This window comes from Populus nigra, chromosome 16 (assembly GCF_951802175.1).
Source record: "Populus nigra chromosome 16, ddPopNigr1.1, whole genome shotgun sequence".
NCBI classification, from domain to species: Eukaryota; Viridiplantae; Streptophyta; class Magnoliopsida; order Malpighiales; family Salicaceae; genus Populus; species Populus nigra.
Genome location: NC_084867.1, coordinates 9924830 through 10209162, shown reverse-complemented (window position 1 = coordinate 10209162; position 284333 = coordinate 9924830). Strand labels below are relative to the sequence as shown.

The following is a 284333-nucleotide window of genomic DNA, read 5'->3' as shown; positions in this document are numbered from 1 at the left end:
TTAAAAATGTATTAAGATAATTTTTTAAAAAATTTATTTTTAACATAAAGACATCAAAACAATCCAAAAACACTAAAAAAAATCAATTTAAAACAAAAAAATCAATTTTTAATAAAAAAAAATTTTAAACTCAATATTAAACAAACAATTACTCTTCAAGAAATTATGAATAACATGTTAAAAAAGAAAGAAATAAGGTACAAAGAAAAGGCAGGGATCATTTAGAAAATCATACCATTTTAGTACTCCAAATCTTCTTCTTCTTCGCTGTTCAAAACCAAAAAGAAAATAAAATAAAATAAAAACAGAACTTCTTCTTTTTCTTTCCTTTTTTTTTTTAATTTTTAAACTTTTGATCCAACAAAAAGATTAGAAAGACGGCCGACAACAGTGCATCAAGTGTTGTGGGCTCCACGAATAACATGTTTGACTCTTAAGGAAGGAGCTACTTCCTAGCTAGTGCCAAAGATTTCGGCAAAGAAAATCATCTAGAAAGAAGGAGCAACGTTAGGAAGAAGACGGAGGCAAATGGAAAACATTATTTTCGTTTTTCTTTTTTGGGTGCCGTAAATATTAATTAAACGTATTAACAAAGAAAATTTTAAAAAAAATAACATTCACTATTCATCTAACCTATTTTTACCGTTCATTCACGGTACAAATGATGTTGTAGAAATTGTTTTCATATATACACTCTTGTTGCTCAGGAATTGTGTAATTTTTTTGAACATCTATCTTTTTTTTTTTTATTTGCGTGGAGTGTCCGGGCCAGCTTGCGAGCACCACGACTATTCCCCACGGCCCACTGGACATCCTGCAAGCCCAGGAGCAGCTAAGGCACCGCGGGGGTGACAGACGTGCACATAGAGGATCGAACCCGAGACGGGGGCGAAACAAGTCACACGATTGACCACAACGGCTAGACCCTCAATTGCAATTGAACATCAATCTTTTATTAATATAGTGTGTGTCTGATATAGTATTTTTTAAAAATAATTTTGAATTAAAAATATATTAAAATAATGTTTTTATATGTATTTTTTTATATTAGCACATCATAATTATAAAAAACTTTAAAAATATTATTTTAATATTCTTTTAAATAAAAAAAATTATAAAATATTTTGAAAAACAGGTTGAATAGGTTGAAACTCAGAAATAAACCATAGGCTTCTTTCATGTTAGCTCAAGAGAGTTCTTGAATGTTATGATGTGATTTGTCTCCCTTTTTTAATTATTATTTATCTTCTCCAATAGCAATCAAACCAATATTTTCATTTCCCATGCCTTTTTCTTCTACATTTCTTCATTTCTTTTTCTTCTTCAGTAGCCATCAATGGACGTATCAGCCACCGACAGGCACACGTAGGAGAATAGTGGAAAATACGTAGCCAGCCAGACACCTAACCACTACATTTCATGCCCTAACTTTTTCGTTTGTCTTTTATCCAATTTCACCGTATTTTATTTTATTTTCTATGGGAAAAAAATAAAAAAAGCATACCATACATTCGCAATTAATAATGGGCCATGAGGATCTTCGGTCACACGTGAAAAACAACTTGTCGAGATGTGGAAGAAAACATCATGTCTTAATATATTAGTTTTATAAATCCAAATAAATAATAATGTTAGTTAACGAGTTGTTTACGAAAAGAAGGTATCCATCAGAAGATCAACTCCTAATTAATTACTCTTAATCAAGAGTGTTTAAGCGTCTAATGTAAACCGCTAATTGTTCTAAGTAAATGTGATAATCAATTTTCGACATTTATTTGCGACAAATACTATCTATCTTTATGTTTATGGCATGGCAATGTAGAGTTTCTAAAATTGGCATTTCTTTTTACATTTTTAGGCTGTGGAAATGATTACTATCTACAATATTATATTAATGGTTGCTTCTCTAATTACCAATTATTGCTTCATTAAATTTGCTTCAATATCAATAGCCTTATGATTCAATATTTGTTTATTTATTCAATATATAGCTAGTAAATTACTTGTACAATATTTGTTTATTTATTTAGATTAAAAGGAGGAAGCTTTAATTAAGATAGGTTGAAAGGAGCGAAAAAAAGTGCTCTCAACTTGTTCTCTTTAAGCACATATATGTTATGTAGCACTTGGGAAGGAAGGGAGGCAAGCAGGTATTCCATGATTATTTCACAATGGACATGGACCTTCACCACCAGATTTAAGAGTTTTATCAACAAAAATTTTTATTTGTATTTATACTAATAATTCGTTTGTGATTATTTTATCAATGGGATCACAGATAAAAAATGTCCGTAAAAAAACACTTGTTGGTAATTTTTGGTCTATCGGTAAGTCCATCGTTAATAAATGTACCGATGGCTTTACAGACGGAACATGCATGCAAAAAAAAAAAAGTAAAGATAAAGTCCTTGAGATAAAATTATTTGCAATTATAAAGTGGTTGTAATTACAAGATTCTTATTGCATTAAAGCTTTGTTCTTAAATGTTTCTAGTCAATGCTATATTAAAACCATCTATTATTAAATTGACTAGAAGTGTTGAGAACAAACATGATTTGATAGAGCAGACACACTTCATGCTATAATGTTAAAATCATAACGTTCTTGATGAGAGGATAATAATTACACCAAAAAACTGCTTATTAAAAGGTTAAATCAAACCATATATATATGACTTTTCTAATATTTAAGGGATCATAAAACGTTTCTAGACGGTGCATTTGATCTTCAAATATAAATCAATTAATTATTAAATTGATAATAGATTAAATTATTTAATTTATTTAATCCTATTTTGATTAGGATTATAATTTATATTTGGGTCAACATATTCGAAACCTAATAGGTCACTAATAATAAGAACTATTGATAAAAAATTAAATCATGATGATTAATCAAGTGAGTCTTGATCGAATAAATTTTTAAAATTATATTGAAATAATATATGTGATATTATTCAAGGAGTAAATTGATATTTTATCACTTATAGGGTTATTTAGAGGTGTTCATGGTTCGGTTCGGTTCGGTTTAGACTCAAAAAACCAACCAAATCGAATTACATTAATTTTGTGAAATATTAACCGAACCGGACCGAAAACCGGTTCAAACCGAACCGTTCCGGTTCGGTTAAATTCGGTTTTTTTGGCAAAAAATCGGGAAACCTAATCCCATCATCCAGAATTTTCATATGGCAAGGAAAACACAGGCACAGAAAGAAGATGAATTTTACAGCACCTTTTGCATGAAAAGCACAGAAATTCAAGACATAAACTTTTTTAATGGAGCTAGATGAAGGATAATTATCTTTAATATCTAAAAATAACTCCTCCATGGTTTCCATTGCCATTAGTGTCATCGATCTCAACCATTACCACCAATATTTACCACAAGAAAGACAGCTAAGAATGAAAAAGGAGGAAAGATAAAAACAAGAAAAAGAGGAAGATTATGGTTTCCATTGCCCTTTGCCATCAATTTTCGTATGTGAAGTTGAAAAAATGTGACCTTTGCATTGAAAGCTCTTTCAACAAACCCACTGGAAAGTGGGAACGAAGATTGAGAAATGGGAAAGGAAGATTAGAGAGAAAGATTGGGAAACCGGGAAAGGAAAATTAAAAATTAATTGACAGGGGGCGGCGACTTTTTGTGAGAGACAGAAATGTTATATTAACTGTTAGGGTTAGGTTACAATTTAACTATTTATATGTTAGAGATTTGTGTAACTTTTGGTTTTTAATGGGTCTGGTTCGGTTTGTTCCGGTTTTCGGTTCAAAACCGAAACCGAACTGGACCTGTTAAAATTTATGGTTTTGACAATCGATTTAATCGGTTTTTCATTTCGGTTTGGTTTTTTCGGTTAATTTTTCTTCAATTTTATTGGTTTTCTCGGTTAATCGGTTATTTTGAACACCCCTAGGGTTATTAGAATTTCTCTATAAATAGAATCATATGCCTTATAGTTTTTAGTAGAGAAAAAAACTAGGTAAGTTATAAGACATGCGTACATAAAAATACCAAAAATAAATATAGAGAGTTAGTACTTAAAGGTATATCGATCCATCTCTTTTAAAATAGGTCTTAAGAGATTTTTCATTGGTGGTTCGTGTGGATTATAGTTAGAGATCGAACACTTGGATGACTTGTGGTTTGCGACAACTCAACCTTAAAGAAAATGATCAAATTTTAGAAAGAAGATTTGATCTTCATATAATCTTTGTATAAATTCTAAACGACTCTAGATTGTCTAAAGGGGTTCTTAGAACATAAAAAATAAATTAAATTACTGTTTTTATTGCATTCATATACTTTCATGAAACCCAATAGACCACCCAACTAAACATCATGTTTTACAAGTTGATTGTATGGTCATCTATAATGAAGATAATTGTTCTATTTGATTAACCCTAAAAGTAGACTACACGGTATGCTTGCATGCTTACTCTTCACGCCATGCAAATTTATGTGATTTGTGAGTTTATTAAAGATCCATGAATGATCAAGTGTAACTCTAAACTAATCAATTCACTCACAAATATATGGAGATAGAAGGAGCTCACATTCTTTCCTTTGAATCTCTCACCATCTTTTACATTTTTCGTGCAAACACACACACTATTTCAAAGGTTTCCTTTAACCTATACTAATACTAATTTAAGTATCAGAGGATCCTCTGAACCTATCATGAGATATTTTTTGAAGATGCTCGTGAAGCCCAATTTTAATAATTATCTTCAACAATTAATTTTCAAAATTCATCAACTAACTATATAAAGTTATAGAATTCTTTAAAGTTTGCTCAGAATTTATCAAATTTGAGTCAAATAGTATTGAAAAAATGATGGATTTATAGGACTAATTTTCCTATTTGGATTACTTATCTTCTATCGTCCCATTAGGGTTTGAAGCGACTAAGGTAATTGGTTTAAAAAAGCTTCAAAACTCTTTTATCATTCTACACCACTCTTTTAATTTTACCCTTCCAAGACTCTAGCAAAAGAATAAGTGCTTAAAAGTGAGTGGTGTGAAGCAAAATAGATTGGAAAATTGCAAGTGTAGATTGTAGAGGTTCTAGGAACCAAAAACAAAAGGGAAGTTTTAAAATTAAAATTTCTCAATATGAAGAAAATACATGTGCCTGTTCTTTACATATTTTATTTAAAGATAATCTCCATGCCCATCACTATTTCAATATTATTTTTATTCACCATTTATTGTTAGAAAGAGTAATATTAAAATCATTTTTAAAATCCCATTTAATAATTTAATCTTTTTTTAGCTGAATTTTATTAGTCAAACGATAAAAAATCCAAGTAGTACTACTTTCACTTATTTCTCGTGCAATGAGGTGAGAAGTCTAATTCACACTTTAACTCAGAGCACAGAATTTCCTTGCAATTACCAAAGAAAGATGCCTTTTTTTTCACTTAAATTTAAGTTGCTTCTATTAAAATTTTGTTTCCAAGTGGAACGAGCTTTGATGGGTTGTTTGTTTCACAAAGCTTCTATTTCTATTTTTAAGTGTTTTTTTAAAATATTTTTTTTTATGTTTTATAATATTTTTGATGTACTAAAATTAAAAATAAAAAAATCTAAAAACATTTATTACAATAAATTTTAAAACAAAAAACTATTTTAAAATATATTTTATACCACAATATCAAATACTTCACTAATCAACTTTGAGGGTTAAAAGTCTTCCCCTATGTTTTTCTTTGTCGAGAAGCTATTCTTCTCATTCTAAAATGACAACTTCAATTATAAATAAATTTCTCAAATGGAATCATATGACTTTGTCAATCAATAATTTTATATATGCTTTAAATTGGTAGTCTGTCTATTCCTTCTGCAAACGTATCTCTCTTTTAGAATTATTTTTCCTGATATTTTATGCATTATTCATGAAAAATGAACATAAGATTCTGATTTATAAAAAATAAACAAAAAATCATAAAATTAAATTCTAAATCAACTAAATATTGAATGTCAAAACTTAAAAAAAAATTAATAAAAAAACAAAAGATAATTTGATTCATCCTTGGCTAACTCCCTAAACTCGTGACTCGGGTCATAAGACTAGATTAATTTTGTAGAATAAAAGGTGAAAAAGAATTACGAAACTTAATTTCCAAACCAATCCAATGCTAAAAGGGGAAATTGAAAAAAAATCTAATTGAAAAAATTGAAAAAAACCTAGTCAATCTAAGTTAACTTATCAAACCCGCAACTCAAGTTAAAAGATAGGGATAACTCTAAAGAAAAGAAAGCAAAAAAAAAATATTAAACTCAATCCTCAACTAATACAATGTTAAAAAATTAAATTAAAAAAAAAGATTCCAAACAAAAAAAATAAAAAAAAAGGTTCATAGTTGACAAAAGAATATAATGAAAGGACTATTGCTATTTTGAAGAGAATGACCACATAAATCAAGAAGAGAGAAAGAAAGAGGGAAAAAAAAAAGGATGCTAATTGCCTCTAGCAGCTACACATGTTACATCATTAGGACGGCCTCATTGGCCTTATTGAGACATTTCGGTTCTGTTTGTGTTTGCGTTTTAAAAGTGTTTTTAAAAAAATTTAAATTTTTTTTATTTTTTTCTGTACTTCAAATTAATATTATTTTGGTATTTTTAGATCATTTTGATGCTCTGATATTAAAAATAATTTTTAAAAAGTAAAAAAATATTATTTTAATACATTTTCGAGTAAAAAACAACCATAACTACACTCTCAAACGTGCTTTTATAAAACCATCAAAGAAGCAACATTGAAAGAAGCCACACATGTGCTGATAGAAAACAGTTCCTGCACACGAGATACGCATTTCTAAACAATCAAAACACATTGTGAAATCCAAATCTAATTAAACTCGGTTTGAAAGGATTAAATTGAGAAATAAAAATTTAGAAACTTAAGAAAATAAGGGGCTGATCATTCTTCTACTAGTGCAATTTAGTCCCTGAATCTTTAAATAAAAAAAATAATAATCAAAACGGAAAATTTATCACAGCAAAAGAAGAAGAAAAATAGAAGTAAAACACGAATCCAGCGAGAGCACAGTGATTCAACAGTATTTTTGCCCTGTGATCTAAGTTTTGTTAATTAATTAATAATTAATAGGCAATATGAGATTCCTATGTCAGCATGTGGGCCCATTAGAGTTCAGACAAAAACTAGGCCGTAGCATGACGATGATGTTGAGGCTCGCAAACACCGTATAGTCAAAATCAGAGGCAATCAAAATCAAGGCTGTAAGTAATTGCGTCAACGATCATCAGTCTGTCTTGGAATTTGTTGCCATGACAGTAGAGTAGACTACACATCGTCTATTCAGTAATTGTCGTCGAGGTTGACGTGTCCTCGTAAGGTAATGTCATCTTGTTACGTAAGGGATTACCCCAATTCTTGGTAAATCTTGATTTGCCTTGTGAGTTTAATTTTATCTTCATTGATTTCTCAGTTTAACCTCAAAACTTAAAAGCTTGCTTTGTATTAATAAAAATAGTAAATCTTTTTTGTTTTTTTAAATTTTCATTCGGTCTAAAACACAAAATGTATGTAAATTTCTATTTTCTTTTAAAAGTTTATAAATCATCTCAATATCATCTTAAAAATAATAATTATATTGATTAATGATAATATTAAGAATAATAATAATAATAATAATAAAACACTAAATTATTTTTTGTTCATTTTTTTATATCATAAGATATAGTTAAATTTTGAACTGCTATAACACAATTTAGCCTCTTTTTTAAGTCTTTGACGATTTTAAGCATAATAACTTATTTTGATTCACAAGCTAATTTTATAGATTAATCAACATTGACACAATGAGGATTAAATTTCACACATAAAAAATTATTTTTCTTTATCATTTTTACTGTTCACACAATAATAATAAATCTTTTTTGTGATTTAAATTTAACTCAAGAGTAGTATGTTAACAGAATAGGTTCTGTGTCTGTGTGTGTGTGTGTGTGTGTGTGTGAGTGAGAGAGAGAGAGAGAGAGAGAGAGAAAGTTGAAAGGTTCCTTTTTTATTCACTTTTCTTTCATACAAGAAATTTTTATTCTGCTAACGAAGTCACTCTTGTGGTGACAATATTAATTTTTTAAAAAATAAATTTTACTTTTGCTTATTAAATGTTTCTCTTATCATCATCATCATCATCAATGTGTGTCAATTGTTTTTTTAAAAAAATTCATGCTTTAGGAGATAGCTCCATCATTGTTAGTGAAGTTAGGCTAGGACCACTTGACCTGAAAAGATCTATTAAGTGTGAGAGGTGGCATTTAGGCCCATTTTAAGCATAGCATGAGAAAGGCTATAAGCCTAATTTGACATTCACTATTATTTTAGGTCCAACATTTGTAACATTTATATCTTGAAGGGGAGTATTAGGCCTTATTATTTGGCTAAAGTCTCTAATCACTGTTTTAGGTTTAATAATATTTTTTTTTATGAGAATACACATATCGGTTTAGCCCAACTTTAGCACGAGCATACTTGGTATTTTTATCATTAAACAAGCACAATGCCTTATAAGTTGCTTGAAACCAAATCATATGTTGAATTAAATTCAATTCATAAGTAAATTCGAATTCAATTGATAGCATATTATAATTTTTATGTTTGGAATAAAATACTAAACTATAAAATCAAATTGAATTATACTATTTAGAATACATGTGGAAATAAATTAAATTAACAATATTGATTATTTTGCCTTTAATTTCAAAAATTGTTTTGTTACTTAAATTATTTCTTTTTGTTAAGATAAGCAGAAACTTTAGCTCTAATTAATATCTTCATCATCATATGTAACCTTTCATGGAGTACTCACTTTAAGCCCTCAACTCCTCTCCTTGTAACACCCTTTTAAAAACTTATCCCAAGGGAGTCTTTTTTAATATGTAAGTATATTATTGGAGTATAAAAATCTTGCCTTTGAAGGATTATTTGGGAGATGATTTCATTTCTTGGTCTAGGTAAAATTTAAGGGAGAGGCTTTATGCCACATTCTAGCTATACCAAGCTAGCCATTGAAAATCAAATTGAGTCTCTTTTTGGTTTTAGAGAAAGAGAGACATAAAGAAAATAAGTGAAGCAAGAAATTAGTTAAATATAATAAATAATACTCAATTTGGAATTGATGAGATAAAGTTATTTTGTAAAGTTATTTTGTAGGGTTTTTTTTTTTGGGAGGAAAGAAGAAGTGAGTATTTTTGGAATATTATTTTAAATGTTAATTTTAGGAGGAATTATTATAGCAAATCAGAGGTTCCTTCTCTAATTTGCAATTACACTTTTTTTATGAACTGAATTCCATTTGGAATTAACAACAATATTCTTAAAAGAATTTCAAACACAAAAATTAATTTAACACTATGACTTTAATTCAATTCACAGGGTTCCAAACAGTCTACTAGGCAAGATATTTTAGGGTGATGTATATTTTTCTTTTAGCATAATTATTATTTACGTAGAACTTTAAAGACCAATTGTAGCTTTTAGTTAAAATAAAACTAGGTGGTGAATCCTTATTTTTCATTTTTACCCTTTATTTTTTTTTGATATCGTATGTGATCTACTTTATATATCTTATTTATATTTAAATAAAGGGTAATAACATAAAGTAATTTGAAAAAAAAATGAAATGACACTTTGCACTTTTTTAATTTATATGAAATGTCAACTACAACTAAAACTTTGGGGAAAATAGAGCAATAAATTATATATAAAAAATACATTATAGAAAGATCACAACAAAAATATTTAAACTACAAAGTTTATGATCCGTGTTAGACTCTTCCACTTGAAAACAATCTACTCTTAAACTTACTATAAAAATTTTAAGTCTTTCATGCCACTAATAAGTACTTCAAATCTACTTTAATCTCTTTCCAAAACCACAACTTAATCAAATTGGTTATACCAACAAAATATACTTATTAACATCAAATTTTGAAACATTAAGACCTTATACGTTTGTGAAACTCATATCAAACTGCTCAAAATGAAAATTGTGCTTTTGTTCTACTTATATTGAAACTACTTCATGGACCGGTACATTACCTAAATGGTCTACATCCCTTGATTTATATCATTAGAATGGTTTCTATCACTTTATCCATAAGCTAGGCTAAATTTGCTTGAATATCACTTGATACAGTGAATAGACTAAGTTTACATAAAACCCTTATCAAAACCTCAAAAATAAATATAACAAACTTTTATATATGAAAAAAAAGTCAATTACCTTAATTTTTATTAATCAATTGTGTTATTGTAAAAAAACCCGACCTTTTAAATAGAAAACTAAAGAACATTAATGATTAATGAGCATATTTTATGTCAAATTTAAAGTGAGGTTCACTCATTTTTTTAAGGTTGAAATTGTGTTAAAAGTCTTTCTCTCATAAAAGTTCATTAACATGAAATATTAATATGATTAAAACAAATTGTTAGAGAAATAAAAATGGATTTAAAAAAACACTTGGTTGACATGTTTTTGTGTAACCTAATACCTTTTATCTCATATAAAAATAAAATGAGATTTTCTTGTAGTTTATACAATAAAAAATTAAAGAGTCATAATTGAACTTTAACAAAGTAGTATGAGTTTAATTATCATGTGTGTATTTATCTTGGACTCAAGCACATAAAAAAATAACGAGAATTAATTCTTCACCATTTTGGTTTCAAAATGAGTATAAATAGGGATTGAATGTGAGATACTTTGAAGACTTTTACAGCTCTCTCGCCATCTCTCCTTTTTCTTTATCTATTACCCTTTTCTTTCTCTAATATAATGCTTAGGTTCTAGTTTTTTTAGATAGTTTTTAGTTTTAAATTCCTTTGGTTCATTATTGTTTGGTAATGTATCTAAACAAGAAGAAGTTATTAGAATCTTAGGAGACTCATTGCATAAGAGTCTTGTTTGCACTATATAAAGTGTAATAAAACCTTAATGAAAGAGGATTGATCCTTGACAACAACAAGTAAGTACCATATATCTATACTTATTTAAAATTAACCTAAAATAGTTTTTATATGTGATAGTATGCATGCTAAGATCTATCATTATTTAAGTTAAATTTTATGTTTTGGATAGATGCTAGGTTTCTATTTTCATCTTGATTGCAACTTTCTTCGATTATATAAATTATTAAAGTAAAAGAATTAATTATTAGCAATAACAAATTATTTTTTACTTTTATTTTTTCTTAATGTCTTCAACAAGTAATAAGCATCTTACATCTACACTTGTATTAAAGTAATCTAAAATAGTCTTTATATATGATGGCATGCGATATAAGATTTATTATTATTTAAATTAAATTTTATATACTCTTTGATATACTTATAGTGTATGTTATAGTGCATGTTAGGCTTTTGTTTTTATCCTTATTACATGTTTGTTTCTTTGATTATATAAATTGCATACTATATAAACTAAATAATTGTGATCTTTAGTCGATCACATTTAATAATTAGGTTGTTGTAATCTCTTTGCTATATTAATTTAAAAATAACAAGGCAATGGGCACGATTATATTTTCAAGCTTATGTGAGCTATACTACTGCAGCAGTTGGTGCCACTTAATTATTCGCTCAACTAAAAGCATGTTGTGTAAAAAACCAACATGGGTTCATATTCAAGTGCTTTATGTCTTTGATTAATAATTAGTTTACATCATCATAATAAAAAAAAAACAAAAAAAAAACAGGCCCAGGGAATAATGTAGGCTGCCTTCATATAAATCCGATCAATGACCCTTTGGGATAATTTGGTGGTTTCCAACGTATAAAGACTACTCATATTTGAAAGTAAAATTTTTTAAAAAGGTTTAACGGTATTAATTTGATCTTTCATATTTTTTTGGAATAGTATAAAGAATTGTATACCCTTAAAAGAAAAAAAAACAAGTAGGGGTATTTGTTTATTTTCATGTTAGTTATTTAAAAAATTAATAAGTTGTTCGAGATCAATACGGTCTTTTAACATATTTATGAACATTATAAATATATCCATACCCTTTGAAGCAAAATATTTAAACCTTGCAACCTAGCGTATTGACGTCATTTCAGGTTGGCTTTTTTGTTGTTAACAAGTTGGGTCGGCCTGATTTGATCTTTTAATTAATAATTTAAATATTGATTTAAAAAAAAAAGATTATTGGTGCATTCCATGGACGTGCTAGCATGAGGATAACACCCACTCTCTTTAAGTGGTGTGTGCGCATCGTCCATTGTCCGAACACCACATTTTAGGTCAGAGTTGGAAGTGTCTCACTGGATCTTTCTAACAACACCATGCGTGCGGTGGTCAAATTAGTGGTTGGGCTTCGGTTGACTTTTTTCTTCTTCTCTCTCTTTTTTCTCTCTTCTTCTTGCCAAAGAATACATATTGAACTCTTATTCTTTTAATTGTTATTTGGATTGCTTTTTATTATTATTAATTTGTTTTTTCATTGCTTTATTGATTTATAATTTTCTTCTCCTAGCATTTTATTGATTTATAATTTTTCTTTGTTGTTTTTAAGGTTTGTTGTCTATGGTGTTGGTCCATGCTTATGACCGGGGTCACGGATTTTTAAGGTTAACATGGGTTGACTTTAGGTTTTTTTAGGTTCTTTATTTAAATTTTTTTTTCAATTTCATCATTGAATATTTAATTTATTGGAAATTGATCTTCATGATTTTTTTCGCTTTCCTTTTTATATAATTAGCAAGTTAACATGGGTTGACATAAATTTATTTTTTCATTGTTTTTTTATTTTATTTTATATTTTTTTAATTTCATCATTGAATATTATATTATTTTATAACTGAGCTTCATGAGTTTATTTAGTTTACTTTCAATAAGGTTACCCTGATATCATGACTAGGTCAAAGATTTGACATTCTAATCTAGATGAACTTGATTTTTTTTTACCTTTTTTTCGTTGTTAATTTTTTTTATTTATTGTCGTTATATTTTTATTTATATTAATTAAATTAGCTTAATTTATTAAACCCATTTGAGTTAATTACCTAAATTTCAGATTTGTTTTACTTTTTTTAACACTTGTATTGCTTTAACTCTTTTTTTTATATACATATTAAAAAAAAAGGGGGCCAGTCCAGCGCGGAGCAACCTGCTTGTCGACTAAAATAATCCAATAAATCCTTTTTTCATCATACTCTTTGTCTCTCTCCCTATTTACCCTCGGGGAAATAGAATTTATTTCGTATGTATACTGTCTTATCCCTAATTTTGACTTTCATAGTGACAGTTAAGCATCCTCATGATCATAACTTTTTATTTACTACTATTACTTCCAGGTTCCCTTGGATATCTACCATCCATATGATGCAGGAGATCGTGCATTCTTCCAATACATAGTCTAGAAGAATAAAATAGTCTGTCTCTCTCTTTTATTTTATTTTTACTTGTTTATTTTATGAATTAGAAGCCAATTCAAAGTATACATATTTATCCAGCTTTTGATGAATTTAGTTCTCAGTTTGATCGACGATTATCCATCCTTCAGATCATTGAAATGTATTTGATAGTCATCTATGGAAGTGGGGTCATTTCTATAATATTCGTAAATCATTTGTCTCAGACTTTCAGGCTCTATGTGCTTTTAATTTTCTCAGGGACTTTATTGTCTGCTTGTACTTCCCTGCTTTTCACCTAGCTGCAATATTTTAGCAGCATATATGGTGCTTTATTTCAAATTCAAGATCAATATCCATATCCATATATATATATAAAAGGTTATCACAGACATCTATGCTTAATTGTACAGCAATGTTCAAACGAAAAAAGCAGCACTCTTACTCAAAGAGTCAATGATTCACGAACGGCAATGAAGAATTACTTTCTCCATAACTAGGTAAACAATGCGGTGAGTTTGTCTTAAATTATATGATGAGAAAATAAATATTCATTAACTTAGTCTATAAAAAAAATTCTGAAGTTATCATATTTTAGGGTTAAAGCTTATTTATGAGTGCTCATTTTCTATATTTTGAAAGCTAGAAAAAAAAAAGAAAAAAATATAAGTTTTGAGTTTTTAAAAATTTTGAATCAGAATAATTTTGTATGATATCATATACTTTTCTATTTTTCCATAATGAACTTCTCTTATTATTTTTGCCGTAGAGTATGTCTAAGTTACCGAACCATGTAAATTACTTGTATGTTTTTGTGTGATTGGTTGTGCTTGCTATTTTATATTTATCAACTTGTCAAATGATTTGATATTCTAGAGTTGTTTTCATAATAAACTTGTATTAAAACTTCCTTGGTAATTAGTTGGCTATTGTGACGGCAAAAAAAAGTAATGTTGGTGGTGAAGTTTGATGAAGAGAAATTTAAAGAAAAAAATGACTTCAATCTATGGCGTATTAAGATGTGCGTCTTGTTTATTTAAGGCATTGAAAGGGGTAGACAATTTATCTAAGGAGATGGATGATGAGGAGAAAAAAAATCTCATAGAATTGGTACGTAATACTATTTAGCTTTGTTTGTCTGATGAGTTTCGAAGAGAGATTGTTAAGGATACTATAGCTCTTGGATTATGGACAAAGTTGAAAACTCTTTACATGACCAAATCTTTAAATAATCGATTATATTTAAAGCGTCAGTTGTATACTCTCCGAATGAAAGGATGTGAGCCTATTAAAGACCCGACTTGATGAATTCAATAGAGTAATTTTAGATTTACAAAATATTGAATTTAAAGTTGAAGATAAGAACCAGACTTTGAATTTATTATGTTTGTTACCTTCATCTTATAAATGTTTTATTGATAATTTGTTATATGGACGAGATAGTCTTAGTTCAGAAGATGTAAAAGCTTTCTTAAAGTCTATGAAGTTGAAAAAATAAGTGTTAGAGAGTCATAATGATGATCATACAAATGGTTTGGTTTTGAGTGGTAGAACAAATAATAAAGGTTCGGGTGCTAGAGGCAGGTCTATATCAAATTCAAAATCTAGACAAATTAAGTGTTTGAGATGTCATAAAGTATGACACTTTTGAAAAAATTATTCTGTGTAGAAAGATATAGGAAGGAAGGAAGAGAGCTCTGAAGTTATAAATGTTTTTAGTTAAAGGAAAATTTCTAATGATGCTAAAAGTGTTCTAGTTATATTTGTTAGTAGCTCGAGTAATGGATGGATTCTTGATTTGGCTTATACATTTCATATTTATCTTAATAAAAGCTACTTCGTATAAAGTTGTCAATAATACTATTTTATTGGGAGACAACAAATGACTTTATGTTATTGGTGTGACTACAATTTAAATTAGAATGTATGATGACATTATTAGGACATTGGATGCTCGACATATTTTAAAATTAAGAAGAACTAGGTTTTTTTTTTTTAGTCTTCTCGATTTTTAAAGTTATGGTTATTATGATAAATATGAAATTACGAGGATTTATAAAGATACTCTTGTCGTTATGAAAATAAAGTTGGTTAATAGCTTCTATCATCTTCAAAGTTTGACAATTATTGATTCAACTAGTGTATCATATGTGGTTGATTTGAATAGCATTTTTACTCAATTATGGAAAACGAACAGGTAAATTGAATTTATGTGATTATTGTGTATATAGTAAAAATGCTTTTCAACTGTTTTATTGTCTAAAAAGCTCTAAATTAGAGTTTTTTAAGTGTTTTCAATAATATATATATTATTTTAATATATTTTCAATTTAAAAGAATCATACACTACAATACTAAACCTCAAGTATTAGCTTTTCAGTGTGATGGTATGGTATAATATGTTGGCTAAACTTTGACTCCAAGTTTCTAACACATGAGCGACCAAGGTTATTTAAATATGTATAAATGTATGAACATAATATTTCTTGTTGGATATAGACAGATCAATTTATATATACAACCATATATTAAAAAAAAAAAAAAACTATGTGTACTCTATATAGATGCATCAAGTGCTACGATGGTTGCATTTCCTCACGTTAGTACATTAGAATTCATTTGCGTGGTACCAAAATAATACCGAACTATATAGTACTTAAAAAGTGATAGTCCTTTTCACCATGTCTCCATCATCCAACAATAAAGCTTTCTTTTGAAGAGACGATGATCACAAAATGATAGTGAAAGTAAAGCTTTGAAAACCCATTTCTTTCCCTTCATCCTCCCCCCCGAATGATTAGGTCCTCTGCCTGGGTCTGAGCTCTTGCTTGTCTCCATGGAAAAGAATAGAATATTTCTTTGTCCCCAAAATAATTGCTTCTTGGACAACATAGGGCATAGAAACTTCGTTCTACCTTGTCCTGCATTGAATGCCGAAGGGCTCTTGGCTCTCTGACTCCTCCAAGGCTGTTGATTTACATGCATGTAAAATTCAATTTTCAAGCTTGATCGTACGGAGAATTTATGCACCAAGAGGTTAGGTATGGCATTAAGGTTATTTTAGTGGGATAAATATAATCAAATACTTAAATTTTGGGTTATTAACTACTGTCAACCCCTCTGTGAAGGTGTATGAATTTCATGATTCCTTTGGTCCCGCATTGAGACCATCCATGCACCCAAGCCACTAGCTTTTCAAGTCAAAAGTTGCCATTAGAGTGCCCTGAGAAGAAAATCCTTCCATGTCTAATCAAAATGCTAAGAGATAACCTTGATTAAAGTTTCATGTCCCCAATTGATAGCAACTTTCTGATTTGACAACAATTAACCCTTTATCGAGCTCTAGATTATTTCCTGCGCAAGTTGCAGGATGAATCCAATTATATATATATATATATATATATATATATATATATATATATATATAAATATTTAGATATTATTAATGTATTTTTTATTAGAGAAAAATTAAAATTTTATAGGGATTGATTTGATGTGATCTATCTGACATTCAAGAACAACTTAGATAATCAATAAAAATGTAGTTTGACTAAAGAAATAAAGACGGAATCTTTTTAAAAATATTGAAACGACAACGTATTATATTTACTCGAATCAATTTAAGTTAACCTGTCAAATCCACTACACAGGTCATGAGACCCTGATAACTCTATAGAAAATAAATAAAAAAATTATTAAACTTAATTCTCAATTAATCCAATGTTTAAAGATGAAATTGAAAATAAAATTCAACTAAGAAAAATGAGTCGAGTTCATCCGGGTTAACTTATCAAACCTGTGTTATGAGACCAAGATAACTTTATAAAAAAATAAATTAAAAAAATTACGAAATTCAATTTTCAATTAACTTAATATTAAAAAAAATTAAAAGAAAAAAATCAATTAAAAAAAAAACAAAAAAAACCTACCCAAGTCAGCTAACTAAATTCATGACTTGTGTCATGACACGAGATAACCTTTTAGAATGCAAACCAAAATAAATTATGAAACTCAACTCCCAATCAATCCAATGTAAAGTTTAATTCTCAATCAACCTAATGTCGAAGGATGGAATTGAAAAAAAAAATTCAATTAAAAAAAGAACAAAAAAACTGAGTCAACCTGGTTAACCCGCAAAACTCGTGACTCGGTTCATGAGACTGTGATAATCTCATAGAAAGAAAATAAAAAAAACAATTATAAAGTTTAATTCTCAATCAACTTAATGATGAATGATGAAGTTAATAAAAAATATCAATTAAAAAAACAAAAAAATAAATCGAGTCAACACAACTAACTTGTGATTTAGATCATGAAATCAAAGTAATTTTATAGAAAGAAAGTTAAAATAAATTGTGAGGTCCAATATCCAGAAAAACTAATGTTAAAAAATAAAATTAAAATTTTTTAAAAAATAAGAATTAAAATAAAAAAAATCTTGACATTTCACTACTCAATGTGACAGTGAAATACTGTAGCTTTTTAGTATGTGTGTTATTAACCTTTGATCCACAGCTACTTAATAATCCAAAAAATAAATTACCTTGAAGTTGTTGCTAATGATTTTATAGATAGCAGTTGTTTAGTTTGCATATAATTTTGTAAATCGAAGTTATAACAAGATTTTTGTTGGCATATGAACATATAGTGGAATATTCAAAGTTATAATTATAACATATTCTAGCATATACATACACACACACAATTTAATTTTTAAATTATATATTTTCTTTGAAAGTCTTAAAAAAAAGACTCAAAATATCTCTACAAAATGCTAGAATCTAAACTATTGAATTGAGTAAAAACTAAGCCGGATCAAAGATAAAGAAAGCCAAAAAAAAAAAACTAAGGAGAAGAAGGCAAAGAGCTACTACAAGTTATAAAACATCTCTCATTAAACCTATTTTTATACTAATTTTTTAAATCAAAACTTATGCAAAATTAATTTAACCAATTATCATAATTATTTTTTGGAGTTTTTTTATTACCAGTCATAAAAAGATTTTAAAAAAAACTTCCTAGTTTTATCTTAAAAGCCAGATGTTTTTACTCAAAAAATAAAAAAGTTAAGGAGATAGAAGGTTAATTTTCATATTATTTATTCATGGGCTTGCTAGAAAAAAATAAGCTAGTAAAAAATAATTCTACAATAAACTCAAATACAGGCTTAGCCCGAGCCCAAGCCAAGCAAGCGGGTATTCGATTTAAGCTCAAAACCTACTTTACTCAAGATTTCTCCTCTTAAAAGCTTTAATGCATTTTAAAATTTACCTCCATTATTCATGTTAAACATATTCGTAAGGTAAATTTTCAATAGTTATAATGTATACAATAAAGATTTGAAAAACCAACCATATAATAGGTGGTTCAATGGTAAGAGTTTGAAACAAAGAGATTTGTTTTCCTTATAATCTCATATTTGAGTCATGTGGTTGCTAATATGATAGCCATTAGATATTTACATGGTGGTTAACTTCAGGACTCGTGAGATTAGTCGAGATACACGCAAGCTGACCCGAACACCAACATTAAAAAAAAAAAAATTAAAAAATCTCACGTTTTGAATTTAAGACATGACTAAAATGGCTGACCAACATGTTCCTTTCATGACTAACCTCTATGAATCTATTAGCTAGGCCAGACCCAGTGCCTTGTATAATTGATGTTTACACACTTTACACAGGCCGACATAGCTTTCCTCATAATTTCTCAAGAGGTGATGATTTTGCATTATTGCATTATGAAAGATGAAAGATGGAAGATGGCCAAATATTTTCTTGTCTGCAAAAAGCTTCTTTAGCTTTGACGTAGCACACCATATATTTCCATATATGTTTGTTAATTATTAAATTAAATATAACAATTTAAAATTTTTAAAATATAATTTATATTATTTAATAACACATCTTTTTAGATGAAAGTCCTTTAAATATAAAATTTATAAAGACTCATATTATTCTTGTTTAGTTTTTATCAAATAAATAAAAATAATAAGATTTAAATTCTTGATCGTTTGGTTATTAAATTTTTGATATCATATTAAAAAAATCAATCAAAGCTAAATACTTGGGTGATGTTACATTATATAATTGATATTTTTTTTTAAATGCTGTACACATATCATACATCAAAATGTCAATTTAAGCTGATATGAAAAAAAAAATCATGATTTTACACCGTCTTTGTGGAAATCTTGCCTGTGTGCTTTGTCGGTTTTCTTTTTGGATGTAGAATTTGGTGCTTAATTTGGGTGCGGAGAATATATATATATATATATATTATCAGGTTATATCAAGCACTACTGATAAAAGTAAGAGCTGCCGACGACGACTACAATCATCATTTTATTCAGAATTGACGCCTTTTTATAAATTCAAAAGATTTACATTGTCGTCTCCTTCTAAAAGAAAGAATAAGAAAGTGATGGTCAATCTTCATTAATTTGAGGAATTTATAAATTTATAGTCTCTATTATTTCTAGTGGTTTATTTACAGGAAAAATTATAAAAGAAATTTGAATAGTTGTAATTATAGAGGAATGTCGAATTTGGCTTATAACTCTTATTATAAACATTTTAGAGAAGAATTCTCTTTTATAGACCATCAATTCAAGTCTTACAAATCTCAGAGTCACTGGAGACTTACATGATCGTTAACTTCATGGCCTGTAAAATTAGTTAAAATACACGCAAGCTAGCCCGAACACCCACTTAATTAAAAAAACAATTACCTCATTACAAGTGAAAAGAATATAAATACGAGGGCTGTTTATTTTACATACAGCCTTTTCCTGAAAAAAAAATCTTTAAACTAATGCCCAAGAAACCAAAACAAAAATTCCACAGGAGCTGTTCTGAAATCTGCTGTAGAACAACAACAAAAAATGATATAATTGGGCTAGACAGAGCCTGCTAAATAGTTGAGACCCTATACTGAATTTAAAGTAGGCCTCTCCATTTATTTTTAGGATGAAAATTTACTGTGAGCATGCTCAAAGTGTTATAAATATTATATTTAAAAATATTTGTATTTAAAAATGTATTAAAATAAATTTATTTATTTTTAAAAATTTATTTTTAATATCAGCACTTTAAAATGATACAGAAAAACTAAAAAATAAATTTAAAAAAAAAAAATATAATTTTAGACAAATGACAAACACGCCACTATATAATAGTTTAATTCATTTTGGGGCTAGAAGTGTGAAGAGGGCGAGGGTCTGGGCTTTATAGTTGTAAATTATAATTGTGATAAAATAGGCTCGGAAAGGGAGGAGCCCGTGTCCGAAAAAGGTAACCAGTTGCCCTAATTGGTGATGGCTATGGGCTTACACGGGAGCCCATTTCCCTAATTGAAATGTTTTTTGTAATTAGGTTGAACCAACCTTTTCTTTAAGTAATTATTTATTTTAAGTTTTTAAGATTAGTAATTGGACTGATCCTCTTTCTCAAGTGATTTGCTTTAAGTCAAAGAATTTTTATTTTAAAAAAAAAAAGAATTTTGAGAGAAGAAATGTTTTGTTACCACAACTTCCTGATTGATTTGAATTTTGAGGTCATTTTAGATGAATTTATTTCCTTTATATTATTAGACATGAGTAAGGGTTTGATTTTAAAGTGTTTTAAAAATAATTTTTATTGACACATAAATGATCAAAATATATATTTAATCATTGAAAAAAAAATAGAGTCATTGAAGAAAAAAATTAAATGTAATCATTGTTTTTGTTAAAAAAAACAAATTGTGATTGTTAAAGAAACTTAAAAAAAAATCATGATAGTATGTACATATTTTATGTGTGAATCAAAGCTAAAAATATTATAAATATGATAAAATCATATTAAAAATAAATTCTAGAATTTAAAGAATAAAAAAGGATTTGAATTGGATTTTTATGAATAATTTATTATTAGTATCATTGTTTTTATACTAGATGTATAATAATTAAATAAAAATATTAAAATTCAAATAAAAATTTATAATAGTATTTAAAATATATATTAAAACTGAAGAGTAAGTGAATTTGATAAAAAAAATTGAAATTCCAAATAAATTCAAAGAGAAAAAAAATGGTAAAAAGGGCAAAGCCCATCACCTTGCACACAGTACCAGGCTAGAATCCAGGCTCGTGTTAGATAGGTGGTCACCTAGAAGGAAATATTGTTGCCAGCAGGCTCTGAACCTGTGACCTGCATTCACTGCCATGCGAACCTCATCTGATTATGGGAATTTAATAGTGTGTTAGCGGTTATTTTTTAAATAATTTTTTATGATTAAAATAAATATTAATTTTTTTTAAAAAAAAATTAATTTTTATATTAACACATCAAAACAATCCAAAATATATAAATTATATTAAATTTTAATAAAAAAAAAATTAAATTTTTTTAAAAACACGATTTCTACGTGACAACATATAATTATTATAAAACAATTAAAAATATATACTATGGTGCTTCAATGTTTGTATAAATAGTAAAGCATTATAAAAAAAAACCTAATTCTTTTAGATTATTTAGGTATGCGCGACCTAAAAAAACATAAAAATATCAATCAATCATCAATATTAATATATATAAAAAAAGATGTTAAGGTAAGAAATATATATTAGTTTTTTTACTTGATTAATGATACATAAGCAACCCGTTAAGAGTCTTTCTTAGTAATAACATGACATATATGTTTAGTTTTAACTAGATGTGTGGCTCATACTTTATCAAGTGCTGGTTAAAATTTATTTTAATGTAAAAACAAATGCTAAGAAAAAAATCTGAAACTCGAGTTGTTGGTTGAATTGGTAATTTAAATAATATGATTAAAAAATACAACAACAATAATAATAAATAAATTGATAAAAAAATAACAAAAAATGTTAAAAAAAAACTTGATTTGAGCCTGGATTATAAAACCAATGTTGAAGGACAAAACTAAAAAAATTTAAAAAACAAAAAAAATCAGGTAATTTAATGAGCACATGAAAACCCGAATTTCTTTTCTGATTTCTAAAAGGAATTAATATTCACCTATAAAAAGGGCATTCAACAGCAAACCAAGGGGAACAAAGAAAGAGGGGCAGGAAACATTATAGAGAAGAAAAGCAAGAGGCAGAGACACATACACCAAAAAAAAGATAAGAGAGGGAGGCAGTATTTTAGACATCAAACAGTGGGGAGAGGCAATTACAGTAATGAATCCGATACATCCTGTTCATCCTAGGAGTAATGGCCTTACTTAATCAGGTCCAAATCTTTGTATACTGATTTTGAATCATGCTTTCCGCAATATAGCCTTGTGTAAAGCCTGTTAGCAACCATTAAGTTCCCATTTGTTCTTATTATATGAACGTATGTATGAATGAATACTAGACACCATGAATCGGCAACTTCTGTTATTTGAATTCCAAGAGAATCTGGGTGTAATACTCTGTTCCAGTTATGAATCATGACTAAAATAGAAAGAACATGAATGCTTGTCAGTAATTTTAGCTTGTATTGTTAGAAAAAGTATCAAACAAGAAGGGTCAGAAGTAATGAGATTTGCAATTTAGACGGTAGAAAAGGCTTAAGCTTGTTTTTCCATTTTTTCCTTTTCTTTTGGTTGCTGCTATGATCTTTGCTGAACCAGCACCTACGTTTTTCTTCCCTCAAACAAGCTTTCCCTCGCATAGATGCATGCCTACGTGAACCTGTGAAAGAAAATAAAAGCATGCAATGGATGCTGGGCAAGCTCTTAGGGAATTAATTAGTCCGATCTTTAAAACTTGAGTGTGGGATCAATTTTCTTTGAAGCCTGGCAATGAGAGGGAGGGAGCATGAATTATTTTAGTTTAAAACTCTTCATTTTAATTATCTGGCGGCGTTCATCAAAAAGCAAAAGCTCTAGTTCTGGGTCTTAAAAACTAAATCCTGCGTTCATCAAAGTGAAGAGATGGGTCTGGCTCGGCTCATCTTAGCCCAGTAATGATGCGTTTTGGGCTAAATCCTACAGGTTTATTAGTAGGTGTAAAGGGTTTGGGCTAAGCTTCCTAAAAAAAAAAAACATTAAGGGATAAAAGAAAAAAGAATAACTTCATTTAAAAAATATATGTTTGAAACAAATAGTACCTTATAAATAAAATTGTCAACATTTCATAATTTTTGTTTATTCTCTTTTTCGACAAGTCTTTTCTTTTAGAATCGATATCAAAGTTTTCTTTATGCAATTTTTTTAAAGGAAAGATGCTAAATTCTTTTACAAATTGCTAAATCAACATGTCTTTTATTTTGGGGACCAACATAAAAAAAAATAGAAATACTCTGAAAAAAACAACAAATATTAAGACAACTAATGGAAATATAAAAAATAAATTTAAGAGAAAACACATAATAAATATAATCTTTTGTAAGAAAAGATGTTGTAAAGGTGGCGTCGTTTTTTACTTAAGCATAATTAATCTCTTATCAAAATCTTTGGAACTATTGCTTATCTTTATGATTCATATTTTTATCTAATGATTAGGTGTCAAGTCTCAATTTTTCATTATAGTTATTTAGGCTCCTGCCATGACATTCATCAAGGTGCAACAACTTGCAACAATTTCAAGAAAAATCAAGTGAAATCCTTTCAAACTTAAAATATTCTAAACTTTAAGATTTTAGATGGTATAACAATATATTTATCTCAAAAAAATTTACTAGAAAAGATTGTCAGCATCTTTTTTAGAAAAAAAAAGATTTTTGTAATCTGGAATTCCAAAACTATTTGCTGGAAAAGTAAGATCAAGAATTTAAAATTTATATAATTGAACAATACCTTATAAAAATCCATCACATGAACACCTTATAACACATATCAATAATGAAGTATTAACTCTTTGCATTGATTTTAAACTCAAAGCCAAAATAAAAAATAAACTCTTTGAAAGTATAAAGAAGTAAGGATTATTTTGTGCTTAATATGGTTATGAAACTCTTTTTGCCCTCTCAAGAAAACATTAATAGATTAGAAAAAAAAATCAAAAGTAAAATATTATAAAAAAAACCTCTATGTAAAAAACCATGGCCAAGTAAACTATATAACAAAAAAAAAAACAACTTTAAAATAACCAACTTGTTATAAGAGTGGACAAATACATCATTATAAAAGTCAATGTAAAATGATAAAAACAAAGACTCGAGGACTAGAAATTGAAGATAAAATAACAAAAAATCAACTCCTCATTATTTTCAATTAAGAAACAAATACTGATATATAAGAAACTATAGTAATGAAATTTTAATCATTCAAAATAATAAAACATTAAGTGAATCCAATAGTGAACAAGAAAACAACAATGAAATTAATTATAGTCCAACAATGTGTCCATGTCTTTATAAACAAATTAATGTAATAAATCAATAAAATTATTTGATATTAGATATCATTGATAAAATTCAAAACCTGAAATTAAATGAGAATACCTTCTCAAATTAAGAGATCTAGTTTCAAATAAGAAAAAGTCAAAAGAAATAAAATTGTACAATCTTTAACAAATCTTAAATCGAATTTTCCAAATAATAAAGCCTAACTTCTATTATAGATTTACAAAAAAAAAAATTAGAGAAATCAAAGATGAATTAAGATAACTTTAACATGATCATAACAAAATTCAATTAAAACTATTGCTACTAGAAAAACAAGATCATTTTTCATCTCAAGAGGATTATATAAATCAAGAATTACCTTTAACCTATTAAGAAAATGAAATTACATAAATCTCACATCAAATATTAATAAATACGATAACAAAAATAAAATTTTAAAAATAGTACATAGAAATAACCTTGGTTATCAATAACGAACATGAGATTAAAACAATTGTTCTTGTGGATTCTGGAGAAGATCAAAATTGCATTCAAGAATGATTAGCACCAATGAAATATTATGCAAAAAATACAATGATGCTAATGGTAAAAACCTTCAAATTAATTACAAATTATCAGAAGTTCATATATGCAATCAAGAAATTTGTTTTAAGAATATATTTATACTTGTCAAAGATATGATCCAACAAATCATTCTCTGAACTCCCTTTCTAACTCAAATATATCATTTTATAGTAAATAATCCAAGAATCAAAACCAAAATATTTGATCAAGAAATAATTTTTAGATTCATCTTATCACCAAGATCCATTGAAACAAACACTTTTGAAAACAAGTCAATCTACAAATCAAATTTTGTAATTCAAAATAAGAAACATTTGCACTCACTAAATCAAGAAGTATATTATAAAAAAATAGAAAAAGATATTAAACTCCCTCAAAATCAAGAGAAAATCAAACAATTTTAAGAATTAGTTAAAAAGAAAGTTTGTTCCAACTTACCAAATGCTTTTTGGAATATAGAATGACATATGATTTATTTAGCTTTTGAAAAAGGTTATGATGAAAATAAAACCCTACAAAGGCAATAAAAATGTAAATGAATCAAGAACTGTTCAAATATTGTAAAACAAAAATCAATGAATTACTCAGAAAAGCTCTTATAAGGCCTGATAAATCATATTAGATCTTATTAATAGACTCTATAATTCTTTAATATTTTCAACATTTGATATAAAGTTAGGATTTTGGCAAGTTCAAATTGATGAAAAAAATCATTACAAAATGATATTCATAGTTTCATTCAGTTATTACGAATGGAATTAATGCCTTTTAGACTAAAAAAACCCCTTTAAAATTTTAGAAAATAATGAATGACATCTTTAACACATATTCAAAATTTATAATCAATAACCAAACATCCCAAGACTCAACCTCATAGATGAATTTATGTTAAGGATCAATAACCATATGAAATCAAACATCTTTAACATATATTAAAAAACAAGATTTTTAGGATATAACAAATACCAAAGATTAATAACCTAAATCAATAAAATTTACAAATAAATTTCCAAATAAAATCAAAGATAAAACTTAGCTTCAAAGGTTTCTAGGATGCCTCAATTATGTTTTTTATTTCTTTTTTCAAATTTTATACCCATATTTTAACATTTATACAAAATACTTAAGAAAAATCCTCTTGCTTGTAATCACCAAATGATAAAAATTATCAAAACCCTTAAAAGTTGGGTAAAGAGACTTTCATGTTTAAGGATTATTGTAATATCCCACATCGACGGGTGAGGACTTGGGGGGGCCTTATATGAGCATGCTCACCTTGACTAGTAAGACGTATTTTGAGGCCATACGTGGCTGCCAAGAACAAATCCGTGAAGCCCGTTGGCCAAAGCAAACAATATCTTACTAGTAAGGTGGGGTGTTACATTGGTATCAGAGCTCGGCTCACTGGCTGTCCGGTGGTGCCAACAGGGTCGTCAGGCTCCTTAAGGGGGGTGGATTGTAATATCCCATATCGGCGAGTAAGAACTTGGGGAGAACTTTATATGAGCATGCTCACCTTGGCCATCAAGATATGTTTTGGGGCCATGCGTAGCTGCTAAGAACAAATCCGTAAGGCCCGTGGGCTAAAACGGACAATATCGTACTAATGAGGTGGGGTGTTACAAATCTTGATCTAGAGGCTTCTCTTATAGTTGAGATCGATGTCTCTAACATTAGCTATTGTGATGTTCTCAAAACAATAGGTTCAAAGTCAAGAATAGGTAAAACGATATCATTTTGGTATCGGGTTGGGTGCTCAAGAAAATTATTTAACTATTAAAAAGAAAAACATTTTCAATTGTTTTATACATCTCATTTTTTAGGATGATTTATTTCTCAAAATAAGATTTTTTAGAAATAGATTGTTAATCAACAAAATCTATGATTGAAAAGGATGTTCTAAATATTGTGTCAAAACAAATATTTTTGTAGATGACAAACAATTCTATCAAATTTTGATTTTCAAGATTGAATTCATAAAAGAAGAAGCTACCTCTTTCCCATACTTTCTATCCAAAGAATTTTTACAAGGTTAAAATGAACATTCTACTTAATAAATAAAAATAATCATAAGCTTAATTAAAATAAAATGTGTTAATATGTGAAGTTTATTAATGATGCAAATAGTGTTTTATGATAGTATAAATGTTTTTATTTATATAAGGAAGCATTAGTAATAATAAAATGTAAAAAATCAATAATCCATTTTGTAATGAAATGACAATTTACATAAAAACAAATCAACAACACCATTGATATGCAACTATTTATGTGACTTGTTCTCCTCTGCGGGTCGGATAAAATGTTTTTTAACAAAAAAATGATGTTAAGCTGACATAAGAGCATTTTAAAGAAATAAAAAAAAAGATTGTTGAATGATAAAAATAAAAAAGAAAATAATCAAAAAACAAAAGAGTTGTCAATTCGTTTTAATCCATTAAACTTGTGATCTAGGTCATTTGACCAAAAATAACAAATTTAAGAAAAACCTCAAAACTCAATCCTTAACAAACCAAATATTAAAGGTTAGAATTGAAAAAAATAAAATCTAACATACAAAAAGATAAAAAAAAATAGCAGTTATAAGCCATAAAAAAAACTTGAGTATGCTCAAGTCAACCCGCTAAACCTAAAAGTCAAGTTATGATATTAAGACAATCCAATAGAAAGAAAAATGAAAAAAGTCATGAAACCTAATTTTTTTAAAAAACTAATGTCAAATTATGAGGTGAGAAAGAAAATAAATCAAAAAATTGATGCCAACCAACCATTGATTGCTTATAAAACTCGTGATTGGGTGTAATGAGATAAAAACAAAATATGACATAAGAGCTTGGGTGTAATGAGATACCCTATAAAAATAAGGTATTTTTATATTCGAGCATTTTTATACAACTTCTTGATTTGACATAAGAGCTTGGGTGTAATGAGATACCCTATAAAAATAAAGACGAAGAACACCATGAAAAGAAAAAAAAATCAACATTGAGACATTGAGTAATGAGATAAAAAAAATAAGTCTATAAAAAGATGGAACCTATGTTAGCTCATAAAACTTATGATTCGAGCAATTTAATTAGAAACATCAAACTTGAAAAAACTATGAAGTTGAAGCCTTAAAAAATCAAATGTAAAAAATGAAATTAAAAAAAAATCAATCATAAACTATCAATAAGAACAAGGATAAATTTTGATTAAAAAAAAGGTGAATAATTTTGGATTGAAGGGCTAAATTGAAAAGAAAAATCAATATTACAAAAGAAGTAAAAGAAGAAACCACTTAAAAAATAAGGATCAAATTTAAAAAACATTAAAAAACTAAATATTTTGATTAAAATATGGAATTGAAAACAACTGAAAATTTATAAAAGAGATGAGAGGAAAAGAAAAGGAAAAAAAACAAGGACCAAATTTGAAAAAAAACAAAAAAAATTGATTGAAAAATGAAATTGAAAAACAAAACAAAAACCTACAAAAGGACCAAGGATAAAAATAAAAAATAAAAAAATAAGGATTGATACTCCATAAATACTAAACATGCGCCACCAATAAAGAAAGTGGATGTTGTATGGAATCTAATGACATTATGAAAGATAATTGTTTACCTCCGAATGATATCATATGCGCAGTTGAAGCGTGATAAAACCCTTTCATGCACACTGTGTGCATGACACTCACTTGATAGTTTTAAAATTTTAATTATTTTTAATTAATACAAAATACCAATTTTCCCTCTATTAATATAGTTATAATGTAAAAGCCATGTGAAGATCTAGAAATGCTCCCAAAGCAGGCGTAGGTTAGATTTCATTCTAAAGGTAAGTTAGTGATTTTACTATACTAAAAAAGTGAAATATATATAAAAAAACCCTAGCAGCCAATTATCTGATTTTTTTTTAAGAGCAATGAAAGTATTTTACTTTTCTAAAAAATGTGAAAATACCTTTGTACCCCCATTGAAAACAAAAATGACAAATTAGTCACATGGAAAAGACCATTTTACCCTTGAGCCTAGTCTTGTATGTTGATTTGGTTAAGGGAAAAATCATCAATTCACTATTACAATTAACTATAATATGTGTCTAGAGGTACAATATATTATACATGCCTGATTTATTTTGTTGATTTTAAATTTTAGATCTAACTAGTTTATTGACCGACGCTCTACCGTGGGCTGAATCATTTTTTTAAAAACACAAAAAAGAACACTATGAGCTCAAAGATGTTTTTGCAATGCTATTAAACCCGGGAAAGAAGATAAATCTTGAAATTCCTTGACTTGGATCTTTGTCTAGCTCAAGTTTCCAATAAAACTATATAGGAGCTAACTTGATATGAATTGATTTATTTAATAAATTCAAAGGAAACCTAGATGACTAGCTTTTATTTTTAAAAACTATTGTCGAATGATGAAAATGAGGAAAAAAACAAAAAAACAAAAAATAATAAAAGATGTCGAGCCATGTAAATTTTTCAAACTCATAACCCAGGTTATTAAAATAAAAATATCATAAAGGAAAAAACAATAAAACTTAATTCCTATCAAATATAACATTGATTGATGAAATATTATTATTATTATTATTATTATTATTACTATTATTATCTTTATTATTTTTATCATTGCTACTTTTATTATTATCATTAAAAGTATCACTATTATTAATATTATTAATAAGTATGATAATCATCATCATCATCATCATTATTGTTAATATAATTATTATTATTATTATTATCATTATTAATACCATCATTTGAAAGAAAAGAAAATTCAAGAAATGAATTAAAACAAAATAAATAGATATTAAAAAATCAGGAACAAAATCAAAAGAAAAGAAACTTGAAGGGCTGACATGAAAATGTGAAGGGTCAGATATGATTTTTTAGGAGAAAAGAGAGAGAAAAAAAGATGTTGGTGATTTATTGAAGGTCTAATGAATACACATGTCACATAAAAAGAAAAAATAAATCAAAATAAATCTACAAGAAGAAATCAATTTTTTAACCATTGAACACAACCAAATGCTTATTTACTTTTAAAGATAATAAAATCATTAAACTTTGCAAATAATTACTAAAAAAATCAAGACACCTCTTATCAATTAAAAAATGATAAATAAAAAGAATATTTTATTCTAAAAAAGACACTCAAATTAGTGTTTTTTAAAGGATAAAATTCTCAATTTACTATTACAATTCTAAACAAAAGTACATGTAAAGTAAAAAAACACACACGTTTTAAATTTTCTTTTAATTTTTTTTATTCTATGTTAGAAAGTCTTTTATATATATTTAATCCTAAACTTCAATTTTATATATATATATAGAGTCGGGTTTTAAACGGATTTGGAAAAATCGGTACTCTAAACGGGTTTGTCTTCACACATAAGCTTACAAGAAGGTATTTCACACCCCATTTTTCAACTCCTCTTACGAAGCAGTCCCTCCCTCCTCCTCCTCCTCCTCCTCTATTCCTCCTCCTCTTCAGTGATTTTCATTTTTTTTTGTTTGAAAAAAATGGAGGACATCACCGGAGGCGCATCTTTACCATCAACAGGAACAGACGCAAAAAAACGCCGAGTCACCTACTTCTACGAACCCACAATCGGCGACTACTACTACGGTCAAGGCCATCCAATGAAACCCCATAGAATCCGTATGGCCCACAACTTGATAGTCCACTACGCTCTCCACCGTCGGATGGAAATCAACCGTCCATTCCCAGCAGGTCCTACAGACATACGAAAGTTCCATTCTGATGAGTACGTGGAATTCTTGTCTTCAGTGTCGCCACAATCTGTGGGTGATCCAGCATTTGGGAGGCAGTTGAAGAGGTTTAATGTTGGCGAAGATTGCCCAGTTTTTGATGGGTTATTTGGGTTTTGCCAAGCCTCTGCTGGTGGCTCTATTGGTGCTGCTGTTAAGCTTAATAGAGGGGATGCTGATATTGCTTTGAATTGGGCTGGTGGCTTACATCATGCTAAGAAGAGTGAGGCTTCTGGGTTTTGTTATGTTAATGATATTGTTCTTGGCATTCTTGAGTTGCTCAAAGTTCACAGGGTAAATTACTAATGCCTCCTTTTCTTTCCTTTATTTTTATTTTTCATGTATTTTGGCTATTGTTTGTTTGCTTTGCTTTGGGTTATTATTATTTTTTTATACTTGTTTATTGATCTGGGTTTTATTTTGTAAATCATAAGTTGTGCTCGATATTTTTTTTTCCCATCTTAGTTGAGTCTTTTTTTCCTCTCTCTCCAGTAAGCTATGTATTTTAAGCAATGTTTTGGTTGGTAATATTTTATTTGTGTGCTTAATTTTTTAGAAAATGTAATGGTTGTTATTTGAGACTCGAAATTCGGGTTAGGTGGTATCGAAATATCAACTTGCTTAATGAGATGCAAACGACAGCACAAATTTTATGCGTTCTAGTTATTCAGATTGGGAGTAAAAATGATGGTTTTTATATATGCCTTTCCTGAAGTACAGTAGTTTCTTTGTATTCGAGCATTTTTGTACAAATGATGTCAGTGCTTTTGATATCTGCTCATTTCCAATTTTAGTTGCGATATGATCAATTTTGAATGGCCATGTGCCTCTTCTTTTTACATGTGATCTTATTCAGTTTTAATTGAAGAAATTTTGTTTATCGTTCAAGATTTGCGAATCAACATGGTTGCATGTTCTGATTTCTCAATGTTTTTCTGAATGCCATATTTGAATGTATTTGGGCAGCGTGTACTGTATGTAGATATTGATGTCCACCACGGAGATGGTGTTGAGGAGGCATTCTACACTACTGACAGGGTTATGACAGTGTCCTTCCATAAATATGGAGATTTCTTTCCAGGGACTGGGCACATTAAAGACACTGGTGCTGGGCAGGGGAAAAACTATGCCCTGAATATTCCATTAAATGATGGGATGGATGATGAAAATTTCCGTGGTCTGTTTCGGCCTCTAATCCAAAAAGTGATGGAGGTTTATCAACCTGATGCCGTTGTTCTCCAATGTGGTGCAGATTCGTTGTCTGGTGATAGGTTGGGGTGTTTCAATTTGTCTGTTAAGGGCCATGCAGACTGTCTTCGTTTTCTTAGATCTTACAATGTTCCTCTGATGGTCTTGGGTGGGGGTGGCTATACTATCAGGAATGTTGCCCGTTGCTGGTGCTATGAGGTCTCTCTCTCTCTCTTTCACACGTGTGTGTGCATGCACACACAGGCATATCAATTCCATTAAAATGCTAATAAGTTACTAATGCACCTGTTACTTTGTCTCAGACAGCTGTTGCAGTTGGGGTGGAACCAGATAATAAATTGCCTTACAATGAGTACTTTGAGTACTTTGGTCCTGATTATACACTTCATGTTGAGCCATCCAACGTGGAGAACCTAAACTCACCCAAAGATATGGAGAGAATAAGGTGAATTTCAGACTTCATTACTTCTTTATGACTGAAGTTGTTATTAGTGCCATGTTAACTCTTAGAATTACATTTCAAAATTGAGGATACAACTTTTAGAGATTGGAACCTACAAGAAAAAAAAACATTTTGCATTTGTCATTGTGGTAAATACCAACTCTGTAATCTATAAACAGGGCATAACTACTTCTTGTTGATCTGCCCCTTCTAATGCTCATATCAAATAAAGGTTTCTCTTATACTTCTTTGGAACTTAGAGTCAGAATTCCAATTTTGAAATTCCTATGCTTTAAAGCATGGTGCAATCCTATGCTAAATATTCTCGTTCTTACTTTGAATTTAGTAGCTGATTGCCTCTTTGATAAGTTTCCTGTTTGAAATTCCTCCTATATTCTTCAATAGTTACAAGAATGAAGTCAATTGTTTTATTTGAATTGAAGCTTATGAATGGAACTGACAATCAGATTGACAACCATTTAGCTGAGAACCCATGCATTATGACTAAAATGTCTGTTTGGAGGTCTGTTATTTCATGAGGCCTAAAAATTAGCTTCTGTTACCTGGCATTCTGTTTTTCTTGTTGAATGACCACTGCTTTATGCATCTGTTCTAATATTCTTTACTTCTGCTATTTGTACATGCTGTGGTTAAATTTTCTAAGAAAATGTCTGTGTGCTTAAACTTAATTCAGTTTGCTGCTACTCTCACACACTTGCATGAATAATCTCTCCCTGTCTCTCTCTCATGCATAGAACTTAAGTATGCATCTAAATTTGGTTGTAGATAAAAATAGCTTTACCAATGTTTTGTACATGCATTCGTTATGTGTCCTTCCATCTTTGTTGTAATTATGTTGCTTGTACAATTGTGTGACTTGCAACTTGTTCAGGAACATACTGCTAGAGCAACTTTCTCGACTGCCCAATGCTCCCAGTGTACCTTTTCAAACAACACCACCCACAACTGAAGTTCCGGAAGAGGTCAGTAGGCAGTGGAAAAATTTTCTTGACATGGTTGGATTGTCATTACTTCTTGGATTACATCTCTTTTCTTTATGAACTCGTTGGATGCAGGCTGAAGAGGACATGGATCAAAGACCAAAGCGTCGAATATGGAATGGTGAGGATTTTGAGTCTGATCATGATGAAGATGAGAAACCTGGGCCTAGATTTTTCGATGCTGATGCACAGCCAAATAATAAGATAAGGTAAGAACTTTTAATTGTCTGCTGAACTGAACTGAACTTGTCAAATGACTTCTGGAAGACGGTTCTGGTGCTCTTCCCCTCAGACTATATCTGCAGATAGCTGAAGCTGCTCAAAGCTTCACACTCACCCATTTGTACCTTGGTGGTAGAATATGGGAGGAAGTTCATTAGTTGTTCTTATGCAAGTTTCTTTCATTCTTCTGTCTCTCATTGTCTTTCACTGAGAGTTTGCGAGAGTCATGCATACGATGTGACTGCAACTGAATCCAAGAGTGGGATTATATGACACCTGCTTGTCATGTTTGTTAAATTAGTCTCTGTTGCTTTTAGATGCTTTGATTACTTGAGATAAAGGGAGACCCTGAGAGACATCACTCGTAGTATTTCCAAAGTGAATTGGTACATGCGTGCCCCTTCATCTGATATGGAAATTTCTGAATCTTAACGCAGGGATGGTGTGGATGCGATGGAAGAAGACAAGAAAGAGCATCCAGGGTTGTGATGCACGGAGATCAGTTATCTTCTAGTTTCAGTCCTATCCCCCAACACGTAGCGAAGGATTTTATGTTTGGACCACCAACCATATAGATACCTTTGACAAATTATCATTAGAATAGGCAGTTGCAAATGGTAATATTTCCTAGTTTTGCAAAGTCTTTTTGTTAAATTACTGTGTTGTACAATTAGTTGTGGTTGATAAGCTTTGGACCGACCTAGGCCATGTCGCATGCCTATTGTAACATACACATGATGCAGTAAAGTTGAATTGGTCGCAACTGATAGTGGTGAAGCAATGGTGGCTAAGCATTCTCCTTGAATATGTTTAGTTTCTTAGGTCATGTCATGTAATGAAGGAATTGTAGTAAATTATGCGAGCAACTTGGGCAACATGTTTCCTTTGTATTGGTGGCTCGCTCACTGTAAGTGGTGAGCCATGATTTATTCGGAGCTTTTTACTGCGATGCTAAAGAGCCTCTAGGTTCTGTTCTTTCGCCAGTTCATGTCATTACCAACCCCAATGAACAGGTCAAGTGGTCAAGGATGTCTGTGTTTTTTTCTCTCCTCTGATCTTCATTTCCCATGATCTCGGTTGAAGAACTAGTTAATTATACCCTCAGTATAGAATTCCAAAAAAGGAAAAGGTCAGCAAGGCCCTCCATAATTGTTTTTCTGGGCTTAGCAATAACGTTTTTACGGTGGGTGTGCGGTGTGGCAAGGTGGTCAAGCAAGCATACCAGTAACAAACAGCCTTGTTCCAAATTTCTCACGAACAAACAAGCCATGTTATTGTTATTATTCAGTGGAGCATCTATGTGCATGAAACGACACCGTTGTCCGTATCCTTTTGTTCTCCTGTCATGGCCTTGTAATAAATCTTCGCTTCGCTGCCACTTGCCACTAAGAGCCATTAACCAGAAAGAAAGCGAAGAGACAGAGCAAATGTCTCTAACAGCTCTTCAAATTCGACCGTTTACCCCCTTCCCAATTCAAATATCTCACCATACCTACCGTACAATCATCAAGCTCTCCTCCAAAACCCTTTCAAAACCTCTCCAAATAAAATCCAAATCTCAAGAAACCCACCACGATTTCACCCCCCAAACCAGGACTCAAGAGGATGGCATCCCCATTGAAGATGTCAAAATCATAGCCAAATTCAAGTCTAGACACAACTACATTCGGGTCCTCGAAATCTCTCGAAAAGCTGATCACCCTTTTGCAGGTTCTAGACTCCTCCTCTTAGATGCTCCTGGAAACATTCACAGCATTTCCTTCCTCTTCAAATCACTAACCAACACTTATTTCGACGTTTTCGCTGCTTTGCCCCCCATCATACCCCCTGGACCCATTGCCATTCTCGGATTCGGAGCGGGTTCCGCAGCTCGTTTACTGCTAGAATTGTATCCAGGAGTGGTGGTCCATGGATGGGAGCTTGACTCATCGGTGATTGATGTTGGGAGAGAGTTTTTTGGTCTCAAAAAGCTCGAAAAACAATACCCAGATAGGCTTTTTATTTACGTTGGAAATGCATTATCTGCTAAAGTTAAAGATGGGTTCTCAGGGATTCTTGTTGATTTGTTTTGTAAAGGAAGCTTGATACCTGAACTTCAAGATCCGAACACTTGGGAGAAATTAAGGAAGAGTTTGAGGAAAGGCGGGCGAATCATGGTGAATGTTGGGGGTAGTTGTGTGGAGGCTGAGGATAAAAGAAGGGATGGCAAGGTGGTTATGGAAGATACTTTGAAGGCAATGCACCAGGTTTTCGGTGATAGGCTTTTTGTGTTGAATCTAGGGAATCGAAAGGACGATAGCTCGCTCGCTCTCACCGGTAAATTGCCGGATGTTGATGCTTGGAAGAAGGTGCTTCCCAGATCTTTGAGCTGCTATGTTGATATGTGGAGACCCCTTAGTCTTTAGTGCGCATGCCGGACAGTGCTTGAATGCTGTTATGGTATTTGTGTTTATTCCTGTACGAATCAATACTTATATTTCTCCATGTGCTTTGCCTTCTGTCCTTGCATTTGTTCCGTGGAAAATTGGAGAAGAAATGACAGTATCGTTTTGTAGGGGGGAAAAATCCAAAAATGCTTAAGATCATTTGAGTGTTTGTCCGAACTTTCTTATGAAGGAGCACTCCTTAGGCATCTTGCTATAGACATGATACTGATAACCCAGAACTAAGCCAAAGCTTTAAGGCCAACTCCATGATCTTTAATTTATCTCTTAACAAGTTTCCCCATCCATGTTCAGTGATCACCGTAGTATGTCTTGTGATGGGGAGCATTTGTCCAAGGACCGATACCTTCAGGACATTTCATTAGCATTAACCTTCAGGGAAAAGAGTCTTGTTTGAATTATCAGACAACATTATCTAATTCTGGAAAACAATAGATTGTGAGAAGTGACTAACGTGTTAGAGTGAAATTGTCTCCAGCATTATCATCTCTTTTTAAGATCAAAGAATGTGCGAAAAATATTTTTCATCGACTATAAGGATTATCTACTTAAAAGATCATCAAATTGATAAATCGGATAACTTGAGTGTTTGTTAGTCCAGGTGAAATTGACAACCCTATGATCGGATCAACTTCTCTCTCTCAATTTCTGTCCTAGAACACAAAGGAATGATACTTGCAGGACAAACATATGTCTGTTAAGGGAGATTCGAAAGAATTTCTTTTAATTGATTTCCTGTTAGCAGCCAAGGATTGATGAGAGAGTCAGCTGATCATTGTGCAGAAAGAAGGAAGCAACAACAGAAGGTTAGGCAATACGAGAAACAAGAGTAGTTATTCAGCTGTATTGATGTATAAAACGATTGTTGTATAGGAAGCTGATCATTCAAGAAATGATACAAGAGAGAAATTGCAGAAATTGTATAACTCTTCTTCTCTCTAATTTCTTCTTTTCTCCCTCGAATTTCTTTCTAAACAGCTGTTCAAGTCCTTAACCATTAGTATCAAAGCAACTTTCCAAGGTCAAAGGAGATTGTCACTACACAAAAGAAGCTATTTCGAACTTCGGTGATTCTTTCACCCATTAAATCAGTACATACAAAAGCTAATCATCCGAGTTCAACTTCTTCCAAGAATGATTGTTCGAACTTTTCATTGGGGTATGAATTTGTTAAAATAACTTAATTCAGTTATTCGGCCATTAGAATTATAATAAAAAGTTATTATGTTTCATGATAAAAATTAGATTTTTCTCCTAATACAATAAGTTATTTCAGTTATCAATGCGCTCTAATATTATATAGACATTTATCCAATCATAAAAAAATAATATTTATGTTCAATTCTCTCATAACATCAACATCAAGAACTTTGCTACAATGAATCGAAATACAAGCTTATCATTGAATAAATAATACGAGAAAAGTTATAGACATTGCATAACCCTCTCTTCTCTCTGATTTCCTTTTCTCCCTCGAATTTCTTTCTAAACAACTGTTTGTTAAGTTGAGTCCTTAACATTTCTGGCACTGTTGAAAGGAGGGACCCATGACACAAAGATTTTTTAAAATTTAATTTTTTTTTTGGTAGACGACAGTTAATGTGGGCAACGACTCTAACTACCTTGAAATTTCGAAAAATAGTGGCAGTCACACGAAGCAGTCAATCCTGTTCAGTTCAATGTTACACTCACAAGTCACAAGATATACTAGAACATCTTCCTTTTTGTTTTCCTGTCGATTTTCGGCAAAAATGGGGACTTGACCACACAAAAGTTTCATAAATGTTGATTAAATTTCAGTCACTTTTCTTACAACTTTCAAAAACCCATCAAACACTATCAAGAACCAAACAATTACATGCTGTAGTAACCAAAACCCACCTCTTACAAGACCCATTTTATGCAACAAAACTTGTAAGATTCTATGCTTTAAACAATGACCTCTCCTCTGCTCGTAACCTGTTTGATAAAACTCCTCAACGCAGTGTTTTCTTATGGAATTCCATCATCAGAGCTTATGCCCAAGCTCATAAATTTGATGATGCATTCTTGCTGTACACAAAGATGATTGGATTTGATGTAATACCAGATAAGTATACGTATGCGTGTCTTATACGTGCATGTTGTGAGGATTTTTATGTGGATGGGTTGAGAATTGTTCACGGAGGAGTGATTGTTTCCGGTCTGGGATTGGATTCGGTTACTTGCAGTGCATTAGTTACAGGTTACTCAAAAATGGGTCTTGTTGGTGAAGCAAGCAAGGTGTTTTGTGGGGTTTTTGAACCAGATTTGGTTCTGTGGAATGCTATGATTTCTGGCTGTGGTTATTGTGGATTTGGTGATAAAGGGTTGCTTTTTTTTAATGAAATGAGAGACAACGGGAATAGAAGGCCAGATGGTTATACCTTTGTTGCGTTAATCTCGGGTTTAGCAAATTCTAGCTCGCTTGAGCTTGGCCAAGGAATTCATGGGTTATGCTTGAAAAGTGGTTTTGATTGTAATGATCATGTAGGCAGCTCACTTGTCAGCATGTATTCGAGATTTAGTTGCATCAATCTGGCATATAGTGTATTTAGAAGTTTATGCCAGCCCGATTTAGTAACATGGTCTGCTTTGATAACTGGATTTTCTCAGGCTGGAGAACATGAGAAGGCATTGCTTTTCTACAAGAATCTGAATTTGGCGGGTAAAAAACCAGATTCCGTTTTGATTGCTAGTGTTTTGGTGGCAACTGCTCAATTGGCAAATGTAGGGCCTGGTGCTCAGATACATGGTTATATAGTTCGATATGGATTTGAATCACATGTCATGGTTTCTTCTGCTCTAATAGATATGTATTCAAAGTGCGGTTTTGTGGGATTGGGGCTTCGTGTCTTTGAGAATATGCCAAACAGGAATATTGTTTCATACAATTCTATAATATCAGGTCTTGGCTTGCATGGACTTGCTTCCCAAGCTTTTGACATGTTTACGGAGATACTAGAGAAAGGATTGAAACCTGATGAGTCTACTTTCTCTGCTCTCCTTTGTGCTTGCTGCCATGCTGGCCTTGTTAAAGATGGAAGGGAAATTTTCAGGAGGATGAAAGATGAGTTTTGGATCCAAGCTGGAACAGAGCATTATGTTCACATTGTAAAGCTTCTTGGGATGGCAGGAGAGCTGGACGAGGCATATAATTTTATCCTGTCCTTGAAGCAACCAGTAGATTCTGGCATTTGGGGAGCATTGTTGTCATGCTGCGATGCTCATGGGGATTCTGAGTTGGCAGAAATTGTGGCCCAGCAGCTTTTTGACGGCGAGCCCAAAAAGGGTGCCTACAGAGTCATGCTTTCTAACGTATATGCTGGCGATGGGAGATGGGTTGATGTTGAGAAGATGAGAGATTATATAACCATTGCTGGAGCAGAGAAGATGCCTGGTCTTAGTAGGATTGGAAGTTATTGAATTTAAGTCAGGAAAAAGGTAACTTCATGCTCCAGAGAATATTCTTCCAACCAGGTTCATCCTCCATCACTGGCAGTCTTGCATTATCCAGGAATAAACTCAGAGCTAACTACCATGTTGTCATCAAATCGAAAAGTCTGAATTTCAAAATCATGTATATTACCAGAGGAGGCTCAAACTGAAAGCTACTTTCTTATTTTTTTTTTTATTAAAAAATTCTGATATTTCGTCTTAGTGCTGGTATGAGGCAGCAGAGGAAGATGGTCAATATATTTGGTATTGGGTTATTTCAGTTCTCCATGAATCTCAAAATAGCCAGGCCTAAATTTCTCCTCAACAATAAGAGGCAGCGGAGAAAGGACATTAACCTGTGAATACATTGGAGGTCACTTAAAATTGGAGTGACCGGATGACTTATTATGCAATGCTCTAATGATCAAAACATCCATGTAAATCAGAACCTCCTGCATCGAAATGTATTTTCTGGGATTACAGAAAATGTTGCTGTGCTGCTTGACATTATTCTCGGTGTCACCAAGGTTTTGGAGGTGGGCTAACTGCTCATTGGAAAGAAGCCACCACTAGTTTAGGATTGAATTATATGCTTGGAATGTGCCTAATTTTGTAATTTTCTTCACTACCATTAGGTTTCAATCTTTCTGCATGTCCATCAAGCAAAGGCAGCAAACCAATTGCTTGAATGTGGGGACGAATTGTAAATCATCCAGAAGAATATTTAGACTCGAGCAGCTATGGAAGCGAAGGTACTGTAATCTTTGCAGGCTCCCTCCTCAAGCTCTGTCAGTCGACTCAATTCCTCAAGCACAGGAGAAGCATCGATGAGAGCCTCGAGCTTGGGAAATCCACCTAGCCTTAACTTATTTGCATCGTAATCATGCCACAAGGTTGGATTTTTGGATCAGGTAGGAGCTGAAGAACTAACGCTGGATTCTCAGTAGATGAGAAAAACCCAGTCTTAGTTTTGGTATTATATATATACCACTCCTTTATAAGAAAGTGATTCAAGACTGTGGTTTGCATACATGTTGTATAACTCAAAGTAATTAATATAAATATATCTTTGTGAATTATCATGAATGATGGATATTTGCATTTATAAAATTATTTGAAATTGGTATCATCTGATAATGTATCCGTGGTGTGCAAATAATGTATTTGATGTGTGCATGTGGAGGCGTGCAAATGATGTATTTGCCGTGCCCTCCTTGCAATGTCAGGACGGTATTTCCTGGTCTAAGAGAATTGCTAACTGATACTTTTACTTTAGACTCGAGGGAGGTTGTGTTATTTATTTATTTATTTTTGTTTGTTATGGTTTGATGATATTTTTATTTCTATCAGTCTAGGGAATGTTTGCTAAATACATCCTTAAACTCAAAAAAACCTTCAATAAAAACATTACAAGTCAAACAGGGTCTTAACCTTTTGGCTTGATTTTGACCTGGCTGTGTTAACCTAAAAATTTTTGTTCGACTATAAATCAAACAAAAAGCACTGGTATAACCTAAAAACCAAACCAAAATTGAAATTAAAACTTAAAACGAATCAAACTTAAAAAAAAAACACAAAAACACAAAATAAAACCTTAACCAATAACGGATCAAACATAGAAAACTCAAGAACATGAAGAATATCCAAGGCAAATCTAGCAACGTGGATCCCAAATCAGACCAGATACAAACAAGGCAATAAACATATTGAAAATCATACAAGGATCAATAATCTATCATTCATTCTCTTCGATTATCAAAGAATCAATACTATTTTGTCAAATGAGTTTCAGTTTTGAACTGAAACCCTATGATTAAAACTAAATTTTTTTAATTATTATTGATACAAATAAAGCCTAAATTATTAATTAATAAAGTCCAACAAAGTGTTTAATGCAAGGGAATGGACCAAAACTGGTCCAAACCATAGAACTAAGGCAATGTTTTTTTCAAGAACATGAAGAATATTGCCTTAGAAAACCTAGCCATTGTCAAGCCTTCAAAATTGGCATTTTAGGCCTCTAAACACATTGCTTTTAGTCCTTACAAACCACATTACCATAATCAAACATGTTTGAATAAAATAAAAAAAACTAACAAATAATATCAAAACATCAAAATTATGCAAGAAGTTTTAAACTTCAAAACTGCTAACTTGAAATAGCCTACATATTCAACAATATGGGATTCATAATTGATATCTTAATACTCAAAAGAACTTAACCAAAACTCAGGAACCCATAACATGCATTAGTAAGCCCTAAAAAGACTTCACACATCTATTGTCATATTTGACAGAATACAAAAACCATTTTATTTTATCAAAATCAGTCACAAACATAGTGTCTTGGCATCCAGTAACATCATCAACAACTCTAAGCAAGATTTAAACAATAATGACTACATTTTATGTACTAATCAAAACCAAAACCAAAACCAAAACCACAATCAATGTGATACAAAAAATGCTTGGAAACATCATTAAACATGCATGAACAAGCTATAAATGTGTCTCATGGACATCATCTACTAGACTTAATTAATGTCTTATACCCTCCAAGATCTAACAATGGTTGTTGCCTTTTGTTTTTCAAGATTGTTACTTTCTCTTAAAGTTGAGGAAACTTGGTGCTAGGTTCTTGAACCTTCATATTTAGGGTTTCATTATCAATATTTTCTTTTTATTTTTGTTCCTATTTTTCCTCCTTCTCTTTTTCTCCTCCTTTTTTGGTTGATTTTTAAGGGCTATTTATAAGGTTTCAAGCTAGGATTTTTATGAATTTAATCAAAGATTGATTCTTATTCATTAAAGCTTGGCCCTTTGATCAAAATGAAAGAGTTATGGGTACATTTTATGACTGCGAGCTTTGTACATATGTTGGTTTTACAATGATGGTTTTGCAACAAACTTGGTTTTTGAAGATTTTGGTGGTTTTTCCAAATTTGAAGACCAAGAAGCTTGTTTTTTGCCTTTTGATCTTGAGAGAAACGTTGTCAATCTTTGATATGAACCCATTGAGAAGGCTTGAAATGTAAATACATGAAAAAGATTAGTGGTTTTGTGAAATAGGTATCACAACCATTGACGACTGAGTTACCCACTTTCAAGGCTTCATAAGAAAAACTCCGATGTAAACATCATCGGAAACCACCTGATCTTGGTAGAGAAGAAACATGCCTTTGTTTGGATTCATTCTTGCTTATTTTTAAGGACTATAACTCTATATTCATTCATTAAAAAGTGTCAACCCAATCAACCTAGAATATAAAAATACGGTGATAGTTGATCGGGGACAAGATGTTATTAAGTTTGGTTAAGAAAATGGGATGTAAATGTTTGATGAGAGTAACTGATTTTTGTAGAGGAGGTGTTTCTCAATTGAATGGTGGTAAATCAGCTAATCTTTTTCAAGAGAGAACCAAAGGTTAAAAGTTAGTAAAAAACTTTTACAAGAAATTAAAGTGGAAGGTTAAGAAAATAAACCAATTAAAGAGAACAATGATGAGGAGTAAGAAGCAAACTCTAGTGGTTGTATTTCGATAAATGTTTTAATTTAAGGACTATATAGAGTAATTCTAGTGGTGGTATTATAATAAATGTTTTAGTTGAAGGACTATATAGGGTAACTCAAGTAGTGTAAAAATAGTTGATATTGTTGTTGAATAGAAAAGATAAAGAAACCAGATAGCACATCTGATTCCTCAACAAATTTAGAACAATGAATTGATCAATTTTCTCAAATTAAAACCTCTAACTTTTAATGGTGTCGATTTGTTAGAGGATTTTTAATGATTTTTGGATGGGATACAGAAAAGGTGTGACACTTTGGAATTTACAAACTTTGTGTTGTTCTTTAAACATTTTTATAGTTGAAAAGAGAAGTGGTTGTATCATGATATGAGCCTAAGAAGAATGATAAGGTTGCAGAGACACATGCATGAACATACGAAGAATTTAATAATATGTTTCTTGATCAATTTCTCAATGAAAGTGTAAAGATTATATGGGTTACTAAAAAACTTACCATTTTATTGATTATAAAATTCAGATCAAATTTTATTGGTTAAGAAATTTCTTGATTTTTTTTATAAATTATATAGGTTACCACCATATAAAAATAAGACTTTGTATTGCTTTGGTGTCGAAACCGAGCCTATATATTGCTTTGGTGCCGAAACCGAGCCTATATCTATGACGTCTTATAAAATGGTGTCTGTAGAGTTAAAATAACTAAATAAACAATTTGCTAGATAAGAGTTTCATTTATCTTAGTGTTTCACCTTAAGATACATCAATATTGTTTATGAAGAAAAATGATTGCTTTATGCAACTTTGTATTAATTATAAAAATGTTGAATCAGATGACTATTCATAATAAATATTACTCTTTATCCAAAATATAATTTTATATGAATAGTGACCCAATTAAACCTTTTATAATCAATATAAATTTTAATTTACTTGATGGTTTAAATATTATCGTTTTACTCTAATAATCTAAAGAAACATAATAAGAAGACAATTAATATATTCCCAATATTACATCAAAATCCAACAATAGTAAGTTTATTGGCATGAGTCATATACAAATTCTATATCTATTTTTTCATCAAGTTTAGTGTTAATAGATAAGAGGATTCTAACAAATAAGGTTTATTAAATAGGATAGCAAAGTATTGTGACATAATAAATGTATAGAACTGGTATCAACTTGTTTATGAAGAATACCTGACATCACTGCATTTGATGATTGAGCATCCTGTTTAGTAATTGCAAAAACTTTAACTTGTTCATGCCTAATTGATATTTAAACTCTACCACCAAAATTTATACTTCCACAACCTCTTCTTTATTGGCCTCACCTACTAATAATTTCTTACTATGTTTCTCTTATAAACATAATTAAAAACATGCATGTGACAAGTATAAACCATATGGTTTTCCCCTAAAATGTTGCTAATTATGCCAGTATCGAACTCAATAATGCTAGCACCGAACTCTATGATACTAACTATAACTCTATTGACCAAAACTTGTAGATCTACCAGAATTACCACTTGGTTGAGACCTCTAATGTCCCTGATGACCTTAAAAGTGTTAACTTGTCAAACCTGTAATTGGAAGTTATGAGATGAAGATAATTTCATAAAAGAAAAATTAAAACAGATTATAAAGCTCAATTTCCAATCAACATAGTGTTGAAAGATGAAATTGAAAAAAAAAAGAACATAAAAAATGACTCGAGTCAACTTAAGTTAACCTGCCAAACCCGTAATCGGGAGTCATGAGATGATGATAACCTCATAAAAAGCAAAATGAAATAAATAGCAAAGCCTATTTCTCAATCAACCCAATGTTGAAGGATGAAATTGAAAAAAAAAAATCAATTAGAAATAGAGAAAAAACTCGAGTCAACCGAGTTAACTCATTAAACTTGCGGTTTGGATTATGAGACTGGAATAACCTCATAAAAAATAAATTAAAAAAATTATGAAGTCCAATCTCCAATACAACTAATGTTAAAAGATAGAATTAAAATTTAAAAAAAAACATAGATTGAGAAAAAAAGAAAGCAAGATACTATTCTAATAAATAATATTTTATGAGAAGGGTTATAATAAAAACCGCTCATCTTTTAGTTTTTTTTTGTTAATGATTATATGTCAAATAATAACTCACTCTAGGAGTGGGTGTCATAGTAAAGGTGGGGTGAGAAGTTATTAGGCCTTGTTTATTTCATAGAAAATAATTTTTTAAAAACTACTTTTTAAATTTTTCAGTATTTATTTATCATCGTAAAAGTAGGTGAATGAAAAATATTTTTTAGAAAATAAAAAATTTAGCTTGATTTATAGGAAAATATTTTTTATTTTAGACAGAAAATACTTTTAAGAAGTTATAAGAAAATAAAAATTATCTTATTATTTGTTGATTATCTTATTATTTGTTAATTATATCGAATTTAATCCTTAATTTTTTTATTGCTATATATTTTATTTTGAATATTTTATTTTTCAATTTCTTTCTTTAAAATTTGATTTTTATATCAATTTTAGTTTTTATTCTTTTGATTGTTATTTTTTTTCTTATGTGTTTTCTTTAATTGAAATTTTTTATCTATTAGATTTGGTTAATATTTTTTTTAATTTCTATTTATTTTATTTAAATTAATTTTTTTAAATTTTTAAATTTATCAGATTTGATCTTAATTTTTTAAATAAATTTATTTTTTTAAAATTAAATGTTAATAAATCATTTTCAACAATACCGGTGTTAGCGACGAAGGGATTGTTTGCAAGAGAAGGTTGCCCAAAAGCATGCCATTTCACTTTCTGTTGGGAATACCTAATTAAGAGTAGAGCGACCGCCAAGATTTTTCATAATATAATAAATATTTTGCAAGTTATCTTTTTTGGGGAATGGGGATTCTCATTCTCTGCAAAATTGCGTTTGCCGGGAGTCGAACCCGGGTCTATTGCTTGGAAGCATAGTTTTGAAACCCGGCCCGGCCCGGCGGGTCAACCCGGGACCCGGCCGACCCGGGGCCGGAACCGGGCCGGGTTGATGAAAAAACAGGGGAAGGAAAAACCCGGTGTGACCCGGTGACAAACCCGTTGACTTTTGTTTTTTTTTACTAAAACGACGTCGTTTTGATTTTTTTTTAAAAAAAAAAATTGACCCGGAACCCGGGCCTTAAAACTTTGCTTGGAAGGCAATTATCCTAACCGTTGGACTACAAACGCGATTGTTGCTATTTTTTTCTATTTTAATTCTATAATTCTGTGAAGAATCATGGCAACTTGAGCATACCAAAGTAACTTGTAAATGACCTTACAATCTCACTCTTCGCTTACATCTCTCAATTACCCATCCACCTCTGCCCTACACAATACTCCTAAGATGTTCGATAAAACTCCTCAAAGTAGCTTTTGCTATGGAAATTCCATGATCAGAGCTTGTGCACAGGCTCACATATTTGAAGATGCATTATTAATAAAGATAAAGATTGTTGATGGTGAAATCAAGCCTGATAGTTTACTTTTACGTCGCTAATTATATGAATGTCTATGAGGATGTATTCAGAATTGTTCATGGAGGAGCAGCAATAGTTTCTAGGTTGGAATGGGACTCTGTGTTTCGTAGTGCCATCTTTTTGAAAAATGGGTTTTGTTGGTGAAGCAATTTAGTATAGTGGAATTCTATGAGGATGTTGTATAAAGGGTTGCAATTTTTTAACGAAGTGAGATGCAATGGAAAGCATAAACCAGTTGGGAATACTTTTGTTGGGTTAATCTCAGGGACTATTGGATTCTAGCTTGCTGTAAGTTGGCCAAGGAATTTGTACTTCAAAAGTGGTTTGTTGATTGTAATGATAATGTAGGCACTGCGTTTTGTGAGTGAGCATGTATTCAAGATTTAGGTGCATGAATTCTGCACATATGGTGCATTTAGAAGTTTAGTTTATCTGATTTAGTAATATGGTCTACTTTGATAACTGATTTTAGTCTAGAGAATACAAGAAGCCATTGCTTTTCTACAGGAGTCAGAATTTGGAAGGTAAGTAGCCAGATTCTGTGTTGATTTCTAGTGTATTGGTGGTAGCCACTCAGTTGGAAAATGTAGGGTCTGCTACTGAGATGCATGGTTATGTACCATGGACATGGATTTGAATAAAATATTATGGTTTCTCCTGCTCTTATAGATATGTATTCTTAGCGTGGTTTTGTGGGTTTGGGGCTTCGTGTCTTTAAGAACATCCCAAACAGAAATATAATTTCCTACAAATTCAGTAATCTTAGCTTAGGTCTTGGCTTCCACGTCCTTGCTTCCCAAGCTTTTGAAATGTTTTAGGAGATACGATAAATCGGGTTTAAACCATATCAGGCTACTTTCTCTCTTTCTGCCTGTTGTCATATTGGCCTGGTTAAAGATGGCTGGGAGATTTTTAGGAGGATGACAGGATGAGTTTTGCTCCCACTATAGAATTGAGCATTATTTTTACATTGCAAAGCTTCTCCGGATGGAGGGGGATGTGGAACATATGTTATTGTCTTTGAAGCAACCATTGGATTGTGGCATGCAGGTAGCATTGATGCCATGGTGTAAATGGTAATGGGAATTCTGAGTTGGGAGAAATTGTAACCCAGAAGCTTTTCAATTATGAGCTGAATGTGGCGCTTACAAATTTATGCTTTCGAACATTTATAATGGGGATAGGAGGTTGGATGGTGAGTCATATATAACAAATGCTGAAGGAAAATGCCCGGTATTAGTTGGGTTGGAGCTGAAAAGATAAATACGTGTTACTGAGAATTCCTTTTAAAATCGGTCCAGATTCTCACTCCTGATGCCTTTGTTTATTTCCACCATCTAGCAATCTATGATAAAGGTCAGAGCTAACTACCACATTCTCATTCAAAAGCTCATTATGATTTTCAAAAAACAATATGAATATTAGCAAAGTTGGCTCAAACTGGAATGTAGATTTTTCTTTCCTTTACATTTCTGTTACTTGTCTAGATGGATGTATTTTGAATTGGAATAGTTGGTTTGAAATAAAGAGTCTCTCTGTGCGCATGCCTTTCAGAGCATCCTTTATATTTTCTTAAGAGTAACATGTGTTGTGTATATTTTCAACTAACGCCTTTACAGGGTGGGGGGGGGGGGGGGGGTAGTTTCAATAATTTGTGCTCAGTCTCTTGTTTCCACATTCTCATAAACAATGGTAACAATGACAAAAACAAGAAACAACAACAACGATGATGACAGCAATGATATCACAAAAAACTCTTTTGCTAACACTTTTATGGGGACCGAGTCATGCAAAACAACTGTCATGATGTAAAATGCAACTTAGTGCTCTTTTTCTGCTGGTTCATGCATTAGGATCTGATTGGTTTTGGATATATGGTATAATGTTTAGTATCAAGTTGTGTAATTCACCATGAATCTCAAAATAGCACTTGCCAAAATTTCCCCTTAACTATAATAGGTATCAGATAGATGACATTAACACATGAATACATTAATGAAAGGAGGTTACTGAAAATAGTGGCCTGTTCTGAATACACTAGTGTTTAATATGTAAATTAGAACCAACCTGCATAAAACTGTATATTCATCTGTCACCGGGGGGTGGAGGGTGGGGGAAAGTGCTGAATTGCTCATTGAACATAAAAGCTACCATTGATGTGGGGATGAATGTTTTCTTTGGAATGTGCCTAATCTTGTAACAGCTACCATTGCTGTAGGATTCAATCTTCTTCATGCTCATCAAGCAAAGGCAGTAAAACCAATTGCTCTAATGCGGTGACAAATTGCAAACCTTCAGGGAGCATCCTCATATGTGAGCAGCTATGGAAGTGAAGGTACTGTAATCTTGGTAGTGCTCCCTCCTGAAGCTAGGTCCATTCCTCAAGAACATGAAAAGCGATGATGAGAACCTCAAGCTTGGGAAATCCGCCAGCCTTGCAGAAGTCTTTCCCCAACTACCTTCCATCATAAGCATAGGACCTGAAGAACTGATGTTGGATTCTCAGATAAATGTGAATAACCTAGCCTTGGCTTTGTAAGACTATTGATTGACCAGGCCAGTTTGGTATTTTCTCTAGAGGTCCTTCTAGCCAAAATTTTTGAAGAAGAGGCGGTGGTGTCAATGAATCCCAGAGGACAAGTTGCCCTTGTTCAAAATTATATTTTGCTTCTAGAGACAAGGAAAGAAGACCCTGCATCTCCATTATGGAAGCTTATAGTTTCCTTGCATTCTCTTCAGCAACATCCATCACTCCCAGCCTTCTGAGCTGCGTCAGCTTACCTAGTTCTCCTTCAATGTCACCACCAGCATGTACACCAGTGAGGATGAGGAGACTTCCAAATCTACTTATTCCCTCTGGTAGCTTCATCCCACTAATTTTTTTTGTTCTTTAACATTTAGAAGTGCCTCAGTCTTACAAGCTTTAGGATCTCAATTTATATTTCTTTCAAGTCCCCACACCTTCTGATATCCAAAGTCTCATAGTGCTCGCAAATTACCAAGTTCGCCTGGAAGCTTGTTTATGTCATTGTTTTTCAATCCAAGAATGTCAGGTGAATCAAGTCTCCTTCTTCAACTTGTAGTCTCTTGATCTTGGCATCTTCTATATCTAGCACCTGCATAAATTTTGCCCCTTTGAAATTCAAGCCATCTTCAGAAAGTTCTTGCTTCCCGAACAAGAATATAGACCAGGGTCAGATATTGTGTAAGCTCTGTGCAACTTTTGTCATACCTGGAGTTAAAATACAGCGTGCTTTATGTGGGATGGCAAAATCGGAATTGGGGTGAGCTGTTATGTAGCTATTGCAAAGGAACACACATTAAGGAGACGAAACAGTGACTTTAGTTCCATTCTCTTGGTGTTCATCATCTACTTGAACCATTCCCTGGCTCACCAGTTCATTAATATTTTATTCTGCAACCTCCTATATTTGACCAGCTTTTTCTTGTATCAGACCTTTGGCTACCCAACAACCGAATCAATCTCCCCTTAGCTATCTAGTAATTCTCAGGGAAGATGCAACAATACATCAGGCAAGATCTAAGGTAATAAGGTAAGCTATTTTATTTTAATCTGAATGAGACAGAGGAAAACTCAGCAGATGTTTTGATGAGATTGTTATTTGTTACCTTTATTCTCTTGCTTCTCTCCTTCACCAGCCATTGAATCAAGTTCTGTCTGAACTTCTACTTTTTCATGAGACTGTTCTTTGTTATCTTTTCTTTTTATTTTTTTACCCGTCCCAACTTCAATGGTGCTTGAATTCATGAATTCTCCCATTCCGTGAATGGTTTCAGCAAGTCTAGATTTTACCTTATGCAATTCAGTTCTGAAGCAATCTGTCAATGTCTACCCATATTGCTGAACTATCTGAATAACAAACTAATTGATGTGATCATCCAAGTCATCATGTAAATTCTTAAGTTCAGTTTCCTAGCTAGAAAAAGCAGCATTGCCTTCTGTATTTCCTCTATCTCTGTAGAAACATCTGATCTCCATGATTGTTCCTTTTATCCTCTCCATTTGATCTTCAAGTTCGGCAAAGGTTTCAGTCTCTCGAAGTAATAGAGACTCCAGACTCTTCCGTTTCTTTGAATTCTATAGAACATTGGGTTTTCTCAAAGTTAAGAAGATATTAAAACATAGGTTACTGATTTATAAATTATAGGTCATTCTCCTTTTCACTGTTTCTTAGTCTACAATGATAGCGAAAGGCATCAATGAAAGATGAGAAATTCTTGACTTTTATGCCTTTGTGATCGAAATTCCGTTGGCATATTGCCAAATAAACTTTGTAGGATCCGTCAATCTCATACGAAAATTGGATAACGAAGATTTTAACAAGAGTAGAATTGTGGGTGCATGAAATGGCGGGAACGCAAAACCTGAAGGATGGAACCCTAACCACTATCACCATGAAAGAGCAATGGCAGATACATTACTCTCTCTTCTTCATCTTCCCTTCTCTCCCATCATCAACATGTCACACTCTCCAGCCTTAGCCTCTTTATTCAAGATGGGTGCATGAAAGACAATCCTTTTGGTGTTTGGGTCTCTGCTTCTTCAATGGCCTCTGTGCAACTCATCTTTGATAAAAAAAAAAATAATAATACTGTCACTTTTAAAGGCAAAATTTATGTGGGTTTTAGTGTATTCGCCTATTCTTTCTATTTTTTAGTTGCTAATGTTTCTTCTCTCTGAAATGGTCTAATAATGCTAGTTAATAAAATTAATTTATGGTTTTTGGGATTTCTGTGTTTTGATTATAGATAATCCAAAATTACATTAGAATTCACGTTGTAAGATTGAAATTGATGCTTATAATCTTTATTCAGAACTGCTGAGAAATTAAGCAATGCAAGTCCTGTTGGCATTTGTGATCGTCCAATACAGTCTTTATCCAGTATTGAAAGTTTGCAGTGCACTTTCCTCGGGCCAACGGCACCTGCTCATCACTCAGAAGCTGCATGTGTGACCTTGCCTCCCAGCTTTTCTGCTCTCCTATCAGACTCTTGCACGGAGGCAAAACAAGGTACGGGGATTAATATGGTCATGACCTTTGCTTCACCATATAAAACATGTATTATTGATAGATTCTTTCTTAACTATGAGCGACCTGTTTGCTTATTGAAAGTCCCAATGTTAAAATGGCAGAACTACCAACATTACGTATAAAGCATGACTTCCAAATGACAGTACTTTCTCAACTCTGATCCATTTCACTGGTAGCTGCTTGTATTACCATATAACTCCTCTTCGAATATGAACCTCCAATACAGCCTTCATCAAACTATGGAAGCATGCAATACACATATCCTAAGGTAGCCACTCTCAGCACCTTTGAATACTATCTGTATTATATTCAGTCTTTGCTAACATTACTTGTCTGAATCATTTTGTGTTCTTTCATCTACTTGCAGGGTTGCATGACAGGTTCTTCTTTCAATAGTTAGTGACTTTCTTCTATTTTCAAATTGCACTCTTGGAGCTTAAGCATGCACCACTTATGATTTCACTTGTGTGCAAGGAGTCCATGTCCTAAAAATTTCAGACCTATGTGTGGCTCTGAGAAACTTTGGACAATAAAGATGTAAGGACATACAGTTCATAGCTCATGAACTTTTTTATGTCCGACTCATTGCTGCTGCATTCGAAATTTCTTTAATGTGTTAGTTCTTCCTAACTTTTTTTTATGAGCTTATGATCTTAAATGCTTCTTGTTTTTCTATTTATCTTTGCCAACTGCTGGAGAGAGTCAATTGCCAAAATTAAGTTAATGGCCAGAAGAGCCCTTTTAGTTTTTCTATAGTCTGCATGCAGTAATGAAAAGTACCTGTGTAAATCAAACTCAAAAGAACTCAGGCATGCCAATGATTGAAGTGCTGTTATAAAGGTCATATTCAGTTCTGAAGTTTCCTATTCTTAATGCTGATTTTATTTTTATTTTCATATTATCAACAGATAAGTTGAGCAAACTTGAGATGGTCATGTGGAACTGGGAGGAGACTTATCATAGTGAGTGCTACTGGTTTTGCCACAACTAAAAGTTTTGAGGTTATTTAGCTTGGCATTTTATGTGAACATCAAAATCAGATTAACTGTCAGACCTGCCTAGGATTGTATACATGATTTAAGCTCACTAAAGCATGTAAACAGTATACGAAACAGCAATGGTGCTGAAAATCTTCACTGCATACGCTCAAGTAACGTATACTGCACTCTGTTTGCTATACATGGAATGTTGAATTTGGCTTCTTGACCTGTTAATTGTGGTATGCCGGTCATTCTGCCATGAAACTGCTTGTTGATTCTAATTTCTGTGCTATCTATTTGCTGAAAGTCTTGCCTTTTCTTCCTCTCATTTTTTTTTTAATAAAAAACTTGCTGCATTAAGTTTCTGTTAAATTTTCACGGCTGAGAATAGAACTTTAGAAGTACAAGTTGGGAAGCTTTCAGGGCTAGCTGCCTCATTTAATAAGATGGGTTTGGTTTGAGTCTCTCGCGTCTGAAAACTTGTTGAGGCGAAGCTCCTCTCTTGTCCATTGTCAGTCTCATTGAAAATTCGTTGTGCTTTACCAAGACTGACTTACGGGCGGGCCTTTCATCTTGTGCACATTCTGAAAGGGTTTAAACTGCAAACTAGAATTTAGCTGGTACATTAAATCTCCTTTTCCTGTACTAATCTGTATGTTGTTTATAGAAAAAAGAATCAGAATCTTGTTTACTGAATATAAAAGGGGTTAAGATTATAGGTCGTCAGCTTATTAGAAACCCCTTCAGGTAGCTTGAGAGGCTCATTAATTAGAGAGCATTATAGCAGAATGATGGGTTTTTTAATGCACTATCAAAGTAAGGACTTGGAAGCGAGAATATATTGTTTAGGACAGCCCATAAACGTTAACTAAGCTGTGTTTAGCTCAGTGTAAGACCATATAATAACCAATGAGCTCAAGCTCATCCCCACTTTGAGCCCAGCTAGCTAGGAAGAAAATCAAGTATTTCATCAATTCTATGGCGATTTCTTTTTCTTTCTTCTTTTTAACTTGAAACCGAGTCTCTGCTTTTGTTTCCGAGGATATCATTGGAATACCATATGCTAAATGATTACTTGATAAGTTCAATTGCTTTTGGAACATAATCTATCTAGTGCTGCTACTCTGCATGCAATGTACCAGATAATCTATGGACTATAGATAATTATCATATCATTAAAGCCATCAACAAGTTTTTTTAAAAGAAGTTGGCACAATATTATTTTATTTCTTGTCAAGAATAACCATAATTTTGGTTCAAAATCAAAGGGGCCACTACTACTACTACTAGGTTTGTATTTGCCGTTAGAAAGCATTTTTTAAAAATTTTGAGTTTTATTTTTGTTTTAATTTTGTTTTAATATTTTTATATTGTTTTGATGTGTTGATATTAAAAATAATATTTTAATATATTTTTAAATAAAAAATATTTTAAAAAACAACTCCAAAACATTATTAAAGTTTCTTGTATTGCAACCAGACACAAGATGATACATGGGCCATGTCATCTACAAACGAAGCATGTAATCAAGCACGCAGTATGGGGTATGAACATTCTCAAACATTCTCTTTTTGGTATGTATTCATTAAAATTATCTTCAATAAAGTGTTTCTTGTTAATTAACCACATCTGACCCACATTTAACAAGGATAGCAAGTCGGCAGGCGTGCAAAAATGGCAGTCTCTTTAGTCTTGACGCTCTCGCCACAAAACCAAACAAGTTGAATGAATAAAAGGGAAGTAGAGGTGAAGAATTTAAAAATAATAATAATAAAAAAAGTATTCGGGTATGTGGTACATGTAGTTGAATGAGAAGAGTGAGTGAAGAGGAGGCAGTAGGGCACGCTAATGCTACAACAGTTCGTAGCTTTTTTGGGTCTAAATCTTAGCTAAGGACTAGAATAAGACAATATTATAATGGGAGGAGAGGGATTGGTGTTATATGACATGATATGATATAACAATATAGTCTTCTTGCAATATTAAATGTAAATATTAATCATTAGTTTGGTAGATTATAATCTCTTAGGGCCCCATATTTGTTAACAAGTCGGTGCAAATCAAGAAAAACAGAGCCTTGACAATTTCTATTATATATAATTCCTTCCGTGGGAATTAACTTATTTGAATAATTAGTGACACTGATAGTACCATTCACATAAAAAATTAACAACCAAATAAGAAAAATACTTTATAGAAATCTTGATAGATAGCTTAATTGGTCAAGTTTTAAGTTTGCTTTCTAATGATCACGAGTTTAAATCCTCTTAGAGCCATTGAAAACTTATATTGTCGTTAACTTTAGGGCCCGTGAGATTAGTTGAGGTGCGCGCAAATTAGTCCGAACACCCATGTTAATAAAAAAGACTTTATAGGAAAAAAAGAAAACAAAAGAAAGAAAGGACCAAGAGACTAACTATATTAAATTAAAATTGACCCAAATAATAAATTTTTAAAAAATCTATTTTTTTTACATTTATAATTTTTTTATACATTTATAATTTTTTTAATACAAGGACAACATTGAGGATAACCTCGTAGAAGAATGTGATCTAAAAAATTCGATTGCAAAAGGAACCTAAAAACACTCAAGTATGCTCGTGCTAACATTTCAAACTCGTGACTCGGATTCTGAAACAAAAATCACCTTATAGAAGGCAAACCTAAAAATATCATAAAGCCAAGTTTCCGATCAACAAAATACCGATGAATAAAATTAAAAAAGAAAGTTTGAATATGAAAGGATATAAAACAAAAAAAAATATCAATTAAAAGAATAAGAACCAAATTTAATTAAGAAAATGAAAAAAAATAACAATCGAAATAATAGGGACCAAATCTAATAGATATAAAAAATAAGAGGATGGAATTGAAAGAAAATTTCAATTCCATTAATTATTTTAAATAAAACAAATTATAATAAAAAAAACAGAGATCAACTCTGAAAAAATAACAAATTGAAGAGCTGCTTTGAAACTTTTCACAAGGCATGGAAATCAATTAAGGAAAAGAGAGAGAAAAAGGAAAAATACAAAAAAACTACTGACGCCTAACCAGAAAGAAGTTAGACATATGTGCCGCTCGATTATTTTTAGGGGCCACTATGAAGATTCATAAAGTCACTACGAAGACGACGCTGCATGTATCGCTTGAATAACATGAACATACCTATGAGCGACCACGTGAATAGAATTCACCAACAACTTTTTAATATTAAATAATATTTAATGCCTACTAAAATACCAAATTTCTCATGATCTAACTCGAAAATAATAATAAAAAATCATAATAAAACTACCAAAGAGCCCCTGGATGCAAGCTTATGATAAATTAATTTTAAGAGAAATTAAGTTATTTTACTTACGCTATAAAAAGGAAAAGCCATTAATGCCTATTCATGCCAATTCATTTTTTTTGCTTAAAATGACATTCCGGTTATTTCATTGCACTAAAAACAATAAAAAACCCTTATTACCCTCACTGCTAAGACCAATTCTTTTATTGAAAAGGGTAAAATTATAATTTTATTGTTTCATTAATCTACAGTGATAATAAGTCTAAAGCTACAATAAAAATACTACAATAAATGTTCATTCTCTTTTAGTTTTTTTGTTAATGTGGAAATATGATATGAAAAGAAGGCATAAGCTTTGGGGAAAAAAATCTAAATTGAGAATCATCATCATTGGTCCTTTTAAAGAGAGTATATTTAACTAGGTTTGATACTACTAAGTATAGTTGTAAAATCTGGATTGGCCTGATGAATCAACTTTGGACTCTGTTGACCGAGGCTTGGACTAGTCTAAATTGAAGAGAAAATAAAAGAAGAAGAAAACCATTTTGACTTGGTTTTTGAAAATTTTTTTTATCAAGATGACATCATTTTGGTTGTTTTATTTAAAATATAATAAAATTAAGGGACGACCCTTCCAACTTATGACTTGTGCCTTGTCTCGGGTTGACACTCGAGGTGAGTTTTACAACTATGTTATATATATAGACTAATCGATACTTCTTGATGAATTAAAGGGAACATGTGATTTATTTTATGATAACTTTCATTTATTTTAAAATCCAACTATAATATATTATTATGATGTAGCGATACATAAAATCTAAAATTAAATTCACAATAAAAAAATAACAAAAATGACTCAAACAATATTTTACAATTCTAATTTAAAAGTTTTTTTGGACCTCAGCTAGTTATAACCATCATGAAACCCTTAAAAAAAACTAATTTTATAAAAATTGATTGAATTTGAGATTGATCCCACGATTTAATTGAAAATGATGGTGTTTGTTTTATATAAGACTGTTTATCTAGGACGGATACGTGTCTTCTTAATGTTAGCCTTGTTCCACTAGCTAGTTTATAATCAAGTTTTATATGTTTCATGATGTATAATCTAATTATGAGAGATGGGTGGCCGATAAGAACTATCAAATCCTTCAATCTCTCTCGTATCACCCGCTCATTTTTATGTTTATTTGAATATGATTTGCATAAGAAAAGAGGGAAAGATAAGAAGAAAGAGGGACATGTTGATTGATAAGTAGGAATTAATTGGAGGGGTAGTTGACAGTTGAATAGGAGGAGGATCGAGTGACTGAGAAAATTTGGTGATGGAGGGGCCATGGCCCCCAGCCCTTTGTAATTTATGCTAGCTTTCTCTCTCATATGATTAGCTTACACATTACACATGGAGACATGGGGATTGAAAAACGAAAACTCTTATCCCTGGAGGGAGGAGGGTGGGGGTAGAGGGCACTAATTCCGAACAGGAACCGACGAAGAATGGTCGGAGAAGTGAAAGAGACCAAGAACAACAATAGTTATAAGAGGCAACAACATCTATCCTTCTCATGAATGCCCCACTCCCTGGAAGACTCTAGTACTGTCCCTTGTTATTCTTTTTCATGCTCAAATTAACAGCTACTTTGCCCCTTCTTCTATTTTTAGTATACCTCACCATTATTATATATATTCTATGATCACTGCAGCTAATTAATAATGAAAGACAACAATTTATTTACGAATTTTAATGCTGTTTCTTATACTATATATTCTTAGTTATAACCCTAGTTTTCATACAGAACTAAAATCTACTAGGTTATCATATTTATTTGCTTTGGTGTGTGTATATAAATAAGTACATTAATAATAATAATAATAAAAACCTAGCTAGGTATTTAATTATTGAGGTTCTTTTAATTTGTTTCCACGAAAGCCTTCTTTTGGTTCGTGCGTGCATCTCTAAATTTAGACAATTGAATTATTGAAAAAAAGTAAAGATTTTTTTTTTAAAAAAAGATTGGATGTGTTTGTATAATGAAATAGTTTAATTGTTATCAGCATATGCTTCTAAAAAATGTAATCAGCTGGCCTATGCTTCGATCAACCACAACAGTACTGAACATAATTTAATACGACAATTCCATTTTTAGACACACTAAATTCTTCGACTAAGTCAGCAAGCACTTATCTTTCTTTTTCTAGCATGCAGCAAGGCTCACTTTGATGAATTATGTTCTACAAAATCCACTGCTTATCTTCACAAGAACTCTCTGATGAAGCCATTAATTATAGATGCTACTTTACCGAATTACCTCTACAAAAGAACCATCATAACCTAGAAATATATAGCCATGCCATGACACTTTCAAGGGGGACCTTAACTTTAAATTTGTAACAAAAACTCAGAGTCACAGTCTCTGGATGTAAGAATCATGTCATTTCCATGGCTCTATCATCAGAATTCCGGCCGATTCGTGTCGGGAGCCCTAAAAACCATTGGACCACTATACTACACCTACCACCTAGATAGCTAGTGGTTTGAAAAAGAGCTCGCAGAAACATGGATGTTGATGAAGCGCACAGTTGATAGGGAATTCTCCTACAATAACTTAAGGCATCACATCCTCACTGAAGTTCATCTATGTTCCAAGAAATCTAAGTAGATTCACTCATTTTTGGTCAATAATAAAAATAAAAATGTCCTCAAATATGGCTTGAAGTGCTTAATTATGATATCATCACAAATCTCTTCTTCAAGAACATGAGGGGGTTGACTTGATGGTTTCTTCTTTAACCACCAGGACTCAATCTGAAGTCACTGTGAAAATAACGTAGTCCGAAGAAAGACTTGTGGCCATTTAGTCTCCTAAAAAAGACTGCTTGTGTGAATGGAAGTAAAACCAAAATAACGTCTACTCTCCAAAACCTTTAGTATTGTGAAAAGACTGATGTTAAGGTTATGCATAGAATCTACATAAATATACCTAAATCATTAATAATCTCAATTTTTATTGTGTCATAATCACCCATAAATTCTCTTGTACATCTAATCTTAATAAACTAGTTAATCAATTGATTTAGAGATTAATATATATATATATATATATATATATATATAGAATGATTATTTTTAATTAATACATTCGATTATTATATAAAAAAAATGGTCTTAATAAATTTAGTATAAGACGGCTACTCTTCAAATCCTTCAAACACTTGAATTTTAAAAACATTTCATCATAGAATAATATCTCTTTTTTTACTTTACTTCTTGTGAGTTCCAAAGTACAATCTTCAGCAAAAAAGAAAAAGAAAAAAGAAGTCATATATAAACTTTGGTCTTGTTTTTGACATTGTTTATTTAATTACAGCATTTGATTCATTTGATAAAAAAAATCAAAACGCGGGAGTGTTATTTATAGATTAAATGACTCCATCTTATAATAATTAAAATATTTAAGTTATTTAGATATTCAGAGTCCATTTTTTCCAAAAGCAGAAACTGCATTTAGCATTGTCATGATCCCTCTGGTTTCATAATTCTCCAAAGTCTGGCTAGTTGACAAAAACTGTAAGCGTCAATTAATTAGATGTTTTTCTCATGAAGAACACACAGAAAACTCGGAAGATATGGTTTGCTTCCATGTTCATCAATTACAACCAGTTTGAATGTTAACCACATGAAAACGTACTGTGACAACATACCAAGGCATTACTGATCACAGATTCTGTAAATTATTGACTGGCGTGCTATGAGTTATAAAGGTAATTTGTTGGGACTGGACGGATCAAAACTAAATGGATAGTGATGGTTGTGGAGTTTTTTTACAGGACTCCACCGTACTGCATATAAAGAATCATATATACGGCACTCATTTTGCTTATTCAGCTGTTGATTCTTTGTGTTAATCCATTGCAAAGTGGCTCGCACATATGAATAAAGATCGAAGACAAGCCAACTGTACACTATTACCGAGTTTGTACAGGTATATAAAATGTACAGACTGCACGTCCAGTCCTTGCTAGGGCATATATATATATATATATATATATATATATATATAGTGAAAGAATTACCCAGTGAAGAGGAACAACATTGACACAAATAAGAGTATATAGACATTAACCACAATAATAATATCAATAACAGGTTCTACCATTCTGGTATATGATCAAGTTCTGCAGGAGTAGTATCTGATTAGGAAATCTTCATTTGGATTGTTCTTTCCCAATTGGCACACCAATTAAAATCTTTTAAATGAAAATGGGTGGCAATTATAAAAAATTTAGGGTTCATCTTCCATTAGTCTCATATATTCTGAATGTTATAAGAAGACAAAAGAATGATTAATCTCGAAGAATATATAGCAGCTCGTTAAATATTGAAATCCTATTTTAGGCCTTCACCTAACACTCGGTGTATGAGCTCCCGAGTAAGTTGCAAAGGTTCCTTTTTAACTAAAATGCTCGCTTTCATGTTGTATTCGAAATCTCATCAACCAAGTAGTTTAATTTGACTTAAAATTCCACTATTCTTATTCTCTTTTAAGCTTTTGCGGTAAGTGGTTCTTAGACACTATATTAATACCTTTTGGATTGGTGTTTTATATAATTATCAACGAACAATGGGGCTTAAAACAAAGAAAAAATTATTTATAGAAAAACCTTATTGTATTAGGGTTTGGATTAGGGTATCCAAACGAGATATAAATCATAATCGTGTAATTATAGTTAATCCTGTACATATACTGTTTGTGGATCTGATATGAGAGAAAAAAATCAGAAGGTTCTTTCTCCTTCCAGGTTAATAATTTAAGAAAAAAACCTGAAGTCATAACATTTATGATTATTAGTTCGATCTATTCAACCATACGCAATCAGTATTCTTGTCCACTTTACTAATAACACCTTATGTTGCAGCCAAAAGAGGGATCTAATTAGTTAATGTTCTTGATTAGATTGTCAATTGTTCTTCCTTTTTATAATAAAAATACGTATTACCGTAGTGCATGAGAAAGGGATATATGATGGAATGAAAATGGGAGACATCCCCACATCCTCGATATTATTATTAGATGCAGGGTCATAGTCCTTCTTTTATAGTGTACCTCTCATTTATCACCTTTGTCTTTTGCTTCCATTCCTTCTCCATTCACTAAATGTTCTTTGCTCTCTTCCTCTTACTTAATTTCCTACATTCTCCCTCTCTTTCTCTCAACACCCAGTACTTAGGGTTTTGCTCTCTATGAGGGATCACCTGCCATAAATCTGTGTTGTTTCTCCCTTTCATTGGCTAAGGTACTTTATCTTGGGAGGGAACAAAGAACATACATCTAGCTCCTCCACGGGGAAAACAGAAAGGTACTTCTCTTTTTATTCACATGATCAAAGAAACCTAGCTAGATCACAAACAGGTAAGCATTTGTAGCTCCTTTAACCCTTCACTATGCTAATAGTTCTCTCCTGTTTTTGTTGTTTTTGGAAAGCTAAAGGCTAAAAGATACTAGAGTGCTTTGGGTTAAAGCCTCTGGTTTAGGGCTTTGCTATGTTCATATGTACTATAAAAAAGACATGAATATACAATTATGATGAATTCACTATTCAGATCCCATTTTCAGAAAATTTCACAAGGATATTATGGCTTTAAAATTGTCATGCAACTGAATTCTTCTAAATTAAGTAGCAGCCTGGATTATGTGTGAGGAAGTAAGAAGAAGAAAGAGAGTTAATGTTAATGGCATGGAAATCTAAATAGAAAAGACAAATTCTGAAACAAATTTTAAATTAGGAGACGCAGAAAGCTTGCTTTGGTGGTTTTGAGGGCGAGGTGAAGAAAATAATGTTTTTTTTTCTTTTCAGAATTTAAATAGGAGGAATTAAACAGAAAATCAAATAAAGAAAGAAAGGCAGGGAGGCATAATTAGAAGGGGCTGAAAGAGAAAAAAAGAAGAAGAAAACGAGTGTGAGGTAGTTAAGTATATATAGTTACCAAAGAAAGGGAAGTGTCAGTAAATTCTCAGATTTCAGTTGCTGTGCATGCATAGATCAAAGATTTTGTTTTCTTCCCTCTCTTTATGGGAGAAGAACAAGGGATTTCTGTGTCTGCCAGATGGAGAGAAAGTGAGATGTGGGATGGGATGCACAGACATAAACACACATAAATTTGAGATTTTCTCAAATTTGAGTTTGATAGGAGAGAGCCTAGGTAAAGTAATTTAGGATGATTCTACTTAATTTTCGGACCTAACAGAATCCTCATATTAAACCTAGTATACAAGTCCTTTATGAATTGAAGAGGGAAATCAAGGAAAGAAAAAGAGAGGAAAAATTAAAGAGAACATCTATATGAAAAGGAAAAAGTGCTGCAAATAAATTATACCTGGCATAACATTCTAGATGAATCTGAAAATCGGTGGTGGGAAAATAAGATCAAAGAGCTTCAATTATGTAAAATCACAAAAAATTCCTGATGGAGTTCATGTATACTCTCCTTGTGCAGAGAGAATGGCTTCATCCAGCTCTTACAACTCTCCCTGTGCTGCCTGCAAGTTCTTGAGGAGGAAATGCATGCCAGGCTGCATTTTTGCACCTTACTTCCCACCAGAGGAACCTCAAAAATTTGCCAATGTTCACAAGATCTTTGGAGCAAGCAATGTGACCAAGCTCCTCAATGAGCTTCTCCCTCACCAAAGAGAGGATGCAGTGAACTCCCTTGCATACGAAGCCGAGGCAAGAGTAAGGGACCCGGTTTATGGCTGTGTTGGTGCTATCTCCTTTCTCCAGAGACAAGTTCATAGGCTCCAGAAGGAACTTGATTCTGCCAATGCTGATCTGATTCGCTATGCCTGCAATGAAATCCCAACTGCATTGCCTGCACCACCAGGGGCAAGCTCAATTCAATCAATGGCTCCTCGTCAAAGGCCGGTTGAATATAATAATAGAAGGATGGGCAATGAAGGGGGTTACTATCAAGCTCCAGGCATGCCAATACCTTACACTCTTCCTTGGAATGATAACCCTTCAGGGGATTCCAATGAAGGAGGAGGAGAAGGGAACATGTGATCAATTGAGAGAGAGAAACCCCATGTAGGGTTTATAGCTACCTTGAGGGCGCATGGCCTGCAGGGAGTCATCTTGGTGTGTGGTATTATAAGGTTTCTAGCTAGCTAGCCTCACATGGACTCTTTAGCTAGAATACTTCATTAAGTACTTCTTCTAGTTGTTACATAGTAATTTATTTGCTCGGTTTGGTAATTAATTATACACATGGCCTGCTAAAACCAAGAACTTAAGTAACCTGCTTGTGGTCTTAGCATGGTTATTTGGGACCTAAATAAGGCTGTAGAGCATGGTGTGTGTGAAACCTTTGTTGAGTCATTAGTGCAACTCTAGGCATGTGCATGTGGAGCTGCTGCTTCTCTGTCATTGTTTATGTTTGAGAATAAATGATATCAAACTTAAATAAGTTTAAAGAGGATTCTCTAGCCTAAGTCTACGGCTTAGTCCTCCTTTGCACTTAAATATTCTTACTTCTAGCTTTCTGCGTTTTTCCAGTGGACCACTGAGTTAACTTTTTCTGCTAATTTTATTCAACAAATTCTTAGCCATAGGTTTCGAAAACACCCATACGTATAAAAGATGTCCAAATTGATCCTCCGGCTTGCATCTAACTACAGAAACGTGTTTGTTTGTTTTTATGTTTTTATTTTTTTAGTTTAATGTAGGTGTCCGGGTCAGTTTGTGTGTATTTCAACTAATCTCATGATACCTGAAATTAATGACCATATAAACCTCCAATAACCATTATATAAACAATTAAATAGTTCGAACATGAAACAAGAGTGTTGTTCAAAGAGAAAGTTGCACCTAACTGCTCAAAGTTTCTCTTTTGCATAACTATCATTCATGTTTTTCTAATCGAGGCCTGTATATATATTATCATAATGGCGACTCGCAACAGTACATGAAGCAGTTCTGAAGAAATGTTAAAGCGTAATCGCACTTTCAATATATGTAATGCAAACTCAATTAACATTTAGCAGAACAAGTCGAGTTTGATGAGCAGCTGTAACTTTTTCTGCTTCTTTTGAAAAATTCAATTTCCAGCGTGTGAAGGTACATGTTTCGCTACCAGTTGAAGCAAAGGAGGGTACGGTGTGTGAATATATGTGTGGACTCTAATTTCTATAGTATATTTCTCCTTTTCAGCTCGTGAAGGCACCCACCTCTTGTTTCTATGGTTTTTCTTTTTCAAATATCTAAAACAGTAACTCACAGTTTTTTTTTGGTTTCATTGGATCCGTTTCATAAAGTGATCGTTCTCCCATGTAATGGCTTTCAGCTTTTGCTTCACCATTAACTGTTCTCATCCCCTATATTTGTAGACAAAACAGTATACCCCGGGAAGCTAAAAGATATTAACAGTACCCTAGCAGCCTACTCTCTCTGTTCTCTCTCTCTCTCACACGCACACACAATCGTGTGCTTAATCATGCATGAAGAATGAAAACAGCCATTTCTTATAGAAAAAAGAAATCCCAAAGAACAGTCTAAGAAAAAGAAAACCCTAAATTAAACCCATAAAATTATAGAAGTTATTAGGGTTTCACATTGCACGTCATTATTGATCTGACCAGCAGCATGTTCTCTAGAGTACTCTGAATTATTTTTTTCCAAGAAAAAAAGAAATAATTAAGGCACAAGCTGGGCATGTCTCCATATTTGGTTTTTGATCAGTACTCTACTATACATAAAGTTCGAAGCTAAAGAAACAGTGTTACTTTATTGATCACACACGCATGTATGAATGTATGTATGTATGTATGCATGCAAGCATGTATGTATGTGTGTGTGCGTATGAGTGTGGAGAAACAAATGGAATTTTCATTACTTATTTTATATGTTTTTTGTGGTGGAGGAGAGTGAGAGATGACTATGAATTTCCTTATTTTCTTCGACTGACTAATGCTTTTCATTCCATTCTCTCTCTCTCATACATTTATATGTGGTTATGTAGCAGTACAAAGCTTTGATCAGTAAAACGTCCATCTCTTCTGTTTCTAACTTCACTTTTTGTCAGACTCGTCTCTCTCTCTCTCTCTCTCTCACACACACACAAACTGATGTGCTCTAGATGACATACTATATGCTTACTTTCTTTCGCTGTTGCAGGCACACAGATAAACACTGTAACATTCATAATCATCAGGGGGGAAAAAAAAAAGATTAATGTCCCCCCTCTCTCTCTGTCTCAATCGTATGATCTGGATTTGGGTCAGGCAGCTTCATGGTGTGAGGGAGAGATTAAGTCACCACTTTTGTCCTCCAATTCATCGCCTCCACAGCCACCTTTCTCGAGATCACCAAAACCTTACCTCTATCCTCCTTGGAATTTTTGGTGAACAAAATCTAGTGTCTGACCCCCTCCTGATTTCTTCACCATAAGTAATTATATTCATAAAATATGTAGTAAATATTATGGAATGTACACACAGACAAAAACCAATATTGAAAAGAGTTTATCATGTATATGAATTGTGATGTATGTACTGTAGGATCAGAAGGGAAGTCAGAATGGAAGGAAAGTAAGGCTTTTTCTGGACTCAATGCTGTATTCTTTAATATATGGAAAGAAAAGAAAACTGTAACAGTTAGTGATTCAGAATCTATCAAACCCATCATCAATCTTTCTCTGATATATATATATATGTATGTATATAATCAGAAACAAAAACTTCAAAGACGTGAGAAAGAAGCAAGGAACTGGTGAAACATGGTAGCTGCAGGGAGGCATAGATAGGACAATCTAACCTAACAGCAAGTGGGCCGGGGTCTATGCCTGTGCCCACACACCATTTGTTTCTTTCTTGTGTGTACGTGTGTGTATCTATGAATCCCCCTCGTTGTAGGGTTTTGGGAGAGACATCAAGTGAGTTGCTCAGGTGGGATGTCTTCGTCGTTCTATCACTTTCATTCCCACACATGTCCTCAACAAATTTGGAATTATAAGAGTTATAAAAATCCTTATTTCTCACTGTTTATTTTCCTGGAGCTGAAAAAATATATTATCTACTCGTATCTTTATTTTCTTAATTCTTGCAAGAATATAACATGGTCTCCAAATCATCTAACCTAACTAGTTTTGGATACATGTGATTTAAAGGACCTGTTTGGGGTCAAGATCGCATCAGAAGCACCAAATGATTGCGGCTACATTAATTTAATAATTTTTATTTAAATATATTCTTACATAAACACATTTACGCATTACAAAATCGCAGAGAGTTATCTCCATACCTCAAATATGAAATTGCTCACACCTAATAATTAACGATGCATTGAAAAGGAAAATGAGAGTCAAACACCAAATGATCCACATGACTTGAAACCAACCACTTGGTTAAGCGTGCGTAGTTAACTGAGTGATCATGAAATTAACCAAGTTTTGATTAAGCTATCGCTAATCATGAGGTGGTAATAGCACAGTCACTTGAGTCAATCTGGGAGGAAAATCTGCCCTCATCAATGGTAAAACCCCTCCGTGATGGCCGACCCCGCGTAAACATATAGGGAAGGTAAGCAATCACTCATGATCCAACACTTCCTCTCCGCAAGATTTTCTCTACAGAGTATTGAAGTGACTTCCCTAGAGACCACCCACGGGCCATTTTAAGGGAACAACCCAGACCCGGAGAAGGGTCCATCTGCGCAATCCAAACACAGTAAGGTCTGCTATTATAATATTGGATGTCTGGGAATATGATATTTTAAATAATTTTTTTCTGAAAATATATTAAAATAATATTGTATTATTTTTTTTTTAAATCATTTTTCCATTTTTAATTTTGTTGCACCACAGTTTCAGTCTCTGATTAAGCTCTTGCTAGTGCTGGCGAAGGATGGATTGAATTGCTAGGTGAAGGGAGGGGTAAGCAAGATAAGAATATCAGGAGATCACTTTACTTTAGGAAGGTTATAAATTTCTTTTAGGGGTGGTGGGGGTTTGATGATAATTTTCAAGAGTCTAATATATATGAAAATATATATATACCAAAGACCCAAATACTGAAGTAATTTAGGAAAATTTGAGGGGCCATGGCCTGTCGACCTATGCCTACACGCCACCCTTACTTGATAGTGTGGTATTCAGGAGATCACTCTGGCTAATGTTAGGTTACAACTCCCAGATAAAAAAGATAAAGATAGGGAAGATAAATGAAATAAGATAAAAAAATAAGATAAATAAAATTATATTTGATAATATGGGTAAGATATATTGATTGTTTTTATATCTTGTTTGTTTAGTTATAGTAGATCAGATAGAATAAAATATTAAATAATCTAATTTACATTTTAATATGTATTATTATCAAACTTATATAATTTACAAATAATAAGATATTTTTGTTTTTTACTTTAGTTTATATTGAATGTTGAAATTAATAATATTATAATAAGTATAGTTATAAAATCTCTCAACGAGTTGATCCTAGACCTGGACAACTCCAAGTTTAAGAAAAAAAATAAAACAAATGATTGATTCGACTTGATTTGATCCAAACTCGGGTAAATTTGGGATAAAGAATGGGTCAAAAACTCATTGGGTTTTTTTTTTAAAAAAATAATCATAAATATGGGTCAAAATTAAAAAAAAAAACTGATCAAAATGATGTTGGTTTGATTTTTTTTAAAAGAAAAATTTGGGTTAACCCTCTAGATACGTGACTTAGGCTTTTTTACAGGTCGATCCTCAAATCGAGTTTTAAAATTATTATAATAATTAATCACTTTTATACATACATGGACTCGGGTGAACCTGAGTCGACACTCTTGACCCATGACTCAGTACTTGTCCTCGGTCGATCCCTGAATCGAGTTTTAAAACTATGATAATAACTATTTTTATCGTTGGCCCGGGTTGACCATCTCGACCTATGACTCAAGTTTTGCCCCGAGATGACCCCCCAGTTAGCTTTTAAAACTATGATAATAACCACTTTTACCTTTACATTGACCCGGGTTAACCCTCTTGACCAGTGATTCGAGCTTTGTCTCGGGTCGACCCTCGAGTAAGATTTTAAAACTATGATAATAATTATTTTTATTCTTACATTAATCAAAGTTAATCCGGTCAGCCCGGGTCGAGGGTCACAACCCATTACCCAGGTTTTGTCCCAAGTCAGGTTTTAAACTATAATAATTATCACTTTTATCCTTACGTTGACCCAAGTCAATGATCAACTTCACTCATGACTCATGCTTTACCCTAGGTCGACTCTCAAATCGATTTTTAAAATTATAATAATAACCTCTTTTATTTTTATGTTGACTCGGGTCAACCTGAATTAACTCTCTTGATTCGTGACCTAGGCCTTACCCGTATCAACCCTTGAGTTGAATTTTAAAACTATAATAATAACTATTTTTTCATTGTATGTCTTAATCGAACAATTTTAGACTTAAAAGTTTTTTATAATGATATTTTAAAAATAAAAAAAATATTGTTTTTGAAGAATTATCTCTTTGTACCTTCTATTTTGGAAGCACATAAACTCATTTTAAAATTGTTTGAGGACTATAATTATTTTTATTCCATTGTTTTTGTTTCTACAATCAAATATACTTTTATCTATATTGTCTACATCATTTATATTACTAAACAATAACTAAATGATACATAAAAGCTACTTCTAAAGGTATAGCATAGCATTTAGTTCTCAGAATCAACTACTACGGTAGATACTAATCCTATTTTGTCACAAACAGTAATCAAATACAAGAAATATCAACCTAAACAATCTCAACGCTTAAAAGTACAACACTAAAACTTATTTGTTTTTACATTTTAAAAGTATTTTTAAATAAATTTGAAAAAAATATTTTTTTATTTGCTTCAAATTAATTTTTTTTGTATTTTCATATCATTTAATATACTAATATCAAAAATAATTTTTTAAAAATAAAAAATATTATTTTGATACATTTTTAAATGAAAACTTTAAAAAACAACCGTCATTACACTTCCAAACAGCCTATAAATTAGTTTTGTTATCCTCATGACCCAAAATACGTTTCTATTACATATAGATATTTGATATCATACCTCAAATCTCATTCTAATTAGTTCTCAAAATCTAATATGAATTATTAGCCACCACATAACTAAACATTGCTTAAGGATCACAACACATCTAGAATTTTGAAAACTTCCAACTCAACCTCTTAAGAATATAACATTCTTTCTCTCTCTCTCTCTCTTATAGTATCTTAATTTCTATTTAATCCTTGTATATAATTTTATTTTCCAAGTTTGTTTTTTATAGTAATTGAGGGAGAATATTATTAATATTTAGTTAGTATCATTAAAATAAATGATAAACTGATTAAAGAAAATTTACAGTGTCAAAAAAATATTACTTTCCAAGTTTATTGATTTTGTTTCTTGCACCCCTCTCTGCCCACCATTATGAAAATATCCTAGCCATCAAAACCATTTCATTTTGGTGTTTTCCAAGTTCATTAGCTAGGTTCGTTGACCCCAATTATCCTTCCAAGGGCACGAGTCCAAGCCACTACATTTTTTTTTTCTTGGGAGCGGGATGGCAGAAATGATTAGATATAGTTCTAATGTTTGCAAGCGAAGCCACGGAACATTTCTTTGTTCCTAAGATAACATTCAAAGAACCTAAGAAAGGAGCAAACATTAATGAATTGGACATATATATATATATATAAAAAAAAAAGAAGGCATTTTAAGCTATCTAAAGATTTCTCAACTAATTAATCATGTTACCCATCTTCGGCTAAAATTTGTGTTGTAGCTTTAGCCCCACAAAATGCATCATGGCCCGGATCTATTGGGCATGCTTTTGAGCTTTCTGCATGAAAGAAGAAGAGAATGCTTTAATTCCAAAACTTCTGCACGCATAATTAAGCTCAATCAAGGGGGATTAAGCAATAATTAAACTCATGTTTATCCCCCATACAACAGTACTGCCTCCTGCTGGCCGCATGTATGAAGGAGTTGTAGAAAAAAGGGCTTTATAAGTGGCTAATACAACATATATATTCTTTGTATCGTGCCTTTATTTCTTACATGCACTGAATTTGAGTATTTCTTTTTCAACTCACCAATGATGATGGCCATGGTGGTTGCCATGGCGCTACAAGATTGTGGATTAAAGAAGTACGCTTTTCTTGATACGTATTTTATGTTTGACAATGGCTATATAATTAATGAAAGAGGGCGATACTATATTAATTCATACACCAAGATATTGTAGTACAGATTTAGATTTGATGAAGAGAATAAGAATATCTTCTAGTTGTTCGTAGCGGTGGCTTCTCTAAGTTTTTTACTTTGAAGGATGCGGAGAAGGAATACCTTCTCTAATCATATGCGCAGAAAGTGTCCCTCATGGAATATTTTGCCAGATTTTGACATGTCGAAAATGACAATACCAAATAAAGTTGAACTATTGTTAATTTTAGGGTATTTCAAACATATCAAGATGCCCCCTCAAAGGTCGTCCCGAGCAAGGTTTTAATTCAAATCATAAGAGGAGCCATTGTGCTAATTTCTTGATTGATTGTGTGATCCAGAATAATTATGGTGGGTTAATCTTGATTGCGAAATGGGTATTTAATTGATAGTCTAATAAGTATGAGTGATATTGTCGGGCCGGTTTTACACATATCCAAAAGAATAGTCAAAGCTTTTTTTTTTTTTTACCAGCACCTGTTTTAAACTGGTCAATATAAATGGGCAAAAGTTTAATTCAATGTTTAACTATCTTTATGAGTCCAACGTTTATTTTTTTTCAAAAAAAAAAATAGTCAATTCAACAAGTTCCTTTTTAAAAGGGATTGATGTTGAAACTTTCATGAATGACCTAAATTAATAATTTTTTTTATTTTTTTATGATCGATATTGATTAAACTAAAAATGTAAATTGCATATATATTGTAATTAAATTTATAAACACATATGGCAATTAAAAATAAATTTACAAGAAAATACATATAAAAAATAACTTTTCATTTTAAAATAATATGATAAGGGTGATGTCATTCTTTCATTAAATATAATTTAACCTCTTATCACCAATAAATTATTTAGAGATAAATAAATAATGAACATTCCTTACAAGACCTAACATTGCATATGTAGATTGAATATTGAGCAGATATTAAGGTAACCCAGGTTTAGAACATTAAAGAGTTGTAAAGAAATTCTTGTGATAGCTTTAAGGGACTAAGAATTAAAACTTATAAATAGACAACATGATTATTAAGAAGTGATTGGATTTTCAAATTCTGACTTTATTGGTTACCTTGACTTAATAAAGTCAACATCATGATATTTGTTTTATTAGCTAGAATGGTCATTTCTTAGAGAAGTGCAAAACAATCTTTGGTTGCTATTTCTATTACTAAAGCATAGTATATATCATGTTTTGAAGTGACATCACAAATTATATCGTTAAGGAGTTTTATTCGAGGCTTAAAGTTATTTATAAAATTTTCAAGTCATTGAGAATTTATAATAATAAATTAATCAACTATAGTGTTTCGTCTAAAAATAATAAGAGAGAAAGTCATAATAAATTCATTAATATTAAGTATCGAACGATTTAAAAAGATGTCAGATCAAACAAAATGGTTGTGTTGTTGAACACATCAGTAGTGGATTCATGATTATTGATTCATTAATAAAAGGTTTATCAATTATTTTTTTATAAGGGACATATTGAGTATATGAGAATCAATTCTATTATGTATTTTTTTATGTGATTGAGATATTTTTTGTGTTTTCATTGTATTTTATTGATTTAAAAGACTTCATTAACTTCATAATTGTGTTCTCTTATTTGATTATATACATAATGTTTAGAAGATAACAATACATATTTGAATTTTGTTTGGTGACCTTGAATGAATATTTAGAAATGCATTGATATAGATATGTACCATATATAGTTTTCTCATTCAAAAAAAAAGTTGCTTTTTAATTCGTGAAAGATAATAATTGCTCTAGAGAATTTATTGGCATGATTCATGCAATTTTAAACTCTTTCAATATGAGGTATATATTAAACGTTGGAAGGGCCAAGTATGAAAATATTAGTTATGTTTTAATTTTTAAATTAAAATGTTATTTGATGGGCCATTGCCCATTTAATAGTTAAATAATTAAATTCTCCATGTCAATTATTTTTTTCTTTTGAGATTGCATGGTGATAGCAAGATGTAGTTATAATCCCTTTATTTATGGGGAAAAAAAGGCTTCGGAGTGAGAAATTTCACAGAAAAACAAGAGTCTCTTGTCTAACAAAAAAAACCCTGTGATTTCTCCATTAATTTTGTAGATTATATAAGATATTGGAGAGACTAGATAAGTATTTATCAATTACGTACCTTTTCATATTTTAGGATTTGTATTGTCGTACAAATGAATAGTGGAAAATTCAGCCATAAATGAATAATTTCCAACTTCGGTCTTTTGGGTAATAAATCAACCCACTGTTTTAATCAGCCCCCCAAGCAAAATAGCCCAACAACGGAAAGCTCCAAGCTTTGGGACTGCTTGCTTGTATGAGCCCCATTCCATTTATTACAGAACACAGCACCACGCTGACTCTGCAAACACGTACTCCGAAAGACACACTCACCATGCAACTGCAAGCTTGTACATCCCACTTACCAAACATGTGTCACCCTATTATACCACGTGTCCTTTCCCCCATCTCCAAAAATATAACGCTCGTTCATGTGCTCTCCGTTTTTGCATGCCATCTCCATCTCTGCAATAATCTACAAGCTGATCTTTAGCTAGTCCCAGCAGCCTCTCCATGGCTGACTTTCGCCAACAACAGCAACAGCTGAGACCTGGTGGTCAAGGCACAGCGGGCATATTCCTCCCTGGAAAGGGTGCTTCAACTTCCCAGGTTTTAGCTGTTGTGACCTTGTTGCCTGTTGGTGGCGCCCTTCTCTTCCTTGTTAGCAGTGGCAACCCCACTTTTTGTTTTTTTTAGCCCAGTTTTGGTCCCTGCAGCTCTTGTCATAGGGCTGGGCGTGCTTGGATTCTTAACGTCTGGTGCTTTCGGGGTCACTGCACTCTCTTCGCTCTCATGGATGGCCAGCTATATTCGAAGCTTGATCAGAGGTCCCTTGCCACAGAAATTGGATCAAGCGAAAACGGAGGACACGGGAAACGGCAGGACAAGTGGGCCAGAAAGCTAGGGAGACGGGCCAGATTGTTCAGAGCAAGGCCCGAGAGGTGACAAAGGGTGGTCAAGAGGGTGGGAAGACATAAAAATGGTTTTTAAGATTGTGACATGATTGATATATTGGGCTTTGAGGCGTCCTGAAGCTTATTTCTTTATAAATAATTCAAAAGAATCTGTTAGATATTAAAAAAACAATACTGCAGAAAACTAGTCCAAGTAAAATGAGCATTAATACCTTGGTATAATTAGATTAAAAAATTAAATTGACTAATTGACAAAGCTCAAAAGAAGCTAGCTTTCACGGGCTAATAGGCCTGTTGAGCCGGACCATGACTCAATGTTGGCTGGACGTCTTGGCTGCCGGCCACCTCTTTTTTGCTGTCGTCGTATGGTTGCGCAATGATTACCAAACCACTAAACTCTAAATAATGCTGTGTGTATTTTTTATAGTGCCTTGTTTGGTGAAATGTCCTTTCAATTATCACACACAATTTTCAACAGAGCTTGACTTTCTTTTCTTCTTTTTTTCACCTCCGACAAAGTGGATATTATTGTAATTTTCAACTCCAAAATAGAAGGTTTTTGCTCAGGATCCATCATGCAAAGAAGTTGATTCTTCAAGATAAAACAATTTCTTGGAGCTTGACGGATCATGAACACTCATCTGGGATTATCATGTCTTGTGTGAGACAGCAACCAGAAACTTCTCACAATTGTACTGCTACACATCATCGTTTACTTCAAAGGGTAGGTCGAATACGTCGCTTGATGGCAAAAGGTCATGCTTAATTTTACTGTTGACCAGCCAAATAGTTCACCTGCGGAATGATACAAATACTGTAACTTCTTGCTGAAAGCGACAAGTTGTAGCTTAATCCCTTCGAATAACAGTTATAAACGATGACATAACCACGAAAAATTCTTCATAAAAATGCTTATGCTTGTAAGTACAACACAGTTGTTGGGAAAACTTGGGACAAATAACTGGATCAATTCAGCGAAATACAATTCACAATTCATAAGTCCCAATCCTTTTTCCCTCTTTGTGCAGTAAACAACAGAATCAAACAGTGAACAAATATAATGCAACAATCACACAAATCAACACCAATATTTTTACGTGAAAAACCCGATGCGGGAAAAACCACAGGACCGGAATCCACCTAAAAACTTCCACTATCACAAATAATGGATTCACAATAGTTCTTCCTCAGATTCAACTAAGGGCTACAACATATATATTATCAAGAACTACTTATTCTCGGATTACAACAAGATTAAAGGAGAATTATTTGAGAAAAACTCACAAAACTGATAGCCCCGTTTTCTGTCAAAACGGCCAGTTTTCACACTACCAATCTTCGATCCAACCGTCTAGAATGAAGAGGAACGTGTCTAGAAGCTACTGTCAAAATCTCAGCCCGATCCAACGGTGAACGAACTGGAAATCGAAGAAAGAACACAGACTACTCTGCTGCCTCTTCTTCTCTTTTCTCTTGTTTTTCTCTACTCTCTTTTCTCTCGTTTTTTTTTTTTGCTACTGCCATCTACAGTGGCAGCTCCTATATTAATTCAAAGAGATAGCTTTGCCTTGCTGTCTCTTACTAATTAATATGGTGGTCCCACCATCACATGGTGCGGGACCACACACAACAACAGGGATAGGAATGAAGTCACCAACAATTTCAATTACTAATAATTAACATATAATCCACTAATGTGGTTCCATATACATGGAGACAAAGCATGCTAGCCAGAATTGGTAAACTTTCGAATTCTGCTTAGGTCATACAGGAGGAGAAATGAGCCAAGTCAATGACTTTTGAGGTGCAACTTTGTTGCGTTCAAAAATGGCATATTTGTTGGTAAGGTGATGAGCTGATGATCCCTTATCAGGAGGCCACTGGAAATATAATAAAGGGGTGCAAGATATATGTTTATTGTGTGATCCTGCTATTCATTTTCTGTCATGAAGATGGCTGCCCAAAACAACCGTCAATTCCATCTCCACCACCTTTATTTCTTAGCAATTATCCTTACTCATGCCCTCTCCTCCAATGTCTTCATCGAGTCAAGCAGCACCATGTACCCCTTTAGTTGCTCTGACCAGGTTCAGAATTGTGATTCCTATCTATATCACATCTCCGAAGGCCTTTCCATTGAGCAAATAGCTTCTTTCTACTCAGTGAAATCATCCAATGTTGAGCCCATTACTCATGGCCTCAAACACGACTATCTTGTATCAGTTCCATGCACTTGCAAGGATGTGAATGGCACTCAAGGCTACTTCTACGATACCTTCTATAGTGTACAATCTGGTGACATATTTGCCAATGTTACATGGGTTCTCTATAGTGGGCAAGCTTGGGAGGTTCCAGGAGTGGAACGGCTATTTATTGCTGGAGATATGATTAGTGTGCATCTTGTATGTGGATGCTTAGAAGTAGAGGCTAAAGAGATTGTGACATATACAGTTCAGGAAAATGATACCCTAACAGGGATTTCAGAACTTTTATCTGCAGAACTGACTGGGATTGAGAATCTAAATGAAAGATTTACTCGAAATCCAAACTTGATTGATGTCGGATGGGTTTTATTCGTTCCCAGAGAGAAGAATGGAATTCAAGCACCAAAACAAGGTCAGCAATTAACCCTTCAAATTCTTCTTGCAGAATCTAAATGTTCTAGTTGTATGGAAAAAATAATCTTTAAATGATAGGTAACTTCTTGGTTTCTTCTTGTTCAAACCAGGAAAGCAACACCATTTGACAATAATCCTTGGTACACTGTCAGCTGTGACTTTATTTTCAGTTTGTTCATTGCTGTTGTTCCTCCACAGAAGAAACAGAAACCATAAAAACAGAAAAGAAGACCCAGAAGTTGTCAACAAAGCCCGAAGTCCCACGAGGACTTCCTTAAGGACTCTCTTTCGTGAAAAGTACATAGAAGGTCAGTCTCCTAACGTGACTCTGAAGCAACTACAGAGCAATCTGGCTTCAAGACAAATCTATAAAAAAATAACTGAATTTGAGGAAGTATCTTATAGAAATTAGCTCAATTAGTCGAAAGGTGTAACTTTCCATTGCGATTGCTCATGTGAAACTAAATTTCTTGGTGTAGATGCAACCTTTGAATCCGAAAGACCAATTGTATATAGTTCGAAGGAGATAGATGAGGCCACAAGTCAATTCGACGAAAGCAGGAAAATTGGAGCGGGAGGATATGGGATTGTGTACATTGGTACTCTGAAAGAAAGGGTATGATATGATTTCCCCTGCATGTTTATAGTTTGAACAAATATAAATCAAGTCACAAAACCTTGTTGCTAAATCGAAGTACAGGAAGTTGCAATTAAGAAAATGAAGTCTTCCAGATCAAAGGAATTCTACTCAGAGCTAAAAGTGTTGTGCAAGATACATCATATTAATGTGGTGAGGATTTCTTTTCCAGAAAAAGGGTACAGAACACTCTAAAAAACAAAGGATTATGTGATAGTTTTAATGAACAAAATGTAATTCCTTAGGTGGAGCTGCTGGGATATGCAACAGGGGATAATCACCTCTATTTAGTATACGAGTATATTCAGAATGGATCACTCAATGATCACCTTCATGACCCTTTGCTAAAAGGTATTAGTGTCATAAACGCTTTAACAGTAAGCTCATGAGAACCGATTAGAGAGTGAAGCTGTCTTTAGAAAGAATGGTAAAGCTAAAATTATGCAGCATATTGCTTCTACAAGGTTCTGACACTAAATGGTATCAGGTCACTCGCCCCTTTCATGGCTTGCAAGAGCACAAATAGCACTAGACGCTGCACGAGGAATTGAATATATTCATGATCACACAAAAGCGCGATATGTTCACCGTGATATAAAGACAAGTAACATTCTACTTGATAAGGGACTCGGAGCAAAGGTGCTTGCTACCATTTTCATTTTGAGGGTGTGAATATATGTTTGTCGTTAATTGGTTCTGTTACATATTTGCTTCGCTCGTTGTTACGCATATGTATGCAGTTGCATAAAACCGTTCCTAACTTCACCTTACTGTACTAGCTAATGCTCTTACCACAGGTTGCAGATTTTGGACTGGCAAGATTGGTAGAAAGATCAAATGAAGAAGATGCAGTAGCAACACGGCTAGTAGGCACGCCAGGTTACATTGCACCTGAGTAAGTCCTGAGCTCATAACTCCTTAGATTTGTGCCTCATTCTTGTTCACTCCATTCCAACACTTAAAAAAACAAAAGATGCTTTTTTTTCCATTGTATGGTTGTTAACTGTAATGTTCCAATCTGATTATTTTCTGCTAGATCTGTTCGTGAACTACAGATGACATCAAAAACTGATGTGTTTTCTTTCGGAGTGGTCCTGGCAGAGCTAATAACTGGTCAGCGAGCGCTCGCACGCGACAACGGGCAACCGAACAAGATGAAAGTATTGGTATCAGTTGTAAGTTCAGATTTGAATAACATAGTTGCTGTGTGGTCTACTAGTTCCCACTGACTGCTTAGATTACAAATCCTTATTTAACTAGAAAACTCACCACTACAATCTCCAGTCATTACTATCTGTAGCCTAGTGCATCCAGATCAATTTTTTTATATCCAATTCATAAATATTTTACAGAGAAGTTTATCCCCAATGAGCTGTTTTGCCTTCTTTTGGTTTTTTGTTTTTTTCTGTTTAGTGTTACATTAAGTCAGGTCTCTTATCTTTTAATCAATCCCCTGATTGTATCCAAGCTATGTAAAAAATTCTGAGGCGGCAACGTTCAATACAATGGAGTGTATGCCTTGTTACATCTGCTATGAATAATGTGATCGAAACTCAAGGAGTGTTTGATGTCTGAACATTTGCATGTAGAGGTGTACAAGCCTTTTTTCTTCTGCTTGTTCAGCTTATTCCTCCCCAGCAACATCCCAAAACCCCCTCTTCAATCTCATATTTACTTGACATTTCATGGATGAGCCATCTAACCCTTTTTGTTTTAATATCTTCTGTTAAATTGGATCAGATGACAGCAATATTCCGAGATCAAGACCCGGAGACAGCTTTGGAGGCTAATATAGATGAAAACATGAAAGGAAGCTACCCAATGGATGAAGTTTACAAGGTCAGTGTAATTGCAAGATTATCAGTCCACTTTACATTTTATGTTCACATTGAAGCCAAGAGGTCAGACAAGTAACAATCAGAAATTCTAGAGAAAGATCAAAGATGGACGAAAACTCAAAAAGGCAACTCTGTGCTTGAACCTAGCCCTAGGCAGAAACAGAGAAAAATACATTCTTCGAAGCTAAATGATCTCATCTGTTACCGAATGGAAGGGCATAGGCATCCCCTCTCTACAAAATCCATGCATATACAGTCAATTGTGCGAGCATTGCTGACAAGTCCACATGGCCAATCCGATTGCATTAAGCTTCATGTCTTACAATATCTATATGTGTATCTCACCTCCTCTTACCCTCATATTGCAGATGGCAGAACTATCTACACATTGTATGAATGAAGACCCGACAAATCGACCGGAGATGCGAGAAATTGTCCAGAAACTTTCTAAAATCTTGATGTCCTCAATTGAGTGGGAAGCTTCACTTGGAGGAAGCAGTCAAGTTTTCACTAGGTTATTTGATGGAAGATGAATCAGTTTCTTCATGGAGATGGTTGACAAGTTCCTCACTTCAAAATTCATAGTAACAATCAAAGCACTAGCTGCAACTGTAATCAAAACATGCTTGTTCTATAACTAGGATTCAAATATACGTGCATCATATATACGTGGAGTCAGGCGGCATTCCTTCAATCGATTACACTAGATTTTATTGGTCTTCAACCTTCTATTCTGAAATGAGTATCGATGAGGTGTTAAAATTAGGAGGATTAATAGGATTTGGTTTTTTGGTGGTTGAATTATAAATGGTGTAAGTGTTTATAAATTTATTTTTTTTAATATTAAAGTAAATTTTCTTGATGAACTTTTTTGGATTCCTATAAAAAAATTCTATTTTAGAATGTTTGAGAACTCTTTACTAGTAAAATTAGCAATTTAATAGAGAAAATTAGTGATAAATATACTTAAAAGAACTTTAAATTTTAAGATTTTAGTTATTCTTATATTCAATATGTATCTTTTTAATGTAAAAAAAAAATTATCTTTTACCTGGTAATTCAAGAGGTATTTATAGCCTTTAGAACTTGTTTTTTTCTTGAGTGAAGGAGAGACAATATCTTTTACATAAGTATCAATTGAAAAAAAATATTTATTACATAAGTAGTAATGAGTATTAATGGAGGAGAATATCTTTTATACAAGCATTAATAAGAAAAGAAAAAAAACACATGTTTTTTAGTTTAAAAAAAAATTAAAACATATCTTTTGAGGGTTGTGATTGGAGCTTACAAAGAGGTGTTGGAGACGCCAAACACCTAAGCCCAATGAAAGGTGTGGGCATTCCTAGCACCTGGGTTCAAGTTGGTGCTCGAGCCCGTCAGAGTTACTAGGCGTGCCCAACACCTGGGCTCGAGTTGGCGCCTGAGCTTATTAGAAGTACTGGGCGGGCCTAGCATTTGGGCTCGGGTTTTAGCTTTTTTCATAGACTCAGGTGTTTCTACCCGGAAGTAAAGAAAGAAATCTTGATATGTAAAGTATCTATCCTTAATTTATGCCTTCTTTCATTGGTTAAGAGCTAGGAACCGTTTAACCTAACATACAGGATACATCATCACAACACCTTGAGCCGGTTGATCCATCAATTATTTAACCTTTCAACTTGAGCTTACCAGCAAAAATAATAGACTCATAAATATTAAATAAATCCTAAAGTCATGATCAAAGATCATGGCCTCGTTGTTTGCTGCAAAGTGCTTTTTTAAAAGCACTGGGTTGCATTTTGGAAAACTCGTCTTTTATCTTATAAATAAATCAGGTTTGCAGCTCTCTTCTTTCCAAAGTTTTTTTTTTTTTTTCCATTTTCATAGGTGAATTTATTTCAATTATATGAAAGCTTAAATTTGACATATCATTATATGAAAGCTTAAACTTTATTTATAGATATTTTGTTCTTACAAATTTAAATGCATTCATATTTTACCTCTTATCTTGTAGATATCGCCCCAACTCATCTATAAATACTCTCAGAATATTAGGAGTATGGAATGATATAAATCTTAAGATATGTATTCTTTGTTGTAAATTATGTATTTTCATTTTTTCTCCGCTTCCAAGATTAAGTTTTTAAATGTTTTCTTTATGTTTTGTTTTTTGTATAAGCATTCTATTTTGTTTTTTGTTTTTTTAATTAACGTGGGTGTTCAAGTTAGTTTATGCACATCTCGACTAATCCCATGAGCCCTGAAGTTAACGATCATGTAAACTTTCAGTGGTCTTAATGTTTATGAAACTTGAATTGATGATCTTTAAGAAGTAAACTTAAAGTTTGACGAGTTGAGCTACACCTCTCAGTATTATTCTATTTTATATTATTAGTTGGCTTACATTTAGACTTGAGAGAGATTTACATTTAATATAATAAACATGATTAGTACTTAAATTTCAAAACAAGTCATTGACTAAAACTTTTTTCTCTTTCTCATCTATAAAATAAATCATTGATAATTTTGAAGCCCTCATTTTTTAATGAGAAGATGTTAAGAGGATTTTATTCAAAAATACGCATAAATTGTTTGTAATTGAAAGAATTTGAAAACTGTTCTAGAGATGATGATTTAGGTAGCTTGCAAATATTCATTTTATACTGTATTAAGAAATCATTTATGTTATATATATATAATCTTTGGTCGTATATTGATATATATTTTTTTACCACTAGATACCCTTTTTCATATATTTTCTTTTCTTTTCAAGTTTGATCCTAAGAGTAGATTTATATTATTCAATGGTTGTTAATGTTTAGAAAATAAAATGTTATATACAATAACATGGTGTTAAATTTATACTTGATTAAGTAGATTCTAAATTGTTTCTTTTTTAATTATATATATCAAAGTTTAATTGACGAATAAGTTCTTGCAGATGATGAGGCTGAAGATTAATTATGATGATTTCGACATCAATAAATTAATGATGAAATATTCGCAGTATTGTACAAGTTCTTCGCATTTCAATCATACAAAAACTCCATCAGAGACTACATATATATTGGTATATAAGTATTCATAAGAACTTATAGTAAATTAATGATGAAATTAGTGTCTAACCATTGATTATAATATTTACCAGGTTGAGACTTGAAGAAGTGACTCAGAAAGCTGCAGATTCCACAGGAGAATTAGCTAGGCATATACTAATTTGTCACGTTATTGCCACGATTGTCCTGGTAGGAAAATTCAAACATATATAGAACTTTTTTTTTTATTATTATTATTATTTCTTTTTGAAAATTTAAAATCACTGGAAAATACTTCAACATTCCATCTCTTTGTTGCCTGAATGCTTTAATATATTGGTTCATGCCATTGCTCGTCAAAAAATCATGTATCTGACCGTCATATAATATTCATTGTTTCTTTGTGTTTTTTTTAATTAATAATATAATTTTAATCTTAAATTATTAAATGAGATTTTAAGATATGATTTATATTATTTTTTAATATATTTTTTTCAAGTGAAAATTTTTTGAACTTGAAACTTTTATCAACTTGCCATTACTTTATGTTTAATTTTATCAAATAGAATGGTAAAAATAAAATTTATTACCGTTTTATCAATAAGACTCTAATATCATGTTAAAAAATCATTTCAATCCAAAAAATTATTAGGTGAAACTCTAAAATCTGATTTATATTATTCTCTAAATTTTTTTTTATATATGAGATTCTTTTGTGTAATTATAATCTTTTTTTAATTTCATCCTTGAACATTTGATTGGCTAATTAACAAAAAGCTAGTTAACAAAATGTAAAAATGTGTGACAAATTTATTATAGCAACATTCACAAAATATTATTCACTAGAGTAGTATTTTGTGGTTTTTTTTTTAGTTTTTTTAAGTTTCACCCTTCAACAACATAATTTTTTTTATTTAGTGTTTTTTTAATTTTATTCTTTAACATTAGATTATTTTGAAAAATATACCTCATAATTTTTTTAAATTTTTTATGTTGGATTAAATACCAATCTCGTAGATTTAGTTTTTTTTTCCTTCTCAATTTCAACTTTCAATATTTGAAAGTTAAGCTTCGTATTTTTTTTATTTACTTTTTATAGGGTTGTTCTTATCACATTACCCAGGTCATAGGTTAATTCGGGTTGGCTTAAATTATTTTTTTTATTTATTTTTCTTTAATTTTATCCTTTAACTTTATGTTTTTTAAGAATTGACATTCATGATTTATTTTGATTTGTTTTTTACAGAATTATTATAATCTCATAACATTACTTTTTCTTCTCCTCTCTTTTTTTTGGGTTTTTTTATATAAAAAAATAGTTGTTATCTTTTCAATCTTAACCTTCAACATTTAATTGATTGGGAATTAAGTTGTGATTTTTTTTATTTACTTTCTATTAAATTATTTCAGTCTCATTACCCGGGTCACAAATTTGTCAGTTTAACCGATATTGACTCTAGTTTTTTAACTTAAATATTGTAGATTTAACTACCACTATTACATCATTAAATAAATAATATTTTATATCAAATATTTTTTATTGTTCCATTAACTTATTTACAATTTTATCACGTATGAAATTCATCCGATAAGAACTACAGTTTTCATAGTTTTTTAAGCGTGCAACAAAATCAGGTAAAATATCATCAGAAACAAAATTAGAATTGCAGTCAAATTATATAAATGCTACGTCATCATGTGATCTACTTTTAATTTATATAGTGTTATTGAATACTATTAAACACTAATTTTTCAAGTAAAATACAATTAAAAAAATAAAAAAAATTTACTGGGTCGGACACGATTTAATGAACAATGCCAAATGAAAATTCAGCTGGCATTGTTCAAGTGCCAATAAATTAATTCACCTGGCACTGTTCAAGTGCCACATAAATTAATTCACTTGACACTGTCACTTTTCTCAAAACTAATACACAAACACAAAAATACTGGAGAAAAAACAGAAAAAAAAAACAAAAAGAAAAGGAGCAAGGAAAAAGTAGAACAAGATTGGAGAGAGATTGAGAGGACCTAGAGAGCATGAAAAGGACAGGAGATAAACGGAAAATAGGATAGGACATAGTCTGGCCAGATCATCACAATCATCTTCATCTCCGGTCTTCAGCACCAGGTGAGCCTTTCTTCCCCTGCTCACAATTTTAATTACACTTTTACTGCGCAGAGCGCGCATGCACAGATGCGGTAGATGCGGCAGGAAGGGAGAAGCAGATGGATATTGCTTTCGACGAATCCGTGTTTGAAACGTTAATTGTGATGGGTCCCGTACACAGTAAATAGCATTTTTCATTTTACCAAACGTTTTGTTTCCGTGGTGTTTTTTATTTGCCTACGCTATTCCGCCGTCTCATCTGCCTGCATGGATTGTCGCGGGTGGATGGTGGACAATCTCTCTACAAACATATCATAGTTTTCGTCTCGATCTAGCATGCTTATCCTAACATATTGTGGTCCAACGCCAAAATGTATACCGCTTCTTGTTAAGATGTTGTTAGATCGGAGAAAGGCTTCGCAGTCTTCTATAGGGGCTTCGCACTTCAACCATGCAAAAGCTGTGCCGAAGACCATGCATATAATGCAAGTGTAAAACTCATTTTCGCAGAAGAAAAGAAAAATTCATGAATAGTGTAATTGATGTAATTATGAACGATCTAAAATATAAGCCATGTTTACCTGGTCGAGGAGCGAAGGAGATGTTGAGAAACCTGCACGATCCAGGGGGAAACTCTGGCAAAGTGAAGAGACCACTTTGCCTGACTGCGGCCCTTAATAACTTCCACCTCTCTTCCATGAGGTGGGCAGCAAAGTCAAAGAGGGACCCTTCTTTGCTGGTAGGATATTTGCAGCCATCAGCCACTACTTGCAGCACTTTAGCTGCTCGAAGCTGCGAATCCTTTGACACGCCGATTGTGTTGAGCTCTACGTATTTCACCATCTTTTTGGCTACTTCTTCATCCTTGACAAGAGCCCATCTGAAGGAAGTTGAAGAAAAGAATTTGAAATACGTGCTTAATCATCTAGTTACAATGTTTGTCCGTATCTAAGTTAAGCTTACCCAATGCGCATCCCAGCATGTCCTGTGCTTTTCGACACAGTGAAGAGCATAATGTCATGATCAGCGGCGGCAGCTATTGGCGAGTATTGCGGCCAATAATATGCAAGATCATGAACCAAGATGCCCCCACTTTTGTTGACAACAGACTGCCTGACATACCCATCTGGATTGTTAGGGGAGGTAACGAGTTCAATATACGGTCCTTCTTTATTGAAACTCTGTGCATCACCAGCCCATTTATAAAGCCCTGACTTCAGGCAGTCAGTGATTAATGGATAAGACTGTAACAAAATATCAAGATGAAAGTTAGACTAACGCATAATAACCATCAAAGGTTGGATACTAAAATTGTTGTTAGCAGACAATTAATTCTTGCTAAATTTCTTCACAATTAAAGAATCAAAAAAATGGAAGACAGAAATTTGTTTTTATATCAAATGAAGAACCTTCTACTTTGGAATTCAATGAAGTCCTTGCATAAAGAACAAAGGGATTAAAAAGAAAATGGTTAAATAATAGCTATAGTAGGATGGAGAGACGGAGGTTCTGCTGCATTGAGCTGAAATTTTTTGGGGGGAAATTGTGCATGGAAGACGTATCTTGACAATTATAAGCAACTCAGTTTCAATTATGATTATTCATTGTTTTACAACCTATGATACAATCTTCAATAGAACATGGCACGATGTGCACCAGATACAACTCATCAAAGCATATGAAGATTATGATGCTGCATTGAATACATGCGGCGCCTAGTTGAAGGTCATCGACTTCAGAATTCATGCACAGATTTGAAACTAAAAGGAACATTTGATTAACCATTTAAAAGCTGACTTGTTCCATAAAACTCAGCACATGCATATTTGTGTGAAACTAGCAACGCAGGATATGAAAGCTTGACGTTTTAATCAAAAAGAAGCAGAGGTGAAGAACACCAAAAAATAGAGCTGAAACTACGCATCAGAAAATAAAAGCACCCACCATGTTGAGATATTACATTAAAATAATAGAATTTTGGAAAATGACAAACTACATATCAGAAAGCTAAATCAAACAATACACGAGAAGTATTAACACTCACAGAGTAGTAAGGAGCTGCAGATACAACACTAAGGGGTTCCACTGCATCTAGGGGGGAGAGTGCATATAATACAGCTTGATAAAGCTGTGTCGAACCCGTCCCGACAACAATGTAGCGGTCCTCGGTGACTGCATTGCCAACTACTTTGTGTAGTCTAATTATCTCTTTGGCAAACTCTGGCTCTAAAAACCAGCACAGGCTCCCAGCATCAGAGAAGTAGCTCATTGATTGCCAACCATGAATCAAAATGGTGGATTTGTCACCCGTCTGTTGCCAATATCTCTCATACATTGTCGGATCGCCACTACATTAAGCAACTATATAAAATTAGCACCTTATATGTCATGCAGATCATTATATCAGCATAAGAACATATTTAATACAGCAATAATTTGAAGATATTAAATTATTCCATGGAATTTCCAAATCTATTTAGTTATTCTGTAACCATCCAAATCCCACCTTCAAAATCCATCACCAGCAATGACCAGATAATTATCTCAACTGCTCGAAGAACCTCACATATTTCTAAACAGAACACTACAAGTCTACAGTGGGATTCCAGATTGGTTGGGTTTGGTATGGAGAGGGCAGAACTTGTAGGTCCCTCTCTACGAGGAAATCAATGATTAGATAATGTAGATTGCATGGCTAACATCATATCTTTGTGATGCCCTAGGTAAAGATCCGGTTATGAATGGTACATATATACAAAGGATCCACAGTGGCAGATACAGAAAAGTCCGCTTTTCGACATGGCCTAAAAGAAGACCTTAAAAGCTGATGCAAAATACAGGCGGCCGAAGTTCTCAGATGCACACCTCCCCAGAGGGGCCAGAGCCTCACACATGCACACACTATATTCCTCAGATCTCCCCAAATGCAAAAGGAAAGCTGCCTGTGCACTGTGCACAAACATCACATAAATGAATCTACTTCCAGGCCCCTATGATGCGTTGTGCTAACATGCACCTTGAGTTTTTCCGATTTGTGCATAGCTATAAGAAAGAATAACAACGGCAATCCCTTTTATTTATTTATTTATTTATTTATAAAGCCTGAGTCAAGTCCACGAGACCATAACCAAGACACATAAAAAAAGCTTAATAGAACTTGCCCATATGATAGCTACTAGACACTTACATAATCGTTAACTTTAGGACTCGTAAAACTAATTAAGATATATATAAACTGGCCGAACACCCCATATATATATATATATATATATAAAAAAAAAATCAATAGACACCACCAGCCATGTTGCTATAAGGTTGTCAAATTTGACACGACATAATTTAAACTTGATAGTAAAATTAACTACTTTAATTTTAATAATTTTCAAGTTTTTAGTTTTTCTTGAATGTTAGGAGGAGGATTTTACAGGTGTGATTTTGACAAAAACCATTATTGCGCTTACAGATTCACCCTTCAACTTGGGAACAGAAAGATGACAACAAAAAAAAACAGTCACGAAATGCGAAAAAGTCACCCCAATTGTCTAACACGCACCATAAGGAATCTAAGTAAAAAACAGAAGAGAAAAGGACCTGTCCTTTTTGGCAGATTACACCATCATTTACTTTATTTACCACACCTAGCATAGCTTGTGGTTCTGCTCCTACCGCAAATAAGGAGAGGAATCCCAGTAAGGAGTCAGCATCTAAACTGAAAAGAAAAACCTACCCCTGCTGCAAGTTTTCAGTTTTACCCCTCCAGATCAGAATACCAATAAAAGTCCATCAACAATTGTAGAAAAAAGTTAATGGTGGACCTTGCCTGAGGGATGCAATTCAACCACAGATTTGGAGGGAGGTCAGCATATAAATAAAAACATTCAGACTTGAAGCTTAACTTATACCAGAATAATTGAGTTACTTAGGCACACCTTAGTAAACAATTTTTAACGGTGAGGTGCACTCAACTTGTTTTGTTCTGTTTATGCAACAAAATAGGTGTAAATGACACTTCAAGAAAGAGACGAAAAGAAAAGAAAACAACTGCAGCACTTACTGATCAAGATTGATTACTCTGTCCCTGCCATTGCTATCCACTGTAGAAGAAGACGAAGAAGAAGAGCGCATAGACAGATGTTCCCTCTGGGTAGCATGTGCCTCACTAGGCATACTATCAGTCCTCAATGCCTCTCTCCTGTTGTCCAGAGAGAGACCGCTAATGACTCCAGACTCTTTCTCATACAGCACTCTCAAAATCAAGCTCACGTTAAGAGCTAGAGACAGCACCAGTAAGTTCCTTAATGAGAAAACACTGAAAAGCCTCGCCATTTCTCTCACAAATTTGAGAAAACAGAACTCGAGAAAACAGAAGATTTGAAGAAAACAGAGCCTGTTGTTGCTAAAGAAGAGAACTCTTTCAGTTGATGTCAGCAATGGAGAACCCAAAGAGGTTGCTGATGTCGCAAAACTCAGAGAAAAATACGAGAGCCTTGATTGACATATGGATGATGGAAAACAAGCAGTTACAAAATATAGACTTTAAAATTTAAAATCTTAAGATAAACACAGGAATCATTAGTGAAGTAATCCTGGTAAAGCTAGTAATTATCGGTGACGACTATTTAGGAAGATTTTGAAAGACAGTTTGGACACCTTTGGCAGGACTCTAAAAACCCTTATGAAACTGGTATCCAGAGAAGAAGAATCAAGGGTTTCTAGAGCCTTTTCCAGCATCAAATCTGTGAGTTTTGAAATAAAAAGGGCTCTAAGATGTCAAAGAATTAGCATAGAAATCTTCAAGTTACTTAAACATGAACTTGAAACGAGCAAGTAAAATCAATACTAAAAAGGAAACAAAATGATTAATCGACCACCACCTGCTTTTCAAGATTTTAAAAAGAAGCGCTGTTTTTTCTTGATTTTGGACAGAAGAGAAAGAAAGTGAAAGAACGAAAAGAACCCAGTAGTGTTCTGTGGCCCGTGGGGATGAGTGCTCTCATGCACTGAGACTCTGAGAGGGTCTCAGAAACCGTAGGATTCCCCTTGAAAAGAGCTCCAACAAGAAGATTTTTTTTCTCAGGTATCAAGAAATCCCACTCCTATTTTCTTATGGCAGATCTCGAAAAAACATTAATATAGACCACTTTCATTACAGTATAGATTCACTGTTCCTTTTTTTTTTCCTAGTATTAATGTTACTTAAGAAATACTAAAGTAAAGCATAAAGAAATTCCATTGTTCTAATGAAAATTGATGTATTGTTTTAAACCAAATATAAATTAATTGTTAATTTATATTATTTTGTAAAAAATGTAAAAGAAAACTTCTTGGATATATTAGGGTTCCAATATGTATTCATTAACAATCATAGTTGCTGTAATATGACAATAATATTTAAACAATCTTAAATAAGCATATAAAATAGAATCGATTCACCTTAACTTTGAGAATTACTACGTACCTTATAACGTTTGATCTTGACAACATATATATTCGACATGTGGATATGTTTAACTATCATATTTAACTAAATATAAAGATTATATACGAATTTATCTTGGTTTTTAAATATTAAAGAAAAAATATCCAAATATAATCGTTATATAATGGCTTAAAATGACTCAAGATCATTGCGAGCATGTAACATTAAGTTTGTATTATTTTATATTATTGTCATGTAAACTCCTTATGAAACAATACAAATTAACAATTATTTTTTTTATTAATGTGGATATTTAGGTTAATTTATGTGTATCTCGACTAATTTCACGAGCTTTAAAGTTAACGACCATATAAACCTCCAATGATCATCATATTAGCAACTACAAGACTCGAACCTGAAATTATAAGGAGAGCAAAACCTCTTGGTCTCAAGTTATTACCATTTGGTCACCTACTAAATGCTTCAAATTAACAACTATTTTTTGTTTGATTAAATAACGTTTGGAAACACGATGCCACCTTGCATTTCCAAAAAAATATAAATTTTTTTAGTTAAAGATTTAATTTTTATATGTTTTAAATCGTTTTAATGTGCTGATCTCAAAAATAATTTTTTTTAAAAAAATTATTTTAATACATTTTAATACTTGTACTATCCTCAATATTCATCTAATTACAATCATTTTCACTGACAAAATGAAATAGTAGTAATCAACTAATCATATTATTATTTTTACGAATTATAACCATTAACAATCTATTATTATTATTGGTTACAAAATGTTTTGTTGTATTTAACAATTATATTGGCAATAATATAATAATGGTCCTTAGTATTTTTTAAATCAATTCCTTACTTCATACTAAGTCATAATTAATTAATGAAAACCATGGTAAGTTTATATATATTAAATACAAGTTCACTCATTAATCCAATTCATATGGATTGCATCTCATCAACATCACTAAACATTCTACATTATTGTATTTAACAAAATTAATTTGTCACGAGTAAAAGAAAAGTTGACATAAATTATATATATAAAAAACATAATTTCTTCTTTAAATACAATCATTAACTAGCAAAACTTTAGAATTTATACCCTTGTTCCCACTCTTATGTCTCTAGAATTTCTTAAACCACTCAATTTCATTTTTAAATCAATAATGAGCTTTATTTATCATCTTAAGTCAACCTTTCTCATGTGATTTTCTAAGGAATTACCAAGAAATTTGAAAAAGTTTCAAGAAGAACCTTAATCCCTCTATTCTAGTAGAAAAATCTTCGAACACCTATATAGGGTTATTTTTACGTTTTAAAAATACTTTTAAAAAATTTAAACTTTTTTTATTTTTTTTATTTTCTTCAAATTAATTTTTATGTGTTTTTAGATTGTTTTAATGTGTTGATATTAAAAATTATTTTTAAAAATAAAAAATATATATTATTTTGATGTATTTCTGAGAAAAAAAACATTTTGAAAAACAACAACTACAATACTCTTAAACACCCCTTAATAAAAAGTGGTGTTTTATAGTTAAAATTCAATGTATTTGCACTTTAACCCCCATTTGTTTCTTATTTTAAATTTTATCCTTTCTTAATCTTTCTTTTCTACAATTTAATGCTTTCTTTTCATTTAATTTCCTTTATAGTTAAAATTGTACCCATTTGACTCCAGAAATCTATTTTTTTATTTATTATTTATTTTTCTTTCAAGAAATTACAATTAAATGTTAATATTTATACAGTATTAAATGTTTATATAAAAAGACATAGTCGATCAACCTTAAAAAAAAAATAAAACTACAGCACAAATAATCATATCACTATCTTAACGAACTATAATAACCTAAAAAATATGTTTATTACATAAATAGATATTTTTGGAAATATAATGTAATGAACATTTTGGATGTATTATAGACTTATTGGTACTTCATCGGTTTTATTAATTTGTCGTTTAGATAATAATCACAATATTTGTATGTATTATCTCATACGTTTATTTCAAATTATTAAAATGAAGTATTTTATTGTATAATTGAATCAAAGTGATACTATTATTGCCTTAAGGAACTATATCTATATATTGTTAAAGAATAATATAAATTATATCTTGGACCTCATCTAACAGCTTAAATTATTAGATTGAAAATATTTTTTTATAAGGTATCAGAACCTTGATGATAAAACGTTCATGAGTTCGAATCTCACTAATTCTATTATTTGATGAAAATTAAGTATAAGATAATGTGGGTTTATTCAAGTTTCAAACCCAAAGAACTTTTACTTGAGGGGATATGTTAAAGAATAATATAGTTTAAGCTATTGGGTTGAAATGATTATTTGACATATATTGTAACAAAACTTTTATTTTTTGGAATAAAACTTATATTTGACTATAATAAAAAGATTATATATGTTATCTCAAATATTTGTCTAAACTCCCACTATATTACTCATAATTCAAAAAAATAATCATGTAAATTAATGAAGAAATTATTGTTTTTATTTTTTTTCTATTTAATTGTCTGTTCTTATTTTCTTCTAGTCTGTGAAATAGAGGTTTCGTAAAAGATAGATGCTCAAAAGAAAGACTTCTTGAAGAGAGGAGGGACACTAATTCTAGTTGAGATACAACTAAATGGAAAATAATTTTTTTTAAATTTATAATGTTATTGTTGTCAAAATCAGTTGAAAATAAATGACTATGATAAATGTTCCAACAACTAGCTTCGTACAATTTTTATTTTATGTTATTTTATTAGATAGGTGAGACTGAATTTTATTTAATAAACTTACTATTATTAAAGTTTATGTTCATATCTCAACTTTATATATTGTTCGATATTTTTTTTTTACACTTATTCAATGAAAAGATATTCACTTTAATACTTCTATTCACATGTAATTTGTCTTTTAGTATTATTATAAGTGTTTTTTATTCTAAACATTATTGGGCTTCCATATTAAATATAATAGCTTAGATTGAGTTTATTGTATTAAATAATAAAATTTGGGTTATATTCAAGACATTTAAGTCTTGCAATTATAATTATTAAATTTGGATTAGGGTTAACTCAGCTGAGGAGCTGAGTCTTGGTTTCCAAGTTAGCTTGTAAAATCTTTTAAAAAATATATTTGAGATTTTAATATTTTTTATAAAAAAAAATTAAGAAATAATTTATATAAATTTAAACTATATATATTATAAACAATAAAATTTAAAAAATTATTTAAAAAAATTATTCTATATTAAAAAGATATTATCTTTTACCTTTAAGTTAAAATATTAAAAAAGAATTATTATCTCACATTTAAAAAATATAATTTTTATATTGTGAATATAATATATTTATTTAATGTGGATGTGTATTATAATATTTTTGTGCCTGCCAAAGAAGGTATAACACGAGGGCAAATGATTCCATGGCAAATGGGTTCAAAAGTTGACTCCAATTAACCTAATATAAACAAAGAATCCACGAACTTCCTTAGCTAGCATTGCAATAATTCCACGCCCCTTTTTGTTATTCTTCACTAGAGTCAATGAGTTCTCGTGTAGAGCTCAATAGCACAGCACGACAGTCAGTGATGGTGGGACTGGAAGCCCCGTCCATGTGCTGTTTCTTTCTCCAAATCCACCGCGACGAAATAAAGATGAAAGGAATCAAATAACTGAATTCTTAATGTATGAAAAGAGGCTGGATCTCTAGTTTATTTAGGGTCCACAGAATCAGGCAACTGGAAAAACAAGAGCAGCTTGCTGGGGCAGTCAAGACTCGGGACCAGATACTGTATTTTTTGAGAGCCAAGTCATGGCAATCTCTTGTATAGGATTTATGGCGAGGAAAAAAGAAAAAAAATGGTCCTCCTCCTAGGATGAACGCAAGAATTCGTGCCTTGTATGCTGCACTCATTTATGGAGATTGCCCTTCTCAATTGAGGTTGACATTTTGTCCCCTACCTGGTGATGATAAATTCAGTAGGCCAGCTATGAGTTAGACCATAGTTTCACATTTTAACTCCTGCTAAAATTGCATTTGGAACACACGTTCGTTTTCAGTGGAAGAACTAGACGCACACAGACAACCAACAGTAGGTTTCGGCTATTAATAATTTGTCAGAATGTTGTACAAATCAATGCCTGTTAACCAATCAGATCGAAGGTTTATCGTGTGCTTACAAAACAATGTTAAAAAATCTCGAGTTGAATTTGGATGATTAGACCCTTTTAGTCAAGAAGGGAAAAGGGCCAAACGCAATTCATCAAGGGCTTTGTTTTCTTTCTTTTTCAACTCGTCTTCGTGATAGTGAACTACCCCAATTTATTGCCTAAGCAAACATCATCAGTGACATGCGGAAAATACTGTTTTTACTAGTGGTATTATTCCTGTTTTGTTCAAACCAATATAGCTTGGAAGTGGAGAATTCGAGCCTGGAAATCGTTGTCTTCCACAAATTACTAGTGAATCAAAGCCTTGACACAGCTGAACTGTGAGAAAATCAGTTAAGAACCTCAAGGCAGCTACCTTCTTTGAAGTTTTTCACCAAGGGGGCCTCATAATCTTAATGCATAAGAGTGGCCTATAGAAACGAAGCTCCATAGTCCATTACAATCACTAATCCCACGAATCTTGCGCAGTTTCAAGACAAACTTTTCAGATAATTTGTACAGCAGATCGTTAAATAGGAAACATGGTGCCCAAAGAGCGGTATTATTCCTCCACTTTTTCCGAGGACGACTCATTCTCTAATCACGTTTTTCCCATTCTTGCCTAGCATGCATCATTGCATGCCTTTGGTGGAGAGAACTTTACACCTCAAGAACACCACATGATTCGGTCATTTGTCATTAAAGAAGCATTCTAAATTTGTTGACATTCGAACGAGAGACGAATACAGCCAGCACATACTTCCATATACTTCAATTCTGCGACTACCGTGGCTCAATAAGAAAGAGAAATTGTTGACCAAGGGGGAAGAAAAGGGCTGACGTGATTTTGATAATCAAGCATGCATATGGCTCAGAAACAACAGGAAGGAAAGTAAATATTTTAGTAGAAGAGACCAGAGTTTCAGGAAAACTAAGATGACACATTCCAGAACACAGCAGCAGCATGCGCATAGTCCAGGCATGGAAGACAGTATTGCATCCACAAACAACAGAACATATCAGTAACATTTAAAGTACCAGATTTACAAAGCAACTTAAGTCACCTTTTCCATTTGCAAAAAACAGAACCAGGTGTCAAAGCCATTTACAAATTACATCATTAATTTACATAGCAAGTTATACGAAAATATGAAATTGTGTAAAAACCCATCACTCAAGGAAGCATATACACAAACGGCTAGGGCATTACGCTATAACATATAAATCAAACCAATCATCTGAAAACAACATATAACTTCAATGTATGAACCCACCATATTGGGGCCAGGTTACCCATTGTTCATCAGTTTATCCAGCACTGCATTCAAGTCAACTGACTGCCCATTCTCCATCAATTTGATCACTGTTTCTCTCACCAAGTCTCTATGAAATCCCATTGCAGCAACATTGTCAATAACATCATCAACTGGTCGCCTGTTTCCACTCCCACCAGAACCTGATCCTGATCCAGCATCCACATTAGAGGCAGTTGGGATAGCACGTGGTAGTATACGGGCAGTGGGCAATTGTGTGTAATTGCTTTCACCGCCCAGGACTGTAGGAGATGGAAAGGGCTGCGATGGTTTTATAGATGAATTGCCATAGTTTCTTGGAGAAGCACCGTAACAATAGGAGTCCGCAATATTTGTTTTCCCGTGTAGTGGCAGTCCTTGTGGTAGCAAATTTGCATAATTAGACTCTACATAATTCCTGTTTGAAAGTTGAGGATAGATCTGCTGAGTAGAACCCGCATTATACTGTTGGAGAGGTGGAGACCTGCCAGGTGGCTGAAAGATGCTATGAGAAGGTGTGTAAGGAACTTCTTCAGAATGATGGCTTGGGACTTGAGGATTAACCATGGTGGAAGCTGGGTGCACTTGAGGCAGTTGGGGTAACTGCAAGTTTTGGGGAACATGAGGCATTGGTTGATAAGGTTGGTGATTATAGGGTATTAATTGCGACTGCTGAGCTAGAGGAACCTGGTATTGCTGATATGTTCTTTCTGGAGTAGGAACTAGCGCTGGATTGTGAGGTTCTTGCTGTGGAACAGAGGAGATAGCAGTCTGGTTCTGGAGCAGGTGGGTGGAAAGCTGTGATGCTGTTGCTACAGATGTTGCTGGAGGATGAATCTGAGGAGGTAGGTTTGTAACACTAGAAGAGGGAGCAAGAAGTTGTGGAGAAGCACCTGGAATGGGAAGCAGCTGGTGGGATTGCTGAGAGACTGATGACAGTGCTTCTTGACTCAAACCTGCTTTAACAGTAGCATTTAGTTTTTCCACTTGCTGGTTATTTTTGGACATTTGAAGCTTTGCCAGCCGCAGCTGAGCCTCTGCTATGTCTTGTTTATCTCTCAAATCTTGGACACCACCCTGAACCTGCAAGAAGTCACCATGTTAAAAAGCATTACACATGCATCCATCAGTGCCTGCCAAACACAACCCACCACTGTCTTCACCAAAAATTCAAAGTTTTATCACTCGTCAGGAGTGAAACATTTGAAGAAAAATACATGCCTGACATGAAAATACATATGGTCTCAGCCACCACAAATTGCCAAATTTAGTTTACATCAAAGGCAAGATATATAATCCGCACACACAGAAAAGAGAGACACGCGTACAAAGTGAGAACATGCAATGCAAATTTCAATGACCCCATGAGTATTGCCCCAAGCTAAGATTCAGATGGTGGACAAGTGGATACAGTGGCATCGTATCTGCACACAACTCAGCACAAGGAAAACTAATCTGATTGATAGATCCTGAAAGTACATGAAATTAAGATTTTAATTCTAGAACCACAAATACTGTATATTAAAGTATTATTTGAATAGCATTCCATTGACTTCAAAACAAAAAAGGAGTAAGCGAGAAGGAAAGTCAAATATCTGCCATAATATTTATGACTTAATTATTTTTCTTCAAGGACTCATTTCTACTCTTTGAATGTAGCAATTTTTATTTAATAAAAATTCATTTACTTGAAGAACTCTACATTAATTTTATTCAAATTGATTTAAAGTATTTGGGTACTGCTCCGATCTTCTAACATTGAAGACCCGGATCCAACAAAGATCACATTGTTCAACAGGGACACATGTTGATTTCACAATGCTACCAATGATCTGTATTGCAATAATGCATTTTGTACAGCAAAAGATGGCGAGAACAATCTCTCCCATGGGTAAATGTTGATCAGAGGTCTCCCTCAAAGGAATTATCAGTATTTCTTCATTGTTTCTAGGGACTTCTCTCTGCTATAACCATCTTTCGGCAGAGAGATATAGAGTAAAATTGTAAATAATATTGACAAGCATGAGTAACTTCAGAGGTAACTTCCCTCTCCCTTGGAAGAATAATGAACAACATATTTTGCTGGAAAGGAATCAGAGAATCAATTGCCAACTGTTTGTTAATTTATGAGATAAAAATGAATGACTGATTCAACCCTCACCAAAGTATATTTTCCATCTCTTCAGGCAGAAGGACCACATATGTGCTACATCTACCAAAGTTAAAAAGGCCTACACAAGTGGAATCCTACACAATGGTTATCTTTTGGATCTGTGATGCTTCTACATGGCAAGTATCTGCAACAAGATAGAAAAACTGACCCAAAAACAGAGCAAAACAAATCCCAATACAATCATAAGTCAACAGAAAAGTTAGTTTGAGACTGCAAATTCTAAGGAAGTTGTGTTACAAACCTTAACGAATCAAGGAAGAACTACACACAACTACAAGTCTTGACAATAGACAGATGATCTGTGCTTAAACGTGAAAGATGGACATTTAGTTGAGCTGGGAGTCCAACAGATCAAATAAGAATAACAATGCACATCTAAGTAAGAGAAAGGTCAAGGTACATCAAAAACTTGCAGTAATAGCTAGGATTAACAAAAGGGAAAACCAAGAAACTGCAGAACAAAAGAGTTGAAAGGAATGACCAATTCCCATACAACCCTGACGAAGTAAAACTCTTCCACTCCTACCAACCAAATTACAAATAAACGTTTTTGCAGAAAAATACCAAGTACCTAATCAAGCCCAAGACATAATTAAATGCAAAGAAAGGACTCATTCATCCAAATCCTTCCTACCATTGCTTTATGAACCTCAAGCAGCAAAAATTTTAAGACCAAGTACTGCATTTAGTAAGTTTAATGCATTTGAATTTCCAACAGTATTAATGAGGACTTGATAAAAGATAAGTTTGTGTACCCATGACTTTAAGGTGTCTAATATCATAACTGAAGCTTTCATAGGAAAATTTGTTTGGAAGCCACCTATTTGTCCCAACTCTTAAGCCTATAAAAGTTGTTTTGTTTTTCATTTTCATGCCCCTACCAAGCCTCCCAATCTCATTTAATTTTAACCTAAAGTATAATATCATGCCTTGAGGATGAACATCAAAGTAAATTAAAACTTTTAAGAAGTTAAAAGTACCTCCACAAGAATATTCTTTATTTCCCTTAGCTTTCCATCAGTTTTCCCTTGATTAAAATCCATTGATTCCTTTAAATCATCAACAACATTTTCTATTCGGCGTGTTCTACTTTCCAATTGAGACACTCGAGTGCTGAGACACTCCACAGAGTGTAGCAATATGTCAGCATGCTCCTTCATCTTTACATCAATCTCAAAAATCAATGCTGCATTGCTGAAAATCCCAACTTTCTCAGTGGAGAATTTTGCAGAATCAATGCAATCCATTGAGCTCCAACCCTGTAGGTTATAACCCAAACAGCAATGAAACCATCTGAGATTAGCAATTCAGCATAAATTGCACTAGAGGAACATATTTCAGGAAATTATCTCCTAAAAAATATAGGAAGTCAGACTTGTACCATTGAACCAACAAAAACTAATTGCTTAATCACAAAACCATCAGTTTTCTTCCCATAAACATTGCACAGCCCAGCTAATAATTTGGACAGGTAGTGTAATACTAGAACAAACTAAGCTATATTCAGCTAAACCCAAAATACCAATTCAACTGGGGGCATACATTCATCAAATGTTCAACAAGACATACACAAACCAATTAAGGGTCTTTGTATTGTTATAGAATTTGGGAACCCGCTAGCTTTAAGTTTTTTTATTTGGATGGTTTTTTGATATGGTATAAGAGCTTAATGATCAAATCATGAGAATCTCACCGCCTCATTTTTTTTTTCTAATTAAAATTAATTAATAGGCGTAAGTTTGTGCAAGTCTCATAGAATAATATAAATCATATATTTTGTAACTCTCCCGACATGTATAATCATGTTATATCTCATAATTTCAATACAAAGTCCTATCCCAATTCCCTGCAGCCAAACAAAACAAATATAGTAACAACTAATGATACAAAGAGAGAAACGATACCCTGAGGTTGGTTCCATCAAGAACTTTGTTGTGGGATTTTGAAAGAGAGCGAAAAGTGCTGAATTCGAAGCCATGATCTCCATTTTCTTCCTCTTCTTCTTGTTCATCATCATCGTCCAAGAAATTGAAGGGCTGGGATTTGGAAAGTTGGGTGATTTGCTTATCCATGTACCTTGAAGTATCCATCGTTTTCTATTTTCTTTTTGTCAAATCAAAGAGACAAAGAAAGTGAATTCTCCAGTTACCGAACAGAAGAATTATGGGAATCTAGTGAAGCTTGTGTTTGCACTTGCAAGAGTCTCATGGTTTCTGTTGGTGTTGTGTTCTTCACTTGTACTTCGTTTTATTTATGATTTGCTGTTCTGTAAGGATAATGGGGAACGATTCCTCGATATTGTCATAGTGGAAGCAAAATAAATAGCCCCAAAAATTAAGCTACAAGGGCCATAAAGAAAATTTGATACAAGCCCGAATTAAGTTATAAATTTATGCCTTCTAAAGATTATTGGCCCATGATATATATTGCGAGGGATGAATTTATTTTTTAATTAAAAAAACTTTGCTAATATATTGTTTAATACGAAAATAAAAAAGATAAAATATATAGGGGTTAATCTATATGATAGGTATAACTTGATGAGTTTAAAAATAATATAAACAATAAAAAATAACAAAAAAATAAATTATTCTGATTTTTAATTTTTTTTAACAATAATCATATTATCAATGGCAAATTTGTTGCTGATTTTTAATATATTAATTTATTTTTTAGTATTTAATTTTTCTTGCTAATATTAAAAAATTAATATAAATATAATTCTGATGCTACATCCTATGCTAATTACACTTCTTTTAACTGGTGTACATAAAGTTCTGCACTCGTAACCTTGAATAGATGCTAGTTTTGAGCCCCGCTGAAACTGAGAGAGAACAGACAGGCAAACTTCGTTCTTACAAATAAAAAAAGTGAAAAAGAAAGCTTCATTACAATGGCGAAGGGTTCGTAATCCATCAGGATCGATAAGAACACATGTTTTCCACTTAAAACAAGAACTCCATCACAGACAATTTGGGAGAACTAGGCCACGGGACTTGAATGGTGACCATTTGATCATGGTAGCAGAACTCAACATCTACCCCATCAATCTTGCAACCCACTGGGTTTCCTGATGCAAACACCCTCATCTCTCCACTTCCCTTGACCCCGATTCTTATCAAGCTTTCATCATCAACAACCATTACTGACTGGATTGCACCTCCAGTATTAAGCATGTTCACTAGTCCAATGGGAGCAAATTGAATTGATTTTCTTGGTAATACTGTCACTGGAGAAACTGTAAGCAGGTCATAATTGAATGGTTCAAGGGAAATCTCCAACTTCTCTGATGACTTCAACAGCCTCACTTTCTTTTCCTTGAACATATAAACAGCGAATACGTCTACTCTTTTTACAGATATTGGGCTCTTTCCACTGTTCCATTCAATATCTTTGGGACTGGCCGAACAGGTCACACTTTGTGAAAACTGGTTCGCACTCTTGTTTCTCCTTGCTACGGGGCACCATCCTCCACCTTGGCAATTGAAGATTCCTAGAACTCCTGTATACTGATGCAAATACGAAAAGGAAGTCAATAAAAGCGTAGAAATTCAGGCACAACTTAAAAGAAGGGGTGTGCCATGCCCTACCTTGTTCAGGTTCCAAATCTTGAGCATAGTTTTCCCATCATGTAACGGGTCTTCAAATAGGCAGTCTCTAGCAGGAAGTGCGTAATATTGGCAGCGCAAAATGGACCCATCAGGCAAAACCAGGGCCTTCAGCAGCTTGAAGTTGTGCTTGCCAACAGAATCACTCACGTAAATTGGTCCACCCGAAATAGCCCTCGATGCCGCATGGAATTCAGCACAAGGATGGGTCGATTGGAACATGTCCCAATCTGGGTGTATAAAATTGCCCATCCACAAGCTATTGTAGGCACAGTGCACCATGTGACACCCCTGTAGCCAGTATGTCCCATTCGGATCCCCTGATGGGTCGGTGCACCAAAAATCATCCCCTGAAAAACATAAACGAATTCCATCAAAATATTATTTAGATTTAGTTTTATGTTGTAAGATGTTTAGATTGGAGTTGAAGGCATACCAACACGTCCTAGAGCAATGGCCTCTGTACCAAGGAACATAAAGTCATTGCAGTGCTCCATACTAGCAATGACTCCATTCCCTTTGAAATGCTTCCTCACAGAAGCCGTTAGTGCCTTGTAATAAGCTTCAGCAAGAGCCACCCGACCGCCAAATTCCTCGGATAGCATTTCTAGCAGCTGGAAGAAACCATTCGATCCAAAATTATTAAGTCCTGGAAATTATCAACAAAACTAAAAAGATAGAAAAATTTGCAGGATTCCTTTTGTTTTAAAGGGAACTAATTAAATCAGGGCCCAAACTTGAAGCACGCACGACACGGACAAAACATTGGGCTAAGCTAGTGTTCAGGCTATCTCCCTGAGCAAATCTTTTTCTTCTTTCTTCTTTGAACAACGCATATTCTCATCGAATAAACGGAAACTGTTCTGAAGAATCTAAAAGAAAATGAAGGAGTCATTGCTTGCAAATGTCATTTTGGTTGACACGACATGGAGTTAGTTGCTAGCTGAAAAGGCAAACACACTCACTTCGTGGATTTGTTTTTGGGTTATATCCAAAAGGTCTCACATACTCATAATCCTCCTTACTTCTAATTAATATAAAACTTTGGTTGTATACCCAACAATAAATTGATGATAATTAATGCTTGAGTAATCCATTAAAAACAAGGGTAAAATTAACCAACCTAGAGCTTTCTCGAGGACTTGTCCAAACGTCTCGTATCCTTGGAATATGTAAATATTTGTTTTGTTTTTTATCACATTCTTTTAATATTATGTTATGAAAAAAAAAAAGCAAGATTTAAAATTGGAAGCAATTAATTAAGCCACTAAAAAACAATAGTAGTAATTAATTTTCAGGAACTTACATGAAGAACATCAACTTTCACACCATCGATCCCAGCAGATTCGAGATGAGAGTGGAGTCCCTCGTACATCTTGTAGGCCAGCTCTGGCGGGACCAGTCCTACTCCATTGTTGACGATCTTATCCACCGCTAGATCTTCCATCGTCATCTGCAGACTCGGCGACAACTTAGGACTAATGACCCTAGACTCCGGCATGTTCCCACCGACAGCGGGTCTAACCCCACCCCAGTATCCACAAACAGCATGCCAAATATACACGTGCTCTATTGTCCCAAACTCCTCTTTAAGGTCTCCAATAAACGCGCTCATGCCCCTGCCAGAGGACACCTTACTGACCTTATGACTCTCATAGTCCCTAAACTTGTAATTCTCTTCAAATTTTACTAATCTACATGGCATTTGCTCTCCAGCAGCCGTACGATTCATGCTTTCTTGCTCACTAATGGGATCATCGTCATGACATATTGACTGCCACCCATCATCAATAAGGACCATACCTGGAGGGCACCCACCCTCCACGAGGCCCTTAACACCTTCCCGTACACCTTCGGGGTGTACGGTAAGATAAAATGCATCCCAGGTGCACCAACCAAATTTATCTACAATACCTGGTGGGGTTTTCTCTTCGAGAAGCCTAAAAGTGCCCAAATGGACTCTAATCACCTTCATGGCTTCCTTAACAAGACTATATGGATCATCGCCAACATGCATGTACAAGCAACTCCTGAAGCTGGACCCACACACTTGAGTGGACCCACTTTCCACACAAATGTCGACGTTGTCGTTAACCCCAGGCTGAAGAGAAGCCCTGAAAGGCCCTTCAAGGAGTGGAAGTAGCAGGACATAGGGGCGTCGCAGGTCATTTCTGTCCAAGATCATTATCTGTGTCTCATGCTCCACATCCTTTCCGCTATTGCCAATCCAGTGGGTTGTCCACCAGACCTTGAACCTGAATATACTCATGAATCTTATGCCACTGAGCTTGCCAATGGGAACAACATGATGGCTTTTGGGTTCATGAGCATGAAACCCCACAATGCAGCCGACCAGGTTCTTGGTCTTGTTTGAAGAAAGAAATGGCGATGGTGTGGCTATAATGTTAGTAGGGACTTCAGTGAGAACTGGATGGCCGTTAGCAAGAAAGTTTTTTCCTTCTAGAGTTATTGACAATGGTTGTTCACCATCCACCAGCCCCATAACATCCTGCAGGGCATTCTTGCTTAAGTTGGGAGCCATTTGAAAGAAGCTAGCAAGTTTAATTAGAAAAGATATGGAGAGTGAGACTTAATTTGCGGTTTGTGTGTTGGCTAGTGGGGGGAGAGAGTGCTTCTTTCTAGCTGTGTTTGTATTTGCTGGTTATCTGAGCGGCCATTGAGAGGTGCTATATATATAGTAATTAGAGTCTGCAATGGACGAGTCCAGAATCTGTTGCTTGAAAGGGCCAAAATGCAACACTTTTCTTTTTTAGGTGACCATTAGAACTTAATTGCTTGCTTTGTAAATGAGAACAAAGCACAAGTCAAAATTAATTAAAGTAGTCTAAAAAAATTGAATAATTCCTCCCTGAACAAATAAAAAATAATGATTAGTATAAAAATTTATTTAAAAAATTGTTTTTTTAAATATTTTTTTAATATATTAAAAATAATATTTTTTTATTTTTATATCAACATATCAAAATAATTTAAAAACATTAAAAAATATTAATAAAAACAAGAAAAAAATAAAAAATAATTTTAAAAAACATTATCGAATCATCTTAACTCTACAGCACTGGTGGGTCCCAAATGGAGATTGCTTTCGATGCCCGTAAATCCGCCTCATCTCATGGCCCCTGTGTTAGACTCCTCTTCTTTACCTTTAATTCATCAGCTCTTTCTCAAATATCTTGTGTTTCTGACGTGGATGAGTTCTTTATTAATTTTCTCATTTTCATGCACCGTTGACACGTCATAATATAGTAATCCTAGTAGGTTTACGAGAAGGTTCCAAAGACTTCCTTACAAGACAGGCACTTAAAAATCTCTCAACCTACCAATAATCACAGGAACACTCCCATGCTGGCTGGCTCCACCAAAAGAGACAAAACTTGGAGCCAAGCCAAACTTGGGGGTCAGTCCAGGTTTAGTGACGTGTGATTGGTTTGTTTTCAAAGTATAACTTTATTAAAGCATGAATTATATTTTACTAAAAACAAAAAAAAAATACATATTTTGTTTTTGTTTCATTAAAAAAAAATATCAAACACATCTCATTAGAGCTCTATCCCAATGACACCCTAAAATTTAACAACCTTTTTTCAGGAATTTATTTTGATTATATAAAAGATAATAAAAATATATATTTACAAGAAAGAAAACAAATAAAATTCTCAACAAAAAATATATTTTTTATTGAAATTATCATTTCTTATTCATGTATTGTTTTCTGTTTTGACAACAGAAATAACTTTTTTATTAGCAATAAAATTTGTTAAATAAAATTTTATAATAATTTGAGTTAAAAAAAATTATTTTATTTTATGAGGAGCATTGTTTTTTAAGCAAAAACTATAATGATCATTAAAGCATGCTTCAATTAAAAGAAAAACTAAAAATTCATGAATCAATTATCTCTCCACAATTATATGAAAAAAAATATGAGAATAACAAATTTCCAGACAATTATATAAAAATTTACAATAAAAAATTAAGAAAAGATATAGTTTATTCTAATATAGTATTAATGAGAAAATAATTTAAATCTTTTTCATATTAAACTAATATTTAATTATCCATAAAGCATTTAATATCATAAAAAATTCATAATCTTCATAAAAAAATGGCATAATTCTTTATTGACAATAAGTTTTTTGAATAAAAGGTAATGACAATTAAAATAAAGGTTTGTTAAGATTTCAACCATTTGAAATAAGTAGGGAAAATGTATCTCTCCGCATAAACTTCATTTCATCATTAATGCATCTCTTTATTATTTTAATAAAAACATGTTTTATAATAGTAAGTATTGTTTTTTAAATAAAAATCTTATTTTCATTGAATATTCATTAGCAATTTTTTATTTTTATCTTTCATATTAGATACATAATAATTGAAAAAAAATTGTTTTTATTTCCATAAAAACCTATAATATGATTTAGAAACTATGAAAAAATTGATTTTTTTTACATTACATTTCAATTGAGATCTAAAATTTATATTTGAAAAAAAAAACATAATAAGTGATTAAGCACTTGGGCTAAAGAGATGGGCTTAAGTGCCTAGCCCAATATGAAGAAGGTTTGTCTCGCGTAGGTCTCCAAGGTTAGGTTGCGCGATTGACCATTTTTATATTTTTTTTTATGTCTAACGGTGGATAAATCCTTTTTATTTTTAAATAAAATAAATAACATATCATTTGTTAATCCAAATTTTAGTCTTTAGAGAAGTAGTTGGAAAATCAGAGTTATGAATTTTTTTAATCTAAAAACACTTAATAAACACCATAAAAAACCACTATAAAAAAAATACCTTGATAACTCCTTTTTATCAACGACATCAAGATTGGTTACACACTACTTTTCATCTCCTCTCTGGTTTTTCAATGATTCTCTCCACTCTCAAAGTTCAGGAACTAAAAATTTAAGAAATAAAGTTTAGTACTAAGATGCAAAACCCATAAAAAATAGAGACTAAAAATAAAAAAGTAAAAACTACATGGACAAAATTTAGTTTTCCATGCCAAAAAATGCAAAAGGGCAACAATTTTTTTCCTATTTAAAAGTTGGTCCTTGTTGTTTCAATTTTTTTAAATTGACATAATCAAATTCTATCTTGCAAGATTAATCAATTTAACATTGATTTACATCACAAATACAATGTTGAACGTCAACCGAAATAAATTGTCATTTTAAAATTGAGTGTCTAACTCTTCTTCTTTTTTTTTTCCTGCATTCACCCCTTGTCTTGTTTATTGTTTTCAATTTGTCATAATTAAAACCATAGTTTTAAAACTCGATCCGGTCGGGCAGGTCGACCCGGGACCCGGCTAACCTGGGGTTGAAACCGGGCCGAGTTTAAGAAAAAATAGAGAAAATCACAACCCGGTGTGACTTGAAAAAACCCGATTGTAAGCCATTAACTATATTTTTGTTTTTTTAATCAAAACGACGTTGTTTTAATTTATAAAAATAATAGAATTGATCCGGGTAACCTGGTCAAAATCCAGTGACCAAGGCAAACCCCATGACCCGAGCCTTGAGCCGAGCCGAGCATTTTGGTTTCAAAACTCTAATTAAAACAATATATGTGTTCCCCAAAGTTCAAACTCGCCACCTTTGACCTATCTCACTTGTTAACTAACTAAGCTAAAGCATGAATTTGTTATAACATAATTAAAAAAAATATATGGAAAGTAATAAACACTGAAGCACCATAAAAAATCAAGTTGTTTTAAAGTGTTTAGGTAATCCTTACCACAAATCAAGATGTATAAAATTCTGAGTTTATGCAATTGTTCATGAACAGAACCTGCTTGCTTATTGATCCCAATTGGATAGCATCAAATTTTATTATATTAATGGAAGCATGTGATTAAATCTTCAAAATCGTTCATAAACTCAAGAGGATGGGGCATCTGTTGTATTCTAATTCAAGTACGTGCGTGCAGTGTCATCATGCATGTAAGTTGCAGCGACAGAATCAAACGGTGCAATATAAGGAGACAAGATATACGGATTTTTTAAAAACAAATTAGCACAGCATACATAAAAATTTAATAGAATAACAGGGTTTCAAAGGTTTTTTTTTTTGGTAAAATAATACTGATCATGTTATAATTAAGAATTGTAACATTTACTAAAATTTGTTATTTTTAAGCAGCGATAAAAAAATTAACACACTTTAAAATAATAATATTAAGTAAATATCATGCTTTTAAAGCACAACATGATTAAACTTCAATCTTTTGCCTCGATCAGTTGCATCCTGTTGTATTAACTGATATACCGTTTCATATAAAAATCATAATTCTATGAATTTCTTTTAAATATGTTTTATGAGTCAAAATTATCTTTGTCTAACTTGACTTGTAAACTAAAAAATAGATTTTAATTAAAATTTTAAAAAGTTATTCTTCCCATAACAGTTAATGATTCTAAATAGTCAGATATGTTTTACGTGGATTTTTATTTATTTATTTATAGAGTTATGTTACTAGATGATTAGATGTGCTTTGGCCATAATCTAAATGGTTCTATGTTGTTGTGCAGCCAATAATGATAATTACAAGCTACAAGTGAGGGATTGGATCATAGAAGGTCAATATAGCCTAACTGATCCAGGTGAAAGTATGATAGATAAAGGTATTGCTATTAATATCCTGTTATTCTTGTTTCTGTGTAGTCTCTTCTTTATGATTCGATCGAACTCATTCTAGGACAGTTTATACAGCAGTTTATCAATACATTTGGTAAGTACTATTCTTTACCAACATAAATTGGTTTGCCCTTTTGGAAAGCAAAAAAATGAAACTGCGAAGTTAGATGGATATGGCGGCTCTCCAATTGCAGACTTTGGGCAGATTCAGGCTTGGTATATACCTTTCCAATATCTCACGGGCTTCTTTATCTATTTATTTCCTTGCTTGTCTTTCTTAGATGAAGAAAGCTGTTAGCTCAAATGATTAAGTAGTTCATTTTGGGGATGTGTCTGTGCCAGATGTCCCTGTTCTGGATTTATGGGACTGTGATCAAAGCTTCCATAAAGTTTGGGAGGCTGGGGAAACCGTCCACAAATCTGCCTTCTACACATTCTAGCTTTCCTTGCTTTGGAACTGCTCCAACATGTGAAGTACATCCCGACCCAGTACTACTTAGAACAGTTTTGAGTTTTGCCTTTCCAGGTAGAAAACATATCAGTTGTGTTCATGTGCCAATTTGCTCTTAGTTGTGCTTGCAGTGGTCATTCTGTCATATAAGTTCTTAACACTCCGTATGTCATCTGAATTTACTGTGATTGATTGTGAACTTATTTATCTTCTGTAACTTTTTTCTTCTAACAGGGCAAGAGTACAAGTTGCACAGTTCTAGTGCAAGGTATTTGTCTTCTTTGTCGTTGTATATGATTCTTCAAACCCAAGAAAATGCTGGGCTTTCCCTGAGTTAGCAATTAGTATGCAAAGTAACCCCTAATAAAATCAGTGGAAAAAGTGAACTAAAGTTGGCTGATCGAGACGCTGATAACAAGTGTATGATGGCTTTAGCCAATCCCTCTGCATCCAAAAAAATAAACTTCTGTTATTTGAAGCTTGGTATTTGGCTTCTTTTTTTCTTTTGTCTTGTTTGGTTCATAATGACTTTCCAGGTCTTATTATTTTCTTGATTCATAATCCATACATCTTATATATAGATGCTTAATGCATCCACCAACCAAGTAAATTCGTACTGAGAGTCAAATCCCCATTTTACATTTCCTACTAATGCACATTTAGTCTCAAGCAGCACATACCGTAACACCATAGTGTATATGAGCTTCCAATATGGTCTCTGGCATTAAACTTCAAATTCTGACAACGCACCAGAGAATTCTTCCAATAAGAAATCCCATCATGGTCTTGCAGGGCCGGAAGGTCATCTCAGATAGAACTTGTCATACTTCCTCCCAGCAACATCAGAGATTAATTGCAATCAGGTCAGCTTGGCTTGCTGAATTAGCACAAGTAATTAAAACAGCGACATCGTTTATGTAGATTGGTTGTGAAAGCTTCATTTTGTCTTGCTTGCTGTTTTAGATAATATTTGTTTGTTGTTTGATTTGATCCAGACCGTTGAACAAATTATTTGATTCTGATAATCTAGAATTTCAGCCAAAACTGTCCCTTTTCTTTTCTTCTGGTTTTTTTTTTTAATAAGATTCAGTTTCTCTGAGCATATCTTCCTAGGAGAGAATTTTTTTTCTTTTTAATGTTCATGAGAATGATGTCTGATAAGATGACAGAATAAAAGATTCAGGAGACCTGTGGAACCAGATATACTATTAGCATACTAAACAGCTGAGAATCTACAGAATAAATAATTTGCCATCATTTTTTATTCTACTCACCAATTTTATTTTATTTTTCCAGTTCTATTGTTCTGAAATAATTACCATGTATTTCTTGAAACTTCTTTTATTAAGGCTTTGTCAAGTAAAGTAGATGTTTTCCACAGAGTTGCTTCTGATGACTTGCCTGTGAAAATAGAACAACATTTTCATACAGACTATAAGGCCTTACTATAACGTAATAGGTCTACATGTCCAACGTAGAAATTTTCTATCGCTCTGAGAGCTTGCAGCATAAAACTTGAGCAGTAGAGAAGTATGGCTATGAGGCATGATCTAGACTTGTGTTGATGGGGTTTCATCTACTGGCCTGGTTTCAGAATCTTCTTTTCTACCTCTTTCACGTCTGCTGTTATCTGCAAACTTTAAGCTTGATAGATGCAGGCCTTTCTCCTTCTCCTCTGAATTCCATTCGGACAAGTAGTAGTCTTCCTCTGTAGCGATCTTTGAAGATGATGGACCACAAAACATTCCACCCCATTGTGGGAAGTATATAAAACAAATTGGAAGAGTGCAGAATATAATCATGATACCCATGAGCATTATCCCTGTCTCTTTTGAGTATTTGGATCCTTTGAAGAAAATTAGTTGAGTTAGAACTGCCCCCACATTTCCACCACCTCCAGTCATACCAGATATCAGCCCCAATGACCTGAAAATAAGAAACATGAATGGAGTCAGGAAAAGAATTCTTAGAAAAAATATGCATTTTGAGGCATTAACCTCTACAAGCAGATCCAAGGATGTTGCTAGCTGTGATGGAATTTCATTAACCATAATGGTATTGTTAGATATCTCAACCAAAGTTTACTCTCCTGTCTAGTTCCATACCGAAGGAATATACAAGATGAGCATCTGTCAAAAAACTTTTGTGAAATTTATACTGAATCAATTCTAAGTTTGGCCGTGAAAAAACTTTTTGCTCTTATTTAGTTAACTCTAATTGCAATCAGAAAACTCTGAAATCCTAACCAAAAACTTCTGTTGTTTTCTTGAGCCGCAGATAATATCAGTGTTAACACACACGGGAGAAATCTTACCTTCGTGAGACAAAAGGCACCACCCCAAATGTTAGTCCACATGCTGCTTGGCAGAATAAAGAGAACACAATCATCACCACAATGGACCCGCCTAAAGATCCAACTCGTCCAAGTATGATGCAGAAAACACCTCCCAAGGTCTGCACTACCCACAAAGCCCACAACCTCCCCCTCATTCCATACCTCTTCGCTACAGCATCTGAGATCATTCCACCACCTGGTCGAGAAACAATGTTTGCTAGACCAAAGCTTGCTGCAATCATTCCTGCTGTATGGAGTTTGAGGTCAAATCTGTCATAGAAGTATTCTGCGACAATGTTGTCTATTGTCAGCTCTACCCCAAAACAATACCCATAACTGAGTGCCAGGATCCACCCTCTGTAATTTGTGATTCCATGATATAAGACATTTGAGAATTTATCTTTTGTTTTATCCCCTGCTTTCTGCAGCCGCCTAAAGTTTCCGTCCGGCAAGTCCTTGCCAAAGATCAAGACTGCAAATGCCGATAGTGTCTGAAACAGGGCAGGAATGAAAAACGCAATTCTCCAAGCTGTAAATTTGATGGCTCCAATGTCACGGATGAGGGCAAACACAAGGGGCATGATTAGTTGCGTTGCTCCACCGCCAAGATTACCCCAACCTCCTGCAACGCCATTAGCCGTTCCAACTACTGGGGCTGAAAACATAGAGCTCATCCAGAATTGAGTCGAGACAAAAGTGGACAGAGAGAAGCCAGTGAAAAAACGCACCAGGAGAAAAGAAGTAGAAGATGAGGCGATGGAAGTGAAGTAAACTGCTGGTGCAGTGAGGAGGATCAATGAGGCAGAGGCTAGACGGGGTCCAAAAAGGTCACAAGCAGTCCCCATAGCAACTCGAGCAAAAACCGCACCTGACACTGATGCAATGCCCGCATTACCAATGTCAGAGGCAGTGAGGTTGAGGTTGTCACGTATGATAGGAAGAAGGGGTGGAGCAGCAAAAGTAGAGACAAAACAGGCAAAGAAAGAAACCCAAGACAGATGGAATGCCCGCATGTGAGGGGCAGCTACTGAGAACAGCCGGAACTCAGTTGCCTTGTGTTCTGAATCCACTGGAAGAGCGAATTTTGGAGGCTGAGATTCCTTTACAGTGGCTTGCCCTTCTATCTCCATCTTCTTGTCTATGAAAGAAATAGGGAAACGCGGTGGGATGCTCCTAGTTTTCCTTTGTGCAGGAAAGAAATAGCTTATTCCTTTGGTGAGCCTTTTCCTATTATATATAGTACTTCTGGTCACCAACTGGTGGCTCTTTGCATGTCAGAGAAGCAAGAGTATACATTGACCAGGCAAAGAAAGAAATCATTAAACCGTGATTCAGTGGTAAGAATTTTGGATCAAGAGATTAATTTTATTTGTGGTTTTAGATTCGAGCCCTGTAATTGCTCATATAATAACCACTAGAGGTTTATATGGTCGTTAACTTCAGGGTCCATGAAATTAATCGAGATGCGTGCAAACTAACCCGAACACCCACATTAAAAAAAAAAAAAACCCTTAAAGAGTGGATTTTTGGAGGCTGACGTACGTTCCTTTTACGGTGGCTTGCGTGGGTGAAAAATAACGAGTATGCTTGGTTCTTAGTTCCTGTAAATTCCAAAGTCATCATGTTTGCTTGGAATGGTAAAGTATATGTGGTCAAATCCAACTATCTGACAGACACTGGCGTTTGTCAATATTGACATTATTATAGTTTAGATACATAAAATTACCAAAGGCTACTTTGATATTTAAACGATTAGAGGCATTTGAGCTAGCTCCAAGTGAGAATCTCCTGGTACTATTATACTCTTTGTTTTACTGCTCTTATCTACCATCATTTATTACGAACTTACTGATTTGAGCACCGAAGTGGCGTCTCTCATAGAACATGCCATGAACTCTAGCTATTTTGGAGGTCTTGACCATCTTGATCGCTCGATTAATTACCCTAATCGATCTTTCACTTGCCCATCATCTGAACGATCAATCATTCACCGATTATTATTGCTGATGAACCTTTGTTTTATGCACATGAAAGATTGATGCATCAACATTTTATCATCATAGTTGAACTATCTATCATCATTATTTCATTATTGACCGACTCATTATTATTGCCGATCAACTGATCATTTTCCATGTACGTGACCATTATCGTGCCACCAAGATTTATCCTTCCCCGTTCTGCTTCGGAAAGGCTTTGCTCTCTAGAAGTGGATGTATTCATTTGGCTCCTCTAAGTAGTAGTCTTAGCACAAAAGATTTTTAGTTGAGAGGAGGGATTATTATCCATGAGAATGCTCTTTGCCCTTTTTGCTACAAGGAAATTGAGACTACAAATCATTATTTTTTTTATCATTGTATTATAACATGGATTTTTTGGGGTAGATCCATGAATTGATTTAGGTATTCATGTTGTCTATCTAGGAATCCAAATCATAATTTGCAGGAATAGGTCAGCACAGTCAAAGGCAATTTTCTGTAAAAATCTGCTCCAGACTCGGATTTGATTATGTGTTCACCAACATTTATGCATCACTCTATTAATCGTCGAACGATCTACCATTATCATTGCTGATCAACTCATTTTTTATGCACGTGACCATCCACATGCCCACCAGGAGTTATGCAGCAACATCTTATCATAGCCAAACGATCTGTCATCATTATTGATCGATGGATTATTATTGTTGATCAACTTTTTTTCTTTAACCATCCATTTATGCTCATCAAGATTCACGCATCACTATTTATCATAGCCGAATGATTTATCATTATTATTCATGACAGGCATGTGTACCAAGATTTATGCATCATTATTTTATCATAACAGAACAATCTATCATTATTACTGACTGACCAAGTATTATTACCGATTAATATTTTTTTCTATACACGAGATCACGTATGTGTTCACCATGGTTTATGCATCAACATGCATTATAGAAATTCGTGTGAATTTATTACTTCACGCCACAGTCTATGACCTTGGCGATTGCGCAAAAGCACAAACCAATGGCTCTTTGTAGCAAAGAAAAAGCAAGGTTGGGAACTTAGAGGTTTATACTTCCGCCGAGTCCCATTAAAAGTCCTCTATCTACGGTGCCTGCCAACAAAACGAAAGGAAGTTAGAATAAATGCATGGACTTGTGAAAGGGGTGCTGGGCGACAGGCGTTGAAATTTGATTTTAATAGCTGGTTAAAGGAACTAAATAGTGATCAGCAGCCAACGGAAAGAGATAGGTAGGGAACAAGTTGCCCTTCTCCAGCTACTACGTATTGACTTTGGAGTTTTGGAAAGCGACCAAGGAATAAATAATAAGGAATCGCGTTCATTTATTTGCTAAGAAGTCTTTGAATCTTGCTCCCAGAGAGTACAAGGAAGAATCTGTACTTATCCTGCACTTGTCCATGTTAGATTTCTCGAAACAAGTATAGAATTTGGTAGGAGTCTTAATAATTGTTTTGGATTATGCAAAAAAATATCTGAATATCAGATTTTTTTTAGTTTTAAATATTTGTTTTAAAATTATATTATTTAAATATCTCACAATTAATAATAATCTATACGAATCATATAAATTTCCTAGTTTTTTTTAGAAGAGAGATTGTTATACCTTTGAGTACTAGTTTTTTTTATTGTGTTTTAAGTATTTTTGTACTATACTTTACTCATAAAAATTAAAAAGTATAATTTTCTATTCATAAAAAAATCTAAAAACCCTATAAATAGAAAAATATTAATTTACCTCTTAAATAATATCACATATATTATTTTATACTAATTTTAGAAACGTATTCGATCAAGTCCTTATTTAATTATTTATAGATTTAGAATTGTAATCCCCTATATTAATTACATTCTAGTTCTTAATTTTTAAAACTTATTTACAATCAAATCACACTTGATTAATCATCTCATTTTAATTTCTGACCAATAATTTTTATGTGTGTAATCTATTAGGTTTCTTTATAAGTTGACCCAAATATAAATTACAATCTTAAAAAAATATGATTAAATAAATTAATTCATTATCAATTTAACAATTGATTGATTTCTATTTGAAAATCAAGTACAATATCTAGCAACCTGTTATGATTCCTAAAATATTAGAACATTCATAATTGGTTTGACTTAACCTTTCAACAACCAATTTCTCAGTGTAGTTATTATCCATTCATCAACAATATTATGATTTACACATTTTAGCATGGAATGTGTTTATTTTATCAAATCATGTTTGTTCTCAACAGCACAGTCATTGATTATTTGAATAAAATTTGAAATTTTTTTTTCAAATCTTATTCCACCTTGCGCAATAATTTATCAATACTATTTAAGAATATATGAAACATTTTTTCTAATTCATCTAAAATGATAAATCATCTCTTGATTACTTAAATACCTTTATATAATTCATATTATACTCAATATCTGTCAATTTATTAGCCTTGATTAAGACAACATGTAGGAGAATCAAAACATAGCACTTCTTATATAAGATAACTTAGTGATCTCAAGTCTAAAGATCACTTACACAATTGTCATGTGAACCTTTTTATAGATACACGTGATGATCTCTATATAAAATTCTCATGCGAGTTAGTTCAGTGTACATGTCACCCGACAAGTACCTACTTATTAGTTCTAGATATTTCTTATACCTTAACTTATGAGAGCAACTGTTTTCTCTCATAAAAGAAAAAAACATAATATGTACGAATCTCAATAGCTCTAATTAATATCCAGTCTTAATAGAGCATTGACCATGAATATTAAAAACAATTTTTTGATGAAATAAGAATCCCATAATTATAACAATTTTATAATTTTCTTTGCAAAATATTTTTGTTCCTAAAATTTTATCTTTACTCTAGATTCATTAATAAAATACTATATTTATTAATAAAATATTTAATAAAAATTAAAGATTAAATTTTTTCATTAATAAATTAAATATATTTATACTAACAAAATCAGGCATATAGAGTCCTCCGTGAGTGATTTTCAAGAGGTTTTCGGATGAACAAAACTTTTCACGCCCAACCGTGTAGATATGATTTTAGACCTCGAAGGAAACGGGCATACGCAGCAGTCCTTCGAAGTTTGTTTCACTTCATAGTTTTTTAGTGTTAGTAATTAATGTTTTGAACTCGAATAATATTCAACTACAATTTATCACATCACTACTTCAGTTTTCATGAAGTTGCAAATATGTATTTTATTCACCTCGGCTAGCTGTTCCATCTTCCTCAAATTATCAAGTGGGGAAAATCCCTTTTAAAAATAAAGATTACAGTTCAGCCTAACTTAATATCTTTCTGAAGCCAATAAGAGATTCTTTCTTTGAATTTTCTTTCTAGAATCTTAAGTAAAAGTAAACATTTGACCTAAACCTGATCTTTCTCATCCTTTCATGATTTTTAGATGATTTCTAATGGGTTTCTAATTAAGAATTTTTTACTACCTAGTGATATGAATAGTGATTTAGACCTTGAAAAGCAAACTTATCAAATAAAAAATCCTAAGTTAAGCCTTGCTATTTGGGGTCTGTTTGTTTCTGCGTTTCAAAAGCGTTTTTGAAAAAATTTAAATTTTTTTTATTTTTTTATTAACTTCAAATTAATATGTTTTTAGTGTTTTCAAATCATTTTAATGTGCTAATATTAAAAATAATTTTTAAAAAATAAAAAAACATCATTGGCATGCATTTTGGCACGAAAAGCTATTTGAAAAGCAACCACAACTACACTGCCAAACAAACCCTTGTTAAGGTTTGTTACCATAGTAAACTTGAATAGTTACTCGAGGTTGATTCACTACTAAGAATTTTAAATTTATCAACGGAATTTTTTATTGATATTTATACTCATAATTTATTTGTACAAAATTCGTTGACGTGATCACAAACCAAAAAATATATCATTTTATCAGTGATTTTTTATTGTCTGTCAGTATATCCATCAATAATTTAATAAATGTTTTAAAAAAATAACATAAGTGAAAAAAATATTTAAAAAATAACATATATTTTACTCGACCGCCATTAAAAAATACAGGTTTAATTAACAATCTCTAATATAATAGCAATTGTGTTCAAAACTTTTAATGGTAATAGCCATTGTAGCAGGATGTTGTTTGTGAGATTGCCTAAGACATTCATCCACCTTAAAATTGCAAAATAATGATAATAATAATTGAATATTCTAGATACATGCACTAGGAGATGGACATAACTCTCATCCAGAAAACTATCGAATTGTATCTGTTGTTGCTAAAATCTGATAAAATAAATGCAAAATCATTTTCAGGCGAGTACCAGGATTTAAGCATTTGGCATGTTTTCCTAGTACACTTTATTCGAGTGCATTTTCTCATTAATTTGTGGTATCCTCAGTCCTGAATTTGCTCCTTTCCTTTCGTCTAGAATCTTGATGTTGTGAGTCATTAAGATCGAAGTTCGGTTTTTCTGGAACTTCCTGGTTGAAGATTTTAACAAATTCCTCGACCTTTCCCCTAACCCCTGTTCTTCCCAAGGCTGTCTCTTGATTTTGTTTTGCCAGATAAGCCTGTTTCAGGAGCAGAGTGATGTTTTGTTTCTATTGAAGCCCCTAATTAAGGCAGAATTTATAGGACCATCTTCAACAATCACTTGAAGATTGCTTGGAGTATCCAACTCAGATATAGGGAAACTTGTGTCCTCAAGAATTTGACACGCTTCTACTTCACCCTGAATGCTTGTGTCGAAGAGGGAGTGATCATCTTGTTTGTCAAGCTCCATTCGACCACTGAACGAGGGAATATCAATATCATGTGGAGTTGCTGAACGTAATTCTCTTGCTATACCCTCGCATGCATGCTGTCCATCCATTAGCACTTGAACATCCCTTAAGTTTACACTTCTCATTCAGCCTTAATTTTTTCACGTACACGATTTAGAATAACAGTTATATATTATACCATTTTCTTAATTTTTTTTTAAAATGGTGTCATTTTCTCTTAAATCTTTTGAAACAGTGTTAATATTTTTTTTAAATCCAGCTTTTCTCGCAAGTACAGACTTGCAATGGACTTGAATATAAGCATTTTTCTATTAAGCATGGTGCGCAAAAGAATAAAAAAACAAAAAGTTAATTCAATGTACAAAGTACGCTATCATTCTAAATTTCATTCCACTTGAAATAGTTATATCGTTTCACTTCACCTAATAGCAATGCTAAAATTATTACAGAGATAAAGCCACTATGAAATATAATAAGAGTTGACTCTCATATTAGACATTTAATGCCAAAAATAGCGTCAAATTGTAAGAAATATCTCAACTACAATATACTATTTCTCCCAACAAACTGGTCTATTCACATGACTAGCCAGCAAGATTGCAGATGAAACAATTAAGTATAGCTAGGATGGCTGTATAGTGCGCTAGAAAAAAATCAAACCAGTTTCTCCATTTCACAAGGTAAGAACATCACAGACAAGTGCGGAGCCTTGCGCAAGGCTCAGGTGGGCTGTAGCCCAGGTAAGAAAAAAATATTATTCGAATACTTGAATATTTATAATTATATTTTTCAAAATATTCTGAGTTCTTGAATATATCTTGTAATTGTCCTTCTTCGCACCACATTTTCATATGCAAGGACATGCTCTGATTAAATTATAATATAGTTTCAACTAGATTGCCACATCACACGGCTACCACTTTTATACTGCCAACACAACTCAAAACCCATAATTATTCTCCTCCATGAAATCGAAGGGAGCTTTTTTCGTTTTTCTAGCCACGATGTGGCAGGCATGTACCAATCAAATGGCGAGCTAGGACTGCAACCTGGAAGTTCAATGTATTATTAGAGGAGATTATTTTCTAAAATGTTTTTTTATTTAAAATATATTAAAATAATATTTTTTTATTTTTAAAAATTATTTTTGATATTAATATAATATTAAAAAATATCAAAAAAATAATTAAAAAAATATATTTTTTAAAAATATATTTTTAAAGTGTAAAAACAATGTGCTCTTGACTATGACAGACAGGGGCATGGAATGGACTCCAAACTCTATTTTTCAGAGATTGTTCTTATGCATATTATGTATATTGCTTTGCTCACTGACTACAACTGGCATTAGTTGCAGTAGCTGTAAATGAGATTTTTATTTGGTTATTTTTCTCAAAATTAACAACCATTATTAATCTTATTAGTGCTTCTTCCAAACATCATATCGAGTTACATGATATTCAAGCTATAGAAATTGCACATATGGTAGCTATTGGAGAATGTGAGACTGGTAGAGGGGCTAATTAAATTGGTAATTTACATCGAAGTGGAATTACTCGCTGGAGCTCTCATTTTGATTCTATTTGCAGCTTAATAGATATTTATGATGCAACTATTATTGTGCTTGAAAGTATGATTAAAGAATGATCTTCTAATTCTATACGTGGAGAAGCTGGTGGTTGTTTGATTATGATGAAATCTTTTGAATGTATATTCATCTTATATTTAATGCATAAAATAATAGGGATTACAGATTTACTTTGTCGAGCTTTGCAGCAAAAATCTCTTGACATCTTAAATGCAATGGATCTTGTATCAACTATTATAACATTGCTTTGAATTTTGAGAAATGCCAGATTTGATCTTCTCCTTGCAAATGTGCAATCAGTTTGCACAAAATATGAGATTAACATACCACATATGAATGCTTAGTATAAAAAGGCTACATCTCGTTCATGTCAACAACAAGGTTCAGTGACAGTTTACCAGCATTATCATTATGATATATTTAACTTAACAATAGATTTTTAATTGGAAGAATTAAATTCTAAATTTAGTGATGGGACAGTGGAACTTCTCGTACTTAGCTCTGCTTTAGAATCTAAGGACAATTTTAAATCATTTAAAGCTGATAATATTTATAAGCTTGCTGAGAAATTTTATCCTAAAGATTTCAATGAATAAGAGATGTATTATTTGAGATCTCAACTAGAACATTATTAGATTTATGTGATTTATCATGAGAGCTTTCAGAATATGTTTACCATTTCTGAATTATGTCGAGGATTAGCTGAAATAAATAAGTCGCAGCATTATCATTTAATTGACAGGTTGATTCGTCTTGTTTTGACTTTGCCTGTTTTCATACCATTATAGACTGGACATTTTCGGTTATGAAACATGTTAAAATTGTACTTCTTAATAAAATAAAAGAGGAGTTCTTAGCAGATTCTACGATGATTTACATTGAACGAGAGCTTGTTGAAGATATTGATTTGGATTCGATTATAGATGAATTCTATTCTACAAAACATCAAAGAGTGCAACTTTAATAGTGTAATTTATTTTTATTTTTATTTTGAATTTTATGTACTTTAAATTTTATTTTTTATATATTTTATGTTATGTATTTGAATTAAAACTTTATTGTTAACTTGACAAATTTATATATCCGAGTTAACGATTAATCTTAAAAAATAATTTTTATGCATTTATATCATAACTCAGGATAAGAAAAATTCCTGGCTCCGCCTGTGATCACAGAAAACCAGTTCTAATAACATGACTGAGAACAAAATTTGCATTACCTGCAAAATATGCATACTGTATGCAAGTGACTTCTGTTCAATATTTTCTTTAGAAGATCTTTTGTCAGTGTGATTCATTTTTATTAGAGTTGAACTGACAAGAGTGAAACTCGAACTTGAGAACTCACCCTCTTACTTATGTAAGATAGTGAGCCTGTGATAAAAAAATATATATATATACCATGGATGTGCTCAACATTTATCGATCGTCATATTAGTTTATATGTCTTATCAAAAGTATCAAGTTCTTTGTTATAGTAAATCCAATCAAAGTATAGAAGAAAACCTAAACATTCCTCATTTAGTATAAACAATGTTTTAATCAATAGAGAGTTGAAATTAGACTGCTTGATATTTTCCAAGCACCTGACCATAAACATTGATAGCGGGCATAGCATTTAATTAAAGAAGCTAGAAAATGGATCCTAGGTGCTGGAGCGATGATTCTTTCAGGTTGAAGGTTGACAGGTTAGTACACAAGAGTAAGAAACAGAGATGTTGATGCGGTCTCGTCTCTTGGATGCATGCAGGATTTTCCTAACAGGAATGATGGACAAAAGCAATGCATTGCAAACATGATTTAACCATTAACTTATCAAGTCCATAAACCCTAACAAATTTATGCTGCTAGTCAAAATGATAAAAGGAAATGGTGGTAGAGATAATAACCGTTTCATTTGACTTCTCCACATCATCTGTCAGGCCATCCATGTTTTTGTACAGTCCTGTATTAGCAGTGCAAGAGAATCAAAATGTTTAGCAACAATGGTTTAAATACATGGTATAAACTAAAGCTACCAAGCATGGAACTGATTGATTTCGATAAGAAAATGAAACTTCACACCTAAATGCATTTTCTATCTCTATGGTACAGAGAAATCAAGCAAACTAATAACCTTTTATTTGATTAATATACTGAATAGCTTAATGCAGCAATCGGACATTCAGAAAAGCTTTAGTTTTCAAGTTATCAGTGGTGCATGAGCCATGAACTGATAAAAGAATGAATTTCAAAACTTCTCTTTCAAGAAAAGTACCACCGACTTGTGTGCCAAAAACAAATATTTCCAATATAAAAAACATGCCTTCAATTGAATTTAAATATAATATTTAAATCGAAAAATTATTACGGGACTCCTATATTTGAATGCGATAACATTTCCCTTCGTCTTTAAAAAGATTACACATTATAAACCTAGTCAATGCTTTTGCATCATAAAGGACACAAAATTTGATTTTTTTTCTCCATAACTTCTATCTTTTCTCCCTCTCCACGAATAGAAAATCAAATACAAATCAAAACAAAATCTCCTCTTTGTACTCGATGTATCTTCTCTTCTGGAAATTAGCAAATGTCAAGTATGAGATTCAACCCAACCAATAGTTTTTACATATCAAGATGTCGAAATTCACACCAAGTGCTTTTTTTTTGTTGTTAAATATTGATAATGTTGAATCCTGAACAAAACCTCTCTTTCAAATTCTCTAAAAATACCCAATCTTGGTAGAATAATCTCATCAATCCTAGACCAACAAAACTCTTAAAACACTATTAGAAAATTGACAAATACAAATAAAAACACTGGCAGGATGTTTCTGTTAGTAGATTACAGTAAATTTTAGCAACAGAATATTCTCTCACTATATCCATCGATAAACACCGACAAAAATATTCTCCTAGTATATATCAAAAGAATTATAGTGGGAAAAGAAAAAATTAAAAAATAAGTCTAAAAGTACGATAATATGTCATTTATACAAATGACATTACTGAAAATATTAATCCATCAGTAAAATCTGTTTGTAAACCCATTGATAATATTTAAGGTATAACTCTTAAGATTATGTGTACTTATTTTATAGCTTTTTTTCTAAAAAAATTTGTTGTATGAATGTATGATTTGTACATGTTAGGGTTTGTTTGAGATTTTATAAAATTCTATTTGTTTGCAAATTGATGAAATTCATTTCGAATTTGTGACTTAGGTGTTTTGTGATGAAATAAATAATGACTTATTTAACGGATTTATTTTATATTTTGTCAATTTTATTGTTGATTTCAAATTTTCAGTAAATGTATAGAAATATGAACTTATATAGATAATTGATAATGAATTTAAAATACTATTAAAAAAGATTGAATAAGCTAGATTGAGTTAAGCCAATGTTTGCAAATTTATTTAGTTCACATAATTAATTAATATATGTTGTCATCAATATTCTATATAGGTTTGATATAAGTAATGGATGATCGTTCATAAATGTATCAAAATTCACCTAAAATGCTGCATAAAATGGATAATTGTAATGAGGTTCAGGGTTTTATTAATTACACACTATCTAATCCAAAAACTATTAGTGGATACTTTTATTATTGTTGATGTTAGGGAGTTAAATAATATTTTGAGAACTAGCTGCTATACACAAGTCAACAAAGATAATAATAGTGATGAAATCAACGTAGAATATTGTGATGGAAATGACAATAATAAAATTAAAGGAAAAAAAAGGCAATTATGATTAATTTGCACAACACGAATGTGTAATGCTATAAACTATAATGTAATATTTCTGAACAAAATTAACTTTAATGTAATGACAATGACGTTAATTTATTATTAAATGACAAGAAAACATTTATTTTATGTAATTTTATTAGTATACATAAAACTAGTGTTATTGTATTGTATATGTTTCTATGATCTTAAGAATTTGCAGGATAGATAGATAAGAAATACAAATAGAATTTGTAAAAAAAAAACTATTTTACACCGATGGAAATAAGTCGATGATATTTGGAGGAAATCTGAAAAAATATTTATTAAATTGAACATTTAAATTAAATATTACAGATAAATACAGACTGAAAAGTGGGTGATATTTAGAGGGTTTCTAAATTTTTTTATTAAATTAAAATTTTAAATAAAATATTACAGATGCAATCACAAATGGATTGAAAAGTCATCAGTGATATTTAGAGGGTTTTTAAATTTTTTTGATTAAATTAAAAATTTAAATAAAATATTACAGATGGAATCACCGATGGAATGATTAAAAATATTAATATTTAATTATCTATCGATAAAACATCCCAGTTAAAAGACCAGAATCCTTCATTTCATAACAAATGGACTTCTTCTTCTTCTATAAAAAACACTAACGTCTATTTCTTTCTTTCTCTTCTCTTTTCAACTCCTTTTTTTCTATTCTCTTTTCCTCCACGTGTAGGTATGTCCTCTCCTCTCTTCTTCTTTTCTCTTCTCAATTTTTTTTAATTAACATACTTTATTAATTTTTCTTTTCTTTTCTTTTCTCAACTTCGCTCGCAATTAAATTAAGGTAAGATTTCTCTTTTTTTGTGATTTTTTCATTATATTTTATTTTAAAATTTTTATATTCTAAATAATTGTATGAATGTTGTTGTAGGATTTTTTTTTCATATGAGATCAATTTTGTTGGATTTGTTTTTCAATTTTGGTGTTCATTTTCTATTAAATTAATTTATTTGTTGTTGGATGATAGGTTTTGGAATAAGTTTTGTTGGTTAGGTTGAAATTGTTTTTTATTGATTTATTTATTTGTTGTTGTTGTTGCAAATTTGTCTAAGTTGATTTTCTTTTTTTTTTCCAAGCAACTCAGTTCCATAGTGTTATTGAGTGTTGATTTATATTAATTTATTTTATTTTAATTTTTTCTACATATGTTAAATAGAATTTCTTTAAAATATATTTTTTAAATAATTACAGACAGTATTATCGATGGTTTAAGATATATGGTAGTGGAATACGTGTAAGAAAACAAATGAAACCCTAAGGTTTTGATAACAGAAGAGGTTTGCGAGTTTGATAGTTTTGAAAGGATCAGTCATCATAGGCTGGTGTCTTTCTCATCAACTAGGTATACAGACTAGTATATGCACTTAGACTACCTACTTTCTGTTAGTATGAAGTTTCTGACAAGTATTCCAATATCAAAACATAATAGATATTTGCATAATTATCAAAGAAAATGAATATCATCTCAAATATAATTTAATTCAACAAAATATTAATGCAAATTCAAGGATGGATGAGTACTTATGATGGATGAGTGCAAATTCAAAAATAACCCGTAGCATATAACATAAAAGATTACTGACTCTAAGATTAGAGACCAAATTATATTTTTGAAATCATACAGATTCACTTAATTGATCCTGAACATATCCTAAATTGATCGAACCTAAAAGAACCAATCAACATCTACTGCTTGGTCAACCGATCGATTAAGAGCATTAGGCAAATTGATTGATTGGTTTAATCTAACCAGTTAACCAGTTGATCAGGATTTTAGAAATTCTAATTTGCCAATCTTTAAAACTACAGATCTTAAAATAATCAACATGTATTCTTCAAAAACCCATAATTTTATACCTTATATAAAAACAATTTAAGTCAAACTAACATCCTAAAACATTAATTATTCTTAATCCATTTCTTGTGTATATACTTAATTCCACCAAGCAAGTAAATTCCTTACTTTCAAGAAGCACACACCGTAACACTGTAGTGTAAATGAGCTTCCTGTATGGTCTCTACTCTCTAGACTATCATTAACCTTCAAATACTTGCTTGCATACCGGAGAGATCCTCCAACAAGAAATTCCATCATGGTCTTGCATCGACGAAAGGTCATCTCAGCTAGAACTTGTCTTAATTCCTCTCAGCGACATCAGAGATTAATTGCATTAAGGTCAGTTTAGCTTGTTAAACTGGCAAATTTAAAATGGCCACGTCGTTTATGTAGATCGGCTGTGAAAGCTGCATTTTGTCTTGCTTGCTGTTTTAGATAGATATTTGTTTATTGCTGTTTGAAATAAGAGATCCGGACCGAATAATCTAGAATTTCAGTGAAAAAATGTCCTTTCCTTTTTGCTTTTCTTCTTAATAAGATTCAGTTTCTCTCAGTATTCCTTTCCTTTTTTTTTTCCATGAGAATAATGTTTGATGAGAGGTCATATGAATGATTTAGGAGACCTGTGGAACCAAATATACTAGTAGGATACTCTACAGCAGCTGATGTATAAGATCTTAATCTTTAAACGAATACAATTGTTGCCTTCATTGTTTTCTTCAAATTACCAAATTAAAATTTTCTGTTCTAGGGTTCTGAAACAATGACCATGTATTTGTTCACACTTTTATTGATCAATTAAGGCTTTGTAAAGTAAAATAAACGTTTTCCATAAAGTTGTTTCTGATGACTTTCCTTTGGAAATTAAACAACATTTTCATACAGATTATGAGGCCTTACTATAACGTTTTAGGTCTATATATGTCCAGTGTATAAATTTTCTAATGCTCTGAGAGCTTGCAGCCATAAACTTGAGCATTATAGATATAATGCACATTACTTGCTCGCCTGTGGGGTTGCTAGCAGACTCTAGAGAAGTATGGCTATGAGGCATGATCTAGACTTTTGTTGATGGGGTTTCATCTACTGGCCTGGTTTCAGAATCTTCTTTTCTACCTCTTTCACTTCTGCTGTTATCTGCAAACTTTAAGCTTGATAGATGCAGGCCTTTCTCCTTCTCCTCTGAATTCCATTCGGACAAGTAGTAGTCTTCCTCTGTAGCGATCTTTGTAGATGATGGACCACAAAACATTCCACCCCATTGTGGGAAGTATATAAGACAAATTGGAAGAGTGCAGAATATAATCATGACACGCATGAGCATTATCCCTCTGTCTTTTGAGTATTTGGATCCTCTGAAGAAAATTAGTTGAGTTAGAACTGCACCCACGTTTCCACCACCTCCAGTCATACCAGATATCAGCCCCAATGACCTGAAAATAAGAAATATGAATGGAGTCAGGAAAATAATTCTTAGAAAAAATATGCATTCTGTGTCATTAACCTCTACAAGAAGATCCAAGGATGTTGCTAGTTGTGATGGAATTTCACTAACCAGAATGGTATTATTAAATATCTCAACCAAAGTTTACTCTCCTGTCTAGTTCCATACCGAAGGAATATACAGGATGAGCATCTGTCAAGAAACTTTTGTGAATTTTATACTGAACCAATTCTAGGCTTGGCCGTGAAAAGACTTTTTGCTCTTATTTAGTTAACTTTAATTGCAATCAGAGAACTCTGAAATCCTAACCAAAAGCATCTGTTGTTTTCTTGAGCTGCAGATAATATCGGTGTTAACACATATGGAAGAAATCTTACCTTCGTGAGACAAAAGGCACCACCCCAAATGTTAGTCCACATGCTGCTTGGCAGAATAAAGAGAACACGATCATCACCACAATGGACGCGCCCAAAGATCCAACTCGTCCAAGTATGATGCAGAAAACACCTCCCAAGGTCTGCACTACCCACAAAGCCCACAACCTCCCCCTCATTCCAAACCTCTTCGCTACTGCATCTGAGATCATTCCACCACCTGGTCGAGAAACAATGTTTGCTAGACCAAAGCTTGCTGCAATCATTCCTGCTGTATGGAGTTTGAGGTCAAATCTGTCATAGAAGTATTCTGCGACAATGTTGTCTATTGTCAGCTCTACCCCAAAACAATACCCATAACTGAGTGCCAGGATCCACCCTCTGTAATTTTTTATTCCATGATAGAAGACATTGGAGAATTTATCTTTTGTTTTATCCCCAGCTTTCTGCAGCCGCCCAAAGTTTCCGTCCGGCAAGTCCTTGCCAAAGATCAAGACTGCAAATGCCGATAGTGTCTGAAACATGGCAGGAATGAAAAACGCAATTCTCCAAGCTGTAAATTTGATGGCTCCAATGTCACGGATGAGGGCAAACACAAGGGGCATGATTAGTTGCGTTGCCCCACCGCCAAGGTTACCCCAACCTCCTGCAACGCCATTAGCCGTGCCAACTACCGGGGCTGAAAACATAGAGCTCATCCAGAATTGAGTCGAGACAAAAGTGGCCAGAGAGAAGCCAGTGAAAAAACGCACCAGGAGAAAAGAAGTAGAAGATGAGGCGATGGAAGTGAAGTAAACTGCAGGTGCAGTGAGGAGGATCAATGAGGCAGAGGCTAGACGGGGTCCAAAAAGGTCACAAGCAGTCCCCATTGCAACTCGAGCAAAAACTGCACCTGACACTGATGCAATGCCCGCATTACCAATGTCAGAGGCAGTGAGGTTGAGGTTGTCACGTATGATAGGAAGAAGGGGTGGAGCAGCAAAAGTAGAGACAAAACAGGCAAAGAAAGAAACCCAAGACAGATGGAATGCCTGCATGTGAGGGGCAGCTACTGAGAACAACCGGAACTCAGTTGCCTTGTGTTCTGAATCCACTGGAAGAGCGAATTTTGGAGGCTGAGATTCCTTTACAGTGGCTTGCCCTTCTATCTCCATCTTCTTGTCTATGAGAGAAAAAGGGAAACACGGTGGGATGCTCCTAGTTTTCCTTTGTGCAGGAAGAAATAACCGATTTCTTTGGTGAGCCTTTTCCTAGTACTTCTGGGCACCAACTGGTGGCTCTTTGCATGTAAGAGAAGCATGAGTATATATTGACCAGGCAAAGAACAATCGCGAGTTATACTCGAATTATTCAGGTTTTAAGTTTATTTTTAAAAATTACTAGTTTGGTTGATAAAAATAAAGAAAACATAGTAGATTTACATAATAATTAATTTTAAAATTTATAAAATTAATAAAAAAATACACAAGCAGTTCGAACATCTACCTTATTATTAATAATAATAATAATAATAATAATAATAATAATAATAAATCCATAAAGAGTTGATTTTTGAAGTTTGACGTTCCTTTTAGGGTGGCTTGTGTGGGTGAAAAATAATGAGCATGCTTGGTTCTTAGTTCCCTTAAATACCAAAGTCATCATGTTTGATTAGAATTGTGAAGTACATGCGGTCAAATCCAACTATCTGACAGACACTGGCGTTTGTCAATATTGACATTATTGTAGTTTAAATACATAAAATTACCAAAGGCTACTTTGATATTTAAACGATTGGAGGCATTTGAGCTAGCTCCAAGTGAGAAACTCCTGGTACTGTTATACTGATTTGAGCACCGAAGTGGCCTCTCTCACGGAACACGCCCATGAACTCTAGCTATTTTGTAGGTCTTGACCGATCAATTAATTATCATAATCTTTCACTTGACCATTCTCATGCACACCAAGATTCATGCATCATCATTCTAATCATAGCTAAACGATCTATATATCATCATTATTTGATGATATTGACTGAATAATTATTGTTGTTGATCAACTCATTATCGTGCCACCAAGATTTATGCATCAACGTTCTGTCATAGCTAAATGATCTATCATCGTTATTTTCGGACTCATTTTTATATATGTGACCATGCATGTGTCCACCAAGATTTATGCACCAATATTTTATCATAGCTGAAACGATCAATTCATTTTCTACACACGAGATCACGTTTGTGTCCTCCATGGTTTATGCATCCACATGCACTATAGAAATTCGTGTGAACTTATGACTTCACGCCACAGTCTATGACTTTGGCGAAAAGCCCAACCAATGGCTCTTTGTAGCAAAGAAAAAGCAAGGTTTGGAACTTGGAGGTTTATACGTCCGCCGAGTCCCATTTATCCTATTCTACGGTGCCTGCTCACAAAACGAAAGGAGGTTAGGCTGCGTGGAATTGAAAAAGGTTGCTAGGCGACAGCTGCCAATGGAAAGAGATATGAAGGGAACAAGTTGTACTCCTACAGCTACTACGTATTGACTATGGGGTTTTGGAAAGCGACCAAGGAAAAAAAAACAAGGAATCGCATTCTTTGATTTGCTAAGAAGTCTTCGAATTTTGTTCCCTGATAGTACAGGGACGAATCTGTACCGATCCTGTTCTTGTCCGTTCCTCTGTGATTTTCAAGATGAATATACTTTTCACGCCCAACCGTGTCCTTGTCATTTCAGAGCTTGATGGAAACAACACACAACTACTTAACCATGTTGGGCATTCTACTTGGCTTGTTTCAAAACATGGACTTTGAAATAATCATTCAATCCTTGTCAGTCAACATTGTTTGTTTATTTAAGTCAATACTAGTAGTTCAATAAATTATTTGGCCAATAATATGCGGTCACAAGTTTGTTTCACCTCATAGTTTCTTCGTGGTGACCACATTTGTGATATGTGCTTTGCCGTGAGTTGGATAGAATTTTTCAATATAAAAAAAGAATGCTATGGAAATGAAATCCTTAGAACCGAGTAATTTAAATAATATAATTAAAAAAAATATAACAGCAATAAATAATAAATAAATTGATACAACAAATAACAATTAAAAAAAGGTGAGAAAGAACTCGAATTGAACTTACTTGGAATATCAAACAACTCATTTGTTGAAAATCGAAACTAAAAAAAAAGATCTAATTAAACAGTGTTGTTGCTCATTTTTAAAACCCTAGAAAAATACACACATACACACAAGAGAATACACATTAATAAAGCCTAAAAAAGACCATAGTTTTTTGGTGAAAGACCGAAACACCAAGAAAAAGTTAGTAAACCCAAATGTTCTAGATTGAAAAAATTAGCAATCTAATTTGATTGACAAAGGACCTATTAATGACAATGTTTTATTTAGATGTTTAAGGACTCAATTGGATTTTTAAAAGGTTTAATTAAATTTAGTGAGGACTTAATCACAAGGAAAATCAGCTTTTGAAGTTAATTTGGATGTTAATTGAAACAAATCGAAGTTTAGGGACTAAAATTGAACCTTGAAAAGTTTAAGTGGTCAAATCAAGAGTTTAATTGCATAAAATTTAAAGTCTGGTGAGCAATTAGGGACTTAATTGAACAATTCATGAACTAAAGAACAACTTGCGAAAGGCATGCGACTTTGGGCACTAAAATCAGGAGTCAAATCGAAGAAAATTAAAAGTTTGATGGTCATCTGGGGATCCAATTGAACAAATCAGAAACTAAAGACCAACTTGTAAAAGACACTCAAATTTAAGGCTGACAATTGAATCTGACAGGGGTGCAATTGCATGAAATTAGGAGTTTAGGGAAAAATTACATGTAAAATTAAATGTAATTGGAAGAATAAGAATTAAATTGAAGATTGTCAAATCCCAAATTAGAAAACCCTAATTTGTAATGTTTAGCCAAAATAGTTTCATTTAGGATATTGTGCATCCCAAATAAAAAAATAAAAACTGAATTTATAGGGTTTAACCAAAACAACACCATTCAGGATAGTATGCATCTTCTTTTTTAGTTTTTGGCTGATCAAGTAGGCACTTTTAAACGAATAAATATGGTGTTTCCGACCACTTTGAAGGCTACAACCACCATCAATTAACTAAGAAACACCCCTCTCTACAACCTCATTTCTTTGAAATCAAACGTTTACATGAAATCCATTACTCGGGTTCAATCATGAAGATTAATTCTCAACTAATTTAATTTTGATATATGAAATCATGAAAAAAAACTATCAATTTAAAAAACTTGCCAAAAAAAGATAGCAATAAAAAAAATAAGGATAGAGAATTTGTTTATTTTTATTTACAAATCGGTCTTTATTAGGGAATTCTCTATCCTGATATTTTAAAAAAATTACAAGGACTGAAATTAAACTTTTTTAAAACCTCTTTTAGATTATTAAGACATTTTATTTGCAAATATTTTTTTCAAGGACTAACTCATTGAATGTATTAAGCTTTATTTTTAGAAAATATAAAGATAAGTAATCTCCTAATGAGGACCTATTTTTCAAAATAAAAGTATACTATAAGGACCAAAATAATTTTTTCAAGAATTACAAGGACTAAAATTAAACTTTGTGAAACTATCCTTTACATTACTAACAAAGAAAGGAATAAACAACAAGAATGGCATTCTTTAACTTCCTAAGAAGACTTTGGATTTTGTTTCCAAAGGTTACAAGGATGAATATGTCTTGATCTTGGTTTTTTCCCATTCCTCTATATGATTTTCAAGAGGGTTTAATTATAATGAATAAAACTTTTTGTCACCTAACCATGTCGGTGTGATTTTAGTTCTTGAATGAAACAAACATGTTAAATAACTATGTACTTAACCAAAATGGAAATTCTACTGCAATACTTGGTTAATTAGTTTCAAGATATGATTCAATCCTTGCTAGGGCTGCTTACAAACATTTAGAAATACGTTTAATTATGATTCAAAGACACTTTTGCAAACATTTAGATATGCATGATTCAAGACAGCTTGAAGGTTTAATTATGTTTAAGGTGATTACTTACATTATATTATTAACAAGACGTACGCATGTGTAAGTTTTATACTGATTTATTGAATTTCATTTGCATCCTTGCAAGGGATGATGTAAGAACATGTTTTTTTATTTGTTTTTTTGGGTTTTTTTTAATTACTGAGCTTTTTCTAGGAAATTCTTCATTTATGGGATGTAGAAAAAATAGACTAAGGACATGATAAAAACTAGGAGTGATCATTTTCAGTTCGGTTCGGTTTTTATGTAACCTGTAAAAACATAATTTGATTAGCAAAAAATCAACATTTAAAAAAAAATTATTGAAACGGTAACATATTGAATTAATTTAGATAAACCCGGGTTAACTTACTAAATTCACAACTAAGATCATGAGAACATGATAATATCATATAAAATAAATTAAAACAAATTATAAAGCTAAATTCTCAATTAACTTAATGTTAAAGAATAGAATTTAAAAAAATTAATTAAAAAATAAAAAAAAATTAACATGAGTTAACCTACCAACCCGTGACCTAGGTCATGAGACCTAGATAACCTCATAGAAAGTAAATAAAAAAAATTAACCTGAGTCAATCTGGATTAATCTGTCAAACCTGTAACCAAGGTCATAGACTATAATAACTCCATAAAAAAGCATATCAAAATAAATTGAAACTCAATTTTCAATAAATTCATTGTTAAAGGTTGAAAAAGAAGAAAAAAAAACTCAATCTAAAAATAGGACATAATAAAACGATCTAAGTTTACCCGGGTTAACTCGCAAAACACGTGACTAGAGTCATAAGACCAGGATAATCTCATATAAAGCAAACCAAAATAAATCATGAAACCTAATTCATAATTAACTCACTGCTAAATGATGAGATAGAAAAAATATCAATTAAAAAAACAAAAAAAAAGTCTCTTGTCAACTAGGTTAATCCCGCTAAACTCTCGATTTGATTCATGAAACTAAGATAACCTCAAAGAAATCAAACCAAAATAAATCATGAATCCTAATTCTCAATCAACTCAATGTTAAAGGATATAATAGAAAAAAATTGACAATTAAAAAAAACAACAAAAAAACTCGAGTCAACCGAATCAACTCGCCAAACGTGTAATGCAAGTTATAAGACCGAGTTAACTACGTATAAAGCAAACCACAATAAATTATGAAGTTTAATATCTAATAAACTGAATATTGAAATATAAAATTAGAAAAAAAATATTGAAATGAATAGTGTTTTGTGAATTGGTGCATAATAAAAGCACTATCTCTTTTAGTTTATACTAGATAGAAAACTCGCACTACGTTGCGAGCCGTTTTAATTTTTTACCAAGATATAAAAGGATGATCATACAATAGCAACACTTTAAAATGAGTAAAAAAATCTAAGAATTTGATAAATAAAAAAGGTTGCACGTGTTAAAAGAATAGTAATTCGAAAAGTATTGAAAAAGTAGTAACTCGGAAAGTAAATAAAACAAAACATCATGAAGTAAACATTTCATGTTTATATTCATGTGATTAGTTTAATTTAATTAAAAAAAAACCTTTTAAAAATACTTGATTCAACAAAGGCTGAAAATAAAAATGCAAATATATAAAATCTACTAAAAAAATCTCATAGATGAGGACACTAGTAGATGAGGACAGAGAGTTTTTTTTTAAAGTAACACCAAATTCTTGAGTTGGAGAACATTGATAAGGACAGAGAGTTTTGAGGTTGAAAAGCACTAGTAGATGAGGAGGCTCCTCCACTTCTCAGTGAACCCCATATAACCCATAATATCCAGAAGGTATTCTCAGAGAAGAGAGTCAAATGCCTTGTGGAAATCCACCTTAAAAATCATACATGAGTGGCCTGATGATTAATTTAAGAGAATGAATCGCCTCGTTTGCTATCATATAACCATCTACAATTTGTCTTCCGGCAATGAAGGCTGTTTGGTTATCACTGATCAAGTCCTGCATGACACCCTTTAGCCGATTGGAAAGAATTTTAGACAATATTTTGTAGATACCACCACTCACCATACTAATCGGTCTAAAGTCCGAGGAAGTTGTTGCTTCCAGTTTCTTAGCAATCAGAGCTACATATGAATGATTGACTCCTCTTGGCATTCGTTCTGTCCTGAAAAATTCATTTACAAGAGAAAACAAATCATGACAGATAAGGTGCCGGACTTTCCTGTAAAATCTGAAGTTGAAACCATCCGGCCCCGGTGATTTTGTTCTGTCACAATCCCAAACCGCCTCATGAACTTCATCAAGAGTAATTGGTCTCTCTAAAAAGGCTGACTGACCCGTACTCAACCTCTTGAAGCCCATATCCCTTATAACTGCTCTTCTCATATTTGGTCTGCTAAATAAATTGGTGAAATAAGAGGTAGCTGATGATTTTATCTCACTTGGCGTTCTGTGAATCCTGTTTGCATGACGAACCTCCATGATGAACTTTTTATGGCCCCGTCTGTTAGCCATTAAGTGGAAAAACTTAGTATTCTGATCACTGAGACTACACCATTGTTGACGAGATACTCTCCACAATTTGACTAACCTCACCTAACGAGGTCTGCAATGGTCACCTGAATATCCATCAGTTTCTTCTCTTGATTCCTGTAGGCAGGGGCGGAGCAAGAAAAAAAATTTAGGGGGGGCCAAGAAAAATTTAGGAGGGGCCAAGAAAAATTTTAGTTAGTTTTATTATATATTTATAAGGGAGGGGCATTTTCTTACAGGCTGTAGGTGCTAGTGTTCCATAATCTAAGTTGCGACGTTAACAAAAAAATCTGAAACTGGTATGGACATTTTCTCTGCTAAGAGCAATCCACCCATTGCCACAATCAACCGAGGTGACTCTGAACTTGGAGTCATCCCACTTGGCCAGTAAACCACCCGAACGCCCTACTGAGTCAACAGCAGTTCATTTGATATCTAAATGATTCCAGATTCTGTGCACCATAGCATCAGTACAATTTTCCAATTTTGTTTTTAACAATAAGCAACAATCAATCTTATGATGCAAAAGAGACTTTGACAAAGCATTCCTTTTCCCCAAAGAACCCAAACCTCTAATATTCCAAGACAAAGAATTTATAAAAATTGAGGAAATAACTAATTGATCAAAGCAAAGGGGCAAGCTATTGAGCAGCTCGCCAATCCTCCTTCTCCCTTGTTATCTGAGTATTAATATCTCCCATGAAGCTATTTAGGTTCGTTCCTCCACCAATATATAAAGCCTCCCAGCATAGATCATAAGCCTAAGCTCCTCTGTTTGATCTGCATCTTCTATATTGTCTTCCCTTTTTAAAAAACGGACATTCCCCATCTGAATCCCCGAATCTGGTGTGCTGTCTATCTTCCACTGAACACCCCCCCCCCCTCCTCCCCAAACTGCCATTTCCCTTAAGCTGCTTTATTTTTCTGCAGCCTTGACTGCCTTCCACTCTGTTATTTGGTTCAAGAAACAATGAGCTGACCTCGTCATCTTCAACAGGAGCAGCTAATTTGATTTTGTCCCTTGCCCTTTTAGCTGACTTGAAGGCTGACTTCTTGTTTCTCTATGCAGCCTTTTCTGGTTTGCTTCCATTTCTTGGAGCTCACACGGGTCAGCTATGGGGGAAATAAAAGAAGCAAAGGATTGCTTATGGTTTCCAGCATATGGGCCACAGGGACATTCCAAAGTTTCTGGTACATTATTCACCATATCAGCATGGGCCTCATCATTCTCTAATAGTGGTTCCCAAACATCCAGCTTATCCATGGACTCTCCTGAAATAAAATGCGCTTCCAAAACTTCTGATTTATCCAGCCCAGCTCTCTAATAGATTTTGATTGACAGATTTATATTTTAAAAGTATTTTAAAAAAAATTTAATTTTTTTATTTTTTTATTTTAAATTAATATTTTTTAATTTTTTCAGATGATTTTAATATTTTGATATCAAAAATAATTTTTAAAAATAAAAAAAAATTATTTTAATACATTTCTAAAAAAAAAAATAGCTATAAACTCTCAAACATCCCAAAAAAAATCTCCTGATATACATACTCAACGAGTATATTACCCACTTGACAGTCCTTATGATCAAACTCAGGGTTCATCTGTATCCGAGGTACTGAAGAAAGTTTAAGGGATTGGAGAGCAGGGGTAAGATCAGGCTTAGTTTCCTTGATGAGGACATTGGCACGATAGTTACCTATAAAGAGTTTAACAGATTCATATGTTGCTCTAAATTTGTAGTTCCAATAAGAACTTGAATCCCAGCATAGTAACCCAAACCAGATCTCAGTGAAGCGAAACCAAGAATCCTGCCTTGATGAGCTAAGATAGATTTAATACATTCTCATTGTTCCAGGCTACATTATTAGTAGGACTCCAAGAATGATAACCCATGCAAACCTATATATCGTCTGCTTTATCCTCTCTAACCTAGGGTTTAATGCCACTGAAAATAGATTTCCATGGGGTGATTCATGTTTCTATCCCTTTCTGCATGATGTCGTGGCTGTTGAAAGTGATGATTGCTTTCGTGGCGCCCAAGAAACGAAAACCAAGCACGCCTGCCATTGATGCTAAGATAAATTGCCCGGTGTTTGCGTAGTGTACCCCTTCATTAGTTGTTCAAATAAGACTACGAACCAGCCAATTTCTGTCGTATGATGATGGCACATAAGTCACTGATATAATTTTGTGAGAGTCATCAGAAAGCTTTGCGTTTGACACCACAGCCGCAAAGGAACGCTCGTCTCTATAAGCCGGATTTGGGGGCTTAGAAACAACAGTTTTAGCAGCTGTGCGCATGGCTGTTGTTTATGCTGGGAGTATTTTGGTGGGATCACCATCAGTTTGACGCTATATATATTTTTTTAACTTCTTTCTTGTAATGTTGATGGAATCTTCCTTGCCATCTTTTCCATCTTATCTTCATTGATTGGAAGATCAATAATCCTCTTAAGGGGAAATCGATTTCGAATCAATGGCTTAATTCAATTCGTACAATGCATCATATTTGACTATTTTGGGCTATTAGCATAGAAAAATTAAAATTTTGACTTCATAACATATCCACAAATACATATTAGTAAATTAGCACAGTTTGTCACATGTCTAAAATGCAATATATAAAATATCACAATTAAAAAACACAACAATAAATAAATGTTGCATTTACAAAAGTTGACTTCTTTTTATGTTGTGTTTTGGTTGGTATACTTTACTTGTTTCGCGAGTTTTTTTTTTAGTTTTGATTCAATGTTTTAAATGTTCTATTATTATTATATTTTAATTAACTTTGGATTTTAACAATGTAATGAGTATTATGATTTTTTTTTGTTTTAATTACTAATTAGAAGTTTTGAACTATCATTTCGTTTCATTAGTTTTGAATAATATAATATTTTAAAATATTATGAAATACTGTGTATTTTTAAATAACTTATTCTTTTGATATATTCATTCTGAGATTTAATATAAATAGAATATCCTTGTTATTGTATGTGGTCCCGCACCATATAATAAAAAGGTCCATATTAATTGTCAAGAGACCGCATGACTTGCCTCTTTAAAATTAAAATAGGTCTGGCACTGTAGTGGCAGCAATTAATTAGAGCAAAACAGAACAGAGAACACGGGAGAAAAAAAAGAAAAGGAGGCAGCTGAACGGTCTATCTTTGTTTTTTGTTTTCCAACTCGTTAATCGTTGGATCGGGTTGGGATTTTATAACAACTTCTAGACACGTTATTCTTTATTTTGAACAGTTGGATCGAAGATTGGTGGTGTATAAACTGGTCTTTTTGTCAAAAACCGAGGCTGTCAATATTATGAATTTTTCTCAAATATTTCTCCCTTAATCTTGTTGTATTCCAAGAATAGATTGTTCTTGATAATATGCATATTGTATTCCTTAGTTCCATATGAGAAAGAAGAATTGTGAATCCATTATTTGTTGATAGTGGAAGTTTTTAGGTAGACTACAGTCCCTTGATTTTTCTCGCATCAGGTTTTTCACGTTAAAATCTTGGTATTGATTTGCGTGATTGTTTGCATTTTGTTGATTGTTTGAATCTAATTTTAATTGCTTAAAGAGGAAAGAGGATTGGGACTTGTGAATTGTAATTTGTGATTTGTTATTTCAAAAAAATTAGTTTTCGGTTGTTCCTGGTTTTTCCAACATTTACGACACTATTCCTATGTTGCTGGTCATGGATCCAGGATTGGGCCGGGTAGTTACAAACTCTATTAGCAATTTGACACGTGAGAAATTACCAACATAATTGCTCATGAAATTTTCGTAGTAATTTTCAATTTTTTTAAAAAAAATGCAATGAGCTTCCTTTGATCATATATGATTATGCAAAACAGAAACAAATAAAAAGACTCCAGACTATTCAGCAAAATGGCATAAACAGAGTGTCCTGCAATTTCAATGGGGGAATACAACTCGGTTGGTCTTAACAGTACCTTTTCATATCTTGCAAGGGCAGAGATCGCCTTTCTTTCTTTTTCCTTGCAATTCGGCTCCTATAAACAAAGTGTCCTGCAGCTTTGCTGCTATCTTGTCCGTAAGATCTTTCAATGAAAGCATGCCTGAAAAACCAATGGGCTGTGAATACAAAAACATAGAATCTTGTGGATAAAAGGAGTAAAGGGCAAACAAGCATTTCGACACGCACACAAAGCCAATAATTGGATTTACAACAAAAATAAGCACGCATGCCACTTTTTTATTTTCTCTTACAGGCAATTCAGATCTTATCCAACAAAAAAAAATATATGTTTCAAATTTATTTTAGAGCATCGGTGCATTGGAAAGTCTCAATCAGCTACTTTGAAAGGAAGAGACAGGCTTCTAATTGACAGCAACAATTTGATCCACTTTCTTTTGGAAAGGTTTTGAAGTTTGAACCAAGTAAACTAACAAACCAGAGCTTTGATTATTATGGATTAAGTACACAAAATGCAAATTTCAAATGTTTCCTTGCGGGTATGTAACAGTAATTTTCCCAAAAAAAAAACTATGTTTTTGAGTGATTAGGATGGTGAATATCACAAATTAAACTCTCTTTTTTAAAAAAAGAAAATCGTTAAGTAATTAATGTGTCCTCGTACACATGAACAAAACGGTTATACTGAAAGAAGCCATGGGAAGGTTTGGACCATGCTTTTCTTTGCAGTCCTGTGGTCAGTATGGCTTATGCGTAATGACAAGGCATTCAATAACAGGGTCCCTGACTATGATACTATTTTCTTGTTGATATTGACAAGGCTATGTTCATGGTTGAGAGCGATCTACTCAGATTTCTCTTACTCTGCATCAGATTTATGGCTATCATATTAAGGTCTTGTGCATTGGACGAATGGGAAAAGCAATCGAGCTCCATTGTTATATATGGAACCCCCCCGATGATCAAACACTAAAATGGAATGTTGATGGTTCTTCCAAGGGAAAACCAGGGCCTGCAGGTATTGGTGGTGTGTTAAGGGATCATCTATGGATTGTTAAGAGGTATCTTCTCTTGTTCAGTGGGTAACAAGGACTCGAATGAAGCTGAGCTACTGGCAGTCGTCAAAGCAATGGAACTGTCTTCATCAAACAAGGATTTTGTGGGGCTCAATTTCTTGGTAGAATCAGACTCTGCTTCTGTGGTGAGTTCGTTGAACAATCCCCGCTCCAGACCTTGGAAGTTTCATGAGTTTGTTGCTCTGGTTTCCAGGTCTTCTTCAGGTCTGGGCAATGTCTCCTTCTGCCACACCCTCCGGGAAGCTAACTCCGTGGCTGACCTTGGAAGTTTCTGCTCATTAATATTGTTGCAGGTTGTATTGCTTCTATGGCTGTTGCTGCTCTGGCTATGTAAGCTACCTTTTGGACTCTCAGCCTCCTTTGGTCACTATGTATTGCTTATCAAAAAACATAATCAAAACGGATTTTAACAACGGATCATGCTAATATTCCTCAATATCATTGGCATTGCTTGACATTGTTGTTTTTTAATTAATCGATTGTCAACTCCTGATTTAACAATGGATCATGCTGATAATCTAGTGTTTCTTTTGTCTCAAACACGATAATTTAGTGTTTCTTCTGATAATTAATTTCTTTGTAAATGAAAGTTGTGAAGCCCCGAAATCGATATGTCTAAAAGGTACGCATGCTGTTAGATTTAGGACAAGAAAGGACCATTATTCTAGACTTGGAGCATGTAGAAGGCCGAGACGTTCTTTTAAAAGGAAGAGACTTCTGATCAATCAAATATAATTTTGTCTTCTGATCATATCTCAAGATTGATTAAGATCCAAATGTGAAACTTTGGAGCAAATAATTCATCATTTCAGCTTTGAAAACTATGATTTAAAACTGTTTATTCAACCACGAAGACTATGCTCAGCCCATATTGTCATCCACTCACCAAGAATGGCCAACACATTATACTGTCTGAATAAATTTTTTTGCTTATATTCCTTTTCCGTCACATGGATTTCTCTTAACTAGTTCAAATCTATAATCATCACTTAATTAAGAAGGATTTTTTTAAGAGATTAATATACATAGACACACACACACATATGCGTGCGTATTCTTAGTCAAATCTCGATTTCCAATTCAATATTCGTTTTTTTTTCAACTTTGATATAAAATTTGGCAAGCCCCTCGTGTCCTTTAGGTTAGATATAGTTACCAAGATGAAGACAAACAACCTTTTCTGCAAATCTTCTCATACAAGGAACTAAAGCAAGCAAAAACATGACGGTCTATTGTTATTTAGTACTTAGCATCGATCATCATGTCAATAATATATGGCTAGCTAATCCAGTAATCTATGTTTTAGGTATAACAAAAGGCAAACACTAGATGTGGCCATGTCCCACTCGCTCCCGTGATTGGCTCCATCTTAAGGCTTATGGCGCACCTCCATGGGGCCATATGTCATCCCATGATTGGCTTATGGCACATACGTGTGGCTAGCACTCATAGGAAATGATACATAATTTTCTTTCAAGTAAACTTGATCTACATGGATGACAAAAGGTAGGTTGGCAAAGTGATGTGAGAGATTCTTAGGGTTTGTCGGCAATGGTTGCATGCTTAATTTGCATTGTTGAGATGCATCAATTCAGGTAGGAAACTTTTGTACATGGAGGCAACGATTGGTCCCTCATAAATTCTTTAATTTGGGGGAGATTTTCTTGCAATATTGTTAATTTTAGCCCTAGATAACTTGTGGTGTATATATAGTAGATACAACGTTCTTTCTTCTTTTAATTTAATATTAGTGCTTAGCAAAGAATTAAAAACTGAAAAGGTGTTCTCGGGATCATATATATCGATAGAAAAGAAATGGGAAATCTATGGTTAGGTGGCTAATGGACTTGCTTGGGTTCTCAAATGGCGATTCGGTGGAGTTGTTGGAGATTTGATAGCGTTCATCAAGACTAGAAACTATCTTTCAACTGAGAAAAGCAGATAGGATAAGAAAGCGGTGGGTTGAGAATTTGGTCCGGTTGTTTGATTCAATTCTTCAATGAGAATGTTTTCTCGGATGTTTTCACTTTTTATTTAATTTATTTTTGCTCAGTTGACTTCTCCTTCCTTCCATAAGTGGATATATATTTATTAAATATTCGGATCTTACGCCAAGACACTTTATTTGGAAGTATACGGAAATGGGTTTTTTCTTTTTTCTTTTTTGCTATAAAGGAGAGTTTCGAATTTAAATTTCTTTTAGGAGAGGATATATATATATATATATATATATATATATATATATATATATGTATGGCTTTTACTCTGCGTGACTCTGAACAAGGATATCCATCAGTACCAAACTCCCCTTTTGTCTCGAGAATTTGATGTAGGATTAATTTTGAAGTTATTAGAAAAGGAATTCAAGTCTTATTCATTCATGAGACACTTCACTCTTAATAGGAGCAAAACTTCAAGAAAAGAAAGGGAAAAAAAAAGGTTGTTTAAATGCATAATCTTTGCCCTAGATTTTTGGCACAAGAAGCTACCCTCTTTAGCTTTTGAATAATGGGAAATTCCCTTTTGTTTCCAACAAGCATTTATGGCTAGTAAAAGGGCCTTCCAATCAAACCTTTATTACTTTACACTTTTTGTGAGCATGCCATGAATGAGAGAATGAACCCAAAGGGAGGCAAGATCACATGTGAAACTACAACAGAAGTGCTTCACTATGCTGTTGCAATTTGATGAGAAGTGTAAGCAGCTTGGGGAACCACTGGGTCCCCGGTGCATAGCAAGTTCACAACTCCATTGTTGAGGAGTCAACCTCAATGCTCTCTTTTAGTCCATCAATCCTCCAACAACGGCTATCATTTTCTCAAAGTGATGGATTGAAAAAATTGGCCGTGGAGACCAAAAGGAAAAGTGAATGACACGGCCTTGCACAGGAAAAAGCAGTTTTGTCTGAAATCCTTAGCCCTTTTCTCACGAGATAAAACCCAATATATTTCTCAATATTGCATGCAATTATCACTCGGTTTTCATTTTCCAGATGCACACGTGTGAATACTACATGGACATCGATTTTGTTGGGTAAGTAATTATATAAGTTTGAATTGATTTGAAAGTAAAATGATGGTATGCGCGGTAGCACAGCCTATCTCTCCATGGAATATTTGCCTTTTGATCTCTCAGTGAATGAATTTTATACAAGTAGCAGTCACTGCTGCTAGAACGATCGCTGGCCAGTCCCAGCAGCGTCTCTCTCACTAGGTAGCGGGTCGATTTGGTGCTTTCAGAAAGCAAGTAGCTTAAGCGAAGGAAGAGAAATCTGAATTCTATGGAAGCACAACAAATTCTGAATCCTACGTTCCAGGTTTTTTTAGACCTTCATGACTAATTAATCATTGGCAAGATGTAACGAGAGAGGGAAAAAAAAATCATTTGCAAGAAACCTAGATTAAACGCAACTTTTTAAATCCAATATGTACTTGGAACTGTGCCTTCATAAATCTTTCACAATGTTTACCATCATTAATTTTTTTGACTGTCAATTTTCCTTGCATCAAGCAACATGTCTTGTCCCTTGATATGGGAATTAAGGTACGCTAATGTCTGATCAAGACATGATTAATTTCTTAACAAAAAAGTCATGTATGATAGACTAATTGTGAGCTGTGTCAGATCCAACCAACTAAATTAAAGCAAGCGAAACGTACAGTGCTCCAAAACTATTTACAAGGAAGTCAAATTTCACCAGTTTGAGTGAATTTTCATGCTCTGATAATGTCCTCATAAATTGACATTAGAAATCCTGTAGGGAAATAATAGATAGCGCAAGCACCCAGCGGCAAGGAAAGACAGTAGTGAGAATGGAAATAACAATAAAAAGACACATGATAATGGTACATTTCGACAAGCACAATGCTTCTCCATTAATTATGAGGAAGAAGAAAGGGACAAAATAATGGTACTGCAACCACAAAGCTTAAGACATCTCCTACCCCATTGACCATCCTTTGTAGCCTGTCTCAACCAATTATTTCAATGATGTAGTGCAGTAGAGTTCTGCCATTGTGACACATGTCAGGTGTTGTTTGGACATGACCACCAGCTTGAAATAATCCTTTGATCACCAGAAAATCCCTTCTTCTTGCATATCTTTAGCAAGAGTCGTCTTTCTATATATATATATATATATATATATATATAGAGAGAGAGAGAGAGAGAGAGTTTTGTGGTCTCTAGGCTAAACTGCTTCTCTTGCTATCCAAGATTCAAAGGCACCAACCCCATGAAGGAAACATGGAGATATCTAGCAGGCATTGCAGGCCCAAGTGGTTATGGCTCAAATTCAACTGCTGAGCAAGTTATTCAAGATTCTGCTTGCTTAGTCCCTCCCCATTTAACTGCCATCATCACTGGTTAGTTTCCGGATTTTATCTTTAACCACCAAGATACATACACAAGTTTATTTATTTTGATATTGGGAATTATTCTTCATCTTTTCACCACCTTTTTCCTGAATAAGCATGGATGAAAAAGGTTTGTTCCCTTTTCCTTTTCATTTTCTTGGAGGAGTTTTAGCCTTTGAGATTGTGAGATTTCCTCCTTCTTCATCTTCCTTCTTCGCTACCCTTTCCCTTCTTCCTCGAGACATTATCAACTTCTTTGCTTCCTTTTTCTCCTTTTTTTCCTATTTCAGAGTGCAGTGAGTTACAAGGGTTAATTTTACCTTCAATTCTTTTCTCTCACGTTCTCTACTTCCAAATTAAGATTTGACCAAATGGTTCATCACTCCATGTCTCGCACCATCAGCTACCATTTCGTCTTCTTTTCCTTCAATATATTGATCTCTTCCATATTTTCCTATAGTTCCTGGCAATGGTTTTCATGTCCCTTCTTGTGTGTGCTGCAGAAAATGAGTAGTCGATCTGAAGTTAAGAGCATATAGTTTTTGTATTATCCTCCCAACAATCAGTATATTCTACGAAGGTTATTTAACTAGTGGCCCTTGCTGGCTATTGCGAGATAGGGTTTTGTCTCTTTTGAGTGATTTTTATCTATATATATTCTCTGATTGGTTCATATATACTTGATCCCTTCTTTCTCAGCCATGAATCATTTCCTTGTTTTATATACTTTCATCGTTTTTCACCTGCTTTTTTTTATTAAACTGATTTTCCTTCGATCTTATTCAAAAGGCATATCCATGAATCCCCATGCATTTATTATTTATTCTCAACTTGCACAAGTTTAATTATATATACATTCTCAGCCAGACAATTAATGATGTTACGTTTCCTGGTCAGAAAAACAAAATATATACAGAATGTAACTCTCATTCTCATATATAAAAAAGATATAGTGCTATTAATTTATTTGTGTAGTAAAAAATGTATCACAAGATTCACAACATTCTTCTATATATATATATATATATATATATATATATATATATATATATATATATATATATATATATATATATATATATATATATATATATATATATTATTCCCGCTCTAATTAATTATCTGTAATGTTTTGACTTTACCGAGTATTTTTTAATTTATACCACTCGTTTGCTGAGTATTTTTTTGTTTTTTTTTTCTTTAAAGGGGCTACATCAGGTATTGGAGTGGAAACAGCAAGAGCACTAGCTAAAAAGGGTATGAGAATAGTGATTCCTGCAAGGGACTTGACAAAGGCAGCTGGAGTAAAGGAAGTGATACAAAAAGAGAGTCCAAATGCAGAGATAATAATATTTGAGACTGATATGAGCTCGTTTGTTTCTGTGAAGAGATTTTGTTCTGGTTTTCTTGCTCTTGGACTGCCCCTTAACATCCTCATGTGAGTATATATATATATCAATTAATTCTTTTTCTTGTATTTTTTTGACCAGAAATGTTTTCATGAACACGTACGAAATCTTGGAAAATAGTTGCTAAGAGTATGATCACTTTAATTAATTGCAGAAATAATGCTGGCGTATACTCTCAGAAATTGGAGTTCTCTGAAGACAAAATCGAAATGACATTTGCTACGAATTACTTGGGTAAACACTGAATCTCTTACTGGTTCTTCTTCTTCTTCTTTCCGTAATTATGATATTGCAGGTATCTTTCTTTTTTCAAAAAAAAAACATATCCAAACTTATCTGACAATCTCAAGTGTTGTGGGGAAAATCATGAGAATCAAAAATAAAAATGGGGAAAATCATGATTACTTTGAAATAATGAAAAAGCAGAAAAGACACGGCTAACTATTATGCTTAACTTTATGGTTATGATAATACCTCCTTGTTAGACCACTAAATAATAAAATAATACTAATTAATAACCAAAAAAAAAAAGTAAAGGTGGTCTGTCAACCTTGATTGCAGGTCTAATTAGTGTTATCAAGATGTTTAGAGGCATGGTGGGATTAGTCATTACATGAAGATGTAGACAATGGGCCTTCCTCTCTATAGGCCCTAACAGTGCTCGAGTGTGGTAGTATTTTTTATTTGGGACCCCATTTCTACACTCATAGCTAGTTGTTAGATTCAAGAATTTAATTTTGATTAGTATACTAACGGATTTGAGAATATCAATAATAGAAAACAAAAAAGAAATTATGAAGTTTTAAGATGATGATTTGGGGCCCTAAAACATCAAAAAGATGTAGCAAGGTGGTGGGAAAATCAAGTTTTTACTACCATCAAGACCGACCAACCGATCTTGAGACCTTTTGCAGGGCATTATTTGATGACAGAGCTGCTGTTAGAGAAAATGATAGAAACAGCAGAGCAGACAGGCATCCAAGGAAGAATAATAAATCTCTCGTCTGTAATTCACAGCTGGGTGAAGAGGGATGCTTTTTGCCTCCAGAAAATGCTAAGCCCGAAGAGGTAAGATCCCTCTCCTTCCCTTAATTTCAGTAACATTACATTTGAAAAGGAATCGTGCGGCATCATTTGAGTGCCATGAGCCCATATCTAGTAAAGAGCTTGGGCTAAAATTACATCCTCTCAAAGGATACGTGATTAGACTAAAAGAGATACTAATGATAACACAACACCCACCAAGAATCTAATCAGCATCGATTAAACAGTCATTAGCAAGTTGTAGGAAAATCCCAAATGGAGTAATCATGATTATGAAGGGAATTATTGCTATGTAAGAAAAAATCAAGCTTGAGATTTGGTTCTCTCATTTTGCAGCTATGATGGGACACGTGCATATTCTCAATCCAAATTGGCTAATATATTGCACGTCAAGGAAATAGCCAGACAGCTCAGGGTAAAATGCCACCCATGATCAGCCCCTTTACTTCTTCTCTCTTCCCTTTTAGACTCCAAAGCTCAAGGTAAATTTTGATTTTTTTGGCAGGCAAGGAATGCAAGAGTAACTATCAATGCGGTACATCCAGGCATTGTGAAGACTGGAATATTGAGAGCTAGTTATAAGGGCTTCCTCACAGGTAGCTTCATTTATCTTCCTCCCGGAGTACTTTCATGGAAGAAAAAGAAAAACAATCTAATATAAGTACTAAAAATCTTATCTGCAGATTCCCTTTACTTCATTGCGTCCAAGTTACTAAAATCAACATCTCAGGTTTGTCAACGCTCCCTTGTCATTTCCCCTGTCAAAAAGATTCATGTACATACAGACAGACACAGAGACTTCAAGTTGGGTGAGCGAGTGTGCTTTTATGATATGCAGGGTGCATCAACCACATGTTATGTTGCTTTGAGTCAGCAAATAGAAGGTGTGAGTGGCAAATACTTTGCAGACTGTAATGAAAGTAAATGTTCAACTCTGGCAAATGATGAATCTGAAGCACAGAAACTGTGGATGCAAACCCATGCACTGATGCAGAGATATCTGTATCTACCAGCAGCATAGCATGCTCTTCCTAGTGATGAGAGTACATATTTAGGAGTCATGTATACTTACAAGTTATAAATTCTATCGGATGTACATATACTTAAGAAAGGGATTTTATAAGAGTAGGAGCTAATAAAAAAAGAGTAAACGATAATTCAAAGTTGACAAATTTCAATAACGAGATAGTGATGGCACATCATTGTATAATAGAGGAGAGGATATGAGATTTAGTTCAATTTATGACATTAATAAAAGGGATTATTTCCTTCGCAGAAGTTTACAATTGAGCTATTTTGTTCTTATTACCTTGAGCAAAAAAAATCTCAATGGAGGGACAAGAGATGACTTGAACGGGCAAGCCAGATGGAGAGAAAAGCCTCTAACCGGCTGGATTGCCCTCCTCTCGTATATGAGACTTTGTGTTTAGGGAAGGAGAAGGAGAGCAAGGGATCGATCATAAGATCATTGCTATGAAAACCAGTTCAGGAAAAGCATAAAATGTGAAAACTTATGAAAACTTAGTTGTCCCGATTATCCGTTTCAAAGAACATCAGCGCATCACATTGAATTAAATGATACCTAAAACTAAACACACACATTGAATTAAATGATACCTAAAACTAAACAGTGTGCTTCTAATAGATCGAAATTCGTAGATTAGACATCAACAAAAGGGACAATCATGTTTGGCCCTTTACATCGGTCATCGAGTAAGATCACAAGTACAGCATAATACACTAAAGCAACTTGGGCTCCTTGTTGAGGTCATCGTGTCAGATGAGTAGTAATCGTTCTGTTGGAGTGTCTTCATTCCCTTTCAGTTAATTTTCCACTAATCTGATAAATTGGCCTGATTCACATATCGACTATCAAGCAAGAAAGCAACCTAGTCACAAACAATGACTAGCTTCACACAAGCAAGTTAAAAGGGCACGCAATCATACCAAACTAAAGGTGACAAAAACTGCCTCCACTTCTTCATTTCTTACCCTGACATAAATTTCAGATCAAGAAAATCCACATCAGTGGAAGTTGTATAGCACAAATATCAAAGAACTAAAAGGGGAATTGTAATAAATACATAATGAGCAAGAATGCTTTTATTTGAGAATGAAAAGGAGAGAGAAAGGCTTCACAAGAGCATGATAAGAATATTGGAGAACAACCATAACACAGTTGCCACACAGAACCTATAGGCCTTGCTTGGTAATCTCAGAATGCAGAAAGTTCAAGGAATGATAGTGACAAACTCGACATGCTAGGTGGAGTACTGGCTACATCATGTTGTCTACATATTTCAAACTCAATTTATAGCCTTTTTTTTCAATTGTCATCCACCACTAATTGCCTAGACTTAAATTGCAAGAAAAAAACAAGCATTATCCAGTTGGTATTTGGAGGTGGTAAAAAACATTGAACTTCCTATGCAATCAAAATCAAGTTACCTTAAAGCGTGGGGACCGGCGAACAGATACAGGAGACATGATTGCCTGTCTCCCTCCTCTTCCATGCCTACTTCTCTTGGAATTTCTTTTGAGTTCATCTGAAGTTTGGCTTGTCATTGATGGAGATTCACTTACATCACTAAAAACTGGAGCAGACACAGATATTGTTGTCTCTTGATGAAGAGTTGTGGACTGAGGCAAGAATCCTAATGCATTAAGGTTGAACATACAATAGTTTAGTTTAGGAGTACTGAAATTGCTCGTAAACAGCCGAGCTGAAAGCCTATTCATCAAACTTCTCCATATTTTAGTGGTTGTCCCAGAAGAGAAACTAGCATGTCACATTCAAGTCATGTCTGGAACCAACATTTATGTTTGCTGAAATAATGAACCAATCCATGGAAAATTATTTTAGTGGTTGTCCCAGAAGAGAAACTAGCATGTCACATTCAAGTCATGTCTGGAACCAACATTTATGTTTGCTGAAATAATGAACCAATCCATGGAAAATAATGCACAAGAGAGAAAGCAAGTGCCCATTATCCAGAAAGTATCCCAAGTACACAGGTAAAAGGGACACAAGTAAAACTCTACCAAGTGGTGCAGCTTCTTGAAACTTCTCTCTCAATTTTCTGACAAATTTGAACAAGCCATTGGTTTTATTCAACTCATGGATCAACTGTTTGGTGTCATTCAATTGTGGATCACAAGCCAACACTGCAAATTAGGCAGAAAAAACTTTAAATATAATAAGAATATATTCAAACAGATGATGAAAAGTTTAGCCCATATCAGAAATGAATGGACAAAGACTCAGTTGAGTTGAGGTTTGAAATTAATTTATAATCCAAATGCATCCATTACTTACATGTGTACATATCATTTTCATAGCGAATGGTGAAAGAGTACTCCTTGTATGGAATTTTCAAATTGATGTTGTTGAATGTGAATTTTACCCCTAAACATATCGAGAATTTGTAAGTACAGAATTTACATAAAGGAATAAAAGAGAATGATTATTCAAAAATGCAATTGCATAGATTACCCCTGCCACCTTCAATTTTGAAGCCAAGAACCATATTGTACCATAACATTGCCTCTTGAATTTCCCTTTTATGGTCGATGTCTTGGTGTTCTGTTTCTTTGGATGTTGCCAAAGCTGTAAACAATGCCAAAGAGAAAAGGGCAGAGAGCAGAGACCAATAAGCAAAACTAAAGTATGGTTTCGAAGGCAACTGACAAAGAAACAAACATAAGAAATATCACAGCATACTAGAATTGAGGATGTACAAACTCAAAATTCATCAACAATATGAATTCAGACTTGGTGATTCCTCTTCCAATCAAAGATGAGCCATGGTTATGTAGTCAGTCCAGGTATTGCATTCAAACTAACCACCAATAGTTGAATTGTACAGTTCAGATCCCATCCTAATGGATGTTTGCATAAGTTCCCATAGTGCCCTAACATGTCAGGAAAATGTGAAAACACATCCTACAAATCTCAACCTTTCCAACCTTCGTTTCCAACTCAATCAGAACCAAGATCTAACCCTAGTCATGTTTAGAACCACGATACAACCATCAATTTCACAGGCATAACCCAAACTGACAGAAATCTCATCTTAATCAAGTTAGTTAATGAAACAATATTTGAAGGAAAATGCACTATTCAATTTTTCACGAGAGTAAGTATGGCAATGGAGTAAAGGATATGAACAATTAACAATCGAACAATTAACAATTAGCTAATAACAGGAAAAGATATTACCTAGAGATTGCTGGGACATGATTGCTGCATGCTCATCCCTCCTGGCCCTTTGAACTTGAACACTCTTTTGAAGTTTTTGTATTCTAGCTCTTGTAGCAGATATTGAGTCCCTTGTTACCAGCTGCTTGGCCTCTTTCTGAGTCTTAACTATACGAGAACACAAATTAAAAAATAATAAACAAATAAATCTGAAAGCTAATGGAAATCAGTTTTAAAGCATTTTATCACACGAAACATAAATAAAAATTGAAGCAAAGAGTGGATTTGTTTAGAGAAGAAAAGACACATATTTTCCCTTATCAATCTTTACTCACTTCCAGCATTCTTATTAAGACACCAAAAAGTCTCAATTCAAATACAAGTCTCTGCTGCTCTTTCTTCAGCTAATTTTGTATCAGACCAATTTTGGAAGCTATAACATATCTTTACTCTCCGAAATAGCATATCTTTGTCTCTCCTAAACACTCAGTGCCACTAGTTGATCATTTATTTAGTTAAGGGTTTCCAAAATAGCGTGGCAATCCATCAACTCAAGCATACAAATGGTAAATAAAACAAAACATCATACTTGATGATTGGTGAAAGTTAAACTCAACCTTCACAATTGGAACCGAGAGTAAGTTATTTTTTTGAAATTTTAATCGTGTAGAAGCAAATAAAAATTAATAGAAATAAAATGCAAATCCTGGTTAAGATTTACTCAAAAACATTAATTCTCAACAAGCAAATCAATATGTTCTGTCTTCCATTACAGATTAATGCTAAAAGCAATAAAATTAACTAGAAAAACACACTAGCTATAATTGCGAGCAAACAATACAGCCCTCCCAAAACCTAAAGTTTCAATCAAAAATGGTAATGACGATCGCTCGTTGGAAGGCAATCAATATTAGATTGTTTAGTTACGAACTTAAAATCATAGTAGCATTTACCAGTGTTCAGTCAATGAATCACTTGCAATATGCACATTCGCCATCAATTAATTAATTACTACTCGCATTTTAAATGCCCGAAACACCTGAATTCAGATTTCACATCCAAATTATGAACCAGCCACTTCAAAAGATCAAATAAATTAAAGGATTTTACAACACAAAAAATTGCCAGCATAAATTCACTGAGGGTTTTTACCTCCAAATACAGGTAAGAAGAACACACGCACAGAGAGAGAGAGAGAGAGAGAGAGAGAGAGAGACCTGCCAGAACTTTAACAAATTCACCATCAGCTTCTTTCAAGCTAGATTTCAAACTCCCTAATTTCCCTGCAAACAAAACAAAAATCACAATTTCCAAAGCACTAACCGTTCTAATTTCATCCACAAATAGAATAGTTAACTTCCCAAACTAACTACACTACAAACCCTAGCTTCTATTTAAGCAAGTTGGAGTAAAGTGAAAATGCAAGCCTTCTGACCTTGATTCTGCACAGTTTCTTCTGCTCTGGCCTTGACTGAATCCATAGAGTGGGAAAACGACGCCGTGAAGGAGTCCATTTTCTGCAGTTGGATTTGGGCATCTCTGTCGCAAATCAACCGCAGGGACTCCATTTTTGCTCGTACAGTTTCCGTCGCTTTCCATTCCATTTTCTTTGCGCTACGCGAGAGGGGGAGGGGGAGAGAGAGAGAGTGTGTGTTTTAATTTAAATTTTGCTTTTATCGAACACTTTTGAATTAAATGAATTAGGCGGCCCAATTTGATTTTGCAAATCACATTTTCGTTTTCCTTTTTTTATTTTTTTTTCTCTTATCTTTTTGCGCGTTTACTTCTTTGCCCTTCCGCAGGCCGGGAACGCGTGTTTTTGTGTTATGGGCTACGGGCTTTTTCTGGGAACCGATACTGGACTGCCTGAGTCTATTCTGCTGGTTCAATCCTCATTGCCTGCCCTTCAAGGGTTTGTAATCTATTTTCTTTTGGGCAAATTAGGGGCCGGAGCTTACACTCTACGAGGTGGTTATTGGGCCCAGAGGATATGTCCACTGGGCTTTCCATAGCAATTGAAGGATGGCTTTTTCTTTTCTTTTTGAAAATGAAAACATGTAAAAAATAAAAAAAACAACTTGCTGGAAAAAAAAATCATACACTGACTTGAAAAATCACTGGAAACTACTACAGTTGAACCCATCCACCAATAGATATGAAAAGGCCATCAACATGATATTGCAAGACATTTTTCTAGAAAATTGAAGGATTTTAAACTTCACTTCCACTCCCAATCAAAGGTATTAAACTAAATTTAATTTATGATAACTTAAAAATCTGAATTTCGAGTTAAGCGAGTTAACTCGAGTTAATTTATATAAATCAAAATATTATTTTAATTTTTTAAAATTAAAATGATTTTATTTTGAGAAAAATAGTCATTTTTGATTTTAACTCGTTGATTGGATTTTTAGTTGTCTCATCAGGTCATCCGAATCAACTCTAAATTATTAATTTTAAAAAATTAAGCTTAGACAAAACTAAATTTACCGGGTTTTAAGTTGACCTATTATAATTGATTTAATAATTGAAGATCTAATTGTTCCGCATGTTTCCCAGGAGAGAATACTAGAAATAATTATACATGCATCTTCTACTAATTCAAGCATTTTTATTAAGGTATGCATGAAAATTAGAACGGTTTGTGCCCTCAAGTCATCTAGATCAATTCTAAATTATTATTTTGTATATAAAAAATCAGTTTAGACCAAGAGCCAAATCTATCCAGTCTTGAGTTGACCTGTTAAACCGGGTTTAATAATTAAACATCTAATTGTTCCGCATGTTTCCCAGGAGAAAATACTAGAAATAATTAGACATGCATCTTCTAATAATTCAAGCATTTTTTTTTAAGGTATGCATGAAAATACGCTGCATGAATCACAAAACGAAAACTGACTGGCATAAGAAACCTTTGGCGCGCATGGCAGTTCTAAAAAAAAGAAAAAAAAACGGGAGAGAAAAATAAAAAATAATTAATACCTCTCTTTAGAGCCGAAAGAAGAAAAGCCATTTAGGGCATTAACCTTAAAAGAAGGGAAGATCATTCCAGCAGAGAAACAAGAGGTACTATAAAATGGTAGTCTGATGGTGATCCAATATGAAACCAAAATAAAGTATAATTTCCAGTTTTCCATCATCAAGCAAAGAATAATAATTGAAGTGCTTGCAAAACAAGAACAAAAAAGTACATTTATTTTCATTAAATTTACGTGCTGTGTGGAATCTTGTGGCTATGGCCCCCCGTGTTCTGGAAGAAAGAGGGCCATGCTTAAAAAATGTTTCTTGGTCTAAATGATCTCATAGCTGACTAGCCATTGATCGATGATTTACAGAACCTTCTTTCCATGGGGATGGTTTCCTGTATCCATGCAATTATTGCTCAAAAGTAAGCCATCAACTACACTTTCACTGTGTACATTTACGTGGTGTTTGGCGTATTTTGAAAAAATATATATATTTTTTAGTTTTAAATTAATGTTTTTAATTAAAAATATTTAAAAAAACAATATTCACCCCACTCTCTTATGAATATTAATTAAGCCGTGACTCAACGTCAGTGCTCCTTCCTCTTTCAGGAACTTCAATGGTGTCTGCAACTCATGAAAAAGCTCACAAACAACATAGAAAAATTTGAAATAAATTAAGACAGTTATTATTTTCTAATAAATGAATTAATCAGTGCAATCTTGAGCTTACCTGAACTTAAAATTCTTCACCTGTATATATCTTGGCTGGCTAATATATTAATTTGAGATGCTATTATAATTAGTACAGAATTTGGAATTCCACATTAAATTAAGCTGTCGGTGCATAAATATTACACCATTAAAGTTTGATAATCAAGTTTCTTTTCTTTTCTTTTCCAATTATGATCTATATATGAATGTAGTATTAATGCTTTAAATGTTAGTTCAAGACGTCGACGTAAGTGAGTTTGACCGCTAAATTAAGGTCCGGTGCATATTAATATCTTGATTAAATAAATAGAAAGTTGATGATGCAGAAATAAACCAAAAACGTAGAAAACAAAACAGGGACAAGATTAAATAGCAACAATTAATGGCTAATGATTTGGATATAATTAATTAAACAGCATGAATGCACGATCATCTTGCATGTTGCTCTTGATTTGCCTTTAGAATTAATTGCATCTAAGACTAGCGCATATTAATGTGCTTTTCATACTTAAAAAAACCTCATTATATATCCTTGAAATAATTTATCGGTTTAATTAATTAATCATGGGGTCTCCATTGAGAGTTTACAAATTAAGGAGCTCAAACGTGGTGATCGATCATTGGTATGGATCCATGTCGTTCATGATTTTCTCACTTTTTTTAATGATTTAATAATATATATTTACTTCTTTTTTCTCTCTCTTCATGTTTTAAAACATGCATATGAATTTCTTTGCCTAGATAATGCTCTCTTTCGAGAGATTGTAGACCGGAATCAAAGCACGTAATCTCGAATTTGACTGCTACCCGTCCCACCGGCAAGCATCAATAAATTAAACCAACAACAAAAGGGAAAGATCATGCATATTGTAAGAAAGAAAGAAAAAATCGATATTTAAAAAGATCAGGAAAAATAAAAGAAACATTGATTACAATCACAACCTGCTATCCTTCTTCTTTTTTTCTTTTTTCTTTTTTTTATCGCTCTGGGCATATTCAATCAGTAGTGGGAGCTAGCAAGCTACAAGAAATTCGGGGGCCGGGAAAAAACCAAGAAGAAGACGAAGAAGAAGCATAAGAAGTTGTTAAACGAGACAAGAGGGGTTTTGTCCTTTACAAGGACAAGGGATGAGATGTTGCGCATGATCAATGCCGGCCCCTTCAACATATATAGGAGGTTTCGATCTGTTTGGTAATGGGTATTCATTGTATTTTTATTTTTTTTGAATTTAGTGTTAATTTTTAAGTAGTTTTGAATGGTTTTAATTAATATGGGGATATTAAAATCATTAAAAGACATAAATTTAGAGTAGTTAGGCATAAATATGATGTTTTTTTACACTAAAAAGAAAAAAAAAGGAAGAAAAAAGAACGGTAAGGCCAAACAAACCCTAGACATACTTAATAATCTCTCCTTTATTCGGATGATATGAAATTCCGTCCATCATCATGCACATAGAATCTTAAACTTTCTTTCGCTGATTAAAAAAAAACCTTTCCATTTGGATACGTGCATGTATGTATGTATGTATGTATGTATGTATGTATGTAGGAGTTTAGTGGTGGTGGTGCTGGTTTTCTCGATGAAAGCTGCTTGAAATTAATTTGAAAAGGTGAGAAATAATATCTTAAGACAAGGTGCGTATTAAGAAAGAAATCTTAAGACAAAGTAGCTAGACATGGCATGGCATGGCATGGCATGTAACTCGAAAGTTAAAATGTCATAATCATCACCCTCAATTTTGTCCCCCCGTGGAAACCTTTATAACGTTGTGACTATAGAGAAGATAATTTAATCAAATGTAATGGATACCGACCTGATCCGATCTTATTTAAATGAATAGAAATTTTTTACATCCGAAAGATAATAGGTAGGTATATATATTATTAAATCCAACTCGAAACCTTACCCGAAATATATATTTATATTATACAAATATATTTATAGAATATTTAAATTATTTTAATACAATATAATATATAAATACCTTAATATTAACATAAAACACATATATTTGAATAATATTTATCATTTAATATATATACATATACATATTTCAAATATATATATATATATTAACTATTAATTTGTAATTATTAAAAAGAATATTAATAAATAATAGATAAAATATAAATATAAAAAAGTCCAACCTAAAGTTATCCAAATTGTGATAAACAATAATCTTGTTATAAACAATAACCTAAACTTCAAATCAAAGGCTGCTGGCCAACTTTTGCGCTTGTAAATTAACATGTTACAATAGACTAGGTATGGAATCTTGGGGCCAAACTATTTTTCTCATAAAAAATAATATTTAAGTCTTTAACGTGTTTTTTTTTAATCTATGACTTCAGCTAGATTAAATAAATTAATTTTATTTTAATTAAATAATAAAAAATATATGACAATAATAAATGGATCAAATTTTTTAAACAAGTGATCCTAATAACTTGAGGGAAAATATTTTTTTAAAAGAAAATTCTCAACCTATTAAATATAGAAAAATGAATTGAGGTAGAAAAAAAAACTTATAAAAATCATCACCAGTCAACTCAGGTTAACATGACAAACTTATAACTATAATTTTGAATTGAATGATAAAATTGAAAACAAATGAGAATTTTACAAAAGAGTATTTTGGTTATTTCACTTTTTGTTTTTTTTCTATTATTGATTTGTTCAAATATTAAATTGTCACTCAACTAATATAATAATAACAGAAAAATAAATATCTAAAAAATTCATTTGAGACTAATTTTATTTTTTAGATTCCAAGAATATTTTGGTCATTTCACCATGTGTTTAGTTTTGTATTTTATATATTTAATCAAATACTAAATTATCCTTCATCTTACCTAATAATTACAAAACAAAACCATTGTGAATAAATTAAAAGCTTATTGAGGGCAAATTTTTTTTTTTACTTTCAATAATATTTTAATGATTTTATTGTACTTTTAAAATATGAATAGACTTATTTATCTTTTACTAGTTTGATAATGACTAATAAGTTTATAAAAAGATTTAAATACCTCTAATAGCTACTTTTAACTTTTTTGGATGGAAAGAAAAAACCAAGAAAACATTATTTTCAGTGAATAATATTTTCACTATTATGCTATAATAAAAATCCCACCTTAATAGTTTTTGTTAATATTATATATATATAGATGAAGCAAAGGGTAATACTCTAGTTGTTGTCATATTTGTATACAGGGGTGGGTTTGCTTGTTTCTTCCTCATTGCCCATCGACAAAACGACTCATAAGCTGTCCTAGACCATGGATGGATTTGCCTCCTCATCTCGCGCTGAAAAGGGATAATATTTTTTTAAAAATCAAATTAAATTGTTTTTTGACTGGAAAGTGTTTTTTGTTGACCGAAAAGTGTTTCTGTTGACCAGAAAATGTTTTTCGTTGACCAGAAAGTATTTTCCGTTGACCAACTTTCCTAATGACAAACAAACACAGGAAAATTTGGAAAATAATTTCCCGGAAAATGAATTCTAGAAAACAAACATGGCCTAGGTCAGTATCTCGCGTTATATTTTAATTTGGATTAATTTTTTAACATAAAACAATATTATAATAACAATTCAAGTTAATTTAATTTTTATCAGTGGATTTTATATATATATTGCCCTGTAACTTATTGCAGTTTGGTCTTCCATGTCACACGACATATCGTGATGGATTTATTTTTCATGCTAGAAACCTTAATGGGATTTGTTTTTAAAAATGGTATCTGATTTTGTTGGTGGTTACAGTGTCATTTTGTTAATAATATATGGATTTGATTTTTACATGAGGATGCTTTTGAATAAAATTGCTTCCTATAGAAAAAATATTACTAAAGGAAGTATATAATTTCGTTATAATATTTTAGCTCAATGCGCTTGTAAATTAACATGTAAGAATAGACTAGGTATGGAATCATGCTACCCTGCGGGCCAAATTATTTTTCTTTTAAAAATAATATTTAGGTTATAAAAATATTTTATTTTTTAAAATTTATGACTTGTTTTATAAAGCTGACTAGATTAAATAAATTAATTTTATTTTTATTAGACGATAAAAAAATAAATAACAACAACAAATAAACCAATTGTTTTAAACAAGTAATCTTAATAACTTGGATAAAAAATATTTTTTAAAAAAATAAATGATATAACTCAATTTTCAACCTATTAAATACATAAAAATGAAATGAGGTAGAAAAATAGACTTGTAAAAATGACAAACTTATAACCCTACTAATCAAGGTCGAGCAAGCTCAAGTTATTCCACCAAACGCATGATCGAGATCATGAAATTAAAATAAGCTGATAGAAAAAAATAAAGAAAAATCACAAAGTCTATTTTAAAAAAATAATATTAATTCGTGTTTATTTTTTAAACTTATAACTCGGGTCATTAGACTTGAAACACTTTATTTGAAAAAACTATTAAAAATTTATTTATCTCTTATTATTTTGATAATAACTAATGAATTATGTGAAAAAATATAAATAACTCTAATAGCTACTTTTAACTTTTTTTTATGGAAAGCGAAAACCATGAAAAGATTATTTTCAGTGAATACTATTTTCACTATTATGCTATAATAAAAATCCCACCTTAACTAGTTTTTGTTAATATTTATATAGTAGCAAGAGTAACGATGGCAGGAAAGAAGAAAATATAGATGAAGCAAAGGGTTTGTTTGTTTAATGTCAGGAAAGAAGAAAATATTTTAAAAAAAACTAAAGTTAAATAAATAAAAAATGAGTTAACTTGATTAACCCGCAGACGTGATAACCCCATAAAAAAAATTACGAAGTTCAAAAGTCAATAATTTAATATCAAATGATAAAATTAAAAATAAAATTTTAGAAAACAAATTGAGAAAAACAAACTGAGTCAACTCTAGTAACTCGATCAACCCGCTACTCGAGATCTAAGATCAGGATAACCCTATAAAAAAAAAGTGAAATAAATAATGAAGGTGAAGGTCCAATAACCCAATTTCGAATAATGAATTAGAAAAAAAATTAATAAAGAACCTGAAAAAAAAAACTTAAACAGAGTCCGAGTTATGAGACTAGGATTATTTTATAAAAAGGCAGACACACAAAAAGTCACGAAGTAAATTTTTCAATAAAAAAATTAAAAATAAAAAAAATAGCAATTAAAATAATGATGACCAAATATAGTATAAAAACTAAATAAAAGAACATAATTCGTGACTAAATTGAAAAATAAAATAAATTAAGAAAAAAATAGTATTTAAAAGAATGAAAATCAAAATTGGATAAAAAAATAAAATGATGAGGGACAAAATTGAAAAAAAAAATCAAGAAAGGGATAAGAAAGCAACAATCAAAATAATAAGGATCAAAATTGGATAAAAAAATAAAATGACGAGGGACAAAATTGAAAAAGAAATCAAGAAAAGGATAGAACATAAAAAAAGAATAGTAAAAAAAATGAGGACCAAATTGAATAGATGAAATAAATTTCCTAAAGATGAATAAAAAAAACTTTAAAAAATAATAAAAATAAAACAACTAGCAATCAAAAAAATAAAAACTAAGATTAATAGAAATAAAATCTGTATAGTTAATTTTTGAAGAGCTGACATGAATTTATAGATCAAGAGAGAAAAGAAAAGAAAAGATCGCTAGAGCCCAACAGTACATCCGTTGTGTATATCACCGACCAATGCAAAGAGGACAACACACTAATCCAAACATTGTCGTGATTGGTTGATTTTTGTTATTGGATAGCCATGCATGTGCGTTGCACGCATCAATAATTTTATTTTAATAATATTTAATTTTTTAAATTATTAAAGAGTCCCTAAGTAAATATAAAAATAACAACAATAAAAAAGAACATAACGAAAAGAAAAAAAATACTTGGAATCAAGTTTAGATTTTATTTTATTTTATTTTATTTTAAGAGTAATTTGATCACTTATGAAAAGACAAAAATGCTTTTTTATGCAAGTTTAATGTTTTTTTTTTAAATATATCAACTTAATTTTATTGTGCAAAAAATATTAAAAAGACAAAAAATAACCTTAATAAAAAGTTATACAATTTTTTTCTTTTTTTGCTTTTGAGTACAACAAAGGCATTCCATTGTGGTTTAAAAAATGGGCATGGTCCCCAATCAATTGCAAATCTTGTAATGTATAATAAATCCCTTGAAAATAGATTATTTTAATTGTAATCAGGCATTCACGCTTGAATTGTAAGATGATTTTGGAGTAAAATAATATCAATCCAGATCATGGTCACGAGGCAAGCAATATGTGTTTGTGTGTCAGTTGATTCTAAGATTATATATATATATATATATATATATATATATATATATATATATATATATATATATGAATTGCCCTGTAACCTAGCCAAGCCATGGTTGTTGCAGTTTGGTCTTCCATGTCACGCGACATCTCGTGATGGATTTATTTTTCATGCTAGAAACCTTAATGGAAATTGTTTTTCAAAATGGGATCTGATTTTGTTGGTGGTTGCAGTGTCATTTTGTTAATAATATATGGATTTGATTTTTTATACGAGCATGCTTTTGAATAAAACTGTTTTCTATGATGGATCATGTCACAGATCGATCCCTTTTTCTGCCAATATATTTCTCTAACTCTGGTTTAGATCTGAATCTCATCTCTTTCTGTTCTTATTGTTAATAATATGCATTACTGTTCAAGACCCAATCTCTCTCTCTCTCTCTCTCTCTGTAGCACTGCAATTTAACCTTCACCAGATTATTTTTATATGGAGCTGTTTTTTTTTCCCTGCAGCTTTTAAATGGGCTTTACAGTGAGAATCTGGGGAAAAGAGGGGCCTTTTGCAGATAATATGTTTGAATTCATGATGAAAAGAGCAAAAAAACAATCAAAATTCTAAGAATATATATTAGCGGTGTATAAATTATGAGTTCAACTAACAGATGATGCCACTTCGAGCAACCAGCTCGAAGAAGTTTGTCAATCATTTTCATCCCAATATTTTGTGCCTACTTGGGTAATGATCTTCTTTTCACATTCAAGCTACAAGTCATCTGCAGAAAATGCTAGAGTTGAGTGTGTCATCTGCAGAAAATACTGATATTTTTTTTAATTTTTTTTGTTTTAAATTTTAGATCATTTTAATATGTTGATATTAAAAATAAATTTTTTAAAATAAAAAAAATATTATTTTAATATATTTTCAAATAAAAAATAATTTAAAATATAATTAATACTAAATAAGCTGGCAATAAATTTATTTATTTATTTTTTTTATAATTGAATTATGAAAAAACATAAGAGAGAGAAATCTGTAGAAGGGCAGATGAAAAAGAATACACTAAAAAAGGTGTAAGACAAAGTCAGTTAACCCACCACCCATTGAAATTAAAAAACAGTTATGTCTTCTCTTCCCCCCAACCTATTCTCTAACTCTGCTGTAAAGAAAAAAGAAATACTAAAAAAACCCATCTAAATTCCATTTCTTTGTGCAGAAAACATAGTGGCCTAGCTGTTTCTTGGATCCAGAGATTCTGGTCTGGGTTTCTTTCAATTAGTTTAATGCTATTACACATCTACTACTGTTTTTACTAATCTTCTAACAAAAGAACATTAGCCCGCAGGACATGATCATATGGTTCCTCCCATTGTCCCTCCTCCCTAGGCTCAAACCCTCTTCCTTTCTGCAGCTGTAATGCCTGTAAATCCATGGACCCTCTTCTCCTTCTTATTCCTCTCCTCTACCCTTGTATCTCTCTTTCCTTTTACAGCTTCTGCTCTCAACCAACAAGGAGAAACTCTTCTTTCATGGAAGAGAAGCTTGGATGGATCACCTGAGGGGTTGGATGATTGGGATTCAAGCAATGAAACTCCATGTGGATGGTTTGGAATCACTTGCAATCTCAACAATGAAGTTGTATCGTTGGAGTTTAGGTATGTTGATTTGTTTGGAAAACTACCCTCCAATTTTACCTCACTGTTTTCCTTAAACAAGCTTATTCTGTCTGGAACCAATCTCACTGGTTCAATCCCAAAAGAGATTGGCACTGCTCTTCCTCGGTTGACTCACTTAGACTTGAGTGACAATGCCTTAACCGGCGAAATCCCAAGTGAGCTTTGTGCCTTGATCACGCTTGAAGAACTCCTTCTCAACTCAAATCAACTTGAGGGCTCCATTCCAATCGAAATCGGAAACCTCACTAGCTTGAAAAGGCTAATCCTCTACGACAATCAACTTAGTGGTTCCATGCCTAACACCATAGGCAAGTTGAGGTATCTCGAAGTGATTAGAGCTGGTGGCAACAAGAATCTCGAAGGCTCGTTACCTCAAGAAATTGGCAACTGCAGCAACTTGTTGATACTAGGCCTAGCAGAGACAAGCATCTCAGGTTTTCTCCCACCAAGCCTCGGCCTCCTTAAAAAACTCCAAACCATTGCCATTTACACTTCCCTCCTTTCCGGCCAAATCCCTCCAGAACTTGGTGATTGCACCGAGCTCCAGGACATATACCTTTATGAAAACTCACTCACTGGATCAATCCCGAAAACATTAGGCCAACTCCAAAACCTTAAAAACCTCTTGCTCTGGCAAAACAACTTGGTTGGTGTCATCCCTCCAGAGCTCGGAAACTGCGACCAAATGTTGGTCATTGACATATCAATGAATTCCTTAACCGGAAGCATTCCTCAATCATTTGGCAATCTAACTGAACTTCAAGAATTCCAGCTTAGCCTCAATCAAATCTCCGGAGTAATCCCTGCGCAACTTGGAAATTGCCAGAAGCTCACTCACATCGAACTCGACAACAATCAAATCAGTGGCTCAATCCCACCTGAAATAGGTAACTTATCAAACCTCACACTCTTTTACTTATGGCAGAACAGACTCGAAGGCAACATACCGCCTTCCATTTCCAACTGTCAAAATCTAGAAGCCATAGATTTATCCCAAAATGACCTGGTGGGACCTATTCCAAAAGGAGTTTTTCAGCTGAAGAAACTCAACAAGCTCTTGCTTCTTTCCAACAATCTCTCTGGTGAAATACCACCCGAGATTGGAAACTGCTCGTCTTTGATTCGTTTTCGAGCTAATAACAACAAGGTTGCCGGAACAATTCCACCCCAGATTGGAAATTTGAAGAATTTGAACTTCTTGGATCTCGGATCGAACCGGATTGCTGGAGACATCCCGGAAGAAATCTCGGGTTGTCAGAATCTCACATTTTTGGATTTGCATTCAAATGCTATATCTGGGAACTTGCCACAGAGTTTTAACAAGCTTGTTTCACTCCAGTTTGTTGATTTCTCCAATAACTTGATTGAAGGAACTTTGAGTGCAAGTCTTGGTTCGCTGAGTTCACTCACGAAGCTCATTCTTGCTAAGAACAAGCTTTCAGGTTCCATTCCGAATCAACTCGGTTCCTGCTCCAAGTTACAGTTGTTGGACCTGAGTGGAAATCATTTATCAGGGAACATTCCGTCGAGTGTTGGAAAGATTCCGTCACTGGAAATCGCTCTGAATCTCAGCTTGAATCAACTTAACGGAGAGATTCCGTCAGAGTTCACTGGGCTAACGAAGCTTGCCATTTTGGATTTTTCTTATAATCATCTATCTGGCGATCTTCAACATCTCGCAGCATTGCCAAATCTCGTCGTGCTTAATGTCTCGCACAACAATTTCTCGGGTCACGTGCCTGACACGCCCTTCTTCTCCAAGCTTCCTCTCAGTGTTCTTACCAGTAATCCCGCTCTTTGCTTCTCCGATAGCCAGTGTGATGGCGATGACAAGCGCGTGAAGCGAGGGACGGCAGCACGTGTGGCAATGGTGGTGCTGTTGTGCACGGCGTGTGCTCTTCTTTTGGCAGCGCTCTACAATATCCTAGGAAGCAAAAAGCATGGCCGTGGGGCCCAAGAGTGCGATAGTGATGACGGCTTGGAGATGAGGCCGCCTTGGGAAGTGACTTTATACCAGAAACTAGACTTGTCAATTGCTGATGTGGCACGATCGCTGACAGATGGCAATGTGATCGGGCGAGGCCGGTCCGGGGTGGTGTATAAGGTTGCCATCCCGTCAGGGCTGATGGTAGCAGTTAAGAGGTTTAAGTCAGCAGAGAAGATTTCAGCAGCGTCATTTTCATCCGAGATTGCTACGTTGGCGATAATTCGGCACCGGAATATCGTCCGGTTACTCGGGTGGGGAGCAAACCAGAAAACAAAGCTGTTGTTTTATGATTACATGGCTAATGGCACGTTAGGGACATTGTTACATGAAGCGAATGATGTTGGGTTGGTGGAGTGGGAGATGAGGATCAAGATCGCATTAGGGGTGGCAGAGGGGCTAGCTTATTTGCACCATGATTGCGTGCCACCGATTTTGCACCGAGATGTGAAATCTCATAACATCTTGCTTGGGGACCGGTATGAGGCATGTTTAGCCGATTTCGGGCTCGCTAGGGAGGTTGAAGACGAGCATGGATCATTCTCTGCAAGTCCACAATTTGCAGGGTCCTATGGATACATTGCACCAGGTGAGTTTTCATTTTTCACTCTCACTCGATTGTGATAATTGGCATTTTTTTTTAAGTTCTCTTGAGTGATTATTGGACAGTTAATTGGAATAGGATGAGACAAATCTTCGATTATGAGAGAAGCCAGTTTGGGATTAGTGATGATGGAGACTTAAAGCAAGGTTAGGAGATGGGTTTAGCATGTGTAACCATCACAAGGCCTTAATTGGTTGCAATTAGGTAGCAAAATCACATCAGGCATGCCACCAAGCTGTTTAATTTGTTTTGTTCTTGACTTGTTATTTTCATAGGCAACCGGCAAAAGGTTTGCATGCACAAAGAATACTACTTTTAGCAAAAAGTTCCTGCTTCGAGTGCAATGTCATTCACCCTGCATGAATACCTGTGAACTTGCTGCAGTATTGCCCTGTTTCCATTGCGCACTTCTGTTAATCTTGCAGACACGATAATTTGTCTTTCAATGCTTCAATTGCAGAGTACGCTTGCATGCTTAAAATCACTGAAAAGAGTGATGTGTATAGCTATGGAGTAGTCCTTTTAGAGATAATAACGGGGAAGAAGCCGGTGGATCCATCATTCCCGGATGGCCAGCATGTTGTCCAATGGGTCAGAGACCACCTGAAGTGCAAGAAGGACCCAGTTGAAATACTTGATCCTAAACTGCAAGGCCACCCAGACACACAGATACAGGAAATGCTTCAAGCTCTTGGAATCTCTCTTCTTTGCACAAGCAATCGCGCTGAAGATCGCCCGACAATGAAAGATGTGGCAGTATTATTAAGGGAGATTCGACAAGAACCGACTGTAGGAAGCGACGCCCACAAGCCGACTAACAAATCATCGAAAATGATGGGAACCAATCCATCGTACTCATCATCCTCGGTGACCCCAGCTCAATTGTTGATGCTTCAACAAGGGTCTTCTCGTTGCTCGCTCGCTTACTCATCTTCATCAGCTAGCATCGCGTCAAGCGCTAATCAATAACGAACTCCTTGTGTAGTATCGAGATTTATTCTAGCATCAGTATTGTTTTTTAGAATAGGGAAATGCATAAGGTGTGAGCACCACAAGGGTGTTATTGCATTGATCAGCAATTAACCAGGTACCAAGATGATAAACTTGAGTACATAGAAATTTGCATTTATTGTCTCTACTCTCTAGTAAATGGTGTTAATTATTGTGATTAACCTGTTATATAGACAATATTTTAAACAATGAAAGATACAAACAAGCATTGACAAAGAAGTGACAGGGAGAGAAGAGGGGGGTACAAGCTACACATCTTGCTTCAATGTGAAGTCATTTTCCATAATTTCTGTGGGGAGGAGGATGTGGATGTATTGATTAATATGTGTGTGTGGTGTGGTGTTGTTTCTGTGAGGTTTTCAAAGCGTTTTCGAGGATGATTTTGCTTTAGGGATGCGAATTACAGAGACAGATATGTGTATGTGTGGGCATAGGGAAATGTGGGGTAATCATTGAGGGTGTCATCGAAGTAGCCTCTCTCTCTCTCTCTCTCTCTCTCTCTGTGTGTGTCGACAATCAAGGATAAGAGAGCTTCTTCCTTGGTTTCATGCATCTGTCAAGGTCCCTACCACGTGAAGATGGTATAATAGAATTATAGGAAAGGACTAACTGGACATACAGAGACAAGGCATAAAAAGTAGTAGTTCTCGGTATCAACCAATAACAAGGTGGCTGCCTGCCTCGTGAAAATAAAAAAAATTACCGAATCTATTGTAAGACTATGAGGAATGGTATACCACAGAAACTGGTAGGGAGTGGAAAGTACTTGACCCCTTCTCGTTTAGTTTCCTTAGGTGGGGCGAAGCAAGATGTCTCTAGAAATCTCCCCGTCCCTGTGTTTTTCAGAGTGAAGAATTCCAGGCAAGGGAGGCATTGGCAGGAGGAGTGACGGTGAATCCACCACATACCAACAATGTAACGCCACAAAGGTGGGTTCTGGCGAGGAAAGATACCACTGCGGTTTGTGTTTTTCTCTGTGCTCACATGCGCGCATGCAAGTTGACACAAAATACAGAAGCTTGAAACCCATTTAGCAGAGGCTTCTTTCAAATTTGCTAAACTTTTCGTCTCCTTTTTTTTATTTTTTTTTGTTATGTAAGATTCCCAAAGGAGACGAGACTAATATTTTTGTAAGGCTGCAAGGTCCATCCACATGCATTAGGGGATCCCACAAGACACTCTGGTTTTTAAAATAATGGTCGGTGATAATGATCTCTCTCAATACGCTTTGCCATTTCGACGCTCGGTTTGGGCTACGTAAAGAGATGATGATGAATTTGGAGTCGGCACCTTCTGCTTGAATTCGGAGGAAGGAAAATCCTCTACTTGGAATTTAGTTCGACTAAAAAATTCGGACTGGTCCGAACTCTGATAAGTTAAATCTCAATAATTGCTCTGCAGACCGAAAAGAGAACACTTGAACACCCTTTAAATTAATTAAAATTAAAAAAAAAAACACTATAACAGAGCCTGCTTTTACTCGTGAATTTGTCTTCGTATACTGGAGGGTTTTTTTTTTTTTTTTTTTTGGATATGTGACTTTATAAGCTATCTTATTTTTTGAATTAAATTATGCTACTTCAAAAAAAAATTATATGTTGTGCATGGCAGTATTCATTCTATAATGCCTTTCTTTCTCTCCTCAAACTTTATATCTTTGTTATTTGTATCATTACTCTTGATGTTTGCATTGATTTATTTGTCATCATTAGTTCTTATTTGCATTATCTCGTATGTGTGAGGTCTTTGAGAGTGTTCGTGCAAGTTTTCTTTATTAGAATATGTTCGTCTTTCTAGACATGTTGTATTTTTTAAAAAAACAAAATTTGAATTGATTTTTTCTTGATATTATTGGATTATTTTAATATGCTGATATTAAAAATATTTTAAAAAAAATAAAAAAATATTTTAATATATTTCCAAACGAAAAATATTTTAAAAATTAATCGTTACCACAATGTTAAACACTACTTTAATCAACCATCAATTTTATCCAAGAAAAAAAATGTTGTTGCTAGAAAAAAAAACAGGGACAAAAATTGAGAAACTAAAAAAATAAGCATTTCATTTTTAATGTTCAAGAGGTGCAAAAAACTACAGTTTAGTCCTTGAAGTTTCTTGATATATATATATATATATATATATAGCCCTTAGAAGATTTTATGTTTAGATCCTGAACTTTATTATTATAATTAATTTTTTTTATATTTCAGATCAGGAAGGAGAGATAACATTGTTGGAAAAATGACGTGAAGAAAGAGAAATTGTTCGGTGATTGTTTATATTCCAACAACAAAAAGGATTGATCTTGATGCCAATAAATTTACCTTGAAAAAATAAAGTTTATGGAGGTAATTCAGAATTTTTATCTTACAAAAAAAAATGCAAGTCTGGAAAATATTTTTTGAATGGTTTTATATATATAGATTTTATGGTGTTTTATGATTACAAATAAATTTATATTGATTTTTATATTATTTTTAGATGAAAACAAGTTGAAATATACACTTTAAAACTCAAAAATTAACTTTTTAAACTATTAGAGACTGTCAGAATTTAAACCGGGTGACAACACGCCATCTTTCCAGGCAAATGACATGATGCCCATTAAATTATTTTTTAAAAAAAAATAGACAAAATGACACATTATTTATCCATTTAAAAAAAATATAAAGAGTCAGGCATTACATGTTTAAGTGCGCTTGGGTTTCTATTTTGGGCCAAGTGCTCCTAGTCTTCTATTTTTCTGGCTAGGCATGTGCCCTGAAAAATGATTTTCATGGGTTCAGCACTCGAACTCTTTCTATATTGTCTTTTGTTTTTTTTTTTTAATCAAATTAACTATGATTAAAAAAATATTTAAATGTTATCCAATTTTGTCATAATTTTCAAATAAAATTACATTTTTTATAATAATATTAACAAGTACTTTGTGAATGATTATATATCACCTAATATGAAGAATTTATATATAAAAAATATGCTCATGAATTTTAATTGAAAATAAAATATCTATTTTATTAATTTTTATGATCAAGTTTTTACATGATTTTCTTAGATCAATTATTCTTTTAACCTTCTCTTTTATTGCTTCCAAGTTATTGAATCATAATTTTTTTGTTATTATTATTATTGAACATTGTTTTTGCAATCATGACAATGTTTTGAAAAACAATGATTATGATAATATATATATATATATATATATATATATATATAATAGTTTTAATTAAAGAGATATTTTCCATCCTTTGTTGGAATAATTTTTTATGATTATTTATTTTAATGATATATAGTTTTTGCTTAAAAAACATGATGCTAATAAATAAAAAGTCTTTGTAAAAACAAAAAACATGCTTTAATAAAAAGGTGAAAAAAATCATCTATTTTTCATTCACACGACGTCGTCAGGCAGACAAAGAAGAGCTAGTCATCAAGCAAAGATGATCTGAATAATTTTATTGGCATTGAGGAGAAAAAGAGGAAAGAAAAGATGATATATCCAACGACACCGTTCTGAATGGGTTTTGTTAGGAATTGACAAGCGTTTTGGAATCAAAATTGTTTTAATCCCGGGGGTTAACTGCATATTGAAATAAAAGGGGGAGAATGTTGGGGGCAGAGCTCCCTAGTTCGCAAAAACTTGAGCGAAAAAACAGGAAGAAATTAAGCAGAAAGCAGAGGATCCATTTTTTTTCACTTCATGTGAGGATCCAACCCGTGATGGGCTGCTTATCATCAAATTCTGACATAATCCGCAGGGTGCACGAAACATAAAACTTCAATTCCTTTGCAAATAAAAAGCAAATTGATACGGCAATATGTATTGCCGTGCGGTGTTAGATGTTACACAAGCGAAAAGGCCAAGAACTTGCACTGGTTTCAGCTCAGCTGTATAGATCATCCTCATCGGCAGCAGCAGTTGCTGAAGCAAAAGGATCTGTAGCTCCTCCATCTGCTGCAGCATTCTCAGGACGGTCTGGAAACCGGAACTCGGTACCAAATCCACGAGATTGCTGCAAGGTCTGAGCAAAAGATTGGTACTTCCTGATGTCTGCATCACTGACACTTCGTCGTGCATATTTCATTGACTCCTCAAAATGTGCTGCCTTTATTTCTGGGACCTCATCAACATCATCCTCTTCCATTGCTTCGGGATTCTCTTGCTTCCTTTTCTCCTTCTCAATATCCTGCCATCCCCAAAAGGTTCATGAAGAACAAAAATACAAGTAGCGACTACAAGTCTTTGTCAAAGCCTTTTTCATTGACTATCTTCCCATTTTTCAGGTTAGTTATGAACAACTAACAAAAATACTCGACACAAACATTTTTTAACGAAATAAAAGCAAAATTTAGGGAAGGCCAACCAAAATGAGAAACAATTTGTTTAAAAAGCCACAAGGATTAAGAGCGTGTTTGGCAGTGTGGTTGCGGGTGCTTTTCAAATAACTTTTCGTGCCAAAATGCATGCCAACGATGTTTTTTCATTTTTTAAAAATCATTTTTGACATCAGCACATCAAAACGATCCAAAACGTACAAACCATATTAAATTTTAGCAAAAAAAAAAAACAAAAAATTTTCAATTTTTTTGGGAACGCGGCCGCAGCCGCGTTCCCAAACGATGCCTAAAACATATAAACAGACTCAACTTCAGACACCAGTTCACACACGCCTGAGTGCAGTACATGCTCACAAATCGATTAGATAAAATAAGAACAGAACTTCAATGCAGGTGTGCTCGTTCAACTTAAGGATGAAAAATAAGAATTCAAATGAGACTCTTACCTTCTCAATATTTTCTCTAATGGCATATTTGCAGGCACGTTGACAAATTTCAGTGATATCAGCACCACTAAAACCATTAGTATATCGTGCAAGAGCTGTCAGGTCAACATCCTTAGAAACAGGTGACTTCCGCAAACATGCTTTAAATATCTGAAGACGGGAAGCCTCGTCAGGAAGAGGAATATAAATCAACTGGTCCAGACGCCCGGGCCTAAGCAATGCTGGGTCAATAATATCTGGCCTGTTTGTTGCTCCAATGATAAAAACTGTTTTCTTTGCTGTCATGCCATCCATTTCCGTCAGAAGTTGATTCAAGACTCTATCAGCAGCACCCCCAGCATCTCCTACAGAGCTGCCACGCTGTAAGCAGGAAGAAGGGAAAATAAATTAATAAGATATAGATAGTGTACTGGACAAAAGGAGGCACTGGTGAAGGAAGTAGGAGAATATTTTTACAAGCATATAAGTTTCTAAGTACAAGTAGGAGCATTTTTCACTTAAGGTTAAAAGCATGCATACCTGAGTAGCAATGGAATCAAGTTCGTCAAAGAAAAGTACACATGGGGCTGACTGCCGTGCTTTGTCAAATATCTCCCGCACATTTGCTTCACTTTCTCCAAACCACATGGTTAGAAGCTCAGGACCCTTGACACTAATGAAGTTGGCCTGGCATTCATTAGCAATTGCCTTTGCAAGTAGGGTTTTACCACAGCCAGGAGGTCCATAAAAGAGAACACCTTTAGAAGGTGACATGCCAAATTTCTCAAACTTCTCAGGATGCTCCACTGGATATTGGACAGTCTGCCATCAGCCAGAAACAAGAATTTATATAAATAAAACCCAAGAAATAAGGAAGATGAAAAACTGAAGTACATCTAAAATATATTTCACATGCAAAATATTAAATCGAGATAAGATGGCAAACCTCTTGAAGCTCTCTTTTAACATTCTCCAATCCACCAATATCCTCCCATGAGACATTAGGAACCTCCACAACCTATCAACCAGGAACACATTTATGTCATTCCCAGGAAGCATATAGAAAACCCATCACACACACACATACATGTTTGTCATTCTCAGCAATTTATGACAAACATCAGTAAGGTAATCTAAGAAAATACAAGAAGAATTTTCCAGGAAGGATTGAGCGGAAACCAAAAAAGATAAAATTACAGCTAGGGCATCCATATGCTCCACCACTATTCTGGTCAAAGCATTCAATTATTTCATTCAAATTTCCTCAAAACAATTGATAATTAGCATGTTTAAAAGCTTGATTTGTTCAGAATTGGGCTAAGGGACCACTTCCTAGGCTGCTTGGGAGGGCTATAACCTCTTGTTTTTTACTTTTAAATGGAAGTTGTGCATTTTTTTTTTTAAAAAAAAAATGTAGAATGTGTGGAAGCATTGTTCAGAAAAAATCTCTTAAGAGACAAGACACATAGTAGGAAACCAAACTGCAATAATCTCTGGATAAGAAAACCAGACTGAAAAATTGTATTGTAAAAGACTCACTGTTTCACGCAAGGCTGATGGATTTGAAGTTCCCAATGCAGTTTGGAAGTGCTCATTAGTCACAGCCATTGAGTTTAACACCTCGGCATCAATTGTGTCATCCTCCAAATCAATAACATCCATTTTCTCCCTAATACACTGAAGAGCAGCCTCAGTACAAAGAGCTGCAAGATCTGCACCAACATAACCATGGGTGTCCTTTGCAACTTTTTCAAGATCAACCTGGAATTAAACGTTAATTCCACAAAACCATGAGTTCACATTGTTATGCAGAATAGAATTTAGTACACCAGAAGCAATAGTTAAGAGACTCACCTCTTCAGCAAGTTTCATATTTTTAGTATGAATTCTGAGGACCTCCAACCGTCCAACTTCATCTGGCACACCAATGTCAATCTCTCGATCAAATCTCCCAAATCTCCTCAAAGCTGGGTCAATGCTATTGGGCCTATTGGTAGCCCCCATAACAATCACATGTGCCCGTGACTTAAGGCCATCCATTAAAGTCAAAAGTTGTGAAACTATACGCCTCTCCACCTCACCGTGAGTCTTTTCCCTCTTAGGAGCAATAGAATCTATCTCATCGATAAAAATTATGGATGGTGCATTCTTTTCAGCTTCTTCAAACGCCTTCCTCAAGTTGCTTTCACTCTCACCAGCCAGCTTTGACATTATCTCAGGACCATTAATCAAAAAGAAGAATGCCCCTGTCTCATTAGCAACAGCTCTTGCAATCAGAGTTTTACCGGACCCAGGTGGTCCATACAGCAATATACCTTTTGGTGGTTTCACACCAATTGATTTGAAAAGCTGTGGGTGTCTAAGAGGAAGTTCAACTAGCTCACGAATCTGAGCCATTTGTTTCCTAACACCCCCAACATCATCATAGCCCACTTCATTCAATCTCTCTTCATCCTCGCGTTTGATGGGCTCTCCTTCACAAAAGATCTCGGTGTCTGGTGCCACAACACAGTATTCACCAGGGTCTGTCTCAATTACTTTGAACTCGACACTGCGCATGCCACCCCTGACAAGGAAGAGGTCATCTTTCCTAACAGGGCGGTAAGATTCCAAGAAATATGCTGTTGAAACACAAGGAGAGAGAAAAGATCATTAGAATAAAACATAACATTGTAGAATCACCTGCAACACAAGACGGGGTGATTGCCGGGGAAAAAAAGGTGCAAACTTACGCTTCAAATATGCATCAAAAAGATTGCCAGTAACACCCTCAATAGTGTCATCAATAGGAAGGATATGAACCCGCTTCCCATACTTCACATCAGGACATTGATGGACAGACACAACATCACCAAGACGGACTCTAAGATTAGCCCTGACAACTTTATTCATTCTGATTTTTGGTTCCTCACATTGTTCCTCAGCAAGAACAATGCAAACAGTGTCTCTACGCTTCTTTCCCTACATTACAACAACCATATTTTACAAATTCTCCAGAGTAAAACACAATACCTTATAAACCCACTGAAAGCCAAAGTTACCTTAATTAGCACAGTGTCACCACGAAAAAACTGAAGCTTCTCCATTGTAGCAGGATGCATAGCAACCACAGAGTTATCATCATTGATCGCCTCGTCAACAACAAGACGATTGGGAGACTTCTTTCGCTCTAAAATCGCAGTCGAAAAATCTTTCTTACCACTTTTCCTATAATAATTTACGCATAAACAAGTTTGGTTACCGCACAGTAAAGACACTAAATCAAAACCCAGTAACCAAAAACTCAATGATCATCTAGTGCAACGAATTCATTCTCGATTCTTTCAAAACACAGTCAAGGCAAATAAGCTCATAAGAATAAACCAAACTAGTCACAACAATCATTCTTCGAAAAAAGAAACAAAAAACCTCATATATTACAAAAGTTAGGGATTTTTCTGATTACTTATAAACAAACTAACAATTACATCATAAACAAAAGAAAAATGTAGAGGAAACATACGGGTCAGTGGAAGAGGAGGGCTGGCTAGAGCTTGGATCCTCCATTGATTTTGAGATTTTGCTAGGGTTGATGAAATTGAGAGTGGTCGTCTTAATTCAAATGTTCGATTTGCCTGTATTCTTCTCTCCTAGGGGGGTGAATATTTATATTATATATTTGCAGTGTTGGAGGTGGACTGGAAATCCAATCACATTCAACCATCTAGTCATGAAACCTATCATATTCCTCCACGTAATATAGACATGTCTTGCACGTTGGGGCAAGTCCAAATTTCATTGGTAAATAAAAAATAAAAATGTTAAATTAAACTCTTAATTAAAAAGTAAATTAAAAACTGTTTATTTGAACTTGTTTTGTACCCTTTTCTGTATTTGGTTTTTTTTTTTAATCAACAATTATTTTATTATTGTTGTTTTTCTAAATTTATTTTTTAATGTGCAAAAATGTAATGGTTACAATATTATTTCCCTACAAATATATTATTTTTATTCCCAGCAAAGCCACAAAGATCAAATTTACTCTTATAGTAGGAATATATAACACCTCATTCAAAGTTAATGTCTTACCCGAAGTTAATTTTATAAGGACTTTGTTTTTACCAAGAACATTTATAGTTCTCGAGTCTCAAATATAAACCACTTCTTTTCCAACCTCAAAAGATATATAAGGGAAGAATAATTATTTATTTGCATATATGTGCCTAGTGACAGTAGATCTACCATCCAATTTTTCTCATAGCTCACTATATTAACTCAAGAAACAATCGCAATAATAATGTCTTCTCCCTAGACTATCTAGATCTTAGATTTAGAAGGATTGTTATTTCTCACTCTATTTCAGCATTCAAGTATATGGTGGTTAGAATTATCACATACAAAACAGTTCATTTTCTTCTTAAAATTATTAGGTTTGGATTTGAACATATTAGAATTAGAATTGTTGTAGTTGGATTTATTATTGTTATTAAATTTATTGTCATACCCTTTTTTATTTGAACTTCATTCCATCAAGTTTGCTTGGGTGGCATCTTCTTAAAACTCTTTTCTATTTGTGTTTTCAGTGATAATATGGGTGATGAGACCGATCAAAGATAAATGGTCTATGTTTGTGTTTTAGTTGTTGCTTATAGTCGCTCCATAAGTTGGGAAGTTATTTGATTAATATTCCAGTAACAAATCTTTCAAAAATATTGATATTTTCAGCTTTTGGTATTTAATAATTTAAGTTTTGATATCTTTATTATCCACCAATTTTTATTAGTAAAAATTCTTAAATGACAAATTTTTGTTTTCTCACATCGTATTTTATTACTATATTGATTCATATCTCATTAATTTTTTTATAGCTGCAATATATATCAAATATTTTTATTGGAAAGAATGCTTTTAAAATAAAGTGAATACAAATCTTATTCTCATATGTTCATGCTTCAAGCAACAGACAAAATAAATCCCCCCCCCCCCCAAAATTCCATTCTATAATTTATTTTCATATCAAGGTTATTAAAGCTTGTTACAATCAAATCATAAAGTCTTTATATGACAAATTAATAATACAAGTAAAATTCTATCAAGTAATCCACAATTAGCAATTATTTCACATATTATTTCAATTATTTTTTTTACTATAATTAAATTTGATTATAATATTTAATTTGAATTCAATTATTATAAAATCTTAAGAGTTTTTCTCATTTATTATAAGCTGAAATCCATCCCTCAGAATAATTATTATTATCGTTAAATAGCAGGTTAACAAATGTCAATCAAGTATTAAAAAAAATTATTTTTATAATTTAAAAATATTGTTTATAAATTGATAACGACGTATATTTATTTGTTCACACAAAACTTATAAATGTGTAGCTGTTATAGTTTATTTAAGGGGAAATCACTCACCTACATCCTTGCAAACGAGGCTATATGATACACAATAATTTCATGAAGTTAATACAAAAGACCTTGATACACATTTGTTTCTTGATGAGTGGGTGCTTGCTTTATTTATTATTATTATTTATTATTAATGTGGATGTCCGGGTAATCTTACACGTACTTCGATTAATCCTATAATGTTTGCTTTATTTTCTTATTATATAATTATATGCCACTAATCAATACCAAATTTGTAAAATAGATTGGAAATAATAAAAAAAATTGTGTAGGCTATCACCAACCTTGTGCCAATTTAGCATGTTTTTCTTACTTAATAAGTTAATTAGGTTTCTTTTCCAGTTGTTTGTTAATTTTATTTTGTTCATATGATTTTTTTACAAGTTAATTAGTTTTTTTTTTCTTATAGTTATAATATAATTGGAATTGAAACAATAACACGTTCTTCAAAAGAACAAACTATCGATGGTGAAACAACTGAGACTGGGATCTAAATGAAATATTCTTAATACTATAAGGGTTTAAAATGCACTTTACCTATGGTTTTAAGACCTTTAAAATCTAGTCGTGGTCTTATTTTTGGTTTAATTAAGCAATACAAGAATGCAGTTCAGGGTTTTGGGGCTCTGAATCAATGAAACACAGGGTGTGAAACTCTGGGGCCAAACAGAAAGAGAAAGGAAAATTAAAGAAATGGGTATCGAAATTGGAGGGTCAATAGAGAAGGTGAATGGGAAAGAAATAAGTTATAATGAGTTTGTGGAGAGATATTTAGCGAAGAACCAACCAGTTGTTTTAACAGGTTTAATGGATGATTGGAGGGCTTGCAAAGATTGGGTCTTTGATAGTGGAAAACCCAACTTGAAGTTCTTCTCGACTCACTTTGGCAATTCCAAAGTTCAGGTAATTTACCTTCTCAAATTTCACTTATTCTTTTACATATGTTGTTATCATACTGGAATAAGAATTCTGTGAATTCTGTGAATTTTTGAAGTCTCATTTTTTATTGGTTTTGTTTTGTATGTTTTATTGGGTTGGTTTCTTTGGGCTTTTTATTTGATATGTTAATGTAATGGGAATGTTGAAGCTATTCTTTTAATGGGTTTTTTTTTGCTTGATTCTGCTAAAAAGTGCTATATTGGTTTTGTTATTGTTCTTAGGTTGCTGATTGTGGTACTAGAGAATTTACGGATCAGAAGAGAGTAGAAATGACTGTTTCTGAGTTTATTGACCATTGGATTGATGCCAAAGAGTGTGGTGGGGCATCAAATTCATTTCAAGAGGGTAATGACAAGTTAGTGCTATATTTAAAGGACTGGCATTTTGTAACGGTACAAGTTCTTAAGTGTAGTTTCTCTATTTGTTTATTTATTTATTTGCATTTGGGATTTTAGTGTTTATTATGTACTTGACCGAGTTACCACGTCTGCAAGGATTCTGAGTGTCAAATACTTGAATTTCATTGAGTAGAGGCATAGATGAATGTTTTAGTGAATTCTTAACGTATATTATTAGCATCAATAAGCCACAAACCCTTTGTGATTGCTCTTTCAAATGACCAGTTTTGATTCTATGATTGATACATACATTTTAATTATGAGTGAAAGCTTTGAAGCCTTTACTCCAGTAGGCTTCATAGCACAGAAGCAACTTCTAAAATGGGAGACTCTACAGAGAATGGATAAGTAAGCAATGACGGTAAAGATTAGCCTGTTTGTGGCACTTGCTTAGTTGTTTGAAGGCTAAGGAAGCTTCAGAAGATAGTCTGTTGTCAGATTGACTCATGGGGTATTATAGGGTTGTAAGGAGCAATCATTTTGGGCACCTATCACATTGGTAACTGTCTCATTCTAGAATATGACTATTATTTTTTCTTGTCAATCATAATACAATCAAATATAGAACCGACCAATCAAGGAATGTGGAACCAATTGGTTTGTGGTGATAAAATAATAACTTAAAGGAATATAGTAGTCATTATATATACTACAAAAAACTCAATGCATGTATTTGGGTGAGTATTTTGCCATTTCCAACTCTCTCCCCATTCCCTCTATTCATGGTTTAAAGTTTTTCTTTTGCTTAGCAAGGCAAATAATTGTACATCATGTCAACTTTATATGTTAAGAGTCACTCCAAGATGCATATATTGAAGCATTAGTAGTGTGAATATCTCACTTGTTCTCTGCTCGTCTTTGCTGTTGATTCTCAGGAGTACCCAGAATATGTAGCATACAGAACTCCTCTGTTTTTTTGCGATGATTGGCTCAATCTGTATCTCGACCATTATCGCATGCATAATGATTCTGATACTTGTCAAGAGAATGATGGAATAAGTTGCTCTGATTATCGGTTTGTTTATATGGGAGCAAAAGGTCATTAATTGATGTCATGAATCCTCTACCTTTTCTTGTTAGATTAAATATCATTGTAAACATATTTGTATCTCTGGTAAGCACATACATTTACTTTCCTTATTTATTTTGGTTGAATGTTAACCTAGACATTTACTTTCCTTTTCATCTTTTCAGGATCCTGGACTCCTCTTCATGCTGATGTTTTCAGGTCATATAGTTGGTCAGCAAATGTGTGTGGGAAGAAGAAATGGCTTTTTCTACCTCCTTCTCAATGTCATCTTGTTTTTGACAGGTATGCATAGACATCCTATTTATGGATTTGAAAAACATGCTATTAAAAGAGCACACCATGCTTAGCTCTGGTTGTAGATTGGAATCAGGACCTCTGTCTTTCAAATACTGTCTCTTGAAATGGAACTTTCAGTTATGGTACTAGATGAAATTAAAACACAACAACAGCATCCATCTTCTTTAGTTATATGGGGCTTCGATGGTTGATGGATTGGTTCTTGTCCACATGTCGACTGTAGCCTAGAGTAAACAATAACATTGACCTTAGCAGTTATACACCTGTGTGCCACAGCGAATTGCAAGTGGCAACTAACTGGCTTGCATGATCTTTTCTAACAATTTCTTACCTGGGAAACTCTTTTTTATTTATAGAGCCCTACAACTTAACACCACAGAACAGAGCATCTAAGTATGTATGTATTGTATGAATATGTGAATGATTACAAGGAACTTTTAATTTCTACCTATTTTGTTTCATTTGATTCAGGGGCTTTAAAAGCTGTGTTTATAATATTTTTGATGATGTTAGTGAAACGAACTTTCCAGGTTTTAAGAAAGTAAGTCGCTGGTCTCAATCTTCAGATTGTCAGCTCCCTAAAAGACACTCTGTACTTATGCTGCCTGTGTTTTCATGTCATGGGTGCAGGCTATCTGGCTGGAGTGCTCTCAAGAACAGAATGAAATTATCTTTGTACCTAGTGGATGGTATCATCAAGTTCATAATATGGTACCTTACTTTCTCTTTTATGTTTCAGCTTATTATTGATGATATGGATATATAAACATGATTTCTTTATGCTTAATTCCCTTCTCACAGCCAAAAGCTTTTGATATTCTAGAAACATCGGACTGCTTCTTGATCCAAATCATATGGCTTGTGAGCACAACTCCAGCATGTTTCTATTTGCATTTTTGTCTTATTTTTACACTATAGCAAGTTAGGCTGGAGCAGTGTGAAACTTGCTTGCTGTAATGTTAAGAGTCGTGGGCTTGCAACCACAAGGTTGCATGTTTAAGAATGTGTTTGGGAACGCAGTGCAAACCGCGTTCTCAAAAAATTCATTTTTTTTTGCTAAAATTTAATATGGTTTATACGTTTTGGATCGTTTTGATGTGCTGATATCAAAAATGATTTTTTAAAAATAAAAAAACATCATTGGCATGTATTTCGGCATAAAAAGTTATTTGAAAAGCAACTGCTACCACACTGCCAAACACATTCTAAATCTATAAAAGCACTTTTTTGACAATTTCAGAAAGGTGGGACTGCCTCCAAATCCCCCGAGGACACTTCAGTACAGCCATGACCGGTTAATGTCTTGTTTATTTAGTCTTCAATGGATGTCAAATGTGACTTAATCATTCAGATTTGATGGACACTGCATTTTAACATAGGACTATTGTTTAATTGTGAGTTTATTAATTGTTTTCTTTATTGAAAAATATTTACAAAAAATGATTTCAGGAAGATACAATATCAATAAATCACAACTGGTTCAATGCGTATAATCTTTCATGGGTGGTAAGTACAGCAGTAAAGCCAAATTATTCATTTAGGAAAAAATAACTTTGAATAAAATTAGGGAAGCCAACCTTGTCTCACTAATTTCCTCATTCCTTTAGTTGGATTTGCTTTCGAGAGACTACAAGGAAGCTAAGGAGTACATAGAAGACATCCGTGATATCTGTGATGATTTTGAAGGTCTATGCCAACGCAATCTTGCTGCTAACACAGGTAAACTATTTGTAAGAAGATACATACACATGCTTGTTGGAGTCCTTTTGACTTTTATAACAGCCTTTCTTCCAATTCAATGGTCAGATCACCTGTGCTATTAGCTTCTTATTTTTTTTTGCAAAATGTTATCAGGTTTATATCTAATCTGCCAATGTGACTAGCTGCTACTCTCTATTCAAAATCAATTTGGTATTAGCAACTTGTGAACTATGCCAGGCTACCTTTGGTAGGCACAGAAATTCTGTCAAAGTCGCAGTGGGCCAGAGGAAATTATCGATTCAGTTCACTTAAAAAGCAATAGTAAAGTACTCCTGTGAGAAATAAAAAAGGTTTTGGCCAAGTAGGCCTACAACAATAATTAGCAAGTAACAATAATTCCACCGTCTTAGTTGTGATCTGATTTTACGATGAAGATGGTTGAAGAAAATAGGGCTGGAATGAAATTCCTATAGTGCTTTTCAAAACAGGGAAGTAGGTTAGTATTTCATTATAGCGTGGAAATGTTGGCTTCCAAGAAAAAGCTCCTCTACGTTGTCTTTGCTGCTGGAGTCCAAACTTTCTTTTCTTTTCTTTTCTTTTCTATTGGCATGAAATAAGACCTGCATTATGGGGTATTTTACACGGTGCATGTCATCAAGTGTCCAAGTGTTGCCAGCTCAATGGAGGCCTGTATAACTTGAAATATACTCTATCCCCAGGTTCGGTAAGTGGGAGTCAGGAAATATGGCATCTTCAAAGCATGGTATGAAATTATTCATCTATCCAATGCTTGAACTGGCTCAAAATATTAATTGGAGTAGAAGATGAATTTCTTGCTGCAGCAATGGCTTAAACGAAACATTGCCAAGCCAATGTCTACTACTATTCTTGATTTGATTGGAAATAAATGGCAAGATATCTGTTGGGACATATTTTTTGGATGCAAGATTCAATTGTAAACTTTTATTGTGTCCATTGCATGTGATAATGCTAATTGTAGCTGTAGAAGATGCCTGGTGAGGTTATCTAAATCTTACACTGTTTACTAATGGTTGTTTTTAACAGGAATGAATTTTTCTGATTTTTTTATCTTCCTATCTCGCTTCTTCTCGGCCAATATCCTCCAACTCTACTGTCAACTTAGAGAAGAAGGAATTTCAGTCTGGGGTTCGTCTAAAATGGCTAAGCATTTAGTTTTTAATTTAGCATCTATACGGAGGATTGCATTGAAATTGACAAGCATGGATGTTGTAGCTGGAAATCATGGCTTCTTCTTGGATCTGATGGAAACGTTAGATGATCCCAATTTTCTTAAACTGTTCATTGATGTGGGCAGAGCATATGGGAAAATACACGAGCAACAGAATTGTAGTTGTGATACAAAGAAAGCTTGGATGGTTGAGTTTTTAGACTACAGCTCTCATATACGCAATCCTGAAGATTTTGTTAAGTTCATTGACTACTCTGTAACAAAACTCGGTGCTACTTTCTGTGAGGAAAATCTTTTGTTGTCTGGATTGAACAACTGGCCGCTCTTTGAAGATCAATGATCAGGCCTGACAATTTTCTCCTCTGGGCTAACTATTGGCGCTTAAAGACCTATTGAGAGAGGTCCATATTGACCTTATGCTGCATGCCAATATGAAAGACCAGTAGGAAGTGGAAATTCTTGCTTGCAAAATTAGGAGATGAAGACGAGATCATGATAGCCCAATTTGTAAACGAAGAACTGGGATGAATATACGTATCTTGATACAATGTAGCTAAAGACGGGGAACTCAAAAGCCAAAGCTGGTTATCACTCACGGTCATCAATACTTGGATGTCAGGGGAAATATTCGTTCTTTTTCAGTTTTACTTCTTTGCATCCCTGTAATATATACGTTTTTGTAATGTTTAACCTCCCAAGACCACAGCTAGAATTAATCAAAGTTTGCTGTAGTACGTCTTAGTGGGAAGCAGAAAGTGAAAGAACTCGATGTTTTTCTCTTTACCCTTCCTTTTCTCAGTGGTAAATGGTGCATTGTCTTGTAATGGAAGAAAGGCAGGCACGTGAGAGACCAGCTTTTGTCCACCTTTTGCTTTACTTGGTTTAGCCCCACATAACGCTGGTTTCTTTGCTTTTTATACATTTCCCGTTTAAATCAGCCTTGTCATTGCAATCTTAACAAGGAATCGTATTTCTAGCCTACGCCTGTTTTGCCAAATTCTTCATCACCTCTGATAATTGTAAATAAAAAAGTGCATTAGATTGTTACAGTGGAGGATCGGCAGAGAGAGAATTAGATAAAGGGGTTGCTAGCTTGACTTTCTAGAGGAAGGATATCTGTCTAGGAAGGGCTATGGCCAGAGGTCTTTCCAAGAAATGATAAGGGACAGAAGATGTTGTAGAAAAATATTATAATATTGTATTTAATCAATGTTAGTTCAAATCCATGGTTGGAGAAGAGGACAAGCTGCAGTTAACGGTGCTGTCTTTGACTAATTTTATAATGGCTACTCGGTTACATCATACTTAGTTGTATTTTATTCCATTCCCCAAAAGATGAATTGCACGTTAGGATATTGTAGTACAAAGAGAAGTCCGTATGGCCTAAACTTTGCTTTCTTTATTGATGCTCCCACATGCAATGCCCTGAAGAAAGGATGGATGCATTGCCTATAACGAGGCAAGTGCGTCGAAGTTTCCTTGATACAGTGCGGGCTTTCAAATTGCTAGCAGCAATGCCTTGTGGGCATCTCCAATGGGAGAGCCAATTGCCTCTTGCAAGGTAGTTAAGGGAGTCTCTGCCATTTGAGGGGGGCGCCGAGCCTCTCTACTGCTTTTACCTATGATTTTTAAAATACTTTGTAGGTATTAAAAAAGGAGAGTGCAAGAGTCAACGGATGGCACACAACCTATTGTTATTGACAAATTGTATTTCCCTAAAATATACATAATTCCCAGAAGTGGGATTCTCCTGTTAGGGAAGAAAGAAAAAAAGAAAAGAAAAATCCCCAAAATTGGGCATATATATTTTTTTTAAGAAAAAAAGAGTGTAAAATTGCCCCAAACTTACGCCTGAAATACAACTAATTACTAAAAAAAACCCAAAATTAATAGCTTGTACTCTCTATCCTATCTCATTATCTTCATGGACACCTTACATTCCTCCCAGGACCTCCATAGTAGAAGTAAGTCCCCCAAACACTGTTTCTGCCTTGCCTTATATTATAACAATTTGGATGATCAGCCAAGAGATGAAGATTTGTTAGAGGCAGCAAATTGTTATCCCAATCCACAACTTGCAAGTTTCTAAAGTAGGATGCTTTTCCAAATCCTTCGTCTGCAAAATGACCACTGCCCATCTGTGTTGATGTGTGGTACCCCGCTGATCTCGTGTTCACAATTTCCCCTCCGAATTGTACCATGCTTGCATGACTTCTCAAGTGACTGAACAAAAATGCTGGCCAATATCCCACCAGGAGTCCTGATCCATATTCCAGCCACCAGTTCCCATGCTTCGGGTCCTACATCAATATATATTTGTCCATGTTAGTACTGTAAATGATTTGTGTATCATCACCTCAAGTCCTCTCTCTCTATATATCTCGCAATGTGATTGATCACATTCTTGGCCAACACGATGAACTTTCCTTGTTAGCCAAATTGTCCTATCATGGAGCGTTAATTGCAACACAAATAGAAATTTGTATACAGTAAATAGAACAGTAAGACGGAAAATGCAGATGAAACACAAGAGAAGAAGAAACTCTGTGGCTTTACCCTCTAAGACCCTAAAGCCAGTTGGGGTCGAGCTATTAATGACACTAATAAAAAAGACGTCAAAGAAAAGTTGCCCCCCCCCCCGGTCAAGGTAAAAACCCTTTGACAATTAAAAATAAAAGAAGAGATCATTACAATTTAATAATCAATAGTTACTGTGCCTGATGATGCTGTTTTGTTTCTCATTACAAGGAAGCAAAGTATAAAGTTTACCGAGTTAACTGTAAGAACTACCTTCAAGCTGAAAGTTTCATGCTGTAGAATCAACTAAAATAATGCACTACTGTAGGCGATTCTCAACAACCATTCAGCGACCAAGAAAGCTCACCTTCCAAACCGTCAAGCCAATATCAAATTGCCTGCCATTGTAAGATGACCTTGGAGATATTGCAGCTCCAATGGCAATCTTGTTGTTGGTTTGGACAAATCCAGAACACAGCAAGTTATAGCATCCAGTAGCTTGGTATGCATCGGTCTGCGAAACCATCAATTCCAGTTAGGCACTAGTTCACATTTCCTTAAACTATGGAAGGAACTTAAGGGTTAAAGCCAAATAACAAGACTTACTGTCCAGTACGTGAAGAATCTAGGATAACCGTCTCCATATAAATCTGGACTAACCTGAAGATACATGAAGATATTCTTAGAAACCCTATGATTGAGACCATTTTTTGAACATGTTCTAGAGTATGAAGAAAATTCTTGCCTGCCAACCGGCTTCAATGGTATTAAGATCATTGCCGAAAGAACCAGAGATGACCCAAATTTGTGACAAGCTGAATTCATATTCACTGGTTACTTGAGGTGACCAAACATTTATGCTTGCCTTTGCTCCAAAATACTGATCCCCATTAACAAAAACAACTGCATGCTGTAGTAACACATAACATTATCAATATCAATACTAGGATAATTCTATGAGCACATGAAGAGCATTTTTCAAGGTCCATTATTTTTTTGTCCTTTTTCGGTGCAATAAATAAATGTTTGTGACATATGGCAGAGTGCTCTGTAATTTGAAACAATTTCAGCATTTAATGTCCTGCCACTCTTTTATTTTGTTTTTTTTTGTTCACCAAGTCATTATTCACTGTTTAATTTGGGAGGAAAATGAATGGAAATGAAATTAGCCCTTTTAACCAAAAAAAGAAAAGAAGTCGTCTTTTTTGGTGGAGAATAACTAGAAATGAAAGATTTTCCAGCGAGTAATGACCAAGATTATGGCTTAACAAATCCACAGAAAAAGAAAAAAAAAATGACCCAGGAAGATGTTCATCGAATGACGAGCTCATCATTTTTTTCTGTTGAACAGTTCCACTAATGATATTGCTTTAAGAATATGCAATTTCTTGTTGCCAACACTAACTAACCTCATGACCACTCCCTGTTGAGTCTCGTCTTACATGTCTTCTTAATTTTCTGCCAAATCTGTTAACAGAACTTGCTCTTAAAACATCTTTTACTGTGGTTCTTCTTATTGGAACAGTTCCTTCAGGGCATGATTCACCTGAATCTGTCCATAGCTGGTAGCTCTCTGCCACTGTCTCTCTTGTTTCATTGCTTCTTGGTCTCTCTGGTGGATCCTGAATCAATGTAAATAGATCAGGAAGATCAGAATCATGAGATTTTCAAATACCAACAAAACATCAAGAAGGAAAAAAAATCTGGAAAGCAGAAAAATTACCAGGGGTTTCTTTCCTTTAAGCTCTGGATGGTCAAATGCTGGTTGAAGATGAGATAAAACACAATGTATTACGTCACCATCAGGGCTCTAAAGCACAAAAACAAGGAGCCAGATCACTAAAAAGCTTGAACAACAAAACCAGGGAAACTCAACTAACATTCCAGGGAAAGAAAAAACTGAGAAGTCAAAAGAAAGTAGCACCTGAATTGTCTTGACCGCAGGCTTGTTGATCTTCTTGAGATAAGCATTGGCTCTCCTTAGTCTCAATACCTCTTTACTTGGCCTGAAAGTTTGATTGGCTAATAGCCGGCTACCGGAATCCGACACAAGAGCTGGTGACGACAAGACAGGAGAAACAGAAGAAGCAAAAACAAGGAGGAAAGCAACAAAAATAGGTATCATTGGGTGAGTGCTAAGAGAAGTAGAAGCAGCCATTTTCTTGGAATGTCTGTGTCGTTGTTGTCTCTGTATTGTTGTTGTTTTTATTGCAGAAACAACTACTGTTTGTATACATTGGGGTTGTCTTGTTGTGTGAAGAATACAAAATGGCTCAAAATTCTCGAGTGTTGTCCAAGGAAATGAATCTAACTTCATGTCAACAAAATAGAATCACTCTTCAAAGTAAGAAAACTGCAGCTGGTTTGTTCACTAGTTCACCGTTTTCCAATATATATATATAAATATAAACCCACACCCACTTTCTCTCCTTTATCTCAGATTCTATTGTCTTGGTTTTGTGTGGACTGTCTGACACACAATAAACTTCAGGCAGGCTTGAGCTTATTAAAATAGACCACCTAGTTAGTTGGGCAGACCTGTACTTTAGTAAAAGTTTTAACCATAGCAGGTTGTGGTCAAAGTAAACAACTATCAAACTTTTTCATTAACAAGCCAAGAATTGGTGTATACATGGTAGAGAATATCCATGCATTTCTGAAAAAAAAAGAAAAAAGACTTTGAAAAAGAATTACTGCCGTAATATCAAACTAGCAGTAAATCTCATGAGAGCAAAGATGGATCTAGCAGCGTGTTATTCCCTGGTATGATTCCGAGGAGGGAAAGAAAAGAGAATCACACATCACATTTGGTTTCAATCTTGGACCTTCTTTTTTGTTTTCCTCCTCCTATTTTTTTCTTACCAGGTTAAGCAAAGGTTTCCAATTATGTCAAAAGTGGGCATCACACTTCATTCTGTTTTTCTAACAATGTCTCCCTTTTTTTCTAACCCTGATGAAATGTTCTTAGTGGATCATTCCACTTCCAGGCGGCTTCAAATGTCTGCAAGTAGCTGGTATGATCACTTAGCAATATTGTCCCAGTAGATTTGTGATCATATTTATGCTCTTTTTTGGAATATAAAGGTGGGGATTCAACCATTGGACTTACTCAAAAAGAAGGAATTACTCATTGTACTGTTAACATTAGGCGTGGGAAAATTAATACAATCATGGTTTATGAAATTTTTTGTATAATTTCAATTAAAAGAACTTAAAATAAAACTCGGTTTGGATTAATTTGGACTTTAGAAATCAAAACTAAAAAAACTAACTAAACTAAATCAAAGCGGAAAAAAATCACTAAAAACTAAGGACTCATCAAACTGAAACCTGTAAAGAACAGTCCAACTCCATGTTGCTAATTTGATTTAAAAAAAAGGCCAATTCAGTTATTCAATTCAGTTCAAAATTAAAAAAAAAATCAATTTAATTAGGTTTTTTGATCCAAACCGAATTATTTGAACCGATGATAATCCTTCGGTTAACTTTGCCACCAAGCGGGAAAAACATTCACAGCACATCTTTTGTGATTTGGTGGGCCGAATGTTAGAGAACTCATGATGATGGATTATATGGTTCATAACGAGTAATCCCTTTTGACTTGATATCAAATTATGGACAATGAAAGAGGTTGTTGTGATGATTTCATGGTAGACCCGACCAACTACTATTACTTTACAGAACCATATATAAAAGCCAAGTTAATTAGCTTCACTCTCCTACCCTTCTCAGCTACTTCTACAGGCACATCTCTGCTTATTAGTATTCAAAACTGTGACCTTCGACAACCCTTGCTTTGCAGGAGTGCACCAGTCATGGTAAAATGTCCAAGCAGAAGCTACTCCACCCATCATCTGGTTTGCAAGACCGATTTCTGGTATGAAAAGCACCATCGAACCTGGAATATATGTGTATATGGCACACATTATAGTTAGGTGAAAGAATTTCGGATGTTTCATGCACGGGGGACCTATCTCTTTAATCACCAGGCCAGTCCCCTTGATGGCAATGGCATCACCATCTATGTCATGTGATGTCATGGTCAATTAACCATGGCAGACTGTGATTAACTTCAAATCTCTGTTAAAGGTGAAACAAGGATTGATACTGGCCAGGGAGTATCACACGATAGTGGGGTCGAAGTGCTCTGTTGTCGAGTTGCTCTAAGTAATCCTCCTATACTGTCTCGTTATACTATTTAATCTCAAATTAGCATGACATCCTACATGATTAAAGCTAATAGTTACAGGATTTAGAGGAGTAACCAGAAGATGCTGTACAATTAGTAATTAAGTTAATGTAATGTAGGCATGCAGGTTGAAGTAAAGTGAACAAAACATGATTATTTTACAGCCTTGACATGGAGTATAGGAGCATAAAAGCATGGGCCCTTAGCCTGGTTCTCTTTATAGAGTTCTGGGGTATGGTGCTTCCCACTTTCAAATACTTCGCTTTAATTGCTTACTATCCTATACTTTATTTCTCTCTTCTTTTCACGTACAGCACATCCATCCACCCACAGTCACACCCACCTCTGCAAGAAATAAAAGAAAAGAAAAACTGGTGAAGGATATTGGTCCACTGATGGTCACTCTCATAAGAAACAACTGGCGGTGAGATTATTAAGGTATTTGAGTGGGAGCATGCTCCCTTGTAAAGTTGATCTAAGAGAATAGATTCCATCCCCACAATCCAGAAAGAATGTGCACAAGACTTTTTTTTCTTAAAAAAAATAAAATTGAATGGAGCTATAACATGTATTGTGTGGATACATCATCTTCTTAAAACTTGTGTTGGTGGCATCCATAAAAGGGAAAGGTATTTTATGATGTCTATTGATTATTGCTACTACATAGTAAGGCTGCCAACGCCATGATTTTTTGAAAGCAGAAGAATAATTAATAAATAAATAAATAGAAATTCAAAGCTCACATGAAAGTAATACATGAAATGGTGACTTCATGCCTCAAAAACTGCTACTCTCAATATACTGAAGGCTGAAGCAGGAGCTTGCAGTGAAATACCTTTTTTTAAGCTCTCGTTTCGATTTCTTTTTTCATTCCTGTGCTAGTCCCCAAATAGGCTCCAAGTATTAAACAACAAACCAATAATGAACACATAATTGGGTAGTGATGACTGATGAGGGTTCTAGATACAGCAATAAGCTATTTAGTTCTGTGTTTTTTAGGCCACAATCACTCATTTTCGTACCACAACTGCAATGTGGTCCTAGTAGAGAAATGTTTGCCCCAGCAATAAGTAATGTGCGAATTGAGCAAGACCACCACATCTTAGAGCCTACTTTTGATGGATGAAGTTGAAGAAATGGGTCATCTGTTGCGGTTGTGGAGACCATGTGTTGTTTTCTCAGTGACATAAAATATACAACTCTTTTCACTGTTTTTGGGGAAGAATTAGCTGAAAATATTGTAGCTTTCTAAAAGGTAAGCTAGAAATCCTTTCTAGCAAGAATGGACATAAGCTTTGGGAGAGTATCACATGGCTATATCGATATATATCATCCATGATGGTTATAGCCTTGGTATTGTTTATTGGTACACTTTCACAATATGGCTACGTGGGTCAAAAAGTTCTTGTGATAACATTATTCTCAAATGAAATGGATAACAAAGAAACTATACTTGGAAATTTCAGAAACAATCTGCTCAATCAACCAAAGTAGTCATTAATTTCAATAACTTTTGCCACCATATTTGACAATTTAAATGAGGCAGCAATGATGCTTAGGATAATTGAAGGAATTCAGGGCTTTTATTATGAAGCTATTCGACAAGTTCTGTCCTATTGCTCAATCATGGATGGGAAGTCATTTCATTTCACTTAGAAAATGTTTTGAGATAAGACTGTCTTGCAAATAGAAAGAACCAAGAGGAGAAATTAATGCACAGTTGAGGTATAGCCCTTGATAGTCAAGGCACCAATCTAGTGATGAGGACAATAATCTCCACTCTCAGCACCAGCAATCCGTCAGGTATAGCCATTTGTGCTGCAAAACTAGCCACTATTATTTAGAATCACGAGTTAGATCAGGATGAGCTCAACAAGTTGATGCCTTTTTACAGCTCAACTGTACTTGGTTATATTTGGTAGGTAGGAGTTCACTTTCTATAACATAAATGGTTCATAACAATTCTGCAGGTTCTTAATTTACTTGGATTTCCAAATTAAATTCAGACTAAAAATTTGACCAAAATATGCGATTTCACTCTCCATTTGTTTGTTTGTTTTGGATGGATGTGGTCCGATTTTATTAGAGTTGAATTGTCAAAGGTGGGGCTCAAACTTGAGACCTCACCCCCTCTTGCTTATGCAAGGGTATCTCATAGAAGTCTTGATGTTGATGCATAGAACAATCCTGAAATTTGGAATGATAAAAAAGAAAAGTAGCAAGAGCAAGAATTTGATTCTTCATCCACCATGTTCTCTATCTATCTTTGAATCCTTTTTAATTACGGTCAATAATAATGGGAATCTCTTCTAAAACCAACGGTGGATTTCATCACAAGCAAGGTATCTTGTTCAAGCTTTGTGGAATTGAATAGTTGGAAGCATCTTCACATTCTTTCGCGCGATGTTCTTTATGCTAATTTGATTAAAGCTCAATAAAAGAAAGGAATTATGTATGTATTTGTGTAGTCGAATGTCTGAAAGCAATATATTCTCTTGTCAGCAAGATAAATGCCTGAACCTTCGTCAAGAACTTGACATTCCATTAGTATCTTTAGCAAGTGATCTTACAAATTTCAAAGATACAGTTTCAGAACTCCATATGGAATTAGCCTTGGAAAATTAAAACGAATCAAGTAGAGTCTAAATTTCCCTCTCTTGTTGCTTCCTTTTCGTTAATTTTTGTTCTTTAAGGAATACTGGTAGATAAAGCAGAATGTCATGGTCAATGAGGGAAAGTTCAAGAGCAACGAGAGAGGTTTCTTTCAATGGAATTGTTCGACGTATGGTGAAACTCCCCAGGAGTATTGCAGGGGGGTTTTATAGAGTTATAGGTCATGGCATAGGTCGCATAGGAATAGGAGGTAGAAGAGATCAAAATCCAATACCAAACTTCCCATTGCAACCTCCTCAAGAGCCCCTCATTGCACCAGAAGAGTGGACCTTTCTATCCGTTTTTGAGCAGCAATATGGCTCAACACATCCTTTCTTTTATGCTTGCCAATTCATGGAAGCCTTAAAGACTGCAGAAGATGAGCACAAGTTTATGTTCATGTATCTTCACTCTCCGCAGCACCCTTTCACTCCCTCTTTCTGTTGGGAGACTCTATGTTCAGAGTTGGTGGTCCAGTTTCTTGATGCTAACTTTGTTTGTTGGGGAGCACTTGCTGATAGAGGAGAGGGTTTGCAAATGGCTGTAACATTGCAGCCCGCAAGCTTTCCATGTTGTGCAGTAATAGCTCCTGCTGCTGGCAATAGCATAGCAGTGCTGCAACAGGTTGGTTGGAATTTGAAGTTAAATTTATGCCCTGAGAACTTTACTAGATTATTCAAATTTAGGTGCATCCTCTTTTTATCTTCTCATAGGAATAGAGAGAGTTATTGAAAAAAGAAAATATATAAATATAATTGATATCCTAAGTATTAGATGAAATATATAGCTACTAGTACTAAAATTCCACAGTTTTATTGGTACTTTTTCATAAATTGCATATTTGTGATCCACTACTAGCGATGGTTTAGGACTGAATTGATTTTGTTATAGATGGAAGGGCCGATTTCCCCAGCAGAGCTGGTTGAGATTCTGCAGAGGACAGTGGAGGAGCAAGGGTTGGCATTTGGCAATTCAAGAGCAAAGGAAAAGGAGACGACAAGAGCAAAGGCCATAGAAGAAGAGAGAAAAGGAGCGAGGGCCAAAGAGGAAGAGAAGATGAGAGCAGATCGTCAACTAAGAGAAGAACAAGACGCAGCATATCTTGCAGCTCTAAAGATAGATAAGGTGTGTGCCTATATGACATTAAGTTGAACTTTTAAGGCTAAAATTAAGTTGAAAATGAACCATAATTTTCTCCATTATAGGAAAAGGAAAAACTCAACAGCCTGCTTCCAGAGAGGAAATTTCAGAAACCAGCTGATTCTTCAAATAAAGTAAATTATGAAAAGCTAAGGCAGAATGCAAGTCAGAAACAGTTTGGTAAATCGAAAGAAGCTTCTACTGTTAGAGAAACAGCTAACGGGTCCAAAGATTCTCAAGCAACACAGGTATTAACATCTTCTATTTTGGTTAAACAATCTTGTTCAGTGTTTGATTATCTGAGTATAATGATTCAAATACTCGATGATTTTTCAGATTCTGATAAGGTTTCCAAATGGTGAAAGAAAAGAGCAGAGCTTTTCCTGCTCAGATAAGATCCAGTCGGTTTACAGATACATCGATTCATTAGGGCTACCAGGCGTTGGCAACTACAGATTAATCTCAAGCTTTCCTCGAAGAGTCTACAGTGTTGATCAGATGGGAATAACTCTGAAAGATGCTGGCCTCCACCCTAAAGCAACCCTTTTCCTGGAGCTTCTTTGACACTACATGTGTCGAAACAAATCAAGGAAATTTACTCAGGATTTCATATATGTCATGATGTCTTTATGACAATTCCATCTCAATGATGCGACTTACTAATTACCAACAAAAAAATCAGATATTGGATCATTTTCATGATTGACCAATAGACCTCTTCTAAGCTGAGGTCCACTGCGATTTGGTCCTAAATGACATCATAATGAAGTACAACAATAGTAGTTGATTACAAGAAATTACTGTCTTTATGGAGAAAAGTTTTCCAGGAGTGAATTTCAATAGCAACGGTAGGTCCTACACCACATTTTGTATAGAACTTGGCGGCAATATTCAACAGTCCATGATGTTTACTGAAACTAGACAGTTACAGTTATTAAGAACTTAGACAATAAACTGTTGTTTTTGTTGTTTGTTCCTGTTAGACATCATGAACAAGACTGGAACGTGGAAGGAATTAAGTTCATATCCTATAAACCTTATGCTTCCTTCAAAGATATGAATCTGATACGGTGAGGATATATCACTGCATTCATGTCGTACGTAGTAGAATTTTATCTAAATAGTACCGGATAAGCTTGTCTATATCATGAAATCTGTTCTTTTCTCTGCCTGATTATCAAATAACCATCTCAATCTAATAACTCAAGTTGTTAACTAAGATATTAAAATGTAACTTATATCATTCTCAGCTTACATTACTTTATACTTAATTTTTATTAAATAAATGAAATGGTAAGATTCGAACTCGTAATCATTTAGTTATCAAAACTCTGATACCATGTTAATTAAAAATTAATCATCTCAAGTCTTAACCCAATAACTTAAACTATTACATGAAATTTCAAAATATAATTTATATTATTCTTTAAAACTAACTACATTTAATCACCGACCAGCTTTAAAAAGTCAGGATTTTGCCTTCCAACAGTGTGAACCAGATAGCAAATCAAGGGCATGAAGACTGGATTTGACGACAACGCAAGCTAATGACATCTGGGTCAAATTTATCTGGAAGCATATTTCCAAGACATGATTCCCATGGTGGAAACTTAGATTAAAAGGGCTGAATTCTTCTTGAACCTACTTGGAAAAAGTGAAAGAATACAGTCATTGGAAAGTGAAAGGAATTGCTTAGTGGGTAGTTGCTAGATATCTCCTCTACAGCCATTGGGAGAGAATAAATTAACTTCACAAAAGGTCCCAAATTGAGAATATATATATATATATATATATATATATATATATATATATATATGGATAACATGATGCATCTGTCAAATATGAACAGAATAAAAGAAAGTGGCATGAACAGAAAAATACTTGTCTTGAAAGTCAAGTTATGATCGAGATCTAACTTGCAATCATAATCTTGACATTCTGCTCGCAGGATTTTCATCTTTAGACGCATAAAATCTCCTCTACCACTTTACTTTCGTCTAAATGATGAATTCGATGGCGCATTTAAGTCAACAGGTTAGGATTTGGAGCCCAGTAACTTCACACCGACATGTATTTAATTTATTCCCTTGTCGTTTTCTTTCTCCTCAGGCATTGAATGATGTGCAGAGATCACCAAGCTCTTAACTTGATTAAGAAAATGGAGTCTGTATCACCAGACTATAGCTTATACCCTTGTATTTTATTGACCGTCGCCGTCGCCGTCGCCGTCACCGATCTCCAAATAAGAAATTCAATATTAAATCAATACCCTTTCTGTTGTTCTCCTTGGCAAAAGCTAACGTGCACCCTAAGCATTCTCTAAATGCTTTTATTGTACTTTATTTATTATTAAATTATCAAATATTTGAATAAAAATAAATGGTATCGATTTTAAACATTAAATAAATTTTGTTTTATATGGTGATATTTTAAAGTATTAACAATAAGTTCTATAAGTAAAAAAGGAAAGTTTTTTGTTTCTTTTGATTTGATCATTAAATTTTTTTCCTTCCAATTTGATCCTTAAAAAATGTCATCTTTGTCCCTTTTTTCTTCTTCTTTGAGTTGTGCGATAAAACCGCCCGAGCTCCAAGAGATTGTTCTAGGATTAGATTGCATGCTGATTTGTTGCATTGTTGCATTTTTATTTATCATAAAAAAATTAAAAAAACAAAGATCAAATTGATATTATAAAAAATAACTAAAAGCCTTTTTTCCATGTGTACTGTTCAATATGCGTGTAAAATCTATACTTTAGTTCCTCAATTTTAGATTTTTATAATATTTGATCCCCTCTGTTTTTAAATTGTTTTATTTTGATCCCAATCTTTATTTTCTTTTATGTTTTAGTCTCTAAATGTTGAAATATCATAAAGTTGCCAAGAATTCTAAAGAGAAAAAAAAATCTTGGGTGGAGATATTTTGGCACCAACAACTTCAATTATAGTGACTACTAGATTCTGGGCTTGCACTACTCGACAAGTTGTGTCATATTTTTTCTAAAAGTAAAACTAATGCAAAGATGTATCCATGCATGGTGATGCAAGAGGATAGAAGATAGTTTTTTATGCTAATTTTAAAAGCATCATCTAAGTTTCTCTTGTTTTTAACTCTGGTCCTCTATCTTTGAATTATTTCCTTTCTTAAAAAATTAGAAGCAATTGGCAATCAATTTTTCATTAAAAGGATCAAATTGAAGAGAAAAAAACTTTGATAGCCAAAAGCTCTAATCCATGATGAATGATGAGGCAGTCCATACTGTTCTGACACTATAATAAAAACACCACGTGCTTTAGTTCTTTCTTTCATGGATTCAATCTAGATGGTTTCTACTTTCAATTTTGAGAAGGGAACTCTTGAACTATCTTGTTTGATTTTAAGTTTTTAGAATAATTAGAATGTATTTTTTTGTTAGAAACAAGGTTATAAAAGTTTTGTTTCATATTTTTGAGTGAAAAAAAGGTTGAAATCTAAGTTTTGTAGGGTCTAAAAACTTGAACCCTAATTTTTTAATTATCAGAGCCCCTCCAATAATCGTAAAAGGTCGCACATGGACGGCTTCGTCTATCTAGTTTTAAAAAAATAGGTTTTATGCCTTCAAAGAGAAAACAATTTCAAGTGTACTTGGGTTTTAATGCGAACCGGATGTACAGGCTCATTCTTCCAACCATGTATGCCTGGCTTTTTTAAAAAAAAAAAAATTTTCTCTTCTAATTTTTTAAGATTGGATTTTTTAAAATAAATTTATTTAAATGATGTTTAAATAACTATCAAGTTATGCCATTATTTTTAAACAATATTAATATCTTTTATAGTAACACTAACAATTGTTTTCTAAATAATTATATATCAACCCAATATGCATATGAAATATCAATTTTTTATTTTTTATATAATTTTTCTCAAGTTTGTTGTTGCTATATTTGTTTTATTGCCATATAATTAAGATGAGAAGAAAAGACTTGAATAGATACCCTAGCATTCTTTTTTTATATTATAAATTGATTTAAAATTTTAATCATAATTGGGTAATGAAAATAACAATACAGAAACCCTCCAGAGAAATCAAATCGAAGAAGCTAACAAATATGTACTGTTGGCGCGGCATTAATTACATTGGAAAACAACATTCTTGTCTCACAATAAGCATGCGAATTTCTGTGGGCCCCAAAAAAAAAAGAGAATAATATTCAAAAATATAGCTTGCAAAGAGATGGTCCAACGAAAGGTGTTACTGTATACGGTGGTTAGGTACAGCAGGGCCATGGTCCTCTTGGTCGATGATGTCGTGTCAATTTCATGTAAAATTAATGAAGAAGTGGTTTCCATATCAAATTATATACTCATATTAAAAATTAATTTTTTTAAAAAATATTTTTTTAATATATTTTCAAATAAAAAAATACCATAAAAAAAATAAAATATTTTGAATGCAAGGAATTGGCTCCTACGAAATGAATGACTATAGTTTACTAATATAATTATCTTAGGTTCGTCTGTCAAATAAGCATTTAAATTTATGAATTTTAAATTAATAATTAAAAATAATTTTATATTATTTTCCAAGCTTGAAACTTAAAAGGATTTACATCACATTATTAATTAATTTTAGTTTTTAAAAAATAGAATTAATGAGATTTAAATTTATGATTATTTAATTAACAAAATTTTGATATTATGTTCACTTATTTAAATTTGTTATTTTTTAATTAATAAAATTTTAATATTATATCAAAAAAACAATCTTAATTAATCAGTTTGGTGAAATTTCAATAATATTTTTATATTGCTTTTTAATACAAACTTGATGTTTATCTAATAATTAAAAAAAAAGCATAATACACGAATCTATATTTAGTTCAATAAGATTTATTTTTTGAAAAAAAATGATTTTTTTATTAATGTGGATGTCCGGGCTAACTTGCGCGTACCTCCACTAATCCTACTGGCCCTGAAGTTAATGACTATGTAAGTCTCCAGTAACCCTAAGATTTATAAAACTCGAACTGGTTACGTATAAGAATCAAACTTAGAACTTAATCAGTTAATATTGATTTGATAAGTTTTTGCAGTTCAAGTATTGTTTTTCTTGTTATATATATATATATATATATATAAAATGTAAAGTACAACATTGTTCAAGAAAAATATTAAATTGCATCCCCTTCTTCTCCTGATACATCATCGTTCTATATAACCATCATCATGATTGATCATCAACTTTTTTAGGGTTTTGAAATTGTTTTTCCTTGATGGCCTGGGCTAATGTGGCCATAGACTCTCAAGAGGATTACAAATACGTGGGCCTGGGTAATGCCCTGGATCAGATTGTAAAGAGACACCGAAACTCAAAGACCACAACAACATGGGCCTGCACTAAAGCCCATTATCCCTGCTAACTGCTTGCTGTCGTTTTTCAGGTCATTTTCCCAGGAAACAAACAGAATTGAAAGGAACGCTATTATCGTTGGCACCACAACCTGGAATCCATATAACAATAGAAACAAGAGAAAAAGAAAGCACTGAACTCTTTAAAAGATGGCTATTCGCACGTGTCTCAATCTAGGCCGTCCACAAATTGTGCCTGTCACTTTGACTAAAAGTCCCTCTCGAAACTGCAAATTCTCAGTTCAGAGTTGCAGTTTAAGTTCTAATCAATCCCACAAGGTAATTAATAAAAAATTATTCACTTCCATTCCTGGTTTCTTTATATTTCTTTAATGGGTTTTGTTTGTTTTCTTAGAAATTATATAAAAAAAAATTGAAAGAGAATCCTGCATTTAATAGTCCAAGAAATTGTTTTGTTTCTTAAAGTTCTTTTATTTTTTTGAAAGATTAAATTCATTTCCTTTTTAAATAAATATTTTTTACTTGTATTTACAATCTTTTATGAGTAGATTCTAATTCGGTGGATTTTTTGGGGGGATTTAGCAACTGGTTGTGGAAGTAAAGGAGAAGCTTGGAAGAGATTACCATAGTCTACCAGTAGGGAAAAATGGAAGAGATGATGAAGAAATGATCCTTTGGTTTCTGAAAGACCGGAAATTTTCTGTGGATGAAGCTGTTTCAAGATTGACCAAAGCCATTGTATCCTAAAATGTTGCTCTTTTTTTTTTTTTTCTTTCAATGGTCAAAAGTTTACTGTATCTTTAAAGTTTTTGAATCCGCTGCTATTGAATGGTTTGATAAGTGGAAATGTGGAAGTGAAAGTATCAAGTTGCCAAGTTAACAGCCACGAAGCTGTATTTGCCGTACTGAAGTGTAGTTTTCCTTCTACACTTACTAGAAATGGCGTGAGGAATTTAAAGTGTCGGAACTGTCTGAGGAGTCAGTGAAAAGTATAGCAGACACTGGAAAAGCCTACGTGCATGATTCTCTTGATGTTTATGGAAAGCCAGTGCTTATAGTAGTGGCATCCGAGCACCTCCCTGCTGTAAGTTCTTAAGTTCAGTAAACATTTCATGTTTTACAAATCTTATTAGTTTTCACATGATAAACAATGCTAGTTAATCATCCCTACGGTCACTGAAAGAAACAATAAGTTGTGATTGCTTTGCATATATGTGAAGTGTTGCTAAATCAAGAATGCCTTGGATATTTCCCCCCTGAATTTAGTTTTAGAGGCCATTAGCCAAAATACAAACCTCATGAGTGAGAGTTAAGTTTGGAAAATGTTAGACTACAGAGAACATTTCTATGACTGAATTTTTTTAGGATATATTTGCAGATTCCTGGACAGGGCCAGCTCTTCCCACCCCTTATGTTAATGATCATCACTCGTGCATATTATAGTAGATCTTCTATTTTCTAAGTTTGTATTGGAATCCCAAGGCCAACAATGAATTTCAAAAGGATCTCAGATGATCTTCTGATTATCAGTGGTTGAATGAGTTTTGATAAGATTTGTTCGCTTCTTCTTTGATCAACTTAGGAGCTCATGCCCCTCCTTTGAAACATTATCATACTCTGTGAATTACTGTTGATCTTCTAATTATGTTCTCAGATGATCATAGAGTTTTCATGGTTTGATGAAGGCTTTATGTTAACCATGTCTTGTTAATGCAATCTTTTTAACTCTAACAAAGATTAATTAGGATCTGCTGTTATTCATTGTCTTTTGATTGTTTCCATTACTGATGGCAGGTGCATGATCCCATTGAGGATGAGAAACTGTGTGTTTTTCTAATTGAGAAGGCATTGAGAAAGCTCGCAGCTGGGAAAGAACAAATATTAGGAATTATTGATCTCCGGGGATTTAGTGCTAGGAATGCAGATCTTAAGTTCTTGACCTTTCTGGTAATTTTCACAATCAGCTGGTGATTTTTGATGACTAGTTGGAAACTTGGAATTTCTCAGGTGTGATTATTTGTTGCTGTTTTGGCCATTAAACTAGTGCTTTTATTATGCTGGCAACAAATACGTAAGTAGGTAATGGTTTACAAATTTGTCTACCTTCCAAACATTTAGAGAAAAATGCTCTTTCCCCCTTCTTTTTCCTAAAGAAAAACCAGCAGAGTCCTGGCAATTTTATGGGTTGGTGATGGAGGATGAAGGGCAACAATGAAAATTGAAACTTTTTTATTTAGGAATTTTAATATTTTATGATTATCTTAGATTTTATTATTTAGGAGTAATAGTATTTATTATTCAGTACTTAAATTAGGATTTTGGTTTCCTTCTTAAATTAAAACTTACTAGATTTTTCTATTTTGTTTGGTTTGGTGCTTATAAATAAGCACCTAGACTTAGTTATTTAGAACGTATTAATATTTATTGAAATAAAAACTTTGAATATTATCCAAGATTGATTGTGTCTCTCTTGTGACAAATCCCCAAGATCAAGTGGGTCTCTCTTGTTGGTGATTTTCAGTTTTTAATCTGAATTAGCTCTCTTGTTTGGTGATCTTGTTTGTATTGGTTCTGCATCAATTGGCACTCACCATGTGGTGAGGTATATCATATATATATATAAAAAAGTAAGAGTTGAAGGAAGGGAACTGATTGCTACTGTTGTGGGTTGGTGTGCAAAGGCAATTTAGGACAATAAACATTCAGCAGCAGACAAGAATCGAGTAGTGAGCTTTCTTCAACAACTTGCAGCAAATTCAATTTCCGTGTGGATTTACTCTTGGGTTTGCAGGGAAGTTCTTCTGCACTTTCAATTGAAACTAATGGCAGTTTAGTGTGTGGCTAAATCATGATAGAGAGTTAAAGGAAGATACATATGTGGCTGGTTATACATTTCATAGGTTTCCATCTTTTATGGACTTGCTTTCTTGGCTTGATCGACTTGTGAATGGGTTAGTGAAAGTGGACCAATTTCTATCTAGTTCCATGAGAAGGGCATTAAGTCCTACTACAAAGGCATTAGTGGCTAAGGAACTTTTAATGGGAATAACTACCTCAAATGCTCCTTATACCTCTAATATTTCAAATCGAGTGGCTCATAAGTGCACTTGGATATTTGAAATTATTGTTAGGATCAAACTTTATCTTGTGATGCTAGATCTCAAATGTGACTCTCTGGTTGTGGATATGCTCAGGTGTTTTGTGGAAAGTTTCACAGACAACTATTCCAAGGGCATGTTCTTTCACATGAAGTATATGATGTTTGAGATTTTCTAGGAAAATCATAAAATTCCAATAGAACTAGTCTTTCTTCTTTTGGACAATATGAGATTGGATAACCAAGTTGTCTCATTTAGTGCACTTAAGCTAGTTGAGAGTGTTTTTGTCAATTGCATTTCAGAGCTTACTCTTTACGTGAATAAAGCAGTGCAACAATTAGGCTTTCTTGTTGGCCACTATGATAAAGTTGTCGCTGACATCTATGTACAATCCAAGCCTTTGGAGTAAAGTGACAATCTGACTGAAGGTGAGGAGATCAAACATGACCAATCCGAGTTCACATTAGAGGATCAAGAAGTTGTTGTCAAAGTTGATGATTGCATTGAAGATGACATGGAAGAAAACTTGTTAGAGGAAATTGTGATCGTGCAAACACAAGATGGCATGACTTTGAGGATGAAGTTGTTAAAACAATGGATCTTGAACAAGAAGATTTCACAGTGTCACAATTTAAAGAGTTTAAAGATGAGGTTGATCACATTGACTTTGTAATTCCTTCTGAATTCAATCTTGTAGCTGAGAAGACTATCTTGTTGACAACATTGAAGAAGAATGATAAGTATCCGGGGCAAAAAAAAAAAAATTTCTTCAAGCTATGGAGTGCATGCAAGTTTCTGGAATTTTTATTAATTCGACACTTAGTTGAGTTTTTACCACCCATGGGAGAATGGTGGAGGGTGAAGGGCAACAATGAAAATTAAAACTTATTTATTTAGGAATTTTAATATTTTAATATTTTAAGATTATTCTAGATTTTATTATTTAGTATTTAAATTAGGATTTTAGTTTCCTTCTAAAATTAAGACTTATTAGGTTTTTTAATTTTATTTGGTTTGGTGCATATAAATAAGCACCTAGACATTAGTTATTTAGAACATATTATTATTGATTGAAATAAAGATTTTGAATATTCTCCAAAATTGAGTGTCTCTCTTATGTTGATTTTCAGAAAGATGAATGTGTCCCTCTTGTTGGTGGAATTTTGGTTTTTGGTCTGAATTAGCTCTCTTATTTGCGATCTTGTTCGTATTGGTTCTACATCAGTTGGTTTGCATATTTCAACTGCATCCTGCCCGTGCTTCCGTGTTTGGTTTTGTATTCTTCAATGCTAATATCGTTGCTGCTAAAGAGATCCTGGTTCTGTTATGAAAGATATCTAAAGTAAAAGTTTTCAGGATCTCTCTCATTTAATGTTGTCTGAAATTATATTTTAATGTTTCCTCCTTTCCTGTATGAATATTAATTTCTCTTTCCCTATCACCTTGTTGAAATATGATTGCAGCAACTGCCTAGCAATTATATTGTTGATGACATGGGTTAATTGGTTACTCTAACTTTTGGCAGTTTGATGTATTTTACTACTATTATCCGAAGCGGTTGGGCCAAGTCCTCTTTGTGGAAGCCCCTTTTATATTTAAGCCAATATGGCAAGTAGCCAAGCCTCTGTTAAGATCATATACTTCTCTGGTATGTCATTCCTATTTTTTCATTGTTCTCCAGTAAAGTTTGAATATCAAATTGATAGATAATAACTTGATATTAAACCTAGAAAACATGGGTATAGGTAGTACAGAATACGGTTGCGATACTGTACAGATATATGATGTTTTTTTAAAAAAGGAAGTTATGCTTTGCAGATACATAGTCAAATAAATAAAGGTGTGTGTATGTGTATTTGAATTTTCCTAGTGTTTGAAAATACAAGTAATGATTATTGAATACCAATTACAATAGAACTATAAAGCAATCGATCTTTGGACTCGAAGCGAACTGTTTTTATTGGCACTCGTAGTATGAATATCAGCTTAAAACTCTCTTCTTCCCTGACTTGTGCACAAGTATTACTTATTCAACATCATGTCGGTTTAGTTTTGAAGCCACAAAACTCAGATGTACATACTTTAAACAAAAATAGTATTTCATTAATGAGAAATTTAAATTCTATCAATGAACAAGCTCTCGTGTATTTGGTAGTGAACTAGCGGAATATCCGATGTATGTAAGGTGAGTTTCATCATCAAATATGGATTAGCATGGTGCTTTGTAATATGAAACCTAGTTTAGATGAAACGGCTCGGCAGCTGTTGCCGTGTTTGGTACTATTGTGGCTCCTGCCTTCTGCATGCTGTTATTGATTTCAGTTATTTTCTTTTTTCTGAAGGTGAGATTTTGTTCTGTGGAGATGGTGAGGAAGGAATACTTTACAGAAGAAACTTTGCCGGAAAACTTTAGAGAAAAGACACTCTGAGTCACTGAACTTCCATGCGGCTTGGGGCATGGAGTTGTATTTGATGAACGGTGCTGACCGTACGCGTTTTGACAAGAGAAACTTCCTTGAACCAATCTGATCTTATTCATGATTCTTTTAAATGATAAATAGATAGAAGAGCGGGATATAATGTAATGTCTGTATCAAGTATGAAGGGATTCTTGTGTCTGCATGCAATGCCCAAGCAAATGGCATCAATCAATAGGAAGTTAGAGCTCCCTTGGAACGATAACCAGGAGAGCTGAAAAGGCAGGTGGATAATTCCATCATTGTTCCCATACATGTAAACAAATGAAGCAGAAAAACATCATTGTTAAACATATCACATTAGACACTACGCAACCTAGTTTAGCCGTATGGCTACAAAATGGGATAAATTAGAAAATTAACATATAAAATCAAAATAAAAGTAAATTGTTTTAATTAAATAATAATTTTTTTAATGTCATGGTTAGAAACATGATAATTTTTAATTATGATATTTAATTCACGACATAATTTTATTAACTTTTTATGAGAAAATTCATTTTTTATATTATTTTTTAATAATTAAAAAGAACATAAATAATTGAGTTTGCATGGTATATTTTCATGTTAAAATATATGCTTTTTTGTTCTCACAGCATGCAAATAAAAAAATGACTTTTACTGCAAAATTAGAATCAAGGAATTATAGGAATGAAAATTGAGTAATTATTCATTTCATAATATAATTTTATATTTTTTATAAAAAAAATTAATATATATTGCTATTATAAACCATAGCATCAATTAAATATCATAATTTCCAATAATTATTTAAAAACACTATTTTTAAAAATATCTTATTTCACCGAAACATTTTGCTTTTATTTTAATTCTGTGTGCTCATTTCCCAGATTGCAAAAGTCAAACAGAACAGGCAACACTAGGGACAAAGTTGTAAATTCGTATTCCAGACATAGTCTAGTATTGAAAATTTGAAGCAGACAGACTTCCATTTGATTCCTTCAGTCAGACAGACAGAGAGTGAAAGAGCGATGGAGAAACCAAGGTGGTGGTTGTTTCTGTTACCTGGTATTGTAGTGTTGGATTTGGTTTGTCTTTGCAAGGCAATCGAATCGCCACAGTATGCAGTGGTGCACTCGGAATCAGATTTTGAGGTCAGATTATATGTGAATTCCACATGGATGTCTGCTCCAGTTAATGAACTCTCCTTTGAGAAAGCCACTTTGTTTGGCTTTCACAGGTAACTCCTATTCTCAAGAACTCCATGAATTTTATATGCATATCTAGTTTGATCCTTTGATTGCTTTGAGAAAAGTTTGATTCTTTTAAGACTTTGGTTTGGTTGGTATTAACTTTCACAACAGATATTTTTTTGGTTGCTCACCTGTTTCATGATTGTAGAGGATAAGATTGTTGAAAGAACTATGTTTGGTTGCACAGAAAGTGGGAAAATGAATAAAGTCGGGATTTTGAGTCATGGGGTTTTGTTTTTCTTCCAGGTATTGTGTGTTTTGAGACAGATTTTGGGAATTAGTTTCTTTTGATTTTTGATGATTAGGATGACGAAGATAGAATTTCAAATCTCGATCTTGTGATTTTAATCATCTGTGACTTGAGAGGTAAATGTTAGCACATGATTTTATAATAATTTAACTAGTTAGAATAGTTGGGTATAGGTTGCAATTTTCCTCCAAGCTCAAGGAGCTACCATTTCTTGACTATGTTCTTCTGACTGACAAAAAATAGAAAGTAGTGATGGCAATAAGCTAATTGACCCTCCATGTTGGAACTCTTTTTTTATTTGAATTTGTATTTTCCTTGATCTCCTATCATCTTTATGTAACTGACGTCATTAGTTTTGATGTTTCTGCTTCTACTATAACCTTAATGGAAGAATTAGGAATGAGGGGTGGACTAAAATGATGCAGGCTAAAGTGGTAAAGAATGACTAAGCATAACAACAGGTTACACCAAATTGATCTAGATAGTAGATATGTAATTTGATCGGTTTAAAGATTCTAATATTGCAGTTCAGATGTTCAATGGCTTTCTGTGAATACAGTAACCAATATGCGCCAACATGTAATTCTTAAAATAAATATTCATCTTTTTCATTCAACCAAGTAAGCTTTTTGTAAAAACAGGGTAAGTTGGCTTGAAGATGGGGATGAATCTGCAATCTTAGCAAGCTTGCTTGCACAAAGCCACTCCTCTCCCCGTTTTGGAGCCACAGACCACAGCAAATAGTAATGTAGTTTTAGGAGGACAGGGTGGAAATAGCAGCATTTAGGAACAATATAAAAAAAACATGATAGCTGCTTCCATAAAGCAGAATGGTTAAGGTTTATTTGGGATTGGTTGTACCTCTTTTTCTATATTTTTGTAATTTCTAATCTTCCTTTGGAAGTCTAATTCATTTGCTTGATATCATCCTGTTGTTCTTTTATCAGGTTGTTTCAATACATCCAAGGTGCCAATCTAAATTCTTCGAGGATTGCAATGACAGCTCCTGTTGTGACTAGCATAGTCCCAGGAGCTGGGCCCTTTCGATCATCAGCCTACATCGTTAGATTTTACTTGCCTGTGAAATTCCAAGCTGACCCACCAGTCCCCCTTGATGAACTGCACCTGAAACCATACACATGGAACAGTCGTTGTGTTGCTGTGAGGAAGTTCTCTGGATATGCGAAGGACGAGAATGTTGCAAGAGAAGCAAAAAGACTCGCTGTCAGCTTGAGCATGTCTCCATGGGTCAACGTAACTTCTACTGAAAGCAATTGTTCCTATTCGATTGCTCAGTACGATTCTCCATTCCAGTTTATCCATCGTACCAATGAAGTATGGGCGGATATAGAAGCACCCGGAGCAAATGGTTGCCAATCCGGTGGAATAGCCTCATACTGACGAGTTGTAGATTGGATGGGCATGAAAGTTTGGAATTTGTTTCTCTAATGCCGAAAGGATCAAATACAAAAGATGTACTGTAGTAGTTTCCTTATCCTTGTAAATATGTTATCAAGTTATATGTAAAACATGCTGTCCAACGTTTTCCAGTTCAGCTTGTACGCCGAAACCATATAAACTTAATGACTGTGTGATATTTTTGTCTTTTACTAGCATCTTTCTTAGTTAAATATATTGGTTTGTGGACGGTGAACTTCATTCAATAGAGCATTGCTGAGAGAATCAAGCTTATTTTTGTGTTTGGTCAGCATCAGAAGGGTGTTTTACGTCACTGCAAAGACTTGGAGATTTATTGTACCAGCTTGCAAATTGCCAATTTCAAGGATAAATTTGAAATAGAGCAATTTCCAGGTGAACATTTTGAACACTGAGGCAGTCTCGGTAACAAAAATAGACCTACTAATTTCTGCAAAAGGACAGCTGGAAATGGTTTTTAACCATTGGATAATGAATATCACTTAGGATCATTTGTATTATGCAAGTCATTACGTAATCCTCAGCCCAAAATTTCGAGCATGTAATCTTGCAGTTAACAGTGAGAGTTTCTGAGAATTTTGTCCTGTGGTTGCTAGTTTGAATAATGGACTGCTAAAATGCTTTGGCTAACCCGTGAGTGGCTGGGATAGCAACAACCGCCAAAAAGAGCAAAGAAAAAAGGGTTAATGATCACGCAACACAAACACACACACCAACTTCCCATCAAAATCTATTCACTAACCTCTCCACCTGAGTTTAAAGAATCATTCACAAACTTTTTTGCTTGAGTTCAGAATGCAGTACCACATGCAGTACAGAATTCCAGACAAGGAAAGTAACAAAAGAAATCAAATTAAAAGGAAAACAGGAGACATTTCCATATGCATGCTACAACACAGCAGGACATTCACACGGTTGCAAGCAACATGGAAAGCAGATTAGCATTTCAAGCGATTGTTTGAAATATCTTGTTGCATGCTGATATTCTCCTATTTAACAATGTAGGCTGATCTGCTTCTTTCTATTTTTGTTTTGTGCTGCTATACTTAATAGCATCGTTGCCTATCACAGTCATTTTCCAATCAAGACACGCTTCACCTTAGAAAGCTAGCATTCTGCAGTCATTCTTGAACCATAAATCCCACTGACAATTCTGTTACCTAATGTTGTCGTGACCAAACATTAGTTCGGACGGAGTTTAGGATGAACATACGATGTGAAAGATAGTCTGACAGCAGGAATCTTCTTGCCCGGCATAGGCAACTCTATTTGTTTATAGTAAACAATAAATGAAATAAACAGAAGTAGAAGGAACAAAAGGACGGAGGAATATAGAACCTCCTTACTTTTCAGGGATAAAATGGTTGTTTCGGTAGAGCTTGGCCATGGTTTCTCCGCTTCAACTAGTGAAGCTCCTAAAGTCCAAGATAGATCTCCAGGACCAAACACTATTTCTTTATCACCAAGACACAAAGCATCCTCAATGAGCGATGCCATATAAGGCACCCGGAAACAATATTTGCCAATGTTGTTTTGGTTTCCAGAAGTGTTGCTCGAGTCAGGCCATGATTTTGAACACATCTGCTGACCCTTCTCCCAAATCTTAGTCAAATTAGCTATTGGAGCCAGATCTAACATGTTGTAAACAGCAAAAAATCCAGATAAAGCATGAAATCGTCTTGAGGGGTGGGTTCCAGCTATAAAATTTAGAGTGTCACTACCTGCAAAACACAAATGGAAGTTACAGAAACAGTTTTTTGCATGTATATCTCTAAGTTTACTTCAAACAGAGATGGCAAGCATTGTTAAAGAAGCATACTGCATAAAACCTCTTGTTGGAAAAGACCAATTTAAGAACAAAATTTCTTCAATGAGCAAGTTTTACTTGAGCTTCTAAGAAAAAATTGACAAAATTCAGTCAAGTAAAATTGTAGTCAGCCTGATACATAATATGCATTAATCATGCTTCTTTGATGCTTCTTCTAGACATGCAAAATAGCAAGCCTAAACTGTAAATGTTTTTTTATCAGATGTAAGGGTTATGTTATATTAGCAGGTGCATGTTACAATTCAAACCCAAATATTTTCTGGATGAATAAACAGCTCTAATGCAAGCAAAATTGTACAGAGAATTCCTCTTTTTTTTTTAAATCCAGGAAAAAGTTTCTTCCAAGTTTTCAAGCACCACTTAGTTCGTTTTCTTTGTCATGTAATTGAGGGGCCGTGGGTGCTGGACAACAAGACTTCCCCATTTCAACAATTTAAACACCACATCCTTGACCAGAAGAAACCAAGTTTAGAAAACTATATAGGACTATTACAATGAAGAGCACCAAGATTTAATTATTTTTCATACATTCATATAATACTGAAAGAGGTGGTAATGATTCAAGACATCATCATGTGAAAATTGAGAACCACGGCAGCATATTCACCAGCATTTAAGTGTCAAAAACTTATTTTAAACAACGAATAGTGGGAACTGAAATAAAGTTTTGAACTTACCATATGAAGACAGGCCAGTTTTGCAATTATTGAGATCAGTTGGCTGTGACCAATCCAAACTGCTTAAGTTGAGAGCGGCAGCCCTTGCAATCCCTTTGCATATCTCCCAATCTGGGTCTCCAACCAGGTGAGTATTAGTAATTTCACTTTTATGCGTTTGAATGCTCAAATTCTTTTGATAAGGGACATTTATCCCATCACAGACATAGCAAGTATAATTTCTCTGAAAACCAAAACCAAGACAAGGATGCCTAACTTCGTATCTTTCATTATTACCTCCTCCACCTGGCTGGACCTGACTAAGCATGGCAACTGTCCTATCAAATGCCTCATTCAAACCAAATGATGATAATGAGAATGCTAAAATATAATGTTCAACCAATCCAATCTTTGACCTTATCAAATTAGCATCATTTCTTCCACCACCATGTACTTCCATTACAACTTGCAACGATGAACCTCCCAAATCAAGAAGTCCTAACGTAGGCCCCATTGAGGAATTACCTAGACTCCCCATTTTATAGTTCAAAGCCACCCAACCATAATACGCTTCTTCCTTCCCACTCAAGACCCTTATCCAACTTCTCTTAGAAACAAATGAGTGTTCCTTAACAACATCCTCCGCGGCATCCAAAACCTGCCTAGCATCCTCAATTAGCAACCTCCTCAGTCCAGCAGTAGCCAAGACAAAAATGGGAGTGTCTCCATGTCTTTCACGAGGCACCCACTGTTCTGCCCATAGGATCAATGGTTCTAACGACAGCCTCACTCCCGTGGAGTTACCAACAAACTTATCTAAACCTGGCTCTGTTTGCACACAATGATACTTGCAAGAACTTCCCCTAGACAGACTCTGAGTTGAATTGTCAGGATAAGATTGCACTAAAATTGGCAAATCCCAATTACTTAAACTTGCTGGTTTCCACCATTTATACACATTAACTCGCGTCCCAGTGCTTCCACAATCCACAACAACCGTATAATGATAAAAACCACTCTTCACTACAGCTTTCCCAGCTTTATTAGATGCAAAATAAACACCAAGCAACAACAACAACAAAATCACTAGACAAACTCCACATATTTTCAAAATCCATTTATAATGAGAAAAACCTATGATAGAGAGCTGAAGTTTGGAAGGTGATTTGGGTTCCATAGCTGAATTCTCAATATTCCAAATCCTAACAAACCCTCATTCTCACTTTCATTAATAGCATCATAACTACGCAGTAACATTGATTTGAAGCATGTAAATTCAATCTGACATTATTTTTATGAAATAGATTATGTTCAGATTTAACTAGAAATGAGATCAGATCACTTTTTACCTCTTTTACACTGCAATTGAAAGAATCTGGCTTCTGTTTTTGCAATGTCCTGTCTCTGAAAGTGAAGGTCGTTAAGTTTGCTTGACAATCACCATAGTCTACTCTGGGTTGTTACCTTGAATTTTTCTTTTGGCTTTCATTTTAAGGAAAATCAACCAATCTACCCGTATTATTCTTTACAGGCCCTTATACGGAATTTATCAAATTTAATGGACTACGTTGAATTATTTACCGTTACCATCAGCACATGTAATGACCTTTTTTTTTCAGTCCCTATATTTGTAAATATCTTTTTTTTCAATGATAAGGGAAGGGTGGTTGATTGGCAAATGATCCCTGAACTATTAGTCAAATCTAACTTAACCCCTCATCTTTAGATTTTCTGATTTTAATATATCAAACTGTCAAGTCAAAGCAATCCATCGTTTTCGTTAGGTTTCCTCCCAGGATAATAATAAAAATACGTTCGTGAACGCGATGTAAATCGTGTTTTTAAAAAAATTATTTTTTTTTATTAAAATTTAATAAATGTAATATATTTTAGATCATTTTAATGTATTGATGTCAAAATTAATTTTTTTTTAAAAAAAATAATTAGTATGCATTTAAATATAAAAAAGTTATTTGAAAAATACCCACAATTAAGTTCCAAATACTCTCTAAATAAAGACATGTGGAAAGCATATTATTTACCAATAAAATGGTTTTTTTTAATATCTAACATAGAAACTGTATTATTTTGACTTAATAATCTGAGGGACCAAATTATAAAATCAAAAGGTTAAGGGTTAAGTTGAATAAATTTCCCTAAATGTTTGCCTAGAAAGTTTAAACTCGAGAAATAAATAAATGGAGAAAATCTCACTAACTATTACATATATCATTTATAATTTATATTTTTAATATCGACTTTGCCCATGTTTTTAATGACACTTAAAATCACTTAGATTAAAAAGATATTGTAATTTATTGAAAAATATTGTGAGAAAAAAATACCTTTTTATATTACATTTTACTTATCTTCTTATCAGTAAAAAATATCCTTTAATATTTTTGTTTGATTAAAAATAGCAGTTTTTTACTTTATAATTTTTAGCAAACCAATAAAAATAGTTGAGACTAATCATCGACCAGAGAAAATATAAATTGAAGCTATTAGTTGACACTCAAATCATATTCAAAACATGACTCTTTGCCGTTAACATTCATAGAAAGTTTGTATAAGACTATGATTTATAGCTTATGTGAAACCCAATCCTTATAATACTATAAATAGATTGTGTAGCAAATGAATACCATGGTTAGCCCTATATATATATAATTTTTTTTACAAGCTTTATAATTTTCATTTTTAATATTTAATAATGGGTTGATTGGGAACTAGACTTCATAATTTATTTCAATTTGTTTTCTATAAGGTTATCAAAACCTTATAACTAGAGTCACGAGTTTGGTTAGTTGACTTGAGTATTTTTTTTATATCATTTTTTAATTGATTTTTTTAATTTCATTCTTCAATATTGGACTGATTAGAAATTGAGTTTATAATTTGTTTCAATTTTTTTATGTGGTTATCCATATCTCGTGACTCGGGTTCGACAGATTAACCTGAGTTGACTCGACTATTTTTTCTAATTAAATTTTGTTTTCAATCTAATCATTTAATAGGGTCGATTGAGAATTGAGTTTAATAATCATTTTTATTTCTTTTTACCAGGCTACCAGGATCTCATTACCCGAGTTGGAGATTTAATATGTTAACATATGTTGATTCAAGTAGATCTAATAAGTTGTCGTTTCAATATTTTTTAAAAATATATCATCTTGATTTTTTTAGTCAAACTATATTTTAATTGATTATTTGAGTTATATTTGGACTTGCAGGGTCGACTATGTCATATCAAGTTAACCTTCATATAATTTAATTTTGGAATAATTACAAAAACCCTCATATAATTTGATTTAAATTTTAATTTTCCTTTAGATGTTCATAAATTACATTTTACATCCTATAGTTTATATATTTAATAACAATTTACATCTTTAACAATGCATTTTATTTGATTAATAATATAAAATATAATTTATGAAAAATATAGAGGAAAAGTAAAATAAACAAATAAAAAAGTTTTTGTAATTATCATTTTAATTTTTTGACTAAAATATATGTTAACAATATTTAAATATTATTTTTATATTTACTGAAAATTTAATCTAACCCGCAATATAAAACATAATTATCAATAAAATGTTAATCAAATTTTTGCCACTCGTGTTGAAATTAGATATCATACTGGATAATGTACGTGCGGAACTTGCCTCGGTAATGCTCTGTATACGAGTACAAATTAGAATACGTGCTGTGGAGACACCAATCCGATTTGATTTCCTCATGAAATTTATACCCGACACGTGTACTCTGTTGGTTCGTAGTTTCCTTTACTCTCTCTCTCTCTCTCTCTCTCTCTCTCTCTCTCTCTATATATATATATATATATATATATAAATATATTGTTTTTTTTTTAATTGTTTTCTTAGCCTGATTAATTTTCCTCCCTCCGGCTTATTTGTTCTCCAGCGAGCTAACTTCGATTATCATTTATTCACCATAAAAAAAATCCAAATCCATTGTATTTATTATTTATTTATTTATTTTTTCGAGTTAGAAAGAAAGAGAGAGAGAGAGAGAGAAAAAGGTTCCATGTCAAATATCAGGGCCACAACCATCAAACCTTCCTCGCTTGGTCTTCCTCTTTCCCTTCTTTAGTTCTCTCCTTTTCTTCTCTCTAGCGGATCTAAATGAAAAATATAGAACATAAATAAAGAAGCGAGCTCTCACTCTTTTCAATCGTTGCTTTCTCCCTGCACGGATCTCTTTTCCCTTCCCGATCTCATACGAAGCCCTTGAGAGAAATTTCTTTCCTTTCTCTCTCTCCCCACTTTTTACTCTCCGCTAGGGTTTCCAAAAAAAAAACTTATCAAGCAAAAATAGAACGAAAGGGATCAAATCTCAGGCAAGGAGTTCTCTATTTTATTGTTTGTTATTAATATACGTGTCTGTTTGCTTTCCGAGAAATTGCCGGAAAAAGGAAGGAAAATAGAATGGTTTTTATTCTTTTTAATAAAAATTGTACTTAGCCTGTGTGTTTTTTAGTTTCTGTTTGCTTTATAATTACGATTGATCCGATTCGTTGTTTATTCGAGCGAGTCTCCTAGATTTTTCTGTAGAATATGGACTTGATCTTCTAATTTCTCTTAGCTCTAATAAATAAATAAATAAATAAATACTATATTTTTTTGGCTTATTTTTAATTTTTCAATGGATTGTAGTCAAAGCGAAACTGTAGATTGGAATTATATTTTGGTGATAAGAGAGGAACCTTTTTGCATTTTGTGTTCAGAATAACAAAAGTGAATATAAGATAGGGCATGATTTTAGGGTTTAGAATGTTGAGAAATCTAAATTCTGTTAATTGATCAAGTTGGAAATGTTGCGAAGAGGTTATGCATGCTTAGTTAACTATTTGGATTTAGCAAGTTTTTCTGTAATGCATTATCAAGGAAATGTCGCATGTGTTATTTTCCTCTATAGAACACTCAACTCTGCTAATTCTGTTCCCCACCAAACTATACCAGGTTGCCTGCATGAGTTCTTTTCGTCCTATAGCAATCAAAATTTATGATTATTAGTTAACCACTAGTTTTTGATGCCCAATTGATTCAATTTTAGTCATCTTTTTTTATTCATATGGAATAGTATTCCAGACATTTATGCTGTTTTGTTTGTGCATTTTCTTGGTTTTGTTTGATTAAAATTTTGAATGAGTGAGAGAAGAAGTGTTTAGTGGCTTTAGTGGAAATTAGGCACTAGTAATCAGTAACAGAGCAGTGATTCAAGGAAGATCCTAATGGTCTATCGATAGTAGTTAAGGAGAAACTTTAACATGAAAATTATTATTTGGATGTCAAAGAGGGAGCAATGAGTGTGTGTTCATTGGGTTTTGTTTTGTGTGGACTAAGATTCCAGAAATTTGTTTTGTATGGATTTAGATTTTAGAATCAATTCAATCTTTTTTTGTGCATGCTTTGGTAGCCCCCCGTTTTTCCCCTCTTATTGAAGACAAAATCATGTATATCATTATTCACTGCACATAAAATGCTTACCATCCTTTTACCATGGTCTTTATGGTGATGCATCATTTTGATGTAGTTGATCTGTTTCTTTATCTTCCTAGATTGTGTCAAAGTCTTTTGGATGACCTTGCTAAGACTACTGAATTATGACATCAAGTATGTTGACCGGAGATCGCAGGTATGGGGTTTATATGTGTTTTCATCTCCTTCAAAATAAACTATCATCTTTAAGCATGTGTTTGGTTTTGCATGGGCCAGTGGGAGGACAGACAGTTTTTTCTCATGGTATTGATATTACCCCTCTAAAACTTGTGCAATATTTGCTTAGAGGGCCATTACCATTTTATCAAGATTGTTTGGCGTACCATACTTCATAGAATCCATGCATTTTTTATATTGCATTTGACATGTTCACATTTAAAAGTGTTGTGGTTTGGATTTGGCAGTGTGGGCATCTTTATTTATGTTTTACGTTTGTGCTTGTTGGCAGCTTCCAACCTCTATGTCTGAATGGTTTTGATCTTGAAATTATTGGGTATAACCAACAAATTTATGAATTGTTATCTAAAAATGAGTGTCTGCAGATATGCTCCTGCAAGAAGAGGTGGTGGCATGACAAGTTTGGGGAAAATCGTTGTTCCCAAACCAATAAACCTACCCAGCCAAAGGTATTAGGTTTCTGCTGAATAAATTGCGGTTCTGTATGATGAGGCTCATGGTTTACCTCCAATAAATTTTTATGTTTCCACTCTGATGTTTCAAGGTTAGAAAATCATGGTCTGGACCCGAATGTCGAAATTGTGCCCAAGTGAGTAATTTATCTACCTTCTGGTTTTTTGATGCCCTTTTCCGGTTCTCCTGCCATTACTCTTCTTTTTCCTTATGAAATGCCTTTGTGCCAGTACTTTTTTTCTTCAGTATGAATGGATGTATATAGCTTGACTTGATCCTTGACTGCTTCCTAAACTTCACAGGGGTACCCATAGCTGGGGAACCAGATCATCTTCTTCCACTCCTAATGCCTGGGGTTCTTCAACGCTGTCTCCAAATACTGATGGTGGTAGTGGTTCACCAAGCCATCTGAGTGGTCGCCCCTCATCTGGTGGAAGTGGCACTCGACCATCAACTGCAGGCAGTGATAGAACCCACGATCCCATTGCTAGTGCATGGGGTACAAATTCTAGGCCATCTTCAGCATCAGGAGCTTTGACATCGAATCAAACATCATTTACATCATTGCGTCCTTGCAGTGCAGAAACAAGACCTGGTAGCTCGCAGTTATCCCGTTTCGCTGAGCCCTTATCTGATAATTCAGTGGCTTGGGTTGCAACTGGAACGGCAGAAAAGTTGGTATGGTTTTCTTAAAGATCGCCTTTTATATCATCTCATACTAATCACTTTGAAATGAATTTTTTTTGCTCATTTCATCAAGAATTTGCTTGGATAACTATCATCAACATATGGAATATATTTTTGTTTGTGTAATGTTTGCTGGTGAAGTTTGTGCATTTCATTTTTGGCACTTTCGCTGTTATAAGTGGGCAGTTTCTACTGAACCCAACCTTTCAAACAAATCCTGAAACCAATGTAGTGAAAGGGAAAATAGCATCAATCAGGCAATAGGTTTCTGAATTGCTTGAGGAACTTGCTGCTAAATGTTGCTTGTTCGAGTGTAGTAGGCAACAGATTCTTAAATTAGTTGATTATATAGCTAGTAATATCTAGAATGGTAGCCATGAGATATTAATGAAAATTGTAGAGTTTTTCAGTTGGTAAACCCTGCAACAGCTCACTGGAATTGATTATAATAGGACCTTCTAAGTCATATGGAGGATTACATTCATCAAAAGGTATTGTAATTGAATGCATGTGAAGTTCATTGTTGGTTTGAATTACAATTTGTAGCCGTACTCCCTACAACCTCTCTTATCAAGCTTCTTCTTTAATACATTTGTTGATTGCTTTCTTCTTGTGTTATGAATGCATTTTGTGTGATCTCTTAAATTACAATTCCAATCAATGAACTCAAAATTCTTAGATGGGCATCCACATGCTAGATTGTAATGGTTGTAGCTAGAAATCCCCATGTTTTCGCAGTAGAAATCCATATTGATCAGTTAAAAGTTATCCACACAACAAGGTTATGGCTTCCCTACCCATTGGAGAGCTATAAATTTTCAAATTGTTATTGATCTAATGCCACTATATTTATCTACTCTCTGTAATTACCAGTTTTTTTTCCCATACATGTCTGCAAAGGGCTGCTTGTTATTGTAAACCTTTTTTTTACTCATTGATTGTATTTGTGTAACAATAAGATCCTTTAACCAATTTGTTAATGAACACTCTTTTTTGGAGGATGTAAAGTGTTATTTCTATATAAACTATAGAATGGTAGGCGTTGCAACATGGTAATTTTAGGGTTAAAGGGCAAACACTTTAAAAAGATGGGGAATAAAGCATAATTGGATTCATAATTGAGTGTGCTGTGTCATATTTGTGTATGACTCTTTGTATTTTATTCGACGAAGAAAGTCTTAGTCATTTACATTAGAAATCGCGGTTATTATTATGATATTTTGAAGGAATAGTAGTTGATACAAGGAGAAAGATTTTCCAAGGAGGTTAGATTTGGTTTACTGATTAAAAACATTGGGTTGGGCCATTTGGTCTATGTGTGGGCACAGAATTGTTCATGTAACTCACATTCTATGTGCTTGACCATTCCCAAAAACCCAAGCCAAGGCCAAACTAAATTTTATCTGGGTTTCTTGGGTTTGCTTTTGCACTTTTCTTTTATTAATTTGACTTGCCTTTCTCAGAGTTATAACTGCTATACGTGCAGGGAGGGACATCCTCTAAGAATGAGGGGTTTTCTTTGACTTCAGGAGATTTTCCAACACTTGGTTCAGAGAAAGAAAACTCTGGAAAAAACACGGAGTCCCAAGGTATACTTTTATTGCCTTGCCCTTTAATACTATTGAATCACGATAAGAATTTGTGCGCATTCTATGATTGGTTTATTGCTTTTAGACCTGCAGTGCTTCTTACAGTGCCAAGAAAACTTCCTGTCATTGTTTTAGTCTTTTAATCACATGTAGCTCAATTTCCTTGGTAGGTATCACCAAATTGTATTCAATATTATCTAAATGGCATGCTGATATTCCAAGATCTTATATTTATCAAAGTAATGCTACTTGTTTTGATTTAAAAAAGCTCATGTAAATTTTATTTTCTAGTGAGGATCAGAGGGAAGACTTACTGAATTGGGAATTTTTCTTTTTCTTTGGCATCAGTGAAGAAATTTGGATGGCCAATCTTATTCTCAAATAATGTTCACACATAAGATTTATTCATATTGATGCTGTAGTCTATTCTAATGACATGTCTCCCATTTGATCTGTCAAATACATAAATGATGATGTTAATTTCTTCATGAACTATTTAATTGCAGACCATGATTCTTGCAGTCGTCCTGGTTCATCATCGGGTGGAGTAGCTCCAGGGAAAGAAAGTGCTGAAAATTCTGCAGGTTTGCATTTTTGGCACCAGACACTTGTTTCTTATAGGCATGCTGCCGTCTCTTTCATGATGTAATCTTGCATGTTTGTGTGCATGCCTTAAATGTGACAATCGCCACTTCCTAGCTAAATAACGATAGTCATACTGTTTTTTTTTTCCTTCTAATTTTCAGGTGATGCTTCTATAAACACAAATGCAAAGATGGAACCTGCAAATTCTTGGAGAAGAGAGAATCCCATGTGTGGTGAAGATGGGTTGAGACCTAGCATGGAGAAGTGGCACCCTGATCACCAATTGTGTCCTAATTCTAATATTCGCCCACAGAATTATGATTCTTGGCATGGCCCCCCTGTAAATAATCCTCCAGGTGGTGTTTGGTACAGAGGACCTCCAGGTGGTCCACCTTTTGCGCCGCCAATAGCACCTGGTGGCTTTCCCATGGAGCCATTTCCTTATTACTGTCCGCAGATTCCACCTACTGCTCTTGCCAACCCACAACAAGGTCCTCCACCAGGACCTGGACCAAGAGGACCCCATCCAACAAATGGAGATATGTACAGACCCCACATGCATGATGCTTTTATGCGTCCAGGCATGCCATTTCGTCCTGGCTTTTATCCTGGACCAGTTCCTTACGAGGGCTATTACGCTTCTCACATGGGCTACTGCAACTCCAATGATCGAGATATTCAGTTTATGGGAATGGCAGTGGGTCCTGCTCCATATAACAGATTTTCAGGTCAAAATGCTCCTGATCCTGGAAATTCCCATGGAAGGCCAGGTGGATATGGTCCTCCTAGTGGTCACACAATGGTTCCAGAACAACTCGAATCTGGTCACCCACAAGATATTCGTGGACCATTCAAAGTCCTTCTGAAGCAGCATGATGGTTTAGAGGGAAAAGACAAAGAACAGAAGTGGGATGACATGATGGCAACCAATGCATCTTATCCTGGGAAGGCAGGCCATCAAAGAAAGTCATCATGGGAGAATGGTTGGAGTGCAGATGAGAAGAACAATAAAGAGAGGAACACAAGAAGAATTGGCGAAGAATTTTCTTCTGAGGCCAATGGCAACCAAGGAGGTGTTAAAGTGAAACCTCTTGAACATGTAGGAAATTGGAAGGCAGCTGATGACAGTTCAGTTAAGAAACTGGAACATGCAGCATCTGGTTTTCCAGAAGTTTCAACCGCCCCAAAGGATCCTAGTCTAATCAGGAAAATAGAAGGTTTAAATGCAAAGGCCAGGGCCTCTGATGGAAGGCAAGAAGTTAAATTTTCTTCAAGTAGGGAGGAGCATAAGAATAGATTACAAGGTGGCAATGCCAGGTCTAATCATTCTGCAAATGAAGCTGGTAATAGTTATGCATCTCTTGAAAGAACTCATGTCTGTGGCATTAGCGACACTGCTTCCCATGAAGACCGCATTTCTGCTGCAGATAAGAGCCATGAGGTAACAGATGCTATCGGAACAGCAAGCTCCAGGTGTGTGTGTGTTTTCCTGTAGGCTTTTATTGACAATGAATCTGTTATTCCAATGGTGGACAACACTAATGTACAATTTCACAGGAGATCAACTCATGGTATGCATGGGAGACTTGATCATCATGGTAAAGGGAGATTCAGTACCCAAGAGGCTGAAGGGTGGCGGAGAAGATCTCATGTTGCAGACTTGCCGAGTGTATTGCCATCTTCTCATTTTGAAAGTTCTAATGTTCATAGGCAAGACCATAGTCCTGCAGAGGCAACTGAAAAGTCTGGGTCATATCATCAAGGGAAGGATGATGGAGAATCTGTGCTACCTCACCCTGATCCCAGTGATAGCCAGGTGCAAGTAATATTTTTTTTACCTTCTGTTGTTTTTATAATTCCTTTTTTTATCTATCAGCATCTTTATTTGCTATTGTTTTTTTAATCAGCGTGCTAAGATGAAAGAGCTAGCCTGTCAACGGGTTAAACAACGTGAGAAGGAAGAGGAGGAACGTGCTAGAGATCAAAAGGCCAAGGCACTTGCAAAATTGGCAGAGTTGAATAAGCGGACTAAGGCAGCGAAGAGTTTAAGCGAGGTTCTGCCAGGGATGCCGAAGGCCACCCACAAGGAATCTGTTGTGATACATGACGAGTTGGAGCCATTGCAACAGGATGTTAGTCGTGCTGATGGTGATCACCCTGATAATGCCCCACAGACTTATGACAATAGAGCTTCTAAGCAGAAGCGTGTGAGCTACAGACAAAAGCAGAATGGTCCCCTGGAAAAGACTTGCAATGATAAGTTAATGACTTCTATAATTGAGGCACCAAAAAATGTTACTGATGTAGCAGCCAATGCTCCTGTTTCTATCGAGGGTGCAACTGAAATGACCACAAGCCCTGAATCGACTTTGCCCATCAACCCAACTGCCACGACCGAGTCTTCAGTACATCATGGTAGAAGAAAGAACAGAAATGGAAAGAACAAGTACAAAGTGGAGGAGGCATCATCTATGGCAGTAGTTGTAACGCCAACCCTATCAAAAGAAATAACTGCTTTAGACATTTCAGTTGAAAGTAGCAAGTCCAAGGCTTCTGAATCTGTGTCAGATCCAAGCTCTCAGACTGATTCTAGAGATGGAAATCAGTCTTTGGATCATCGCACATCATCACCAAATGAAGAAGTTCAAGGCAGAGTAAATAATCAGTGGAAATCTCAATATTCTCGCAGGATGCCAAGGAATCCACAAGCTAATAAATCAACTGAGAAATTCCAAAGTGGTGATGCTGTTATCTGGGCTCCTGTGCGGTCACACAATAAAATTGAGGCTACTGATGAAGCCAGTCAGAAGACTCTGGTTGATGCCATTAGTGAACCCATGAAGAGTGATCAGCAAGTGCAGAATAATACAAGAAATAAACGGGCAGAAATGGAAAGATACATTCCAAAGTCTGTAGCCAAAGAAATGGCTCAGCAAGGAAGTATTCCCCATTCAGCAGCGCCATTAATCAATCAGATTACTCCAGATGAGACTGCTGGAAGACCTGAATCTCGTTCTCTGGGCAATGAAAGTTCTCAAAGCCCTGCCACAGGTATGGGAAAGGTAGTATCCATTTTAGAATCTAAGAATGGGGATGGCAGGCAAAATAAGTCAGGAAAAAGGAATGGATCATGGCGCCAACGGGGTTCATCTGAATCAACTATGTTTTTTACAAGTAAAAATGTTCAAAAATCAATTGAGCATCAAGTCCAGAAACCTGATGTAAGTTCAGTGAAAGAGCAACTGGGTCATTATGATGAATGGAGCGACTCTGATGGTTGGAACATTCCTGAAAAATCTGAGGTGCCCATCACTGTCCCTGCTATAAAAGATCATGGTGCAACAGCCAGAGCTAGGCGGCAATCATACAGGGGACATAAAAGTAGCCATGATCCTGATGAGAAGAGAATTAATACTGGGGACGCTGAAAAGGTTCATGTCCAAACCTTAGGTTCAGAGATGCATCAAGCAGACTCAGCTGCAACTTCAAAAGAAAATCGTGCTGTTGGGGAACGACCAGCATCTCATTGGCAACCCAAATCCCAGCCAATTTCAGTAACTACTAATCCAGGAAGCAGGGCCAGTGGTGGTCAGAACACAGGCTCTGAAGTTGGTAGGGGTAATAAAAAGGATTCCACTTCTCAAAATGGTATGCCAGTTCTGCCTCAACCTGACAAGGATATTGCTGCAGAGGCCCAGTCCCATCCTGATGGCTCTCTGTCTGCAAGGAGCAATTTGGAAGAAGATCCTAGCACTGGGCATCAAGAGGGTAAGAAGGAAAGGAAGATAGCATCACATAAAGGACATCCGGCTGAACCATCTCCTTTGAATATGGATTTTCAACAACGGGTGTCTTCAGGGTTCCGAAAAAATGGAAACCAAAACAGCCGCTTTGGCAGAGAGCATGATTCTCGTGGTGGTGAGTGGAGTGGTCCTGGGAAAGATAACGAGCACCATAACCGTGAAAGGCAGAGACAGAATTCACATTATGAGTACCAGCCAGTAGGGCCTCAATATAATAACAAAGCTAACAATTATGAATCTTCTAAAGATGGTTCTCATAATTCTGTTGCAAGGTCAAGGGAGAGAGGTCAGAGTCACTCAAGGCGTGGTGGGGGGAATTCTCATGGGCAGCAACCTGGTGGTGCTCGAGTAGATGCCAATTATGATTAGGGGTGAAACTCTTGAACGGGCTCTGGTGTGTCAAAAACCATGCCTCCAATAAAAGTTTTGAGATGATCTCTCGCACTCAGGTATTTTAGTCAGGTAGTGATTTTCAATTGTAAATAATATTGGATCGTCATCAACTGATTGCATAACGATTATGAGCACCTGAATCTCGTTTTGTATCATTCATCAATTGAGCAGGGCTTGGAGCAAACAAAATGGCATCGCAAAAAAGAAAAGAAAAGAAAAGATAGAGAGGCAGGCAGGAGGCACTCGGATATGGTTGATTTATTTTCTTATTTTTCGAAATGTATTTGATCAGAACAGTGTTATTTTGTCGCAGTGTGTTTGCTGTGGAACCCTAGATATGTTTTGGAGCGGTGTATCTAGTGATCGATATTCTCCTTTATATGAACACTAGAAAGAATGAAGTAGAGGAGCTTTTCTGGTTCTCCCACTTTATCTCAATCTTCCATTCTTTAGCGTGTGACGTGCCCCTAGACTTATTCGTGTTTTCATTAAGTCTCTGCTATGGTGCTCTTGTAGGTTTTCTTCTTGACACGGTATTTTAAAAAAAAAAAAAAAAAAGTTGCTCAGGAAGGGAATGTGCTCTGGCTGTAACTATTTCGAAAGTTAATTTGAGATTATAGATTCTCCCGAAGGGAGCAGGATGTGAATTTACTATCTCTTTCTTTTCTTCAACAAAAGCTTTGGTTTTTTGGGCTACAGAAATTACTTGAGAATTAGGAAAGCATGCCTGTCAAAAGCTTCCAACATTTTGATTTTGGGATGAAGGAAAATGAAGGGGTTCGTTGATGTGGTTTTGCTAGCAATAACCGCAGAATTTCTTGTTCGTGAGGTTTGGAATGTTTTGACTGCCTATGAGAGAGTCTTCCTGGGTAAGGCTGCGTTTGCTTTTCATTGGCCTTTGTATTTGAGTGAAACAAACATAGCAAAGATTTGGTAACAAATCAAATGTTTGTACTCATATTTATTAAAAAATTAAGTTTGAAATGTAGTTTTTATGCCGCAGTTTTTACATGTTTTTTAACTGAGTTTGTAAAATCTTATTTGTTTTTGCGTTTCAAAAGCGTTTTTTTTTAAAATTAAATATTTTTTTATTTGCTTCAAACTGATATATTTTTGGTGTTTCCAGATCATTTTGAAGCGCTAATATTAAAAATAATTTTTTAAAAATAAAAAAAATATTATTTTGATGTATTTACTAGTAAAAAAGTACTTTGAAAATCAACTTTAACCATACTTCCACCAAACATTTTATATATATATTTTTTTGCTATATATAAACTTCAACAAAAAAACATATCTATAAAAACTACCTAAAAAAACAAACACATTCACGTATGCATACAATTGCTGCCAACTCTTAATCTATCGAACCAGGTGCTCCTTATTCCCTTTTTGTTTGGATTGGTAATCAAGATGTGTGGCCATATGCATTTCACATAATGTTGACACCTACTTCCCATGTTACATTACAAAATTAAGTCTGGATTCTATTTTTACATTAATAAAAAAAAATAAATGAATTTTTTAGCAAAAATAAATGAGTTTTGAATTAAAGTTAAAATAAATTCAATTCAATTTCTAGTATTCCAAACATAAAAATTATAATAAGTTATCAATTAAATGACAACTAAGCTAATAGCTCAACTGACAATAATCAAATAGTAAAAATAAATTATTTGACATGCCAATTTTTCTACTTATAAATTTTTATATACAAATAAATAATTGATATATTATTTTAGTATTTACAAAATAAATATTTGAAACAAAATTATATATTCAACTTACAAAGTAGAAGTTATTTGCCTAACTAAACAATTTTTTCTTTATAATTGATTAAAAATAAAATAAAAACCATCACAATACACAATACAAAACGATTTATTAGTATCCTCCGATCATAGTATAAAACCATTCGGTGATCATAATATCAAGACAATGAATGATATCCTAATCCAATCTTTTGTAAATAAAAAAAATGTTTAATTTCTTTATTGATTATAGAAAATAGTTTTTTTTTAGTTTTATAAATAAAATAAATAATTTATGCTAAAAACAATTCATTTTATAGTATTTAATTTAATTCTATTAGTTTTATAAATAAAAATATTAAATCTTTCTATGTTTATCAAAATGTTTGTTTTATCTCATAAGGTTCTTGAGACTCGACTATTTTCAAGTCATGAATAATAACAAATAATTTGTAATTTTCAAATTTAATTATTAATATATTTATTTTCATAAATAGAATGATTTTTCTATCATGATGGATTTTGAAAATATTTTTCTTGAAACATATTTATCAATAATTATTTTATTTTATTTTCAAAAAACATAAATTATTAATTTATTTATTTAATCTGTATCATAAATAAAATACATGAAAAAAATCCAGAATCCAAAAGAACGAAGGGAAAATGCGGGCGGGTGACACGGAGCAGGCCTAAATGGGCCGTTCTATAAAAGCCCATCCACTAGTTTTTGTATCACTATTAATATTATTTTATTTCAGTTCTTGTATTCCCATTTAAGGGAAAAGGAAAATAAAGAACCGTAGCCAAAAACCTCCTCGCTCACTTTTTTATGGTGCGGTGCGAAATTGATTATCCACGACCACTGTTCTGTTAATAATAATAAAAAAAAGAAGCCCCTTTTATAAAAATTCACCAACAAGAGAAGAGATACCTCTCTTTCTCTCTATCCATCCATAGGAATTCAATCAGATAACAAAAGGGTTTCTCTTTTTCAATCAAATTATCACATAAAGGTTGTCTTTCTGTAGAGCTATTCTCATGAATTCATGTGGACAGGTTAGTGTGTTTCTATCAAATTTCTATCTTTTTCTGCACTTGTTAGCTTCAATCTGTTCTACCTTGCTTTGGTTAGGGTTTTTGCTTTGTGGGTTCTTTGTTATTTGATTGCCATGAAAATTTCAGGGAAAAGCTTGAACCTTCTGCATTTGCCTAGTTTTTATGTGAATGTTAGAGATGCTGTAGCTATGTTTAGCTTATTTGTCTGTTTGGTTGCTGCTCAGAAATTTGAAGGTATAAAAAGGAGAGGAATTTGAAGTTTTTGGGTTTTTGGCTAAAATAATAAAGCGAGGTTAATTCAGATAATTTGAAGGCATAATTCAACTTGTTCTTTTTGTTTATTGAAACTAATGACGATAGAACTGTTGGTGATTCAGTGAAAAAGAAAAAACAAACAAACAAACAAACTTTTGTGTTTTCTTTTTCCTACGGTTTCTTGCAATTGAATGGATCATGAGTGTTTTTGATGCCTCATCCTAGTGATGCCACTAATAAAAAATGATTTTTTTTTCAGCTTCGCTGATATCTTTCTGGTTATTTTTTTAGCTTTGAATTGAATAAGGCATTGTTGCTTTGTATTGAATAAGGCGCTGTTGAGTTAATGAGTGGGTGCTTGAAGTGGAGAAAATGGCATTGGTGACCCATCAGATGCAGGTACTTATAAAATAATTGTGTAGAGCTTGTGCTCTAAGAGTGTTACCGTTTTCTCCCCCCAGTTATTTTCAGGTCAACCAGGCCTTAATCCATAGCAATCAAATTATCATGTCATTTTATCAATTCTGCTTGTACGGACCTTTTGTGTATATTAAAGGGTCTAAGGGGGCTTTATCAGTTGTCGTTTATTCTTCTTTTAAACTTGAGGGTTAGAGTGTTGATACATGTCCCTGTTGGGTTTATGAAAGTTCAATCAGTCATTTGTGTGGTACACACGGCTTTGTTAATAGAAGATATACTTAAATTGATGATGTAGTGGATGAATTACTCTGCTAAAATGTTATAGGTAGCTGAGATGATTTATTCTACTGTTTTAATTGGTTTTCCTTCCATGTTTTTGAGACATGAAATTTAGTGAAATTGATAGTATCTTGTGCTTGTATCACAGCAGTTGTACTTGCCTTGTTGAAAGTGTTTGGGTACATGTGAAAAAAGCTAAACATATATGCTCACCCATGCTATGCTAGTTCAAGTTCGTAACATCATATTTTCACATTGTTTTGCAATCTGCATTGTTTAGCACTCCTATATACTGTAATTATAACATCATATTGCTTTGTCTGCTGCACATAGGGTTCTTATGCAACATTTCCTTCGAGGCCTTTATCTTGGAGCAAAGGGGTGAAGTTGAAGCAACGAGTAACAGAACTTCAGATGGTAGGGAGAACAGATATGTGTTTTTCAGTAAAACAGAGTCTTCGTTTAAGGTAAAATTTTCCTATATAATTGAATTCATGATCAGCTGCTTGTCTTTGCAAATCCAAACTGCTTAATATTGGATTTTGCAGTCAGTTTTATTTGTTTTACTTTGTTCTGAGAAGATGGTACAAAACTTCCTGGCTCTGGCTGATTACTTGTTGATGTGCAATTCAAGAATATTTCGTGGTTGATGATAATTTGGAATTTTATTTTTCTTATGCTTCTCTATCGGTAGACTATGTGATTGGCACAAACTTGTCCTTTGAAATCACTTTTGCATTTTGTTTATATCTAATGAATTTCAAGCATATAGATTGAGCTGCATTGTTTCCACAGTGCAGGGGCTTTCTCACATGGACCTAAAGTAAAGCTCTTGAGAGTTTCAGCTTTTAAAGGCAGTGCACAAAATGATGAATCAGGAGGCAGAGCTAATGGATCCAAAGTTTCAAAAAAATCTGTTAAACTTTCTTATGTGCCAAAAGAAAGTGGGGAGACCATGATGGACTCTTCAAAGGTGCATAGTATTCCAGTTTCCTATACTTCTGAAGCAAATGAAAGAATTGCAGGATCCCCTGCTATTAATAAATTATTCAAGAAATGGCTCAGCATGTTGCGCACACAATCTCCAAGTCAAGTTGCAGATGAGATTCTGGAAGAAGGACCTCCTCCAAGGGAAGAATTGCAACAAGCTCAAAATACCACCCAAAATAAGGAGAGAGTTGATATTGTAAAGTCAGTTTGGTATCACTTCCTGAGTCTGGATGCAACAATAAAGATACCCATACTGACATTGTAAGTGTTATTGCTTCTTCCACACGGTTATTGAAAAATTAGTTTTAGTCATTTCTTATTCTGATGAAAACTATGGCTACAACCATAGCTCAAAGATTAAGGATTCACCATTTAGCTGACTCAACTGCTGTGAAGCAATGAGGTTTTGTTGAATTATTTGTCTGGCATAACCAGTATTCAATTATCTTTATCAACTGAGCTCCTTTTCCTACACTTCTGTATGATAATCTACTAACGATACAAGAATTCTTCCAATGCTTGATTTCTAAACGAATACATTATGTATACAGTTCTGGGTTTAGTTTTTAATATTTGTTATTTTCTTGAGAATTTTCTGGCAGCTTCTAACTGCATTGCTTCGTTTTCAGCATTCCTTTGTTCCTGGCCGTCAATGTGATGTATGGAGCTGGAGTGTCGAAGGAATTGACTCCATTGTGGATTTTGGGTCCCCTTATTGTTGCTTTCTACATCAAGTTACTCCAGGGCTTGTGGGCACTCTATGTTTTCAGCTTTAGGCAGACAATTAAAGTTATAAAAAATGTACCTACCTACTGTCTCGTGGCCTCCGGCTATATCAGACAAGGGAAGCTCAAAGAAGACATACAAGGTCGTGTGTTGCAACCTCTGCAAAGCTTTAAGAACTTGGACCGCAAAGAGTTCTCAAGAAAAAAGATGATGGAATTGCAAGAGTGGTTGATGGAGAAGTACCTAGATTATGTGGAATCTATATGGCCCTACTATTGTAGGGCAATCAGGTTTCTAAAGAGGGCTAATCTGATTTAGATTTGGTAATGTTAAAATTTTAGGCAAGGGCAAAGTGTTGAGGTTGGAGTTTCTTTGGGAAATGTTTCAAGAGTTTGAGATTTTTGAAAAAGTGCTGGTCAATCCCATTTTAGCTGGGCTTCTAGTATCATCAGGCAAGTCAAGGATCATAACAGAAGCTGATTTTTCCGATTTATGTAATTTTAGAGGGCATTCTTGCACGAGATTCCCGTCATCTTGTTCCTTTTTGTATTATGTTCTTTGAGGTTCCATAGTAGCATGAAAGTTTTTCAACTCTATTATTCGGTTATTAATGAGAATTTGTATGTTTTCAACAATATCTTAAAAAAAAAAAAAAAGGAAATAGAAATGGTAGTATGGGATAATTTTCCTTGGTTGTCTGCTGGTTTAAACTACACTAGTTCTGCTACCAGCGCTTTGCTGCAGCTATGGATTTTGAGTTGTCAATGACGTTCCTATGAGCTTATTTTTGTAAAAATTAGGGATAATCTCATAACATTCAAAGCTAACTTGGTTGAAGTCTAAGGAGTAAAAACAAGTCTTTTAGAAGGAAATTTTGAGTGATGTTTTCTTGGGTGCGGAAAAAAAAACTAGCAAGATTGTGGTGAACCCTTTAACAATGTCATTATCGTCCCAACAGGTACTTTTAAACTTTCTGACCTTATTATTTATATAGGCTAATACTTTAGAGGAGTTGTCATGGCCAAATTGATTTAATATGACAAAGGTAATCCAAATAAAAATATAAACATTGAGCTCAGCTAAAAAATACAGAAAACCCAAAAAATCTTCTGTAAAATCAAGCGTGAGAAACATTGCGAAAAGTCTTTATTTCCCCATGAAACGGACATTGAGCTCTTAGAAACAAATCATAATAAAACAAAAAAAAAAGGGGAAGGGTAGCCCCACTCACGTTTTTCTATTTAACATTACAACAAAATGACTGTTTAGCCCTTCCAAAAAAATGCTTGTTTTTGAACCAGGGTTGTTTTTGTCTTTTTACGTGACAAATTAGTCATTATATGTTTTATAAGGGTATTATTGTCTTTCCCATATTTTAATAAAAGGTATGATGACAAAAAAGCCCTTAAAACCAACATTGTTGGAGAGGTGTATTTTTGTCTCTTTTTATATATATAGTAAAATTATGTATATGCCCTCTTGTCTAAAAAAATTAAAGCATGAAATCAGGGGTAATAAAGTCTTTTTATCTCAGGTTTTTTTTAATGAATGTTAGTTTGAAAAGGGTAGTTTTGTAATTTAATATTAAATTTACATTATTTTATTCGAAAAAGATGTTGGCACGTGTTATGCACGCACCAGCACGTGAGAGGCTCCGTGCACTTTAGGTGGTGTGTGCGGTGCCTCCTGATGAAGAAAAATATGTTACCGCCATCTCATTTGATTTTTCATTGTGTCCTCTTTCTTTCTAGGTGGCGATTGTAAGAGTACAGTGGTTGATTTATCGCCGTTGGGTCTTTTTTTTTTGCCTTTCATTTCTCTCTCATACCTTAGAAAATGAGCTTTGATCCTCATATTTTTTTGTCTTTCAGATTCAGTCCCTTTTGTTTTATTTTTTTATTTTTGTCTTTTTTCTTTTTTGTTAAACTTTTATTTGTTTTCAATTTAATTTTTCAATTCTAATTTTTCATATATAATAATTTTAATTTGATCTTTCTTGTTTTGATTTCTTAATAATAATAATGATGGTGGTGGTGGTGGTGGTTATAGTTTATTATAATAATAATAATAATAATAATAGCAACAGTGATAATAGTAATAATTATGGTGATAATTGTAATAATTGTGTTAGTAATAGTAATAATAAATAATGATGATGACAATAGTAAGGCGACAACAACAGCTGCAACAACAATAATATTAATGATAAATATTAATAGTAATAGTAATTGTGATGGTAATAATAATAATAATAATGGTGATAATAATAGTTTTTATTCTTTATTTTTATTCTTCAAATCATGTTTATGTTTTTTTTCTAATGATGATGATATTGATAATAATAGTAATAATAATGATGATGATAATAGTAGTAATAATAATAGTTATTGTAGTAGTAATAATTGTAATGATAATAGTAATAATAATAATGATGATGATAGTAAAGTAGTAGTAAGAAGAAGAATAAATAACAGCAGCAACAAGGAATTTCTAATACAATAAAAAAAGACATATCAAAATAGATTATCAACTTCTTCAAAACAAAAGAAAGAGTTGTCATCATAAGAGGATAGTGAAAGCTACTTGAAGTGATGATTTGGATTCAAGCTCAAGCTATAAAGAAGAACATGTAACAAACATGTGTTTTATGGCATTCAAAAGCAAAAATAAGGAATCAAGGGAGTATGAGGAATAGTATTTGGATAGTGCTTGCTCATGATATATGGCCGAAGGTGACTCACTATTCTCAAGCATTTCCAAAATTAACGGGGGAAATGTCACTTTTAGAGATAACTCAAAATGCAAAATGATTGGAGTTGACAATATTGAAGGTAAATATTTTCCTTCTATTAAAAAAGCTTTTCTTGTTAATAGTTTAAAATATAATTTGCTTAGTATTAGTTAATTATGTGATAAAAGCTATAAAATTGTTTATTAACATGCATGTTGTTTAACTCTTGAAAATTATATAGTAATCTATGTAGGAAATAGAAAAGAAATGTCAACGGGAGTAGAATTGATACATGCATGAGAATAGAAAATTATCTTGTTGTTATCATTAATGATATATAGTTTTCTTTGGCACAAAAGACTAGGTCACATTAACATGGACATACTTTCTAAGGTAATTAAAAATAAACTAGTTAAAAGTCTTCAATGTATAATGTTTAAAAAGGACAAGTTATGTGATGCTTGATAAATGGGTAAACATTAGCATTTTATAATCCCTAGATTTTGTGTTTTAGATCATATGCACTATGTTTTATGTTTTATTTTTCTTCTTGTAATGGATATTGTATAATTTTAGAGATTATAAAATGAATGTTTTATTTATGATTTTCAAAAAATACTTTTTTATTACCTATGTATTATATGTATTTTTGTTAATAATAAAGAGGGAAAGAGATGAATAATTTGCATGTGGTGCATTTCATTGCTAAAAGGGGAGAGATACACTTAAAAATATATAGATACATTTAGAGGGAGAATTTTGATTTTTTTAATACATGTCATTATTAAAGATGCTAATTATTTGCATTGCTTAAATTATGATAAAATGATAAAAGTTTTCTATACATTGCATTGCAGGGAGACTTATTTTAATATCAAAACTATCTATTTATTGTCATTATAAAAAAAGAGATTCTTGACCTTTAGAGTCATATATTCATGTTTTTATATATTTTGATGATAACAATAAAATAAAAAATGAACTAATAATATGCATAGTTGAGAATAAATTTTAAATATATTTTATATGAATAACATATCAACAATTATGACGGATTATAAGAAAATCTCAATTCGAAAGTCCAAGAAAAGAGCAAAGAAGTGAAGACATAGAATTAATGTTAATTTTAGTGCTTAAATGTAAATCTTTAGATCTTACTTGATAGTACAATTAAAACAAACTCATACACTTTACTCTGCATGCATTAAATGATTGATAATAATCAAATAAAATCTAAATTAGATGGTTCTAAGAATTCACCTAGGTTAAACTGTTAAATCTGGAATTCTGTATGACCAGGTTAACTGAGGGTTACCAAATGAACCGTTCGACAGTTTATTCATCAATGATGAAAACTTGGAAATTCTGTAGGAATCGGTTGACAATTTAAGCACTTAGAGAAACAATAACGGCTATAAACAACTAGTTTTTCTTAGAAACACACACACACACACATACATTGTCTAATTATAAGATTAGCAAGACAAATCAAACAAATATGATATAGAAGCTATTCTAATAGTAAAACTACTACAAAATCATTAATCCTTGATTATACTCTAATTTGTAGTATTAAGCCTTCATATTCTAGCATAAAGAGTATTTAATCTCTTTCTCCCTACATTTAAACATTTTCATTCCTGTAAGTGTTATCTAGTGATATATAGAAATATTAGAACTTCAATTGTATTATTCACTCTATTGAGAAAGTTTGTTGTGAAAACAAATTCATCCTTATAAACCTTTGAGAGTTAGGTACAAACTCTTAATATTGGTGAAGAAATTTCACTAAGGGAAAAATCTTGAAGAAGGATTTCTTTAAGCGGTGTAAAAAGTATGGTGTGGATTCATCAAGTGGAAATTATACTCTAAAACTTGGACAAGTTAAGGAATACAAAGTACGGTTTGGTACTTGAGATGTGGATGTAAGCTTGTTGAACCATATTAAAAACAAGTCAGCGAATTCTCTCCTTTAACTCTTTACTTTAAGTACTTTAAATATATATTGTTGGTTATTGTATTTACTTGAAGTAATTTGTATTAATTGTAAAATTTAGTGATACATCTAATTTGCCTCCCTTTTAGGTGTTGAGTTGCCTTAGTCTTTGAACAACCTCGGGTAAAGTACACTAAGGGTGCTAATACCTTTTATAACCACAATTAGTTTCATACCCTGAAATTTCAAATAAGATTAGTCCACTTGGATTTCCTGGTGACCTTAAATCAAACAATTAGGTGGCGACTCCTTAACTCTGATGTCTCACTTAGTCGCATGCACGTATGTGATAGAAGGAACAAAAGTTTATCATAATTAGGGGGCAAAAATCTACCTCTCAACAACTGCTTTATTCGCTCCCAAGTCTTAATAAGTTTTTTGTCCTCTCATCTCCTAGCCTTTAATATCATATCCCACCAAACTAAAACCACATGCTTTAATTTAAACTCTATATTTTTTATTACTATTCTCGAATATAAAATTCTTGTATACTCATATAATTGATCAAATTTAGCTAACCAATCAAAAGATTCTTCCCCTTTTAAATCATTACTAAAAGAAGAAATCTTAACCTTCATATGATATTTTTTTATCATACATATTATTTTCAGTAACCTTACCTTGATCTTCTTCATTAAATGAATATTCATAATCATATTAACCACGGGGATTTGCACAAATTGGTTCAGGGATAGGTGCCACGAGTGTCTTCCTCGGTGCGTGCCTCTCTTTTTTCCTGGTTCACGTTTGCATGCAATCCTAGTGCCTGAAGCCTAAATGTAAGGCCATCAAATCTAGTGTTGATGTCGCCAAACCCAATTTGCACTTTCTCTTCTAAAGCTGCTATCATTACTGAATGACGATCTAGCTGATCTCAAATAGCTTGCATCTCCTAATCACCATCACGAAGATGGTTGTCACCAATTGTTCTTTGATTCTCTTCATTGTTCGCCATCAATTTGGATATTAACTTGTTATAATTCCACCTGATGCAGCGTATAACGAAGATAAAACTAGGGCTCTTAAGCTTTAGAATCACAGATCTAACTATAGAGAAATCTAGAGAAAATTCATTAATATTTTTATTAAATTTAAATAATAATCTGAATATTCTAAAAATAAACTAGACATCTTCTATTTATTACAGTTCTAATTCTTTAAAGAAAAGAATTTCTAACCAAAACTTTCATAACTATTAAAATTCATATTGTTTTAGTATTTTTAAATAATACAATACTAATTAAATTAAAATTATTAATCTAAGCAAGAAACAAAAAAATAAAATTCAAAATTAATTAAGAAAATAATTAAAATAAAAAAACAGTAACTTCAAGTTTTGATATCACTTTTAGATTTCTTACGGATTTCTTTTCAGGCATGGTCTTGTCGATCTCCCTGTTTATCTCGTCACATATAATTGTTTTTCTTTGCAAAGAGCCAAGGGCCATCTTAGAGATTTCTGTTGACATTTATTTTAGACAGCTGTAAAGGAGAAGTGATAGTTGATGACTTGATGCTAACAACTCGGAAGACGAGATACAAAGTATATATCAATGAAGGATGGTGTCAAGAGGATTCGATCAAAGTTCTAGGATGTGACGTCTCTGATGTAACTTAAATAACAATTACTGTTTCAAGAAAAAGGAAATGGTATTTAAGGGTTTATTTAGCCGAGATGGAGGCTGAAGACATAGTGAATGTACCACTGTGATGATTGTACAGATGAATATCTGAAAAAAATTGGAAGGGCAGTATGTCTGAATGGATGAAGAACGTTGATGCAAGGTTTAAGAACTGATGTAAGTCAGCAATCCTCCAAAAATGCAAACGAAAAAAAAAAACAGAAAAAATCCTGTGGCTCTTAAGATAATGGACAGCAAATAGAGGAATAAAGAGCTCAGTGTTTTGGCATTTCTGAATATTAGGCTTTGAATGTGTCAGAATGATTAGTAGCTTGTACATCAAACCTCTATGTTTCATGGACATTTCTTTTAAGTGTTTTCTTTGTGCTTCTGGTATAATTGGAAGATGTATATGCTTCTTCTTTGAATATCCCTTTACTATCTATATGCAGATTTCCTTCTATTGTTCTTCATGGAAGCTCTCTTTTTCTGCTGTGGTGTTGTGGCTTTTCTTCTGCTAATAGACCATTTCAGGAGGCCTGTGGAACCAGCATCCGCTGTAAATGATGACAGAACCTCCACTCCCCAGTTGACCTTGCCAGGACTGCAGAGTGATGCTTGAACACTGAAGAGAAGGTATGGCTGTCATCGCTTTGCTGAATAGAATGCCAGTGCTTGATTCAGGTAAATCTAATATGCATGTAGGTTTCTGACTTCTTTGAGCTACGCTTCTGCTATGGTGAGTATTTGGAGCTTTGTGGATATCAAAGACTCAAGCATGGTGGAAAATCGCACTAGTGGGGTTATTTGAACGATGACATATACTGGAGAGAAGTGTTGCTAAAAGTTGCAATGCTGTGATTTCTGCAATTTACAGTTCAGTTTCTGATCTTACGATCAGGATGCTAGACAGCACTTGGTTACCGTCATCAGCCACAATATTTACCTGTATACCGATCCTTTTCCTTCAAGATTTTTCATATTGTAGAATGTGTTTCAAAAGTCATTTTGGCTAATTTATACCCATGAACTCATCTTCTTACCAGAACGAGTTATTGAGATTTTGAAGCGTCAAAGGTTGTCTTCATATACTGTTGTCCCCTTTGTGCGCTTCTCATTAAAGCATTTTTGAACTTCTAAATGTAACCATGTGGGGAGCTTCCATCCAGTGTTTTCTGTGCTTTAGAAACAATAATTACTACTAAATTTGATTTTACTATATTGTTTCTTTGACTGAATCCATATTGCAGTCATGTTGTTACCCTTGAGTCTAACTAGTCGGATCCATTTATCAATCACCTGCATCTTGGCTTTAGAATGAAGAACAGGTTGGGACATGATGGGCAAGATAACAGATCTCCTGTTGAGTAGTTTTACATCTAGACATCACCAGTTTGCTGGGGCTTTGAAGAAGAGTTTGCTACCAAAACAAGCATGGAGAACATAATACCAAATTAAAGGCCATCTTATCTATCAATCAGTGTAAAGATCTGCCATTAAAGTGGGGATTAGCATAATGAAGCCTTTTGGTCCCTGCATAACAAATTTAGTTGACGCCACCTGGTAATTACTCTGCTTCCATGTGTCATTTAAATTTGTTTTATGAGGTAAAAAAAAACACAGATTTATGGCCATTATGTTTAGAATATTTGCTATAATAAACTAAATATTCAGATTTAAAATAACTTGCTTTCAAACTAAACCATGGAAAATCACAGTGATTATCAGAACAAGGGAGATTAATAAAGATAATTTGGTTAATATATAAATGTATGCTAATCTAAAAGGTTGATGTATACCTTGCAATACACAACCTCTTAGATCAACAGCAAAAAGTACACCATAAATGGTGGTGCTTTCTTTTCCACTGTGCGCAAAAGATGGCCGCCTTGCTCACAATGAGTCACATGCGGATGGAAGTATTTTGCACATATAACTGAGATTCATCGTTAACACACAAGAATGATCATGTGCGCACTCGATGCAGAAAAAGAGAAAAACATAGTAATAATACTCATTTAATTATCTTATAGCTCATCTAACTCGGAGATTTAGGATTTAAGCCTCTCGCTGTGTAGCTAGTTAAGCTCAGAGTTAATTTCCCTCAAATGCCAGTACCATGTATGGCCCTGTCAGTAAAAAGGCAAGAACATAACCGATCATCACACACACACACACGGGAGGAGGAGACTTCCTACTAAAGAAACAAGATGGTAAAGACCAGGAAGGAAGGAAATATACAGCAGACATAACAGGATGAGAAGAGAGATGGCTAGAAGGAGGGAGAAGAGAGGCTATGCAGAAGAGGGCCTTAGCGAGCATTTATACAGAGGTTCTGAGCTCTTCTAGGGCAAACCCTGGTGCAAGGTTTTCGGGCAACGGGCAGATTAAAACCTACCTCGCAGGTACGTGTTGGGGCAGGGCGGTTGCTCTTGCTCTTGCGTTAAAAAAGAATTAATTTCATGCAAGTTGTCGTTGTGGTTATCTCCTGCTGTGCAACTTGCAAGCGACAAGTGGGGGAGTTGCTGGACTTGCAGCAGGATAGCATGCGTGCATGACGGAGAGCTGGACAATAAAGAGAAAACAGATCTCAAGGATTTGACGTCGTTTTATTGTTTTCGGACGTGAATTTTAGGATCAATATTTCGAGAATTAACTGGTGGTTAGATTTTTTTTCTTTTAAAAAATAATTTGTAGTTATTTTTATATAGGAAGAAACTAAGTTATTGATTTTAGGATTAATAAGTTTAGATTTTGCTAAATTGATGGATCATATTATTATTAATTCGAGTAAAGATAGATGGGATAAAGGTAGTGTTTGTAATAGTGATAGAGTAGTTTTTTAAAATATTTTTATTTAAAAATATATTAAAATAATATTTTTTTAATGTTTAAAATTTATTTTTAATATTATCACGTTATAATAATTTAAAAAATTTTAAAATATTAGAATTTTAAGAAACTGTAGTTATACCGTTGCTTCCCACCAAAAGAGAGATAAAAAAACGTGTGGTGCCTTTGCTTTCAATTCTCTCCAACCTGATTCGTAAATTAAACAAGATGAATGATATGATTTGTAAATTCACAACACATCGATTTATGGATATTGATAAATATGTGATGAAAAATACAAATAAATACATTAAATTATAACACATGCTCTCTCCCCTGAAAATCTCATATTCTCGCATTGTCTTCTCTCAACCTCATTCAGCTGACATCCCACACAGTTTTTCAAAAAACTTCAAAACAAAAATTTTATCTGTTTGGGAAGTGTAGTCATGATTGTTTTTTAAAATACTTTTCGTATCGAAATGCATTAAAATGATATTTTTTTTATTTTTTAAAAACTATTTTTGAGATCAGAGTATCAAAATAATCCAAAACATACAAAAAAAATAATTTAAAAAAAAAACAATTAAATTTGTTGGAAACACAAGTTACCCCACGTTTCCAAACACGTATGTTTCCAAACATGCAGCACATGCTCTCTCCCCTGAAAATCTCATAATATTCTCCCATTATCTTCCTTCGACCTCATTCAACAAACATCCCACATAATTTTTCAAAAAACTTCAAAACTTCTTTAGATCTTTGTCTGTTTGGGAGTGTGGTTGTGGTTGCTTTTTAAAATGCTTTTTATGTCGAAATGCATCAAAATGATATTTTTTTTCATTTTTTAAAACCTATTTTTGAGATTAGCGCATTAAAACAATCCAAAAATATATAAAAAAATAATTAAAAAAAATAATTAAATTTATTGGAAACACAAGTTGGCCCACGTTTCCAAACATATATATTTCCAAACACAAAGCACATGCTCTCTCCCCTCAAAATCTCATAATATTCTCCCATTATCTTCCCTCGACCTCATTCAGCCTACATCCCACACAATTTTCCAGAAACTTCAAAACTTCTCCCCTTCTCTATATGCTTGATAAATCACTATATATATGTTCATATGAATATCCCCATGTTTTTTATATCGAAATGCATCAAAATAATATATTTTTTATTTTTTAAAATTTATTTTTGAGATCAACGCATCAAAACAATCCAAAATATATAAAAAAACAATTAAAAAAACAATTAAATTTGTTGGAAACACAAGTTGGCTCGCGTTTCCAAACATATATATTTCCAAACACAAAGCACATGCTCTCTCCCCTAAAAATCTCATAATATTCTCCCATTATCTTCCCTCAGACCTCATTCAGCCTACATCCCACACAATTTTTCTCAAAAAACTTCAAAATTTCTCCACTTCTCTATATGCTTGATAAATCACTATATATATATATATATATATATATATATATATATATATATATATATATATATATATATATTATAATCCAATCAGGAATGAAACCTTAAAATAAAATATTTGTAAGATAGAAATCTTAGATTATTATTAATATTGTTGTTGTTACAAAAGCTAGGATAAAAACCTTTCTCCAGACATAATCGCCAAGGTAAACTTCGAATATCTTAAATCAAGGTGTAATAAGAACGATAATGGCCAAGTTCCACACAGATCATGAATCGAACAATACTTGAGGAATCTAATTTGACCTCAAGGCATCTACAAACCCTTGAAATCGCCAATTTAAGAACACGACGGACCCCACAACTCAGCAACCATAATAGACATCCATCATGCATATTGCAGCACCCCATTTTCTACTTTTAGGGATGTTTGTTTAGGGATTAAAATGCATGTTTTTCTTAAGGATGCAGACGTTACACAAGAAATCAAAATCAAAAGAAAGATTTTAAAACATAACGAATGCAATTACGAATCCAATTATAAAATTAAAAACAAGTTGATATTTGATAAAAGAACCGAGAACAAAAATTAAATATAAAAACATAAAAACCAAAGTTTAAATAAAAAGTAACTGAGAGGACAATTTTAAAATCTTAAATGGTTAGCATGAATTTTAAGGCGAGGAGAGAAAAAAAAAAAAAAGAAGAAAAAATCGCCAGTGATACATTGTCTTCTAAATCACTACACGCATCGCCTCAAATGAAAAAAGGCACCATGACGTTTCCAATATGATCATGGGAGCTAATGTTTGGCTACATGACGATACCTCACTTGTCGTCTTTTAAAAAAAATATTTAATATTTGTTAAAATACTAAATTGTTCCCCAATTAAACCAATTATAAAAAAACATGGATGAAAATACAAAAATGTGTTTGAAGTTAAAGAAATTTTGCTTTTTAAGGGTAATATGATCATTCTACCATGCTTTGAAAATAAAAAGACTAAAGAGCCCCTAAAAGCTAGAAAAATGAAATTTTCTTTTAAGAATAATTAAGTCATTTTAATGTGCTAAAAATACATATTTGTCTTTGATTAATTTGATAATGACAAACGAATATTGGTGAAAAGATTATATGTAACAGCCCGGCCCAACCTATAAGATATTATCCGCTTTAGACCTTACTGCTCTCACGGATTTGTTTTTGATAACCACACATAACTCCAAAACATGTCTACCTGGTTAGCAATCAGTACTACTAATAAAATCAGCTACCAACTTCTCACCCGTCCATGTGGTATAATACTACACTATATTACCTACCATAGCAAATTCAATGATTTTGCTTAAGAAGGGTACTTAATGATGACTTTTATTTTATTTTTTTCATTTTAATTTAATTTTAATATGGCAATTAAGGAGAAATGTTCTAGGATTGCTGTTGTGGGATTTAAGGAATTTCTGTTTCGTTGTTTTGACACTTGCCGAAGGAAAATAGTCGGGCTCAAACAAGAGTCCAAGGAATGATGGGCCCAAAACAATTATAATCTGACCCGGATAAACATGGGATCCAATAAGAACCCCATTGATAGAATTTATAGGGTTTTTGCGTCGCTTTAAACCAGTCCAGACCAGAGTGTTGGAAGCCGCGGCAGAGCTCAGCGAAGCAAAATGGTTAGCTTTAACACTATTAGAACTTGTTTGTGTTTTCGAATGTCCTGGTCCATGTGTTTCTGGTCTTATTGTGCTTGCTTTTGTGACGCATGACAGGCTAGAGGATTGAAGAAGCACTTGAAGAGGCTCAATGCCCCTAAACATTGGATGCTTGACAAACTTGGTGGTGCATTTGTATGTTACCAAAATCTTTAATCTTTAACCCTGCCCTGCCCTCTTCCTTGGTGGCGTGTTTGTGTGTGACTCGATGATTTCTTGTTTTTGCAGGCACCCAAGCCATCTTCTGGACCCCACAAGTCTAGAGAATGCTTGCCTCTCATTCTTATTCTGCGAAACAGGCTAAAGTATGCTCTCACATACCGTGAAGTAATTGCCATTTTGATGCAGAGACATGTCTTTGTTGATGGCAAGGTCAGGACAGATAAAACTTACCCTTCTGGTTTCATGGGTATGTGCAAATATTCTCTCTTTACTCCTACAACATTTATGATTTTTTTTATGCGGATCTTCTAAATGGGATTTGGAGTTTGTGTTTTCAATGACTTGGTGTTAGTTCTAGATGGGTAGCAAGAAGTTCTAATCACAATTAGAGCAATGGATGAACTTGCTGTTATTCTGATTTTTTATCTGTTGGCTGGCATGATATGATTAATAAATTGTGGCCCTGAGAATGCAATGCAGAAAATGCTTGTTGGCAAGTGAACATTAGGTAGGTTATAAGAGCCTTTGCCTGCCATCTTTCCGTTATACTTGTTTGGAAGTGGTCACTATGTGTGATGAGCTTTCTGCCCTTTTTTGTTTATAAGATCCTTTCTTTTTTGTTTTTCTCCCTCGAATTTTGCAATCTTCATATGGGCTGTTCATTTAGTTTCGATCTCTGTTACAGATGTTGTATCAATCCCAAAGACAAATGAGAGCTTCCGACTCCTCTATGACACCAAAGGCCGCTTCCGTCTCCACTCCCTCAGAGAAGATGAGGCCAAGGTTTGTGATACTCTTGGCTCTGTGGTTTTGTTGCTGCAATTCTGATAATTTTTGTTTTTTGATGGGTAGATGTGTTGTATTTAGTTTCATGTCTGAGAATGGTATCATGGTAGGTTCTGAATTCGTTGTTATTTTTTTGTAATGCTTGTGCAGTTTAAGCTTTGCAAAGTTCGGTCTGTTCAGTTTGGGCAGAAAGGCATCCCTTACCTGAACACCTATGATGGGCGCACTATCCGCTACCCAGACCCACTCATCAAGGCCAATGACACCATCAAGCTCGACCTAGAGAATTACAAGATAGTAGACTACATCAAGTTTGATGTGGGAAATGTTGTAATGGTCACTGGAGGAAGGAACAGAGGCCGAGTTGGAGTAATCAAGAACAGGGAGAAGCATAAGGGAAGCTTTGAGACAATTCATGTTCAAGATGCCACTGGCCATGAGTTCGCCACCCGCCTGGGCAATGTGTTCACCATTGGAAAGGGCACCAAACCATGGGTTTCTCTTCCCAAGGGCAAGGGTATTAAGTTGTCTATCATTGAGGAGGCTAAAAAGAGGCTTGCAGCATCCCAAAATGCTGCATGAAGTTCATGATTTTACTTGGATTATGCTCCCGGGGTTAGTTATGTTATTGTTTTGTTTGCAAAATTTAGTGCAAAATTTTGAAGCATATTTATTTTTAACATTCATTTTAAACTTTTGGGATGTATGTGACAGATTAGGCATGAAGTTTTCTGCACCATTAAAAATATTCATTCCGAGGAATCTTACTCTGCCTGTTTATGCAAGGATTTTTTCCTTTCCCTTTCCTTTAATTTTGTCATGCTTCGCGAACTAAAACCAAGGATTTTTCCCGGAGGTTTCCCCCCGGGTGGTGTTTGGAATTTACTAGCCATTAAGAAATGTTTTCAAAACTACAAGTGATCGGGTTGCCAGCATGATGGCAACCATAGCAAATGCTTTCTTCCTTCCACATTTCTGATTTGTGGTCTTTTTACCCACGTTCGTTGTGGTTGGCTGTGTATTTGCCAACTAATGATTCTATAGGTTTTGAATTGTTGATTCTGATCAATCTTCTGTAACGAGAGCTAGAGAAACAAGCCCTCAAACTATGTTTTTGTTTCATGTTTTGTTCCATACTTTGAACTCATAACGTTTGATAGAGTTAGTGAACTCATAAGAAAATTCACAAGAGAACAAGCTCGGGCAGAAGTTGGTGAAATGGCAGCCAAGGCAGTTTCAGGGGCTACAGCCTACAGCACCACACTGCCGAGAAGAAGAAGAAATCGAGGCAAAGAGAACCCGTTGATAACACATATACCAATCACTCTCGTTCCAACTTGGCTGAACTATATTGGTTCAAATCTATAGAAAGAACAATCAGGCTTGATTCAAAAGAACCATCACCGTACTAACACCATAGCAAATGCTAGAACTGGCTTGGGGTCTGGCCAATGACCAACAACAAAATAGCTTTCTTATGTATAATAAGTTGTGATATTTATGGTTGTGAGTCGACAATATTTATGCCACCTGAATTTCTTGCAGAAAAGGGTAGAGGCATGTTAGCAAGTTGAAGTCCGCAAGAGCAGATGTTAAAGCACCCATTAGGAGGTTTTGTAAGTCGCATGGAATGGAATTCGATGCCGGGTGTGGAGCTGCCTTTCTTTGGTGGCCAATTTTCGAGGAGCAGCAAACCAACTGCTGGTTTGCTTGCACCACTTGGGGTCTTGGCATGGAGATAAATGGTGATGTAAAGAGAGAGCTCATGGTATAGAAAGTACTATATCGTTGTTTTTTAAAGTATTTTTTATTTAAAAATATATTAAAATAATATTTTTTATTTATTTTTTAAAATTATTTTTAACATCAATACATTAAAATAATATAAAAATATTAATTTAAAATAAAAAATAAAAAATCTTTAAAATTTTTAAAAATATTTTTAAAATATAAAAACAAACCACAAAAACAAATGTGGCATGGACATAAATGGTTTTGAAAAAACAGCTCAAGTTGACACAATCGGAAGGTAGCTTCCCTCACATTTTATGGAGAGCAAAGCAGCTACTAGCTTTTTAACTCCATTAATAATGACTCTTGTGCATCTTACACTGACAATTTATTATCCTCACGCCTTTCTTCTTTTTTTTTTTTTTTTTTAATCGTGAATGTTCGGGTTTGGTTTTAGAACTTCATCAGTTGAGCTATATATTTTTAAAAAATCTATTGATAATTGATTGTTTGTTCTTGTATTTTAAAAATATTTTTAAAAAATAAATTTTTTTATTTTTTTCTTTTAAATTAATATTTTTTGGTATTTTCAAATTATTTTAATGTGCTAATATAAAAAATATTTTTTAAAAAATATTATTTCGATGTATTTATAAGTGAAAAGTATTTTGAAAAACAACTGTTATCACACTCTCAAACAACCCTTAGCTAGCTTGCCCGTAAATCTGAGGGCTTAAGCTATTTAAAAAAAAAAACATAATAAGACTATTTAAATGTTGTAAATGTATTTTAAAAGAGAAAAAAAATTAATGACTGCATCACATAAAAAAAAACTGGAAAAAAATAATGACTACCAATTCCCAATAATCAAAACAATGAAGGATAAAATTAGAAAAACAAAATAAAAACAAAATACTAGCAAACTTAGGTGATAAAATTGAAAAAAAATCAAGATTATAGATCTAATAATAAAATTAAAAACAAATTAAAATTTAATAGAAGAACTAAGAATAAAAATTAAAAATTAAAATATTGAGGGCCTAAGTCAAAATATTGAACTAAAGGAAAAAATCGATAATTCTTAAGTCAATAAATTCACAAAATAATCCAAAATAAAAATAAAAATCAAGTTAGTGAAGATCAAATTTGAAGAAAAAAAATCAAAACCAAAATATACCATTGAATGCTCAAAATGCTCGATTCGATGAGTTGACCTAAGAGATCCTCGTTTAACTTTTTCTATAGTTATTTTAATTTTATTTTTTATTTATTTTCTAAAAAATATTACTTGATAATTTGACATGGATAATAATGTCCAATATATCTCTAAAAATAATAACGTGAACATTTTACAATACGTTGTCAATACATTATTTACATGTCAATCAGTTTATGTATAGCAAATATCCATGTACAATGTTATAACTCATTTTAACCCCCCTGATTATTTAATTTTCAGAATTTAATTATTTTATTATCATAGTAATATAAATAATAATAAAAAAGGGAGTTTGGAGAGTGAAATAAAAAGAAAGAGAGAACAATGGACTAAAAAGAGTGGGGACTAAAAAATTATAAGGGAGATTATGCGAAAAAAAAAAGAGGAAAAATTATAGGGAAATATCCTGCATATTAAGAAAATAAAATTTAATTAATTAAAATTCCATTTAAGTGAAAATGTTTTTGATCGCTGGTTCATTTTAGCAATGATTAGATGTACTGAGAGCCATGCCCCCTGCAGCCCTGCTTTAGCTATTTTACTTCGAATGCCATGAAAATACAATGAAAGAACAAAGTTACAAGGTACTCGGTACCAGTTATATCCTCGTCAGTTCATCACCAAAATAACAGCTTTTTTATCAAAAAGAAGAAAAAAAACAAAGAAGAAGGTAAGCACACTCGCAACAAGAAAAGATTCACTGAAAGAATGGTGGGTGGTGTAATTAAAAAGAGAGGGTGACAGAGTCCTAATTTGTTGAGCATCAACAGCAAGATGCGTGGACAAGAGTATCCATCATTTGAAAAGAAGAGAAATTAAAAAGAGAGAGAGAGACAGTGCGGGGAAACCGCATGAAAATATACCCTCAAAACTGTCCTCCTTCAACAGTTTAGAGGTCTTAACAGTCAAATACATTCTCACAGCACAGGCTACAGAGATCACTCACTATTATGGGTAGTTCCAATCATTAACACGTTGAAATGACAGAGAACAAGAGCGGAGATCTCTGCTAGAAATCCTTGAAGGAGCTTCCAAGTTCCTTGGTCTTAGTCAATGAACCCTCATGCTACATAAATTGGAAACCAACCATAACGTTTCAGTAATTATAACTCGCTCGAATCTACTCGCCAACTTCAACAAAAGGAAGTCCACTGACACCAAAAAAAAAGGGTCATCAATATATATTCAAAGCAAGGTCACAAAATAAAAATTGCGTTATCAAGGCAGAAAACAAAGTTGAATTTCAATAGGAATGCCAAAATAAAAAAGGAGGCAAGGGAATGGATCAGAGTAGCTGAGCTTGAAGATAATCAAACCAGAAATTTATAAAATCCAGATTATCTTGCTGTTATGAAGAGAACAGAATGCGCATATATAAAATGAGTCCCTGTAAAAATTCAGCAAACAAGCTTACAAGCCACCATGTCTTGAAAAGTAATCATTATCCAATGAAATAGCAAGAGCAACAGCTACAGCTCTCTCTGCCAGAGTCAGTGGACGGGCTACTTCCAACTCTTGAATCTGTGGAAGAAAAGGAATAACAAGCACAGACAAAAAAGCATAAAATGAAAATTGGGTATTAGAGAAACATGTTATGAGTATAGTGAGATCAGTTTGCTATTTTACCGTTCTAGCAGGGCCAATTTTCGAGTTGGGATCTGAACTCCCAAATCTTATCACGTACTGACCAGCATCAGTAAAGATCTACATTGCATCGGCAAAAAATGTGAACATTTACTTTCCATTCAGCTGCTGAAGCAACATAAAATGATGGCAGCAAGCAATTAAAGCCTTTCTAGCCAAAACCTTCGCAGCAAAACTCTACTTTGGTTACAATGCTTGATGGGGAAGTCATAGCTGAGTAGTATGGTGATTAAAATATGAACATGCATTAATATAATAAGATCTGTTATTGTCTCATGATTAAAGAATAATTTTTGAAAACCTGTTTTTCTTGCTATTGATAACAAATGTATTAAATCAAATTCAAGTATCATAAATCTGGCTTTTGTCTGCCAAAAGAACTTCAATCTTTTTTATCAAAAAAAGTTCAATTCATATAGAAGGAAAGCACTTCAATCAATATTGTAAGCATATTCACCAAACAAGTATTTTGCATCGCAATAATGATAAGAATTATAACAATGTAACTTATGGCACATGAAGCTATATATGCATGGATATGTCATCATACAGCTTTTATCCCTGGCAAAACTAATATTAAGATAAAATAACCCACTTATCATGTTACAGAACCAAAGCAAATATGAACCTTAAGTTCTCTGAAGGAAACAGGTTCGGAGCACACATTTCAAGGTAGATGTTAGTCATGGGAGTGAACAAAAAATGCATGAGAATCCACACGATAGTTGGAAACATCATGTTACAAGGAATGGAGACAACCTCAAATCCAAAACCCCTCCAATCACGATCTATTTGAGCCAGCACTTCCCCATTAATGTCCTTGAGGGTAAAGGTCCAGTTCCATAAACCAGGATTTTCAACTACTGCGAACTGCTTATTTCTGTGAATAATATTGTTAGCATATATTCTCTAAATGGGAGAAAAATGGATTCACGTAAGAAATTAAGGTTTAAGGCAATGGACGACTACATAGAGCAGTAATTGAATAGAATCACAAATCACAATAGAAGGAAACACTATATCGAATCTATACAAGTTAAGCAAGTACAACAAAGAATCTAACGCCGAAATGAATGACACATGCACACACCATAATGATGCCAATAACATGTTTGCACATTGCACAAGTCAATTACAAATTCAAGCACTCATACCCTACAGCAACGTTTCCCACTTCTTTTACAATTCCTAGTAAAGGTTTCAGATCTCTACCATGAAAGTATTGCTTTTCTCAATGGAAGTATGTTGCCAATTTGTTATAAGAGACAGTACTTTAGGGAGCCAAACCAACTGTGACCCCAATAGATCCCAATGTGAAGTCTGGGGAAAAAGATGCTGAGTTGATAACCCTAGAATTATTGAATGTTAATTGGGAAACTTATTTACTTGAAAATAACTAGACCTGATATAACATTTGTCTTTGAGTGCTTAGTCAACTCATGCAAAGTCCTCTACAGTCTCATTGGGAAGGTTTACAGATTTTAAAATTTCTTAAGCTCCTGGGTAAGGGCTACTGTTCAAGAAATAATCCATTGAACAACGCAGGATTCTCCTATGCTGATTGTGTTGTGACAAGTTGAAGTGCAGAGGGAGAGCATATAGCTATGGCTTATAGAGCATGTAAATGGTATTGGTCAGGTCCCTCCTGCAAGAGAGTATTCTCTGGAATCAAGAACAGAATCAAATCATATATCGTAATTAAGAGTGACCCCGGGGAGTTGATTAATACTAAATCTATTTTCTAATTTATAGATAACCTAGTATAAAATCCTCTATATTACAAGAGATTCTTATATGACAAGCCAATGCAGTTGTTTTCTGAAAATAAAGCAGCCACGTATGTCTCCTCAAATCCAATTTCAATGAAAGAAATAAGCACATGAAAATAGATTGTCATTTTGCTAGCTATTTACTGCGAAGTAAATGAGTTGAAATGGTTTATATAAATTCAATAAAGCAGTTAGATGTGTTTACAGCTTTTGATGCAAAAACCAGGAGTTTTTTTTTTTTTTTTTTTAATTTTAGCATAGTAAAAAAAATATTGATAAAATAACACAGTGCAAAAAGTATTCCGAGAAATGACATAATTTAGAGAGTCGCAAACGACATTTGCGATTCTCAAGTATCATCTACGACTCTCAAATTGCAAAATTGTAGGATACAAGATTCAATAAATAGAGGAGAGAAGAGAGAGAGAGAAAAAAGAAAGAAAAAAACCCCAAAGGCACATCGAAACTCCGATAACGACACCATTGGTCCTGTTGAAAAAATCTTAACAAGATGAATCCAACAACACCAAGGAAATTCATCAACGGTGACCGGAGTGGGCCCCATGAGCGGCTCAAAGGTAGGCGAGCCTTAACACCTTTGGACGGCTCGTGTGGCTCACACCGGTCACCGTTAGTAGCCTTATTTGTTGTCGTTGGATTTGTCTTATCAAGATTTTTTTTAAGGTACAAGTGGTGTCGTTATCGGAGCTTTAGTGTGTCTCTAGGGTTATTTTTTTTCTTTCTTTCTTTTTTATATTCTTTCTCCTCTCTCCTTATAGTTTATGAAGAGATAGAAGAGACAGAAGAGTAAAAATAAAATAGAGGACTCGAAGGCACACCGAAACCCTGATGATGACACCACCAATACCATAAAAAAATCTCAACAAGACAAATCCAACAACACCAAAGAAGGTCATAAACGATGACCGGAATGGACCACATGAACCGTCCAAAGGTGTCGGGGCTCATTTGCCTTTAGGCTATTCGTTTGGCCCACTCTGATCACCGTTGATGACCTTTCTTGGTGTTGTTGGATTCATCTCGTCGATATCTTTCTAATGATACCGGTGGTGTCATCATAGGAGTTTCGGTGTGCCTCCCAAGTATTTCTTTCTTTCCTTTTTTTCTCTCTCCTCTCTCCTCTCTTTATTGAATCTTGTGTCCAACAATTTTACAATTTGAGAATCGCATATGACACTTGCTACTGGCGAATCGCAAATGACACTTGCGACTCACGAACACATGTCATCTGCGCGACTCTCTAAACCATGTTATTTTTCTAAATATTTTTTGCACTACATTATTATATCTTCTTCTTCTTTTTCACTATGCTAAAGTCCCAAAATACTCTAGAAACCCAAACATTTAGATTTCATATATCGTTATGTGATTGTTTTAGACAAGGGAGAAACCTAATGCTAAAGCAAGCATGTCTATTTGGCTGGCTTGACCCAAACTGGAATCGGCTTCCAAAAAAATACTTTCCTAGCTAATATTGTAGGATTTGGGATCTAAATTATCAGGGGGTAGTTCTGAAATTTTGCTTTCTATAGGGGTAATTTTGTAAAAGTTGAGCAGTCAACAGCAAGCTTAATTAGCTCGAGAGTACTGTGCTTTCATAATGTACTTACTGTCGTCCCTTTTTAATTAATTTTTCCAATTTTCCCAACAGCAAGGCCACTAACCTTAATTGCACACTACAATTATAAATAATATTGAAATGACTTGGGCAATGGTATGCCAGAAATTACCCCAAGTACAAATCATATATCCTTCTCCACAAGTGCCATCGTCTGTGAACAACACCGATTTCCTAGAAAGGAACAGATGTTTGAGATCAATGAAAACTGGAATGCAATTTACATTCTCACAGTTTCATAACCCATTGTTAACAAAGCAGAGATATGTTACACTGACACACCTTACCATCAATCTCTGCATAAATTGAGCTCGTTAACCACCAGAAAGGCCTCCGAACCTAATTTTAATGAAATAAAACCTTATAGATGAAACAACAGCCCATCCAAAACTGTAGCACCTGGCAACTTGTCACATGGTTCAAAGGAGAATCTGTAGAAAGCACTCACCCTAAACAGCTCATTACCCATAGAATCAGTTATGTAAGCAACAAAAGGGCGCCTTAGGCGAAGGAGCTGTGAGAAAAAAACAAGCATCAGCAACCTAAATGAGCAAGGCAACAATTTCAAGTATTTCAATTCCAAAATAAAGAAGAAACTGCAATAATTCTTCAACATACATACACACAAAAGGAACATTCTTCGGAAGAAGTGAAATAAATACAACAAGGACAGCAATATATCCTCCAAGATGAAAGAAAACATGAAAAGACAGGAATCATATCAGAAATGCTGGCCAATCCATCTGAATTGTCCCCCAAAAAACCTCTGCTAAACAACCAATGAGGATAGTCCAAAGAGAGGCCAAAAAAAATCCTAACCTACAACATTTGAGTGGAATCTTAAAAATTCCAAAATTAGACTTCACTACAAACACCACACTGAACAAGTGAATTCAGACCAAACGTGGCATATATTTTTAGGCTCTTACATTAACTTCTTCTCCCAACGCCCACCATATGCACTTGGAGGAAATTTTCTACTTTTCTGTCAATGTTCCCCACATACAACAACAGACAACATCTCCCAACCAATCAGCTACTGCGAAAAACGATGACCCAAAATCTCTCTGCTATTTAGTTCTAAGAAAAATTGCCACCCCACTAATACAATACATTGAATATACAACAGTATGTCTAATGCCCTAATTCATGAGTAGATGATGCAGCCAGAAAAATGTAGCATTGGCAGCATGTAAACCTAAATGGAATCTTTTAAGAAGATCGAAACGCATGATTCCAAGGCTATTAACTCATCTTTTTTCAACTTCATATACTGAATAAGTCAGCTAAATTAAGCTTTAAAATCAACTTAAACATTCTATCTAGTGAAACTTCATCAAACCATGCAGACACTGTTGTATTTCAATATAATCATATGCATGAAAGAGTATGATAGCAGCAGGTTTCATGCAACATGCCGGCTTTCCTATAGGCACCTCTATAAACTAGCAGCTTTGGAGAAACAAATTCAATCAGCATGAGGGCCACAATAGAAAGTTCAGAATTCTGATAGAACATGAAAAAATCCATGAAGGATACAAGGGGGAAAGGAAGAATACCTGTCTGGCAATTACATTACTTTGCTCACGTATAAAACCTACAGGCTACAAAAGAAGCATAGAATATTACAAATTTGATAAGAATTCAATTGTAAAACAATATTTTCTTATTAGATATAAATTTCATATTCAAAAATATAGAATTGTGATTACGATTACTTACTGACTTGGGGTAGCACACGTCTACTATTGCATAACGGTTCTCCTGCACTCATAATAATACAATTAGCAATATTGACAATTAAAAGCCAAAACAAACTATATCAGAAACAAACCTCATAGTCAGTATGGCAATAAACAAACCTCATAGTCAGTTCCAAAATACAAGCATGCAAACATAACTCATCAATCATTATGGTAAAGACCTCATAAAATTAACCACAACGCAACAAGTGGACAGAAAAACAAGCAGGTTACCAGCAATATTCTTGAAAAACATTAAGATAAGAACCAGTAGATAAATATAGATTCTGAGTAAATCAATAGCAAAGTACCCATTTAACTCATAAAATTACAGTCAGCATCTACAAAGCCAAATACTCCAAATATGATGGTAATAAAAACCATGCCTTATTTTTTTAATAACAATATGCAAAGCTTCCATGACATTTGAAACAGCAACATTACCATTATGACATGATGATATTATAAAGGCAGCATCAAAGCTCTATATGCAACATAAGAAATCACCGACCATCGGAAAAAAGTCAGAAATTTGCATGCAACCAATCAAATCACGGTTGTCTGATATTTGAATTAAAAAAAAAAACAGCAAATTATCCCATACATAAAAGTAGAAAAGATCAGCATTGTGAAGTTAAATAATATAAAATACACAAGACAATACCTTGGCATTTTAAAAGCTTGAACCACAGAATCGTATGAGATTAAAGCAAGAAGGTGGAAAGAAGCTAATATAGAGAAAAATCACCTGCTCAAAACCAAGTACAAGATTTGCCCACTCTATATCCCTGGTAATAAGCAAATTGGACCTAGCCAGAAGAGGTGCTACCCGTGCCTATGAAACAAAGAAAGAGTTAGTCATCTACATACTCATTTCAATACTAAACTAAAAAAGGATCAATCTGCTTATGAGTATAAATCAACACAGAAGCATCAGATATGCAATAAAAGAAGTAGCAGAAAAATCATCTCACCTCCTCAGGAAATCCTGGCTCAAAAAACCCAGAAAGAGATTGACTGCGAGGAGGGTTTTCTGTAACAGTTGCATCAGAAAACCATTTTCCAACTGGGTGTGAATCATATACAGCAGCAGCAGCAGCCTTGCTCTTAACAATCTTTTTCTGGGTTGTTTTTCTTTTAGAAAATTTTTCCATTTCCTTATCAGCAACCCAGAGCTGTGCTAGAAACTTTCTACTCAAGTGAGGATCGGAGGCAACATTACTAGCATGTCCAAATCGGTGAGAAGCAATGGTATTTTTTATCCACGATTCAGTTTTGTAAGTCTTGGCAAACAAATGCAAACGCTTTGCCCAATTCATCTCTCCCTCTCGCAGGGCAGAGCCGCCTGCGTATTAAATAATAATACACAAAAAATGAAATTGAAAAGGAACAGCAGACTTAGATTTCATTAAAAATATATTTAAAAAAGAAAACTGACTTCACAAGTGGTTTTGTTTCCTTGAGTTCTTCCTCTGTGTTCCCCTTCTTCAATTCTTCTCTCTTCTTCCCTCTCCCTCTGTTCAGTTACAGTTTGTTACTGTGTAATTGCCTGTTTAATCCTGTAGTAACAGTTATTTTTTAAAAGATAAAATTATTAAAAAATATATTGACATTAATATATTAACACAATATAAAAATATAAAAACTAATTAATTGTTTTTTGGGATAACTACAAATCAGTCCACAATATATAACGGGTTTGACAAGTCAGTCCTGAGCCGATGGGATTTCTCAGGGAGTAGCTCAACCTATCAAAGCATTAACAAATTGGCCGCTGCCGTTTGTTTATGTTAAGAGCCAGTGAGAACACGTGCATTCAACTAGTCAAGATTAAAGGTTTGTTTGGAAAACATTTGTAATCGGAGGGGAAGGAATGAAATAAAAATAAAAATAAAATTACCTTCCCTTCCCTTGTTTGGATAAATAGATAAATAAGGAATGGAATAAAGGATAATAAATATCAAGGGAAACTTCAAATTTGCCTTTATATATATATATATATATATATATATATATTGTGGGTCGAAATTACCCCATCTTGGCATTCATGTTATCCCCTTCCATCTTGGCATGAAAACAAGTTTCTATTTGAAATTGAAAATAAATTACTCTATAATCTAGATGTTTACTCCAATTATGTAGGTTCAACTAGTCTATATTGACATGAACCTCTTAATTATATGGTTAATAACTCCCAGCAAAATAAATAACAATCTAAAAAATTTATATATAATAATCAAAGGTATTGAAAAAGACCTGAACTCAAAGATAACCTTGTATTTAAAAACATTAAATATGCGAATGACAACACAAAACACAAAACTAGTTAATCTTTGATAAGTTAATGTACTATCTTTGTCCCTGCAAAAAAATATTGTTTTACCATAAAGAAACAAAAACAAAACTCGCATTTATTCTCCAACTTGCTTCCTAAACTTGCAACTCAAAAAACATAATATAGTATCCTAGAACTAATACTAATGAACTCCTTTTGGGTTGCAATCTAATGGACATAAACTATTAATCAACTAACATAAGTTCAACAATGAAATAAACACATGAACAATGTCTAATAGGCCCAAACAAACCCAAATTAAAAAAATTATTCAAAATTAAATAAATAAATAAATAAAATAATAATAACAAAATCTTCATGCTAAAACTCTTTCACGTGACCCAAATCTCTAATTTTCTTATATTTTTGACAGATTTCAATCCTGACTTTAAACACGTCATTTTCTCTTGTTTGAATGAATTAATTGGCGTACCATATATGGTTAGGAAGCTTGAAATGTCTAGTTTTCAGTTGAAGTTGAATCGAAGCAACATTCGACTTATAGCTCTAAATATGTCCCAAATAGTACACGAAGGTCTAGTCTAACAAATTTGACAAGATTCATCTAGTAACTTTGACCCTCTCAAATAATATGTCCTTGAACTTTATTTGATCTAAAAATTTACCACAATATAGTTTCATGTGTCTAGTATCTCCCTGTATATTTTTGGCTTGATTTGATGTATAGTTCGAGAGATATGTTTAATCTCGCAAAATTGATTAGCAAACATCTTAAGGTCAAATTTGGACCTGAATTCATTTGTATCATCCTTCTTTTCTTTAAAAAGATTTGATCTTGAATCTGTATCATGAAAAAAATCTTCTAAAGTTAATAAATCAGAACTAAGTTAAAGAATAACATCATCATCAAAACCAAGAAGAATTTTGTTAGAAAATAAGATCCTCTTGATATAAAAGCTTTCCTTTTCAATCATCTCTCTCTTTTTTAATTTCAGTTGCTCCTCGTATATTTGCTTAGATATCAAAGATATAAGAGTTATAGGTCTTTCGTTCATCTTAGATGAATACCTATTTGTCACTTTATCATATATATCTCTCATATCATGTTGAAAATTTACAAGGCACAAAAATCAAGGAAGAGAGAAAAAACAGGTCGTCAATGCCAAAATGAGGTTCCCCGAGTCTCACATGCCACCCAAAGAATGCTTTGAAGATCCAAATGCCATGATAAAAGTCAACATTTGGCCACTAGAAAACAACACATTGACCATCTAAAGAGAGCAGACAGTCACACATGATCGCTTGAACAAGATGTATTATCAACCTTTAATATTAAATAATATTTTATATATGATAAAATTTCAAATTGTCCCTAGTCCAACTCAATTATAGCAAAAAAAATCATAATGAAAAGTCTAGAAAACCTACAGGAGCAAGTTAAAGATAATTTGATATAAAAAAACATTGTAGTCATTTTATTGAGCTACTAAAAGGAAAAAGTCAAAAACAATCTCTATATATCATTTTAATATATCTTTTTAAAGAATATATTAGTCATTTCACTAAGAAAAAAATATATATCTTCTTAACCCTGTTGCCCAGGCTCTTTTTTTTTTTTTTTTAAGAATGACAAAACTATAATTTTACTATTTCAATCTATAATGATAATAAATCTAGAGCTACAGTAAAAATTACTAAAATAATTCATCTATTCCTTTTAGTTTCTTTTAATAATCTAGTAATGCCTAGAAAGGTACAATTATTTATAAATAAATAAATATTTTATCGTATCAATATTTTGTACAATGATTTTATTAAGACATTATATCAATTAATATATTTGTTTTTATTTGTGTTATTCTTGTATATTTAAATAGAAACATTAACAAATCGATACTCATAAAAGATGCTTATTGATCTAAATTCTAAAGTTTATATACAAAAGTATTAACATCTGAATTATTTTCTTATAGTTCAAAACATATTTTATATGAAATTTATTCAATCCAAACACATGTATTTGTCAGCTAATATTGGTTGAAATGAAGTAAGAAAAAAATAATCATTGTACTAATTATGAACTTTTTGTAATGACGTTTTTAGTTATAATTATTAATATTATTTTTTCTTATTATTAAAATAATTAAAAGGTACGGGATTGATTTAACTATTTATATAAACAATAAACCGAGCTAATAAATATTTTTATTTGTTTGATTAACAACTTCATGTTATAACTAAATGGTTAATGCATGGGAGTTGGGTGGACTGTAGAGGTCACGAGCTAAACCTTCAATTTAAATTATAAGTTTTTTTATTGAATTTTATCCTTCTATACACACACACGATTAATTTTTTTTTATCATATTGAAATAATATTTACACAATTTAATTTAAAATTCAAACTAAAAAAATAATCATGTTAGAATTTCTCAAAATTTAAACTGAAGTCTCATGACAATTCCAAAAAAATTCTAGCAATTTAAATTTAATTTTTTTTGTTCTTAATACAAGCCACCATTACTATCAATACAATAGTTCCTTCTAACCATAAAACATCTTTTTTTTTCCTCTTTATTCATCAAACATACGTTAATTCACATTCTTTTTACTCTCAATGCTAATATTTTATCATGAAAGTTTATCAATGATGTTTTGTTTCCTCTCTATTCATCAAACATTAGTGTTTACTTTTAGTTTTCATGTGATAAATGCTTTTAGTTTTTGTGTTACAAGAGGATAAAGATTGTAATCCTTTACTTAGATAGTTCTAAGAGTATTTATAATCTCTATACCTTGAATGTTGTTGTTTACTAAAAAATCAAAAGTTTTTTTTTCTCTTGAATATATTAGTAAGGAAAAAGTTTTTTAATTTAAAATTGTATAAGAAAATATAAATTAATACTAATGTTTATGAGAATTACACTCACACAATATTAATACTGATAGAAAAACATCAGAGCTATAAAAAATTCTTATATCTTATTTTATACACAATATTAATAGTAATAAAAATAATTTTATCATAGCATTAATATCAATTAAAATATAATCGACTCTTAGAGGACTTAAATATATATAAATATAGAGAGATGATTGTTATAAACTCTTAACACTATGTTAAGAGTTGTAAGGATAGTCTTACAACCCAATGAGACCAATAAAAACTATCAATTATATATTTGAATCTGAAATTATTTTAAACCCAAAAACATTAGGTTTTTTTTTTATTTTTTAGATTCATATGCAGTTGAACTTCAAACATGATCAAGCCCAAAAAAATTTTAATATCTTTTGAGACCCATATACGCTCAAGCTCAACGAATAACTAAGCTCGAGAGTATTAAATTTGATATATTATCATACCCACATAAGCTTGATTTAGTGCATAAATAATCCCAAAATGCTAGATCTAAAACTACATCATCTAGACTTGATATTCTACCTAGCTTATACATATTTATCACCCTGACTTCTATCCTTATAATCACGAGCCTCAAATAAATTGTGTATAAAATATGTTACATCCATAAGTTTTTATTATATATGCCAAATATCAACATATTGAATAATAGTGAAGGAAAACAAAAACTCTAGCACAACTGCTGCTGATATATATATATCAACAAATATACTAAAACATGTGGGGGATTTACTATTCCCCCACACACAAAACACTATGGATTACAACAGTAATCCACGGTGTTTCTTCTCCTTTTTTTTTAACTTTTCCCTTTCTTTTTTTTTCTTTTTTTTTTCTTTTTTTTTCAACTTTCTTATTTTTTATTTCTTTTTCATTTATTTTTTTTAAATTATTTTTGTTGATTTTACCTTTTAAATATTGACCTGGTTAAAATTTTTGCTTTGTAATTTTTTTCTTTAAAATACTGTGGATTGCTGTGGTGTTTTTCCACTTAGTTTTTCTATTTTATTTCTTTATTTTTCAAAATTATATTTGTCGATTTTTTTTAATATTGAGCTGATTAAGAATTTAGTTTTGTAATTTTTTTTCTTTGAAACATTGTTGATTGCTACAGTGTTTCTCCGCATGATTTTTTTTCCCGTGTGGGGGATTTACTGTTCCCCCACACACAAAACATTGGGGATTACAACAGTAATCCACAATGATTCTTCTCCTTTTTTTTTTGTTTTTTTTTCAAATTTTTTTTTCAATTTTCTTATTTTTTTCATTTATTTTTTTTTCCAAAATTTTTTTTGTTGATTTTACCTTTTAAATATTGACCTAGTTAAAATTTTTGCTTTGTAATTTTTTTCTTTAAAATACTATGGATTGCTGTGATGTTTTTCCACTTAGTTTTTCTATTTTATTTCTTTATTTTTGAAAATTATATTTGTCAATTTTTTTTTAATACTGAGCTGATTGAAAATTTAGTTTTGTAATTTTTTTCTTTAAAACATTGTTGATTGCTACAGTGTTTCTCTGCATGATTTTTTTTTCTCCAAAATTATCTTTTTTTTATTTTATTTTTTAATATTGAGCTGGTTAAAAATTACAGTTATAATATGTGAGGAAAGCACTGTAACTTTTTTTGAAAATTATTGTTCATTGCTACAGTGTTTTTTCCCACATGGTTTTTTTATAATTCTTTTCAAATTATCCTTTTCAATTTTATTTTTTTAATATTAAGTTGTTTGTGAATTATAATTACAAGTCATTACAAATAAGGCTAAATCATGTGAGAAAGCACTGTAGCTTTCATCACAAAACACTGTGAATTGCTACAGTGTTTCCAACATGATTTTTTTTTCTTTTTTTGGTGTTTGTTTTGTTATTTTTTTTATCTTAAATTGTCTCTGTCGATTTTTTTTTAATATTGAGCTGATTAAGAATTTAGCTTTATAATTTTTTTCTTTAAAACACTGTGAATTATTGCAATGTTTTTCCATGTGATTTTTTTATGATTTTTTTCAAAATGATCTTTGTCGATTTTTTTTTAAATATTGAGTTGGTTAAGAATTATAATTACAATAAAACTAAATCATATGAGGAAAGAGTTGTAGTTTTTCTCACAAAACACTGTGGATTGCTACAATATTTCTTTAAATGGTTTTTTATTTTATTTTATTGGAAAAAACGTTATAGTTTTCCTCACAAAACATTGTCAATTGCTACAATATTTTTTATCATGGATTTTTTTCCTTCCAAAATTATCTTTGTTGGTTTTTTTTAATATTAAGTTGGTAGAGAATTTAGCTTTGTAATTTTTATTTTTTTAACTGAAAAGCTAAATCATGTGGCGAAAACACTGTATCTTTCCTCACAAAATACTGTAAATTACTACAAATCATTTTGTTCAGTCTCTAAGTTTTGGATCACCAACACAACTTTTTTTTTCGTCATGAAATATTTGCTCCATCATGCCTTTAATTTCTATTACTTATCTAGCGCTGATTCATAATTATAACACTATCAAATACATTTGTTTTATAAGCCTGTGGCAGCGCACATACATGTCATCTCGTATAAACTAAAGGGGATACCATTTGTGTATTAAATAAATGATATTTTAAATCATCAATGTCAATACAATTATTATTTTGCAAAGACGACAATGACAACTACAACAAACAGACACATAATTTCTTCATAAAAAACATACATAATTGTTTAAACAATGGTAATCGCTTAGAGAGAGAAATAGACTAGATTCTATTTTGATAGGATTTTCATTTTCATTTTTTCAATATTTTTTTGTGTGCGCTTTCATGGCACACCAATCCTTTCTTCCCCTTCTTAATCATGCAAGAATTTCCAATTACTCAACTTCTCTCTATTTTTAAAATACTCCTCTCTCTTACCTTAATGATATGCAAGGACATGTATCAGAGACTAATACGTAGGATTCAAACAAAAACTCGAATAATAATAATAATACTAGGCGACTCTCTTTTACATTTGTGTTTATATTTCTCTTTTATGCTACACGCAATGCAGAAAAGCAACTAATTAATATCAAATAAATTGAGTACTACAAGTGCAAAGCAAGTGAGAGGACCAGATACACTACAAAGAACTCATGCAGGGGCAGAGAGGCATCATGGAACAAGGATCTTTTGCTTTTCATCTACATGTGCACATATAAATTGGTTTAACTTTAAAAAGAACTGCACATCAGTAGTTCTAAAATTCCAATCCTACGAAATTGCAGATGCATATATCGGGTCTGAAAACACAGATTGCTGACCCACAGTGAAACGTAACACGTCGAACTATTCTACAGGGGCATGTTGACTTCATAATTCACAACCGTCACGCTCCATTTTGGTTTCTTTTATAAAAGCTCATTTGACCTGCAAGCAAAACACCAACAGTTTGACAAGTTGACACATAGCCATGAAAAATCCCCTCTAAGTTGAGAAAATGACCTTTGCAAGATAAAACCAAGGCTAGTTAGCAACAAAATCCACATATCTACCCACTTTTCTTTCTCGACTCTTATCTTATGATGTTAATTCAGCCATAAGCTGTTCATACTCCATTCGAACTTGTCCCAGTTCACTTCTTAGCCGTGTAACCTGCATCAATAAGAATGGCAACCCTCATCAGCTCATAGAATAATTGAAACTCTCTTCATTTCCAAAGCAAGCTATGTGTACAAGATTCAATTTAGATTTGATTTATTACTAGTTGCATCTTTTTAGACACCAAATGGGAATCAAGTTGCATAAACTCTGTGATTACTGAGGCTGTTAGACTTGTAGCGAGAGTTTAGTGTGCCATTCAAAACAAATAAAATGCAGGCAAGAGTTCGGTGATTATGGAAGTTGAAAAAAAACCACTACCTATTTTATTTATTTATTTTTCATAAAATAAAAGGAGAAAAGTTTATTAAAACAAAATGGAAATGAATAGTACAAAATTGGAGAATAAGCCATGATGAAAAGAAAGAACAATCAAGGTTCAAATAACAAAGCACTCCCATCCCATTGTAAATTAGCTAGGAAGCGCCTCCAAGGCCCCTGCAGTTTGACACCATAAAAAAAGCCAAGAAGACTACCCCATCCCACAACAACTGTTTTGGAATCAAGTGATTACCTGAAATCCTCCAAAAAATGCATCAAATAATTAAAGTACCAGCACATCTCCTTAAAATCTTACAATCTTTATCCCTTCCAAAAACCATCTCAAGATCACTCCCAAATGAAAACCCTCTACCGCATATCCCAAGCTATACGGCAACGAAGAAATAAGTTCCCCAAGATTCTCCATTTTGGTGACAGGTAACATGTATTAGGAGATAAGCATGGTGTGGCCTTCTAATTTGCAAAAAAATCATTAGGGGTAATCTTGCTAAGGAATCCAAATGAAAGTTTCAACTTCAGAAGGTACGTAGCTTTCCAAATTGTTTGAACCAAAGGATCTTCGGATGTGTATGGGTCTCGTGAAAGATAACATAGAAAAATGTTCAAGTTCCAGTCCCATCTAATGTTCAGATTCTAAAATCCGATGTCTCTTGGGATGAAAAATCATAAACGATAAAAGTAACAAGATCAGGAGATCTGAATTTCAGTGTCAGTAGGTTTTTATAGAAAAAGTGGAAATCACAATTACCAAATCCCCCTTCATCTGATAAAATTGAGAGATGGAAGCACTGTAAATTGAAGGGTAATAAAGTCAAGGAAAAGCAATAGAAAAGAGAGTTCCCTCACCCTCACACATAACCACACCCCCCCCCCCCCCAAAAAAAAAAAAAAAAAAACCAAACACAGCCAGCATTACCCACTTTGAATTACATGGGCAGAATAAAATGTGGATATACTAGATGTCCAAGGACTTCAATGTCTACAAGTTGTTCCAGCCTTGCCATTCTAACCGTTAGGGGAAGCACAAAGAATGCAATGAATAACCTTGTGCCAAAGAGAATGAACCTCTAAAGGAAAACGCCATAACCATTTATACACTTGAGCCATATTCTTATGAATCAAGTGGGGAGAACCCATGCCTCCTGCTTTCTTAGTTTTATAACAAACCTCCCAATTTACCAAATGATCCTTGTTCCTTTCCTTTGCTCCCGACCAAAGGAAATTACACATGATTTTCTATACATGTTCAACTGCTAATACCAATATCTGAAACAAGGACAAATTATAAAGGAATGCTTTGATAAACAGGCTTTTATAAGAGCCATCCACCCTCCCAATGAAAAGAAACTCCCTTTTCCAATCATCCAACCTCTTAGAAACTGTTTCTACCACTGAATCCCAAAAAGGATTTAGAACAAGAATGTCCACCAAAAGGAAATCCCAAATACTTCAAAGGCCATTGCATTATACAACAACCAGTCACTTGAGCAAATCTTAACACAGAGGCATGCTCCAAATTCAACCCTGCAGCTCCACTCTTTGGCATCTGGATACTCAAACCTGAAATACTCCAAGAACTTGCACTAATAGCAAAACATTCTCAAAACTAAGCATTATCATCCAGGAAAAGAATGGTACCATCTAACAACTACAAATGTGACACAACAATGTTCTCCGAACCCACTAACAATCCACTGACCATGCCTCTCTCCACTACTTTATTAATAATCTACCACAGTGGTAAAAAAAAAATGGTGAGAGAGGGGCCTATGGCGAATCAAACCTTGAAACCAAGACTTTGGTTCCCCATTCACAATTGCTGAGAATACCGTAATGGAATAAACACCTTTTGATCCACACCCCCCACCTTATACAGATATTTATTTTAGCATTGATCTAAAAAGGACAGATTTGTCATATCACAGGCCTAATAAAATGACCAATTTACCCTATAGCAGGCCTTTTAAAAACCATTTCTATATGATATCTCTCCCACACTGATTCTGCTCACCATAACTATCCTGCATGCAATAATAAATAAACTAACTGGCCTGAAATCTCAATTTCAAGGAAATATCTTTCCAGGAAATCAATGCAATAAGAGTAGAATAATGCTCCTTGACTCCTTGTTACTACCCAAATCCCTTGACATTCATGAAAAAACTCTCAGGTCATCCTTGATAATATCCCAACACTCTAGATAAAAGATTTAAAATTTGATATTTCCTCTATTTAATCCCATCCTATTGTATTATTCATAAGCATGTCAACGTAAGCATTTTTTTTGATAATCAGAATGGTGGGATCAAAATGTAAATTCATGACCTAGTCTCCACTGACCAATATATATACAAGACAAGCATAGACTTGTATTAGGTGCAACTCCCAGGATATCTCCAATAAGATGCTATGGTAAGCATACAAACAAGATGGCCCAACTAAAGAAATAAAAGACATATTTGTAATGGAAAAAAAAAAGCAGAAGTAAATAATAAAATGTGCAGGTAACAGTGCAATACTAAGTACCTTCAAATCAAGGTCTTCCGTCCTCTTCTTGTAGTCCAAGCATCTGAAATTAAAACACAAGTCAATATTTCAAAGACCATGCTTAAAACAATCCTCCAATGTGGGGAAAATGTTTATAGTCATTAGTAAATTCTCCTGTTATTGCATTATGATGTTATACTAGTGTTCACCTGGTGCTAGTCTAATATTAACTTCATGAAACTAAGTTATCCCAGGCATGAAATATCAATACACTCAATCCAATCAATCACAAAATTAACTCAAGCAAATTCTTAATGAAAGCTGCAATTGACCCTGTAAGACCAATTTTCATGCATACTTACTTTGCACGGAAATTCTTGTTTACTTGAATCAAGTTTACAACATCCTGATCTTCCAGCTTATTTTTAATATCACTGACAACCTACAAAAGTTCACAAGCCAAATTAGTGGTAGATTTCTTTGAAGAAAATGAGATTGTGCAAACAAATGAATATATCAGAACAAGCAAATGAATTGCAACGATAACATAATGAAGCAGCCTATGTAATGAAAGCAATCCCAAAGTAAACAGTGATGGATCCACAATTAAAGGCCAGTTGGAGAGGGGGGCAATTTAGGATAATAGAGATCAACATTTATATTTGTTAAAGAATTTCTTTTCAGGGAGTAAAATGAATAAATTATCTTCTTATGGATCAAATTGAAATGTTTTCAATAACAAACCACGTTTGTCTTTCTTTAAAGGGGAAGGAAGGAAACATTCCATCCTTTGAGGGTTAAATACAATGAGAAAATGTCTTTTGGGTGAAAAATATGAGATACCTTTTATTTGGCAGGGATCAATTTTTTTTAAAAAAATGATTAATGAAAAGGGATTGAATTTATTATAATGCCAAAGGGCTGGATCCATCATCAACACTAAAGAAGTTACCTTCTGTGCTTGTGCGTGTGCATCCATGCAAGTGTGTTTGACTATATTAAATTTGTGCTTTGCAGCCTTCTGTCTTAGATGCAACAATACTAAAACTTTCTGCTTGGGTATCATATCAATGTTCTCCTACCTTCACTATGGACACTGAAATCAAAATCTAAAGCACAAAGCAAGGAAGAGACAAAATGGGCCTGGCAACATTATTACATGATACAGGGGCAAAGAACAAATAGAATTTGCTAGAAATGATTTAAGGTCGAAGCTTTAAGAAAATATGGGAAATGTGCATGCACACAACAGTTCGGCTTTAATAAGATATTCAGATCCATGTTCCCTGCAGACCTCTGTTCCAAAACCGTGCCCCGACAAAAATGCATTGGCCCCAGTCCCTGCCTGCCGTTTTATGCTTTCAAGTTTGTCTAAATCACTATGTTCCTTCCTCTTTGAAGATAATCCTGTCACCAACAAGAGGCATTATTTCAAACAAAAGCATAGTAAAGATAACAATCAAGTTTTATTCAAGCACAAGCACAATGAGAAATGATAATTATCTAGTTTCTATTCAAGGACACAAGTTCTTCAGATTGAAACAGCATACCAGCAGCAGATGCTGCTTTTGCACTAACAAGATAGGGGTAGTTTTGATTCAATGCGAGATTTGTTTTAGCACCATTTGGCATACCATGATTCAATGTGTCACTACCAGTTGAGATGCCAAGAGGTGAATCTGGTGGAGGCTCGGTTGGTCGAAGCTTTTTTGTGACCTGGTAACCAATTAGACCGCAATGATAATCCCTGTTGAAATTAAATAATTTGCATCATGTAGTTATCATATATATGGACAAATGCATAAAACTTATATTAGTAGCTGCCATATATTCAGGTAAGCAGATTTAACAACAAAGGCAGTTTGAGATTGTGCATTAATCATTTTATTGAGTGAGCAGACCTAAAAAAACCTTGGGCAAACCTCAACTATACCCTCCACCAATTGCTCAGGTTCCAGCACCCCCCAAATTGTGCCAGTTTGTTTCCTCTGTAAGAACACTATTAAACTACCGAGTTGAGTTATTTAAACCATGCATCACTTTTTTCCAGCACAACCCACCAGATACACAAACTCAATTCCTTTTAGAATAAAAAAGTACTGCCCTAAAGTTTTCCTTTTATAATCCATTTGACCTTCGAAATCCAACTTCACAACAAGATTTTCTCCAAATTGTTTCACCGTTTGAACCTTTATAATTAAGTCTCTCCATGGAAGCAAACTTTTAAAGACAATTTTGTTTAACAGAGAAGTTGGATTATAAAGGGTACACTTTAGGGCAATGATTTTTGGGGCTAAATGGAATTGGAATTGTGTATTTGGCAAGTTATGTTGGCGGGAAGCACAACATGTACTTGGCAGATGCAGTTTGCCATGGTAATTGAACAGGTTCCAATAAAGGGAACAAATTGTAACAATTGGGATAGGTGGAAGGTAATTTGGTTGAATTCCTATGGGGATGAAATTGAAACATGATCACTTGATGTGGAAATTTGTTCAAAGGTAATTTGGTTGGTATACTTGACGTTTGCTCAAAAACCTTATAGTTCTAGAGGTCTACGAAATAAATTACAGGGAACAAGTCAAGAGCCCCAAATGAGAGCAAGAATGAAAATAGCCAGGTTAAGAAAATAGAATTATTTGTGTGGAAATTGAAAAGTTTACCAGTACTCCCATGTCATCTCCTTCAACCGAACTTCAAGCTTCTGAAACAAGGAAGTTCTCTCAAAATCTTGTTTGTCATGAGTGGGCTCGACAAAATTTGCTTCCAGAACACCTAAGGAAACATTACTAGAATACAGTCAAGCATTTATTATAATTCTGACCAAAATTTACATCAATGCCATAGCAGGTAAAAACAAAAATGTTTTAGCAGCTTCTCACCAACAACTCCTCTACTTCTACTGTTATTTCCATAGTTCACAATGGGCCAAAATGGCTGCGATGAAGAGAAAGAAAACAGATTTTAGAAGTTTGCATTTGAATTCAACAATAAAAAGGGCATCATTTTGTTTTGTTTTTTTTTTTTTGTTTTTGGTGGTGAGGGGAGGGGGTGGGGTACAGATAGAATGGCTGCTGCAAACTTTTGATTTTACTCAGATACCAAATTAAAGAAATAGTCTATTGCTTCATTCAAAATTTTCATGTAAAGGCAAACAATCTAATTGTTCTTGTATGTAATACTAAGTATGACCAGTGGTATGGCTTTGCCTGTTATCCTTGCCATTTCTCTTGGGACGAGTCATACATCAATTCCATGGAATGATCTTCTTTTTTGGAACTGGGTTCCATGGAGCATCCACTTCTCATCATCTTCTGGTGTTCCGGTGTTGCAACATTCTGCTTTTGTAAAACTAGTTACTCTACTAAAATGCATGACATAATTCAACTGATTTCATCACCTCAAATTATTCAAACCCCAGAACAATGATGTTTCTACCATATAAATTTGCACGTGCAATACCTACTGGTGGCAGGTTTGTCAATAGAAAGCTAAAATCAAGCAGTATACAGGTTAATAGAAAGGCTGAATTCAAGCAGGCTGTAAATACTAGATAGGAAATTTCTCTTACCATAGATAGCTCCCTAGATCTAGCTTAACATATATAGCTCCCTAGAATTACTCTTTGTAATTACTGTGTACAAGACAATTTTCCCTATATAAATGGAAGGCTAATCTCAATGACAGGCAGGCAATTCAAACCAATCTGTTAAGGTTTGGCTCCCTAACAGCTCAAATCATTAATAGCACACGTGCACATGAGCATATATATTTGCACATCCTTCTCTTCCTATGTCAGGCGGAAGCACATCGTACACACCTTGTACTCCATAAAAAGGCAAATTTCACTGTTAGACATAAAAATGCCATATCTAGCAGATCTATCAACAGTGACTAACAGCATATAATGTATATACACTCCAACTACACTCCCAAATCTGACATCAACCAAATCTAACACGGTTAGCAATTACAGCATTCATAAAAACTGCACACAGAGGACTGGAGGACTGGATCAAAAAAGAATCAGTAGGTCAATGGTCCTTTCAATTATCTAATAATGCAGTGGTAAGACTAATTCAAAAAAGAATCAGTAGGTCAATGGTCCTTTCAATTATCTAATAATGCAGAGGTAAGACTAATTAAATTAATTTGTGGATACTCACTAGTATAAGACGGTTCTTGTGGTAGATGTTAAAACCATGAACGGTAACTTGTGGAGCTTCTTTTAAAAACCCAATGGTAGTTAACAGTTCACCCTGAATTATTAAACAAGAAGAGGATAAGTGTAATTACATAAAGAATCATGTCTATTTCACAACATAAGCATCACTTGGACATGCTAGAGCTCAAAGATGGCAGTTGCAATGTTTAATAATACCATCAATAAACCGAGTTCGCTTTATACACCCTATCAGTTGAACATACAGTTTTTAAACCTCATAATAACAAAAAAGGTGAATAGGAGTTCTTGCTACAGAGAATAACATTAATGCATTCAGGTAATTAAAATCAGGTGCCACTTGCAAAATAAGACACCAAGTAACTCAATATATTTTGGTGAGTGTGCGCACAAAGCAATACCTGTATGCATCCACTGCTTTGGGGTCTATATACGATAAATTCTTGAAATTTGAGATCAAGGGCAAGATTGTGATGCTTGACAAATTTCCCTCGCAATACTATTGTGAAATTTTCAGGTATTCGCAGGTATAAAATGGATAAATAAGCCTGTGGCGCATAAGATACCAGCATCAGCAAGATTTAAATTCTTATAATTCTTAGATGAGCCAGTATGAGTGAGCTATTATGTCTCTATGATTAGCTTAGACAAGGAGACATGTCATGAAAAAATTGCACGGGCTAGAATATGAAAATAATGTGAACTTACATGGAGGAATAAAAAAACACTTACCCTCAAAGAATATCGTAGTCGGTTGGAAATGTGTTCTTCATTTACTGTCCTCCAAGCAGGGCGTGTCTGCACTTCTTTTATATCCCCATTAATACGAATATCCTGCAACCCCATTCCACAAGAAAGCACCTAATTGAGAATTATTGTGGCATATAACAAAGATTTTTATTTCCTGTTGAAGAGGGGAATGAGAAAGATTTCGAAATCAAACAGAGACAGCCTTTGCTAAATGTCTGTCCCAAGGACAGATTGTCAACATATAACATAGAATTAAAAGAAAAGGCAAGCATGAAGAGACAGAAAGAAGTTTCAACCTCAGGATCTGTATCGAAGTCTAGCTCCACATTCCCATCATCATTGAACCACAAATTATAAACAATCACTTTAGTACCATGCAATCCAATGTCTTCAAACTGCAACCAAATTAGATGCATAGGGAAATGAGCTTGGATGAGAGGAATAATTAGGTGATCAACAGAGCATTTACCAATGTTATTCTTTTCAAGAATTATAGTCTAGCCAGGAAATTTTCCATTTAGTCCTCACTCATTAAAAATACAAAGTCCCACCAAACTTTTTGATAAGATTAAGTGGTATTGCTTGTACATAGGATTTTTTTCCTCATTCTTCTGTTTCATCTTAATCCTTCCTTAATATCTATTTTACTACTAGTTCTACTATGCAATCTCACTCCAAAAGCTAAGTGAAAAGTTTTTAGATTCCAATTTTACCACATTGATAGCTGAAAATGAGTGTCTAATCCACTCACATCAATTCATAATCCTACAATTCGCCATCAACCACAGTAAACTTATACCTATAATCTTATCTGAACATCATGTTCTTTCCAAAATATTAGTGTAATATCTCTTGAAAATGGAATACATCATTTCACATAACAGTTTAACATGTATGATCATTTAAAGCATATAACATCTTTTAAGAAATCCAACTCTAATGAAAGGCAACCACAATCTCCGGGGGGGAGTAGCAGTTGTATTTTTCGTGCATATATGTCTGCGCGTGTTAAATTGCTCAAAAACTTGTACGGGAGTAAAAGAGGCCAATGGGAATTAATTATTAAATGAGAAGAGCACTACTCTTAATTAACTAGATTAACTTGTTGAAACCTATCCATGTTCGATAAAAATCTGAAAGAGGAGCAACATACAATGCAAAAAATGATAGCACTAGGGAGAACATGTCAAAAGGTGCTTACTTGTTTCAGTAGCTCTGCTTCTGTTGAATATGGAGACCATTGCAACAGCAAGGAAAGGTTAGACATGAAGTATTCTTTCCCATATCGATCTAGAATTTCCAAATTACCAGCTGTGTTAAGCTCATAATCCACCTGCATACGGACAAGCTCTTGAAATGGGCTCCAGAATAACAAAAATGGAAGTGAGTAAATCCCAATGCAGCTGTTTACCCATCCACGAGACCAAAAAGTCAACAACTAATTCAGCTATTCATTAACAAGATTTAAAACATACAGTTTGCTAGTATCCGTCACTGTCACAAGCCCAGGATCCTAACATGCGCAAACCTATAACCTCATCTCTTTAAACCCTCTTTAGTTTTTCCTGTGGTCTTCTCATCACTTCACAAGGTAATGTTGCATAATCAAATAAAGCAAAGATTGAAAAGAAAAGGGCCAAACCTCAGCTTCAAGCTGTTTTTGGATGCATGAGGTACCACTATATGCACATGCTAGATACGATGTAGGAATGATGTGTATGAATTTATAATTGTTAACTTTTGCAGAACACTGCCAAAATTAAATAGGCTAGATTCAGAAAGAACTTTGACTAACATATTTGAGTAGGGAAGTCAAACCCACCATTGGCACTACTATTCTGTCATGTCCTGTTTGTGTCAAAAATGTGAAAGAGAGGAGACCAATGCTTTGAGTCAATACCCTGCTCATTATATAAACTGATAAGGAAACAAGCTAGAATTTGCAACTAAAATACATATCACATTAGAAACAAAACTTAAAAAAACCTCGATCTTTATCTTTTTTTTCCCTTGAACTGAAGTTTGTTCATTTATGGAATCAAAGCAAGCCTATTTTGGCTGGCATGTAATGACCATTTCAACAGTTCAGCAAACCAACCATCAAAACAAGGGAAAAAACAATTGAAATGGAGGGAGAATGGAGGGCATGGGTTAGAGATTTATAGAATTAATAAACAAACTTGAGAGTAATGGAGCTGGTTTGCTTGCCATTAGACCATATATATCGTATGGCCACCCATGACAATCACTTCACTTGCTTTGCATGACAATTGTAAACATTTAATATCAAATGAGCAAGTCGGTAGAAAACTACAGAATCACACTTATACCTATCATCTGCATGGCGGCTGAAGACAATAGCATCTGCCCCAAGTCTCATAGTGCTGGTCTTGAAGCCATTACCATCTGAAAGACCATTCAAGCAACAACTGTGAGATAAAATTATTATAGAATTTTCTTTATGGATAGACAAGTTGCATACACTGTCCAATTGCTGATTTGGATTTTTTATCTGAAAACCCAAAGCTCATGCATCGCCGGATTGCTTCAGGATCCATTCCACCACCATCATCTAGTCAGAGTACAAGTTTTACAAAACCATTGTCAGGCAGTATTCATTCCTTTTAAGATGTGTTACATCAACAGACTACAAAACAACATAAAGAACAATTCTTTATGATTGATAAGTTCAAGCACCTTGAATTAACAGTGCAGGACTTCCATCTCTTGGATTTGAGATTTTATCTACAATGACAAAAGAGGCCCCATTTTGGATCTATAAAGTAAAAAAGGGAAAGGGAATGAAAAGTAAAATTTGAAGCTTGAAGATGTAGCAAAATGATAGCCAGAAATAAATGGTGCAAAACATCCCAAAACATTGAAAGACCAGCAACATTAGTATATATTGGAGAGAAATAGACATAAGAAAGGCTGTTAATGTGATAGAAGCTAGACTTCATAAAGAATAAAGAAAAAAAAACATATATTGAAACTCAAATTGTCAAATTAAAATGCTAGATGCCTTAAGAAAGCCCATTCATTGATTTAGATAAGAGACTAAGTAACAGGGTAAAGCCATGACATCACACCAATTCATCTATTTAAAAATAAATATTTGGATGTACATGTATAAAATAATGATTAAATTCAGGTTACATATATTCACACATTAAATAATAAATATGAGGTCCTTTAAAATTAGAAGTTTAAGTAAACCATGTAGAAGAAATAAAAAAACTTACATGTGATGTATTAAGTTCCATAAATATTGGTTTCATATCCACTATACATTGAGCAGTTGTTCAGATTTCTTGTTGCTGGTTTCATTGTCATGGTGAATGTGTTTTTGTGGGGATAGGGGATCTAATCTCTGGTTGCATTTGAAATAATTATTAGGAAAAAAAAGTGCGGCGTACTGTATTATCAAAAAACAAGAAAGTTTTATGACCTCCAATTTCAGGAGATCACCTGGACTGGTGTCCCACCAGTCCCCTGATATGCAGATTATCTCATTGATCTTGGCCAGTTTTGTAAATTGTTTTGTCCATCAGGAATAAAGAAGTAGTTGTCAGTTTGGCATGTCAAAAATATATAGGCAAACAGGCCCACTTTGATCTCAAAAATTCTATACACTCAAGCTTTGCAACACTACACTGCCTGATAATCAGGCTCCTACATGCCAGATAAAAGGAAATTGATTACTTAAAAAAAATTCCGTTATAAATCACCTCATCAACTGCATTGTCAACCAGTTCTGCTATGGCTGCAAACAAGAAAAGAACTGTACTCAATTAAATTTATCATCAACAAAATGCAAATGGAATATAACTCTGTATAAGCTGGACATACCACCAAAAACCCACTTATGTGAAGTGGCATTTGAATGAAGAAACATTGGGTGGACATGGAGATAATTTTTCCCATCTGAAATCCCAAAAAGAAAAGGATTAAAAAAATCAGAGCATGGCTGATCAAGTATGAACAGAGCATGGACAATAGATACTTCGACAAATCATACAAGGTTTTATCATCCAACTTATAAGGAAAAACAAGGAGGAAGGTAGCACCAGAAAGTCTATAACAGAATGCATAATAAGTAGAACTGATTTTCAGCGAGCAGGGAAGATCATGAAATTATAATTAAGAATTGATAGCTGCATACTTTGAAGTGTGAGCTTGGAACTGGGCCCATCATCATAGTCCCCAGCTTTCCAAAATTGACGACAAGGTGGTGCTGGAAATTTTATAAATTCAGAATAAGTGCCACTTTCATCTACTGGAGATCGTCCCTGCTCAAATACATTTGAATTACTTTGACCACTACTTAAGGCATTTGAGCTTTTACTTTCTTTAGATTCTTGTCTTCCGGAATGGTTCACAGACTTCTGATGCTGAGGTAGTTGGCCTCTAAGGCAGTTGTTCCCTTGCACTCCATCCCCAACATCTTTATCCAATTCAGTAGCTTTCATAACCATGTTTTTGAAGCCCACTGTCACGAAAAAAATGAATGCTAGTAAAATCCATCTCAAACAAATAATAGATAGGATGGATTATGCAAGAGGAGTAAGCATTCTGAACAGATAAAGGTAGAAACATTGGCATACCAAAACAAAAAACATATTGCATCGGCAAGATACAAAAATTTTAATACAGAATGGGAAGTATAAATTCAAGAGTAACTGTACCGATGACCTCTCTTTTTTTCTTTTTTTATTTAGTCTTTTAAAATAAGTTCCTTATAGCTCAAGGCACTACGTCATTTCACTTGTTTTGGGAAAAGATACCATAGGAATAATAATCAAACATCTTCTACAGTAATGAAAATAAATTACAAGGTAAGGCTTAGGGGTTTAAAACAAGTTGCATTTGGAGTGAGAAAAACCAAAAACCAGGTTTTGGGGCATTTGCGGGTGCTGAGGAGTATCTGTCATGTGCGAGTTTTAGTGTAGCACTTTTAGATTTTCATGCCTTCTTCTGCATGGCTCAACTAAGACTAAATAGGGTTCTGAGGCCTTTTATATCTTCTTGCCATTTGGTACAAAATGTTCAATACTGAAAGAAAGAAGAAAGCTACAGGCACAAATCCAAATTCCATCCTAGAATCCAGATAAAAGAGACATCCAAACCCTTGCAGTTCCTCTGAAACCTTTCTGGCATATTAACATAAGCAGACATCAAGCAAATACAAAAAATTCTCAGCAGGGTGAAGACTAAGTTTTACAAAACTGCAACTCAGCTAGTGAGAATTGAGAGATGAGAAGCTACAGCCTACAAGTTCAAAATATAAGCATAGGAAAGATTAGAATGTTCAGATGGTAGTAGGAAACACAAGGAAAAATAAGTAAAAAAGGACTGCTTTGGATGGAAGGTGGAGGTGGCACTTCTCAGGGACTAGGGCTGTTTGAGATGATTTGGTCATATCCGACACACAGACTTGAGGGTGCAAACATCATCCAGTTCACGTACAAGAATATGAGAATAGAGATAGGCCAAACATGGTGTGGATTTAAGTGGAAAAAAAAATGATCCAGCAACTAAAATTTGGCAAGAGTTTAGTAAGAAAAAAAGACAAAAACTAACATGGTATCCCTATTGGTTTACTAAAACGAGCTTTGGTATATATTACTAGATAAGTTTGCAGCACCACTAGCTAGAGAACACCATTGTCATCACCATCTTCACTGGCCGGCAGCCACCATCATTTGTAGCACCAGTTGGCCACCTCCACTCTACCCAACAACAACCACTACCACCAAATCTATAAATACATCAAGCAGTGCAAGTATTAAATTGGTCAGACTCAACTCGTCTAATTTTAGCAAAATCAAAGTTAGGCTTGTGTTTATGGCTAGCAAAGATGTGAAAGTCAATCTTTGCTAATTTAAATTTTGTCAAGGTTCAAGTTAGAATGGGGCTTTACTTGAACCGAGCTGGACATAGCTTGTTTAGATGGATCAACTAGCAAAAAGAGAACCTTGCTTAAACTTGGCCTGTTCATCAAATGTTACGCAGATCACTGAAATGAAAAAAATAAACATGTAATATACAAAAGAAATATGATTTGCGCCATTTGCACATAATGGGAGATCAACACCAATTTTATAGCTTCCATTTACTTGGAAAAATCCGTTTTCTATTTTTAATTTGAAGAAAAAAAAATGAGTTGCAATCCCCATTATAATTCACTGACCACTCTTAAAATCATAGCTAATATTTTAAAGCAGCAGGTTCAAGAATTCCAAGACAAGCAGCATATCAAAGCAAGGCAACAAGTAAATTGGCTTCAAGTCAAGCTTTCCAGTGAGGGTAAACAGAACAGCTCAAACGCCCCATGAAACAATAACCTCAAACAAACACACAAACACAGAGGTATCAAAGAAAAATCAGGAAAAAAAAATAGAAATGAAAAGTGTAATAGAATGTAAGCTCTTTACCTTTTCGGCAGTCGCGACTTAAAAGAGAGAGAAAATCAATTTTCTTCTTCCTTTCCCCGCCACTTCTCACTTCCTCTACTTAGGTTAGGTTTATGAGGGCTAGGCATGCTCAGATTTTGGGAGACTTTCTGGGCCAATATATATAAACACTCCATTGTTTATAATTTTTCCTTCGCATATGAGCCCATCCTTGTAAATAAATTTTCCTCCAACATAAATATTTTCAATATAAAACCATAAATCAAGTATCACAATGCCAACAAGAATTTAAAGTAATATAAGTAAAAACAAAACTATACAAGAATTAAAACATTAAATAGAAATATTGTACAATTTAATGGGTTGTTTTATTGATCAAGTCTGTTTGAGAGTGTGGTTACGGTTATTTTTTAAAGTATTTTTCACTTAGAAATGTATCAAAATAATTTTTTTTATTTTTTAAAAAAAAATTCGATATCAGCACATCAAAATAATTTAGAAATATTAAAAAATATATTAATTTAAAGTAAATAAAAAAATAAAAAAAATTCAATTTTTTTCAAAAGCACTTTAAATTAAACAAATGTTAATTTAAAGTTGTTTAAAAAATATAAAAAAAGAAAGAAAAATAATAGTTAATACAATATCTTTTTTTATTTTTTTTATCTTCTTGAAAAAATAAGTACATATAACTATGCTAATCTTTTAGAACCAATCAGCTCACTTTTGTAATTTTACTTTTTAAAGTATTTAAAAGTATGGTTGTGATTATTTTTTAAAGTGTTTTTCATTTAAAAAAGTATATCAATATTTTTTATATTTTTTAAAAAATATTTTTAAAATTAGCATATCAAAAATATATTAATTTAAAATAAAAAAAAATTAAATATTTTTAAAAATGCTTTTGAAAACCAGTAGTAAACGGCTTACTTTTGTAATTTAATATCTAATTGTACTACCGATATTATCCTTTTCATATGCTTAAAAAATTACCAATAAATCTATTTTTCCTTAGTTTCTTAAAGAAAAAACCTTTCATAATATTTTTTTAATGTTCAATTTCTCTCACTCGTAAAATAATTTATAAATCTAATTTATTTTTATATTGCCATTATTGTAAATTTTAATTATATTTGAATCAAATTGCGGTAGTAAAAGCAGAAAATATAATACTTCATGCTGCGAATCTTGTTTTAAATAAAAAAAATTAATGACCATTAGCATAATAAGGTTCTCTAAAACATTTATAGGAATTATAGCAATTAACAAGAATACAATTATATGATAATAAATCTAAAGTTTAAAAAAATCTAAAAAACATTTAGGAAAAATATTCAGAAGCTATTGAAATTGATTTTTTTATTTTATTTTCTATTAGAAAATATAAATTAAAAATAAAATAGAAAAGTGAGATTTTAAAACAAAATACATTTTTTTATTACTAAACACAACCATAATGTCAAGAAAATATAAGAGCGTCTGAGAATGTGGTTATAGTTATTTTTTAAAATATTATTTAAAAATATATCAAAATGATATTTTTTTTGTTTTTTAAAAATTATTTTTTATATCAATACATCAAAATAATTTAAAAATACTAAAAATATATTAATTTGAAAAAATTAAATTTTTTAAAAAATATTTTTGAAATGAAAAATAAACAAGACAATGCTCGATGTCGAGAAAGAAAAAAAGAGGAGATTTGAGGTGTGATCACCCCAATAACATCTTTGCAGAGGAAAGGAGGAGTTTGAAACTAAAATATCATCGACTGGAATGTCTGCACCAAAACACCAACATCAACTGTTCCTTCCCCCCTTGCATGATTCAAATCACTCATGAGCCTTCGCTAGAATCCTAACAATTATTGTTTATTGTTATTATTATTTAAAAAATAATAATTAAGAGTGCTCAACCTTTCACGGTAGCCCAGGAGAAGAAATGTTATTCATTAGAAAAATGTTATTTTTGTCGCTGTGATTATTTTATGTTTTGATTCTTGGATTTCTTTTGCTTTTTATGTGGCACTTAATAAATATTGCTTTGATTTGCAATTGGTTTTGGTGAGTTGTTTATCATGCTTGTGTATGGGAATATCAAGATGTCAAGAAAATATTATTAATGCTTGGTTTGGTGAAATAAAATTTAATTTTAATGACTTGAAATCAATAAATAGAGTTTCAAAAACTGAATTTGAAACTTAAAAAATTTCTAGTTCATTTTTTTTTTTTGCAAACATTAGAAATTGATTTGCATTATTATAAAAGAATTTCGTGTTTTTTTTATTTCAGTTCCTCAACTTTTTATTTGGCAAGGGAAATTCTCGATGTTTGATTTTGTCAAATATAACAAAATTTGACTAATTTAGAACAATCAAGTGCCAAGAGACCAAAATTAAAACTAAAATAAATATAAAAAATAAGATAAATTGACAAAGCAAAATAGCTAGTGTGTGCAACACATGCTCTAGGTTGGGAGAAGCCTATTGTATTCTGGTGGCTTGTGCGGTTTTCCCCACGGCCAAATACTAGCTTTCAAGGTGGTGTTGGAAAGCAGCAAGTTGAGATCCTCCTGTTGGTCCAGTGCATGTTGACGGAGGAGTGATGATAAGCCTTTATTGATTTTTTTCTTCTCTCTCCTCTTTTCTTTCTCATCTCATCGGGATTTATGTCAACTTTGAAAGGTGTCTTGTCAGTTTATTTTTGTATCAAATTTGGTTTTCATTCTTTTAATAGTTATTTGTTTTATTTTGAATCTTTTTTTAAATTGATTTTATTTTTTATTTTCACTCTTCAATATTTAGTTTCATTCAGTTTTTATATCAAATTTGATTTTCATTTTTTTTATTGCTATTTGTTTTGTTTTGGATCCTTTTCTTAATTGTTTTTTTTTTTAAAATTTCAACTCTCGACATTTGGATTAATTTATTTTTATGTTAAATTTGATCATTATTCTTTTGGTTGTTATTTGTTTTGTTTTTTATCTATTTTATTGATTTTTTTTCAATTTCAACCCTCAATATTTAGTTAATTGAGAATTTGATTTTATGTCTTTTTGGATTTGCCTTTTATGAGGTAATATTTAATCTCATGATCTAAGTCACGGGTTTGGAAAATTAGTCCAAGTTGACTATGATCTTTTTTTAAGGTTCTTTTTTAAATTGATTTTTTTTTCCAATTACTTCCTTCAACATTGAGTTGGAATATGGCTTCGTAATTTTTTTTGGTTTACTTTCTATGAGGTCATTCATATCTCATGACCTAGGTAATGAGGATTTTTTTTTTCTTTTTGTTAATTAATTATTTTTAATTTCATAATTCTTCATTGAATTGTTTATGAATTGGATTTCATAATTATTTTTTCTTGTTTTCTATTAGGTCATTTTGGTCTCACGACTTGAGTCAGGTGCTTGATAAACTAACCTGAGGTAATTCGAGACAATTGTTTTTTCTTATTTTTTAATTAATTTGTTTTCAATTTTATTTTTCAACATTAAATTAATTAGAAATTAAATATCATAATTTTTTTCAATTTACTTTCTACATGATTATTATCGTCTCATGAACCAAAACACATATGTTGGTAGATTGACCAATGTTTACTCATGGAATTCTTTTTTAAAAGATTGAATATTTTTTAAATTTAAATTTTATCTTTTAATATTTTATTAATTGATGTGTATGTATGTGAATATTGTTTTTAATTTAAATTTTATCTTTTAATATTTTATTGATTGGTGTGTGTGCACACACACACTCGTGTAAGATGTATTTTTTGATGCTATCTTATTGAATTCCATTTAATTTTAATTTTTTAGAAATCATTTCAGAATATTGGTAGGCATTGATTTTAGGCATGTCATCATGATTTTACTTCGGTATATTTATTAACTTATTGAACTCAATCAAATATATAACTCTAACTCGAACAGCAGATTTTTCTCCTTTTAAATAATATGCTAATTGAGACTGAATATTTGGCACGGACCACGGCATAGCTTATCACCAATCTAGTGCTAACCAAGAGACTTCCTGTATCTAGATAGAATACGATTTCCTCGTCAGAACTAAAAGACAATAGCTCAACTGATCTCCCAATAACTTGCGTATGGCTGCATGCCACGCTAATTCCAACCCCATCGAAACAGGCTTGGCTCTCCATAGCAGCAGACGCCGGAGTTTTGCCATCTTTCCTCCTCCCCAAACTCACAAAAGAAAAGATTAACATGTTCTCCAAAATTCACCATGCACATATCAGTTGCCACAATCTACTTTTCAAGGCAAGACAAAAAAAGAGAGGAGCAGCAGTCTTCGATATTGTGGCACATAATACATACAACGGGCAACGAGTGCAGCCTAATATTTGACAATTCGAAGTTTCCATCTAAAGACTAAAGCACTACCTTAGATGAGAGTGGGAACTTTTCTAGTTGACATGGAGAATTGTAGTCAAGCCATTTGATTTCCAGCTTTGTCTGGGTTCTTTATCCATGATGAGAAGTTTGTGCACATTCTTGAAATCCTTTTCCTTTACAATTGCATGGACAGCAGCAGGCAAAATCTGTGGCATTATGATTCTTTTGAAGAGCGAATATACACTAGGCATGATACATGAGCAAGCTATTTCCTGAAGCACAGGCAATGAAGTTTGTTGTTGGATGCCATGCCAGATGAAGCAGCTTGGAGCTTAAGTTACAAGAAAATTCATTGCTGCCTGAGCGGTAATTTTCATGTCCTACATAGTCAACTGAAAGATTAGACATGCATGAATCCAATGAGAGCAAAAAAGCGTAAAAATAGAGATAATGACAACCTTGCCGGTAGAATCCACGTGCCATGTTGCTTAAGGATGATCTCCTTGGCCTTGAAGTAGAATGGAGTATTGATCTCCTGTTGTGGATTTTTTTAGAAAAGAAAAGGGTAAAATTTTCTGCATGCTCTCTGGTACTCCCAGTTGTCAAGCCATGAGCAAAAGCAAGCATTTACAGGAAACAAGAAACTCTAGCACTGCAATGATAATCACTACAGACACTGGCATTTAACTGAAGACATTGTTTGTATGACGAGTTTCATGTTTAAATGAAATACCATCCCATACCTTAATGGTGCACTGTACACTAATACAGTCTAGAGAGAGCAATTATTCTAGGGGACTTTCATAATCAGGGGACTTTGACTAATCAAATCCAAGAGTAGATTCATGAGGACTATAGCAATTAAAAGAAGCTTATGAGTCACAACTAGTACCCCCCCCCCCCCCCCGTCCTTTTTACTGCAATCAGTCATCTAGATACAATTAATGGCTCATACACTGAATTCCCAAAAGTCGATCTCAAAATTCTGTCCAGTATTCACGGTTACATTTACTAGTATGTAGCAATTTATTTCTAGAAAACTTAAGGACATGTGAGCAACAGAAAGATTATATAAGAATTCGAATTGATCAAAATGGAATGTATTAATTGTGAAAACAAACTATCTTCTCAACTCTTTCATCACTTAATTCTACACACATAGTATGCAAACCAAATCTGCCCCTATAATACTGTGTATTAGTAGGGTAACATGTGCTGCTCCTTTCAGGTAACTTGGCCAGGAGTTCAAATAAACCATTTAAGAAAATTTTCAACAGATTTCAAACATTAGTCAAACAGTTTATTTTTTCAAGAAGAGAAGAGACAAGAACCAACCTGTTTGGATTTTTGCTAGCTTCTATTGTAATCCCTTCTTCATTTCCAACACCATGTGAAAATATACGTAAATTATTGCTAAGAAAACACACAAGATCTGTCACTTAAAGTGCAATGTACATGTGTTAAGTAAGGCCGAGAGTTAAACATGTTACTGGAGTATGAGGTCTTGGGCAAACCTGTAAGATCCAGTTGCAAAATGAAGTCCATCTCCACTGATGCAGCACTCAAATTTATCGAATATGGAGTCATCATTATATAAATCACTTAACTGCAGGACACAAAGCCAATCAGCTATAAGTTGACATCCCAATTTGTGTAAAACATTTTACACAGGATATTAGCAAATACAATATAACCTATAGCTGGATTTAATGACAAATCACTTATTTCTTCCACTTTGAAAGTAAAGCGGACACCAACAATCCTTCTTTCAAAAGCATCAAGAACTATCATCAATTAAAGATTATGAGAACTTCAGCATTGAGAAGCTTTCTGCTCTGTATTTCAGTTGGACCACTTTGTCCTATCAATTAAAAGTAAGCCAAAAGAAGCTCTTGCCTATTCCCCTGAATCTTTAAAGATACATAATCATTTCAAAAGACTTTCACCTATTTTTCTACATTACTAAACAGTCTACTTTTTCACTGTTAAAGTAATCCAGAGGAGCCTATTCTCTTTATGCAGAATTGGCTCTTTAATCAATCATTTGATGGAGAAATAACTTTTCAGAAGCCTTCCACATATCATTCTTATGGATGAAGTATCATTCTACTTCAATATAACAAGCTGCTTTTACATCGCTGACCTAAACCAGAAGAACATAAATTGGATAAATTTTCCATTTAATGACTCAAAGACCTTTTAAAAAGAGAAGCATAACATGCACTAGTACATGATTTTTATTTAATTGAATATCATACATACATATATAGCTTCATGTAATATGTTTATAAAAGCAGCATGCAAAATTAACATATTGAGGAGAGACTGTAGAACTTCTTTTGAACGTATTAAAGGCTCATAAATTAAAAGGCCATAATTTTGTTAAGATAATAATTACTGAACCAAAAGAGACAAGATGATCATGGTAATAACCACTCGACCTGCCGGAATCGAACCAGCGACCTAGAGGAATCAGCCCTCTGCTCTCGCCACTGAGCTAAGGTCGAAATTTGAGTAAAATCTTTTCTGTTCTTACAGTGCAAGCAAGTGATCTTTTAAAATAAATAGGAAATACAATAAAAATATTTCTTTTAAGCAGAAAACTGGAATAAAAAAGAGCTGTCCTTCATTTGAGCTCATGATAAGCAAAAAACAGTGACACTAGTTCACTAATCTTTGGCCAGGTAATGCGGTTGATAATCTATTGGAAGGGTATGAATATAAACTGTTTAAAGTGATTAATCAGTTCCACAAATACTAGGCTCTCTATTATTGATGCAAACACCACTGTAAAGGTAAAGAATAAAGAAAAATGATCTACATTATTGAACATAAATATCCATAGAGCTATGTTCCTCAACAAGAGAGTTGATGGTGAATGCTCTTACCTTAGGGCGCAGGTGCTCATGGATCTTGAATACAGCAACTGGTGACGAATCCATTCGCATATCCCACAGCTATAGAAAAATATGAAAGCATCAGTTGCTACAGAGAAACAGAGATAATATGCACCACTATCAAATTGAAATACACTTTAATGCCAGATGAGAGTTAAGTATGAGTTTTTTCATCCGATAAACTAAAACAACTAAATAGCACAAAACTAAACTAAACACTAACGATTTCATACCAGAAAATGACAAACTTATGCAGCCCAAAACCCATACATAAGGACAAATTATTCAACTAGTAAAGACACTGAGACATGCCTTTTGCTTTAAAAGAGAAGTTTCAAAACTAGGATAGAAGTCAGATAAATATAAGATGTTTTCAGTGATTGCTTCCTGAATTTCCAAATGACAGGCTACAGAGTTAATTGCATAATACCTATGCTTAAAGCCATGGTCACATCACTACTTCTTTATATTCCACCATAAACTAAGTTATGACATATATAAGCTTTTTAATCATCGTGTCCTCCCTAACTAGTGAATGGGAGAATCAATATAAAGAAATATAACTGAATCAAATGAGTTTAAGAATTCAAAAAATCTTGTGCGGAAAACCTTTAAATTCATGTAATCGCGAGTTAAGATGTGCTGCCCATCGTAAGTGAACTTCATGTCAGAGATAGATGCAATGAGCTCTGTAAAGAATGATTTTGACCCACGACATTCTGCATCTTGTAATCTGCATAGTAAAAATCCACATGACATCACAGAATTTTTTTCAAATTTATACCAGATTTACTAATAAATATGCTGCTGTGGTGAAACAGATAAATGAACTAAACTCACATTCTTGCACTATGATCACATATTGCTGACTGACGCATGTCAACTAGTCGAGTAAATCCTCTTGAGCTGCTGTATGCTAGCAGATTACAATGAATTGGGTGGAATTCAGCCACTGTAATGACCTCTGAACAAAATTTTTCACACTTCAATTAGGAGAGGTCATTAATGGAGATGATTGGGACTTGAATAAAGTAGCAGAATGGGCCTAAAATGATCTTGTAGTTTTTTCCCTTTATAAATTAATTGGTAGTCAAGCAGGGAAAATACATAGAATAAGTCTCGAACTGCAGAGCCTAAGTAGCATATTTCAATATTGTTGTTGATTGGTTGCAACAAGTGATATTAGCTAATTCAACTACGTATTTCCAGTTAGAAAGTTTCTCTGATACGTCTTACAGAAATCACTATCATTTCTCATCAAAATTCATTGCGAAGTCGATGTAATGTAACTTCAGGTAATAAGCCAGAGAAACTAATGAGAATAGGTAGGCAAATTAACGGGAAAGATGGAAAATCTAAATTTCACCAGGCGGAGTCCTTGAAATCCACAAGAGGTGCTTTATACAGGCACCGAGAAACCCTAAGTCCTAATAAAAACAGGCAAAAGAATACTGATGAAACAAAAAAATGCCAAATAGATAATTTTTAAATTATGATAAACCACAAAATGATGAAAATTTTTCTTTCACTGCATTAGAAATGTACGAGCCTACAAGGTTACAACTTGACTACATTACATAAATGATTCAGAGAGTTCACCGGTTAGATCCTCCATGTTTGATGGTTTCATGTCAATGATATTGAAACACTGGTCACTGATCTCAAGGTTCCATAAGTTTATGCGAAGGTCGTCTGAGGAAATAAATGTCTCACCATCACTGTACAGAGATCATGAACATCATAAAAGAAGCAGAAAACCTGTGCATTATGAAGAATGTAGAAGGTATCACATTGCATGTTGTATACAAGACAAAGATGCCCTTCAAAACTTTACCTATTATTTGAGATCGAGTTGATATTAAAATCATGAGCATGAGCATACACCTTCCGACAATTTGCACGAGTGGCTTCTTCAGTATGAATGATCTAATTTACCCAACAAACTAGTAAACAATCCCACATCCTTGGCAAACTCATGCAGCGAACAAAAAACAGTATCATGAAGAATCTGGGATATTTTAACGTTAGCCACATATGCATACCTTGGTTTGCACTTCTTGAGATGACAAAGTGTCCTTCGCTATCTTCTCTGCCCAGTCGAGATTATAACCATTAGTGGTAGGTGGTTTGTCTAGCTCACTCATGAAACTTCCTTCACCCAGAAGATCATTTTCTGAGCACACAACTGAATGATGCTCCATTTCTCTTACCTTTTTCACTTTTTTTTCCCTAACCTAGACTCAAGAATCACATAAGTTAACTGTAAACCTCGCCAGAATACTGTATCAGAGTGTCAAATGCATATAAAAATGTGGAGAGAATCTAGGATTCCATTAATTTTTAGCAAAATGAAAGAGGCAACATGCAATTTCATTTTAAGGCACTTGGTTCAGCAACACAAATCTAATTGCATTCGCCTCTTCTCCAAGAATTACCAATCAAGGAGGCAAGAAAAATGAACAGAGCTGCAAATCATCTCCCATCTCTCAGCAAACACAAACTAAAAATGAAATGTTGAATGATAAATAACCCAACCAATTATATAGGGTACACAAGAATCAAAGTCTAGGACCAGAACAATTTGATCTTCCTCTAAGGACCTCTTTGGAAAAAAGAAAAGGTGATGTATGGAACCTTTCAAACAGGAGACTGCCACATATTGCAAAATGAAGGATTCGTGCAAAACATCTGGGTAACTAGGCCATTTAATTGGTGCAAGAATGAAATGCCAATGATCATTAGTAACAGCCTTAATGCCAAAAATCCTAATAGTTCCAAAAAATGCCCATACATGACCAACAAAAATAGATTCCAAATAATTGTCTCCAAACTTTAACCAAATTAAATTAAAATACCATCACCTATTAAGAAAGAGACAAGCAGAAAAAAGCCTCCAAATATACAAAGAGAAGGTTAACAAAATATTCTACAATTGAGGGAATGTGCAGATCCCAAAACAAATAGTAGTCCACTAGGCCTTTAGACAGGAACGTTGGTAAGACATCCCCCATCTTTCCCTACTTTGGAATCAAATGTAATGTAAAAATCTACCAACATAAACACATAAAGAAAGAGGCTTCAGAAGTGTGAGACCTTTCAAGGAAGATACCCTTCCATTGTATGATGTAGAGGAGAAATAATCAAAACCATGAAAATCCTCCTCCTCCATTATGTTTCATCAACCCTAGTGCTGTAAGTATCAGGTTCATAGATATTCAAACAAGATCAGAGCACCCAATCGTTAAGGTTTCTCTAAAATGACAATCCACACTTTTCCAGTGGCAGAAAAGTTTGATGTGGACTCACTACTCGGCAATTTCAAAAGAACAAAAACAAGAAGAATACAACACCAAACAAGCCAAAGATCTTTCTACCAGGACAAAGATCTTTCTGCCTACCCAGCTAACAAGTTGAGATATTTCTCTGCAACAGACAATTACATATCCTTCCTTCTCTCTGTGAAAGAATTTTTTTGTCTCTCCATTCATATCTTGGATTCAACCCAGAAATTGCTGGTATGTTCCAAATTTGCAATGACTTGGCAGCTATAGTCAACTTTCCAGGTACTTTGGTTGGTCACCATCAGATCTCCATTACAAAGGGACTGATGCAATATATGATCCAAAAGAACTTGACTAATGACAACTTTCATCAAAGAAAATTATATGTCTGAAGAAACAAAAACTTTCCACCATGACTTGACGTATGCAGCATGTGACACTGCAAAAATCCACCACCACACGTCTCCATAATAAACAGTCAATTCGTTGCAAATGATTTTTCCTCATACAGTCCTGTTGTGTCAAAGCGAAGGAATTTCATAGCCCTTCAATTTCCCTCAATTTCAAGCCTCACAAACAGGTAACTTAAAATGCTCTACCTCAAATTTTTTTCCTACATCATCATGACTGAAAAAAAAAATCTAGCAAGTGACCAAACAACCATCAGTGATCACACAAGCAGCAGTAATCCATTATAAATTTCAACAGCTACATCACCAACCATAGAAAACTTAAGCGACTCCAGGCGGTAACTAATGATTGATTCGTCGGGAATGTCCTTTCTAAATGTGATCATGAGTAAGAAGAGAGTATTCATACCTTCCATAATTTAATAGTCTTATCATTGGTTGAAAGGATAAACAGTGATCCATTGGAAGTGGAACACCATTTTACTCTATTAATCTTCTCCTCAATTTCCATACTCTTCAAGTAATCAAACTAACGAAACACAGACACAACACGATCAGCATTTAAAACAAACTTAAAAGAGCAAAAATGCACGCAACACATAACCCAAAAAAAAAAGGCATACAACTAAATCATAGGATGTCAATACCTCGGGTTCATGGCTCTGAAACTCTGTCTTGTACTGATATTCAGGATGTGTTGTAAAGGCGCAATCCAACCGCTCCAGCTCGTTTCGGTTAAGGAATGAATTCGGAGTCTAATTAAGGGTAAAACGATGATCAGATTCAGCCCAATTTTTTTATCCATCCTAAACAAAAAGAAGAAAAAATAGCAAAGCCAAAATCATCTATCTAGCTGGTTTTACTGAACACATTTATTTACTAAGAAAAAAAAATTCCTGACATGTTTGCCATGTTTTGCTTGGAAAATTACAACACGACCACCCCGATCTCCAACAGCTAGGTAATCACCGCTCTTCTCGAATCCAATGGAAGATACAACATCAACTGCAAGACAAGAAAGAATTAAGCGTTGAACAGAACAGAGACATCAGAGTCAGAAAATTAAAAGGAAATGGGTAAGAGCTAACCATCTTGAAGGTCTTCACCGGGAGTTGTTTCACCGAAGACTTGAGAGAACTTCCAGTCTAGTGGAGGAGGAGGAGTAAGAGAGGAAAAGGAGTCTCTAGAGCTGGAACTCATGTTTTCTTCCTCAGCTGCCGCGGCTGAACACTTCAATTTTATTTTATTTTGGTTGCTACGAAGTTCTAGAACGAGAGATTCTGATTCTGTCATGCTTGCTGACCTCAGCTTTCTTTTTATTATCCTTTCGGATTTCCCGGAATTATTATTGTTATTATTATTATTTTATGATGGGCTTTATTTTATGTGTTTGTTTTTTTACGTTGGATAGAAGGCTACTTGGGTTTTGCTTATTCACTTGGCAGATAGTGATGATGTTGTTGAGATCACAAGTTAATTATTAAATTTTTTATGATTTTATGAGTTAATATATATTTAATGTGTTAAATTAGATTAAAAACTTAAAATTAGTAAAATCAGATTTAATTCATGCAAAATCGATAAACTCAGTAAACTCAGTTCAATTTTACGAGTTTACTAAATTTGTGATATGAACCAAATCAGGTTCAAATTTGACTTTAAGATGTATGCTGACTTGTTTTGCGAGATTGAACATATTTTTCAAACTCTATATTGGATAAAGCTGAAATTTTACAGGAAAATATTAGATACATGAAAATATATTCTGGTAAATTTTCAGGTCAAATGGAGATAGGGAAC

At 33.4% G+C, this 284333-nt stretch overlaps 26 protein-coding genes, 4 long non-coding RNA genes and 1 other non-coding gene across 55 annotated transcripts; 16 read left to right on the top strand and 15 right to left on the bottom strand.

Annotated features, from left to right (window-relative positions):
* Window positions 1-30655: 30655 nt before the first annotated feature.
* On the top strand, window positions 30656-34916 carry LOC133675974 (histone deacetylase 6). Its single transcript, XM_062097554.1, has 6 exons — window positions 30656-31353; window positions 32026-32466; window positions 32571-32713; window positions 33603-33693; window positions 33787-33920; window positions 34371-34916. Exons 1-6 carry the CDS (start codon window positions 30811-30813, stop codon window positions 34420-34422), a joined length of 1404 nt encoding a protein of 467 aa, XP_061953538.1. The 5' UTR covers window positions 30656-30810; the 3' UTR covers window positions 34423-34916.
* A 392-nt stretch (window positions 34917-35308) lies between these two features.
* LOC133675975 (uncharacterized) lies at window positions 35309-36518 on the top strand. The gene has a single exon (XM_062097555.1). The coding sequence runs from the start codon at window positions 35361-35363 to the stop codon at window positions 36336-36338; it is 978 nt and encodes a 325-aa protein (XP_061953539.1). The 5' UTR covers window positions 35309-35360; the 3' UTR covers window positions 36339-36518.
* Window positions 36519-37759: 1241 nt separating this feature from the next.
* Window positions 37760-40919, top strand: LOC133675629 (putative pentatricopeptide repeat-containing protein At1g64310). Its single transcript, XM_062097059.1, has one exon. The coding sequence runs from the start codon at window positions 38160-38162 to the stop codon at window positions 39819-39821; it is 1662 nt and encodes a 553-aa protein (XP_061953043.1). The 5' UTR covers window positions 37760-38159; the 3' UTR covers window positions 39822-40919.
* Window positions 40920-46278: 5359 nt separating this feature from the next.
* TRNAG-UCC (transfer RNA glycine (anticodon UCC)) lies at window positions 46279-46576 on the bottom strand. The gene is made up of 2 exons: window positions 46540-46576; window positions 46279-46313 (listed from the first exon to the last, which is right to left on the bottom strand). It is a non-coding gene; the product is annotated as a tRNA-Gly (tRNA).
* Window positions 46577-46648: 72 nt separating this feature from the next.
* Window positions 46649-53134, top strand: LOC133675493 (uncharacterized). 5 transcript variants are annotated; one of them, XR_009835431.1, is made up of 6 exons: window positions 46649-48222; window positions 49085-50420; window positions 51703-51899; window positions 52022-52188; window positions 52288-52457; window positions 52829-53134. It is a non-coding gene; the product is annotated as an uncharacterized LOC133675493 (long non-coding RNA). The 5 variants fall into 5 exon arrangements; XR_009835433.1 differs by having other exon boundaries at window positions 52288-52535; XR_009835432.1 differs by having other exon boundaries at window positions 49085-50412; window positions 52288-53134.
* Window positions 53135-62702: 9568 nt separating this feature from the next.
* On the top strand, window positions 62703-63260 carry LOC133676074 (protein LATERAL ORGAN BOUNDARIES-like). The gene has a single exon (XM_062097646.1). It carries the CDS (start codon window positions 62703-62705, stop codon window positions 63258-63260), a length of 558 nt encoding a protein of 185 aa, XP_061953630.1.
* Window positions 63261-73648: 10388 nt separating this feature from the next.
* LOC133675025 (uncharacterized) lies at window positions 73649-74978 on the bottom strand. The gene is made up of 2 exons (XR_009835324.1): window positions 74734-74978; window positions 73649-74244 (listed from the first exon to the last, which is right to left on the bottom strand). It is a non-coding gene; the product is annotated as an uncharacterized LOC133675025 (long non-coding RNA).
* Window positions 74979-75223: 245 nt separating this feature from the next.
* LOC133675719 (lysM domain receptor-like kinase 3) lies at window positions 75224-79408 on the top strand. Its single transcript, XM_062097180.1, has 10 exons — window positions 75224-76065; window positions 76178-76375; window positions 76547-76683; window positions 76768-76857; window positions 76950-77055; window positions 77192-77343; window positions 77502-77599; window positions 77741-77879; window positions 78445-78543; window positions 78911-79408. The coding sequence occupies exons 1-10, from the start codon at window positions 75396-75398 to the stop codon at window positions 79073-79075; spliced, it is 1854 nt and encodes a 617-aa protein (XP_061953164.1). The 5' UTR covers window positions 75224-75395; the 3' UTR covers window positions 79076-79408.
* Window positions 79409-83326: 3918 nt separating this feature from the next.
* On the bottom strand, window positions 83327-88795 carry LOC133675400 (tryptophan aminotransferase-related protein 2-like). Its single transcript, XM_062096754.1, has 5 exons — window positions 87724-88795; window positions 85714-86017; window positions 84633-84913; window positions 84251-84549; window positions 83327-84129 (listed from the first exon to the last, which is right to left on the bottom strand). Exons 1-5 carry the CDS (start codon window positions 87993-87995, stop codon window positions 83912-83914), a joined length of 1374 nt encoding a protein of 457 aa, XP_061952738.1. The 5' UTR covers window positions 87996-88795; the 3' UTR covers window positions 83327-83911.
* A 5515-nt stretch (window positions 88796-94310) lies between these two features.
* Window positions 94311-99036, bottom strand: LOC133676094 (uncharacterized). 2 transcript variants are annotated; one of them, XM_062097665.1, is made up of 3 exons: window positions 98638-99035; window positions 97714-97992; window positions 94311-95643 (listed from the first exon to the last, which is right to left on the bottom strand). In XM_062097665.1, the coding sequence occupies exons 1-3, from the start codon at window positions 98821-98823 to the stop codon at window positions 94558-94560; spliced, it is 1551 nt and encodes a 516-aa protein (XP_061953649.1). In that variant the 5' UTR covers window positions 98824-99035; the 3' UTR covers window positions 94311-94557. The 2 variants fall into 2 exon arrangements, with proteins under 2 accessions (XP_061953649.1, XP_061953650.1); XM_062097666.1 differs by lacking the exon at window positions 97714-97992 and having other exon boundaries at window positions 98638-99036.
* Window positions 99037-99565: 529 nt separating this feature from the next.
* On the bottom strand, window positions 99566-102991 carry LOC133675750 (galactinol--sucrose galactosyltransferase-like). Its single transcript, XM_062097226.1, has 4 exons — window positions 101648-102991; window positions 100778-100955; window positions 100324-100691; window positions 99566-100242 (listed from the first exon to the last, which is right to left on the bottom strand). Exons 1-4 carry the CDS (start codon window positions 102881-102883, stop codon window positions 99679-99681), a joined length of 2346 nt encoding a protein of 781 aa, XP_061953210.1. The 5' UTR covers window positions 102884-102991; the 3' UTR covers window positions 99566-99678.
* A 3910-nt stretch (window positions 102992-106901) lies between these two features.
* LOC133675534 (uncharacterized) lies at window positions 106902-109863 on the top strand. Its single transcript, XR_009835439.1, has 5 exons — window positions 106902-107217; window positions 107344-107527; window positions 107687-107720; window positions 108245-108315; window positions 109730-109863. It is a non-coding gene; the product is annotated as an uncharacterized LOC133675534 (long non-coding RNA).
* Window positions 108778-111059, bottom strand: LOC133675533 (high affinity nitrate transporter 2.5-like). The gene is made up of 2 exons (XM_062096946.1): window positions 109767-111059; window positions 108778-109378 (listed from the first exon to the last, which is right to left on the bottom strand). The coding sequence occupies exons 1-2, from the start codon at window positions 110915-110917 to the stop codon at window positions 109003-109005; spliced, it is 1527 nt and encodes a 508-aa protein (XP_061952930.1). The 5' UTR covers window positions 110918-111059; the 3' UTR covers window positions 108778-109002.
* A 13531-nt stretch (window positions 111060-124590) lies between these two features.
* On the bottom strand, window positions 124591-126961 carry LOC133675253 (high affinity nitrate transporter 2.5-like). The gene is made up of 2 exons (XM_062096577.1): window positions 125587-126961; window positions 124591-125198 (listed from the first exon to the last, which is right to left on the bottom strand). The coding sequence occupies exons 1-2, from the start codon at window positions 126735-126737 to the stop codon at window positions 124823-124825; spliced, it is 1527 nt and encodes a 508-aa protein (XP_061952561.1). The 5' UTR covers window positions 126738-126961; the 3' UTR covers window positions 124591-124822.
* A 5282-nt stretch (window positions 126962-132243) lies between these two features.
* On the bottom strand, window positions 132244-134205 carry LOC133675072 (uncharacterized). Its single transcript, XR_009835334.1, has 2 exons — window positions 133340-134205; window positions 132244-133219 (listed from the first exon to the last, which is right to left on the bottom strand). It is a non-coding gene; the product is annotated as an uncharacterized LOC133675072 (long non-coding RNA).
* Window positions 134206-142281: 8076 nt separating this feature from the next.
* LOC133675052 (short-chain dehydrogenase TIC 32 B, chloroplastic-like) lies at window positions 142282-146212 on the top strand. Of its 3 annotated transcripts, none has more exons than XM_062096317.1 (8): window positions 142282-142490; window positions 143688-143919; window positions 144045-144124; window positions 144805-144958; window positions 145271-145349; window positions 145440-145530; window positions 145618-145664; window positions 145773-146212. In XM_062096317.1, exons 1-8 carry the CDS (start codon window positions 142361-142363, stop codon window positions 145953-145955), a joined length of 996 nt encoding a protein of 331 aa, XP_061952301.1. In that variant the 5' UTR covers window positions 142282-142360; the 3' UTR covers window positions 145956-146212. The 3 variants fall into 3 exon arrangements, with proteins under 3 accessions (XP_061952301.1, XP_061952303.1, XP_061952302.1); XM_062096319.1 differs by lacking the exon at window positions 142282-142490 and adding an exon at window positions 143168-143270; XM_062096318.1 differs by lacking the exon at window positions 142282-142490 and adding an exon at window positions 143260-143400.
* A 206-nt stretch (window positions 146213-146418) lies between these two features.
* Window positions 146419-150852, bottom strand: LOC133675053 (kinetochore protein SPC25 homolog). Of its 4 annotated transcripts, none has more exons than XR_009835330.1 (9): window positions 150568-150851; window positions 150350-150415; window positions 149154-149300; window positions 148428-148541; window positions 148251-148340; window positions 147977-148099; window positions 147383-147588; window positions 146552-146927; window positions 146419-146516 (listed from the first exon to the last, which is right to left on the bottom strand). XR_009835330.1 is itself a non-coding variant. In XM_062096322.1 (9 exons), the coding sequence occupies exons 1-8, from the start codon at window positions 150734-150736 to the stop codon at window positions 146916-146918; spliced, it is 927 nt and encodes a 308-aa protein (XP_061952306.1). In that variant the 5' UTR covers window positions 150737-150852; the 3' UTR covers window positions 146419-146787; window positions 146882-146915. The 4 variants fall into 4 exon arrangements, 3 of the variants coding, with proteins under 3 accessions (XP_061952306.1, XP_061952305.1, XP_061952304.1); XM_062096322.1 differs by having other exon boundaries at window positions 146419-146787; window positions 146882-146927; window positions 150568-150852; XM_062096321.1 differs by having other exon boundaries at window positions 146419-146803; window positions 146882-146927.
* A 9345-nt stretch (window positions 150853-160197) lies between these two features.
* Window positions 160198-164541, top strand: LOC133676025 (leucine-rich repeat receptor-like serine/threonine-protein kinase RGI4). The gene is made up of 2 exons (XM_062097599.1): window positions 160198-163354; window positions 163830-164541. The coding sequence occupies exons 1-2, from the start codon at window positions 160522-160524 to the stop codon at window positions 164336-164338; spliced, it is 3342 nt and encodes a 1113-aa protein (XP_061953583.1). The 5' UTR covers window positions 160198-160521; the 3' UTR covers window positions 164339-164541.
* Window positions 164542-168046: 3505 nt separating this feature from the next.
* On the bottom strand, window positions 168047-172791 carry LOC133675778 (cell division cycle protein 48 homolog). The gene is made up of 9 exons (XM_062097253.1): window positions 172649-172791; window positions 172188-172353; window positions 171879-172107; window positions 171001-171767; window positions 170686-170907; window positions 170093-170164; window positions 169687-169968; window positions 169168-169527; window positions 168047-168570 (listed from the first exon to the last, which is right to left on the bottom strand). The coding sequence occupies exons 1-9, from the start codon at window positions 172690-172692 to the stop codon at window positions 168268-168270; spliced, it is 2445 nt and encodes an 814-aa protein (XP_061953237.1). The 5' UTR covers window positions 172693-172791; the 3' UTR covers window positions 168047-168267.
* A 2316-nt stretch (window positions 172792-175107) lies between these two features.
* Window positions 175108-180898, top strand: LOC133676298 (arginine-specific demethylase JMJ20). Of its 2 annotated transcripts, XM_062097954.1 has the most exons (9): window positions 175108-175443; window positions 175701-175871; window positions 176753-176915; window positions 177072-177189; window positions 177676-177745; window positions 177835-177915; window positions 178654-178710; window positions 178812-178923; window positions 179971-180898. In XM_062097954.1, the coding sequence occupies exons 1-9, from the start codon at window positions 175234-175236 to the stop codon at window positions 180453-180455; spliced, it is 1467 nt and encodes a 488-aa protein (XP_061953938.1). In that variant the 5' UTR covers window positions 175108-175233; the 3' UTR covers window positions 180456-180898. The 2 variants fall into 2 exon arrangements, with proteins under 2 accessions (XP_061953938.1, XP_061953939.1); XM_062097955.1 differs by lacking the exon at window positions 176753-176915 and having other exon boundaries at window positions 175701-175824.
* Window positions 180899-181792: 894 nt separating this feature from the next.
* LOC133676211 (protein neprosin-like) lies at window positions 181793-185255 on the bottom strand. The gene is made up of 7 exons (XM_062097832.1): window positions 184557-185255; window positions 184356-184442; window positions 184042-184254; window positions 183378-183542; window positions 183239-183292; window positions 183000-183146; window positions 181793-182415 (listed from the first exon to the last, which is right to left on the bottom strand). The coding sequence occupies exons 1-7, from the start codon at window positions 184947-184949 to the stop codon at window positions 182038-182040; spliced, it is 1437 nt and encodes a 478-aa protein (XP_061953816.1). The 5' UTR covers window positions 184950-185255; the 3' UTR covers window positions 181793-182037.
* Window positions 185256-189044: 3789 nt separating this feature from the next.
* On the top strand, window positions 189045-191584 carry LOC133675422 (plant UBX domain-containing protein 10-like). The gene is made up of 4 exons (XM_062096791.1): window positions 189045-190097; window positions 190365-190598; window positions 190679-190861; window positions 190950-191584. Exons 1-4 carry the CDS (start codon window positions 189537-189539, stop codon window positions 191175-191177), a joined length of 1206 nt encoding a protein of 401 aa, XP_061952775.1. The 5' UTR covers window positions 189045-189536; the 3' UTR covers window positions 191178-191584.
* Window positions 191585-196052: 4468 nt separating this feature from the next.
* LOC133675418 (CRAL-TRIO domain-containing protein C3H8.02) lies at window positions 196053-201682 on the top strand. Its single transcript, XM_062096786.1, has 6 exons — window positions 196053-196280; window positions 196545-196700; window positions 196900-197046; window positions 197757-197909; window positions 200586-200708; window positions 201403-201682. The coding sequence occupies exons 1-6, from the start codon at window positions 196152-196154 to the stop codon at window positions 201487-201489; spliced, it is 795 nt and encodes a 264-aa protein (XP_061952770.1). The 5' UTR covers window positions 196053-196151; the 3' UTR covers window positions 201490-201682.
* A 726-nt stretch (window positions 201683-202408) lies between these two features.
* On the top strand, window positions 202409-204611 carry LOC133675284 (uncharacterized). Its single transcript, XM_062096622.1, has 2 exons — window positions 202409-202738; window positions 203949-204611. The coding sequence occupies exons 1-2, from the start codon at window positions 202530-202532 to the stop codon at window positions 204400-204402; spliced, it is 663 nt and encodes a 220-aa protein (XP_061952606.1). The 5' UTR covers window positions 202409-202529; the 3' UTR covers window positions 204403-204611.
* Window positions 204612-205155: 544 nt separating this feature from the next.
* LOC133676257 (probable apyrase 7) lies at window positions 205156-208458 on the bottom strand. Its single transcript, XM_062097903.1, has 2 exons — window positions 206944-208458; window positions 205156-206159 (listed from the first exon to the last, which is right to left on the bottom strand). The coding sequence occupies exons 1-2, from the start codon at window positions 208097-208099 to the stop codon at window positions 205621-205623; spliced, it is 1695 nt and encodes a 564-aa protein (XP_061953887.1). The 5' UTR covers window positions 208100-208458; the 3' UTR covers window positions 205156-205620.
* A 2482-nt stretch (window positions 208459-210940) lies between these two features.
* On the top strand, window positions 210941-220572 carry LOC133675393 (protein MODIFIER OF SNC1 1-like). Of its 4 annotated transcripts, none has more exons than XM_062096742.1 (11): window positions 210941-211285; window positions 212507-212583; window positions 212990-213073; window positions 213169-213213; window positions 213380-213755; window positions 215251-215353; window positions 215860-215937; window positions 216100-217411; window positions 217496-217754; window positions 217846-220190; window positions 220306-220572. In XM_062096742.1, the coding sequence occupies exons 2-10, from the start codon at window positions 212552-212554 to the stop codon at window positions 220108-220110; spliced, it is 4554 nt and encodes a 1517-aa protein (XP_061952726.1). In that variant the 5' UTR covers window positions 210941-211285; window positions 212507-212551; the 3' UTR covers window positions 220111-220190; window positions 220306-220572. The 4 variants fall into 4 exon arrangements, with proteins under 4 accessions (XP_061952726.1, XP_061952724.1, XP_061952725.1 ...); XM_062096740.1 differs by having other exon boundaries at window positions 217496-217760; XM_062096741.1 differs by having other exon boundaries at window positions 217496-217760; window positions 217846-220203.
* Window positions 220573-222669: 2097 nt separating this feature from the next.
* On the top strand, window positions 222670-226249 carry LOC133675036 (uncharacterized). 3 transcript variants are annotated; one of them, XM_062096301.1, is made up of 5 exons: window positions 222670-222944; window positions 223532-223598; window positions 224232-224365; window positions 224694-225149; window positions 225518-226249. In XM_062096301.1, the coding sequence occupies exons 2-5, from the start codon at window positions 223572-223574 to the stop codon at window positions 225930-225932; spliced, it is 1032 nt and encodes a 343-aa protein (XP_061952285.1). In that variant the 5' UTR covers window positions 222670-222944; window positions 223532-223571; the 3' UTR covers window positions 225933-226249. The 3 variants fall into 3 exon arrangements, with proteins under 3 accessions (XP_061952285.1, XP_061952284.1, XP_061952286.1); XM_062096300.1 differs by having other exon boundaries at window positions 223491-223598; XM_062096302.1 differs by lacking the exon at window positions 223532-223598.
* Window positions 226250-237778: 11529 nt separating this feature from the next.
* Window positions 237779-239678, top strand: LOC133675398 (small ribosomal subunit protein eS4z-like). Its single transcript, XM_062096752.1, has 5 exons — window positions 237779-237906; window positions 238003-238080; window positions 238174-238354; window positions 238793-238890; window positions 239044-239678. Exons 1-5 carry the CDS (start codon window positions 237904-237906, stop codon window positions 239473-239475), a joined length of 792 nt encoding a protein of 263 aa, XP_061952736.1. The 5' UTR covers window positions 237779-237903; the 3' UTR covers window positions 239476-239678.
* A 2861-nt stretch (window positions 239679-242539) lies between these two features.
* Window positions 242540-250232, bottom strand: LOC133675233 (altered inheritance rate of mitochondria protein 25). Its single transcript, XM_062096548.1, has 12 exons — window positions 250076-250232; window positions 249612-249982; window positions 249386-249472; window positions 248618-248659; window positions 248455-248499; window positions 247344-247409; window positions 247178-247234; window positions 247008-247069; window positions 244247-244367; window positions 243470-243547; window positions 243258-243364; window positions 242540-242994 (listed from the first exon to the last, which is right to left on the bottom strand). Exons 2-12 carry the CDS (start codon window positions 249954-249956, stop codon window positions 242964-242966), a joined length of 1041 nt encoding a protein of 346 aa, XP_061952532.1. The 5' UTR covers window positions 249957-249982; window positions 250076-250232; the 3' UTR covers window positions 242540-242963.
* A 6652-nt stretch (window positions 250233-256884) lies between these two features.
* LOC133676056 (protein MICRORCHIDIA 6-like) lies at window positions 256885-271776 on the bottom strand. 7 transcript variants are annotated; one of them, XM_062097630.1, is made up of 24 exons: window positions 271613-271773; window positions 271099-271194; window positions 270805-270936; window positions 269524-269667; window positions 269341-269412; window positions 269028-269102; window positions 268907-268941; window positions 267876-267954; window positions 267661-267750; window positions 267509-267584; window positions 266974-267079; window positions 266380-266511; window positions 265475-265573; window positions 265161-265262; window positions 264830-264976; window positions 264412-264504; window positions 263128-263182; window positions 262909-263020; window positions 261796-261992; window positions 261540-261652; window positions 260608-260687; window positions 260285-260327; window positions 257321-257470; window positions 256885-257245 (listed from the first exon to the last, which is right to left on the bottom strand). In XM_062097630.1, coding segments are annotated over exons 3-23 (1926 nt in total). In that variant the 5' UTR covers window positions 270806-270936; window positions 271099-271194; window positions 271613-271773; the 3' UTR covers window positions 256885-257245; window positions 257321-257395. The 7 variants fall into 7 exon arrangements, with proteins under 7 accessions (XP_061953614.1, XP_061953612.1, XP_061953610.1 ...); XM_062097628.1 differs by having other exon boundaries at window positions 267001-267079; window positions 269341-269667; window positions 271613-271776; XM_062097626.1 differs by having other exon boundaries at window positions 257375-257470; window positions 269341-269667; window positions 271613-271774.
* A 4041-nt stretch (window positions 271777-275817) lies between these two features.
* On the bottom strand, window positions 275818-283865 carry LOC133676159 (serine/threonine protein phosphatase 2A 55 kDa regulatory subunit B beta isoform-like). Of its 3 annotated transcripts, XM_062097765.1 has the most exons (14): window positions 283622-283865; window positions 283435-283538; window positions 283181-283288; window positions 282943-283062; window positions 280885-281076; window positions 280677-280768; window positions 280442-280560; window positions 279683-279806; window positions 279452-279575; window positions 278834-278902; window positions 277460-277551; window positions 277281-277358; window positions 276404-276480; window positions 275818-276325 (listed from the first exon to the last, which is right to left on the bottom strand). In XM_062097765.1, exons 1-14 carry the CDS (start codon window positions 283824-283826, stop codon window positions 276189-276191), a joined length of 1641 nt encoding a protein of 546 aa, XP_061953749.1. In that variant the 5' UTR covers window positions 283827-283865; the 3' UTR covers window positions 275818-276188. The 3 variants fall into 3 exon arrangements, 1 of the variants encoding a protein (XP_061953749.1); XR_009835549.1 differs by lacking the exon at window positions 275818-276325 and having other exon boundaries at window positions 276403-276480; window positions 277281-277383; XR_009835550.1 differs by lacking the exon at window positions 275818-276325 and having other exon boundaries at window positions 276403-276480; window positions 277281-277377.
* Between the last annotated feature and the right edge of the window lie 468 nt (window positions 283866-284333).

What these genes read in the sequence shown, in the direction of transcription:
- LOC133675974 (XM_062097554.1), top strand. Translation starts at nt 30,811, where the DNA reads ATGGAGGACATCACCGGAGGCGCATCTTTACCATCAACAGGAACAGAC. An exon ending in AGTTGCTCAAAGTTCACAGG is followed by an intron (nt 31,354 to 32,025) that starts GTAAATTACTAA and finishes GTATTTGGGCAG; the next exon opens with CGTGTACTGTATGTAGATAT. An exon ending in CAGCCAAATAATAAGATAAG is followed by an intron (nt 33,921 to 34,370) that starts GTAAGAACTTTT and finishes ATCTTAACGCAG; the next exon opens with GGATGGTGTGGATGCGATGG.
- LOC133675975 (XM_062097555.1), top strand. Translation starts at nt 35,361, where the DNA reads ATGTCTCTAACAGCTCTTCAAATTCGACCGTTTACCCCCTTCCCAATT.
- LOC133675629 (XM_062097059.1), top strand. Translation starts at nt 38,160, where the DNA reads ATGTTGATTAAATTTCAGTCACTTTTCTTACAACTTTCAAAAACCCAT.
- LOC133676074 (XM_062097646.1), top strand. Translation starts at nt 62,703, where the DNA reads ATGGCTTCATCCAGCTCTTACAACTCTCCCTGTGCTGCCTGCAAGTTC.
- LOC133675719 (XM_062097180.1), top strand. Translation starts at nt 75,396, where the DNA reads ATGAAGATGGCTGCCCAAAACAACCGTCAATTCCATCTCCACCACCTT. An exon ending in CCAGGTTACATTGCACCTGA is followed by an intron (nt 77,600 to 77,740) that starts GTAAGTCCTGAG and finishes ATTTTCTGCTAG; the next exon opens with ATCTGTTCGTGAACTACAGA. An exon ending in TGAAAGTATTGGTATCAGTT is followed by an intron (nt 77,880 to 78,444) that starts GTAAGTTCAGAT and finishes AAATTGGATCAG; the next exon opens with ATGACAGCAATATTCCGAGA.
- LOC133675400 (XM_062096754.1), bottom strand. Translation starts at nt 87,995, where the DNA reads ATGGCGAGGCTTTTCAGTGTTTTCTCATTAAGGAACTTACTGGTGCTG. An exon ending in CATGCTGGGATGCGCATTGG is followed by an intron (nt 84,550 to 84,632) that starts GTAAGCTTAACT and finishes AACTTCCTTCAG; the next exon opens with ATGGGCTCTTGTCAAGGATG. An exon ending in CTCCTTCGCTCCTCGACCAG is followed by an intron (nt 84,130 to 84,250) that starts GTAAACATGGCT and finishes TCTTCGGCACAG; the next exon opens with CTTTTGCATGGTTGAAGTGC.
- LOC133676094 (XM_062097665.1), bottom strand. Translation starts at nt 98,823, where the DNA reads ATGGATACTTCAAGGTACATGGATAAGCAAATCACCCAACTTTCCAAA. An exon ending in TTGATGGAACCAACCTCAGG is followed by an intron (nt 97,993 to 98,637) that starts GTATCGTTTCTC and finishes TATAACCTACAG; the next exon opens with GGTTGGAGCTCAATGGATTG. An exon ending in TAAAGAATATTCTTGTGGAG is followed by an intron (nt 95,644 to 97,713) that starts GTACTTTTAACT and finishes GACTTCTTGCAG; the next exon opens with GTTCAGGGTGGTGTCCAAGA.
- LOC133675750 (XM_062097226.1), bottom strand. Translation starts at nt 102,883, where the DNA reads ATGGCTCCCAACTTAAGCAAGAATGCCCTGCAGGATGTTATGGGGCTG. An exon ending in CATTGCTCTAGGACGTGTTG is followed by an intron (nt 100,692 to 100,777) that starts GTATGCCTTCAA and finishes TATGTTTTTCAG; the next exon opens with GGGATGATTTTTGGTGCACC. An exon ending in AGATTTGGAACCTGAACAAG is followed by an intron (nt 100,243 to 100,323) that starts GTAGGGCATGGC and finishes TATTTGCATCAG; the next exon opens with TATACAGGAGTTCTAGGAAT.
- LOC133675533 (XM_062096946.1), bottom strand. Translation starts at nt 110,917, where the DNA reads ATGGAGATAGAAGGGCAAGCCACTGTAAAGGAATCTCAGCCTCCAAAA. An exon ending in GTGCCTTTTGTCTCACGAAG is followed by an intron (nt 109,379 to 109,766) that starts GTAAGATTTCTC and finishes TCTTATTTTCAG; the next exon opens with GTCATTGGGGCTGATATCTG.
- LOC133675253 (XM_062096577.1), bottom strand. Translation starts at nt 126,737, where the DNA reads ATGGAGATAGAAGGGCAAGCCACTGTAAAGGAATCTCAGCCTCCAAAA. An exon ending in GTGCCTTTTGTCTCACGAAG is followed by an intron (nt 125,199 to 125,586) that starts GTAAGATTTCTT and finishes TCTTATTTTCAG; the next exon opens with GTCATTGGGGCTGATATCTG.
- LOC133675052 (XM_062096317.1), top strand. Translation starts at nt 142,361, where the DNA reads ATGAAGGAAACATGGAGATATCTAGCAGGCATTGCAGGCCCAAGTGGT. An exon ending in ATTTGCTACGAATTACTTGG is followed by an intron (nt 144,125 to 144,804) that starts GTAAACACTGAA and finishes GACCTTTTGCAG; the next exon opens with GGCATTATTTGATGACAGAG. An exon ending in TACTAAAATCAACATCTCAG is followed by an intron (nt 145,665 to 145,772) that starts GTTTGTCAACGC and finishes TATGATATGCAG; the next exon opens with GGTGCATCAACCACATGTTA.
- LOC133675053 (XM_062096322.1), bottom strand. Translation starts at nt 150,736, where the DNA reads ATGGAATGGAAAGCGACGGAAACTGTACGAGCAAAAATGGAGTCCCTG. An exon ending in ATTTGTTAAAGTTCTGGCAG is followed by an intron (nt 149,301 to 150,349) that starts GTCTCTCTCTCT and finishes GTTCTCGTATAG; the next exon opens with TTAAGACTCAGAAAGAGGCC. An exon ending in TCAAGAAGCTGCACCACTTG is followed by an intron (nt 147,589 to 147,976) that starts GTAGAGTTTTAC and finishes TTAATGCATTAG; the next exon opens with GATTCTTGCCTCAGTCCACA.
- LOC133676025 (XM_062097599.1), top strand. Translation starts at nt 160,522, where the DNA reads ATGCCTGTAAATCCATGGACCCTCTTCTCCTTCTTATTCCTCTCCTCT. An exon ending in CTATGGATACATTGCACCAG is followed by an intron (nt 163,355 to 163,829) that starts GTGAGTTTTCAT and finishes CTTCAATTGCAG; the next exon opens with AGTACGCTTGCATGCTTAAA.
- LOC133675778 (XM_062097253.1), bottom strand. Translation starts at nt 172,692, where the DNA reads ATGGAGGATCCAAGCTCTAGCCAGCCCTCCTCTTCCACTGACCC. An exon ending in TTTTGATGCATATTTGAAGC is followed by an intron (nt 171,768 to 171,878) that starts GTAAGTTTGCAC and finishes GTGTTTCAACAG; the next exon opens with CATATTTCTTGGAATCTTAC. An exon ending in TTAAAAGAGAGCTTCAAGAG is followed by an intron (nt 169,969 to 170,092) that starts GTTTGCCATCTT and finishes GGCTGATGGCAG; the next exon opens with ACTGTCCAATATCCAGTGGA.
- LOC133676298 (XM_062097954.1), top strand. Translation starts at nt 175,234, where the DNA reads ATGGGTATCGAAATTGGAGGGTCAATAGAGAAGGTGAATGGGAAAGAA. An exon ending in TTGGCAATTCCAAAGTTCAG is followed by an intron (nt 175,444 to 175,700) that starts GTAATTTACCTT and finishes TATTGTTCTTAG; the next exon opens with GTTGCTGATTGTGGTACTAG. An exon ending in CAATCTTGCTGCTAACACAG is followed by an intron (nt 178,924 to 179,970) that starts GTAAACTATTTG and finishes TGTTTTTAACAG; the next exon opens with GAATGAATTTTTCTGATTTT.
- LOC133676211 (XM_062097832.1), bottom strand. Translation starts at nt 184,949, where the DNA reads ATGAAGTTAGATTCATTTCCTTGGACAACACTCGAGAATTTTGAGCCA. An exon ending in CTGCGGTCAAGACAATTCAG is followed by an intron (nt 184,443 to 184,556) that starts GTGCTACTTTCT and finishes TTTGTGCTTTAG; the next exon opens with AGCCCTGATGGTGACGTAAT. An exon ending in CCATTGAAGCCGGTTGGCAG is followed by an intron (nt 183,293 to 183,377) that starts GCAAGAATTTTC and finishes ATGTATCTTCAG; the next exon opens with GTTAGTCCAGATTTATATGG.
- LOC133675422 (XM_062096791.1), top strand. Translation starts at nt 189,537, where the DNA reads ATGTCATGGTCAATGAGGGAAAGTTCAAGAGCAACGAGAGAGGTTTCT. An exon ending in GCATAGCAGTGCTGCAACAG is followed by an intron (nt 190,098 to 190,364) that starts GTTGGTTGGAAT and finishes ATTTTGTTATAG; the next exon opens with ATGGAAGGGCCGATTTCCCC. An exon ending in AAGATTCTCAAGCAACACAG is followed by an intron (nt 190,862 to 190,949) that starts GTATTAACATCT and finishes ATGATTTTTCAG; the next exon opens with ATTCTGATAAGGTTTCCAAA.
- LOC133675418 (XM_062096786.1), top strand. Translation starts at nt 196,152, where the DNA reads ATGGCTATTCGCACGTGTCTCAATCTAGGCCGTCCACAAATTGTGCCT. An exon ending in TTAAGTTCTTGACCTTTCTG is followed by an intron (nt 197,910 to 200,585) that starts GTAATTTTCACA and finishes AACTTTTGGCAG; the next exon opens with TTTGATGTATTTTACTACTA. An exon ending in TAAGATCATATACTTCTCTG is followed by an intron (nt 200,709 to 201,402) that starts GTATGTCATTCC and finishes TTTTTTCTGAAG; the next exon opens with GTGAGATTTTGTTCTGTGGA.
- LOC133675284 (XM_062096622.1), top strand. Translation starts at nt 202,530, where the DNA reads ATGGAGAAACCAAGGTGGTGGTTGTTTCTGTTACCTGGTATTGTAGTG. An exon ending in ACTTTGTTTGGCTTTCACAG is followed by an intron (nt 202,739 to 203,948) that starts GTAACTCCTATT and finishes TTCTTTTATCAG; the next exon opens with GTTGTTTCAATACATCCAAG.
- LOC133676257 (XM_062097903.1), bottom strand. Translation starts at nt 208,099, where the DNA reads ATGGAACCCAAATCACCTTCCAAACTTCAGCTCTCTATCATAGGTTTT. An exon ending in AACTGGCCTGTCTTCATATG is followed by an intron (nt 206,160 to 206,943) that starts GTAAGTTCAAAA and finishes TGTGTTTTGCAG; the next exon opens with GTAGTGACACTCTAAATTTT.
- LOC133675393 (XM_062096740.1), top strand. Translation starts at nt 212,552, where the DNA reads ATGACATCAAGTATGTTGACCGGAGATCGCAG. An exon ending in ATGTTGACCGGAGATCGCAG is followed by an intron (nt 212,584 to 212,989) that starts GTATGGGGTTTA and finishes GAGTGTCTGCAG; the next exon opens with ATATGCTCCTGCAAGAAGAG. An exon ending in CTGGAACGGCAGAAAAGTTG is followed by an intron (nt 213,756 to 215,250) that starts GTATGGTTTTCT and finishes CTATACGTGCAG; the next exon opens with GGAGGGACATCCTCTAAGAA.
- LOC133675036 (XM_062096301.1), top strand. Translation starts at nt 223,572, where the DNA reads ATGGCATTGGTGACCCATCAGATGCAG. An exon ending in AAACAGAGTCTTCGTTTAAG is followed by an intron (nt 224,366 to 224,693) that starts GTAAAATTTTCC and finishes TTGTTTCCACAG; the next exon opens with TGCAGGGGCTTTCTCACATG. An exon ending in AAGATACCCATACTGACATT is followed by an intron (nt 225,150 to 225,517) that starts GTAAGTGTTATT and finishes CTTCGTTTTCAG; the next exon opens with CATTCCTTTGTTCCTGGCCG.
- LOC133675398 (XM_062096752.1), top strand. An exon ending in ACAAACTTGGTGGTGCATTT is followed by an intron (nt 238,081 to 238,173) that starts GTATGTTACCAA and finishes TTGTTTTTGCAG; the next exon opens with GCACCCAAGCCATCTTCTGG. An exon ending in TCAGAGAAGATGAGGCCAAG is followed by an intron (nt 238,891 to 239,043) that starts GTTTGTGATACT and finishes ATGCTTGTGCAG; the next exon opens with TTTAAGCTTTGCAAAGTTCG.
- LOC133675233 (XM_062096548.1), bottom strand. Translation starts at nt 249,956, where the DNA reads ATGAATTGGGCAAAGCGTTTGCATTTGTTTGCCAAGACTTACAAAACT. An exon ending in AGCCAGGATTTCCTGAGGAG is followed by an intron (nt 249,473 to 249,611) that starts GTGAGATGATTT and finishes TTTGTTTCATAG; the next exon opens with GCACGGGTAGCACCTCTTCT. An exon ending in ACGTGTGCTACCCCAAGTCA is followed by an intron (nt 248,500 to 248,617) that starts GTAAGTAATCGT and finishes CTTCTTTTGTAG; the next exon opens with CCTGTAGGTTTTATACGTGA.
- LOC133676056 (XM_062097626.1), bottom strand. An exon ending in AACAAGAATTTCCGTGCAAA is followed by an intron (nt 260,328 to 260,607) that starts GTAAGTATGCAT and finishes TTTTAATTTCAG; the next exon opens with ATGCTTGGACTACAAGAAGA. An exon ending in CGGAAGACCTTGATTTGAAG is followed by an intron (nt 257,471 to 260,284) that starts GTACTTAGTATT and finishes TTATTGATGCAG; the next exon opens with GTTACACGGCTAAGAAGTGA.
- LOC133676159 (XM_062097765.1), bottom strand. Translation starts at nt 283,826, where the DNA reads ATGACAGAATCAGAATCTCTCGTTCTAGAACTTCGTAGCAACCAAAAT. An exon ending in TTCAGAGCCATGAACCCGAG is followed by an intron (nt 283,063 to 283,180) that starts GTATTGACATCC and finishes GTGTTTCGTTAG; the next exon opens with TTTGATTACTTGAAGAGTAT. An exon ending in GCGATTACATGAATTTAAAG is followed by an intron (nt 278,903 to 279,451) that starts GTTTTCCGCACA and finishes ATTTTTCTATAG; the next exon opens with CTGTGGGATATGCGAATGGA.